The 244615-nt window shown below is 43.0% G+C and overlaps 1 protein-coding gene across 2 annotated transcripts; it reads right to left on the bottom strand.

Moving 5' to 3' along the window:
• Window positions 1–29671: 29671 nt before the first annotated feature.
• On the bottom strand, window positions 29672–176549 carry daam2 (dishevelled associated activator of morphogenesis 2). Of its 2 annotated transcripts, XM_079174152.1 has the most exons (26): window positions 176433–176549; window positions 96149–96436; window positions 84766–84855; window positions 75692–75766; window positions 70213–70307; window positions 61285–61618; window positions 60518–60628; window positions 59602–59705; window positions 59382–59448; window positions 59120–59237; window positions 58873–59011; window positions 56199–56257; window positions 55806–55990; window positions 54777–55076; window positions 54443–54550; window positions 52587–52616; window positions 51256–51362; window positions 50016–50100; window positions 49173–49279; window positions 45722–45810; window positions 41365–41533; window positions 40657–40764; window positions 40308–40368; window positions 39820–39951; window positions 34008–34178; window positions 29672–33847 (listed from the first exon to the last, which is right to left on the bottom strand). In XM_079174152.1, the coding sequence occupies exons 2-26, from the start codon at window positions 96314–96316 to the stop codon at window positions 33635–33637; spliced, it is 3225 nt and encodes a 1074-aa protein (XP_079030278.1). In that variant the 5' UTR covers window positions 96317–96436; window positions 176433–176549; the 3' UTR covers window positions 29672–33634. The 2 variants fall into 2 exon arrangements, with proteins under 2 accessions (XP_079030278.1, XP_079030279.1); XM_079174153.1 differs by lacking the exon at window positions 52587–52616.
• Window positions 176550–244615: the final 68066 nt, after the last annotated feature.

Raw genomic sequence — 244615 nt, 5'->3', positions numbered from 1 at the left:
CAGCAGAGTTAGCGAACAGCTGGTGAACAAAGTGGTTAGCAATAATGACTTTATGAGGTGATAATATGTGAATGTTGTGTTTACAGCTTGTTCTCCCGCCCAAAGTGGACTACAACTGCAATTAATCCAGCTACAATCTTTAAATACCTGGTTTTAACTTGTAAAACAATAACATTTTACATAGCAAGTGAATTGAAGAAGAACTGATAAAATCACTAAAAAGAAGCCAGGTCAAGAAACACAACTCCAGACCCTGTTGGACTTTCTTTTTTCTTCTTTTTTTGTTCAATAAGGGATTATTGGCAGCCTTTCTTTCAGGTGAGCTCATCTGCAGCAAATATCCTAGTGAAGAGAGTGTCTCAGGTGAGTTTCCTCGATAGAAACCCTGCTTTTAATTTGGAAAAGTAAACTCATTGGATTAACTATAGAAAAAATAAAGATGTATTCTTCAAAAAAATCTGTTTAATCACTCAATCCTGGAGAAAAAAGCGTCCCTGTAATGCATCAGTGACACATAATTTATAGTGGTTACCATGGTTACAATAGCTATTGCTACAACTTCTCCATATTGTCTTTTTCTGCGATTACAGTATAACAGAAACACACACACACAGCCTGCGGTGCCATCTGTGTATTAAATAGTACATGGTGTATGAGGAGTTGTGTTGTGTCAGTAATGTAGGTCTGTCCATTTATTTAAGGCTGATTAATTAGAGCACTTTGAATAAGGCCAGGGGGAGGGGGAGAGAGAGAGACCGCCTTTATGAATAGTTAATTTATGTGCCAGTTCCACAGCCACCATGGGGACGGTGGTGATTTATTGGGCCAGATGACACAGTCACAGTCTGTAAAAATATGCGACCAGATTAAACCTTTAAAACGAAAGTTACAAATGTAACTACGGTTCTATGAATCCTGGATGACCGCAAGAGGCAGTGCTTAACTAGTAGTGTTTGGTGAATGTGCTCGGTGATTCCCATGAGGCCACAGCACATATATCCTCCACAGGCACATCTCTCAGGGCTGCCCCTGACGTGGAGACACTTTTGGTAGAGTGGCCCTTCACCCCGGATGGCTGAGCGCGGTCGCTCACCTTGTATGTATAGGCAATGGCTTCCACTCATTTAGACATTGCCTATACATACAAGGCGAGCGACCGTGCTCGGCCATCCGGGGTGAAGGGCCAGCCCTTCTTAGGCTCACCATAACTGACAAAAGAGCTGCTCTGACCGCAAATGATCAGGGTAGGTTGGGCTGGATCCAGCTGCCCTGACAGGGGGAGGTAGACCTCACGCATTAGGTGTTCCACTTCGGCCAGCCTAGCAGTGAGAGGGGAGCGAGGACACTCTTCAGCACTAGGACAGTCGCTGCAGATATTGATGTCCCACCAGTTAGCTTGAGCGAGATTACTCTGCCACTGTGGAAACAGACCAAAAAACAGTCCTTACAGTGAGAGGGGAGCGAGGACACTCTTCACTAGGACAGTCACTGCAGATATTGGTGTCCCACCAGTTAGCTTGATCGAGAGCACTCAGCTAACTTTGATAGCCGCAATGTTACAAAATCAATGGACACAATCCCGGTATTAACGTAGTCTAGTTAGTGTCCCACCAGGTTAGCCTGAGTGAGGACACTGCCAACTGCAACAGCCGTAATGCGTAAAAAGCATCAATGGACACAACATCAATGTTGATTTAGTACAGTGGTGTGGTGGCGTGGGCGTGGTTGGGCTCACCTGCAGTGGGGACTGAGTGTGGGGAGGGAGTGGTTCAGGGAACGGGGCCGGGGAGAGGACTAATTGTCCCCAGCTGAGGCTGATTAGTCCTCTCCCCGGCCCCGTTCCCTGAACCACTCCCTCCCCACACTCAGTCCCCGCTGCAGGTGAGCCCAACCACGCCCATGCCACCACAAGTGGTTCTCAACTGGTCTGGCTGCGGGACCCACCATCACCCCTCAAATGTATTTAATGAAAAGATGGTGCAGTTTGAACCTGAGCTGAAAACGTCCTCTGCGTAGGCACTGTAGGCAGATCTCTTGTGCAGGGAAATTGTTCCTGTCAGTCCCCGTCCCACACATGTTTCACGTAAACGAGTAAAACGGCTTCATGCTTTCTTGTGCAAGAACCTCGCTGCACAAAACACACTGAGGTTTTTGCCCTCTTTCGTCCTTAATGTAAGAAAACATGTGAAAACAAACAAAAAACAAATCTCAATGGACACAATGTCAATGTCGATCTAGTCGAACTAGTCTCTCACCAAGTTTGCTTGAGCGGGAACACTCTGCTAACTGTGATAGCTGTAATGTTACAAAATCAGTGGACACAATGCTAATGTCGAACTAGCATCTCATCAAGTTAGCCTGAGCGGGACCACTCGCTAACCGTGATAGCCGTAATGTTACAAAATCAGTGGACACAATGCTAATGTCGATCTAGTCAAACTACCATCTGTGAAGGGCGAGCCGACAGCGTTTATTCTACGGTCTCGTTAGCACGCCACTGGATTAGCTAGAGCGGAAACGCTCTGCCAACCGAGGAAAACGAACAGCGGTTATAGAAAACAATGTTAATTGATCTCACCGATTGCTGTCTTCACGACTTAGGTGGCCCTTATCAGACTGGTGATGACCGTTGATAGGGGCATCTATCAGTCCGGGGCTCGATGCTCCGAACGGCGAAACACGCCACTCCCTCCTAAGAGGGACAGCTTGTCGCAGCCTTTGGAGGGCGAGAGATCCGCAACTCCAACCGGTGGTCACAAGGCTACAGTGACAAGCTTCAATATGTCTTGATCGTAGACACATCTTTGTTTAAGCTTATGCTACCATGGTAGCTAGCCTGCGTAGCGAGAAGATGAAAAAGGACTGATCTCAGGATGACACCGGAACTTATAGACGACAGGGGTCATCCGAGGTCACAGGTGACTTTGTTGAAATAAATACTCGACTTGCACAGGCGCGAGTCAGAAGATATCCAGTGTTAAGCACTGCCTCTGGCAGTCAGTAAGGATGAAATAGAACCCTAGCCCTATTTTTAGGCCTCTGCTCGAAAATTGCATAACCATACTAAAAAGAGTGTATTTCTCTAACTACAAGGTCTATTTTAATAATGTTGATGTTATAATAAAGGTAACACTTGTGAGATTTGTTCAGATGTGTAAATATCAGTGCATATGTTATTAAGAGTAAATGAAGATGGCACAAAGCTCAAATTGAAAAGTTTCAGGTTTGCCTGAAAAAAAAGCCCTTTTATTAGGGCCCGAGAACCGGCAACGTCGGGTCCGCGAGGTCCCTATTGTATCTGTAGGAATTATTATTAGGGCCCGAGCACCGACAACGTCGGGTCCGCGAGGTCCCTATTGTATCTGTAGGACTTGTTCTTCTTCTTCTTCTTCTTCTTCTTCTCTCCAATGAAAAAACGTTTAAGGGTATGTATCATGTCCCCAACCTCCCTATATTTGGCGAGCATATCAGGACTGCGGGAAAATTTGATATTTTATGGGTCCCATGCTCGAGCATGACAAAATTGCTCGCTAGCGCCCCCTAGAAGTTGGAAAGGCAAGCCCCGACAGCCCGTATGTTCAAATTACTTAAGATTTTACAGACATGAGCAACTGAATGAGTTCTACATATAATCCTCTTGGGACCCCACCTACCATGTCATTGGATGCCAGTGGTGGGCCGTGCACTTTATACCTGGGCCTTCACTGTTGGAATACCACCTTATGATGGCACCACAGCTAGGGTGATTATTCGTTTCTAGGGCTGTAACTATATACGTATTCATATTAAACCGTTCGGTACGAGGCTTACAAACCGAACAATACGTTTGAATAATACTAGTACATTTGGAAAATGCAGAAGCTTAAATTGTAGGAAATATAATGTTTTCTGTGCTCACTAGGAGACAACGGTCTGTGTGACCTCTGAACCGGAACAAAAAGAACCACAACAAAAAACAGCTGGGGCTCCGCAAGTGTTCTGGGAGGCTAGGCTAACTAGCTTAACGGGAAAACAACAGCAGCAACACACATTCTGCTACACACTCAAGGGCCATTCAGATATTAGATGTAAAAAAAACGAACCAGTTGACTTACCAAATGCTGATCACATCCTCCTTTCTTTGTTGACAAAGAGTTTAATCCCACAATTAAATCCCAACTCACAAATCCGTTTCTCTTCCAATTTCAGCCATTAAGTGTTAAAAAACAAAGCTCGTTAAAAAAAAAATAATCTACACCAAGCAAAATGCAAAAAATATCATAATTTCTTCCATATCTTTCAATTTCAACTTTTACTAATCCGACTAAGCCTCTGCTGTAAATTTCGTTTCACAATAGTCACGTGCTCGCCCACTGACCAATCACAGCACACGCTGCATCTCACTGCAGAGCTGCTCCTGAAAACTGAGCTGCATGTAATGCTGACGTGCTTATAGGCCAGCTAGCAGGCTCTGGCATGTCAAAGAATACGCCCAACATTTCAAACTAAAGATCTGATTGGTTGAACACTACAATCAACAATATCGTCCCCATTTACTTAAACTGCAAAGGGATTCACTTGTGAGTCTGCAGGCCTGGGGCCTCTCTTCTTACCTAGAGACACAGAGGTGAAATCTGATTGGATAAAAGCTCTACTTAAAACAAGCTGCACTGGAAGCAGAGCAACTGAGGAAGACAGTAGCTGTGCAATGAGAAAATAAGATAATGGGAAAAATATTTTTATAAATTATGATACATGTAGTGTATTTAAGAAAAATTATTAAATTATAAAATAGCTATAACTTTGTGATTCTGTTTAGGCCAGCAGAGAAGGCTTTGCAGGCCCTGACGGCTCGCCACTGTTGGATGCAGACCCCACTGATGGATTACTCAAGATGGTGCCACGGACGGCTGCCGCGGTGAGTTGGTGCTCATTGTTTTGTATTGTTTTTGTTGTAAATACTGTTGCCGGGCATATTTCTCTCCAACACAGTGAGTTTGTTGCTCACTGTGCAACAAACTAGACGAACTTCAGCTACTGGTGGGGTAAGACAGAGACTTTTCTTCGTCATCTGTTTTGTGTTTTACTGAGACCTGGCTCTGTGGATCGATACCGGACTCACGACATGGAGCTCTCCGGTAAATCGAAGGGTGGAGGAATCTGTTTCTACTCAGTGCCTGGTGTAACGATGTGACAGTGATTCTACAACACTGTTCTCCTGATTCGATCCATTCATTCTAGTTAGTGTTTACATGCCGCCACAGGGCAACGTGCAGGAAGCACAAACAGATATGTGTGGAGCGGACCAACCCGGACTCTTTAGTTATTGTCCTTGGTGACTTTAACAAATTAAACCTCAGCCATAAACTCAACATGCTCAACCGGAGAGGAGAGCATTTTAGACCACTGTTACACCACATTCAGCGGGGCCTATCACGCCGTCCCTTGTGCTGCACTGGGACTCTCTGACCACGTCATGGTCCATCTGATTCCTGCATACAGGCAGAAACTAAAGCTCTGTAAACCTGTGGTGAGGAAATTCAAGCAGTGGACCAGTGAAGCCATGGAGGATCTTTGGGCGTGTTTAGACTGAACAGACTGGGATGTTTTCAGGACTACTACCAACAATCTGGATGATTACACAGAGGCTGGGACATACATCAGCTTCTGTGAGGACAGCGGTGTTCCAACAAGCAACAGGGTGAGTTATAACAATGACAAACCCTGGTTTACAGCAGAACTCAGACAGCTAAGGCTGCACAATGAACAGGCATTTCGGAGTAGGGACAAGTACTTGTAGAAAGAGGCAAAATGCAGGTTTAGTAAGGCGGTGAGAGACGCTACACGACTGTACTCTGAGAAACTGCAACACCAGCTCTCAGCAAGTGACTATGTTTCTGTCTGGAGAGGTCTCAGACAGATCACCAACTACAAGCCTAAAACCCCCCATTCCATGAATGATCTACGCCTGGCTGACAAGCTGAATGAGTTCTACTGTAGATTTGAAAGACAATGGGACAGTCCCAGCCCAGCAGGGGCCCATGCCTCTGCACCACCCATCCCAGTGCTTTCACCTCTTCTCTTCTCCCTGTACACCAAACAGCTGCACCTCCAGTCACCAGTCCATCAAGCTCCTGAAGTTTGCAGATGACACCACCCTCATTGGACTCATCTCTGGTGGGGATGAGTCTGCCTACAGGTACTGACCATCTGATGACCTGGTGCAGTCTGAACAACTTGGAGCTCAACGCTCTTAAGACAGTGGAGATGGTTGTGGATTTCAGGAAGAACGTAGCCCCACCTGCCCCCATCACCCTGTGTGACTCCCCCGTCGACGCTGTGGAGTCGGGCTCCATCATAACCCAGGACCTCAAGTGGGAGCTTAACATCAGCTCCATCACCAAGAAGGCATTGTAGCCGACCCCTCTGATCCTGGACATAAACCGTTCATGCACCTTCCATCTGGCAGGAGGCTGCGGTCCATCAGGACCAAGACCTCACGCCACATGAACAGTTTCTTCTTATCGGCAGTCGGGTTCCTCAACAAAGACTCCACTGACTCTGTCATCCCCAGGACAATTTCTTACTGGTCACTCCTCTGCACATCCCTTCCCTGTTTCTTCATTTAAACACACTTGACACTTTACATTACACTTTATCATACTTGTTTATAGTACTGTTATCTGTTTGTTGTGCACTTTATTTTATATTCTATTGTAAATTTTAATATGTTTCTATTTCTTGCACTTTGTTGATTGTTGTTGATTGTTTAATGTTATGCACCACCAGCCATGACAAATTCCTTGTATGTGCAACATACATTGGCAATAAATGGTTTCTGATTCTGATTACGTACAGAATGTCTAGTGGGATCCAGATTATCTACTGTGTGAGTATGACTGATATCATTGTGGCCTGAGATGTGTGCAGAACAACTACATTGGAAACAGGGTAAGTTTTGATGGAATATATCATCAGTACTGTATATAGCAGTGGTGGGAGCCATTGCCAGTAAAGACCAATCAGATCCTTTCTTTTCTCTTCCTCGGCCAGCAGCAGCAGCAGCAGCAGCAGGGTGCTCGGTGTCACAGCGCTCTTGACAGGCTCATGATGTAAAGAACAATGAGGATCCATTGTAAAGCTTCCTTTCACTGCAGAATTACAGTGCAGTGTATCCAGGTCTACAAATGAGTCACTACAAATTAATATGACACCTTGGAGGAAGATAAAACATTTAATTACCATGCTGCTCTGATCTTGCAACTACCTCTATAGTCTAATGTAAGAAAACAATAAACTAACAAAATCAACAAAAGAACAATACCAGTGGACAACAGCATGGTTTGGCTGCCAGCAGTCGGTTCCTGGGTGATCTAGAGAAAATGCAATCATTTCTACAGAACATGATTCTTACATAAACTTGGTGTATTATAAGACCTTCATCGCCTGTTAAATGTCCACACCTTTTAAACTGACGTCCTCAATTTGTGTGTCAGGCTCTCGCTCTAAATTTGCAGTCTCTGAGCTCTTGATTAAACCTTCAGCTCACACTCTTTTTGTCAAGCTCTCTCCCGAGCCACAGAAAAACTGTGGATGTTCAACTGTTTTAACGGGCTCCCATAACGAGTAGACTGACCTTTATGGATCAAATTGGTTTAGTTGATCTTCAAGAGAAGTATTTCTACACCCCAATTTGCAGACCCCGACAACATGGTCCTGGGTGGGTACTTTTTAGTTTTGTTTGTGGAGCTTATTGTTATCCAGCACCTGCAGAACCAGAAGGGCAAAAAGCAGTAAAGTGCACTGTAATATACAGAGTATACAGAATGAACAGTAATACATACACTCTTCACCGCTGCGCTGGACAACCTCAATGGCGAGCACTGGGGAAGCAGTGATGCATTGGGCAGTTTTCACCACCCTCAGTGCTTTCCGCTTTGGAACAGAGCACCATGCCGTGATGCAGAGGGCACTCACAATGCAGCGGTTGTTTCTGAGAGACAGATGGGACGTTCATCAGTCTCCTCAAGAAGAAGAGACACTGGTGAGCCTTCTTGACCAGGGTGGAAGTGTTGAGGGTCCAAAGCATGGACTGTATAAACGAAGTGGACGTAGTCGTCGAGACCTCAACCACTGGTTTGTGGACTGCTGTTTTAATTAAAGCCTTGAATGTGGCATTTTTTGCCGTCGCCATCTTGGATTTTAGCCATTGACAACTTGGTTTATTGCAACCAGTGAACGGAAGTGGCCATATTTGGGCTGCAGAGGAGCGATGTAGAGACGCTGTATACGGCTCCGGAAGCCATAGCGACCTGTCAATCACAGTAAGCCCGCCATAAAGCATACCCTGCTTTATGGTCTGTTTGACTCTAAATGGACCATTATTTACTAAATGAACATCATGGTGTATTGAAGAAGACTTGCAACTAGATATTGAGACCATAAACTCATGTTTACAATGTTTACTGAGGTAATAACTCAAGAGAGAAGTAGAGTCATTTTCTCATAGACTTCTATACAACCAGAGGAGTCGCCCCCTGATTGACATTAGAGAAATTGCAAGTTTAAGGCACCTCTGCATTGGCTCAGATCCAGAGGTTGCCGCCTGGTGTTAAGATGAGCCGGCGACACGCTCAACCTCTGTTCCATTGATACGGATGGGAGTGTGTATGCTGCCTTTGGTCTACCTGAAGTCCACAATAAGCTCCTTGGTTTTCTTAGTGTTGAGGGTCAGGTTGTTGTCAGTGCAGCACACTGCTAAGTGCTGGACTGCCTCCTTATAGGCCGACTCGTCGCTGTCTATAACCTTCCGTTTAGGTTTTGAGGTGTTTACGGCAATATCCCATCAATTCAGCTACTTTTGCCTCTGAGAGACAACGGGCATTTGCATGGCTGCAAAACATTGTAAACAAATGGCTGATGCTGTGGTTTGTCTGGAGAAAACAGAACAACCGGTGCGTCTTGACGTGGTCTGAGCAGGTGGGTGGCCCCACTACGTTGCCAGATGATCCAGGGTAGATTTGCTGAGCAAGGCCTTTGACATGAAATCACATTCATTGTGATTTATCAAAATATTAAATTAAAAAACTAATTTAAAAACTGTATGAAAATAGTGGTTCTGTACATGCTTGGAACTGGAAGTATAGCATAAAAAAAGAAAACATCAAATGTGAACAGATGACAATAAAAGCTGTGCAAAACAAAAATGCCACAGCACCACCATGTAGTGTCATAAAAACACTGCTCTTCATCTTCCCACTGACGAGATATAGATGCAGTGACCACAATGTCCACTTTTAAACTCGCTCACTGAAGTGAAACTGTGCAAATAACTGAGTTAAACCCACTGCTGCCCTTATAACTGTGGCCCTGTGTCTTTGTTCTTTCGGTGATTACGTAACACACATTAACATACATGGAGAAATAATGAGCAGCACATGTAACTCTGCCCATCAGTGTCTCTCTCTGTTGGCCGTCTATCCTTCACATTGTTGTGTATTTGACTTTGTGGGCGTGTGGGGGCGGCTGTTGGCTTTTTTGTTGTCTGTTTGTGTGTGTTTGTGTGTGTGTGTGTGTTGTTCTGTGTGGGTGCTAGCTGTTTGTATGCACTGCATGTGTGAAGAGAGGAGGACGAAAGGAGCTGCTGAATCTCACCAGAATCTAACACACACACACACAAACACAGGAATATAAAGTGGAAGGCATCAGAATTCAAGGTTGTATCTCAGGCTGCACGGTAAAAAGCCAAACATTGTAAATTTATAATCTGGTTTCTTATCACTGTTAACAACAATATTCCCAAATGATAATAATAATAATAATTATTATTGTAATTACCACCAACTTACTTACTGGCACCTACTTGTGCACCTAAAAAAACATCCTGAAATTTGCAATGCTGAGATAGGATAAAGAAATGAGCATGTAGGAGTGGTTAATATAGCCCTCAAATAATTATTTCACATGCACAAATGAACAAAACATCATTCAACAACATTATTAACATTTCAACTAATTCTAAAGGTGCATTCAGAGCATTAATATAGCAGCAAACAGCATTACATTACCGATGTAAATAGTGGAGTGATGTCTACCTGAGCACAGAGGGAACTGTACTTCTGTGTGTGTTGTAATCCGAGTTTATTCTGTAGTTTGATGACATAGCCGGGCTACAGCGCATGCTTCTAGTGCCTTTTGGTGCATGTGAGTAGTATATGGGGTACCCCTTGGCGCGTTCACGTTAGGTGAACAAGTTTTTCTTTTGAATTTGCATAATTAAAATCTGAAAACTGAACTTTTTTGCGCATGCATGGGAAGGCGTGTGTCCGTGGAGGTGTGAATAGGGGGTATGTATAGGGGCGTATATAGGGGAGTGTGTTATTTGTGGAGGTAGTATATATATATATATAGAGAGAGAGAGAGAGAGTAGACTATTGCATTTCAAAACACTTTGACTCTGGAGTTTTGGAGGATCACATACTGTCTCAGTTCAACAACATCGGCAACGGATTTTTTTTGGCTGTGCTCTCAACTAACTTGACTACCTATCAAACATGTCCTTCCCCGCTTATTTGGATGAGACGCCTGCTACTGGTGTTGCTATAGGTATGTCTACAGACGATATGCGTGACGTTGTGGATGCTCCCAAGCATAAGAGGCGCCGCAGAGCCGGCCTTCCTTCAGAGAAGACGGGGGCGATAGAGTTAGTGACAGAGGGAGACAATGGGTATGTTTACACAGTGGGATATGCTGATGGGAGAGTAACATTTGGTGCCCATGTCGGTGTAGGAGCAAGTGTGGAATCTGAGGTAGGGGGTGTATCGGATTGGTGTGTGAATGGGTGCATGTCTGCAAAAGACTGGAAACATTTTCGTTCTGCTCTCTGTGTGCGCATTGAACAGATGGATAGCACAGAAGAGATTTACGCTTCTTATAAGTGGCCCAGTGTTACAGGGCCTAAAGTGCATCACTTGATAACAAATCGACAAGCAGATGATTTTCTTTTTCTGAGTGTCTGTGAAGACAGGGAGAGTAGGGTTGCAACACGTGGAGAGGAGGGGGAGAATCTGAATCCGAGCACCTATGATGATGATTTTGATTTATGGTTTAAAATTGTTTTCTTTATCCAGGGGTGTGACTGGGGGGCTATGCAAAGGGTGTTTAGCAAAATTGATGAAGCAATCAAAAGAGACCGAGTCAACACGTCTTATGGGGATGTTAGAAAGTGCCTTGTTTTCGACATTTTGCCGAGCGCTGCACCTTTTGTTTTACCTGCTCCCGTGTGTAAAGCGCGAATCATCAACTGTGCAGCAGACCTCAAACAGTGATTGACAGGTATGTTGTATTATTACCAATACCAATATATTTATAAAAATGTTTTATTTTATACATGCACCTAATATCCGTATTCTTTTTTTTCCAGATTCTGATAACACATGGTCATCAGACAGCTGGGTGCCCCCGTCAATGTCTCCACCATCATCTCCTCATCGCTCTCCTACTCCCAATCCATTTTTCACAGATTGTGATAACACCCCATCATCCGCCAGCTGGTCACCCCCATCGATGTCACCTCCAACATCCGCCAGTTGGTCACCCCCATCGATGTCACATCCAACATCTCCTCCTCCTCCTCCTCCTTCTCCTTCTACGCCTCAGTCACCCCTGTTTCTCTACACACCGATTGCCTCAACTGCAGCCGTGAACACCCCGTCTCCCACCACATACGGGTCATGTGTCACTCCCCCTGCTCCACATTGGGTGATCAGGGTCCCCCGCATTGACACACCGTTTCTCCCCACACACTGGGAAGAGACATCTCCCCCTCCTTCGCCACCAATGAAGAGCATGCCCCCTCACCCCCCTTCACCCGGATGATGATGAAGAAGATGAGCCCGTGGCTGTGGCATGTGAGGTGTTCATAGATGAGGTTAGAACTAGTGTTCTATATTTGTTGGACAAAGTGCTGAACAAATTCAGGCTGGAGAAATGCTTGGGTTGTCAGGTTAATCATCCCAGTCAGATACGCCACGAATGTTTGTGGACCCTCACTGGGGGGTACATTGAATATCACATGGTGGAGCTGAAGGAGCGACTATAGACCAATCGGTTTATACCATGCATACTACCCTAAATATTCATGCCCGCCTTGACCGCATCCATGGTGTTGCAGAGAGTGTGCTACACGAGCTGAAAAAAGTTGTGTGTCTACGATGAAATACAGGAAATGTATGACGAGATGATCAGCGATGATTAATCCAGTTACAAAGGATCGCCAAATATTATGAGGAGTGAGTAAAGAAAAAAAACGTGATCCCTTTTTGCTATTTTAGATGTGTGTGTGTGTGACATTTTTTTATTTTGTACAATGCCACAGTGTGTGTGTTTTGTACAATATTATTGAATAAAATATGTTGTAACAGAGAAGGTGTTGTCATTTACACATTGTGCTCTAACATGGAGAGTATGCTACAAAAGATTTATTATGATCCATCTCATCCAGGAGGCCTAATGCCGTCAGAGAATGCAGCGGAGTGACTCCCTCACTGTCGGTGGTTAACAGATTTTTATTAGCGCAAGATGTGTACACGTTAAAAGTAATTATCGGTAAAAATAAGGTGTTTAAAATAGAAAAAATATTATCTAGAAAAGGTGCCAAGGGTAAAAAAATGGTCCATGTGAAATGGCTGGGCTGGCCCGAGAAGTTTCCCAGTGAGCATTTTTCCGTTGAAAAGACGTCTACGCCCACCGTTGAAAAGACGTTCAGAATTGGTTCAAAAGTGAAAGTTTCTTCGCCGACTATTCATAGACGGTGATTGAACGTTCACGCTTAGACCAGATTTGCAATACTAAAATTTTTCGGCCTCTACATTGTGCTAATAGTATATCCTCATTTTAGAGGCATACTAAGAAACCACATCCACATTTATCAGTTGAAAGCCAGTATTGCAAATCCCGTTAAAATCTGGTCTAAACCTGAACGTTCAATCACCGTCTATGAATAGTCGGAGAAAAGTGGTTTCACTTTTGAACCAGTTTTAACATGACTTCACCTCGAAATGCTCTCAGATCAATATGTAGCAACTAAATACTTAGTCATAGTAACACATCAGTTTACTTACAGGACAAAAGACCAAGTGAGACAGGCAACCGTTCATTTGTATTTATTAACTTCTTGAACCCGAGAACCCCCTATAAATACACACAATATAATGCACAATATAAATAACGTTCTTTATATATACAACCATCATCTCCTTTTCCTGATTTAAATGTCGTTGTCAAAGCCGCACAGGAGCCGGTTTCAGAAGGTCTGCCATATTTTCAACTTGGACATCTGTTAATAAAACAAGTATTAGAAAAACATATTGACTTTTGGACTGTGTACAGCCCCACTCGCTGTCCGTCATCTGTTACATGTGAAATGTCCTAAAACTCTTTGATAACGTCGGGCTACAGCAACAGTCCATATAAAGAGTCTCCAACATTTACTAACACATGTTGACTGTTCGTCCATTCATCCACGCTACAAGCTAACATGCTAACGCTACAAGCTAGCAGCCTCGCCTGCATGGTCAACATAACATGATATTTATCGTATGGTAATGATATTTAGGTTTACAATATTGGAATGAAGTAGTTAAAGTACTTACAGAGTATGTCGTTAGCGTGAAGCATCGTTTATTCCGTCAGCTCGTTCACTTCACTCAACAACTCAGTAAGAGCTGCTCAAATCGTGGCGTGTCTCCAGACTTATCGTCTCCATCAAAAATAAACAGAGTCCGTGCGCATGCGTGTTGCAGCCGAAAACACAGACACGTATTTTGCATGAACATACAAGACAGAATGTGCTCTTCTCTCATTACGATGTCCTGGGAGCTTCTTGTTGACAGCACAGAGTCTATAGTTCCATATTTATGACGTTTTATATGAAACATTGAATGTGTTGAAATCACGTCTTCCTGTAGACCACATATCAACGGCCAGCGTAATATCATTTTGGAGAAATATGTTTAAAGTAACCAAAATTGCGTCTCTTTCAACCTACAACTGAACAAACCATCAATATTTGAAAAGAAATTGGTGTTTTGTGACACGTTGATATTGTAACCGTAATTTAGCCGGGTGAAATGACGGTGAAAATAGGTCTAAGACGTTCAGACCCGATTTCAACGCGATTTAAACCAAATATCAACGTTGAAATCTGGGTTGGTGCTCACTGGGTCTGCTCACCATGATTGAGTGCATGTCTGATCGCAATTCTCTGTGTGAGCCACATATTCAAGCCACTGTATTGAGACATCTGAGTAGGCCTTGTTCTGTGTGGGACCCCTCATATGTCAGGGCTACAGTGTGTGCGGTGAGAAACAGTGTTTTGAACACACCCATACAACTTCTACATCATTGAGGCAGTGTGGTGAATGCAAATGGATCAAGTTGTGTGCACTCCAGAAAAGACTCACGATAAACAGTGCATGCTCTGCGTAACACTTCTACATCATTGAGGCAGTAACGCCTGATCTCTGCCTGAAAATCAAATGTTTCGCCATGCACGGTGTCATACCAGCTCATGAAGGAGGTTTTGTCAGTGTCACACATCTCATTGTAACCATAGTATGTGGGAGAGGGGTATCGGCCTATGTAATACTCGTTTGCCCTAGTGTTGAATTTGTGGGGGAAAATAGCCCTTCATCAGACCTAAAGCTGCAGGTGTTTTTGCCAAGTGCATGGGTAGAAAGCTGAATGAATCAATCCATCGCTGTCTGTAAACACTGTCATAACCCGACTCAGCCCAAGGTGGGCTTCCCGGGCAGGTCCATCTCCTTCCACACGTTCTGCATGTACGAGGTTCCTCACCGGCCCGCGACCGCTCGTGATGAGCAGCCACTTGCTCTTTGTCTTGCAGTTGGCCCGCAGCCGGAGCCATCTCTCCAGCCAAGCAAACTCCTCACCCGTCAGAAATACTTGTGCCGGTCCGAAATCCCGGCTCGTCTTGTGTTGCTCAACAGATATCACGTAGCCGTCTCCCTCCGCCGCGTCGCCATCAGTCTTAGCCTTCAGCACCTCATTAACGGTCATGTTCGTCAGGACGCCTGGCCGATGGCCATATATGCAGCAGACCAGTGCGGACCAGTACCCGTAAAAGGTGTTCCACATGGAGATACGGTTGTCGGCCTCCATAAGCTCTGCAAACAGAAGAAAAACAAATCATCTTGGAGAGAGACCCACACACGGGTGCATTTCTATCTCTGTCTTATCTTACCCAGTGTCCTGGGGATCCTCTCCTTGCACATTTGCTGGCACCTGTAGAGGCTGACCCTGGAGACGAGTCTCGTCATCTTACCAGCTTTGACCCGCATCTGGTGCAGCACCACCTCGTTTGAGAGGCCAGCCGTGACTGACTTCAGGGCCCTTCAGGACCGTTATCTCTGCACTGGAGAGGCGAGAGTTGGGGTCCGGGGTCTCCGAGAAGTAGACGCAGAACTGGCGCATGTTCTTCAGATAATAGTTGACAGTGGTGACTGTTTAACCCCTCGGACCGTAGGTGGCCGGGGTAGCTGTTGAAAGAAACACGGCTATTTGTTATCAGTCCTGTGCCTTGGTGCATGGGGGGGAGAAACACGATTCAGACAGAGACTTACCGTCTTATGCCGTCCATGTCGTGCAGAAACCTCCAGGTGGCAAGCTCTGTTTTCCCGTGTGAGAGGAAGGAAATAAACAATTTGATTCGCCCACATTTGGCCGACTCGTTATCTCTCTTCTTGCGGGGGGGTGTACCCCCTTCTTGGTGTTTCTGGAATTCCTCCAGGAAGGCAACTGCGATGAGAAATTCAAAATGATTACTACTGAACTATGATAGTACCAGGGGCTACTATCACATGTGTGTGAGCTCTTACCTATCGACTCAGGAAGGCTCCTCACGCTGCTGCCCCCGGAGGAGGCTCGTGGAACTGGGTCATCCTCTCCAGGTGGTGGTGGTGGTGGTTGTTGCGATGGCGGTGGCTGGCTCGCAGCTTGGGCCCCGGGGGTACGCCGGTATTGCTTTACCAACCTTTGGTTGAGTTTGAGAGCTCTGGTGAGGGCCAGTTCAACATGGCCGACACTCCTCAGCCGCCTGTTCTCTTCAGAGGTGGGCTCCGCCCCCGCCACCACCTCCCCCCTCGGCCGGTGCTCGCCCTCGTCTACCGGCTCAAGGTAGACGAGGTCAGCGTCGTCGTCATCGGAGTGTCGGGGTTGGAAGCTCTCAAGTCGGTGAGGAGCTTCATCGTCACTCGATATTTCGTAGATGTCTGGTCTCCCGTGCATCTCGGTCGAGCTCTGGGTGGCCTTGCATGATGTGCCTGTCCAGTCGCTTGCTGTGATAGCAGCAGCCCGATACTGGGCATTTCTCTTTTCGAATGTTCGCCCTGCCTGTAGAGAGCACCACCAGTATCTTCCTCTCCGCGGGGTTGAGGATTCCGTGCCCGTTTTTCAAGTGGTGGGGCATGGTCGCACTCACCTTCTCGCAGAAAGGGCAGCGGTTCACGAGCTTCGTTCTGGTCATCTCTGGTAGAAGATGAAGTAGTAGACATGTTGAAAGCAGATCCGCGTGCGTCCTTCCTCACTCTCTGTGTTGTCTGCTGTTGCTGCGAGTCTTCTGCCGATATATATGGAGGAGCATCCAGCAGCTGATTCGAATCGTTGTCACGAGAGGCCCCGCCCGGTAGTTAACGTCCCAGCCGTACTTGGGCAGGCATGTCATTAAAGGCCCCGGCCGTACTCGGACTGACGAGTCACTAAACGACCGCCAAGTCAGTCCCGGTCCCCGAGCGACTCTGCTCGGCCTAGGTGAGGGTAGGAACGTAGACCGACCAGTAAATTGAGAGCTTCGCCTTCCGGCTCAGCTCCCTCTTCACCAAGACGGTCCAGTGCAGCGCCTGCTTTACTGCTGCAGCCGCACCGATCCGCCTGTCGATCTCCCGCTCCATCTTACCCTCACTTGTGAACAAGACCCTGAGATACTTGAACTCCTTCGCTTGAGGTAGGCACTTCGTCCCCACCTGGATGGAGCAATCCACCGGTTTCCAGCAGAACACCATGGCCTCAGATTTGGAGGTGCTAATTCTCATCGCCGCCGCTTCATACTCGGCTGCAAACCGCCCCAGTGAATGCCAACAGGCCCACATCATCTGCAAACAGCAGAGAGGCCACCCTCCATCAGGTAAACACTGTTAGCTCTTTCAGTGCTTTTGCGCTCGTTTGCGCTGTTAGCACTGTTAGCTGCTCAGCCTTCTCCATGTTGAGAGCCGCTGAGATTAATTAAAACATTTTTACTGAAAACATCCATCGATGGAGTAACAAGTGTTTTTCAAACAAAAACTAGTAAGACAGGTGTATTTCCACAGCTAAATCTTCCCTAGAGCAGCTGCAATAGACCAAACAAAATACACTTTCTGCATTTTACATGAATTATATTCAGAGTGCAACAAGAGAGCTCTGCAGCATGCAGGTTAGTAGCTGGTGGGGGGATAGCAAGAGAGGAAGTCACTAAATAAATAGGCCCTTTGTTACATGTGGGACAAACAAAATCCAGGACCATTAGCACGGTGACATCCTTTACCTTCCATTCCTCAAATACGGCATGACAAAGGCAGCAACAAAAGATGAAAATAGGAGGATTTTTATGTTTGCCAGTCGTTTTGAGCTGGAACAGACCGGCTACATCTTTGCCATAGATGTAGCCGGTCTTGACAGAGAAAAATGACTCCTTTTTTCTCTGTCAAGGCTGCAGAAGAGAGAGTGAGAGAGAAACAGATATAGGTGGGCAGAGTGGGACACCAACACTAGGATGAAGAGGAAGAAAAGATCAGGAGGTGCCGATTATATAAGACCAGCACAGATATCATGGTAAAGACCTGAGAGGGAGCGAGAGCTATTTTAAACCCGGGCTTGAGCTCAGAGAAAGAAACAGTGTGGGCTGATATGTTGGCCATCAGAGAAAGCTGTGCTTCTGTGTGTGTGTGTGTGTGTGTGTCAAGCGTGTGTTCCCCTCCCTGCAGAAACTTGGCAGATAGCGGACTGCGACTTTAAAGACATGTTAGGTAATGCCGACTGCGGCTTTTTTATCACAGCAAAGCACTTCCAAATGTGTTACCTGGTCATATAATTCCAAAAAATCTTGGATGCTGCTTCAGGACTTTGCAGAAAATGGACGGTGCTGAACAAATCCAGACTAAATCGCCCAGGGTTAGGGTGACATGTACAGTAAGGAGGGTGGATGTGTGTGATGTTGGTAAAGAAATTGTTAGGAAAATTCACTCGAGACCAATGGAAAATCATTAAACATAGGCCATTTATTCTTGCAAGAAGGAGACAGAGTTGATTCACATACAGTATACATGGATCAAGGCTGCTCGGAGATCTGTCTCCGAACCTCTGATATTTATACTAAGTAAACAACAGTGTCTTAGGCAATAATACATCACAGAAGCATAACACACACAAATGGCATCCACGCCGTGTAGTCTAAGTAGAGTGTCTGCAACTTCACTTGAGCATTTGTTCTGGCACAAAGGTCACATTCTCGTAATCAGGAGGTTAGGTTCTCATAACATAGCTCTGCTCCCATCTTAACGCTCCCACAGTCCTTATTATCATTTCAATCCAGGACATGCTGCTGAGAACTCCCTCTCAGCAGGCCTTGACACCTAAATAGACTAAACAGATGTGGCGCTTACTCAAAATAAAGTGTATTAACCACACTCTAACATGTGTGGCCCATTTGTAAAATGTAAAAATGCATTACATTTCTTTTTTGGCCACTTGGGGGCACTGCAACAAGCACAATAATATTATCACATTAAGTTCTTCAAGGCAAACCTGTTAAGAAACAGTTGCTTATTTACACATCCAGCATTCATTACAAGTTGTGTAATGAATGCTGGTCTCTTGATGAATGTCAGTGTAATTTTCACTCTCCTTTTTTACCTCTGTCCTAAGGGAAATATCTGAGAGCCCATTTACACTTCCTGCGTCTGGGGCAGATTTGGATGACCGTCCGTGAGTTGCCATTTGGCAACCATGCAGCACGAGAGACGGTGCTGGTTTATGGTTAGCTAGCTGGCTAAACCGTTATTGTTGGAATGAAACTGCTAAAGTTGTTTTTTCCTATTGCCTATTCATCAGTTACCAACTTCAGGTGCAATACCACCACCCTGTGGAATGACAGAAGGAGAAACATAAATGTGGTTAAGTGTAAATGAAAAGGTATTAAATCATATCTGGATCTAGATTCGACAGAATAAGTGTATGTGGGGCCCGAGTCTTCTGCAGCTAAATGTCCCACTACCACTACCACAGCTGACCCAAAACAATGAGCTAAAATGGGCTAAAAGCCAGAGCAGAGCTGAGGGGAATTGCATTCCCTGTCAGGTTTGTCACTCCCCTTTCACATTAAATATAGTCATTTAATCCATTGTTCACATACAAATATTGATTTGTTTTTAAGTGCCTAATTACACCAACCCAAATATTTGTGGGCACATTTTTTATATTAAATTTGAACTACAAGTTGTGCATTTCTATCTCCCTTCATGCATATAAACACCAATTTTGGATATTTACATCATGACTCAATTGCTGCACATCACCTGGTACAGAAATCACAAATCAGTAAAACAAAACAGCTGTGCAATAAAGATGCCAAGTTTAATCAAAAGGAACTCCTTAGTTTAATGACTTAATTTAACTAAATGAAAGGGGGAATTAATGATACACATGAACCGTAATTATATACGTGTCTGCTGAATACAGAACAGCACAGGTTCATGAATGGCTCAGAAGAAAATGAGCATACAAATACCATCTGAGACTGCACTCTCAGTGTCCTACCACCTGCATGGTGGTAGTTTACATGCAAACTACCACCATGCAGATGGTAGGATTTTACATCCTGCATCTTTTGCTGTTGTGTAGTTCTTTGACCAAAAGTCATATTATACTGTTTCAATGCTTATTCCTGTCCATAAACCACACGTAAATGAAGTGTGGGTTGAGACTAAATGAGGAATTTGTAAACTCTTACATAATGTGTCTGGTTTAATTGTGCTTGTTGAAATCCTACCCAGCAGATTTAGTTTTAATGGAGTCTGCATTGCCATAAACAATAAGCGTCTGTTCATAACCTGATGGGTCCGCATGTGATATTGTCCCATTGTTCTAAACTAGAAACCAGGAGGGGAAACAATTCTCATAGACCAACAGAAGATCCTTTGGTCAGTTTTATCCTTGAACCTTTTCTTAACAGTTACATACGGTTAGTTTAGGTGATCTAAGAAACTCTATCTGGGGGATCTGTGCTGTGAGATATTACCTTGAAAAGATGTAAACTGTTCTATGGATTGTTTATCACCTGTATCTTCTTTATCTTGCAGCAGATTCTTTACGCTGATGTTTTGGTTTTGTTATTGTCTTATTCAGAGTGAAGAGGAGTTTAACACACAGCAAAGGTAAACCTGTACGTTTATTTTTGCTTTTGTAACAGAAAAGGAAGTGATGCACAAGGAGACCCGGCTCTTTTCCCATTGGCTCACAGACCAGCGGTTGGGGTCTGCAGTAGGACACTCTTGTCTCTATCCGTTACGCATGTTCTATACTCTTTCTGGCCTTTTTGGAATTTATGTTTTTGTTACAGTATGGATATCTCCCTTTGTTGGTATTTATGGAACAGATCACACAGGTCATAAGCCATTCAATTCTCAGTAGTGAATCTGAGACAGTGTGTCAACATGTTCTGGGTCATTTCTTTTTTTGGGGGTCACTTGATGTTTGAAGTGCTGAGCCTACAGGGAAGCTTTCAGAACAACCTGATGTGTAACTGGACTGAGCTGAAATAGGGAAAAAGGTGTTTGTTGACTGCCGTGACAATTTAATTTTTCATCAGTAATTAAAGATTTTCCACTTCATTTTTGTAAGTACATTTGTTATTTCTTTCTGTCTTCTTTAATAGAAAGTGTACAGATTCTACCACTTGAATGAAATCTGAAATTATAAGTTTCTCCAATACAGTGGTCTCCTTTTACCGCTCATGTTCTTTATGCATTTCTAATTTGGCTTCATACAAATGTATCATAAGCACAGCAACTCGCATCACTGCTTTGTGGCAAATGATCAAATATATCTCTACTGGTCTGTGTTCAGTTTTCACACACAGTTCACAGTTCAGTAGTGCCAGCTGACATGACACAGCCTCATGACGTCTTCCCCTCCTGTTGGCCGAGGTGTTGGGTTCACCTTGACATAAAGGGCAGTGAGTATTATTTTACACAGACAAAAAACCCGGCTACAACGTACTCCTGCACCTGATATTCAAGTTTTGTCTGCTTAATTTGAAATATATGATATCGGTTTTAGAGCATCGCGATGTTCACAGCTTTCAGGGCAGCTCCCCAATGCTACTTTATGAAACACCCTCCAGGTGAAGCCAGTTGGAGTGTAGCCTGTCTCTTAGTAAAGTATGGTGCCCTCTAGTGGTTTACTGGCCACAATGCTGCATTAACATACAACCTTAAAACTGGAAAGGGAATTTGACCAAAATGAATGTAATAGTTTCCTGAATTTATGGAATAGTGGTCAATTCTGATGACTGGCTTTATTTAATCCTGCGTGTCTTTTTATTGTCATTTTATTCAATAGCATTATGCAATTCTTTATTTTATTATTGTGTGGTTCTACATTAATTGTGAGTTTTTAAAGACGTGCTTTCATACACTTTTAGATATGCGGCCTCAGTGAATCAATGTGATTTACACTTCCAGAGAATATCATATCATATTATCTGTCCAAGAAGCTGAAATTGCAGCCCATTTAAGGAGCTCATTTGTTTTCTTTGTTGGTTCTCAGAGAAAAGACACAAGGTGTTGGGGGAGGAGCAGCAGACTGGATGGAGACAAGGACATCAAGTGAAGAAAAAACTACTATATGTTAGTATGTCATAAAAGTCATAAAAAATGTCAAAGTATAGTATGCCATAAAAATGTGTTTAAAGATATCATAGTTTAGTGTGCCATAAAAGTCATAGTATAGTACGTTATGAAAAAAAGTCATGGTATAGTTTGTCATAGAAATATTAAACTATAGTATGCCAAAAAAGACAAATGAAAATTAAAAAATATATAATGTACTACACCATTAAAAAATCGTAAAAAAAACAACCTATATTACAGAATAGTTTGTCATAAAAAGTTATATGACATAAAAATGTTATCAAAATATCTTTGTACTATCTCATAAGAAAAAAAATGATGTTGTATGTCATAACAAATATAATGGTTTAATGCAGTGGTTCTCAAACTGTGGGGCGGTATTGCAGGTGGGGCGCAGGGAAATGCAGATTTTTTTCATTTCAAGAACTTTATTCATACCTGCAAACTTCAGATATCAAAATATATCATCCACGTGAATCGTGTAGATTGTGTGAGACGAGGAGAAAAGGTGATGTTGTGATCTTCACAATGAAACATCTTTGATGTGACGTGTCGAGTCTGCCAATCAGTGTTAAGATGTCTACAGCGTCTTTCCCTCCGTTAAAGTTTAAGTTCCGTTATGTTCCGTTACAGTTCAGACTTGCTGGGTGAAGTTAACGTTCACTGCATGCGCAACTCTGTGGACTGTTAATGTTCGTCATTTATCGCGATTTAGGAGGAAAAAAGGTAACGTGATGAAACATACAGCCCCCCGTGTTCCGGTTCAGTTCACGCGGTCACTCATTAACGTTAAACCCTAACACCAGCGCATCTGGTTGCAGGCTGTTTGTTTTAACTCAAAGTACTGTAACGGACTGAGTTATGTTATAAGTGTTACTGTGTTATCAATAAGTTGGTGATTGTATTTACGGAAGTCAGTGATGGCCTCATGAGGATGTTGTTGTGTTGGTGCTGCGAGCCGGGAAGAGAACCGGAAGCTGATGGTTAATTTGGGAGAACGTTTAACGGACGGACTGTTGTTTTGGCGTAGGCTACGGCCCACAGTATCGAGTGTACTGTCCGATAATAAAACACCACAAATAAGAGCATGTCTCGTAGCTTTCTTGACCAAGGGTCAATACATTTGGTGTCAGAAGTAAAACTTTCGCATTCATCTACAGCGCCACGCCGGCTATCAGCGGAGAAGCTAAGTGGCTAACGTTCATTATCGGGGAGAAACATGTGGTCCGGGAGCCGTCTCGAGCTTAAGCGGGAAGAAGAAAGTGACGGACAAGGACGGGACGGCACAGCTGAGGCCTGGTGGACGATGAAACACAGAGAGCGGGTCAAGGAAATGACCGCGAAGATGGCTGCCGAGGCTGGTTTGGGCCGCTCGGACCGCGCCGGTGGTGGATATAGCGGCCGTAAAAGAATGACGGCGGCCGAAGAAATGGACATGACCAAACACCCTGAACCACACGGAGAAGCTGTTCCGGTCACAATAAAGACCCCAAGATACGACGGTAAATCTAACTGGGAAGCTTTTCATGCACAATTTGAACTGTTAGCCCAGGCCAGTAAATGGCCCACTTCAGTAAAAGCTCTCCAGCTAGCGATGTGCCTCACGGGTGATGCTTTAACAAGTATACTGCTGCTAAGTCCTGATGATAGGAGAGATTATGATGCACTAATTGGGGCTCTAAAGAGACGATTTGGACAGTGCTCTGTCACTAGCCTGCTCCGCTCTGAACTGTGCAGCAGACAGCGACGGCCAGAGGAGCCGCTGAGGGAGCTCGCTAATGACATCAAGGGGCTTGTACACCGCACCTACGCCCACATGCCCCCTCCCATCCAGAGCGAGCTAGCTAGGGACCATTTCCTCCAGGCCCTGCTTCCAGCTGATCTGCGCATCCAGACACCACTGGCTCACCCCAGGTCTGGAGTCAGCTACGGAGAGAGAGATGCTGTGTGCTGGCGCCTTCGGTAAATGGGTTGAAAAATCACCAAAGGTGAGAACTGCTTGTGAGGCTGAAATGGACTTGGTGCAGCCTGCCTGGATGGGGGAGCTAACCCAGCTGGTGAGGGCTGCTACTCTGAGAGAAGAGAGGCAGGACAAGCCACGACCAAGAGTCTGCTGGGGGTGTGGGCAGCCTGGCCACCTGGTCCGACACTGCCCTCGTACCACCGCGAACAAGGGAAATGAGCCGGGGACCGCATAATTGGGACGATGCGGACCCCTGACACTCTGTCCCGACCCCCTTTAAATAACGAAGCTACGCAACTCTCTGACCAAGTAGGAGCACCCCGACCACTGGAGGATTTTGATGGTGAGCTGGAGCGACTAGTGATGCTGGGTCGAACCTGGATAGGAGACTGTTGGTATGCACCGCTGACTATTGGAGGGACATGCTGCTCTTCACTGGTAGACACGGGTTCGTCAGCAACCCTGGTGAGGCCCGATGTGGTGAAAAATGGAACTGTTATTTTCCCCACGATAGTGAAACTGCAGTCAGTCACCGGAGAGCGAGCCCCTATGGTTGGGGAAGCAATAGTGACTCTGGGGCTGGGAAGAAAATGGGTTAGGGTGTGGGTTGCTCACCTGGAGGACTGCATACTGGGACTGGATATTCTCGGGGCTTTGGACTGTGTCATAAACACGAAGAGAGGAACTCTCACTTTTCCTGATGGCCATGTCATCCAGATGTGGCGACAGTCACATATTATATAATCGTGGCTGTGTCACGACCCACACCATTGCCACACTAACGGCTGAGACAACAAACTCTGCTGCTACCAGCGGCATTCCTCCTAACGAGCCACCTGCACTGCCCTCCACCCTGCCAGCTGCTGAGCTGCACCCACCTCCAACCACTGTCCGGCCAGCTGCAGGTTCACACACATAGGTGACAAACACCTCTTCACCTGACGACAGTGAAAGGGTCTTGGCAGTGAAGGAGGTCTGGCAGAAAAACTGTGATGGTCTGACTCCTAGTGAGCAAAGTCTGCTGTGGCAGCTTCTACTTGAGTTCAAGGACTGTTTTTCACTGTCGGAGGACGATGTGGGCCGTACAGACCTCATCCAGCATAACATCGAAACAGGAGATGCACAGCCGATCAGGATGAGACCTCGACGCCTCCCACTGGCCAGGCAGGCTGCGGCAGACAAAGCCCTGCAAGGGATGCGGTGAGCTGGAATCATTGAGTCCTCCACCAGCCCCTGGGCCTCCCCGGTCGTCATGATCCCCAAAAAGCAGAAGGAGAAGTGTGGACTACAGACCCCTCAACAAAGTGACCAAAAAGGACTCCTATCCCCTTCCACGCATCAATGAGGCCCTTGAAACAGTGGTAGGGTCATCCTGGTACTCCTCTTTGGACCTGCGGAGCGAGTATTGGCAGGTCCCCCTCGGCCCTGAAGCTCGGGCCAAAACGGCCTTCATCACTAATGGGGGCTTGTGGCAGTTTAAAGTCCTTCCATTTGGCCTCTGCAATGCCCCTGCCACGTTTGAGAGACTAATGGACAGGGTACTCGCTGGTATCCCTCGGCAGGAGTGTGTTGTGTACCTGGACGACATACTGGTGCATGGTGAGTCATTCCAGGCATCTCTCAAAGCCCTGAGGCGGGTGCTGGAGAGGGTGGCAGCAGCAGGTCTAAAACTGCACCCACAGAAATGCTCCTTCATGCAACGAGCGGTCATATTTCTGGGGCATAAGTTTGGGGGCGGTGGTGTCAGCACCATGGACGAGAAGGTGCAGACTGTGAAGGATTGCCTACCCCCAGCACTGTGCAGGACCTGAAAAGCTTCCGGGGCCTGGCCTCCTACTACAGGAAGTTTGTGAGAGGGTTTTCCTGCATAGCCGCACCTCTGTTCCACCTGTTTCAAAAAGGGGTGGTGTTTGATTGGACAGAGGAGTGCCAGGCAGCTTTCACTGCACTGCAGAGAGCCCTTGTGGAGGCCCCAATCCTCTCACCGCCTGACCCCACCCTGCCTTTTGTCGTCGACACAGACGCCAGTAATGCAGGCGCAGGTGCTGGCCCAAGTGACTCCTGAAGGAGAGAGAGTGGTGGCTTATCACAGCAGACAGTTCAACAAGGCTGAACGTCGCTACTGTGTCACAAGGCGGGAACTGCTTGCTGTGGTCAGTGCCATCCGACATTTCAAATATTCCCTTGGGGGCCTCCACTTCACAGTCAGGACCGACCACTCTGCCTTACAGTGGCTCATGTCTTTCAGAGAGCCAGAAGGCCAGCTGGCACGCTGGATTGAGGAGCTGCAGGCATATGATTTCACTGTGGTCCACAGACTGGGTGCACGACATGGAAACGCAGACGCACTTTCACGCCGCCCCTGCAGCGCTGATGGCTGCAGCTACTGTGAGAAAAGAGAGGCGACCAGCTTGGGGAGAGGTTGCCTTGTGTTCTCGAGCCACAAAGGGACTCTAGTCAATTTTTCAAGCCCTGCGCCTGCGGGATGGTGTGCTGCAGAAGGGGTGGAAAGAGCCAGCGACGGGAGAGACACAGTGGCAGGTGGTGGTGCCCAGGGCTCTGAGAGAGACAGTGCTCCAGGCAATGCACGGAGCTCCAGGATCTGGTCACTTCGGGGTTACTAAGACCCTCCGCTGCCTCCGACAGGGGTTCTACTGGGGCCAACATAGGCGGGATGTGGAGGACTACTGCCACCGCTGCGACAGCTGCACTGCACGGAAAGGCCCTGCGGACAGATCTCATGCCCAGCTCCAACAGTTCCCAGCGGGGTGTCCCATAGAGAGGGTGGGGATTGATGTTCTCGGACCTTTTCCCCACTCAGAGAGAGGTAACCGTTACATCCTCACTGCCATGGACTATTTTACTAAGTGGCCTGAAGCTTACTGCCTGCCAGACCAGGAGGCGGTGACTATAGTTGATGCTCTGGTGGGGGGGGGGGTGATGTTCAGCAGATTCGGGGCCCCTGAAGTCATCCACACAGACCAGGGCAGGAACTTTGAGTCGCGTGTCTTCGCTGCCATGTGTGACAAACTGGGCTCCCACAAGACCCGCACAACACCCCTCCATCCACAGAGCGATGGACTGGTCGAGAGATTTAACCACACTGGCGCAGCAGCTGGCCATAGTGACAGCTAAACACCAACGTGACTGGGACGACCATGTACCTCTTGTGCTGATGGGTTACAGGTCTGCTGTACAGGACTCCACTTCCTGCTCTTCTCATGCTAGGCAGGGAAATTCGGACGCCAGCTGAGATGATGGTGGGGAAACCTCCTGATGCCCCTGCAGGCCCCCCGGGGCTCCACTATGCTAGGAAACTCCAGGACTGCTTGGAGTCTGCCCATGAGTTTGCCAGGAACCAGCTGCGCAGTGCAGGCGCAAGGCAAAAGCGGAACTACGACGTGCACGTCAGAGGACGACATTTCGAAGCAGAGGAGCTGGTCTGGGTGTATAGCCCGCAAAGGAAGAAGGGCAGGTGCCCAAAGCTGGATAGTGAGTGGGTGGGACCCTGCCGAGTCCTGGAGAGACTTGGAGAGGTAGTGTACAGGATCCAGCTGCCACCACGAGGAAGGACAGTCACCCTGCACAGAGACAGGCTGGCACCCTACCGGGGCACAGCCATCCCACCAGGACAAGAGCTTGGGGCACGGGGAGCCCTGGACGCTGCTCGGACTACCCTCCAAACTTGGACTACCCTCCAAACCCTTCACAAGTGAAGGCCAGTGTCTCGCCCAGGCCTTCACAGACTGGACTTGGTGTCCCTGGCCCAGCCCAGCCCTCCCCATCCCCTGCCCTTGGCCCCAGCATCCCCTCGACCCCTTTTCCTTCTCCCCAAGGCCGACGGCAGCCTCAGAGGAACCGAAGGCCCCCTGGCCACCTGAGAGACTTTGTTTGCCCCCTCGGGGGCGAGGGACTTTGTGGGGGGAGGGTAGTGTAACGGACTGAGTTATGTTATAAGTGTTACTGTGTTATCAATAAGTTGGTGATTGTATTTACGGAAGTCAGTGAAGGCCTCATGAGGATGTTGTTGTGTTATTGAGCCGGGAAGAGAACCGGAAGCTGATGGTTAAGTTGGGAGAACGTTTAACGGACGGACTGTTGTTTTGGCGTAGGCTACGGCCCACAGTAGCCTGTGTACTGTCTGATAATAAAACACCACAAATAAGAGCACGTCTCGTAGCTTTCTTGACCAAGGGTCGCTACAGTACAATGAAAGGCTGAGATACTGATGAAATGATGCGGCCAAAGATCTTAATGAAGAGGAGGCTGTTAGTGTAGCGCAGCTTGACGCAGGGCTGAGATGTGAAGGAGCTGGGCCTGGATAAAGGTGGAGGTCTACTCTAAACAGACGTGAGTACAGCTTCCTGCTGTCGCAGTGTTTTAGAAATATTGATAAGGCAGGGTATGCTAAATGCTGCCTCTGCTCCAAGGAGATGAACTACAGTAACAAGGGCTCACGTGCCCTCTCATCACACTGCCAGACACTGTTCACTGTGATGACCACAGCCAGGGTACTTCCGGTCCCAACAGGGCCCTGAAGTAATGATAGAGAGGGTTAAGGTGCCTGTATCTTCATTTCAGCGGGTTGCAAATTCAGAGGTGTGTATAGATCACAGCTATTACTTTACTCTTCATTCTAATTTAAATAATTTAACTGGATTGAATGCATATTATTTGCAAATAGAAGATAGGCCACAATTCTAACAGCTTTACAGTAACAGTGGAAGTTAATACAGTAACGGGGTTCAATGAAAACTAATCACTTTATTTGTACAGGCGATGGTTCTCGCTACTCTTGCTATCTTTGTTTTTAAATGACAAACTTTTGAAAATGAGACCTCGTTCTCAATGGATTTTGTATACATAAAAGGTTAATAATAATAATAGATTGAAAAAAACTATCCAGCTGTTCAACCAGAGCTGAAATACTGATTAATAACTGAATAATAAATTAGTTTTTTGCTTAAAGTAAATGTCTTATCACTTAATTTTCTTCTCAGAGTGCTACATTTTAAAGATCATATTTAAAATAAAATTATCCCTGCTGTGTCATTGAAAACATAATTATTAAATAATAGTGTATGTATAGGCAACTTGTATTGTTTAAAATAATGTCAGCGGGGACTGTTGGCCCTTGGGCATCTTCACATTATCAAATCTGGCCCTCTTTGAAAAAAGTTTGGACACCCCTGATGTACAATGTGTTCACTGTCCTCCAGTGGTGACAGTGATGAACTACAACATCATTCAAAGGAAATATCTCTGATATTAACATGGAAAAACAGTGCAGATGTATAATGAATGCTCCAAAATGTTAAAAAAAAGTGATGACGCCTGTATCTATATAGTCTATATGCTTTTGGTGCACATTGTGCATTGTGAATATGTAGATCCTAATCTGAAGATCCAAATGAACATTTTTATTATAGTTAATCTATTTTTAGTTTTGTATATGCAGTTAAGTGTTCAGTCTATAAAAGATATGAAACTAGTGAAACAGCAGCAGAATGCTGCTTTTTTTCTCAACAAATGACTTTGCATTACACAGAACAATTTTCCGTTGATGGAAGACTGATTGGCCAATAGTATATTCTGTATGCTATAGCTATGACCATATCAATAAATGATTCAAAAGAAACCAACACCAGCAGTTGTTAGTTTATTGTAACCCTACAAAAGACAGGGTGAGAAAAAAAAATACAAAACTAAAATAAAGTTATAGAAATGAAAGAAAAGTCTCAAACTATCCATCACACACGGACCACAGTTTAATTATTCATATTTTTTAATATAACATCTTGTTGTAATGCTGTGTACATACAAAATATAGCAAACTAAATAAGGCAAATAAATAGAGGTACAATTTACAGGAAAACGGAACATTCCTCAATGTTTGAATCATTGTTTTCTTTAACCCTTATCTCAAACATCAAGAATGGTGTACAAAATGTTTCTTTTTTTTATCCATCTGTACATCTTTTCGGTGGAGGATACTTTTTTTTTCCAACCATAAAAATACCGACTCCTCGCACTTACACGGCCTCTGAAAACGGGTGCAACTTCTCTCAGGCAGTACAAATTGTGGTGCAACAGGTGTGTTTTGTACTGCAAGTCGACACATCACACATTCTGCACACTTCTTCAGGCGTGCAGGTCCACGGCAAGTGCATGATGTGACAGAAATGTGGTGGATAAAAATCCCCCCCTCCCCCCATTTTTTGTCTTTCTACACACGAAGCAGGTGACTTCAGACAGGTGAGGACAGGAGAGTCTCCTCTTTGTGTCCATGTCCCCACCAATCCCACCTTTGCCATCCATCACCTGCCCCGTTTCCCCTCTTTCTTCTTCACACCATGTTTTTTTTTTTGCACCACTCGTTTCGTTGCACCCATCTCATTTCTAGAAGGGGGTCGAAACCCTCGCAATGGTGCCGTAAATGGAAATGTCCCATAATAAAAGTGCATTGAATAAGCTACTAATTTCATTTCCCCTGTACACTCCGCAATCAGCCAGTCAATGGCCGAAATAAACATCCAAACATGTAACAACATAAACGTGTGATAATACTGACAATGTCGCAACGCCCCTCAGTACTGCACTACAATACGGGGGATCAAAGCTCTGGATTAAGAGTTTTAAATGCTCTGCCAAAGTCTTGTACGCTAACTCTGATTAATTGGAACGACAAGAGGAGGTTAGGAAATCCAATAGCTCAAATATACATGAGATGCTGGTTAAAGAATAGGCAATGATACGTCATTTGGGCTGTGTGTGGGAGTTTGAATAGATTTGATTTAATCTCTAAAGTGTCACGTCGTCTCTTCAACCTCACTTCAGCTTCTCTCTGCTTCGGTTTGAGGACAAATGAAAGGACTACACCCTAGGTATAGGATGAGGTACCTCTGTGAAGTGACCCATTGTGGATTAATTAACGGTTTAGGCAAAGAGGAATTTTCTGTACAGGTCAACCCTCTCTGATCACAATGAAGTACACCTGTTGTGGGTCGAGAGTCACATTGTGACTATCTGAAGCCACAAGATGGCGCCAGATAGTCTAATTCCAACCTGCATTTCACTGCACGTTTTCTTTTGGGAGAGCCACACTGAAAACACGATAAAAAGGAATGGTACATGTGTGAAAACAGAACAGAAACACCGGAGGGAACAACGACAAACTGGGAGAGCCATCACCACTGCAGTAATCACATACAGTAGTGGGTGTCGAGTGATGGGTTCATCTGTTCGGAAACACTGGAAATTAAATATAAAATGACGATGAGTAATCCAACACCGAAAATGTCTTTTTCTTGTGTTTTGCAACACTGCTGTAAACCCACCGAGCGCTCATTGAGCCACGTGCAGAGGGAACGTGTCTCTAATTTAACTCCTCGTGTTGATCTGTGACTGTTACCGTGAGAACAACCACTTCACTCCTCCCTTACAAACTGAAGGAAGGGGCTGAGGCGATTTCAAACTCAAACCCATGTTGGTGAGGGCGAACGCCAAAACACGAAGCCTTAGCTAAAACATGCACAACAGGAAGATTAAACAGAGGATGTGTCCAGTTCTTAATTTGCTCTGAAAAGTCTCCTCTTCCTACCGTGTTCCTCGCGAGCTCACACGTGGCTCTATGCTGTACTAAAGTAACCAGGTGACTGACTAAAAATGGCTTTTCTAACAACAAACTGGATGATCACAGTATATTTCATACAAACTTCATGTGCATGTGGTTGGCCTCTACCTGCTTTCCTGAAGACATACGTTCACGTGATTTTAGTTTTTTTAACCCATCCACACTTTCACTCGATGCCCCATGATGCTTCCTCTTCTCCCTAAGGATGGACCAGGAGTGGCTCCCACCACAGCGGAGCCCAGGATTAGAGCCGCCTCCGTGTAGTGAGCTACCCTATACTGCATGTCCGTCTTCAAAGAAACCATCGAAATGTTGTTGAGGGTGAGCCCATACTTTACACCGCAGCCTTTGTCAGCCTTCTGCTAAGGCTCTAGACATGCATATATAAATTAAAAAAAATTAAATAAACATACTACATTGAATATTTCAAAAGGAAAAGTGACCTTGGTCGGGACAGGTTGCATAGTAACGGGGTCTAGAGAAGCTGGAAGGAAAGATGGAAGTAAGGATTGTTTTCTATGACGCTCTCTGAGGCTCCCACTGAATTTCAATCTCTAAGTGCTTTGTTGTGGCCTCACTTTGCAATAAAAGACTCATCCCGTGGTGTAGTCGATGTGTTACCATGCCAACCGGAGTAAAAAAACCCACACAGGAGCACCGTACGATGAGCCTGGATCAAGCACTAGTTTAACTTGAGAAACCCATAACTAGGCCGGTGGCTTTGCCTTGAGCCAGGTGTGTTTTAGCACCAGTGGATCGGACCCTGCGGGTAACGGCGGCGAGACCACTAGAGGCCCAATGAGAACCACTGTACAGCTTCCTTTTGCCGCTGCTGCGGGGTCCACGTGGTCGGCATTCTAGCCGCCGGAGATCGGCTCGAGGAGTGTGAAGTTGGTCAGAAAAGCTACAGTGCAAAAAAAACGTACAGGTGTGAAAAGGACAAGCAATTAGTTTTTTTCTGTTTTGTTTTTTTACATAAAGCACAAAATGTATAGAAATTCACTTCAACACTGATGTGAACTTGAAAACACCGACAAATAATGCATTGTGTGTACAAAACCCCCCAAATGCCATGAAAACATAGATTTGCAATTAGCTTGTCTGCATCTAAATATAAATATATATCAACGCCTAATTGCAGTATGTTTTCGTATTAATACATTTGTTCTCTCTTTGCTTTGGCACTGGTTTAATGCCAGAGCGGTGTGGAAACCATTGATGGGTGGATGCGAGGCTCGACCCTTTGTGGCACAGTCATCACTTTGTCAGGTGGATCAAAATGAGGAGTTGGTTTTCCTTGAGACGAGTTGTATCCTCTGAAAAACTGCAGCCCGGGGTGTTGCGTACGTCCTTCCTGGGAATGCTGTGTGGCCGTCGGGACGAAGCGCGTACCCTTCCTCTCTCTTTCAGAAGCCTACAAAGCATTCTGGGATTTGCCAGTAAAGGCAATTCATGAATACCCGTCGATACTGGGCTGAGAAGTGTCTTTTCTGTGGGACACTGGAAGCAACCATGACCGTGGATGGTAGGGACTACTTCCACTCTTCCCACCTTCTCTTTTCAGTTGGAATCTGCCGAAAGCCCTTCATCCAATCCATTTGCTTGGCCTCGAGTCTATGTACAGTGTGACGGGCTGATCACGGAGTCCTGTGAGTTTAAGAGCCAGGTAGGACTGCTCCAGCTCCAGCCTGGAGGACCTCACAGAGGAAGAGTGAGAGGTTTGTGAGGGGAAAAGGAGGAGCAGGGTTGGAAACTTGAGCACAGTGTTAAGAGGATATGGTGAGAAGATACGGGGTGATGTGTCACAGTGGTCTGTCCATCCATCTGTGGATGCCAACTGTCCTTCGCCCGGCTCAGGAGATCACACAACTTCCAGGACGAACTGGTCGGGGTCCGCTTCGCAGGACCAATCCAAGGAGGGTATCCTTCAAAGCAGCGTGGCTGTCCACACAGTCTGGCCGTTATTTACATTCTGTCCAACGTCAATGGTCACTGTTCGAGGACCTGGACTTAAAGGTGTTAGGAGATCTACACCGCGGCAGAATTTAAGTGTCTAGAGTTTTGTTTTTGTTTGTTTTTTCCTTCCTTTCCCCTGACCTAGTAGTTGACCTTGGCGACGGCCCGTTCGCGGCCCCCACCCTCCACCAGCTGGTTGACGGAGCGCTTGCGGTTCCGCTTGAATTTGTTCAGGTCCTTGTCGAAGACCTCGCCGGAACGCAGCGCCGACACCAGGTCGTCAAACTCTCCGCCGACCTCGTCTGAGGCTCCGCTCTTCTTGGCCCGCCGTTCCCGCTCCCTCTGCTCCTTGAGCTGAAAAACAAAGACACAGGAGACATAGGAACTTAGTGCACAAAGACAAAAACAAGGGTTTTCAATTCTTGTTTTAAATGTTGTAAACTAGAAGGCCTTTGTTATTGCCAGGCAAGAAAGAAAACCATTGCTGTTTTATTCTCTAAACTGTGTGTTTCACCATGGCCTCCATTCGTGCCCTCCTCTCCTCCTCGTCTTTGCGCCGCTGCATGTTCTCCAGGTCCTGCCGCGCCTCGCTGAACGACTGCAAGAAGGTGTCAAAGATCCCAAAGAACTCATCGGGCTGCATCCTCCCTTCTTCCTCCCCAAAGTGCTTCAGAGATTTGGTAAACTGCACAGAGATAGCCATATACATATAATATATATATATATATATATACATATAATATATATATATATATATATATATATATATATATATATATATATATATATATATATATATATATATATATATATATCACACACACAAGTTTTTACATTTTGATAAAAAAGCAGACCGTTTTCTCTGCTATGGACCAGATCTCTCTTCGTCTGTTCTAGTGCACGCGTGAACACACAAACAAGCGAGAACACACACACACACGCACGGTGGGAGAATGACTGCATGTTTCTCGCTTGTTTGTTCAGTCCAAGCTGCCCAGTGCTCTGTGCCAGGACGACGCCTGTAGCCAAAGCTACTCTACATTCCTACACACATGCAGCTCTGCAGTGCAGCAGGCAGCAGAAACACTGCTTTGTTCAAGTTCATTTAGAAGCTAGAATTAGCGCCTGGTGATTGTATGCCCTGGCCAACCAGTTAGGTTGCAGTTTATGTTCACGTCTGTCAAAGATATCATCACTTCATCATTTTATCCTATTAGACAATCGTGTGAAAATATCATAATTAGTGTATGAAGACTTATGGTCATAAACGTATTTTAACCACCAAATTCTAAATCAGTTCATCCTTGAGTCCAGGTGGATGTCTTAGCCAAATTTGAGGAAGATCTCCTCGCAGTGTTCCTGAGATATTGCATTCATGTACGCACGAACGGACCGGATAACGGTCATGGAAGGAATAACCTCTATTTCTGCTTAGTACTTGTTGTGGAAGTCCCAGACATCCCGGGAAACTAAACGCCTTCTTGAGTGGGTTCATAAAATCATCTGGAGGTGATCCGTGGATTTCATTGAGGTGTATTTGCCACACGTCGGCTGGTTTAATACAGCTGTATGAACACAAATTAAACTGATTTTGCTGTGATTTAACTGACGGACAAAAAGGGATGCCGAAATAACTACATAATACATAAGTCTGAATTAATGTTTTGTTAGTTCTCTCCGCAAGACGACAAGCAAATAACTTTTAAAATACTCGTTTTCTTAATGGAGCTCGGATCGATCGGTTCTATTCTAAGCTAACATTGTAGCAGCTCCATCAACACTCAAAATAATGTCATCTAGGAGTAAATATTATTTTTAGATAATACATTTTAAATATATAATTGTTTGTACATACATTTATACACATCATTTTGTCCGGTCTCTACTAATATCAGGTATTGTAGAGTTCTGGGTCCACATCTACAATATTTTTTCCTCCATAGTTTCTGATTCAATGAAAAATTTCAACTCGCATATACGCGAATGAGGAAAATTTGCACTTCCTCTTTGGCTTCTCTTTTCAGACCCGGAGGTTCCTGCCTGGTAATAACTGGGCTGGCACACGGCTTTGTCCCCCTGCAGCCCCAAATCATGTTCAATCTCAAAACATAGCAGTCTTCCAGTTGGACAGCAGCAGTCTCTGCTGTGCTGTTCTCTGGTCTGTTCTTATCCAACGTAAAGGGACTGAAAGCATCATATCCTTCCAGTTTGTAGGTGGTGTACTGTATGTGGTTTTTAGTGTTGGGGTATGAAGGAGTTTGGGCTTTCGCTTTTCTGAGGATGCAAAATTTTGCAGCCGATATAGCTCTTGTATTGTACTTTTAAATACTATATAACTATTTATTTCACTTCTTTTATCACTAATAGTGTTCAATCTATCTAATACAGCAGTTTGGCATCATTTTGAGAGCCTGTGCTATATAAAAACCTGTACGGGATGTATTTGAACCTAACACAGCCTGTGATTGGCCGATTTGCGCAATTCCCACAGTTCTGAACCCGGAAGACTCTGGGCATTGTAGTCATTCGTTCTTTGAGTTGTTTGACCGAATTTGAAGCCAATAAAATAATCGAAAACTGTGATCCGCCCCCATGGGTCAAACCCATTGGCCAAAACTGAAATTATTATTAATTCGTCATAGTTGGTCGTAGAGACTCAGTTGTTGTGATCGAGTAAAGAGAGAGAGCAGCTGAGAATGCAGGAAGTGGATTCAATTTCTTTCGGGCCGATTTTCTTCCAGAAAAACATCTAAAAGGTACGAAGCGTTTCAATATTTATGCTGTGAGGCTGTGTGTTGATCCGAGGTAGAATAATTGTAACTTTTTAACGGTGAAAAGTAGAAATATTCTGAAGCTATAGTTTGACGTAGTTTGTTGTGCTGCTCCTCGTGGATATTCTCTTTGTCTGAAAAGTGCCGTAGATCGCGGCTGGGACCGATAACTGTGAACATTGCTCGCCTTCTCCTGGTGAGAAATAGGTGAAATTGTGGTACTTTGTGCATATATATATTTTTTGAGTGATTAAAATAGGTTACATGGTCCATTTGATCAGAATCTCTTCATCATGTACGTTTTTTAAATATTTTAAAATATCATTTCATTCGTTCTCAAAAGTGATTTGTACTACATGTGTACACTCTTTGCCCCCTTAAAAGGGGGCTCTCGGGCTCAAGAGGGCTCCACGTTGTGGATGACAACGAGATTTAAAAAGCAATCCATCCAATAGTTGTCAATATGTTTCCTCAACTATAAATGTCAACCTGAAAATGAGAATGGTTTGCTCTGGAGTGGAGCTTGTGGAAGTATTAAGTATATGCCAGTTGTCTTAAATCAGGGGTCCCCAAACTTTTTCCTGTGAGGGCCACATCACTGAACATATCGTTTGACCTAGGGCCCGATTATGGGGGGGGGGGGGGGGGGGGGGGTGCTACGCGCAGGTGAGCGACTGTTGCATCGTGCGCGCGGATCGGGGCGGAACACCGCCGTGCGCGATATACAGAGAGCAGGGGAATTGAAAACGCGCGACCATGTAGTGACAGACATGACATGCCGGCGTGTAAATAAATTAAGCACAAGTACTCGTCCTTCAAGCTCCCGTCTCTTCTACTTCTTCTACTCTACAGGGTGCGCGCATGACAGCTCTCATCTCGTTCGCCCCCTGGTGGTTGGCTGATTCAGGAAGCGTTTGATTTGATATGTAGCAGAGCACGTATTTTAAACGTCAATATCGCAGCCAAAATCGTGATCGCAATTAAAATTCGATTAATTGTGCAGACTGAAAAAAAAATCATAATGCGTCTCTGGTATTGTTCAGGGGGCCGGACCAAATGTGGAGGCAGGCCGCATCCGGCCCGCGGGCTGTAGTTTGGCGACCACTGTCTTAAATGGACAAAAAACATGCTACCATGGCCTTTTAAAAGTCTGCAGTTTCTCACTCCAACAGCATCTGGTTTTAAATCATGTGACCAACAAATGGGGTGTGTTTCTTCCATGCTGTGGGCAATGAATAGATCAAACACAACTGATCCTTTTTATGCACATTATATATGAGCTCAGTGGTGTCTGGCGCCATCATCAGGTCAGAATTTGAACTTGTGCAATACTTTGCTTTATGATCAAATATCTGTGGAAACTGTTAGCATGGTAAACATTATGTCAGTTTCCTGTATCTGTGTCACGTGGGTTTCACCACTGCCCCGCCCCTTTAGGGAGACTAGCGGTCCTGATTCTATTAACTCCAATGGAAGAAGTGAACACATGTTATGACCGATTCTTTCGCTTCATATTCACCAAAGTGAATATTGGACCCATTTTCAAAAGCCACATATATTCCAAACATTCTGACACTAAAATAGTTCTTAGATAGACTAAACTTTGTTGGAGATCTTTCTCTATCTCAGCAACACGCTCTCACATGTCAGTCAACTATAGTTGGCAAATGCCCTAGATAACTTTTAATGCTAAAGATGGCTATTAGGTGTGTAATAATCTAATGTTAGCAAAAGAAGATACAAATCTGATGCAAATCTAACTCAATATGCTTTTATCCATCCAGACGACTTTCACAACCATTCCAAACAAGGTGAGGGAATGGGGTTTTAAATGTACGCTATATTAAGAATACGTTCACTTTATCTTGCCGTGAGACAGATGTTTCTGACGGGGAACTGAAATCCGCTGTATCCATCTATTCTCTCGCCAAAGCCACCAGACCCCATTGAAAAAAAATGTAATTTTGCCTCACAGTTCACGGGGGATGCTGTTTTACCGCTGCCTCGATTGGTTGGTTGGTTTCTTTGTGTCATTGTGTGACTTTGGTGAACCCAAACTACCCAAAGTCACACTATAACACAAACTAACCCATGGCTGGCAAGCGCGTTCTGCTGCCACCCCAGCTCTGCTCCTGTGCCGGTACACCTGTCTGTACCTCGTGTCCACCGCCATCCGTAGGTAAGATATTTATGTCGCATCTATATTTCCCCCGCCGTCAGCAGTGGAATGAATGGCTTGTAAACTGAGCTGTTTTGCTCTTGGAGAGAGATAGATCTTGTATTGTCTGAGAACATGTTGACGTGTGGGTGTGTTGTGAAGGATAAACCCGACCGATCTCTCCGGGTAAGAGAAAAATCCCTCCTGTCCTCTGGAAACCTCTGTCCCAATAACCCACATGACCTTGGATAACTGTAATCCTTTGTAATGTATGTAGTAGTGTCTGGCAAGGGTGTGTGTGTGTGTCTCTCACAGACACACATTTGTTTCTATGGAGATTTATGAGCCTCACCGGACTGCCTGCTCTGTTTAGTGATTCTCCTCCACCTTCTTCAGACCGAAGAAGGTGGAGGCACCCACTTGCGCACCCACACTTCCATATTTGTATTCCACTGGAAACCCTCATGGAGCGTCAGACAACCTTGACAAGCACTGAGTTGATGCGTCAGACTCCCCACTTACCAACCACGGAAACACACACACACACGCTAGGAAAAGTGTTTAGAGTCTGGGCCGGTGAACACAGGTTCTTTTGTTTCACAGCAGTAACCGGTGCCCTGCTCCTCCCGTTCTGTTCCCATGACGTCCCAACTAGCCCGTCTTACCTTTTTACCGACCTGCTCCTTGAACAAATAATTAAGCAGAGGGGAGGCTCTATATGAAACCCGAGGGCCCTTCCTCCTGTCTTCCTATCTGTCCATCTCAAAATCTGTCGATCCTTTGGGTGAATTTAAGTAATCTGGGCATTTTAGCAACAAGGACGGGCCTCATAATAAAGTCGAATGTGATATGTGGAAGACAAAAGATTTAAAGCTTCTAATGTGTCAGCATCTGGATGCTAAACGTGCAACAGAGCGCCAAAAGGTCTGCACATTAAATAACACGGTCACATAAATCTTTTCGACACCGTCTAACTTTGGGACTCCCACAGTCCCGCTGATGTCTTCAGCTTGCATACTTCCTACCATTCATCAATGCATGAGCCAGTAAGGTTCAAAAGGCCATTTGTCCCAGTAGCAGAAAGAAGGGGAGTGTGGATTACACCAACTCAAAGAGACTAACACAAATAAAGAGAGGGGAATCTTGTCAATGCTGGGTTTCCCCGGTGCTGCTGAAGTCATCACGCTAGACTAAGGGGGACGCGCAGAGGTTTAATGGTTTCTCCCTTCAGTATTCTGTCTCTGTCTTTCTCCCTCCTCTTCGGGCTGTCCATCATGAATGTTTAACAGTAAGGACTACTAGCACAGGGTGCATTAGAGCCACCCACATGGACATATGAATTTAGTCTCTCACATACACGACTCGCTGTACAACAGAGCAGTTATGAAGTTCTCTACCTTGTCCTTGGCCTCACTCAGCTGGTCCTCCAGCTCGGAGAAGCTGAAGCCGGCCACGGTGATGAAGTCCCCGATCACGGCTACAAACTTGTCCCCACATTCCCGCGTCCGGCTCTGCTGGTAGTGCAGCTCCTGGAGCACGAGGAAAAAGAATGAAAAGTGGTAAAATGAAGTTTTTTTTATGTGCTTTCTTATAGAAGAAGGAGAAAGACAGAGAGACAGATAGTGGAGTCAAGTTGAGAGTGTCCACTCAGTAGCGATGATTTTAAGGTTCCTCAGCTACAGCTAGTCGATCTCTGTGAAGTGTAATATGTGTATATCCTTGTTTCTGTGTGTGGCTGTGAATGTAAAATGTGCTGCTCCATGTCAGTGTGGGACGTTTAAAACACCTCGCCCCACCGTCCATCTCTGCTCTGCTCCAAAAACATGATTACAGACGGGAGAAGAACCGATGGGAGGGAACGTGACACAAACACATAACGACTCACCGCTTCTAGAGCCTTCAGTCCACTTTTGATATTGTGCACCTCTTTTTCCAACTCCAACAAACTGGTGAAAGACAGAAAAATAAAAACAGATATGGAGGCAGTCACTTGTCTTGTACTGCACTTCCCTACACGTTTTGGGGTACAAACTTGTGTCCTGATTTACATTTTCAAATGTGGAAAAAAAGCAGGAATTAGAAAATAACTTATTAGAGATCACATCCTGCAGTATACAGCAGCATAGTGTTTTGATTGAGTATTCATTGCGATGCTTTAAAGCTCATCCACTCAGGGTTAATAAGCATCATAACAAAAGATACATAGCTATGGTGAACAACAGTCGTGCGCTCACTTGACTTTGGCGGCCTCTGGCACACTGCTGAGGTCGTCCTGGATGTGCAGCGTGTCATTGTAGTTCTTCTCAACAATCATGATCAGGTAGTGCAACATGGTGATGTTCCTGTTGAATCGCAGGTCCAGACAAGAGCATATCAACAACAGTGATCTTGTAAACACCTCTTCTTGTAGAATTGCTTATTGAAAGATCATCTTGAATTAAAATATAATTTTGTATTCTACCCCTTAAATCCTAGGCTGTTTTTGCTCAGTTTTAACACTTTATCATTACTTCATTTGCAGGCTTATGACCTTCACCAGGAATGCCAGATATTGCTATTTTCAGGAAAGCAAGTTGTTTAGAAATACAACCATATGGCATGGTGGCAGTGCTATAAAAAATCCAGAGCAAAGGAGCTATGTATATCCACATTGATTGAGAAGACCAAGGGATATAAGGACTATGTTGATAGGACATTTCAAAAGTTTAAAAAGGTGCTAAATTTGAAATTCATAGAATGTCTATGATTGAGGGATTGCCTCCACAAAGTTCTCAACATGGCGACAGCGGAGCAGCTAACGGTCTAATTTTTGTGTATTTTGACAATTTGAAGTCAAGGAAACTCGTGTTGCGTTAGTTACTAGCAGTCCAGAAATCTAAATTTGAGGCCAAATCCGACAGACATCTGAAAAAAGCAAGTAACCACAGTCCCCCCTGGCCTACCTGTCTATGCTGGACTTGGTGTCAGCGATCTTGTTGAGGCTGGAGACCTTGAAGCCGTAGGCGTTGCCTCTCTGGCCCTTGTTCATGAAGTTGCCGAAGGCCAGCACCACCTCCAGGATCTGAGTCAGCCTCTTGCTTCGGACTACCTCCTTGGATGCGTTCAGGATGGCTGGAGGGAAAAATGGAAAGAGAGAGGGAGAGAGAGAAGCAGCTGGAGAGATCATATAGTTGGTGATTGATGTGTCTGCACTTTGCTTAGTGCATCATTTAACCTTTTATATTATATAATGAACTGGCCTTTTTCCACTCCCGCCCTCTTCATTCTGTTTCTCCATTCTGTTTCTCCACTCAGCCCCCCCATGCACACCCATGGAAATGGAAGTCTCAACTGTGCGCGCCCCAAAGGCTCTCAATCCCTTCCTTCATTTCTAAAATCCTTCTTGATGATTGATCAAGAACCAGGCAGCTCAGTGGAGAAACCCATCACGTCTCTCCATCCATCCATAAAACAACAGGGGGGGCGGGGGGAGAACAGACTTGTCTGGCTAAGTGCAGGTGGTTCCCCCTCTCCACAGAGGAAAACCTTGGTGTGGATGTGAAAACCATTAACAGAACCCATGTTGTTATCGTTACAGTTTTTTTTCAGCATGGGAACCATTCCTCTGGCTCTGCTGACAGGGTTCTGAAGGGGTGGAGGAAGGTCTGGCGAGCCAACTGCACTTGTCTCACGAAATGCTTCGATTGAACGTGCTGGGTGGTCCGAGGAAATGCAGTTTCATCTAGAGTATATATGAAAGTAACATGAATAATAAGAGAGGGATACGAATTTTATTATGGGCATCGACGAACATTGGGGTCTGGATCCAACAACAAAGACTCTGGAGGCTCTAACTCACGGGATTATTCCTCTGCTCTGCTCCTCTCTTTCCAGTGATGTGTGTTACAAAATACAAACCAGCTACAGCACACGCAGGACAAAAAACGTCAGTCAGCACTCGTTGCAAATAAAATGCTGCTGGCGCAAATTATGTGATGTGCTCGTCAGAGCCACCCCCCCAAAAAAAGCATTTAGGCCAGAGGAAAAGTGTCTTTGGAGCAGCTCTGGCTCAAATGGACACAGTGACAGCTCAGTCTCGACACACCCGTGAGCACAGCCGGTCTACGGAGTCTTTGAAGTGAGCTGCAGTGTTTCTCAACGGGGGCCAGCTTTCCAGAACAGCCTCCGTGGTAACCTGGAAGATGGCTTGGAAGGAAAAAACACAACAGTGGAGCCAACATACAGTTGGCCACCCGCTCTCACCACAAACACGTACAACAGAGAAGGGATTTCACAAGTCGTCGTGAAAGGCGTCGGTCGAAGCGTTCAAAGCTGATGACATTTAAAGTGCATGAAACTATTTTTACTACTTAAAATGTACTTCTACTTTCCTTATAACAACTTATATACCTGTGTATTTCCGTCGGCTTTACATCTTTTGGGTGAGTTGCATTAATAATAAATCCCTCTCATTGACCTTTTGACCTCTGCCCGCAGACTTTCCACTCAGGGCCGAAATAAAATGAATACACATAAATTAGGTTAAAAAAAATATGTTGCTGTTGTTTATTGTGTGGTGTTTTTTTCCCAGCTCCTGAGCCTCTTACACACACACACACATCAGCTCAGCATGTATGCTTCACGAGTGAAAACATCCGTGTGACAGCTGATGTGAAACCAAGGGATGGGATCAGGCTCAGTGTAGCTCATTAGCCGATACTGATCATTCAACTAAATGTTCTAAACGGGCCCGATACCGATTTTTGAGATGGGATCTGGACAGTGGCGGCTGGCCAATAGAGGGCGCCGCCCCCCATTGAGCCACAACACATTTTTAAAATGTATAATAAATTATACAAATTGTCAATATTTGTGTTTTTGAAATATGGAATGCACCCAGTAATATTTGTAAAATATATTTGCTCAAAATATATGCTTTTCCTCCACGTCCTCTCCTGGCTGGGGCGCTGGAGAATCTGCCCACAGGAGGCGGGTCTATGAAGCAGTTTAGCCAATTGCTGATTAAAGATATAAATGTGTGACATACAATTTAGCCAATCAGCGTCCTCAAATACATTCAGCGATGGGCAGAATACGTACTGTCCCAAGCTGCGCGTTCTCGTCAGGAGTAGTCTCTACAGGCGAGCGCGAGCGCCAGCGCCAGCGCGAGCACTGCTCATCCAAGACCCGTTTGAGAGGAGAACTTTTGCGGAGAAACTCCCGGTGAAAGAGCTGATATCAGATCAGCCTGACCCCACAAATCAGACAGCAGACTAGCGGGAAAGGGAAGCAGTAGGCTGAAGCTTCTCTCGTACACCAGACAGGTGCTAATGCCTTAAAACAACGGGGACAGATCCAGCATGGACAGTTACGGGAGTGAGGGACATGAAGCACCTGTCTGAGAAATAGACAGTGGCGGCTGGTGGAACATGTTCTAGGTAGGGCCATCCAATCAATTTCAGCTAACATCCCAGTCTCATTTAATGCAAACAAATTAAGGTATCAAACACGCATTACTACTATGCAATTAAATATTTAACATTTATTCCAACACGAAAAAAAGCAGTAAATAACACTTTGATAAACACGTCAGGACATTGTATTTTAGTCACCCTCACAGGCAATTCAGTATAATATATATCATAATATTCAGTATAATATAAAACACACACATACAGATATAAGCTATGATGAGTTTTCACTGTAAATTTACCATCTCAATTAAATGTTGATGCCTCCATGACCAAGTTGTCATGAAACTATGTAGAAAAAAAGTTGTTCACTTTGCCTAATATGTAGCTTGACAGAGCCATGTGTGCCCTGGTGTTCTCATGTTTCCTTACCTCCTCCTCCCTCACTCCCTAACTGTCCGTGCTGGATCTGTCCCCGTTGTTTAACAAAGCTAAATAAGTTATTAGCATGACTGCATCCAGCTAACGTCTTGGTGAAGAGAGAGCTGAGCCGGAACGACAAGGTCGCGGGTACAAGTGGCCGAAATGAGTTTCCTCCGTAGGGTGGCCGGGCTCAGCCTTAGAGATAGGGTAAGGAGCTCGGACATCAGGAGGGAACTTGGAGTCGAGCCGCTACTCCTTCGCGTCGAAAGGAGTCAGCTGAGGTGGTTCGGGCATCTAATTAGGATGCCTCCTGGACGCCTCCCACTGGAGGTTTTCTGGGCACGTGCAACTGGGAGGAGACCCCGGGGAAGACCCAGAACACGCTGGAGGGATTATATCTCCCAACTGGCCTGGGAACGCCTCGGGATCCCCCAGTATGAGCTGGAAAATGTTGCGGACAAGAGGGAAGTCTGGGTCAGCCTGCTTGGCCTGCTGCCACCTCGACACGACCCCGAATAAGCGGAGGAAAATGTATGGATGCATTCAGCTTGCCAAACCTGTCTGGCTAGTAGAGAAGCTTTGCATGATATACTGCTTCCCTTTACCGCTAGTCTGCTGTCTGATTGTGAGGTCAGGCTGATCTGGGATCAGCTCTTTGGCTTGCAGAATCTCCGCCAAAGTTCTCCTCTCACACGGGTCTTGGAGGAGTAGTGCTCGCGCTGGCGCTGGCCTTTAGAAACGTCTCCTGACGAGAACGCGCAGTTTTGGGACAAATCGGTTTGGCATCGGTTTGGAATACATTTTAATATTTTAACTGCAAAGTAGTAATGCGTGTTTGATACCTTCATTTTTTTGCATTAAATCATTCTGGGATGTTTGCTGAAATTGATTGGATGTGGACCTAGAACATTTTCCACCAGCTGCCACTGGATCTGGACATCCCAACTGAGACCATGAACTCAGTCAATTTCTCATAGACTTCTACACAATCAGACTTCTTTTTGCAACCAGAGGCGTCGCCCCCTAATGGCCAGTAGAGAGAATGCAGGTGTAATGTGCTTTCGCATTGGCTTCACTCATCAGAAGCGGAGGTGCCGCCTGCTTATATGACAATTTTGGGGGAAGTTAATTATTGTAATGTGCCCAATTTAAACCATTTGTTGGGGACTTTTTTCAGCCACGGATTGATACCCATTTGGTGCACTAGTGAGTATTTGTGGCAGCAGGACAGTATATGTTGGATTGAGCCAAAATAAATTAGTGTGTGTGTTCATGCTAATGAAGGAACAACAGTGTGGCTCATATAGTGTTTTTAATAGTTTCTGGACAACAATGGAGCTCTGTGGCACAGATGAAGAGGCCATATCAGGCTTCAGCAGACAATACTTGTTATTGTCATCAATTTCTTTGTTGACAAAAAGAGAAACATAGAATAGTGCCGGCCTTATTTCAGGGTTTTAGTGGCCTCTGATGAGTTTGTCCTTACCTTCAACCTTAGGCTTAGTTTCCGCCAGACGCTCTGCAAACTTCTTCTTGAAGAACAGAGCCTGCAGTCTCTGCTGGTAGTGGTCAATTCTGATGAAGGGAGGAAAGAGATAAAAGGAAACGCAAAGCAGGGTAAAAAAAACAGAAAGGGAAGTGAGTCACATTTGTGTCCAGGGGAGTGTAAGTTCAAAGCTAGAAGTCCCCCAATCATACAAAACTCCCTCTCTCAGTTTCCACAGGCCTTTTATCATCTAATAGGCTCCCATCAAGTTGGAGAGTTGAAAAATGGGTTAAAAGGGAAAAGGAAACAACTAAATCCCAGATGTATTCCTAGGACCAGGGAGATGTGGTCAAAAGGAAACAAAGTGGACAGGGTAATATTTCACTGAAGGAAATGAAAAGGTTTAATTATCTTGAACAAATAGCACAGATTCTGAGAAAGGAAAAAAAGCACTGGTTTAAAACTGATGTGACGGGGGGAGTCAAAGGGCAGCTGTGACCTATTTTTACAGCTAAATGACGAATCCATCACCCTGACGTGTTTGAGGCTTGTTCTTGATCGCAGCCTCACCGTGCTGCTTCAAAAGCTTGTTGTTTTCCACCAGACATCGTGCTTTGTAATATTTTAAGATCTATTTGTGGTTGAGTGGCTGACGTCTTGATTCTGTACAAAATCTGCACGTTGTTCACTTTGGAAAATAGTGCCGAGATCTGTCCATCACCATGGACGATACCGTGGTGACGCCAACTCGGACTGCGAGGAACCTGGGTGTGACCCTGGATGACCAACTGTCGTTCTCAGCAAACATCTCATTGGTTACACGCTCCTGTAGATTCCTGCTCTACAACATCAGGAGGATTCGCCCCTTCCTCACTGAGGAGACGGCGCAGGTGCTCATCCAGGCTCTTGTCATCTCCCGCCTGGACTACTGCAACTCTCTACTTGCCCGAGCCACGGCGTCGGCCATCAGACCGCTGGAGCTCGTCCAGAAAGCTGCAGCTCGCCTGGTGTTCGATCGCCCCAAGTTCTCCCACACAACTTCCCTTCTCCGTGCTCTACACTGGCTCCCTGTAAGAGCTTGCATCCAGTTTAAGACTCTGATGCTAGCCTACAGGGCAGTGAAAGGAACAGCTCCTTCCTATCTCCAGGCCATGGTCAAGCCCTACACCCCCGCCCGACTACTTTGCTCTGCTGCATCAGGGCGATTGGTTCCCCCGTCGCTCAGAGGTCCCTGCGGCTGATCGACCCGGTCACGGCTGTTTTCTGTCCTGGCCCCACAGTGGTGGAATGAACTCCCCACTGACGTCAGGACAGCAGAGTCGCTGCCCATCTTTCGGCGCAGGCTGAAAACTCACCTCTTCAAGAAGTACTACCCTGAGCCTTCCACTTAGCACTCATTGTATTCGTATTAGTTTGTTGCACTTATTTTATTCGTATTAGCTTGTTGCACTTATTGTAATCGTATTAGTTCGTTGTACTTATTGTATTGCGTGTTAGCTCGTTGCATTTATTGTATGTTTGTTTCTGCACTGTACGTTTGCTCTGGTTTATGCTCACTTGCTAAGTGTTTAGCAAAGGACAGTGGTGTATAAAGTACCCAAAAGCCATACTTGAGTAAAAGTAAAGATACCTTACTGGAAAACGACTCCAGTAAAAGTGAAAGTCGCCTATTAAAATACTACTTGAGTAAAAGTCTTAAAGTATCTGATATTTACTGTACTTAAGTATCAAAAGTAATTTTCTGATATTAAATGTACTTAAGTATTGAAAGTAAAAGTACAAGTAAATGCTGTTAATAAAAAAGCAAAGGGTCAGAATTTTGAGAATTAGGAAGTTTATTCTTTTAAGTGCTGTGGCCACCATGACCAAGGACAAGGAGTTGTGTTGAAAATAATTGGGTTGGCTGTGATCCATCCAGGAGCAACAATGTTCAACATCATATATTGTACATAAGTATACTTTTTCATCTACTATGAACTATGGGCCTGATTTGAACACAAAGGTTTTGCTCAAGCTGAATCTGCAATTGGTCGACTGCTACCATCATAACTCGATCTGATCATCCACAAAATGACTCAAATATCAAAACATGATCAATACTAAAGTATTACAAATCGTAATGCGGCGCTCTCGCGGATTCTGTCAATCATATGGTGTGGTGGCTAGCTAACGTTCAGTTAGCTAACGTTAGCCAACTAGTGCTGCAGTGATCATAGCTATTATGATTCAAATCAACAACAACATCTCACAACTGTCAACACTTCCTCAGTTCACTAACTAGCTAGCGATCTGTCTACTACACTAATTGTCTCATTTGATTTACGATAGCTAGCGAACGTTAGCCTAACATACACCATGTATAGCTAAATTAGAAGATCAGGCACCTGGCCCCCCCCCCCCCCCCGTTGCGGCTCATGGGATTCATCTTAATTTACCCCAATGTGTTTCCTGTGGTTGGATGGGGAGTTTTTGAATGCCAATATTTCAGTAGCTTCGGGAAAGAGGCACTTCATCCGGTACGAAGAATCTTTCACTCCAACATAAGAAAACATTTCTCGCAATATATGGCCACGGGTGTTGGTCTTCGTCACCACCATCGCTTTGTTGCGGGAGTAGCAGGTGCTTCCATTTCTGAAATCAGTCATCGTAGAGTGGAATTCTACTCATGTAGTCGCTCGCTAGCTAGCATCCTGGGCATCACTGGGAATCAAAACACCGTGGCATTGAGAGCACTTGTTTGCAGTTGCGCATTAACGTGATTAACCAATGATTTAACTTGCAAGCTAGGTCCACTGATTCGCCAAACCTGCTTGCTTGCAGTCTGTGTTCCACCACAGTCCTCGACGTTGGTCTCATGATTCATTTTTTTTCTAAAGATAGATTTTATTTTGTAGCGAGTAACGAAGGTTTCAGGGGAAATGTATCGGAGTCAAAGTATCAGTTTTCTTTGCAAAATGTAGTGAAGTAAAAGTAAAAGTCAACAGAAATATAAATAGTAAAGTAAAGTACAGATATCCAAAAAAACGACTTAAGTACAGTAACGAAGTATTTCTACTTCGTTACACCACTGGCAAAGGAGACGCACTTATGACTTCTGGTGACTAGTAGTTCTCTTGAATACCGATGTTGAATACACTTATTGTAAGTCGCTTTGGATAAAAGCGTCTGCTAAATGACTAATGTAATATAATGTAATGAAAATGTTCAGATTCTGTCAGTCAGATACAAACATAGCACATCTGTTTTATAACAGAGACAATGACTTTTGTGCAACTGATCATCACCATATCTCCCAAGTTTAACTACATGAACTTTAACCAGCCGTGCAAATTGCAAATCTTTGCTTTGCAGGTGGTTTGGCTGCAGACGACAGCAATCAGACAGCTAACACACCAATGCTGTTACCTGAAGTTGTGTTACCTGTGTTGTACAATAATGCAGTGCCATGTACCTGCTCATTTCAAAGAGGAAGCGATCGGCCCGGGCCATTCTCTCCAGCTCATGTTTGTGCTCCTCCAACAGATCAATGTCACTTTTCTCTGGGACAAACTTCAGCAGCTGCAAAGACGCAAGGATAACAACATTAATCCACATGTCTGTGGAGCAAACTGAAATGCATAGTATCTAAACCTAACCGGGTCTGAAAAGTGAAGCCAACGTGGCACCTTCAACTTGCATTCTCTCTAATGGCCATCAGGGGGCGACTCCTCTGGTTGCAAAAATAATTCAAGATTGTATATAAGTCTATGAGAAAATGACCCTACTAGTAAAATAGACCATAAAGCAGGCTATGCTTTAGGGCGAGGCTAACTTGTGATTGACAGGTCGCTACAACGGCGTGTTTTCGTCTTAGGACTTAACCCTTACACAGTGTCTTCAGGCCAAAAGCCAAGATAGTGATGGCTTCAACACACCTTCTTATTTACAGTCTATGGTTTAACTTTAGCTGTGTGGTTTGTTAATCTCTGAAACTTTATCCATATAAAATTACACCCTGAAATAAACTGAAAAGACCCAGGGCCCTTGAACATCTCAAATCATCTTTCTGCTTCTTTATCAAAAAAATACTGAAATATATTATATATAATATCACTTTGTCTGGGCCAAGTGCTGACTAGGAAAAGTACATCAAACCTTTTTGAAGAAACAACAGAACATACATTTTTCTTTCCCAATCAGTCAAATCCATACACATTGTCTTTACCTATCCAAACAGTGGAGTTGATGACTTGATGAGCTCTGCTACTACACCGCTGTCATACATACATAGTACACTATCATCCATCAGCCTCACCTGCTCCAGCATATCTTTGGCCAGCTCTTCCCTCTCATCCATCTCCAGGATGGCCCTCTTGATCTCTTCATTGCTCATTTTTAACCTGCAGTTGAAGAACATTTAGTTATATTCCATTCATCGAATGTCATTATTTGCCACATCACAAACACACAACACAGAAAGAAACTGCAGCGGAATACTGCTTTGGACCAGAGTCAACCCTGGGAGCACTGCCAGCTGTTTGCAGTGCATCTGACAGTGTTAAGTGTGCCCGGGTTGTAATCAATAACAGCATTGTTAGTCCTCGCACCGAAGCCTTATTGAGCGACTGCTGACCCAATTTGGGTCTAGTTTGTACCCTTGGGTCATTTGCCATTGACACGAGAGCAATCCAGGGAACATGCTGCAGTTCTGTCAGACAGAGACGGGTCTCAGGAAGTCTGTTTATTGATCCAAATTCTCTACAGGGTTTTGGATTGACACACAAATGGTTACCATATTGTTGAGGGGATTTGAATTGATTCCGGTTCTGATGTAGTAAGACTTGAAGCCCCTCGGGAGAGGGGGGAGGGGCATTTTATGTGTCGTAATCTATTTTATATGTGTAGATTGATAGTACTTGAATGTTTTAAAATCGGCAAAAAAACGATGCATCAGTACTAAAGCGGTTGCAGCACGCAAACCCAAGAATATTCGAGAGCTGGAGGCCATTGCCCATGAGGAATGGGCTAAGATTCCTCAGGAATGCTGTCAGAACTGGTGTCTGGCTATGCATCATGTTTGCATCAGGTCATAACAGCAAAAGGGTGCTCTACTAAGTACTAAAGATGCTCGTCATGAAGGGGTTGAATCATTTTGAGACTGCAGTAGTCATGAAAAGTGGCATTTTGTGTTGAATTTGGAGAAACCACTTGTATTAGTTGTGTTGAGCTATTTAAATTGTCCTTGTTTGAGTTGTTTATTGAAAACAGCTGAAAGTCAATTTTGCCAATAATCCTAATTTTCAATGGGGGTTGAATAATTTTGAGTGCAACTGTATGACTCAGCTTGCTCTCACCGTGGATGGTAGTTCAGTTACACTGGCAGATGTCCTGTGTCCCGTACCAGACATAAGAACAACCTGCCTCAAGCAGCTCCACACCGAGTTACAGCTCTAGCCTCTGACCCAAAGGTCACCATAGCCTCTGCTCAGGGGATCTCTTCACAATTATAATCCAACTAACAGTATAGGTAATAAGCATAATTAAGAACTCCGTACTTTGAGAGAAGGATGATGCAGTTCTGCGCACGTCTGCCGTCGATAACCGACAGCTCTTTGACCTTCCGCGTGCTGACGTATATGTCGTCCATAGAGCCCATCTCCTTCTGCAGAAAGATAAAGACAGAGATCCAGATTAATTTTGCAACATAGTTCCAACTATAAGAGTGCTCACATGAAATGCAAAGCCTCCTCCTCTCATCTGTTTGACTTCTTTATCTGGTCGAGAGATGACATGACCTCTTCTAAGCATTTAATGTGTAAATTTGGAGCAGATATATATATATATATATATATATATATATATATTTAAAAAAAAAGAACATTTCATCACTGCCACTATCAAGCAAAGACTAAAAAGTTGCACTCGAGCCAACAGTAATTGGCCAGACCTGCTTTTGCAGTCACTGACTGTGATGCATCAGTTCTCATAGGCCGTAATGCACGTCTCATTAAAAACTATGACGCCTGGACTGAGTTGTATGAAAACATATCCAAAAAATGCAGTGGAAAAAAAAACAGCAGTCACAAATTCACAAAAGCAAGCAAAAAATAGAAAGTAGGTCCTGTGAGAGGAGTTTTTTATTTGGTGAGTCACCACTGCAAACACAATGCAGACCGGCCCATAAACCTCTTGGAGGAACAGGAAACGCTGTGCAAACCTCGGTTCGGACCAGTCAGATAGTTCTGTGAGCTTCACGCCAATGTAGCATTACAAACTCCAAAGGGAAAATGAATACATGTCTGAGAAAACCGGATGTGGGCTGTGTGTTAAACACATTTTATTTATGGTGCGAGCCGGTTTCCACGCAGTCCTTTCTGAGGTTGCCGGCTGTGACGTGTGTGAAACAGATGCTGTTTGTAAAGAAAGAGTCATTTTTCCATGCCTGCGTTGATGACCCATGGGGCCTGGCACCGGACAGAGGTTTGGTAGAGGTTTGGTAGTGGGGCCAAACCCTCCCTGGCCTACACGCTAAAGGCAGGTTTTTTCAAAATGCAGTTTTGCTACCTTGTGCATAGCATGCAGACTCAACCCAAGCCCCTTCATATTTTATAACTAGCTAGCTATCTTAATGCGTCATCCACACACTCTTGTCACGGCGCAGGAAAGCGCATCAATTTGGTAATTATCAACACCAGCACTGACAGTCATTTTCATTCAGTTTGTAGATTAAAAAACACACCTAACCCAGACCAGAGACGAGTCACATATCAACACACTCATTACAGGAGGAGCTGGCCTCCTCGGCCGTCTGCTGCATAGCAGAGGAGAAGGTGATAGAGCAGTGGAGGTAGGGGACCATGAGATAAAGATGCACCTCTTGACTCACCTGCTTGAAGGATTGGTTAGTGAGCAGGTCCTGCCCAGGCAGTCGGGAGAGTGCAGAGAGACAAAAAAAAAGTAATTGAAAACACATGCAAAGATTAGCACTTCAAGCAGAGAAAAAAAAAGGTTGTGATTAAAGCAGAAAACTACAACTATGCGCGCTACAAGCCGAAGCTGGGAAGCCTTCTTTGAGCACAAAACGTTAATAATCGGCTGACTGAGTCATCAGGGGCTCATGAAGTCTATGTTGAAAAGTTTGAAATATATCTGCATTGGTGCAAGTTTTTTAAACTGTGCTCTATTTTGGTTTCTGTGTTCTTAAGGAGGTCACGATTGCTATAATGCGTTCTTTTGATTGCATCTACATTTGCCTTGACATGGAAAAACAAGAAAATGAAAAATAAAGTGTGGTAAGGAATCCTACAGAGGGCGAATGTAAACAAAAGGCCATTTTGAAAGAAAGGCCAATGACAAGCTTTTTTTAAAAGAAAAAGCAATTATGCCATGTAAAAACATCGCAACGTTGAATTGAATGGAACCTCGCTCTCTGCCAAATGAAACCGAGTTGTCAAAGCCAGTAGGGCCTCAGGTTTTTTTATGTGGCTATATCCATAGAGATCGCTGTTTAACCGTCGGCCGGTGCCAATACAAACCTACTCGATATAAATAAATACACACAGTAAACCACTGTCAGCAACAGACTCAAATGACCCATTTCTCTTTAATAAAAGCCTGAAAAGAGGAGTTGTGCTTTTAACTGTAAGAAGGCTTTTAAGCACAGTAAAATACCTTTTAAAGCAATTCAACAATGGTGACGCCTCTATAGAAACTTCGCCAAGCACCGCTCCTCCATTGAGCCTTTCATTTAAACTGTGATGACTAGAAACTCATTAGAGCGTATCAACATTCCACTGAAAACCATTTCACGCAGTAAAATATAAAAATGTATGCGCACAATATTCTATCGTATGGCAAGTGGTGTGTAATTAGTTTGTAGCATAGAGGGGAGTAATTGCTATCGTAGGGCCTTCATACTGCAATTACCCTATTACATAGTTAGTCCCTGGAAAAAGAAAGTTTTCTGCATCGTGACTCCCCCGTGACTCCAGTGGTGTTTCCTCCGTGTTGCCCTGATCCATGAGCCCGTGAAGACCCCAGTCGGTTTTTTTTTTTTAACAATAAGGCATTCAGCAGTGAGCAGCTGCTCGTGTTGGCCTGGAGCTGGATCCTTGGCACTCTCAAGAATCCTCTTACAACATCCCACCCCACAGCTACATCACACACACACCCATACACTCACTCACTCTTGTGCACACAGACATGTTAAAGAATGGCAGAATTCTGATTTCACTTGCATCCATATGTTAAAAGGACAGTGTGTAGGGTTTAGTGAAATCTAAATGAGGTTGCAGACAGCAACCGACCGCTCACTCTCCTTTTTCCAAGACTGTGGTTACGTGAGCCGCCGAGTGCAAAACAGTGGTAACGTTGTCCACCTCAGAGGCTTTCCATAACATAACAACACTACTTCAGGAGACGGTGGCTGGTGGTGCCATGGTTTTGCACTCTGCAGCTCACGATGCTGCAGTTTCACGAGTGTGTCAGAGAACTACGGTGGCCTTCATTGCTACAGCAGCCCAGTTAAGATATGAAGGGCTCATTCTAAGCTAATAAAAACGCAACGATTCTTAGTTTCAGGTCATTACACCTTAATGAAAATATAGTTATGAATATCATATTCCATTTCTGCTAATAGATCCCCCGAAATGCTACACAATGGCCCTTTAATGCCAATCGCCAAAATAAACATACACACACACACACACACCGAACTGCATCCACTTGCTGAATAATCCAAACCTGCTGTCTCTGATAGGCTGAAAACATCTTCTCGATATCTTTGAGGTCAAGAATCTTGAAAGCTCTCAGGTCGTCGATGTCATTCCAGATGGTGCCGTTGATCACATTCTGAAAAAGGGGTAAAGGGATATAAGGGATTAATATTTAAAAAACAGACTGAACAGGTACTACTTCTAAATTTTCTTCTGTGTTACTTCAGATCAGGAATAAAATGATGCTAACATCAGCTAACAGACCATAGACTATATTGCCATCATATCTTAAAATTGAATTCAGTTTCAATATTTTCACCCGACGTGGTCTGGCAAAGTGGATGTTCTCATCGCCCTCTCACCTCTCCTAGTTTGGCCCAGTTGAAGGACTTGAGTGGATGTGAAGGCTGAGGGATGGACTTGGAGCGCATGCTGGCCGCTGAGTTGAATGAAGAGGGAATGGGAGGAGGCGGGGCTCCGAAAATCGGAGGGGCTCCCGGCGGAGGAGGCGGTGCGCCGGGTGGGGGAGGAGGTGGCGGAGGAGGCGCGCAGCTGAACGGTAGCGGAGGAGGAGGCGGAGGAAAGCCACCCATCATAGGTGGTGGAGGCGGAGCCGCGGGGCCACCGGGAGGAGGAGGAGGCGGGAAAGAAACACTGACACCCTATTGGTGGAGAGACAGAAATAAGAGATAAAGTTATAATGAATAGCATTCAAGTGCATTCAGTAATGCTCTGTCATTTTTGATAAAATGCTTATTTGTTGCCTAACCGAGATTAGATAAAGAATATAAAGCAATTTAAAGCAAAACTAGCTGAGAGGAGGGAGAAATAGCTAGCTTTCACGAAAAGAGGAAAAAACAGCTCCAAAACAGTCTTAGTCAGCTAGCAAACTAGCCAACAATAGCTGGGTTTTGCTAAAAAAAAAAGTAGCGATAGCAACTTTACAGCGACTGAGGACTTCAGTTACTCGGCCCAGCTGCTGCTGATTGGTAATTAGCTTCAATGCATAAGCTAACATAAGCTTACCCCCTTGAGCTACAGTGTCTTGTTTTGATCTCGTCAAGGTTAAATACGACAGCTGTGGAGATGTTGGAAGCTTGTTTGTGCTAAGCTACACCCACCTTGAAACCAATCTCTGCAGCAAATGCCTTGTGACAACAACAATATCGGTCTTGTCTAATATGTCGTGAGAAACCTTTTTGTTGTAGCATTGTTTATTAGGGTGATTATTTTTTGCCGGAATTGTAGAAAACTGTTTTTTTGTTGAAAGAAAATTGTCCATTAACAAGATGACCAAACAACTAGCAATCAGCTACGCGCTAACAGAGCAGCATATCACCGACTCACTGTGCGTCATATTGTGTAAAGTATTCAAAAGCAGCTCTGCTCACAGAAACGTCATTGATGCGCGAGGACAGGTCCAGGACTTGCTCCCTGGCTGAGCGCAGCTCCACTCCCTCGCGCTGGAGTTTGTCCTTCATCTTGTTCAAAGTCTTCATCATGTCCTCCTTCTCCTGGGTCTTGGTCTCGCACTCTCGTTCCTTCCGCTCTAGTTTACCCAGCAGCTCGACATGATCTAAAAGGGGACACAATGAGTGTGTTCAAATGAGCTTGATTCTGATAATGAAAAGCAAAACGGGAAGGGCTACATACAGAGAAGCAGATAGTGATTTGTAGGCTGATATATATATATATAAAATATAATAATAAAAAATGCACGATGTATTTTAATGATGCATTTTCTCTTTGGACCTGCAGAGTGCAGTGTGTCGAACAGGTCTTACCTTTCCTGAACTTCTCTGCCTGGTCACGCCACTGCTTCACCTCATTCTCGTTGACCAACCTGTGAACCGAGCGGACAAAAGTAAGCGCAGGCAACAAGGAACAGACAAAAAAGAAAAAACGCTGGCATGTGGGGGTCGACTGCAGCCCAACAGAGTCAAGGCGGAACTTTTTGATGAAATACAAATGTCAATCTTTCCTTTTTTGTGAGAGGCATCTTGACTGGGTTGATGCAGTTTTACCCCTTTTTTAAGCTGCATGACAACATTAGTGCTAAAACAAATCCCGCAGGGCTGAAATCAGTTAAATTCAGTTATACGTTTGGGCAGCGGATTCAGCGTGAAGAGGTGGAATAGGGGTTACACTGATGTTCTGATATAAATGTGGGATCAACTGATATAAGAAATGATGTAATTGGGGGAAGGGGCTGCACAGAGTTATCGATTAAAAACAGGAGAATGAAGGGAGATTTGCAAAGATGATCAAATGGCGCGTTTTGAGAAATTCATTTAGCAGAGAAAAGATTTGAAAAGTGAAAAACCTTGAGGATCGGTGGAAGCCGTGGCTAGAGTTGAAGGGAATAGACATGTTTCAGAGTATCAAACAGTGAAAAAGAAAGAGCATGAGAGAGTGTTGAGGTACGACCGCCAACAAGGATAAAGCAATTTCTCCGCGGTAACGATTCACACTTAACTGCTTGTAATCAAAGCACACAAAGCAAATTAATCATGAATCAGGTTTCTGTCCTCTTAACGCTGGTGTTAGTGAACAGGACTGCCTGCATTTGATCACAAAGTCAGCACTGCTTTAATTACAGCTCGAGCAACGCTCCGTGGATCCAACGCGCTAAAATGAAAAAGACACAATCACTTTATTGTTCACGGGTCAAATAAATAACCTTTACACAGCCGCAGGGGAATGTGATCTGCACAAGAGTGTTACTTTTAAAAAGTAGTCATGGTGACCGCAGATGATGGATGGCTTCGTCTCCCAGTTGTTTTAACAGTTGTTTTAATGACCCCCCCCCCTCCTCCTCTTCCTCCTCCTCCCGCCCCAAGCGGCCACGGAACAAGACGTGCCGTACGTTGTCGGACCGCCGGCACGCAGCCCAAAACAATGAGGAAATCTCAGTTTAATGCAAATCTTTCCAGGGCGTAATTTACTCCAGGAGAGTTTATGGAAACACAACGAGGCTTTGGCAGATATGTAGAGCGGATGGATCTGCAATGGACGGTAATGGACGCCCGGGGCTTAAGGCACTGCCTCTCAGTTCGCTCTCCACGCGCCACTGGAAAGAACTGCGCTCGAGTGAGCTGATTGCACAAACAGTAGTGGCTGAATTAGTGAACAAAGTGGGAGCGAGCGGGAGCCAAGGTTTACCACGCCACATTTTTAATGGGGCTCTCGCCCCCGCTGAGACTAAACACATTCGTCACTGATGTGAAGCCTGCTTTCGGGAGCAGAAAAAAAGTGGAGGGTGGAAAGAAAAAACGTCTAAAAGAGAAACTGAAATTAACTGTTGGGAGTAAAGACTAAGCCCTGAATGCCACCTTTGTACACACACCGTGGACTTTGGGCACAAGAACAGATTGATTTTAGATGTTAGATTTCAGTGAAACCCAGACCACAAAGCCCCCACCAAATGTGATCATTTGGAAACAGAAAGCATTTACATCCAAGTCATAATGCTAAAATGATTATGTCTCCCTGTTGTCTTCTTCGTGAAGGCGTGACTGCTTGGCTGCACCTAAATATGGCTGACTTGGCCAGCCTGCCCCGCTTAATGCAATTAGAGCCCTTTTCTTCTTTTGATCTGCAGCTTCCGCTTTCATGCCAATTCACCCTCGATGCGTGGCTCCCCCCCCCCTTCCCTGCCGCCAGCTTCACTTCACCTGACCTCCTCACATTCTCCACTGCCGTCGCCGGCACAATAGCTCCACACTAAAAAAATATGACCAAGAGTGTTGAAACCGGTCTTATTGCACGTGTGAAAGCTGGTTTACTGAAAATGCTTCCTCACAACAAAGCGCTGATGCAGATCTCCGCTGCTTCTCTGCCTTTCCAGCCTCAAACATTCTGACATAAAGCCCACATGTTGATCTCAGACTCCATCTCTGATCATAGTTAGGAGAGATGCGGTGACCACAAGGATTTTCCAGAAATGAGAGCAGTGCGTTTACAGCTTCAGAGAATAAGAGGAGGCTTTTAAAAAGGCCCGGAGCACTCGGGTGTATAGTGCGCTTACAGTAACTCCCTCTTATGTTATAAATCACAGCACAATGTTTGGCCTGGATCCTCACATACAGTAATATCCTACCGCCCTATTCTACCTGGGGACCTCTAGTTATTTGGAAGAATTGCGGAGGTCGTCTGTGATCTTAATCCCGTATGAATTTGCCATGTCCGTAATTTACATTCATTTAAAAGAAAAAAATGCCAATTCGCAAATGACATTTTTTGTTTACCCCATGTGTTTTCTGCCTCTTTCCTGCTCGAGAAGTATGGAGGCTACTAGTAATATGGCTTTAGACTTAGAGTGTTTGCGTTATTCCTGACATCTTTATACACTTGTGGGAGTAGAATTACACTGTATGACACCGTCAGCAGGCAGGGGTTGTGAGTCTGCTCTTATACGACGTGTCGTCTTTGGTCGAGGGCGGTGAGATCTCCACTTACATGCGAATTATGTTCTTCACGCTGAAGTTGTCCAGAGGGGCGGCGTCCGGGTCCTCTCCCTTGTCGTCCTGGAGGACTAACTGCTGGAGGATCCGGTCTAAGAGCTGCCAGTGCTGCAGGCTGCCACTGCCTCGTTTATCTGTGTAATGTTTGGAATATTATAGTTTTTCCAGTACCTCAAATGTACTTGTCCTGGAATTTGAGCATTATGAAAGAAGGCCCAGAACAACTCCTTGTATGTACTCACAGGGCATCTGCAGGCAGTGCTGGAGGATGGAGATGAGGTTGGGGTAGGCGTCTGTGTGGCTCAGCTTCTTCTTGATCAGCTCGAACATGGCCCCGGCACTCTTAGTATCTACGTGGGTCTATCAAAAACAAAACAAAAGAATTTTGAATTACTATCAAGTTTGACCATTGCTCTGCTTGCCTTTTGATGATTTGAGCCACACAACCAAAGTAGTAAGATGAGGAAACAGACTGGTGTCTATGAGGGATTTTAAGTTACTCACCGTATCAAACCTTTTGGCCAACTCGGAGTCATCCTCATTCCGCACCATCTCAAAGAAGTCCAAATGGCTAGAGAAGGAGAAATAACAGTCTGAGTATTTACTGCACCCTCACCCCGGGCGACAAGGAAGGACAGTCAAATCTCAACAAAACACAAGGTATGTTTTTGTCAAAGAGGATGATCAATTATTAGCCGATTGCTCATTAGGGTCTCACTCTCACCGATCCAGAGTGGCGTTCTCGTGCTCCCGGAGCTTGTCGATGACCGGCTGGATGCCCAACATCAGGAACTCGTACCTCAGGTGGAGGCGGAACTCAAGGTTGTCCTAGAAATATAGAAGAACATAATCAATAAGAGAGGACTTCACAAATGGTGATAATGGCACATCATCTTTAATTATCTAGCACGAACCTGGGAATCTGAACTCATCATAACTAAGAACATTATTAGCACTTGAAAAATTACAGGAGGAAGTTTGTGACGAAAAAGGAACCATTAGACAGAGCTAAGCTATCTATTTGCCCTCGTTTACCAGTCTTTAGGCTAAGCTAAGCTAATGAGCTGCTCACTGTTGCTTCACCTTTACTGTAGAAACATGAGAGTGGTATCAGTTTTCTCATCTAACTCTCCAGCTACAGGGGGAATTAGTGTAATTCCTAAAAATCTTTAAAGTTCCATATAGTAGAAAGTTAGACTTCCATATCTTTTTTGATCATAACGCAGGTCTAGGTATAAATACTGTGAAAGTATCAAAATGCACACAGCCCACACACAATAATGTGTTTTCAAGCATGCAGACATGTTCTAGTAGTAACCCAAAATAGAAGTATGAACATGAAAGGGAGCATTACATTTAAGTAAGCCCCCTTTAAGTTCACATATAACTTTTAACTGCAAGCTAACAGAAGCTTTTCAAACTGCGTCTAACAACAGACTTGGGATAAGTGTTAACATTTTTCAGCAAATATGCTTGGTTAGCTATAACATACCAGTGACATAAATAACACATTTCCTATAACTTTTTGCTCCTTTGCTCCCTTTGATGACGTCTTTTCCCAAATACTGAAACTATATTACAGCTAGGTTTTCCTGATGTTTTATAGGGTGTAATCTAAAAAGGCATGTGGGTGCGCTGACCTCTCCGGCTCCGGCGTTGAGCACAGCGTTGATGAAGGACATGATGGCAGTCTTTAGGTTGACCTCGTCTCTGTAGCGGCCTGTGCTCTTGTCCAGCTCATTCAGCAGCGTCTGCGTGGTCAGCACAGATGGGAAGGTTAGTCAGCAATTGTGCTTTTGATCGAAAATATACGTCAACGCTGAAATCACAGGATACCGTAGCAGCTGGGACAGAGATGAAAGAAACGCGTCGCTGAGATCTTGATTTATCGTTCTAACACAACGTTGAGGGGAACCAGGTTGCACTTCTCACCCTGTTTTCCCTCTGATCCCCCGACACACATCTGGAGCTTAATCACAACTCAACATTAAAAAAAAAAGCCTCATAAGTTGAGAATCACTCAACTCCTGTGGTGTTAGCTCACCCCGAGGAGGCATGATTTAGTGCACGCCCTGGGAAGGGGGGCTTGCAAGACGTGGCTTATTGACTCAGTCCTGCTAGTCGCTAAAGCGCTACACATGCCCTGACCTCCATAGCTCTGGATGTTCTCACCTGCCTTTAATATGCCCAAAGTGTTGACTTAACCTTAGGCCAACCATCTGAGGGTGTTAAAGCACGAGTCTCCAACTTTATTTAAATGACCACAGCTTGATTTATTTTGTCATTACTTTAAAATACTGTCTGCCTTTTCCCATAATCTCCGTCTGCCCATGCCTCCAGCAAAGGCTCCTTAAAGTAAGTATGCTTGTACTCAGGGTATTAAAGCACCACTTCAGTTTCCCCTCACCTGAAAGCGGGTCCTCTCTGCAGCGTACTTCTGGTAGTGCGCCATGGCCTGCAGCACCTTCTTGTGGCCGTCGGGCACCAGGCAAACCGCCCCGAGGATCTCCAGCACTGCCACTTTGGTCTTGATGTTCTCCGTCCGCAGGCTCTGCGAGATGGTGTTGATGCTCTGCGGGTGGGCGAGGACGTGCGCGCGGCCCTGCGAGTTGTTCATCAGGGCCTTGATGCAGCCGATGACGGAGGTGTGGACGCGGCTCTCCGACGTCTCGTAGTCCATGCTGCGCAGGAAGTTGAGGAGGCAGGTGAGGCCGTCAAGCTCGATGAAGCGCGTGACGAACCTGGAGGTGGTGGAAGGGGGATAGGGGTGCACAGATTCAGAGTAGAGTAGAACAAATAGATGCAGTGGTAATATACAGCTAGTGTCATACAGTTAAAATGGTGCAGCTCTTCAACAATCTTTCCACTCTCGCTATTGACTAAAGGCATAAAATGGCCAAAAATATTCTTAACATAAAACATGTTGGCCTCCGCCAGGGCTGCCCTTTGTCACCAGTCCTGTTCGTGACTTTCACGGACAGGATTTCTAGGCGTAGCCGGGGGGTGGAGAACGTCAGGTTCGGGGGTCTCGGGATCACCTCTCTGCTGTTTGCAGATAATGTGTTCCTGTTGGCCTCCTCAGATCGTGACCTCCAGCATTCACTGGGGCGGTTTGCAGCTGAGTGTGAAGCGGCGGGGATGAGAGTTAGCACCTCCAAATCTGAGGCCATGGTGCTCTGCCGGAAACCGGTGGATTGCTCCCTCCAGGTGGTGACGGAGTGCCGACCTCAAGCGAAGGAGTTTAAGTATCTCAGGGTCTTGTTCACGAGTGAGGGTAAGATGGAGCGGGAGATCGACAGGCGGATCGGTGCGGCTGCAGCAGTAAAGCAGGCGCTGCACCGGACCGCCTTGGTGAAGAGAGAGCTGAGCCGGAAGGCAAAGCTCTCAATTTATTGGTCGGTCTACGTTCCTACCCTCACCTATGGTCACGAACTCTGGGTCGTGACCGAAAGGACAAGGTCGCGGGTACAAGCGGACGAAATGAGTTTCCTCCGTAGGGTGGCCGGGCTCAGCCTTAGAGATAGGGTAAGGAGCTCGGACATCAGGAGGGAACTCGGAGTCGAGCCGCTACTCCTTCGCGTCGAAAGGAGTCAGCTGAGGTGGTTCGGACATCTAATTAGGATGCCTCCTGGGCGCCTCCCAGTGGAGGTTTTCCAGGCACGTGCAACTGGGAGGAGACCCCGGGGAAGACCCAGAACACGCTGGAGGGATAATATCTCCCAGCTGGCCTGGGAACGCCTCGGGATCCCCCAGTATGAGCTGGAAAATGTTGCAGGTGAGAGGGAAGTCTGGGTCAGCCTGCTTGGCCTGCTGCCACCGCGACCCGACCCCGGATAAGCGGAGGAAAATGTGTTGTAAACCGCCGTCCCACTCACTCAGATTCCTCATGGGCCTTGTTAAATTGACTTCAAACAAATGGGGGCCTGTTGGGAGCGAGACAGGTGGAGGGAGAGGAGACGAGGAGAGAAGAGGGACGGAGTCAGAAAGTGAAAAGGACAGTGAGGAAAAGAGGGAGGGGGCTGAGAGTAGAGATGTGTTGCTATTCATTGTATCAGATACATTGTTTTGATGTCAGAAGCTCCGTCGACTCCTCCACTGCCGTCTTGGCAGGAGCAGGCATGAAAAAAACAAAAACACGGCACTAAAAGAAATGTAAATCATCTAATTTTGAAATCAAAGTTTCCAGCAGAGATAAGCACTCACTCACACACATGTTGACAGGGCATGCATACAGACAGACTAAACTGAAATCTTAATTTCAAACAAAAACAAAGGGAATTCAACAGTGACAAATCCACCGTACTTCTAGAGAGCTTACATCCCGCTATTGTCTCTCCTACTTCTATCCATCTTTCATTTTCTCTCCATAGAGCACTTGAATCAGTGGTTCCCATCCCCTCTGACTTTGGAGCCGCTGACATTCACGCTGAGCAGAGTGTGGCGCGCAGGACATTTTTCTCCCTTTTTTTGGTGTGGAACAACCGCAGCATACTTGAAAAGCTGCCGGCAACGGAGCCGACTAGAGCTCGACAACTCCCGCATACAATATGAGCTCAGGAGGAGCTGAACTAAGCTGAGGCGGAGCCAACCACACACACATACATTAAGTTCTGCAGACGGACAAAAGAAAAAAAGCGAGGGTTATAACTTGGAATGGGACGAGACTGAACAAAAGTGACTGTGTCTTGAGTCAAGGCCAAGGATGGTCAAAGGTAACATAAGGTTAATTGAAATAAAACCCTGACATAGCTCGTTCTTTTATTTTATACAATATTATCTGATTGCCAATGTTGTTAGCTACTTAAAAAAAACATTTAGGGGTCATGTTAGTTCCATTGATCTAAAAAGTATAGCCCCTAAACCAGAGGCAGATAATAATCTAAATGAGTACAGGTGCTGAAAACTGATCCAGATGCTAAAAAATTCAATTTCATTCTAACCAACTGGGCTTTCTGAGGTTTTAGCTGCACGGGCAAAACATTCAGTCTTTGTAAACTGTGGACGAGCCCTGCGTGTCAGACATTCGGTTCGAGAGTTCATTCTTTCCTCAAAGCCTTGCAAACTTATCAAAATGTTACACCTCTATACACACCCACACACACACATACATACATACTCAAGCCTTGTCATGTAATTGCCACGTTCGCACAGACTTAACATCTCTCCCAAACACCCACTCACCTCGCCCCCGGGCACAGGGACATGCAAATATGTCTACTATTAAAAAGGGGCCAGAGTGGTGTGTGTCAGGTTCTTTGACCGAGGTTTCTGTGGCGCTCGGAAGACGATATCACCACGGCTCTCATTCAAATAAAGTTCGACTTGATGTGAGGCCCAGCGTACGACGGTGGTAAAACAAAGGGCTGGACAGAGAGGCGACACACACAACACGCATACACACGCGCATTCACAGATCCCAATAAAACCAGCAGCCAAGGTGCACATCTGTGATGTGTATAGTATGTCATGGCAGGAGTTGTTTATTGTTAAATCTACAGGGAGGAGTCTATGTGTATGTGTGTAACTCACACTGAGGAGGGCCGTGTTTCAGCAATGGCTCCTTGATTAATGAGACACAAACAAAGATAGACAATAATCAGACACTTAGTCAAGAGTGGAAGTAACAAATTACATTTACTCTTATTACAATAACAAAGAAATGTGTGTCCTGGTAATTTGAATTTGTCCTTACCATTTGTTATTTAAAGGATTGTACTGTGTCTACTCTAAAGGAGCAGTGTGTAGGATTTGGCAACATCTAGCAGTGAGGTTGCAGATTGCAACCAACTGAAACTTCTCACATGTGCCGAGAACTACAGTTGGCCGACGCAAAAATGTGAAAGGCCCTCTCTCGAAGCCAGAGTCTGGTTTGTCCATTTTGGGCTACTGTAAAAACGTACCAGACTCTGTGAAGAGAACCCGCTCCCTATGTAAATAAGGGCTCATTCTAAGCTAACGAAAACACAATTCTTTTTTTCAGGTGATTACACACTTAGGAAAACATACCGTTTTCTGCCTATAGATTGTCCTAAATGCACCACCAATCAATCAGTAATTGAATGCACCACCAATTAATCACTCATTTAAGGGCAGAACACAACTCCCTTTCCTTACACCACTTTTCTCTCTCCCTCTCGCCCATCTGTTCATCGCAATTCCAACACAGATCTCTCTCCCCAGCAGGCTCAGTCTCTCTACATGTAAACCTGCCTGGATCTACCCACCTCATTCCTCTCCGTTTCCCCCCCTTTAAACGCTAAGTATCGAGGAGTGAGAAATCTGCTCTTGGAGAGAAGCGAAACATCGCTTGCTCCAAGACTCTTTAGAGGTGTGATACACCGCGCCCGCTAATGTACTTGGTAATATGTGAAAAACAGATATAAAGTTCACCCTCTGTTTAGCGGAACCCTTTGAGAGATATGGCCGCGAAATGTTTTGAAGGATAATATTTGCATGTTGCGGTAGCTAAGCATCCAAAGGGCTATTGACACAGGAGCGGGAGGGGAACGGCTGAAGTCGGCTCAAGTCAATATTCTTGCTGGAAGAGATTTGCAGAAACAACGTCCTGACAGCCGCACGATGCTCTAATGACACGAGCCAAGGACGGCCGTGCATTCTGGGCCAGCGCGTCCTCTGTGACCTCCAGGAGAGCTTCATTTCCTGCCCCCCCCCTCGGCAGTCATTTCATCATGGAAATGACAGCGATTGAGGAGCGTCTTGTGTCTTAAAGACACAAGAATGCACACGCGGTGTGCTCCTCGGCACAGACAAAAACATCGCCGCAGATGTACAATGACTTAATAGGTCAACACTGCATGTGAGCACACTTTAATGTGAAGTTAGAATACCACAAGAGAGAGTAAATATTTAAATATCTGGAAGCTAAATTGAAACGCATACCAGACTGCAGATGAGTTTTGACTGCATGCTTAGGCTGCAGCAGTTTTGTGTTCGCATACTGGCCCTCGTATGCCCACTTGAGTTAATATTCGGCTCTATGCGAGTAAACACACAATCCCAGCACGATGGTTCAAGCTCCATTTGACAGCTGGTAAACAAAGCAACAACTGCTGGCAGAGGAAACGAGATAAGCTGTAAATTCACATCTGGGAGCCAATCAAATGTCGCCGTTTCATGGCTGTTTATAATTAATCACATTTACATTTGGGTTATTAAATTTGTTTAGTTATAACTTTCAAAATAATTTCTGATAAATGGCAGACAGAGTACAGCAGTACGCTTTCCTGCTGTCTCACTGTGTCCAGCTGGTCTATAAGAAGTGAATCCGATCGAACTCTTTAATACAGGGGTCTTCAACGTTTTTCAGGCCAAGGACCCCCAAACTGATAGAGAGATGGAGCAGGGACCCCCTACTATATATATTGTATAACATTGTGTTTTATATGAAACTGGGCCTAGTGCCATGTATAAACATACCTCTTTATTGTGCATTCAATACTAAGCTATTCAAATAATACACAGGTTGATATATTCATGTTGTTATTTTAAACATGTGAAGGTACAGTGAGTAGGGGGGCCGTGCCACTGACATTTATAAACATACCTTCAGCTGATATCAATGCCAATATCATCATTGTCTGTCAATTGCATGATAATCATGATTACAAGCTATTCAAATTGACGTGAATGTGAAGATTTCAACCAGCTACACTGCGAGAAAATCTGTTTTCTAGACCAGAAAAACCCCATGTGCCATAGAAAATTCATTCTCTATCAAAATAACTTACATTTGACATTAGAGTTGTTTATTGGTGTGCCCACATATTACAATAAGTATGTATGTATCTAATGCTCTTAAATTAAATTTAAATGAATATGATTAAACTCAAATACAGTCCACAGCCTAAGTATCAACTTAAAATATTATGATGTTATGTGTAAATCTACACACAAGTAAAACAGGAAGTTTTGCCAAATGTTGCTTTCTGTTAGTGGCCTAAGGCCCACCTAAAATGTTAGGGTGCAAATGTATACGTAAGATGTTAATATGTGTAGTTTAAGATTTAACAATCAGAACAGGCAGAGATGACAGAGACGTCAAGACAGAGATAATTTCACTAAATATAATCGACATCTAGTGTTTAAACTAGGATGTGCAATGCAGTGCAGTTTATTAGAAAAGATACTCAATAGTTTATTTTTAAACTTGGGCTGCAGTTGGCACACCTGCTATAGTTTGGCCACCCCAGTCTTATGGCATACACACAGGGACACAGAATGACACGCATTAGGTGAAGCTGAAGCCCATTTGTCACAGAGGCGAGACTAAGCGGGACATTAAAACGCCGCCCAGGCTTTCCCCCTGAGCACCTGTGTCTTGTGGGACACACCTGCTCCCTACATCACTGCTGCGGTACTCAAAAAAAATCTGTGTCCTAATGAGCAATAACTCACTCTGTGAACAGCGGTGGGTGCAGGTGCATTACGATTGAGTTGTTGAGTACACTTGAATATAATACAAGGAGATAATGAGTAAGAGAGAAACACGGAGCAGCAAAACATTGCAAAAATAGTATATCAATATTGACCTGAGTACTGTGATATGTTGATTGTATTTACTTGTGCTTTACTGCAGTGGCAGGTAATGACATAAAAGACATGACATGATTCCACTCATTGGAATTCTTTCCTGATCACGAATGTATTTGATAGTCATTGTTCATAGTTCAGGCATATAGTCCCCATCTGGAACCGCTGGGAGAAGCATCGGAGCAGGTAAGGGTGATAAACCAGATTTGAATGAGTGTATTGGTAATTCTTCTCCCTCATCTACATAAAACTCATGACAGTTTCTGGATCAAATTGGATTTTTTAAATTAGTTCGAATTAAATCCTTAATTTATTCAGAACATTTGTTGTCATCTGGGGGCCTTTGTTGCATGATATCCCCACTATCACATAAAGGCAAAAAGAAAACACAAAACCGCAAAAAGTGATATTGTTATGATGTGTCGTGAATGTTTTTCTCCAGTAAAAAGTGGTTGTACCATGTAAGTGACCTATCCATTTGATGCCTGGTGGCAGAATTACTTCTGCATTTCTTTCCGCCACTCACGTGGACATCAATTTAGGATGGTCGCCAAAGGAACCCCATAGGCCAGGGGTCTTCAATTAAAATTCCGAAAGGTCCAGATTGAGAAAATCTCCTCGTGCAAAGGTCCGGAACATTATAATATCTAACTTGCGCTATTTAGTGCAATATATATATTCAAGAAGCCTAGTAGTAGTAGTAACAAAGTCTCTGTGTAGTCAACAACTGTCAAATCAAATAAAGAAAGTACACATCAATTATATTTTAAAATATAATATATAATTACGTTTTCAAATGTAACTGGATGGATTATAAATAATACATAGAAATACAAAAATAAATGTTCTCTCGTTTCAAGTAAAATAAGGGATCCATCTAAAAATAAAATACACAAATGAATTTTTGAAAAACTTGCATCTTAAAAGAAATTGCTTGATTTTTGAAAAATTAATGAAAAGGAAAAAAAGAAAGTGTGGCTTGAGTGAACTCTTTTCTTCTCTTTTGTTAAATCCATTTCACATAACTGTCTCAGTGAACTTTATAATAAACAATCTCTACACAATTCAACATCTTGCCCTCAGTTCAGACTGGAGTGTTTGGTCTAAAGATGTGTGTTTGGTCTCGTAGTGGCGTTTCACATCGGCGCATTTAATAATGGCCACGGTATCTGAACATACGAGTCGTTTAGTAGCGCCAGCAGGAATAATGAACAAATAAGAATTCGTCCTTTCTTTATTAAAAGCTCTGTTTTCGTGGTCCACTTCTCTTTTTAGAGCACGCCATGTAAAGTTCTCTGACTTACTTCTCCCATTGCTCTCTCCGTCTCTCCTGTCTGTATGCAAATCTCACTCGGCTCACGATGCGTTTCAGAATACAGATATTCGATTGGCTGAGTAGCGTCACGTGAGATGATTTACAACGTATGTGATTGGTCGGTGTGTTTCCTGGACTGCTGAACGAGTGCCGTAAAGGCTGGAAAAGTTGTGCAGGTTTAAATAGAAGCGCTCGGCCAAAATGTATAATTCTCAATTATCCATCAGTTACACGTCCGGGTCCGGATAGGACAGCGTCTGGGTCTGGATCCGGACCGCGGTCCGCCTATTGGCGACCCCTGCCATAGGCCATTAGTTGACCTTGGCAACATGAAAAACAGGTTACAATATAATGCCATATGGGTTAACAGGAAGCTATTTCAAATAGTGTGACTTTTGATAATGACAATAGGCCATTTGTAACCCTGATGAAGACGTACAGAGCTACGGCTGTGAAAACTCACGCAAAACACGAGAAGTTCAACGGTCAACTATTTTTGTACAATTATCACGAGAAATGGATGGAAATTAAATATATTTTAAAGTAAAAAAGCAGCAACATTTCAAAAGACTTTTACTTTGGCAGAACCACTTTCTGCCATGCTTCCTGCTGGACTCGAGCAGCTGCTCACCAGCCTTGTTCCTAGTTATAGTGGTTTGGATACCCATACTTGCGCAGATACAAACACAACCACGCACGCACGCACGCACGCACGCACGCACGCACGCACGCACGCACGCACGCACGCACGCACGCACGCACGCACGCACGCACGCACGCACGCACGCACGCACGCACGCACGCACGCACGCACGCACGCACGCACGCACGCACGCACGCACGCACGCACACACGCACACACACACACACACACACACACACACACACACACACACACACACGCGCACACACGCACACACACACACACACACACACACACACACACACGACTCTTAGGCTGCCCTGGGTTTTCTGTCACTCTGCACATTAGGTCCGTCACTTCGAAGCGCCCCTTGAGAAAACTCAACACCCCCGCTTTGGTCCAGACCACTGCATCAAACAACTGGCACAGGCTGATGGACAGCTTTAAAGGAGCTGCTGACGGGGAGAGGGAGGCAGTTTGTATTAGTGGGCTGTCCAATGTCCTTGAATGCTTCTTTGGGGTGATGAGTGAGACCTAACAGTGGCTGATGACCATTTCAGGGGAGGAAAATATAGCAGGGTAGATCTTAAAATATTTTTGGGTGTATTATTAAAGAGGACCTTTTTTTTTTTTTTACTATAATCCTGCTGTGACAAGAGAAAGACTTCTTGGATAGTACATATTTACTTTAGCATGCTACATTGTTAACTAGATTTCACATGTCACCTCAACACGTCCAACGGCAGAAATGCATGAACATGAGGGAGAACCAATCAATGCAGAGGAAAAGGTCACGCTATAGTTGGACATGCGAGAGATTCACTTACCTCATCGGCTGAGTCCGAAGTGCTGTCTTTAGATCTTCCACCACCTTGTTTCTCATTTCCATTTCCTCCTCATCGAAGGCAAACAGGGTCTGCATCTGCAGAAATGGGGAGAAATTAATTGGAATTTAGTGGAAAGACAGCTGATTGATATCTTGCTGAATTTTGGCCATAAAGTGGGTGCCATTGGGCAAGCTACCTGCTAGCAAGATTTCTGTACTTTTTCACTTGTATTCATTGTTTCTGTGCAACCCAGTCGCCAGAAAAAAATGTTGACATTGTATGTTTCTGCAAACCACTTGATACGTTGAATGATGATGTCTCTGAACAAAAAAATATGTTTAATATCAGCCCTGAATCATGCTTGCAGAAATACACAATGCCATACGATTAACATTGTGAAACTATCAGGGAGGTTTAGGCAAAATCTTCTTGGTTAAGGTAAAAAAAAAGAATCATGTTTTGTGTTAAAATAATAAAATAACAAGGTAGCTTAACAAGGTAGCAGCGTAACAAGATAGCAGCGTAACAAGGTAGCAGGGTAACAGCGTAACAACGTAGCATAACAACGTAGCGTAACAACGTAGCGTAACAACGTAGCGTAACAACGTAGCGTAACAACGTAGCGTAACAACGTAGCGTAACAACAACGTAGCGTAACAACAACGTAGCGTAACAACAACGTAGCGTAACAACAACATAGCGTAACAACAACGTAGCGTAACAACAACGTAGCGTAACAACAACGTAGCGTAACAACAACGTAGCGTAACAACAACGTAGCGTAACTAAAAGGTGAAAGGTTATTTGACCCAACCAACACCCCTCTCATCTGCCCTCAGTGGACTTTGTGGCTTGGAGTATTTGTTATCATACTACGGAACTTATTATAATAGTCACGCAATATAATACGTCACTTGCTCCTTGGTTTACAGAAACATTTTCCGTGGCGACTGGACTGTGTTCCTACTGGGCCAACATCAGAATGTTAATCCTAATTTGGCAGCCATGAAACAGCAATAGAATTTCTTCCTCTTTACAAAGAAACTTGTTTGTTTCAATTAGTCCTAGCAACAAAGGTAATCAAAGCCTAATTAGTAGCCCCCTTTCCAATGTCGTTTTCCTTTTGAAGCACTGCATGAAGCTATACAACATGCCAAAATAAGTCATGCAGGCAATTAGCTCCAATCAAGCATATAACAAATCATAAAAAATAAAAAAAAACACTAAGAGCGGTGGTGTTAATTCATTTCTTCATCACTTAAAGGCTCCCCTCAGCAACATCAAAGAGCTGCTGTGCTCCCATTAGTCAGGGCCACAGAACTTCTGTTTAGCCTCTCCAAGCTCTTTCCAAGGCAGCTTACTGCCAAGTGTTGAGGTTCAAACAGCGTGTGTTATAGCAGTGGAGTAAGCTAGCCACAGTTACTGCCCGTTAACTCGCCTGGAACAAAATATTTGCTTGAATGGGACCCTGTCTTCCATCCCTTAAACCCTTAAAAAAGGCGTAAAGGTCAAAATTGGGTGCAAATATTTCACAGCAAGACATGACGTTTTGGACCAGCAGCCCCTACACAGCTAACTGAAGCGGGATCTCATGTTTGACTACCTAACAACAGCTCCGGTCTGTCCGCTGTGAGAGTGTTTAATCTAGAAACAGTGCAGTCAAAACATCCATCGTGTCGACTTAGCCTCAAGTCCAGATGGTTCACAAACCCCTGTGCCAAGAAGTGAAGGCTCTGGCTCCTGTTTTCTCTTAATGAATATGTTCATAGTCTATGGGAAGTTGGACACAACAAGTGTTGGGGAGAGTGGATGATTTGGTCATGCTGCGAGCCAGTTCACCGTGTCAATAAGTCTCGCCAAGCGGCTCTTTCCTGCATCTGCTATTTGTAAGCTCATTGGAACCTGTGGCCAACATACACATACGGATACTATTAAAGCCATTTGGTAAACCAGCAGAAGGTACTTGCCCAAATCCTTATTATGGGAAGTGACCCCGAAGAGCCAGAACTATGCCTTCAAGCTAGTCGTCAGTGCCTTGTTAACTGAGTGAGTGATGAGTGCAGCTCATCAAAACCTTAGGACCATGTGGTTAACTGGTGTGCCAAGTAAAAAAAAGTAATTGTTCAATATGAATGAACGCAAACAACATTATTTTAACTTAAATAGTCATGCAAATGCCTGAGGCATTAAACCAAATTAGGGTAACAACATGCGAGTTGAAACCCAGCTATTATCCTATTGTTCCTATGTGGCTAGAAACCAAAAGCTGAAATTGAGTGGAATGATGTGATCGGAAAGCTGAGCGGTGTTTAAACAGTTACAGTCAGAGTTCAACTGAGTGCCAGTCAGTTTGTTAGCAATCATGTCTTTTAAAAGTCACAGCTGAGCAATACAGCTTGTAAATGGCAAATAGCTCACCAAAACAGAAGCTTTGCTACTTTGCTTTAGTTTTACTACTGATAAAAGCTGCTGGGTTATTTTAAACTTAGAAACTCACTATGAAGCTGCATAAAGCAGAGTGGAGCTGCATAAGTATAAGTCAAGCTGCAACCTCAGGGTCTGAAAAGTGAAGCCAATACTGAAGTGCCTTAAAACTGCGAGTATGTCATCACGCTGGCACAAAGCATGAAAATGTCAGGATTTGATATACTGTAGACTCCTTACACACGACTTACAGACTTGTTTAGCAGTAGATATAGTAAAAAAGAAAAAGACGGGCTGAAACTTAACTCTGACAGCGTGTCTGACACCTAATAGCACAGAGGCACCGCTGCTGCGCTGGTGGATTTTAAATTCTTGGCAACTCACAAATCAGCACTTTCTCTCGACTACACTTAAAATACTGCGTCTTTGTCTGTGCGTGCTGTCTGGGCCTCTAAGAGTATGACAGTAAAATTGTTTCTCCAGACTTCAACACAAAGTTCAGAAGTCGCTCATTCTCGAGAGGAGCCAGTAAACAATAACAGCTGTAAAAACAGCAGCCTCCAACATGGGTTGTTGCTATAGTGTACATCGAGTTTTCCAGAAAAACAAACAACACGGCAATAAACAGATATTAAATGCCATTACTTTTTAGCCCTACGGTATGTTTATGGTCGTGTGTAAGTTATGGTCCAACTGTTTATCTGATCCATGGCCTGAAACAACTTGTAAATGGATTAAGTGTTGGTCTGCTTGGGTAGATGAGAAAAAAAATTAAATAAATAAATAAACCTAGTGGAATGTTAAAAAGTCCATAAGAGACATTAGAAGTTGAAGACTGTCTCAACAAATAACTTGATTGATAGTCTATAAAATGTAGGGCTGCAACAACGAATCGATAAAATCAATAATAATCGATTATTAAAAGAGTTGGCAACGAATTTCATTATCGATTCGTTGTGTCGAGCGATTATTACGCCACTCAATAATGCCGTGTTCACACCAACCGCGATGAACGCGGCGCGAATGACGCGATTCGCGCCGCCGGTCTCGCCGTGGACTATTTGTGTTCATTCACGTGAATCGCGCTGGACGCGCCGGAGAGGGGGCGTGGCTTATCGGCCTGAAAGCCGTTCAACTGTCCGCCATTGTAGAAAACATAACCTCTATTTCTGCTCAGTAAGTGTTGTGGAAGTCCCAGATATCCCGGGAAACTAAACGCCGTCATGTCTGGTTCATAACATAGTCCGGAGGAGCTCCGTGGATTTCATCGAGCTCACTGTGTCTAGCAAGCCACATGTCGGCTGTTTACTACAGCTGTATGAACACAAAATAAACTGATTTGGCTGTGATTTAACGGCAATAAACCGACAAAAAGGGACTCCGAAATAACTACGTAATGATGCCGATTTGTACTTGTTTTCTCAATGGAGCTCAGATCGATCGGTGCTAGGCTATGCTAACATTATAGCAGCTCCATCAACACTCAACATAACGTCATATAGACGTAAATACGGCAGCGTCTCTTTATTGTTTGTACCATATGGTTTACACACACACATTTATACACATAATTTGGTCCGGTCTCTACTGATATGAGGTATCATAGAGCTCTGGGTGAACAGACGGCTACAGTATTAATTTCCTGATTCAACAACGGCAGGACGTCAGTGATGACAGGAGAAACATCTCAACGCTGATAGGCTGTCGCGCCACAGCGTCACGCGATTCTTTCGGTTGGAAATTAATGCTTTGTTTTTTTATCCGATTCATCGATTAATCGAAGAAATAATCGACAGATTAATCGATTATTAAAGTAATCGTTAAAATGCCTAATAAAATGAATGCTTCCATGCCAGTCCTTAAAGGAATAGTTTGGATTTTTTCAAGCCAGTTTGGCAAAACAAATCACATGGGAGAAAATGAATGTACTGCTGAGGATGGGGGCAGCAGCAAAACATATTTTAGACACCTAAAAAAAATGCCCACCTAAAACAATAAATTAAAAAAAAAGTGTTTATGGTGCTATATTTTGTATCTGTGCCGGTTTACCTTGCCGTGAGACAGCTAAACAAGCTCTTTTCAAAGCCACCAGACTGCAAAAAGTTTAAATTCACCTCACTGCACACGATGGTTGCTTATCGTTATTGTGTGACTTTGGTTAGTTTGGATTCAACAAAGTCACACAATAACACAACAAACTAACTGATCAAGGCAGCAGTAGACCAGCAACCCCCATGTTCAGTGAGGTTCAAATTACAGTTTTTATTTGTTTTTCAATTGAGTCTAGTGGCTTTGGTTTCCACATCGGAAAACGGCTGTCTCATGGCAAGATAAACCACCAAAAAATATTCTTAATATAGCTTACACTTACACTGATATTCACTTTTTTAGGTGTCTAAAGTATGTTTAGCTGCTGTCCCCTTCCACAGCAGGACATTACTTTGCTCCCATGGTGGTACTCCTGTCTGTTCCTCCAAACTCTGTCTATTGTGGGTAATACACTGACTTTTGGATAAGTACCTCATACAACCCAACTTCAAAACATCCCTTCAAAAAACCCTCCTTAAAATGTCATGTTTTATGCTTTCCAAACATTTGGGAGCCAACTTGTCCACATATGGACTCAGGGTCAGAGGTCACTGTTCCAAACAAGTCAGTGGCAGAATGTACAATCAAATAATACAACTCACACCACAAAACGGCAGTTGTGTGATTGTATCATGCTGTATTTTTTGGCAGCCATACAGGCTAGAAAATAATGAATATTATCACCCTGGCTTTGCTCCGTGTGTTTGACAGTCGCTCCCGCTGACTGAACAGCTGAGTGTCTAAACGGCTGGTTTGTCATCACAGTGTGTATGAATGCCGGGGGGGCAGAACAAGCAGTCGGCAGGGAGGCGATAAAGAGTGAGCCAAGAGAGTGAACAGTGACCTCTTAGGAGTAGTGGTCAGATGGTCAGTAAGTGAGTGACATTGTCATTCGTGAGATTGAGGTGTGGAAGCTATATCTTATTCATGTGGGTATTTTAACATACAGCCAACGTGTTTGACTTACAGCAGCCATGGAGTTGATGCGGTCAATGTAGTAGTCGGGCCAGCTGGTGGCCAGCTTGTTGGGGTCCTCTTGCTCCTGTGGGTGGACACAAAGACAGATGGAGTCGCTTTAGAATGACTTGCATATTGAAACCCACCGAAACTTACACAAACATCAAACGTCTGTTTATATCCTTGCTCCTGTAGTGGATGACAATGTCAGCACGACTTTCAGTCCATTTATTCAGCCTGTGTTTGTGTTTTGTTGTTATATTTATATCGTTCCATTAATGGAACTATGTAGCAAGCTAGATATGTGGCAAGATTTGGTCCACTTTTGTAATCCTGCCTACCGCACTGCCAAGGGGCCTTTAATTAAGCAAGGCACCGACACACCTGCTTGTTCGCGACCCGTGCTAAAATCCTACACAGTCCCTCCCCTAGTCTTGTGTGTGCATGCATGCAAGTGTTTTTAACAGCACAGTGTCTAGATTGAATGAGGGATTAATAAAGCACTCCTTGAGTGATGCGGAGGGCTTTTCAGAGATCTACCTCGGATCATGAGTCGTAATGATTATGGTGATGCCTTGACATTTCCTGGAGCGCGAAACATCCAACAAAACTACTTTTCCTGTAGCGCTGCCATCAGGTCAAAAGTGCTCCTTGATAGAGACTCCTCCATGACAAGATATTAGGGCTGTCCACGACCAAAGAAATTCTCAGTCGCCAAACACTGATGAAAGATTTTGTAGAGTAAGCGGGTTGTTTATTTTAATCCCAAAATCTGAGTTTCTCAACAAGAAACAAAACAAAAGCACCACTGTTAATCTTGCAATTACCGGAGATATGCTCAAAAGTTCCTTGGGAATAAGTAATCCACCAAGCTGATCTTTTCCACGAGAGGCACCATCAGGACAAACGTTTCACCTATGTGCGGCAAATATCAAAATCTTTCGGGGCAGACAGCTGCGGAATTTACAGAAAAACCCTACGCTCTACAAACGATTAACCCTTCTTCATTTCAGAAACTTTGTAACTTTTCTACTCATGTTCTTGACAATCTTTATACTTTCAACCTCACTACAGGTAAAGTATGACAAGAGTAGTAAGATCAGTAGTGAGTTGTCAATTTTTCTCCAAAACCTTGATGAGCTGTGATGAACAAAGCAGGGCAGCTTGTAGGGCTTTGACTATTGGTCTTGTTTCTACACCACACTCACTTCACTAGTTATATCTTTCCACTTTCTACCTTAGCTTCTCACTTCAGCATCCACATGAGGACTAAATGGATCAGGCAGTCCAGTCCTCAATAACTGGGTCACAACATCTCGGAGTATTCACTTGTCTTAGCTTTTACTACATGGAGCAAGAAAAAAAGAGAGCGAGAGAGAAAGAAAAACTGCCTTGAGGAACAAAGTGTACTGCACAATAGTTTTCAAATAGCTCTGTCTGAGATCAATTTGTCCTGGCCAATCCAAGGAAGCGTGATGCCACGAGCAAACCCAAGGCACGGGGGAATAAAGAGACCATGTTCTTTGCTCACATCTGGTCTTGTTTAGCCCGGGGTTAGAGCTCTGGTGCGGCATGGTTGTTGTTTTTGTTGTTACTGTGTGCACATCAGATAGAGTTGGACAGTGACAGGATGCCCCATTCATGAAAAAATGGCATAATTTTGTAAGATAAGAGAAGAATTCTTTGCCACATTTAAATCCCTACATATGTCAACAATTTGGCTTGATACAAAAATGAAGAGGAACTTTAAAAAAAATGCCTCTTTTTTTCTAAAATGTGGTCTGAAGGCAGGGCCATGACCATAGACTGTATAAACGAAGTGGACGTAGTCACTGTGACGTCCCCCAATGGTCTGTGGACTTTGGTTCTAAAGCCTTGAGTCTGAACATTTTGGCCGTTGCCATCTTGGTTTTTTGCAACCAGAAATGACACGCGAGGGTGAAGCTAAGTACAACAGAACGCTGAATAAGACATATTTTAGTCTACCAAAAAGTTACAATAAACTCGGTAGCTCCAAATATTTGAGTGCTACTGCCATATCACAGACACACACTGACATTAGAGAGGTTCAGATCCCCTTCCTCCATGAAGCTACTAAAACCTGCTGCATCAAGCTGTAGGGGAGGATAGTTAGCTGGATCTATCAACTCAACTACTCTATGTCAGACCATGATATGAGAAACATCACATCCCATGGCAGAAGATCTGCTTAGAATGATAAACGCATTATAAAAGGCATCATAAAGTTGCTAGACCAACAGATTATTTCTGTGATAGTCGATTAGACTACATCGCAGCCATCAGGGGCAAAATAAGCTCTCTGACTGCTTACATAACAAGTGCAACCACTTCATTCACTACAACGGCAATCATGCTGCAGCAAGAGTTCATCAATCTTCTCTGTGTTCCATCTTGATATAGAAACTCAAAGATCTATGCCACCCAAATCCCTTAATTTCTAATATGTTGCTTCAATACTTGTACGGTGGTTCAACACAGCTGAAAGCAAATGACATGTAGTGTTGATTAAGTCAGACAAACTCCATTAATTGTCCTTGGACATAAACCCTCTTATCATGACCAGTATTAAACTTCTGGACATACAAAATGAGCTACAGAAACAGCAGATCCACTGATTTGTGAATCGTATGCACTCAAGCAGCTCCACCACAGCTTGTTCTGGGTTGGAGTATGAAGCTGTGGCCCTTGCCAGCATTTGTGCTCAAGCTAAAGAGCTAAAACAACCAGAGAAAACTAAAACAATAGAACTCACTGTACTCCTCAGCTTGTGTTTTCAAGCCTGCCGTCGCTTCCACTATACTGCTGACACGCTCGGCACGCGATGGCAGAGAGATCCCGATGCTGAGATTAACAAGTTAACCGCCTCTCTCTGGCCCTTCAGCCCAATTACAGCCGCTGACACGCCCTCAAAAACATGTCCAGCACAGCATTTATTCTGGCAGTTTCACAGGCCCGAGTAAAGTGCTGCAATTTTCTTCTCGTTTTAGGAGGAATTAAAAAAAATGATTTCAACACGAGCTACACGAATATTCGCAGTTTTAATGAGATTTTCGAAAAAAAAGGTGAAGCGATGTGAAGGCTGTTTTTGCGTGCTGCTTTCCTGATCAAACCATTTCAGGGAGTTAATCACAGATGACTGGTATTAAAAATGGCGTGTAAAGATGCCAGACTCCAATGAGTGGAGCCTGTTTCCAACAGCAGGTCTTTGATGTGAATGGAGAGAGAGTCTGTGTACACACTAGTGTGAAAGCACTCCATATATACTTTATATACATGTATATATAAACATTTACGTGCTCCTCTGCTCGTGGCCCTCAATCCACATTCCAGTCGCGTGCCTCGCTGCGACAGTTTAAGGTCAACCCCGTCATTCTATTACAGCAATTACACACTTGCACTACAACGTACATTCCTCACGTCTGGTGACGTTAAATATGATTTACAATCCAGGTTGCGGCAGGCAAAAAGAGGACAGGAATTCCCAGCAGTGTATCGGGTATTATTTCTGCAAGGTGTTCCCCTTTGTTACAACCATCTGTTGAGGGATATATTGTTTCTCAGAGGAGCCAAGTACTCCACTAAAGCCGAGGTTCAAGAATATTTCCCCATGCGTTTGGCATTCTGTTGCGTTCGCAGAGGCACCTGTTGAAAGAGCAGATGAAATTACATATATCATCATCGCAAAAGACCATCTTGAAGATTTCAAACCTCCTTAAAGTGGTTTGACTGACAATGATGATTGAGCTCACAGACTGTAAAGAAACCTATGCACATTTCAAGTCAAGGTTTCAGAAACTGCTTCTGGACTTCTAGAAAACATATCGCTCAATTCTAAAAGACTAGCAAGAGCAAGGGAGGGATGTAAAGAGGAATAATACCATGCCACAAGCTGCCGCGTTCTTGCCCAACAAAAGATCTGACAGAGGCACGTTTTAACTTGTATGTTTTCCAGTCTTTGAGGCTTTGGCAGCCAACATGGCCCGGTCGCTCCTTGTAATACAAAAAAAAAAGCAGCATCTTAATGTAAGGAATCAATTAACGTTTCATGTTAATATCTATTAATTCATTTTTGTGGCAGAAATCTCCACTTCAGTAGCAGTTACATTCCCCAAACTTTCCAGTTCAAATCAATATTCTGAAGGTTTTTACAGAGGGGATTGTTCAAACATCAATTAATATTAATATTTTTTATTCCTAAAATAAAATGTTCTATTTTGAATGCGAGTTGACAGTATTTATTAAGAGGTATCCAAAATTCCCTCTGTAAAATCCTTTGACTCAACAAAATGTCAACAAAATGAAAGATGCTTGAACCTGGCTTTATCTTCACCTGTAGTGTCTCCCCTTGTGTATGTATATACATACTTTTTCCCTACTCTCTGCTCCAGCTGCCACCACAACATGTTCCCGTCAGCGCAACCAGGGGGATTGTCCGACATTCCAAGGAACCAATCCCTCTGCGTTGAATATTTATCTATGGAAGCCGGGATATAAAGTCTCACCTCCAGAGGCAGGAAATGGACAGGATATTGAATTCTGGAAGATTATGTAACGCTCGCCCGCCTCTTACAGGTAGCTAACATTACACACGTTTTAGCACATGCTCAGGCAGAAATCTTTGCCTTGGGGTCACGTTAGTTTCAGCGACGGGGGTAAGGCACATGCAGGTGATAACTGAAGACACGTTAGGAGAGGGCAATGTGTGGGTGCATGTGGTGCCGTCGGCCAGCGCATGGTAAGTAACGGCATCAAAGCATCTCAGATAAGAGGATAGCAAGCATTTGGATGCTTTCTAGACAGCGACGCAGATATTATACAGAAATCCTTCTTTTTAAGGATATTTAGAGAGTGCTGGTATATTCCTGGTGTGTGTGTGTGTGTGCGTCCGTGTCAGCGCAGCACTACTAATGGGAGTCAGGAGACCCTGCTTGGCTCCCAGCACTGAATGATTATCAGGAGCTATTAAATGTAACATCATGTTATCTACCTGCTGGCTTGTTGAAATAAACCCAACAATAAAAGAGTATACACACACACACACCTACAGAAACACACGCAGGGATGCAATATACTCAGAGATTCACTCATGCCACCTCTGATTTACTAAACATGTGTATAAGCCATGCTGTCACAATATATATATATATATATATATATATATATAGACGGACATCCAACACCGTGGCTGTGGCTGACTGGGTGGCTGCGATTAGCGGTGCAGTTACTGTTAGCTTATGTAAAGCCTGAAGGCCTGGACAAGATGTTCGAGTTAGTCATGGTACACAGAGACCATGTTTACGCTAATTCCCTTACATCCCTGCTGCTGACTGATAGTATTGCTAGTTAGACACTCTACTGGACCAGCTAGTGCTCGACAAAGAAAGAAAAACTATTTGAATTTTCATGTTGGAGCATTTAGCTAATTTGTTTTGTATTGAACATCAATGTTAAAGTTACATGAATCAATTTATTTTTACATTAAAAGCGACTCAAATGATTCTGTGTATCAGCTAAGTCTTTAGCTTTTTAAGCCTTTTTAGCTTCTTTTGGCTCATTGTTTTGGCACAATAGGAACATTAAATGTAACCAAGCCCTGATAAAACCACTGTGCTCTACCTGCACAGCAACACACTGTAGATGGACAGAATTAGCAACTAGCTGGAGAAGAAAGTCTACAACTAGCCAGCAAAAGAACCAGGTATTATTGGACTTCCATTCATCAGGTGGCCAAAAAAACCAAACTCCATTTGGACGATGATGTTATGCTGTCTGTATAAGTAGCTCATTGTTAGCGCGTTAGCCATAACAACTTTTTATGGATACTGGGTTCCATGCCCCTCACCTCTGGGCTCTTCTGCCCCAAATGGTTAAACACAGTGTTGGGCAAGGTAACTTGTAGAAAGTGTAGTGTGCTACGCTACCAGTTACACTACATTAACACACCTCATTTCAAGCCAATGCTCATAATATAGAAATGTATAATATAAATACATGTAGGCCTAATATAAATTATATCACAACTTAGTAAAAATCAATAATCAATTATAAATTATAATGCCTATTGCATATTCAACTATCAATTTACTATCACTTAGTTCTAACATCCATGGACAATCATGCACCCTACTACCAAAGCAATATCTACCTACCTTGTGTTCTGCAATGTGTGTAGCATACTAACATAATTAAACTAGGGATGCACCGGTCAAATTTATTCAATCCCGATACTGATACCTAGGCCAATACAGAATACCGATTTGATACTTGAAGTTGTATGGCTCACTGTGTGGAAGTGACTGGGATCATTCTTTTACTTGTAGGGCTACATCAGGCTTGACTTAAACATTCCTAACTTCGTGGAACAAAATGTAACAAATAAATACATAGATTTAAATCTACTGAATTGTTATTCATTATTAAACAAATTAATTGTACACCAGCAACTTGGTAAAACAAAAATCTTTAAAATGAACAGGAATTAGAATTCAAGTATATATGTATATATTATACAAACAAGTGAATTGAATATGTCGGCCACATTGATAATATTATCGGCCCGATATCAGTATCGGTGTATCCCTAAATTAAACAGCGTATGTGGCCATAGGCCTACACATATGGCCATGGCGACTCCCTTGGTATTAACCCCTCTCCGTCCTCACCCTTTGCGTCTCTGTATTTCCTGCAGCAGAGAAGTCATAGGCATCAGTCCAAGGATTGGTACGTGATGTCACTGTTATACAGAAAGTGCTTCTGTTGGCTACAAAGACACGTCCGTGTGTGGTGTCACTTACTCTCAGCTCAGAAATGCTTAGAAAATTGTAGCTTGTGTGGACTTTTCCGCAGTACTTGATCAATAAAAGAGCAAAGCTACTGAAGCACTATTTGATTCAGAAAACGGCGACGCCACTACCAAGCTACTGAGATATGTAGTTAAACTAGTAACGCAGCTACCAAGATGCGGGGCAGTCTTACTGGGTAAAACCAACCCCTCTTTGTAGATTTAAGAGGGTTAAGCAGTTTTGTTAGCTCTTCTGTTTATGTAAAAAGGTAAAAATAATTAGATTTGGAATCAGTAGTTTTCTCTGGACGGTGAGGAAGTGGTGCTGGTGAAGCCTGAGTGGTCTGCACTAAATGTGTTTGTGTTGCAGGTGAACAAAGTTAGTTTGTCCCTTTGTCATGCCCTCCAAAGAGTTATATATCACAACAACTGGAGCCGTCGCTAGGCTGGAGGAAACAAAGGGAACCAGTGTTTGTCGCCAACAGGAACGGCTGAGGGACGTTCTGCTGTCCTCTGCTCTTCATTCAAAATCACTGTCATGCTGTAATTCTCAGGAACACACACTTCTCTGTGTATGTATGTGTGTGTGTGTTTGTGTGTGTATGTAACATCTGAATGACCTGCGTCTTTTCCTACGTATGCATGTTCAAGTCTGTGTGGGCGTGTGCACGTGAGGACAGCATTCACTCACAGACATGGAGGCTATTTTTTCCGATATTGCATGCCAGTTCATTCTCCATTACGCCGCCTCTATCCATGAATGAGGGGTTTGTTTGGTTTTTCCTCCAGCCTTCCGCTGTGCACTGGTAGTCCGGGGTTTTGTTCTCAGTTTCCTGGCCTGGACACGCGGCTGGCTTCTTTTTTTCACCTTAACCTCGCATAGGAAATGATGTCTGACTGGGAGAGATGGGGCAGGAACGACAAACTAATATATGCTACCTCTGAACCCGGCTTAGGCGCACACTGCAAACCATTTTGGTTCCAACATGCCCTGGCTGGTGCCAACATTTTGGTTTCCACTGCCTCCTAACCACAGCACAAAGAGTCCTCATAAACATCTGTGGTTGTTTCAGTGAGATACTGAATAACTGATATTGGAGTAATATTGAACTTGTGCCTTTTATGTGGGTTCATATGTGCAAAATGCACATTCTGCTAACAATTCAATCCCCTTTTGAAAATATGCAATTTATTCAAAAGGGAACAGCACACTGCGCGGGTTATCATAATGTATTAAAAATAAAGATTACATCCTCCTCGTGTATTATTTTTGACCCGTATTAAATTTCACTGTAAACTGGTGTGGTGCTCTGGCTTCCATCCTCGCCTTGACATCCCTCGAAACACACCGCAGTTCCACTGCTCTTCTTTTTCCTCGTAACTCAATACAAGTACAAACGTTGACACATGCAGGCACACACACACACACACACACACACACACACACACACACACACACACACACACACACACACACACACACACACACACACACACACACACACACACACACACACACACACACACACACACACACACACACAGAGTGTGTTTATTCCTTTTAAAAAAAAACAGTTGTCAGAGTCTATCATATCACTGAGCCTGCATGCCATGGAAAGAGAAAGGAGGGGTCCCATCCTCGCTGTACTCTCAACACAAAACCCTCAGCCAAAAAACTAATTAGCAAAGAAACACGGGAGGGTAATTGACTATTTACTCAATTTGCTATTGAACTAGAGAGGGGGGGCTGAATTCCCCCCTTCTTCTAAGAGTACAATGTCATTTCCTGCTGGATATTTGACCGCAAAGCGAGACCGGAGTTGCTGCGGAGAGACACGCTGAAGGGTATGGAGAGAACGAGAGATGTTTTGGCAAGGGGATAGGGGTGAAAGAGAGGGCTGACCAGAATGTTCTAGTGCTCCCATGGTATGTTGACAATTCTGAAACAGAAAATTGCTTGCTCCAAAGTGGAGGAGGGAGATTTGGAGATAGAGGGGCTTGAGGGTGCATTTGTGTAAACTGAGTTGTTTGCATGTATGTGTGCACCTACGGTATTGCACGGATGGAAACTATATTGTGACATATGGGCACAAGTTTACAAAATGAGGAGCTGGAAAGGGGGCCGAATGCATAGCTGAACTGAATCAAAATGGGTTCTGTCCCTGAACAGCATTCAGTGCTGACAGTTCAGCTCTAAACTGTGGGTTCAGGCAGCCTGTCAACTGAGGGCCAGCCAGAGGTTAGAGTGCTCGTAGAGTAAAGCACCGCAGGGACCGACTCACCTTCTTCTTGCTGCAGTAGATCTGCCATTTCTTCTCATCGGGCAGCGCGAACATGGCCTCCCTGTTCTTATCCGTCAGGTCCAGTTCATCCTGCAACAACAGGGAGAGACTGTTTTAGCCACACAATATTTTCAAACCATTGCACAAATAATTCAATTGAATTTGCGATTAGATTACATCAAATTTACATACAGCTTGTCAACAAAAGATTGTAACAATTAAAGCTTTCATTCAGCGGTCCCTGTGTACAAAAGTGGGAGTGTTTCCAAGCGCAAAACTCCCTTTAGAAAACCTCTCATTTCACTGACAGTCTGCCCCGTGCAGTCCTGGATCTGGTTCTCCTGTAACTCCCTTCCCTCCAGCGGGCCCGTAAATACGACCTGGGCCTCCAGCTGTGTGGTGTCGGTGTTGGCTACAAGCGGCGCAGCGAGGCGACGCTCTGCTCCTGGTCGGAGGAGGAGCCGCTGACGCACTGGAGCTCTCCACCTCCACCATGATTTCATCTAATTTTGCTAGAATCTGACCCGGTGGCACCGATGATGAGCATTAAGAATAACTACATAGAAATAGCCAATCGTCTCGTTGATGGTGTCGTTTACTTACGTAGGTCATATAGAGTTATTTGTATTAAATCGAGACTGTTTCATAACCGGTTGAAAGTAAATCCTTACAAGTTAACATAGTGGTCAATCACCAGTTAAAGTAATCACTGGGAGACACATGAATATGATCGCCCCATCCCGCAGGACACAATCTCACAATTCCTATTGCTTTGTTATCCCCATGACAATACAGAGCAAAACATCTTAGCAGTGACTGCAGATCATTGGATGAGTTGAGTTTATACAGGGAACCTTGATTGTCCAACCTTCCCACTGTCTGACCGAGAGCTGGTCCCCGCAGACCAAAGAGGAGTGTTTTAATATTCACCCTGCTGCTCTGCTCAATTGTTCAGCTTGGTACAAGGAGCCTCCTGCACCTTTTGAAATGCATATGAGGCCAGGAAATGAGTCTCCGTGTGCCAGCCGGGGAGGAAAAGCAATGTCTTGAAAAAAAAGGATGGATACATTTGGGATGGAGGAGAGGGATGGATGAAGGTGACAGAAAGAGAGAAAAAGAAAAAAGGGGGCGATGTGGTTCTGTAAATAGCGCACAAAAAAAATAGGGGAGAGGATGAGATGCTGTATAGCGCAAGGGCTTTGTGCTCAAGCTCAAACTAATCTCATCATAATGGTTTTGCTACCAGAAATGCCGGGCCTCCTAGGCCCCCCAAAGTGAAGATGGCTACCAGTGCCAGAGGTGGGGCCCCTTAAAGCCAGCCTGTAGATTTAACAGAGTTTGTTTTCATCCATTCAACTGGACGAGGTAGGCTGAGGTGGCCCGCATTCCAAGTATCCGACACTATGAAGGATGACATCATCTCTCACCCAGTCCTTTCAGTGGCACCATTATTGTGGCTTTGGCAAAAAGAGGGAAAAATCTGAAGGGTGTGAACTCCAAGGGGGTCTAATGTAGATAGAAACCACAAAGAAACTTTAGAATCTTTGGTGAAAACACTTTTCATCTCGGCAGCGTGAATTCAATGATGTATTGTGAATCACACCCGGAGTTCATACATTACCTGCTACGATAAATGTATGCTGCTGTTACTCATGACTCTGTGTGCTCTTGAGTGTCAAGCAGAAAACTAGCCGTCTTGTGGTGGCTAAACATCTAACCCCTGTCTCTCTGTCCTTCAATTCTCTCCCCGCATCCTCAGGCTTAGAAACGGACGGCGAGAAGCCAGATGGTCTCTGGCACTTCGCCTGGTCGCTGGGTCAAAGCCCTGCCGTCTAAGCTGCTGCTGCTGAAGGAGGTGATACTGGAAGCTGGTGGGGAAATCAGTGAGAATGAGACCCCCTTGGATTTGAATCAGAAGGGAGCTGAGCCCAGCAACTAATCTGCCTATTCTTTCTTGCTCTCTCCATCTACTCCTCAGGCCTCTCAGCTCATCCCCAGCTCCCCCAACCCGAGTGGGTGGGGGCTGGTACCCTAAGCTTCCCGAGAAAGTCTTTTTCAAGAATTCCATTTAGAAAAAGATATATATTACATAAGGCCTTCACATAAGATTACGATGTAGGAATAGGATAATGGCCAAGTCAAGTATGACAGCAAGAACCGGGAATCAGGAAAGGAGTGGCAGGGTGGGCTGAGGGCTAATGTATCGGGAGATTTTGAAATGAGAACTGCATGTTTTATTTAGTTCCTGCCAGGCAGAAGTGGTACCAGTCTGCATTTGAGTCAGAGAAATGGAGAGATGGAGTTGAGGATGAGGAAATCCGGGGGGGGGGTTAGAGGAACTGTCATGTCATGTCACGCCAACAAGAGGACTTTTCTTTCCAGTTCTGCAATATTTCACCATTTCTTTTTCCATCTCTACCGCCGGAACGTTTTCGAAACTACATCTGCATCACACGTCCTCTCCTCATGGCCCAAACACTCAAACAACCAAAAAAACAGCCAGGCTGTCTCTCAATCTTCCAAAACAAAACTGAACCATTTTGCTGTGTGAAACCTTCTTTTGATGTGCCCCAGTCTTCCTTCGCCAGCACATTCCAGTTGGGAATTCACATAAACCAAAACTAATATTGTTACACCTGCTGCCCGAGAGGAGAAGTTATGCATACCTAAGGCTTCTCAACCTCTTTTTTCATATTTCCTCCACAACTGCCTATTAAATAATGTTACAAATTAAAAAAGGGCGTCGCAGCTTTGACTGCCATGCCCGCTGCAGACCGACTGAACTGCCCTGTCATTCCAAATTGTTCTTAAGTTTCTCAAGACTGCCCGCTTGAGCTGAGCGTGACTTTGTGCCAACTCACATCTTTCCATGGACTTTGTAAGAAAAAGTCTAAAGCTAATTTTGCATTCTGTCTCAACTATAGACTGTAGAGAAGAAAGTTAACCTAGTCACCGTTCCGTCACCAATTGGTTTGGGGACTTTAGTTTTAAAGCCTTGAATTTGGCATTTTTTATAACCAGAAGTGACACAAGAGGGTGGAGCAAAATATAATCAAACGCTGAATAAGACATTTTTTAGCCAACAATCAACTTTCATGAACTGAAAACACACTGTGAAAGAGTAGAATTTGTAAGATGGAAACATGGATAACTACCAGACCGTACAATGCTGTGGTAGTGACCTGCCAATCATAAGGTTGCCCCGCATCCCCTGCTGTATGGTTTATTTGACTCTAAATGGACCACAATTTACTAAATGAACATCATGCTGTATTGAAGAAGACTTGAAACTAGAGATTGAGACCATAAACTCATGTTTACTGAGGTAATAAATCAAGAGAGAAGTAGTATGAAGACAAATCACTGTCAAAATCCGAGAGCGCAAACAAGATCCATACGCGTGCGAAAATCAAACAGCCGTGTGCGTATTTTACTTTACATACATACATACATACACATACACATACATAGTGGGTACGGAAAGTATTCAGACCCCTTTAACATTTTTCACTCTTTGTTTCATTGCAGCCATTTGCTAAAATCAAAAAAGTTCATTTTATTTCTCATTAATGTACACTCAGCATCTTGACAGAAAAAAACTGAAATGTAGAAATTTTTGCAAATTTATTAAAAAAGAAAAACTGAAATATCACATGATCATAAGTATTCAGACCCTTTGCTCAGTATTGAGTAGAAGCACTCTTTTGAGCTAGTACAGCCATGAGTCTTCTTGGGAATGATGCAACAAGTTTTTCACACCTGGATTTGGGGATCCGCTGCCATTCTTCCTTGCAGATCCTCTCCAGTTCCGTCAGGTTGGATGGTGAACGTTGGTGGACAGCCATTTTCAGGTTTCTCCAGAGATGCTCAATTGGGTTTAGGTCAGGGCTCTGGCTGGGCCAGTCAAGAATGGTCACAGAGTTGTTCCGAAGCCACTCCTTTGTTATTTTAGCTGTGTGCTTAGGGTCATTGTCTTGTTGGAAGGTGAACCTTCGGCCCAGTCTGAGGTCCAGAGCACTCTGGAAGAGGTTCTCTTCCAGGATATCTCTGTACTTGGCCGCATTCATCTTTCCTTCAATTGCAACCAGTCGTCCTGTCCCTGCAGCTGAAAAACACCCCCATAGCATGATGCTGCCACCACCATGTTTCACTGTTGGGATTGTATTGGGCAGGTGATGAGCAGTGCCTGGTTTTCTCCACACATACCGCTTAGAATTAACGCCAAAAAGTTCAATCTTGGTCTCATCAGACCAGAGAATCTTATTTCTCATAGTCTGGGAGTCCTTCATGTGTTTTTTGGCAAACTCTATGCAGGCTTTCATATGTCTTGCACTGAGGAGAGGCTTCCGTCGGGCCACTCTGCCATAAAGCCCCGACTGGTGGAGGGCTGCAGTGATAGTTGACTTTGTGGAACTTTCTCCCATCTCCCTACTGCATCTCTGGAGCTCAGCCACAGTGATCTTTGGGTTCTTCTTTACCTCTCTCACCAAGGCTCTTCTCCCACGATTGCTCAGTTTGGCTGGACGGCCAGGTCTAAGAAGAGTTCTGGTTGTCCCAAACTTCTTCCATTTAAGGATTATGGAGGCCACTGTGCTCTTAGGAACCTTGAGTGCTGCAGAAATTCTTTTGTAACCTTGGTCAGATCTGTGCCTTGCCACAATTCTGTCTCTGAGGTCCTTGGGCAGTTCCTTCGACCTCATGATTCTCATTTGCTCTGACATGCACTGTGAGCTGTAAGGTCTTATATAGACAGGTGTGTGCCTTTCCTAATCAAGTCCAATCAGTTTAATTAAACACAGCTGGACTCCAATGAAGTTAGAACCATCTCAAGGAGGATCAGAAGAAATGGACAGCATGTGAGTTAAATATGAGTGTCACAGCAAAGGGTCTGAATACTTATGACCATGTGATATTTCAGTTTTTCTTTTTTAATAAATTTGCAAAAATTTCTACATTTCTGTTTTTTTCTGTCAAGATGGGGTGCTGAGTGTACATTAATGAGAAATAAAATGAACTTTTTTGATTTTAGCAAATGGCTGCAATGAAAAAAAAGAGTGAAAAATGTAAAGGGGTCTGAATACTTTCCGTACCCACTGTGTATATATATATATATATATATATATATACACACATACATACATATACATGTATACACACACGTATACATATACATATACACACACACACACACACACACTTTAACATTTTTAATCAGAGTAAAGCGCAAAATTCAATAATGAATTCAAAAGTAGTGTATTGCGCATTTTTATTTTAAAAGTGCTGCTATATGAACAAAAGTGCAATAACATTTGGTCTGCAAACACTTTAAACAAATAAGGTTCTTTTTAACAGCAGTATTCCGTTTACACAGTAGCAGTTATAATGATTCTGATAATAGATATTCAGCCGGTGTACACAACTTTATTTTCATGTGTGTAAGAGATGCAATTTGAAATATACACCTTGAAAACTGCAAACCTCATCATGTCATGTGTTTTTGTTTTTTGTTTGTTTGTTAAATTCTCAGTAGCGATAACTAAATGATATGCTTATTATACATATTCCAAACAAAAAAACTTTTAAAACTCTAAAAAAATGGATTTAAATGAATCATTTCTCTTTTTGCCTTTTTTGATATTTTGGTCAGACACATATGCAACGCTGATTACTGTAATATGTGTGGTATTTGTTATAAATGTACGTTGGTACATAGAGGGTGATAAGAAGCTGTACATGGAGGGACTTAGGACCCAGGGGAATGTAGGTGAAGGTTAAAAATGTCTGCTTAATAAAGAAATTTAAAAAAACTGCGTTAACGCACGATAAAGTAATTGTCGGCGTTAATTAATTAATGCGATAACGCGATAATAACGCGTTAACTTGCCCAGCACTAATATATATCCCGTAGCAGTCTCTGGACGAGACAGGAAGGCAGATGAAAGACAAGCAAATTGGCAGGAAGTCATATGAGGTCTCCGGGGAACCCACAGGAAGCTGTAGCTGCCATTATTGACCCAAACGTACGTGCGTGCGTGCGTGCGTGCGTGCGTGCGTGCGTGTGTGTGTGTGTGCCACACCAGGCCCAGCCTCACAAGTCAAAGACTGAATCACTTACCACAACCAAGAAAAGGTCAAAGACCAACTTCTTATTCTTAAACTAGTCTGGCTAGATATACTGTACATTATATCCTCGCTCCTCTCAACACACAGATGGGTGAAAGGCATTTTTTAAATCAGTATTTACTTGTCTCTTTTTTTAAAACTTTACTCTGCAGCACTTCACTGGGACTGCGTAATTGCGTTCATTGATGGATCCCACACATGCTTATTCTGTAATTTTGTCAGGTACACACCAAGGACAATAACTCATTTATTTTGCTCCATTACTTATTCTATGCTCATTTATTTTGCATGAAGTAGCAGGGAAAAAAGTAGAGGTTGCTCAAAGGTTAAACATTTGAGAATGCTTCCGATGTTTAGGTATGATGCAGCAGAGAGTTGAACGCAGGTGAGGAAAAGCGCGGTTTTGAGATACCAGGACTTGGTGATATGGCTTAATATTACAATCATGGCACAATGGACGAGTTAAGAATTTTCCGGCCAACAATTTTGAGTCAGCTAATGTATTTTCTCCTGCTAACAGTGTAGGCTGAGGCTAGTGGAGGACCCCATTATGGAGGCGAGGACACGTGGAGGCGGTTTACTCCTCCATTTGGCCCAGAACTGTCGCTCCTACTCCGGAGGCTCCATTGAGTCTCACTCGCCTCCTCGGGAAAGGCTTTCATAACAATAATCCCGTCTCCTGTTGCCATGGAAACGCACTGTGTTATGTTATTCTCTATTTTTCTTTATTTCCTCCCCCTGTAGCACAGCTCCTCACCTCGCTACATTGGCTCTTCATGTCAGTGCTGTGTCCAGACAGAGTGACTGCTCGAGGTCTGGTTGTACTGATTTTTGGACGGCTGGTCAAACGTATCAGCATGTCAGCTGCTGGATCGGTAAAACAGAAATGGGGGACCAACAGCTTGGCCAGATGATCATAGTTAGGTAGAAGCAGTTTGTGCAATGCCCAGCCAATCAAATCAGACATTGATCAAACCGTCATGGTGATGATCTAACTTAAATATTGCCGGATGCATTTCCTCTGCATTGGCACTAGGTGGGCTCAAGGCTCGGGGGAACTTTTGCACACCCCCTAGCTTGGACCGATACTGGGGTTACGATTCAATAAGCAAGTAAACAAGCATGGTGATATATCGAGATTTTATAAATCCAATTTTTTTATTCAATTTAAAAGCTGCCATAGTATAAAGAACACAATGTCATGTGCCTTAAATGTGACAAAAAAAATGCAATCAGAACAGTGGAACTGTAACATCCAACATAATGTAACTACTTTCTGTGCAATCTGAGCCATGAATCGTTGCATGTAAACTGTTCATTCAAAAGCGTTTGAGAACCTGTATAGTATCCTAAATTATATCATGATACTCCACTGTATTGGTATTTTCTTACACGAAATATATAAAATATAAAATGTGTGTTCTTTTGGTTTCAGAGATTCTTCCTCAAAGGAGAGCACAGGAAGTGATTTACAGAGCGGATACGATTGCTGTGGCACACACAAAGAGTTTCATCTGTGAGTGCTACATTCAATGCTGAAAAGTAAAGACAAGATGAACCACAACCTAACATAGACACAACCCCAGAGACAAAACATCTGAGTGACACCACAGGTGTGGCCCTCCAACAACCATCTGAAGAATAATCTATTCATAACATGTGGAAGGGCCCAGATCCAATGACAAAAAGCCAAATCCGCGTTCTCTCCTGTGTCGAAAACAACTGCAAGTCAAGAGGTTTGACAATCGCAGAAGGACCTGTCTGCATCTGGGTTCATCTCCAGCTCGTGCGTCTGTCTGTCAGCTTCATCGCATGCTCAGACGCTGCCCCCGAAAATAAGCTCAATCATGATTGAGGGGATCAATGTCTTGATTGCAACAATCCTAACTTTACATTTTCTCTAATCAAGCCAATAAATACACGGCTACTGAGGTTTGAGGGCTTGTGCAATACCAGGGATTATAATAGAGCCTAGACAGCAAATTTCGGATCAAGCCAGGTCAATTAGCAGGAAAGACAGAGAAAAGATCCCCAGTGGAAAAACATCTGCCTTGATAATAGCCAATAATTTCCTATCCCAAATGGAATTTTACTTAATCTTCTGAATTGATAATGACGGTTGGAGGAGTGATATATCCTGCAGACGGTGAAGATTAACACTCCCAAAGACTAAGAGGCAGAAGCTGCCCTGTAGCCTTACTGCTGAACACATCGTTGAGAGAGGGAGGAGGAGCTAGAGGAAGAAGAAACTCAGAGGTCGAGGGAGCATGGCAGAGGCGTCGAGATGGACCCAAACAGTAACGGAGCTGACGAGACAGAAACAGAAAAGCCCTGTTCTTCCACGCCAGATCCGGCTCGCATGGCAGCTGAAAACCACAGCAGACTTCTCCATTCTGACAGCTGTGCCCTGATCCCTCTCCGCACCATGGGTACATGCCAAAACAGCCATGCTAGTCTGGCACCAGTACAGAGGGAGCAGCAACCTCTGCCAACAAGTGTGATCTGTGCACGAGATGGGACGGGCTGCTGTATAGTGGAAAGGATGAACTTCTGAATTTGTGGAATGTGGTGGGGCGGGGCCTCATCCAACCATTAAGACACACTCCACAAGACCCAATTCCCATCTCCTAATCCTGTTTGGTCAGGATAATGAACAACATGCAAGGGAAGGGAAAATAATTGGACTGCTCGGCAGTAGGAAAAAGAACATTCCAGGATTTACATTGTTGTTTTGAGCCAACTTCATATATTTGACTTGTGTTTTCACTTTAATGAGCAGTATTTCTTTATGGTGACTTATTTTGGAGATTGCTCAAAGGTGCAGCATCCAAATAAGCACAGGACTGCATCACAATAAAGTTGAACGTTCTCATAAAACAGCTACTCTCTCCATACTATCCACAAATAGTGCTGCCATCAGTTCTGATCCTACAGAAAGCATTAACGAAAATATCCTAACAAGCAGGTAGTTAGTACACATGTAAGACACATGTAAGACATGTGTACTAACTACCTGCTTGTTAGACTGACTCATTTATTATGCACCCCACAAAACCACTTGGGTCGTATTACAGTACTATTCAGTTGTTCACTTAGAGCAGGCATGTACGCAGGCCATATACGGCCATTTAATCAAATATTGGTATACAATTGTCCAAATTATAGTAAAGACCGCATTCATTTTGCCTTTTTCCTGCAATACCCAGCGTTTCAGTTGATCCCACTAGATGGCGCACTCCAGACACAATTGACCTTCTCTGGTCTGGTCTATTCTCTCTAGATGACGCCCACACCCGCGTTCGCTACTTGATTGGTTCTTAGCAGTCACAACGTGCTCGTCACACCCCTATCACGTGACCCGTACCCGGAAGCTCACAAACAACAACAGCCTTGATTACCGATCGACTACCAGGTTAATTCAACATGGACAACTGATTACAGGTGTTACTGACCGTGTAGTCTTTACTAGCAGCTGTTGTTCAGTTAAAGTGCATTATTACGGAGGAAGCAGCTGTTATTGGAGCGATTAGCGAGCTGCCTGTGCAGCAGCGTTATCAGCGCTACGGAGCGGCCGTCTGAGGTCATGTTTAGTGGCTTTAGGGAGGGTGATGGACACAAAATGGAGCCTGTCCTCATTAATGCTTATTTTGTTCTGCACAACTATTGTGAAGTCCGCAGATAAAATGTAAAAGGAACAAAAGCAGTAATTGCTCTTCAGTATGACAGACTTCAGACACTAGCAGAGCTACGAGTGCGAACAGACAACAACGAACCCGAGAGGAAACGAGTGAGACGTGTGTTGACCACATTTATGGACCCATAGAGGAAGATTTTAGAAAAGATCTTAAGTATCAAACATGACCTTTCATTATTAAAGATTACTTTATTACTCTGTCGTATTTTGTTTAGCTAAGCAACCAATCTACTTCCTGTTTACATCAACACCCGCATGCCCAGTGTACGCGAATAGTCACAGGATATTTGTTTTCAGGCGTTTTAATCTGGACAAGATTGCTGAAACGCTGTGTGGACGGAGATCGTTTTTGTTTTAAAACGAAGTTCAACCCCCTTAAACTGGATGAGTTTTCTGCTTCACTAAGCGAAGTCAAGTTTCCAAACATCAGGAGGATGGCACAGAGGATGCTGGTGTTGTTTGGCTCTACCTACGTGTGTGTGAGCAGACGTTCAGCGTGATGAATATCAACAAATCACGTCACAGATCCCAGTTACCTGATGAACACCTCAGATCTGTCCTGAGAATTGCCACAACCAAACTGACACCAAACGTTGATGCACTGGCAAAAAAGGGTGAGCAACAAGTTTTCTTTACTTTTTAGGTAATGGCTTTTACTTGCAATTTATATGAGTTCACACAAACACTCTCCATCCAAGGGATGATGAATCCAAGGGCGTTATCACACCTATAGTTTGTTTGCTCTGGGCCAAATCAGGGACCAATTTGTCATGATGCATATTGCCTCAAGTTTGGTTTTTGGACAACATAGCACCAAAATGGGTGACGCATGAGGAAGCTGCATCACATTGCACAGAATTTACATGAAGGAAAACATACAGAAATAAATAGACTCCTCTTTCAGAAATAATAAAGTAGGGACAACTACACAGGTGGATCTTGGCCTCGGTTACCATTACAACATTTGCATTGATCACCTAAGGCCAACGATACAGTATGATGATGGGGCGTGGCTGCAACTGGAAAATATTGTGATGATGCAGCAGTCGCCATAGGTGCATCTGAAGTAAGCGTGCATTCCCATAGCGCAAAGCGCAGCTCACTACGGGAGCTGGTTTAATCCAAAGAAGGCGCAATGCTTCCTCCAGTTGGATCAGATAGAGGTTGAATCATGTTATGTCACAGAAGAATAGTACCAAACCAAAGTTAATTTGTAACTCTGGTGCACACCAAAACAACCAGACCGAGACCATGTTGAAGAGGTAGTCCTGGTCCACTTGTTTTGGTCCACACCCGAGGGCGTTTGCTGTGTTCACAACTGCCCAAAAGACACCACCAAGGGGGGTAACCTCTCCAGGGTTCAATTAAACCGAACTAAACAAAGCAGGTGTGAAAACGCCCTAAACCTCAAATATATAATACACGCCCTTACCACCAGTCCAAGATGTCTATGTTAAGACTTCAGCCAAAATCTAGGCCTAACTCGTTAGATCTGTTAGGGGCAAGCATTTGCTTTGAGCGACATTCTGAGAAATCATTCAACTACCCCACTCCATCTTTACTCACCACCAGTTCGGAGAAACGTGCATGCAATTCCTCAGCAGGCGGCATGGGGGCACTGAACTCCAGCAGCTGCAGAGGCACGCTGTCCTTGAGGTTGATCTCCGGAGGCTCGCTGCTGCCGAAGCAGCACAGGAAGCCCAGGCCCGGCCGTGTCCTCTTCCTGGGGGGCATGGTGGCTGTGGTGACACAGGTGGCAGTAATGATCCCGGAACCAGGAAGGTAGAGGAAGGGGCCAAGGGGCAGGGAGGGGGAGTGGAGAGGAGGACGAGGCTGCTATCTAGGGGGCATGATCTAGAACAGAGAGAAGAGAGAGAGAAATGGTTACAGAGACATTGTCAATGCAAGCTGGCCTAGGTTTGGTGTCTCCATTGTCAAAAAGAAGTACTCTCACTGACATGCAATAGATTTGGACAAGCATGTTTAATGTCATAATGCATGACATTTTCACTTGTACAGTAAATAATTTATCTGATTTTCAATCACAATGTAGCACAACAGAGACTATACTCAGTTCATGAAGGTCTGGTGCTGGTTTACACACACTCACACACAGTATCTGGTCAATGTTTCCTTAGAAAGAAATGGCTTGTAGTGCAAAGGAAGTGAAGCAATTGATCTCCGTGCTTGGATTTTCTCAAGACTTTACAGTGCTGGAAATACCGACTAATTAAAAAGTGATCACTGTAAAGCCGAAATGCTTTAGCTACAGGAACCTACAACTACAGATGACACCACCATCATGTCTGACAACCGTTGATTTCATCTATTCTCTTTCGAAATCGTCTTAATTCCATTGACTATGTGCCAGGGCGGGGAGGCAGCATGGGCCGCCATCATATCCTCATCTAGACATCGGTTGCTCTTATGCCTGGAGAAAGAAGAAACCTCTTGTCCGTGAGCTACAATGGTGCCTTCGCAGCGTGTGTGTCGTTTGTGCAGCCTTGCACCGAGAGCTGGGGGGGGGGGGGGGGGGTGTGTGTGTGCGTGTGTCTGTGTGTGGTCATGGATGACACCCACTACAACAGGAGCAGGGGACTGAATAGGCAGAGACCCCCTGGAGGATTTCCTCAATGCTACGAAAAGGATATGGGTGGTCTTCATACTGTTTGAATAATGCACTCTTTACACCATATTATATCCTATCAACCACATTCTTACTTACACAATGTGAGCACATACCCACAGCGGACTCACACAGTTGCCAAAGCTGTTCTTTATCCAGCAGTTTACTGCATTTGTGAATGAATGGACCTCAAGCCTGCAGAAATAGTTGACCAAGAAAATCAATTTTGGAGCTATTTATGTGAAATACAATTAAAACAATTCCAGGAAGTTGCCATCAAGAGCACGGAAGCAAATATTTTAAAAAGGCAAATAAATCCATTCCTCTCCCAAATGTGTTTTTATTGATATTTATACATAACCAAGTAGTTTAGTAATGGCTAGAGCTTTGCACCTGTCTGTTTAATAAGGCAGTGAAAGTTTATGACTTCTTTTTCCACGAGAAGCCACAATGTACTACATCTCGATCGAGCACGACTCTCCGCCATCGCTCTTTCTCACACATTCGTTCAGCGTAGGAGTCCTCCCTGCACAGTTTAAAAATAGCCGGATGGTAAATTCTTTATGAATGCGCTGGGCCCTCGACAGGAGCTTGCTTTTTTCCCCTCCTTGAATCTGCCATCCCTCTCGAGGCAACGGGGTTGTGCATGGATACAAATGAAAACTGGAGACTATTTTCAATGAAAAGCAACCAAAAGTTTTTCTTTGGCTTGTTCGAACATGGAAATGCCTGTGGAGTGTGCAGCCATCACTGGGCTTATTTTCTGACAAGTACTGTATCTTAAATTATTCTGTATAATCACCTTTAAATATGTTTCATAGTCATTGCATCAGTGTGGCAATTATAGCACGTGTGGCATCTTGCACCAGCGCGTGTGTTATGACGACCGAGGTGACAATCCCTGAACCCCCCTTCCCAAATCAGAGAGAGGGATTAATCTGCTTCAAGGCTCCAGCCAAAAATGAGCGTAGGGCCCCTACTGATGCCCTGCTCCTCCTATTTCCTGTGCATAATGTATGTGTCCCGTTCAGTGGTGTATAGTAACGAAGTATAAATACTTCGTTACTGTACTTAAGTCGTTTTTTTGGATATCTGTACTTTACTTTACTATTTATATTTCTGTTGACTTTTACTTCACTACATTTTGCAAAGAAAAACTGATACTTTGACTCCGATACATTTCCCCTGAAACCTTCGTTACTCGCTACAAAATAAAATCTATCTTTAGAAAAAAAATGAATCATGAGACCAACGTCGGGGACTGTGGTGGAACACAGACTGCAAGCAAGCAGGTTTGGTGAATCAGTGGACCTAGCTTGCAAGTTAAATCATTGGTTAATCACGTTAATGCGCAACTGCAAACATGATGCCCAGGATGCTAGCTAGCGAGCGACTACATGAGTAGAATTCCACTCTACGATGACTGATTTCATGATGGAAGCAGAAATGGAAGCACCTGCTGCTACCGCAACAAACGACGGTGGTGACGAAGACCAACACCGTGGCCATATTTGCGAGAAATGTTTTCTTATGTTGGAGTGAAAGATTCTTCGTACCGGATGAAGTGCCTCTTATGCTTACCCGAAGCTACTGAAATATTGGCATTCAAAAACTCCCCATCCAACCACAGGAAACACATTGGGGTAAATGAAGATGAATCCCATGAGCCGCAACGTTAATGTTTAGTTATCATAATTATCATAAACCTGTTCAGATATCTAGCAGTGTTTCCCACAGGATTGGAGTATATCTTTGGGGGGAGGAGGGGAGACAGCTGGTGTCTGATCTTCTAATGTAGCTATACATGGTGTATGTTAGGCTAACGTTTGCTAGCTATCGTAAATCAAATAAGACAATTAGTGTAGTAGACAGATCGCTAGCGAGTTAGTGAGCTGAGGAAGTGTTGACAGTTGTGAGATGTTGTTGATTTGAGTCATCATAGCTATAATCACTGCAGCACTAGTTTGCTAACGAGAGCGCAGCATTACGTTTTGTAATACTTTAGTATTGATCATGTTTTGATATTTTAGTCATTTCGTGGATGATCAGATCGAGTTATGATGGTAGCAGTCGACCAACTGCAGATTCAGCTTGCGCAAAACCTTTGCCTGTTGTGTTCAAATCAGGCCCATAGTTCATAGTAGATGCAAAAGTATACTTATGTACAATATATGATGTTGAACATTGTTGCTCCTGGATGGATCACAGCCAACCCAATTATTTTCAACACAACTCCTTGTCCTTGGTCATGGTGGCCACAGCACTTAAAAGAATAAACTTCCTAATTCTCAAAATTCTGACCCTTTGCTTTTTTATTAACAGCATTTACTTGTACTTTTACTTTCAATACTTAAGTACATTTAATATCAGAAAACTACTTTTGATACTTAAGTACAGTAAATATCAGATACTTTAAGACTTTTACTCAAGTAGTATTTTAATAGGTGACTTTCACTTTTACTGGAGTCGTTTTCCAGTAAGGTATCTTTACTTTTACTCAAGTATGGCTTTTGGGTACTTTATACACCACTGGTCCCGTTACCCGTGCACAGCACCAGAAACTGCATCAGATAATAAGTCTTCATTTGATGAAATACTTATATATATATATATATATATATATATATATATATATTTGTGCAAGCAGAGTATTAACTAAAATAATAAAAAGGTATTAACACTACATTTTTAAACCAACAGTGTTGGAGGGATTACTTAGAAAAGGTTACGTTAGGTAAAAGAGAACATTCTTTGTTGTTTTGCTGGCTAGCCAGCTAGTGGTAGCTACATCGTTCCACTGAAATATCTACCTAGCAATCTAGTGCTAGCTAAATTTGAACACATTCAGTGATTCAGTCACAAAAATTGAATAAACTCTTCTAAAACATGTATGTGTTTCTATTAGATAAAATAGATACAAATCTAGTAGCTAGGGATGAGCATGAGAAACAAGTACTCAGGGACTCAATTTGAACGCCAATATTTTTTCAATGTAACATTATGACGCATTTGTAAATAGAGTAAATTTAGGTCAAACGTATATTTCTGTCATACTGGTTGTTGCCGATGTAGTAAACAGCCGTGGCCCGTCCACTCCTCCCGTGTGACTGAGAGCAGTTAACGTGAATTAGCATTACGCCGTTAGCCAGCATCACTTCACCAGCTGTGTATCAAATACTCACTGCCTTGACAACCCAGCTGTGTACGGACGTAGCTAGTCGAGCTAGTGATACTTGTTTTTTCTCTATTTTAGGCTACTCTTCATAATCCAGTTTGTTTGTGTAACCCATTGGAAAATAGTTACTATAATATTTAGGATTATCTCCCTTCACTGATCATTATGTTAATTGGAAAACGACCACATCTTTTATTTTATCCCCCTTTATTGTTGGAATGCTATTAAGCATTCCAAGTATTGTTCTTCAAATTTGTATTCCTCTTTTTATTATATTTCTTCTGTCCTACCTCTTCTTCTTCTTCATTTTAAGCTACAGAAACCGTTCAAATATCAAAATGTTCAGCTCTTTCAGCTCATGTATGCTATGACTTTTCATATTTCTAATATTTAAACTTTTTGAATTATTAAGCTTTTTGCAATTTTTATTTTTTGAATGGGATGTCAATGGTGAATATTTTCAAATCCTCTTAAACTTCTTCAACTTTCAAATCCTTCAACTTCCTCATACTTTCAGCTACAGACACCATTTCAACTTTAAAATGTTGAAAAAACCCTGATCTATTGCCACATAATTCAGCTTTTTGATATCTTTTTAACTTTTTGAACTGTCCCATTTTAACTTTTATGATTTTTTCAGTCCTTTTCTGTCTTTATAATGGGTGTGTATTGCGCAGCAGAACAGGCTGCTGGCACACAGGTGTTCGTGATTAAGGTAATCAGCAATGTTGATAAACACACAGACTCACAGACACGCGCGCATATACACTTCTCTCTCCGTCTCTCTGTGTCTCTCATTCAGTCATTCAGGTCTTGGATACTTTTAGAGGACCCCCACACACACACTTATTCTAATGCTACTAATACTTCTACTACAACTACAACTTCTACTACTACTACAACAAATATCACTACTGCTGACATTTTTTAAGCCACAGAAACCATTCAAATATTAAAATGTTCAGCTCTTTCAGGAGAGGGGTGATATGACTTTTCATATTTGTAATCTTTAAACTTTTTGAATTATTAAGCTTTTTGCAATTTAAAAAAAAAAATGGATTTCTATTTTCAGCAATGTTTCAGCAGTTCATTTCAGCTTTCAGCATTCCAACGCATTTTCAGCAGGAAATGCATTTTCTAGTTTTATTCAGTGTTTAATTTATTATTTAGCTCAGATGTCTAATTTTACAGTGTAGGTGTTCTATTGGAAGAAACTTTGACAACACTAAAGTTATTGGTTCAAGACTGAATAGGTGATTGCCATAGGTGCAAAGTGGCGCAAGTCCCGCCTCCTTCGCTCAGACAAGAGAGACGCAGTCTGACCTGATGGCAAGCGAAGTACGGAGAAACAACGTCAGACGCTGAACTTGCATACTACACGTTACTTGTGTTTTATGTTTAAATAAATGGAGTAAGTCATAGTTCAGTCAGATATTGAAGGACCCTGAGAACCCTGGACCCTCGTTTTATTCTTTTATTTTCTCAGTGAGTTACGAACTATCTAAGCACTTGCCGCTCACGGCCATTAGCCGTATGCTACTAGCTCTGATTTAGCCTAGCCATCGTGGTACTTCAGCCACTGAGTTGTAGCACAAAGTTATTAGGGCCTGAGCACCGACGTAGTCGGAGCGGAGGACCTATTGTAATCGTAATGTTTATTAGGGCCCGAGCACCAACGTAGTCGGAGCGGAGGACCTATTGTAATCGTAATGTTTATTAGGGCCCGAGCACCGACGTAGTCGGAGCGGAGGACCTATTGTAATCGTAATGTTTATTATTATTAGGGCCCGAGCACCGACGTAGTCGGAGCGGAGGACCTATTGTTTTTCTAATGTTTATTAGGGCCCGAGCACCGACGTAGTCGGAGCGGAGGACCTATTGTAATCGTAATGTTTATTAGGGCCCGAGCACCGACGTAGTCGGAGCGGAGGACCTATTGTAATCGTAATGTTTATTATTATTATTATTATTATTATTATTATTTTTACTCTTTTGTCGCAAAAAGGAGGTGCTTGGGATTCTGGCAACATTTTGAAATTTTGCACGCAAGCCAGAATTTGTGAAAATTGCAGTCTGATTGGGGTGTCCAGCTGCGTTATGAAATATTGGCTCGCTAGCGCCCCCTATTGAGTAGCCCCAACATTGGGTTTCACCGAGCTGTATGAAACTTGGTAGGTATGTGGAACGTGATGGGGCGTACAAAAAATCCTCTTGGAATTTTTCACTAAACCAAACAGGAAGTCGGCCATTTTGAAGTATATGACGTTTTTGGACCGTTTCAAGGCATCATACTTTAACGAACTCCTCCTAGAGATTGAACCCGATCGACTTCAGACTTGGTCAGTATGCTCTTGAGACCTTGGCAGTGAAATGTTACTCAAAGATCAAAAAGTTATCGTACTATGTATCCGTGGCGTGGCGTTAAAAAAACACCATTCGCCATGAAAAAGGAAGTTGTTGTAACTCGGCCGTACATTGTCTAATCTGCTCCAAATCTCTCATATGTCATATCATCCTGACTCAGAGCACATCTATATGAAAATTTTGAATCATAGTAAGAGCGCCACCTATTGGCAACTGGAAGTTGTACGTTTTGTACTTTGACATCCTGCTCCTCACAGATTAATCAGATCCCTCTCAAATGTTGCCAGGAAAGCCTTAAGACCTTGATCATGCTTCATTGTGAAGATTGTAAGAAGTTGTCGAAGGGCGGCGACGTGGCGGCTCGGCGAATTTCGATCCTTCGCCATGAACGAATAAACTGATGTAACTCGACTCCACATCATCAGATCTTTACCAGATTTCACATGTTTGATTAGACTCCAGGCCTGAAGACATCTGCAGGCCAATTTTTAATCATAGTCATAGCGCCACCTACTGGTAACAGTAAGTTAAAGTCTTTATACTTTGCCTTGTTTCTCTTAGTAGGTAAATCAGATCAACATAAAACTACTTCCATACAAATATAAGAAGTTCATAATGCCAGTTCATGAAGCTTTTGATGTTTCGTCAAACGCCGTTGCCGTGGTGACGCAGTCTTCGCCGTGAAAAACGAAGGTCATTTTGAGAGGCTTAAAAAGCTCGAAACATAAGCAAACTCTGCACGCAGATTACAAGCCCAAAATGTAGTTATATAATATGCTTTTATTCATTCAGAGTGGCAAATCGGCTCAATAGCGCCCCCTACAACATTTCGACGAAGCAGCCCTCGCACTACGTTTCACATAGATTTACAAAATTTGGTGGGCACATGTATCACATGTGGACTTAAATAAAAGTCTCTTGGGACCATGCTCTAAACCCAACCGGAAGTCACCCATTTTCAATTTATTTTGAATTTCTAGTGTCGTTTTTGTCATTTCCAGGCGCTGCACTTTAACGAACTCCTCCTAGGGAAATAATCGAATCAACTTCAAAGTTGGTCAGTACAATCTAAAGACCTTTGTGATGAAAAGTTACTCAAAGCTTGTTGTTTTGTGAAAAGCTGTTGCCGTAGCGACGCATTCTTCGCCATGAAAAATGAAGGTGTTTTTGAGTGGCTAAAAATGCTCAAAACATAACAAAACTTGTCAAACACATTTACAATCCTGAATGTAGTTATCTGATATGACTTTAATGTGTCAGAGTGGCAAGTCGGCTCAATAGCGCCCCCTACAATATTTCGCCGATGCAGCCCTCGCAGTACGTCTCACCTAGATGTATAAAATTTGGGAAGTAGGTGTATCACATATAGACTTAAAAAAAGGTCTTAGGGGTCTAAGCTCTAAACCCAACCAGAAGTCAGCCATTTTGAATTTTGTATGAATTTATAGTGTCGTTTGTGCAATTTCCAGGCGCTCTACTTTAACGAACTCCTCCTAGGGAATTAATCAGATCAACTTAGAATTTCGTCGGAACTATCTCAAGACCTTAGTGATTAAAAGTTACTAAAAGCTTGAGGTTTCATCAAACGACGTGGATTTGGTGTGGCAGCCATTTTACATGGTTCACCATCATCCATCAAGCTGTTGTAACTCTACTGTACTTTGTCAAAACTGTCCCAAACTTGACATGGTTGTTGACGGTCATGACTTTAGGACTTCTGCATGCCAATATTAACTCATAGTCATAGCGCCACCTACTGATAAGCACGGACGTAAGCAGGATTCTATAATTACAGCGGACCAAACACTGAACTTTTTAAAAGGGTTTGTGGGCACACCATGAGAAAAAGACTTCTCTGATCTAAATATGTGCAAACTAAGATGCTTGGAGAGCAAAAGTTAGATAACAGTGGGTTTTCAAACCATGTCAGTCGACATTAATATAAATGATCTGTCCAGAGCTTCTACTTGAGAATCAGGTTAAATGTCAGAGTGAATGCTTCAGACTACAATCTTATGTTGCAGAAGAGCTTAAAATGAAAACGGTGTTAAATTAAAGTGTTCAAGTAAAAGCAAATGATACTACTGTTTTCTTAACTTTCATGTAAATCCAAATAAAATCAGGACACTGCAGGGAGTTGAACCCCATCCCAGTAAACTGACAGTCTGTTATGTTACTAACCCTGAAGCGCATTCACGCACATTCATTTTCTTGATGATCTTAACAGGCTTTCATTTATGATTGTATTGGAGGTACCCTCAACACATTTGAGGCTTAAGACCTGTCAACGCGATCTTGTTATGCTGCTGGTCGACGCAGGAAATATCATCTAACTCATGCACGCAGTGTTTGATGGTCAAAGAAACGCACGGCAGCGTCCTCCAGAGTCCTGCCAGTACCCTCGACGTGCGTGAATGTGCGAGGGCCCGGTCAATGCTGCTTGCAGCTTTAATTATTATTATTATTCTTCCGATTATTTTTCATGTTTCGTCGCAAAAAGGAGGTGCTTGGGATTCTGGCAACATTTTGAAATTTTGCACGCAAGCCAGAATTTTTGAAAATTGCAGTCTGATTGGGGTGTCCAGCTGCGTTTTGAAATATTGGCTCGCTAGCGCCCCCTATTGAGTAGCCCCAACATTGGGTTTCACCTAGCTGTATGAAATTTGGTAGGTATGTGGAACGTGATGGGGCGTACAAAAAATCCTCTTGGAATTTTTCACTAAACCAAACAGGAAGTCGGCCATTTTGAAGTGTATGACGTTTTTGGACCGTTTCAAGGCATCATACTTTAATGAACTCCTCCTAGAGATTGAACCCGATCGACTTCAGACTTGGTCAGTATGCTCTTGAGACCTTGGCAGTGAAATGTTACTCAAAGATCAAAAAGTTATCGTACTATGTATCCGTGGCGTGGCGTCAAAAAAACACCATTCGCCATGAAAAAGGAAGTAGTTGTAACTCGGCCGTACATTGTCTAATCTGCTCCAAATCTCTCATATGTCATATCATCCTGACTCAGAACACATCTATATGAAAATGTAGAATCATAGTAAGAGCGCCACCTAGTGGCAACTGGAAGTTGTACGTTTTGTACTTTGACATCCTGCTCCTCACAGATTAATCAGATCCCTCTCAAATGTTGCCAGGAAAGCCTTAAGACCTTGATCATGCTTCATTGTGAAGATTGTAAGAAGTTGTCGAAGGGCGGCGACGTGGCGGCTCGGCGAATTTCGATCCTTCGCCATGAACGAATAAACTGATGTAACTCGACTCCACATCATCAGATCTTTACCAGATTTCACATGTTTGATTAGACTCCAGGCCTGAAGACATCTGCAGGCCAATTTTTAATCATAGTCATAGCGCCACCTACTGGTAACAGTAAGTTAAAGACTTTATACTTTGCCTTGTTTCTCTTAGTAGGTAAATCAGATCAACATCAAACTACTTCCACACAAATGTAAGAAGTTCATAATGCCAGTTCATGAAGCTTTTGATGTTTCGTCAAACGCCGTTGCCGTGGCGACGCAGTCTTCGCTGTGAAAAACGAAGGTCATTTTGAGAGGCTAAAAAAGCTCGAAACATAAGCAAACTCTGCACGCAGATTACAATCCCAAAATGTAGTGATATAAAATGCTTTTATTCATTCAGAGTGGCAAATCGGCTCAATAGCGCCCCCTACAACATTTTGACGAAGCAGCCCTCGCACTACGTTTCACATAGATTTACAAAATTTGGTGGGCACATGTATAACATGTGGACTTAAATAAAAGTCTCTTGGGACCATGCTCTAAACCCAACCGGAAGTCACCCATTTTGAATTTCTTTTGAATTTCTAGTGTCGTTTTTGTCATTTCCAGGCGCTGCACTTTAACAAACTCCTCCTAGGGAAATAATCGAATCAACTTCAAAATTGGTCAGTACAATCTAAAGACCTTTGTGATGAAAAGTTACTCAAAACTTGTTGTTTCGTGAAAAGCTGTTGCCGTGGCAACGCATTCTTCGCCATGAAAAATGAAGGTGTTTTTGAGGGGCTAAAAATGCTCAAAACATAACAAAACTTGTCAAACACATTTAAAATCATGAATGTAGTTATCTGATGTGACTTTAATGTGTCAGAGTGGCAAGTCGGCTCAATAGCGCCCCCTACAATATTTCGCCGATGCAGCCCTCGCAGTACGTCTCACCTAGATGTATAAAATTTGGGAAGTAGGTGTATCACATATAGACTTAAAAAAAGGTCTTAGGGGTCTAAGCTCTAAACCCAACCAGAAGTCAGCCATTTTGAATTTTGTATGAATTTATAGTGTCGTTTGTGCAATTTCCAGGCGCTCTACTTTAACGAACTCCTCCTAGGGAATTAATCAGATCAACTTAGAATTTGGTCGGAACTATCTCAAGACCTTAGTGATTAAAAGTTACTAAAAGCTTTAGGTTTCATCAAACGACATGGATTTGGTGTGGCAGCCATTTTACATGGTTCACCATCATCCATCAAGCTGTTGTAACTCTACTGTACTTTGTCAAAACTGTCCCAAACTTGACATGGTTGTTGACTGTCATGACTTTAGGACTTCTGCATGCCAATATTAACTCATAGTCATAGCGCCACCTACTGATAAGCACGGACGTAAGCAGGATTCTATAAATACAGCGGCCCAAACTGAACTTATTAGAAGGGTTTGTGGGCACACCATGAGAAAAAGACTTCTCTGATCTAAATATGTGCAAACTAAGATGCTTGGAGAGCAAAAGTTAGATAACAGTAGGTTATCCAAACCATATCAGTCGACATTAGTATAAATGATCTGTCCAGAGCTTCTACACGAGAATCAGGTTAAATGTCACAATGAATGCTTCACAAAACAGTCTAAAGTTACAGAAGAGCTTAAAAAGAAAACGGTGTTAAATTAAAGTGTTCAAGTAAAAGCAAATGATACTACTGTTTCCTTAACTTTCATGTAAGTCCAAATAAAATCAGGACACTGCAGGGAGTTGAACCCCATCCCAGTAAACTGACAGTCTGTTATGTTACTAACCCTGAAGCGCATTCACGCACATTCATTTTCTTGATGATCTTAACAGGCTTTCATTTATGATTGTATTGGAGGTACCCTCAACACATTTGAGGCCTAAGACCTGTCAACGCGATCTTGTTACGCTGCTGGTCGACGCAGGAAATATCATCTAACTCATGCACGCAGTGTTTGATGGTCAAAGAAACACACGGCAGCGTCCTCCAGAGTCCTGCCAGTACCCTCGACGTGCGTGAATGTGCGAGGGCCCGGTCAATGCTGCTTGCAGCTTTAATTATTATTCTTATTATTATTTTTGGTGTTTCCTCGTAAAAAGGAGGTGCTTGGGATAATGGCAGAAATTTGAAATTTTGCATGCAAGCCAGAATTTGTGAAAATTGCAATCTGATTGGGTTGACCAGCTGCGTTATGAAATATTGGCTCGCTAGCGCCCCCTATTGAGTAGCCCCAACATTGGGTTTCACCTAGCTGTATGAAATTTGGTAGGTATGTGGAACGTGATGGGGCGTACAAAAAATCCTCTTGGAATTTTTCACTAAACCAAACAGGAAGTCGGCCATTTTGAAGTGTATGACGTTTTTGGACCGTTTCAAGGCATCATACTTTAACGAACTCCTCCTAGAGATTGAACCCGATCGACTTCAGACTTGGTCAGTATGCTCTTGAGACCTTGGCAGTGAAATGTTACTCAAAGATCAAAAAGTTATCGTACTATGTATCCGTGGCGTGGCGTTAAAAAAACACCATTCGCCATGAAAAAGGAAGTTGTTGTAACTCGGCCGTACATTGTCTAATCTGCTCCAAATCTCTCATATGTCAAATCATCCTGACTCAGAGCACATCTATATGAAAATTTTGAATCATAGTAAGAGCGCCACCTATTGGCAACTGGAAGTTGTACGTTTTGTACTTTGACATCCTGCTCCTCACAGATTAATCAGATCCCTCTCAAATGTTGCCAGGTAAGCCTTAAGACCTTGATCATGCTTCATTGTGAAGATTGTAAGAAGTTGTCGAAGGGCGGCGACGTGGCGGCTCGGCGAATTTCGATCCTTCGCCATGAACGAATAAACTGATGTAACTTGACTCCACATCATCAGATCTTTACCAGGTTTCACATGTTTGATTAGACTCCAGGCCTGAAGACATCTGCAGGCCAATTTTTAATCATAGTCATAGCGCCACCTACTGGTAACAGTAAGTTAAAGTCTTTATACTTTGCCTTGTTTCTCTTAGTAGGTAAATCAGATCAACATCAAACTACTTCCACACAAATATAAGAAGTTCATAATGCCAGTTCATGAAGCTTTTGATGTTTCGTCAAACGCCGTTGCCGTGGCAACGCAGTCTTCGCCGTGAAAAACGAAGCTCATTTTGAGAGGCTAAAAAACCTCGAAACATAAGCAAACTCTGTACGCAGATTACAATCCCAAAATGTAGTTATATAATATGCTTTTATTCGTTCAGAGTGGCAAATCGGCTCAATAGCGCCCCCTACAACATTTCGCCGAAGCAGCCCTCGCACTACGTTTCACATAGATTTACAAAATTTGGTGGGCACATGTATCACATGTGGACTTAAATAAAAGTCTCTTGGGACCATGCTCTAAACCCAACCGGAAGTCACCCATTTTGAATTAATTTTGAATTTCTAGTGTCGTTTTTGTCATTTCCATGCGCTGCACTTTAACGAACTCCTCCTAGGGAAATAATCGAATCAACTTCAAAATTGGTCAGTACAATCTAAAGACCTTTGTGATGAAAAGTTACTCAAAGCTTGTTGTTTCGTGAAAAGCTGTTGCCGTAGCGACGCATTCTTCGCCATGAAAAATGAAGGTGTTTTTGAGTGGCTAAAAATGCTCAAAACATAACAAAACTTGTCAAACACATTTACAATCCTGAATGTAGTTATCTGATATGACTTTAATGTTTCAGAGTGACAAGTCGGCTCGATAGCGCCCCCTACAATATTTCGCCGATGCAGCCCTCGCAGTACGTCTCACCTAGATGTATATCAATTGGGAAGTAGGTGTATCACATATAGACTTAAAAAAAGGTCTTAGGGCTCTAAGCTCTAAACCCCACCAGAAGTCAGCCATTTTTAATTTTGTATGAATTTATAGCGTCGTTTGTGCAATTTCCAGGCGCTCTACTTTAACGAACTCCTCCTAGGGAATTAATCAGATCAACTTAGAATTTGATTGGAACAATCTCAAGACCTTAGTGATTAAAAGTTACTAAAAGCTTTAGGTTTCATCAAACGACGTGGATTTGGTGTGGCAGCCATTTTACATGGTTCACCATCATCCATCAAGCTGTTGTAACTCTACTGTACTTTGTCAAAACTGTCCCAAACTTGACATGGTTGTTGACTGTCATGACTTTAGGACTTCTGCATGCCAATATTAACTCATAGTCATAGCGCCACCTACTGATAAGCACGGACGTAATCAGGATTCTATAATTACAGCGGACCAAACACTGAACTTATTAAAAGGGTTTGTGGGCACACCATGAGAAAAAGACTTCTCTGATCTAAATATGTGCAAACTAAGATGCTTGGAGAGCACAAGTTAGATAACAGTGGGTTTTCAAACCATGTCAGTCGACATTAGTATAAATGATCTGTCCAGAGCTTCTACATGAGAATCAGGTTAAATATTACAATGAATGCTTCACACTAAAATCTAAAGTTACAGAAGAGCTTAAAATGAAAACAGTGTTAAATTAAAGTGTTCAAGTGAAAGCAAATGATACTACTGTTTTCTTAACTTTCATGTAAGTCCAAATCCAATCAGCAGGACACTGCAGGGAGTTGAACCCCATCCCAGTAAACTGACAGTCTGTTATGTTACTAACACTGAAGCGCATTCACGCACATTCATTTTCTTGATGATCTTAACAGGCTTACATTTATGATTGTATTGGAAGTACCCTCAACACATTTGAGGCTTAAGACCTGTCAACGCGATCTTGTTACGCTGCTGGTCGACGCAGGAAATATCATCTAACTCATGCACGCAGTGTTTGATGGTCACAGAAACGCACGGCAGCGTCCTCCAGAGTCCTGCCAGTACCCTCGACGTGCGTGAATGTGCGAGGGCCCGGTCAATGCTGCTTGCAGCTTTATTCCGATTATTTTTCATGTTTCGTCGCAAAAAGGAGGTGCTTGGGATACTGGAATGTTTTCGAGATTTGGCACGCAAGCCAGAATTTGCGAAAATTGCAGTCTGATTGGGGTGTCCAGCTGCGTTTTGAAATATTGGCTCGCTAGCGCCCCCTATTGAGTAGCCCCAACATTGGGTTTCACCGAGCTGTATGAAATTTGGTAGGTATGTGGAACGTGATGGGGCGTACAAAAAATCCTCTTGGAATTTTTCACTAAACCAAACAGGAAGTCGGCCATTTTGAAGTATATGACGTTTTTGGACCGTTTCAAGGCATCATACTTTAACGAACTCCTCCTAGAGATTGAACCCGATCGACTTCAGACTTGGTCAGTATGCTCTTGAGACCTTGGCAGTGAAATGTTACTCAAAGATCAAAAAGTTATCGTACTATGTATCCGTGGCGTGGCGTTAAAAAAACACCATTCGCCATGAAAAAGGAAGTTGTTGTAACTCGGCCGTACATTGTCTAATCTGCTCCAAATCTCTCATATGTCATATCATCCTGACTCAGAGCACATCTATATGAAAATTTTGAATCATAGTAAGAGCGCCACCTATTGGCAACTGGAAGTTGTACGTTTTGTACTTTGACATCCTGCTCCTCACAGATTAATCAGATCCCTCTCAAATGTTGCCAGGAAAGCCTTAAGACCTTGATCATGCTTCATTGTGAAGATTGTAAGAAGTTGTCGAAGGGCGGCGACGTGGTGGCTCGGCGAATTTCGATCCTTCGCCATGAACGAATAAACTGATGTAACTCGACTCCACATCATCAGATCTTTACCAGGTTTCACATGTTTGATTAGACTCCAGGCCTGAAGACATCTGCAGGCCAATTTTTAATCATAGTCATAGCGCCACCTACTGGTAACAGTAAGTTAAAGTCTTTATACTTTGCCTTGTTTCTCTTAGTAGGTAAATCAGATCAACATCAAACTACTTCCACACAAATATAAGAAGTTCATAATGCCAGTTCATGAAGCTTTTGATGTTTCGTCAAACGCCGTTGCCGTGGCAACGCATTCTTCGCCGTGAAAAACAAAGCTCATTTTGAGAGGCTAAAAAAGCTCGAAACATAAGCAAACTCTGTACGCAGATTACAATCCCAAAATGTAGTTATATAATACGCTTTTATTCGGTCAGAGTGGCAAATCGGCTCAATAGCGCCCCCTACAACATTTCGCCGAAGCAGCCCTCGCACTACGTTTCACATAGATTTACAAAATTTGGTGGGCACATGTATCACATGTGGACTTAAATAAAAGTCTCTTGGGACCATGCTCTAAACCCAACCGGAAGTCACCCATTTTCAATTTATTTTGAATTTCTAGTGTCGTTTTTGTCATTTCCAGGCGCTGCACTTTAACGAACTCCTCCTAGGGAAATAATCGAATCAACTTCAAAATTGGTCAGTACAATCTAAAGACCTTTGTGATGAAAAGTTACTCAAAGCTTGTTGTTTCGTGAAAAGCTGTTGCCGTAGCGACGCATTCTTCGCCATGAAAAATGAAGGTGTTTTTGAGTGGCTAAAAATGCTCAAAACATAACAAAACTTGTCAAACACATTTACAATCCTGAATGTAGTTATCTGATATGACTTTAATGTGTCAGAGTGGCAAGTCGGCTCAATAGCGCCCCCTACAATATTTCGCCGATGCAGCCCTCGCAGTACGTCTCACCTAGATGTATAAAATTTGGGAAGTAGGAGTATCACATATAGACTTAAAAAAAGGTCTTAGGGGTCTAAGCTCTAAACCCAACCAGAAGTCAGCCATTTTGAATTTTGTATGAATTTATAGTGTCGTTTGTGCAATTTCCAGGCGCTCTACTTTAACGAACTCCTCCTAGGGAATTAATCAGATCAACTTAGAATTTCGTCGGAACTATCTCAAGACCTTAGTGATTAAAAGTTACTAAAAGCTTGAGGTTTCATCAAACGACGTGGATTTGGTGTGGCAGCCATTTTACATGGTTCACCATCATCCATCAAGCTGTTGTAACTCTACTGTACTTTGTCAAAACTGTCCCAAACTTGACATGGTTGTTGACTGTCATGACTTTAGGACTTCTGCATGCCAATATTAACTCATAGTCATAGCGCCACCTACTGATAAGCACGGACGTAAGCAGGATTCTATAATTACAGCGGACCAAACACTGAACTTATTAAAAGGGTTTGTGGGCACACCATGAGAAAAAGACTTCTCTGATCTAAATATGTGCAAACTAAGATGCTTGGAGAGCAAAAGTTAGATAACAGTGGGTTTTCAAACCATGTCAGTCGACATTAATATAAATGATCTGTCCAGAGCTTCTACTTGAGAATCAGGTTAAATGTCAGAGTGAATGCTGCAGACTACAATCTTATGTTGCAGAAGAGCTTAAAATGAAAACGGTGTTAAATTAAAGTGTTCAAGTAAAAGCAAATGATACTACTGTTTTCTTAACTTTCATGTAAGTCCAAATAAAATCAGGACACTGCAGGGAGTTGAACCCCATCCCAGTAAACTGACAGTTTGTTATGTTACTAACCCTGAAGCGCATTCACGCACATTCATTTTCTTGATGATCTTAACAGGCTTTCATTTATGATTGTATTGGAGGTACCCTCAACACATTTGAGGCTTAAGACCTGTCAACGCGATCTTGTTACGCTGCTGGTCGACGCAGGAAATATCATCTAACTCATGCACGCAGTGTTTGATGGTCACAGAAACGCACGGCAGCGTCCTCCAGAGTCCTGCCAGTACCCTCGACGTGCGTGAATGTGCGAGGGCCCGGTCAATGCTGCTTGCAGCTTTAATTAGGGCCCGAGCACCGACGTAGTCGGAGCGGAGGACCTATTGTAATCGTAATGTTTATTATTATTATTATTAGGGCCCGAGCACCGACGTAGTCGGAGCGGAGGACCTATTGTAATCGTAATGTTTATTATTATTATTATTATTATTTTTACTCTTTTGTCGCAAAAAGGAGGTGCTTGGGATTCTGGCAACATTTTGAAATTTTGCACGCAAGCCAGAATTTGTGAAAATTGCAGTCTGATTGGGGTGTCCAGCTGCGTTATGAAATATTGGCTCGCTAGCGCCCCCTATTGAGTAGCCCCAACATTGGGTTTCACCGAGCTGTATGAAACTTGGTAGGTATGTGGAACGTGATGGGGCGTACAAAAAATCCTCTTGGAATTTTTCACTAAACCAAACAGGAAGTCGGCCATTTTGAAGTATATGACGTTTTTGGACCGTTTCAAGGCATCATACTTTAACGAACTCCTCCTAGAGATTGAACCCGATCGACTTCAGACTTGGTCAGTATGCTCTTGAGACCTTGGCAGTGAAATGTTACTCAAAGATCAAAAAGTTATCGTACTATGTATCCGTGGCGTGGCGTTAAAAAAACACCATTCGCCATGAAAAAGGAAGTTGTTGTAACTCGGCCGTACATTGTCTAATCTGCTCCAAATCTCTCATATGTCATATCATCCTGACTCAGAGCACATCTATATGAAAATGTAGAATCATAGTAAGAGCGCCACCTATTGGCAACTGGAAGTTGTACGTTTTGTACTTTGACATCCTGCTCCTCACAGATTAATCAGATCCCTCTCAAATGTTGCCAGGAAAGCCTTAAGACCTTGATCATGCTTCATTGTGAAGATTGTAAGAAGTTGTCGAAGGGCGGCGACGTGGCGGCTCGGCGAATTTCGATCCTTCGCCATGAACGAATAAACTGATGTAACTCGAATCCACATCATCAGATCTTTACCAGGTTTCACATGTTTGATTAGACTCCAGGCCTGAAGACATCTGCAGGCCAATTTTTAATCATAGTCATAGCGCCACCTACTGGTAACAGTAAGTTAAAGTCTTTATACTTTGCCTTGTTTCTCTTAGTAGGTAAATCAGATCAACATCAAACTACTTCCACACAAATATAAGAAGTTCATAATGCCAGTTCATGAAGCTTTTGATGTTTCGTCAAACGCCGTTGTCGTGGCAACGCAGTCTTCGCCGTGAAAAACGAAGCTCATTTTGAGAGGCTAAAAAAGCTCGAAACATAAGCAAATTCTGTACGCAGATTACAAGCCCAAAATGTAGTTATATAATATGCTTTTATTCGTTCAGAGTGGCAAATCGGCTCAATAGCGCCCCCTACAACATTTCGCCGAAGCAGCCCTCGCACTACGTTTCACATAGATTTCCAAAATTTGGTGGGCACATGTGTCACATGTGGACTTAAATAAAAGTCTCTTGGGACCATGCTCTAAACCCAACCGGAAGTCACCCATTTTCAATTTATTTTGAATTTCTAGTGTCGTTTTTGTCATTTCCAGGCGCTGCACTTTAACGAACTCCTCCTAGGGAAATAATCGAATCAACTTCAAAATTGGTCAGTACAATCTAAAGACCTTTGTGATGAAAAGTTACTCAAAGCTTGTTGTTTCGTGAAAAGCTGTTGCCGTGGCGACGCATTCTTCGCCATGAAAAATGAAGGTGTTTTTGAGGGGCTAAAAATGCTCAAAACATAACAAAACTTGTCAAACACATTTAAAATCCTGAATGTAGTTATCTGATGTGACTTTAATGTGTCAGAGTGGCAAGTCGGCTCAATAGCGCCCCCTACAATATTTCGCCGATGCAGCCCTCGCAGTACGTCTCACCTAGATGGATATAAATTGGGAAGTAGGTGTATTACATATAGACTTAAAAAAAGGTCTTAGGGCTCTAAGCTCTAAACCCAACCAGAAGTCAGCCATTTTGAATTTTGTATGAATTTATAGTGTCGTTTGTGAAATTTCCAGGCGCTCTACTTTAACGAACTCCTCCTAGGGAATTAATCAGATCAACTTAGAATTTGGTCAGAACAATCTCAAGACCTTCGTGATTGAAAGTTACTAAAAGCTTTAGGTGTCATCAAACGACGTGGATTTGGTGTGGCAGCCATTTTACATGGTTCACCATCATCCATCAAGCTGTTGTAACTCTACTGTACTTTGTCAAAACTGTCCCAAACTTGACATGGTTGTTGACTGTCATGACTTTAGGACTTCTGCATGCCAATATTAACTCATAGTCATAGCGCCACCTACTGATAAGCACGGACGTAAGCAGGATTCTATAACTACAGCGGCCCAAACACTGAACTTATTAAAAGGGTTTGTGGGCACACCATGAGAAAAAGACTTCTCTGATCTAAATATGTGCAAACTAAGATGCTTGGAGAGCAAAAGTTAGATAACAGTAGGTTATCCAAACCATATCAGTCGACATTAGTATAAATGATCTGTCCAGAGCTTCTACACGAGAATCAGGTTAAATGTCACAATGAATGCTTCACAAAACAGTCTAAAGTTACAGAAGAGCTTAAAAAGAAAACGGTGTTAAATTAAAGTGTTCAAGTAAAAGCAAATGATACTACTGTTTTCTTAACTTTCATGTAAGTCCAAATAAAATCAGGACACTGCAGGGAGTTGAACCCCATCCCAGTAAACTGACAGTCTGTTATGTTACTAACCCTGAAGCGCATTCACGCACATTCATTTTCTTGATGATCTTAACAGGCTTTCATTTATGATTGTATCGGAGGTACCCTCAACACATTTGAGGCTTAAGACCTGTCAACGCGATCTTGTTACGCTGCTGGTCGACGCAGGAAATATCATCTAACTCATGCACGCAGTGTTTGATGGTCAAAGAAACGCACGGCAGCGTCCTCCAGAGTCCTGCCAGTACCCTCGACGTGCGTGAATGTGCGAGGGCCCAGTCAATGCTGCTTGCAGCTTTAATTATTATTATTTTTACTCTTTTGTCGCAAAAAGGAGGTGCTTGGGATTCTGGCAACATTTTGAAATTTTGCACGCAAGCCAGAATTTGTGAAAATTGCAGTCTGATTGGGGTGTCCAGCTGCGTTATGAAATATTGGCTCGCTAGCGCCCCCTATTGAGTAGCCCCAACATTGGGTTTCACCGAGCTGTATGAAATTTGGTAGGTATGTGGAACGTGATGGGGCGTTCAAAAAATCCTCTTGGAATTTTTCACTAAACCAAACAGGAAGTCGGCCATTTTGAAGTGTATGACGTTTTTGGACCGTTTCAAGGCATCATACTTTAACAAACTCCTCCTAGAGATTGAACCCGATCGACTTCAGACTTGGTCAGTATGCTCTTGAGACCTTGGCAGTGAAATGATACTCAAAGATCAAAAAGTTATCGTACTATGTATCCGTGGCGTGGCGTCAAAAAAACACCATTCGCCATGAAAAAGGAAGTTGTTGTAACTCGGCCGTACATTGTCTAATCTGCTCCAAATCTCTCATATGTCATATCATCCTGACTCAGAACACATCTATATGAAAATTTTGAATCATAGTAAGAGCGCCACCTATTGGCAACTGGAAGTTGTACGTTTTGTACTTTGACATCCTGCTCCTCACAGATTAATCAGATCCCTCTCAAATGTTGCCAGGAAAGCCTTAAGACCTTGATCATGCTTCATTGTGAAGATTGTAAGAAGTTGTCGAAGGGCGGCGACGTAGCGGCTCGGCGAATTTCGATCCTTCGCCATGAACGAATAAACTGATGTAACTCGACTCCACATCATCAGATCTTTACCAGATTTCACATGTTTGATTAGACTCCAGGCCTGAAGACATCTGCAGGCCAATTTTTAATCATAGTCATAGCGCCACCTACTGGTAACAGTAAGTTAAAGACTTTATACTTTGCCTTGTTTCTCTTAGTAGGTAAATCAGATCAACATCAAACTACTTCCACACAAATGTAAGAAGTTCATAATGCCAGTTCATGAAGCTTTTGATGTTTCGTCAAACGCCGTTGCCGTGGCGACGCAGTCTTCGCCGTGAAAAACGAAGGTCGTTTTGAGAGGCTTAAAAAGCTCGAAACATAAGCAAACTCGGCACGCAGATTACAAGCCCAAAATGTAGTTATATAATATGATTTTATTCATTCAGAGTGGCAAATCGGCTCAATAGCGCCCCCTACAACATTTCGACGAAGCAGCCCTCGCACTACGTTTCACATAGACTTACAAAATTTGGTGGGCACATGTATAACATGTGGACTTAAATAAAAGTCTCTTGGGACCATGCTCTAAACCCAACCGGAAGTCACCCATTTTGAATTTATTTTGAATTTCTAGTGTCGTTTTTGTCATTTCCAGGCGCTGCACTTTAACGAACTCCTCCTAGGGAAATAATCGAATCAACTTCAAAATTGGTCAGTACAATCTAAAGACCTTTGTGATGAAAAGTTACTCAAAACTTGTTGTTTCGTGAAAAGCTGTTGCCGTGGCAACGCATTCTTCGCCATGAAAAATGAAGGTGTTTTTGAGGGGCTAAAAATGATCAAAACATAACAAAACTTGTCAAACACATTTAAAATCATGAATGTAGTTATCTGATGTGACTTTAATGTGTCAGAGTGGCAAGTCGGCTCAATAGCGCCCCCTACAATATTTCGCCGATGCAGCCCTCGCAGTACGTCTCACCTAGATGTTTTAAAATTTGGGAAGTAGGTGTATCACATATAGACTTAAAAAAAGGTCTTAGGGGTCTAAGCTCTAAACCCAACCAGAAGTCAGCCATTTTGAATTTTGTATGAATTTATAGTGTCGTTTGTGCAATTTCCAGGCGCTCTACTTTAACGAACTCCTCCTAGGGAATTAATCAGATCAACTTAGAATTTGGTCAGAACTATCTCAAGACCTTAGTGATTAAAAGTTACTAAAACCTTTAGGTTTCATCAAACGACGTGGATTTGGTGTGGCAGCCATTTTACATGGTTCACCATTATCCATCAAGCTGTTGTAACTGGACTGTACTTTGTCAAAACTGTCCCAAACTTGACGTGCTTGATGACTGTCATGACTCTAGGACTTCTGCATTTCAATATTAACTCATAGTCATAGCGCCCCCTACTGATAAGCACGGACGTAAGCTGGATTCTATAAATACAGCGGCCCAAACACTGAACTTATTAAAAGGGTTTGTGGGCACACCATGAGAAAAAGACTTCTCTGATCTAAATATGTGCAAACTAAGATGCTTGGAGAGCAAAAGTTAGATAACAGTGGGTTTTCAAACCATGTCAGTCGACATTAGTATAAATGATCTGTCCAGAGCTTCTACTTGAGAATCAGGTTAAATGTCAGAGTGAATGCTTCAGACTACAATCTTATGTTGCAGAAGAGCTTAAAATGAAAACAGTGTTAAATTAATGTGTTCATGTAATAGCACATGATTCTACTGTTTTGTTAACTTTCATCTAAGTCCAAATCCAATCAGCAGGACACTGCAGGGAGTTGAACCCCATCCCAGTAAACTGACAGTCTGTTATGTTACTAACCCTGAAGCGCATTCACGCACATTCATTTTCTTGATGATCTTAACAGGCTTTCATTTATGATTGTATTGGAGGTACCCTCAACACATTTGAGGCTTAAGACCTGTCAACGCGATCTTGTTATGCTGCTGGTCGACGCAGGAAATATCATCTAACTCATGCACGCAGTGTTTGATGGTCACAGAAATGCACGGCAGCGTCCTCCAGAGTCCTGCCAGTACCCTCGACGTGCGTGAATGTGCGAGGGCCCGGTCAATGCTGCTTGCAGCTTTAATTATTATTATTCTTATTAGGGCCCGAGCACCGACAACGTCGGGTCCGCGAGGTCCCCATTGTATCTGTAGGAATTCTTATTAGGGCCCGAGCACCGACGTAGTCGGAGCGGAGGACCTATTGTAATCGTAATGTTTATTATTATTCCGATTATTTTTCATGTTTCGTCGCAAAAAGGAGGTGCTTGGGATACTGGAATGTTTTCGAGATTTGGCACGCAAGCCAGAATTTGCGAAAATTGCAGTCTGATTGGGGTGTCCAGCTGCGTTTTGAAATATTGGCTCGCTAGCGCCCCCTATTGAGTAGCCCCAACATTGGGTTTCACCGAGCTGTATGAAATTTGGTAGGTATGTGGAACGTGATGGGGCGTACAAAAAATCCTCTTGGAATTTTTCACTAAACCAAACAGGAAGTCGGCCATTTTGAAGTATATGACGTTTTTGGACCGTTTCAAGGCATCATACTTTAACGAACTCCTCCTAGAGATTGAACCCGATCGACTTCAGACTTGGTCAGTATGCTCTTGAGACCTTGGCAGTGAAATGTTACTCAAAGATCAAAAAGTTATCGTACTATGTATCCGTGGCGTGGCGTTAAAAAAACACCATTCGCCATGAAAAAGGAAGTTGTTGTAACTCGGCCGTACATTGTCTAATCTGCTCCAAATCTCTCATATGTCATATCATCCTGACTCAGAGCACATCTATATGAAAATTTTGAATCATAGTAAGAGCGCCACCTATTGGCAACTGGAAGTTGTACGTTTTGTACTTTGACATCCTGCTCCTCACAGATTAATCAGATCCCTCTCAAATGTTGCCAGGAAAGCCTTAAGACCTTGATCATGCTTCATTGTGAAGATTGTAAGAAGTTGTCGAAGGGCGGCGACGTGGTGGCTCGGCGAATTTCGATCCTTCGCCATGAACGAATAAACTGATGTAACTCGACTCCACATCATCAGATCTTTACCAGGTTTCACATGTTTGATTAGACTCCAGGCCTGAAGACATCTGCAGGCCAATTTTTAATCATAGTCATAGCGCCACCTACTGGTAACAGTAAGTTAAAGTCTTTATACTTTGCCTTGTTTCTCTTAGTAGGTAAATCAGATCAACATCAAACTACTTCCACACAAATATAAGAAGTTCATAATGCCAGTTCATGAAGCTTTTGATGTTTCGTCAAACGCCGTTGCCGTGGCAACGCATTCTTCGCCGTGAAAAACAAAGCTCATTTTGAGAGGCTAAAAAAGCTCGAAACATAAGCAAACTCTGTACGCAGATTACAATCCCAAAATGTAGTTATATAATACGCTTTTATTCGGTCAGAGTGGCAAATCGGCTCAATAGCGCCCCCTACAACATTTCGCCGAAGCAGCCCTCGCACTACGTTTCACATAGATTTACAAAATTTGGTGGGCACATGTATCACATGTGGACTTAAATAAAAGTCTCTTGGGACCATGCTCTAAACCCAACCGGAAGTCACCCATTTTCAATTTATTTTGAATTTCTAGTGTCGTTTTTGTCATTTCCAGGCGCTGCACTTTAACGAACTCCTCCTAGGGAAATAATCGAATCAACTTCAAAATTGGTCAGTACAATCTAAAGACCTTTGTGATGAAAAGTTACTCAAAGCTTGTTGTTTCGTGAAAAGCTGTTGCCGTAGCGACGCATTCTTCGCCATGAAAAATGAAGGTGTTTTTGAGTGGCTAAAAATGCTCAAAACATAACAAAACTTGTCAAACACATTTACAATCCTGAATGTAGTTATCTGATATGACTTTAATGTGTCAGAGTGGCAAGTCGGCTCAATAGCGCCCCCTACAATATTTCGCCGATGCAGCCCTCGCAGTACGTCTCACCTAGATGTATAAAATTTGGGAAGTAGGAGTATCACATATAGACTTAAAAAAAGGTCTTAGGGGTCTAAGCTCTAAACCCAACCAGAAGTCAGCCATTTTGAATTTTGTATGAATTTATAGTGTCGTTTGTGCAATTTCCAGGCGCTCTACTTTAACGAACTCCTCCTAGGGAATTAATCAGATCAACTTAGAATTTCGTCGGAACTATCTCAAGACCTTAGTGATTAAAAGTTACTAAAAGCTTGAGGTTTCATCAAACGACGTGGATTTGGTGTGGCAGCCATTTTACATGGTTCACCATCATCCATCAAGCTGTTGTAACTCTACTGTACTTTGTCAAAACTGTCCCAAACTTGACATGGTTGTTGACTGTCATGACTTTAGGACTTCTGCATGCCAATATTAACTCATAGTCATAGCGCCACCTACTGATAAGCACGGACGTAAGCAGGATTCTATAATTACAGCGGACCAAACACTGAACTTATTAAAAGGGTTTGTGGGCACACCATGAGAAAAAGACTTCTCTGATCTAAATATGTGCAAACTAAGATGCTTGGAGAGCAAAAGTTAGATAACAGTGGGTTTTCAAACCATGTCAGTCGACATTAATATAAATGATCTGTCCAGAGCTTCTACTTGAGAATCAGGTTAAATGTCAGAGTGAATGCTGCAGACTACAATCTTATGTTGCAGAAGAGCTTAAAATGAAAACGGTGTTAAATTAAAGTGTTCAAGTAAAAGCAAATGATACTACTGTTTTCTTAACTTTCATGTAAGTCCAAATAAAATCAGGACACTGCAGGGAGTTGAACCCCATCCCAGTAAACTGACAGTTTGTTATGTTACTAACCCTGAAGCGCATTCACGCACATTCATTTTCTTGATGATCTTAACAGGCTTTCATTTATGATTGTATTGGAGGTACCCTCAACACATTTGAGGCTTAAGACCTGTCAACGCGATCTTGTTACGCTGCTGGTCGACGCAGGAAATATCATCTAACTCATGCACGCAGTGTTTGATGGTCACAGAAACGCACGGCAGCGTCCTCCAGAGTCCTGCCAGTACCCTCGACGTGCGTGAATGTGCGAGGGCCCGGTCAATGCTGCTTGCAGCTTTAATTATTATTATTCTTATTAGGGCCCGAGCACCGACAACGTCGGGTCCGCGAGGTCCCCATTGTATCTGTAGGAATTCTTATTAGGGCCCGAGCACCGACGTAGTCGGAGCGGAGGACCTATTGTAATCGTAATGTTTATTAGGGCCCGAGCACCGACGTAGTCGGAGCGGAGGACCTATTGTAATCGTAATGTTTATTATTATTCCGCTTCTTCTTATTTTTCATGTTTCGTCGCAAAAAGGAGGTGCTTGGGATACTGGAATGTTTTCGAGATTTGGCACGCAAGCCAGAATTTGCGTAAATTGCAGTCTGATTGGGGTGTCCAGCTGCGTTATGAAATATTGGCTCGCTAGCGCACCCTATTGAGTAGCCCCAACATTGGGTTTCACCTAGCTGTATGCAATTTGGTAGGTATGTGGAACGTGATGGGGCGTACAAAAAATCCTCTTGGAATTTTTCACTAAACCAAACAGGAAGTCGGCCATTTTGAAGTGTATGACGTTTTTGGACCGTTTCAAGGCATCATACTTTAACGAACTCCTAGAGATTCAACCCGATCGACTTCAGACTTGGTCAGTATGCTCTTGAGACCTTGGCAGTGAAATGTTACTCAAAGATCAAAAAGTTATCGAACTATGTATCCGTGGCGTAGCGTCAAAAAAACACCATTCGCCATGAAAAAGGAAGTTGTTGTAACTCGGCCATACATTGTCTAATCTGCTCCAAATCTCTCATATGTCATATCATCCTGACTCAGAACACATCTATATGAAAATTTAGAATCATAGTAAGAGCGCCACCTATTGGCAACTGGAAGTTGTACGTTTTGTACTTTGACATCCTGCTCCTCACAGATTAATCAGATCCCTCTCAAATGTTGCCAGGAAAGCCTTAAGACCTTGATCATGCTTCATTGTGAAGATTGTAAGAAGTTGTCGAAGGGCGGCGACGTGGCGGCTCGGAGAATTTCGATCCTTCGCCATGAACGAATAAACTGATGTAACTTGACTCCACATCATCAGATCTTTACCAGATTTCACATGTTTGATTAGACTCCAGGCCTGAAGACATCTGCAGGCCAATTTTTAATCATAGTCATAGCGCCACCTACTGGTAACAGTAAGTTAAAGTCTTTATACTTTGCCTTGTTTCTCTTAGTAGGTAAATCAGATCAACATCAAACTACTTCCACACAAATATAAGAAGTTCATAATGCCAGTTCATGAAGCTTTTGATGTTTCGTCAAACGCCGTTGCCGTGGCAACGCATTCTTCGCCGTGAAAAACAAAGCTCATTTTGAGAGGCTAAAAAAGCTCGAAACATAAGCAAACTCTGTACGCAGATTACAATCCCAAAATGTAGTTATATAATACGCTTTTATTCGGTCAGAGTGGCAAATCGGCTCAATAGCGCCCCCTACAACATTTCGCCGAAGCAGCCCTCGCACTACGTTTCACATAGATTTACAAAATTTGGTGGGCACATGTATCACATGTGGACTTAAATAAAAGTCTCTTGGGACCATGCTCTAAACCCAACCGGAAGTCACCCATTTTCAATTTATTTTGAATTTCTAGTGTCGTTTTTGTCATTTCCAGGCGCTGCACTTTAACGAACTCCTCCTAGGGAAATAATCGAATCAACTTCAAAATTGGTCAGTACAATCTAAAGACCTTTGTGATGAAAAGTTACTCAAAGCTTGTTGTTTCGTGAAAAGCTGTTGCCGTAGCGACGCATTCTTCGCCATGAAAAATGAAGGTGTTTTTGAGTGGCTAAAAATGCTCAAAACATAACAAAACTTGTCAAACACATTTACAATCCTGAATGTAGTTATCTGATATGACTTTAATGTGTCAGAGTGGCAAGTCGGCTCAATAGCGCCCCCTACAATATTTCGCCGATGCAGCCCTCGCAGTACGTCTCACCTAGATGTATAAAATTTGGGAAGTAGGAGTATCACATATAGACTTAAAAAAAGGTCTTAGGGGTCTAAGCTCTAAACCCAACCAGAAGTCAGCCATTTTGAATTTTGTATGAATTTATAGTGTCGTTTGTGCAATTTCCAGGCGCTCTACTTTAACGAACTCCTCCTAGGGAATTAATCAGATCAACTTAGAATTTCGTCGGAACTATCTCAAGACCTTAGTGATTAAAAGTTACTAAAAGCTTGAGGTTTCATCAAACGACGTGGATTTGGTGTGGCAGCCATTTTACATGGTTCACCATCATCCATCAAGCTGTTGTAACTCTACTGTACTTTGTCAAAACTGTCCCAAACTTGACATGGTTGTTGACTGTCATGACTTTAGGACTTCTGCATGCCAATATTAACTCATAGTCATAGCGCCACCTACTGATAAGCACGGACGTAAGCAGGATTCTATAATTACAGCGGACCAAACACTGAACTTATTAAAAGGGTTTGTGGGCACACCATGAGAAAAAGACTTCTCTGATCTAAATATGTGCAAACTAAGATGCTTGGAGAGCAAAAGTTAGATAACAGTGGGTTTTCAAACCATGTCAGTCGACATTAATATAAATGATCTGTCCAGAGCTTCTACTTGAGAATCAGGTTAAATGTCAGAGTGAATGCTGCAGACTACAATCTTATGTTGCAGAAGAGCTTAAAATGAAAACGGTGTTAAATTAAAGTGTTCAAGTAAAAGCAAATGATACTACTGTTTTCTTAACTTTCATGTAAGTCCAAATAAAATCAGGACACTGCAGGGAGTTGAACCCCATCCCAGTAAACTGACAGTTTGTTATGTTACTAACCCTGAAGCGCATTCACGCACATTCATTTTCTTGATGATCTTAACAGGCTTTCATTTATGATTGTATTGGAGGTACCCTCAACACATTTGAGGCTTAAGACCTGTCAACGCGATCTTGTTACGCTGCTGGTCGACGCAGGAAATATCATCTAACTCATGCACGCAGTGTTTGATGGTCACAGAAACGCACGGCAGCGTCCTCCAGAGTCCTGCCAGTACCCTCGACGTGCGTGAATGTGCGAGGGCCCGGTCAATGCTGCTTGCAGCTTTAATTATTATTATTCTTATTAGGGCCCGAGCACCGACAACGTCGGGTCCGCGAGGTCCCCATTGTATCTGTAGGAATTCTTATTAGGGCCCGAGCACCGACGTAGTCGGAGCGGAGGACCTATTGTAATCGTAATGTTTATTAGGGCCCGAGCACCGACGTAGTCGGAGCGGAGGACCTATTGTAATCGTAATGTTTATTATTATTCCGCTTCTTCTTATTTTTCATGTTTCGTCGCAAAAAGGAGGTGCTTGGGATACTGGAATGTTTTCGAGATTTGGCACGCAAGCCAGAATTTGCGTAAATTGCAGTCTGATTGGGGTGTCCAGCTGCGTTATGAAATATTGGCTCGCTAGCGCACCCTATTGAGTAGCCCCAACATTGGGTTTCACCTAGCTGTATGCAATTTGGTAGGTATGTGGAACGTGATGGGGCGTACAAAAAATCCTCTTGGAATTTTTCACTAAACCAAACAGGAAGTCGGCCATTTTGAAGTGTATGACGTTTTTGGACCGTTTCAAGGCATCATACTTTAACGAACTCCTCCTAGAGATTCAACCCGATCGACTTCAGACTTGGTCAGTATGCTCTTGAGACCTTGGCAGTGAAATGTTACTCAAAGATCAAAAAGTTATCGAACTATGTATCCGTGGCGTAGCGTCAAAAAAACACCATTCGCCATGAAAAAGGAAGTTGTTGTAACTCGGCCATACATTGTCTAATCTGCTCCAAATCTCTCATATGTCATATCATCCTGACTCAGAACACATCTATATGAAAATTTAGAATCATAGTAAGAGCGCCACCTATTGGCAACTGGAAGTTGTACGTTTTGTACTTTGACATCCTGCTCCTCACAGATTAATCAGATCCCTCTCAAATGTTGCCAGGAAAGCCTTAAGACCTTGATCATGCTTCATTGTGAAGATTGTAAGAAGTTGTCGAAGGGCGGCGACGTGGCGGCTCGGAGAATTTCGATCCTTCGCCATGAACGAATAAACTGATGTAACTTGACTCCACATCATCAGATCTTTACCAGATTTCACATGTTTGATTAGACTCCAGGCCTGAAGACATCTGCAGGCCAATTTTTAATCATAGTCATAGCGCCACCTACTGGTAACAGTAAGTTAAAGTCTTTATACTTTGGCTTTTTTCTCTTAGTAGGTAAATCAGATCAACATCAAACTACTTCCAAACAAATGTAAGAAGTTCATAATGCCAGTTCATGAAGCTTTTGATGTTTCGTCAAACGCCGTTGCCGTGGCGACGCAGTCTTCGCCGTGAAAAACGAAGGTCATTTTGAGAGTCTAAAAAAGCTCGAAACATAAGCAAACTCTGCACGCAGATTACAAGCCCAAAATGTAGTTATATAAAATGCTTTTATTCGTTCAGAGTGGCAAATCGGCTCAATAGCGCCCCCTACAACATTTCGACGAAGCAGCCCTCGCACTACGTTTCACATAGATTTACAAAATTTGGTGGGCACATGTATCACATGTGGACTTAAATAAAAGTCTCTTGGGACCATGCTCTAAACCCAACCGGAAGTCACCCATTTTGAATTTATTTTGAATTTCTAGTGTCGTTTTTGTCATTTCCAGGCGCTGCACTTTAACGAACTCCTCCTAGGGACATAATCAAATCAACTTCAAAATTGGTCAGTACAATCTAAAGACCTTTGTGATGAAAAGTGACTCAAAGCTTGTTGTTTCGTGAAAAGCTGTTGCCGTGGCGACGCATTCTTCGCCATGAAAAATGAAGGTGTTTTTGAGGCGCTAAAAATGCTCAAAACATAACGAAACTCGTCACACACATTTAAAACCCTGAATGTAGTTATCTGATGTGATTTTAATGCTTCAGAGAGGCAAGGCGGCTCGATAGCGCCCCCTACAAAACTTCGACGATGCAGCCCTCACAGTACGTCTCACCTAGATGTATACAAATTGGGAAGCAGGTGTATCACATACAGACTTAAAAAAAGGTCTTAGGGCTCTAAGCTCTAAACCCCACCAGAAGTCAGCCATTTTGAATTTTGTATGAATTTCTAGTGTCGTTTCTTTTCCATTTCCAGGTGCTGTACTATGAACTCCTCCTAGGGAATTAATCAGATCAGCTTAGATTTTGATCAGAACAATCTAAAGACCTTAGTGATTAAAAGTTACTAAAAGCTTGAGGTTTCATTGAACAACATGGACTTGGTGTGGCAGCCATTTTACATGGTTCGCAATCATCCATCAAGCTGTTGTAACTCGACTGTACTTTGTCAAAACTATCCCAAACTTGACGTGCTTGATGACTGTCATGACTTTAGGACTTCTGCATTTCAATATTAACTCATAGTCATAGCGCCACCTACTGATAAGCACGGACGTAAGCAAGATTTTATAATTACAGCGGCCCAAACACTGAACTTATTAAAAGGGTTTGTGGGCACACCATGAGAAAAAGACTTCTCTGATCTAAATATGTGCAAACTAAGATGCTTGGAGAGCAAAAGTTAGATAACAGTAGGTTTTCCAAACCATATCAGTCGACATTAGTATAAATGATCTGTCCAGAGCTTCTACACGAGAATCAGGTTAAATGTCACAATGAATGCTTCACAAAACAGTCTAAAGTTACAGAAGAGCTTAAAAAGAAAACGGTGTTAAATTAAAGTGTTCAAGTAAAAGCAAATGATACTACTGTTTTCTTAACTTTCATGTAAGTCCAAATAAAATCAGGACACTGCAGGGAGTTGAACCCCATCCCAGTAAACTGACAGTCTGTTATGTTACTAACCCTGAAGCGCATTCACGCACATTCATTTTCTTGATGATCTTAACAGGCTTTCATTTATGATTGTATTGGAGGTACCCTCAACACATTTGAGGCTTAAGACCTGTCAACGCGATCTTGTTACGCTGCTGGTCGACGCAGGAAATATCATCTAACTCATGCACGCAGTGTTTGATGGTCAAAGAAACGCACGGCAGCGTCCTCCAGAGTCCTGCCAGTACCCTCGACGTGCGTGAATGTGCGAGGGCCCGGTCAATGCTGCTTGCAGCTTTAATTTTAAATTGATATTGCTCTAACGATATAAGGGAATGATAGTATTTGTGTGTAATATGAGTATGTATATGTGTGTGTGTTAAATACATTGTGTGAACAGAGAGAGGTATTATATTACTGAATTTCGTATTCTTTGGACCTAGCCTCATTTTGTATATCACGGTGCTGCGCTGTGCAAGGTGTCAGTATTGTGACAGGGAAATTTATGTTCACATTATCTTACTAACATTATTCAAATGTAGTGAGTAATTCATGTTTAAACTGTGAATCCTACATTTATGGGTTCAACATTAAATGGTTGTATTGTATGTTGATATTGAAAAGCTAAAAACTGAACCGTTAGAAGAGTTGAATGGATTGCATATGTTATAAAAGCCTGTTATGTTATACAAGCTAGGTTTTTTGGATACCCCTGAATCCTGGATTGGATTTTGGACTCCTCGCTGGATTGGATTGGATTTTCTCCCTGACGAGGGAGATGGCGAGCCACTCATGTGCACTGGATTAATGATCCTAGGAATTCTTCACCTGCCCTGCTATCAGTGTGGTAGGACTGAGTGGAGAGGCCTCAGAGAACAATTGAACAGAACATTCTTTTTCTTCTTTTTTTTGGGAGAAGAAACATTTTATTTTATTTTATTTACAGTGCACCCAGTTTAAAAAAGACATTTCGAACAGAAAAAGGTTGAATGCCGGCAGTACTAAAATTGTTCTATTAAGTGTATGTTATTACAATCATCTTGCTCTAAACTTAACTTTGTGTCCCGTTTACTCATTGTGGTGTCCTATTATTGTTCATTACCTCTCCTTTACGAATCTAGATACTGGTCCAGTGAGCACTTACCCCACAGGTGGGCTACATTTGCTTGCTTCCATGGCTGCAGTACACCGTTTGTGTGCTAATTTCTCTCATATGTGGCAACCATGGCTGTCAAAATGGCCACTGTGCGAATGTCACACAGGCCAGAACAAAACCAGACGTTACGCACCAGAATAAAAATGTATGGAAAATATTATGGTTGTAGCATTGTTGCCAGTATTTCAATTTTTCCTTAATGTCTGATGGTATATCATGGTCAGTTTATGATTCAATAAATTACATTACATATTGTTCCTTTAAAACAACTTGCCCAAACTATTTTTGGTCGCTGTAATTCCTGTCCATACTGTCTGTGAAGAGACCGCAGTTAAACACTAATGAAAGAGACTATAGACAAAATCCACAGTCCTCGTTGTGGTAAAAAATGCAGCTAAAGCTAACATTAAACTTCAGCAGTCTGAGTAGGAAAAATGAAGACGATATCATATAACAATTAAGTCCTTTTAGTACAAAAATTCCATCCGTTATTCCCCCGACTGAATTTTGTAAATAAAATAACTAACTTTGAACATTCTTGATTTACTTGGCTAACTCAGACCCTCATGTTAGCTTTGGCTGAATATAGGAATGCATTTTTGCCTAGTACAGGGACAGTACACCTTGTTCCCCAGCTCTTACATTGGAATCATTTTAGGAAGGCCAGAGTGGACATGAGGGACAACTTCACCAAATGCAAAACCAAAAATGCACACGAGTATACCGTACCAAACAATTTTACACTTTTAGTGACACAATTAAATAATAAAGAGAGTGCTAATAATTTAAGACAACTGCACAAGGTATTGTGCGCAATAAGACGCCACGCTAACCTATATTAAACCAGATATAGCTGAAGCATGTTGATCACAAATTAATGTAAAGAGGAGCATTCATTGGGTCAATGGGGAACAAGGAAACGGTAATGAGGATAGTAAGAAGCCCACTTCAAGATGGTAAATCATGGAGATTCTTTTCCATGCATTTACACTTGAAAAAGCTCTTCCTATGACGGTCAGTGACTGCTTTTCATAATTTTTATTACTTTAAGATAGTGTTTGAGCTGGTGCCAAATCTTTACGGTGGTGATTTAGTATCGACGCTGTGGACAGCTGGTGGAGCCTAATGGAACAGAGGCCGCTCTAGGGGGGTTTAAAGCCATTCAGCGCAAAAACACACAACCTAAACCTGCTGTCCAGTGTCTCTCTCTCTCTGTGTTTGTGTTTGTGTGCACGCTTCGATCTTCACTCTTCCACACGTGCGGCCAGTCCTCACTCAACACCAGTTCTGCTGGCTGTCTTCCAGCCCTTGCCCAGGGGAAACCGACCAAGGAATTCAAACACGCACATACAGTATACACACAGAAATACTGTACTGTATACTGTAAATAAATACAAGGTAGGCCTTTGTCATCATCTGTATGGTGGAGTCATCACACAAACACCAATCCAAATTGACCATGTCCACTGCCATATGTGCCCTGAGAGCCCCTCTTATGCCCCAGCTTTTCATTCGACCCCTCCCTCCCTCTCCCTCTGACTCGCTGTCACCTCCCATTACTTCTCTCTTTTCAGGGCGAATGGAGTGACATTTCCCCCCATCAACCCCCTTCTGACAGTAACATCTGTCATTTTTTCCTCGCTGCTTCTTGCATGTCCTCCTGCCAGCCCTAATCCCACGTATCCTACTCTTCTGTTCCTTCGCTTCTCTGCGCTCGTGCTTTCGGCTAGTGAAAGCCGGGTGCAGTGACTGTGTGCTGCTACTTCCCAAAATATTTTCGTTGCAAAGAGCTCCCGATTTAGTCTAAACATGAATGTGCAATGAAAATCTACAGCCATATCTGTCAACTAATGCTTTAGCCCAAAATGCTACACAGAAGAAGCACTGAGCAGAAGCACTGAGCAGATGAACCGTAGTTTCCAGTGGCGGCTGGTGGAAAATGTTCTAGGTAGGGCTGTGCCACATCCAATCAATTTCAGCAAACATATATAATAATATTCTGTATAATATAATAATATATATATATATATTATATATTTTATATATTTTCTCCAGCGCCCCAGCAAGCTGAGACGTGCACACGCGGAGAGGACGTGGAGACAGGCGGAGAGGACGTGCAGGAAAAGCATATATTTACCGCAGATATCATATTTTAAACATATTACTGGGTGATTCCATATTTCAAAAACACAAATATTGACAATTTGTATAGTTTAGTTATTATTTGTAGCTCAAGGGGGGCGGGGCCCTAGCGCCCTCTATTGACCAGCCGCCACTGGTTGTTTCTCCGTAGGACAATTTTGCCGTGCGCTCCGTCATACTTGCGCCTTCCTTTCTGTCGTTCCCTCTCTGGTCTCTGCATACACAGGCCAAATCCCAACGTCCCCCCTAAACCCTCAAACCCTGAACCCTCAAGGACTTACTGACGTCATCTGGTAAGTGGTTGAGTGTGAGGGGCTGTGAGGGCTTGAGATGGTGTAAATAGGAATGGTACAGCACTTTGCTGCAACATATCACGTTACCATGAAAACGACAAAAAATATGTTGTATAATTGTGTGTATTTATTTTATACTTTGTACTCCCTGATTTCAACGTCTTCCAGGCTCTTTCCTCACAAGATGAGGTAATTTCATATAATCTATTTACTCGTTTTTGTCAAAACAGCTTCAATGACAAAATCAAATATTTGATGAATAAATTAATAAATATTCTCTGATTTAAAGTTTATTTTTTGTTCCATCTTTAACCCTTAATGTTTCTGTGTAAATGTAATACTCCAGGCTGAACACAGTGAGCCGTCCTCTTTGTTTGCCTTTTTTTTTTACGTCTCCATGGTCCACTGGTTACCCCGTGTTTAACGTCACATTGCTATGAGTTGTGGGTAATTCCCTTAGGCTAAGTCAGCATACTATGCGGACTTACGGAAAGGGTTCATAAAGGGCTCAAAATGTCTGCGAGAGAGCCCTCAAACACTCGATGATTTAACAGTGGGACAGAACTAAACCCTCACGGACGTCGCGGGAGTGCGCCTCAAAGTCCGTGAGTCCGTAAGGGGGGACATTGGGATTTGGCCACACACTTCCTTACTTTCCCCCCTGCTCATCACCGGAAAGCAGATGTATGCATGGTCGTTATACAAGTCACAGGAAGAGGGAGCTGTCACAGAGGGAAAGTCTGTGGATCTCTGCGGGCTGGTGCTAATTAAAAACCATCTGTGTGTTTCAGAGCAGGAGGAGAGGTGCAGGAAGAGGTGCGTAGAGCAGGTTTGTCATTGCTAACTGCTCATCGTGACGGACGAGAATTTAAAAGCATGAAAACGCGGGACACATTTCGACGAATTCCCTGCACGAATGCTTCTGCAACAAACTCATTGTTTGTGCACAGCCATGCAGTCGCGTGTTCGCACATTTTAAAAAGGCAGACACACCCACTCATTCGGATGAAAGCGTGCGCACACACATGCAGTATTTGCATACTAGGAGACTCTCCGAAGCAGAGAGGATAGGCTGCTGGCTGCTTGAAGAGTCTGGAGGGCGGCGGAGAGAGGGAGACAGAGACAGAGAGATGAAGGAGGTGAGGGAGGGAGGCAGGGATAAAGGGATATACTGCTGGCACTTCTCATTCAGCGCACTACATCATCGCCTCATCCCCAGCGCCGGGAAGTAGGTCAGTGAAGGAGGAGGAAGAAGGGGCGGCAGTGAGGAGGGATGGGCTGCTGCTGCTTCTGGTGTGTGATCGTGTTTGTGTTTGGCGAGACGCAGAAGAAGAGGTGTATATCTTATATTTAGTGCCAAATTAAAGCCCGATACAAATCCAGCTCCTGTTGATTCCATCGCTCCTTGGACCCAATTCCAAAGAGTTGCATCATTCACCCACTCACATTCCACGTTCCCTTGCACATTCCCCTCACGCTGCAGCTTCACCAGTGTGCTCCTATATTGAAACACATCATGCTCACAGTCCCCCTCTTGCCTTTTCTTCCCTCCTCATACCCCAGTGCCTCTAACTGCCCCTCACTTTCACAGGATGAGCCCTTGTCACCTTCTTTGTAATACATGGCTGGATGATTGAATTCCGATTTAGCTCTTTTCACCCAACTGATGCCAAGCAGTTAAAGAGAGGCAAAGAAAATAGGGCAAGAATGATGTGGCAGGAAATACAAGGAGTAGCAATAAAACAGTTTGAAACAAAAAAACAAGTAGAATAGGCGAAGAAGGCATGGCCAAGAAAGAGCTAGATTATTTTAAAGCGGCACTGAATAAAAGATCAGAAGGGAGCCTGTGGCACACTTTTCTTTTTTTCGCACACATTGTTTCTGGGTCCCATAAATGAGGACCATTCCTCCCGGGGTGCTAGGCCTGGCGGAGGAGGGTGCAGTTAGGGTTACATAAGCACTCAGCACCAGAGATGGCGGCGCAGTGCCACGCTGGCACAGACACGAACAAGACTACAAAATGCAGTGCAAATTAAGAGATTGGCATTGTTTTGGCAAACTGTTGGCATGCAGCTGGCAAGAGGAGCGCACGTCTGACAGAGCCAACCCCAGTGTTGGATGTCAGAAAAGCACCAGGCAACTAGAATCCCCTACGGTTTCAGTCCTGGTTGATCTGGTGGCACCTATGGTTAACGCGGTACAGCAAGCTTAGGCAGCTTCTCTGTATGAAAGAAGAGCAACCTCATCTCAACCTGGTCTCAGAGAATTTATGGATTTACATTGTTGTAACAAATAAAACAAATGTCCACCAATGTAACACAGAGTTCATGATCGTTTCCCTTGTACATAAGCAATTGAAAGCCTGCAGAGGAAAGATAGACTCCACATGTAACATTGAAAACTATTGCATAAAGACAATTTCACCATGTAAATCCAAGGAATGGCTATTGTCAAAGAAATTCCAGAAGTAAATATGATCATAGGATGAGGTCTGATTCGAGTTGTTCCGATACCAGTATCATTGATGCCTCCGATTCAGCCAAAGATGCTGGATCAGGTATCAGCTTACGCAAGTCTAGGCACCGATCGTATATATCAGGTTGCCAAAATTGATGATGGAAGTAGCTAACGAGTGAGCCCCCTCACTTCTTTCTCATCTCAGTTGAGAGTTGCACATGTGTCTCAGCAGTGATCGGGCAATTGCTAGCGGAGAGTGTAACGTTAGCCAGAGCGAGCAAAATGTCAGCAATTTGGCAATATTGTGCACTAAAAATCGGTACTCCGTATCGGCCGATATGCAAGTTCAGGTATCGGAATCGGCACGGTAGAGTCCGAGAAGCCCAAGGTTTGAAACAAAGAAAATTGTGAGGATAATGATCTAACCTTTAACCTTTTAACCTCTAAGCCTATTTTGAGGCCTCTTCTCGAAAATGTCATACCCATACTGTGGAGAATTTAAGTATTAAAAGCATTATTTAGTAGAATTAATAACACCCCTAGTGGTGAATAGAATTGTCACAATGATGAGAATGTAAATTATGTTAAGAGTCACAATATATTTACTTATGGAATGTAATATAGGTTTACAGGATGTTTACTTATAGAATATATTATATGTTTGCAATAAGTTCACTTGTAGGAGTCTTTAACATAATCATTGGAAGTATTGAACCAAAGTACAGTCACAAAGGTTAGGGGGTTCTGAGCCATGAGGCAGTGAGATCAGGGGAGATAGGGTCAGTGAGGAATGCAGAGGACAGGCTCTTCACGACCATATAAGGGAATAGGTCGAGGACCAGAGACATCAAAGGGGACATCAAAGGGGACACAGAGGAGCTGGACAGATGACCAACAGAGCAGGAGGAGTCCGGACGACTTCAACCAAACACTGAGCTGATAACTGGCCAAAGCCATTAGGGGTTTATTGTATTTTGGCCAATCACAGAGGCTGATACTAGACATTTAAACATTCGGACAGAGACTTTTAAATATAGGAGAGTTCCAGAGAGTTTTGGGTTCTGTTCGCGCCGTTACCACTCGGGAGTTGACCAGCTGGGCTGGCCGATTAGGTGGGGCAAGTGAGGACTCAGCCCCAAGGGACATATTGATATCGATAGAGTAATTCAGTTTGCAACTGTTCTAGCTTCTCATGTTAATTAAATACTTTTTGATTGTAAGCCGGATCCAGTTCATTTTTGGTGGGACTTTGCTGCAGAAAGTTAGCAGCAGCAGAAGTCTAGCGGCCTGTCCCTCCCCTGAAAAGATCTCCCCTCGACAATTTGGCGAACCGCTGGCAGGACATGATATTGGACCGCGAACACGGACTGGACGAGTTTGTTGATACTAGATACCTTCTGGGCCCACAGACAAACAGGTAAACAGAACCTTTTTAATAAAATCTGTATAGTTAGTTTTTAGGAAAACTTAGTGAAGGTATCGAGTGGTCAGCGTCTCTGAAAGCCTGGAAAGAGGGAGAGACCGCAGCAAACTGGTAATGTTGTTTTGACTGGAAACTTAAAGTAGCTGGACTACTGAGATGCATTTGCAGGCTGAATTACGAATACTGATATATGATGTTAAGTTGGTAGCCTAAACGAGAAGTTTTGATGAGTTGGTAACTTTGAGTTGTGTAGTTCAAGCGAGATAATCGGAGCATTTAGTAAGCTAAGGCGGACTGAGACGCAAACCGACGTATCTTAGGAGAAGGTGACGGCTCTTCTGGTTATTGCATTAGCGTCTTGGGTCTAGTAAACTAAAGGCTCAAATATACGGGAGGGAATAAATGTCATACAAGCTTAAAAAAGCCGAAAGAACGGGTCACGTTTTTGTTAGCTCCACTGGCTGTCGCGAAACGCTGGTATTGACTTGAGTTCAGGGGATTATAATCTGGGTTGGATAAATAAGAAATAAAGGGATAATAGTACATTGTATTAACTGTTGTATTTTGCGATAAATGATTGTTGCAGTGCTGAAAATAGCATTGTGAAAGATTGTTGTGTTGAAGTAAGGCATGAATGCTAGTGAGCAGGAGCCATACAGGTTAGCTCTGGTGTTTAGCTTTAAATAAATAGATACAAAAAGGAGATAATAAAGAAAATATCCGGTACGGTGGTGGAAGGCCACGGCCCGGACTAGTCTAATAAAGTGTATGAACTGCTATTGAGTTAAAACTACGGTGCTGTAAGTTGACTGAAGAGACGTTTTCGCTGGTTAGCTTAGCTTGTTGCGTTAGAAGCGAGGTAGCTGTTATCATTAGCTCCAAACTGTTTCCGGTCACATCCGGTTTAAAAAACCATAGAAGAAGAAGAGAACTCCGCACAACTAGCGGACAGGAGGAGTAATTACTAGATAATTACAGAAAACTCCACTACCCAGAAAACCTAAAACTACAAAGTAGTTAAATAAAAGTACGTCACTCAGTAGATTGGTAGATAAATTACAATAAAGTGAGTTTTGGTGATAAACTTGTAAATTTCATTGTTTTTGACTCAATATTCGTTTGGATCTACATTTCTTCAGTTTTAGTTTTAATTCAGTATTTTAACTTTCATTGTTGGTGTTGATTGTGAGTTAACATTTTAATTGGCAGTGTTGGTTTGATATTAATTGGGATTTTGACTTCCGTTGATAGTTTTAATTGCGTTTCTTCAATCTTGATTTTAGTTTCAATTCGACACTTCAGCTTCAATTAGGTTTAGTTTTAATCCAGTATTTTAACTTCCATAGTTAATTATAGTTTTGGTTCAGAGTTTTTTAATCCTGATTTAGGGTTTGGATTTTTAATTTTGATTCAAGGAGTTTAATTTTAATCCAACATTTAAAAATGTTATTTTATTTTTTAATTGGGATTTTGATTTTTTAAATTTTTTATTTGATTTTTGGATTTAGGTTTTTAATTTTTTAATTTTTAATTTTATTGAGATTTTGATTTTTAGGAAATTCTATTGATTGATTTGTTCAAAGTTTGAAAGAGCTACAGTCAGAATAGAGATCCATAGGATAGAGGTAGCTGAGAGGTCAGTGAACACTCCTCGGCTGCATGATGATCACACTAAGCACTCAGGAAATGCTGGGGAGAGCCAGAGAAAGGATGGAGGATAAGACGAAGCCCAAAGACAGGGGAAAGGAATGGAAAAGAATGAAGAAATATCTGGAGAGATGGCAAAAGAACGGGTGGTTTCCAACAGTGACGGCCCCCATAGCTGAAAACAGACACAAAGTGTGGAGAGAGGCTGTGAAGGCTAGAAACGATGCCACTGCTGATTACGAAGGAGCCAGTCGCATGAGCAGATACGGCAGAAAAAGAGCCCTCAATAGAGAAGACAAGAGGTGCGCAGACACTCTACGGCTGCTCACCTACTGGAAGGCCGTCGACACGACCACTCCTGCATCTACTGTGGGACTCCCTAAGGTGCTGAAAGTAGGAGTGACAGACTTCAGGCCCCACAAGACCACCACCACACCCGAACCTGACAACCCTTTCCACACACCGGTTTATCCGACATTGTCAACAGACGCACGCGAGCAGTCTGAACTTCTCCCACAGTATGAGAAGAAGAAGCAAAGAACAACCAATCCCTCCTTGGAAAAACCTTCAATCCAAGTAATCTTGTACAAAATAAGAGAAGAGAATAAAAAGAGAGAAGAAGAAAGAGAGACCACAAGGCACAACAATGGTGTCTACAGACAAACAATGACATTATCGGACGTGATGAATATAGTGGAGCAGGAAGAAAGAGAGTATGAAAGAGACAGACAGAAAAAGAAAGACGAATTAATACAACTGGAAGATGCCAGAAAGAATCTGCAACTACAGACAGAGCAAAGAAGAAGTGAAGAAGAAAAGATAAAGAAGAAGAAAAAGGATGAGAGAGAGAAGTTTGAGGCAATGGGAGTCTTGCCCTGGAGACGTAGAACATCCCCAAGCGATGATGATGAATACCCTAACAACACTGGTGATGAAGGGATGAGGGGTGCATCTGGATGTCGTCCATTTCGCAGACGGTCCACCCGAGAGAAGAAGTCTTCAAATAAGTATGGAAACTGGGTTTGTCCTGTAATAGGTGAGAGGTCACCACTGCCCAAAGCCCAACAGTACCCCCTACTGATGAAATCCAACAGTCAAGCTGAGTTTGTGCCATGGGGACATCGAGACATGGACACACTGGAGAAGGCACTGCCACCGCTTAGAGGAGGAGCCAGCCCTTGGATCCTTCTCTTTGAAAAGCTCACGGCAGCAGATAAATTGGCATTGGGGGACATACGGGCTATGATAATCCAAGCAGAGGGAACAATTCAATTAAACGCCCTGGAAGCGAGAACAGGAACTTCCGCCAGAACGGACCAGACCCCTTTCAACAACTTCAGAGGAGTCTTCTGGGGATCAATGCGATCAATCAAGTATCTGGCCCACAAAACCAAACATGAATTCCCTCACTGACTTGAAAATAAAACCAGAAGAAGAAATGCATCAGTATTTAAAAAGAGCGGAAAAAGAGTGGCTTGTGGCCACAGGGTGCAGACATGACCGCCATGAAGCTACTACTGTTGTATGGAGACATACTGTACAGAAAGGCCTGCCCCTACCAGTACAAACAGCGCTGGAAGGAGTGGTAGGGTTGAGCAGCATGGAAGATGCCATGTGGAGAGAATATCTCACCCACCACAACCAAAGACACCAAACTGATGAGACAAGCGGAGAGGAAGATCTGAAAAAGCTGAAGAAGCAGCTGCTGAAAATTCAAATAGCAGAGGCCGACAGAGAAATAAGTAAGAAACAGATGGCAGTAATCGAGGCTCAGCCCCCTCAACAGCCCCAATATCTAGCAGCACCCCCGACCCCATATCAACCATATCCAGCAGTCCCGCCCCCTACAGTGGTGTACTACCAACCACCTCCCCAGTACAGAGGAAGAGGACTTCAGCAAGGGGGGTGTGAAAGACCCGCAAGTAAAGATACATGCTACATATGTGGAAAAGAAGGTCATTGGACAAGACTCTGCCCACATAAAAGAAGAGGAAGACAGTCCAATGCACCACCACGACGGGCTCCATTCCCACCACAACATCAGCAGTACTCAAGACCAGGTCCGCCAGGACCACCTGTACCTCCCATCATCAACAGATGCCCATGTTGTCACCAGACAGTGGGACGGGGCTTACCAACCAGGTGAGTACTGAGGAGGCCTAGAAGCAGGTGTGGTTTACAGGAAGACAGAACCAATGGTGACCTGTAGCGTGGTCGGAGTTGACATTGAAATTATGGTGGACTCAGGTGGTGAACACAGAGGTAGCCACTGACAGGAGAAAGCAGGCTCCTGTTCTATTACCAGGTAGTGGATCAAAAATCCACAAGCGTAAGTGTAGTGATCCAAGGTGGACCGGCCCATGGGAGGTAATATTGGCAACCTCGCATGAGGTAACGGTAAAAGGTAAAACTAGATTTAATTGGCACCACCTCACTCATTATGCATCAGCTAAGGTACCGAGTCGAACCATCGCAGAGACTCGATTGAACATCGCATAATCAAAAAGTTGAATCTGAAAACATACAAGCAGAGGGGTTAGATGGCACTGAAACGATGCCTCCCCCAGAGCTTAAACAATGACATCCATTCAGAAACCTAGATTCAGTGGGTTATGGAAGTCAGTTATTATTCTTTTTTAATTTCAATAGTAGCAGTAGTTTCAAACTTAGTGTGGGAAGATAGAATTAACAAACAGAACCATAGATCCAATGTTGCCTAGTAATTGGACAGGCACATGCTCGTTTGTGCAACTTATATTGCCATTATATATTTTACCTGTAAACGACACGACTTATGAAGAATTAATTTCCTCAAGCACGCAGGTCAACAGAAGATCCAAAGAGATGCCGATAGCCCGAGAGGCTTATTTTATAGCCAAGTTTACATAGATGACTTAGGAGTACCAAGGGGGGTGCTTAATTAATTTAAAGCCAGAAATCAGATTTCTTCTGAAGGGTCTCAATCAATGAAAATATCAATTGGATTAATTACATATAATATAACCAACAGCGTTTTGTAAACTTCACTAGTGACGCCATATTAGGACTTTACGTACAGCTAGAGAAGACTAGTTTAATAGCCTTGCAGAATAGGACAGCATTAAAATATGATTCTAGCAGAGTTTGCAGAATGTTTGGATCTGCCTGTTGTACTTTCATTCCAAACAACACAGCTCCTGATCATCTTCACTGGGATCTAAAGGACCCGATTGAGTCCAGAAAGACTTCTAAAACATCCGGTGAGATACTGAAATTTGGGAAATTTACTCTGAGAAATTGTTTTGTTTATGTTTTGTTTTGATGTCAAATTGGGATTTAAAATTGCAAGGAATTAGAAAATAGAATTTTTTGTAAAAAGAGCAGACAAAGCTTCTCAGAAATCTCCTTCTCTATCCCTAACTTCACAGGATGGATCCTGACCTCGATGGAAGTCCTCCACCTGGTTCAGCAGCACCAGCTAGGATCACCCACACCAAGCGAGCCTGACTTCAACCCATCTCCAACCAGCCCTCCTGCCAGCAACCTCACAATCTCCTCCATCGCCAACCTCATGCACACGTCATGTCCCAACTAGGCAGCCCAGATAGTCCCTGTCCTTCGTGGATGCTGTTCCATCCCTTGCATCCGTGGACTTGTACATTGATACTGCGCTCAGTGAGACAAACATGTAGGGCAATCAGTTAAGTGTATAGGATGAACTTGAGAGATAGATGATTATTGTTTAGTTAGGGAAACTCACCCTCGGACCATAAAGGTCCATTAGAGAGGGATTGTGTATTTCCAGGGAATTGATTAATTCGCTGTGAACAGCGAATTAGGGGGGAATTGTGGAGAATTTAAGCATTAAAAGCATTATTTAGTAGAATTAATAACACCCCTAGTGGTGAATAGAATTGTCACAATGATGAGAATGTAAATTATGTTAAGAGTCACAATATATTTACTTATGGAATGTAATATAGGTTTACAGGATGTTTACTTATAGAAGATATTATATGTTTGCAATAAGTTTACTTGTAGGAGTCTTTAACATAATCATTGGAAGTATTGAACCAAAGTACAGTCACATAGGTTAGGGGGTTCTGAGCCATGAGGCAGAGAGATCAGGGGAGATAGGGTCAGTGAGGAATGCAGAGGACAGGCTCTTCACGACCATATAAGGCAGTGGTCGCCAAACTACGGCCCGCGGGCCGGATGCGGCCCGCCTCCACGTTTGGTCCGGCCCCCTGAACAATACCAGAGACGCATTATGATTTTTTTTCAGTCTGCACAATTAATCGAATTTTAATTGCGATCACGATTTTGGCTGCCACGATTAAATGAGCATGATCGTCTGCGATATTAACGTTTAAAATACGTGCTCTGCTACATATCAAATCAAACGCTTCCTGAATCAGCCAACCACCAGGGGGCGAACGAGATGAGCGCTGTCATGCGCGCACCCTGTAGAAGTAGAAGAGTAGAAGAAGTAGAAGAGCCGAGAGACGAGAGCTTGAAGGACGAGTACTTGTGCTTAATTTATTTACACGCCGGCATGTCATGTCTGTCACTACATGGTCGCGCGTTTTCAATTCCCCTGCTCTCTGTATCGCGCACGGCGGTGTTCCGCCCTGATCCGCGCGCACGATGCAACAGTCGCTCACCTGCGCGTAGCACCCCCCCCCCCCCCCCCCCCCATAATCGGGCCCTAGGTCAAACGATATGTTCAGTGATGTGGCCCTCACAGGAAAAAGTTTGGGGACCCCTGATATAAGGGAATAGGTCGAGGACCAGAGACATCAAAGGGGACATCAAAGGGGACACAGAGGAGCTGGACAGATGACCAACAGAGCAGGAGGAGTCCGGACGACTTCAACCAAACACTGAGCTGATAACAGCCAAAGCCATTAGGGGTTTATTGTATTTCGGCCAATCACAGAGGCTGATACTGGACATTTAAACATTCGGACAGAGACTTTTAAATATAGGAGAGTTCCAGAGAGTTTTGGGTTCTGTTCGCGCCGTTACCACTCGGGAGTAGGGTTGGGTACCGAAACGGCAATATGGCACCGGTACCTATACGACCGGTACCTACCGGACCGAAACGCAACGCAGATTTTGGTGCTTCTTTTCGGTGCATGAGCCAATTGAAATACTTTTTTTAACACTACTCCGTCCTGGCAGCAGGTAACGATAGCTACCGTTTGTATAGCTACAGCAGCTAGCTAGCCATCAACCTTTTAACAGGGGGTAGTTGGGTAAATAAAGAGTGCTGGAACATGTGGAGGACCGTGGAAGTGCATCGGACGTTTCAAAGCCTTGTTTGTCGAAATGCCGAAAGGTAAACGGTCAAAAGTGTGGTTGTTTTTATTTTGAAAGTCCGTTGCTCACTGGCAGCGGTGGAGGAATGGAGACTACTGGACATCGCTGCGGTAAAGTCAGCAGACACTCAGGTCTCCGTGGTCAACTCAGCAGACACTTACATGTTAGTGACCTATACGCTGAAATTCACGGTAAACGCATTCAAACGGCACAGATCGGGAGCGAGTGAAGGACTTTGAAAGTTAGCGGAAAGATTTAACGTGAGACAACATCCGGTTTCTTCAGAGGAACATCCGGTTTTCAGAATAAGATGCCAACAAAGTATGAATTAAATTCACATTAAGTATAAAACATGCTACCTGCATCTCGTGAGTTAAAGGGAAAATACACCTACACGTGCGTAAGTGTGTCTTTATTCTTTGATCGCTGGGTAACCATCATCACCTCTGAGTTACAGCATTACTGTATATTGATGAACAGTAGAGCTGCATTCACATGCTCTGTCATGAAGACGACACACATTTAGATGAAACGTGCTGAAACATTATATTCCTGTTGCACAGCAGTGGAACGTTTCACATAAAGTCACACACTGAGCACAGATAGTGAAGAGATAGAACTGCTACTGTGTAAAGGGAATACTGCTGTTAAAAAGAACCTTATTTGTTTAAAGTGTTTGCAAACCAAATGTTATTGCACTTTTGTTCATATAGCAGTACTTTTAAAATAAAAGTGCACAATACACTACCTTTGAATTAATTATTGAACTTTGCCATAACAATGAGATTAATCGCAAAAAAGCCATGCGATTAAAAATTGTAATCGTTGCCCAGCACTAATATGTATAGTATGCTTTAAACAGTTAAATATATTGTTAAATTTGACTTGGCAATAAAAAAAGTATCGGTTCAGGCACCGTTTAGGCACCGGTATCGTTTTAAAAGTATCGTTTTAGCACCGGTATCGGAAAAAACCCAAACGATACCCATCCCTACTCGGGAGTTGACCAGCTGGGCTGGCCGATTAGGTGGGGCAAGTGAGGACTCAGCCCCAAGGGACATATTGATATCGATAGAGTAATTCAGTTTGCAACTGTTCTAGCTTCTCATGTTAATTAAATACTTTTTGATTGTAAGCCGGATCCAGTTCATTTTTGGTGGGACTTTGCTGCAGAAAGTTAGCAGCAGCAGAAGTCCAGCGGCCTGGCTCTCCCCTGAAAAGGTCTCCCCTCGACAATACTTAAAAGGGGCTTATCTCTCTAACTACAAGGTCTATTTGAATAATTTCAATGGAATAATAACACTAACACTTGTGATAGTTTTTTAATATGTGTACATATCAGTGTATATGTTACTGGTAAATGCTGAATGAATATAACACACAGCTCAAATTGAAAATGTTCAGGTTCGCCTGGAAATATAAGCACTTTTGTCTTTGAAATAATGCAGCAGTAAGCCTAAAACTCTCCACAATCATAGCACATCATGTCAGCAGTCCTTTTTAAAAAAGAATTGGCTTTGATAAAGTGAAGCAGGCCAAATTGATAGAGGTTAGAGTACAGAGAGTTCATGCCAGGTCAAGCCAAAATTCTGAATTTTCCAAATTTTGGAACCAGGTTTCCAGCTGTTCTATTCTAATTTTATATACTATATAACTATATATTTCACTTGTTCTATCACTAATAGGGTTCAATCTATCTAATACAGCAGTTTGGCATCATTCTGAACAATTCTTGACCTCTCAGGAGCCTGTTTTATGTGATTTCTTTCGTCGCTCTCTGTGTGTGAATTGGCAGTTTTCGAAGCCTATGATTGGTCGATTTGCACATGTGATACGTCTTATGCCCTGTTCACACCAAACGCGGTGCAAATTATTCGCTCGTCGAGATTACATACAAAGTCTATGCACAGACGCGATGAAACTGGAGTGACGCGAATTTGCGATGGCGCGGCGCGATTGACGCAAATTTGCGTCAAACGCCGAATCGCCCTAAACGTTGCATGACGCTGTGGCACGATAGCCTATCAGTGTTGAGATGTTTCTCCTGTCATCACTGACTTCCTGCCGTTGTTGAAACAGGAAATAAATACTGTAGCCGTCTGTATTCACCCAGAGCTCTACGATCCCTCATATCAGTAGAGACCGGACCAAACTATGTGTATAAATGTGTGTGTGTAAACCATATGGTGCAAACAATGAAATAGACGCTGCCGTATTTACGTCTATATGACGTTATTGTGAGTGTTGATGGAGCTGCTACAATGTTAGCATAGCCTAGCACTGGTCGATCCGAGCTCCATTGAGAAAACAAGTACAAATCGGCATCACTACGTAGTTATTTCGGAGTCCCTTTTGTCGGTTTATTGCCGTTAAATCACAGCCAAGTCAGTTTATTTTGTGTTCATACAGCTGTAGTAAACAGCCGACGTGTGGCTTGCTAGACACAGTGAATACAGCTCGATGAAATCCACGGAGCTCCTCTGGACTGTGTTATGAACCAGACATGACGGCGTTTAGTTTCCCGTGATATCCGTGACTTCCACAACACGTACTAGGCAGAAATACAGGTTATTTTTACTTGGTAGTTTATATATTACTTTGTGTACAATTGTGTTTTGAGTGAGTAAAATGATTTTTTAAATTTTTTCTCAGAATCTCGTCGTTAAGTAGGTATATAGCATGTGGGTAAAATTCATTATATTCGTTTCGAAAAGTGATTTATATGACGCTCTTCTTCGCAAAACACTCTCGCGACACCCAATTTGGCGTCGCTCGGGATTATAAGGATAAACATCTCATAATTTCTCCTCAAATTGGTACGAACACATGCAGCAGATGACAAATCACAATGTCAAACCACAAAGGATTTCTGATGTCCTGACACAGGATGCCAACATGGAGGGACACCAATGTGAACACACACCAAAAGGTCTTATTGGGGTTGTGTTGGGTCAGGTCAGCATGTCCTTTTATTTGTGGGTGGTCATGGGTGTACACTAGTGTGTGGAAAATGCATGTGGAAGTGAACCTCTCACACATTAATTTGACATGAACTAGCTATTCAACCCAGCCATTGGACACATTGAAAATCTGTCACTCTTTGGGTGCTGTTGCCCCAGACATGCCCTCTTCAACATGGCCTACCCTCCCTTTCTACTGTCTGCCTGATGACTAATGGACCTATCCTCCTCCCCCTCCTCCTCCTCCTCCTCCTCCTTGGCCACAGGCTGTAAGCCTAATCACCTGGTACACTGAAAGCCCATTCTCCCATGAACCCCATTGGATCTGTGGCCCACCCACAGTCGCTGCATCAGGTCTTGGGGAAGCCATGTACACATCATAGATCTTAGCCTGTTCGGGTCAAAGGCCGCACTGCAGTGCTAATAAGTTACATTTAGTGCAGCATTCAGTACAGGCAAGCATTCCCACATACAGACATATAAACACACATTTTAGTTTGCTCTGTCTCACGCCAATCAAAGAGATTTTATTAATGCGTCACTTCCTCATTTACACGGGGTTAAGCACCACAGGTGTTCACTTTACAAGATGTGTGTAAAGTAATGTGATTGATCCTGAAACAGCTGGCGTGACTAATCGAGAAGATCCATCAATGATCAAATAAATGTAAACACAACACATGCACTGCACACTACAAGCATTGCGACTTGCATTCCTGAGATGTGACATCACCCATCTATCCCAGTGCAGGTCTCCGTGGTTGGTAGCGAATTTCAGTCTCAACTGACAAATGACCAGAGCGGACAGAGGAGGTACTGCTGTTATTTCACGGTACATTTGCATGCAATGCATTCCTGCACTTGTCCTGAAAGCACACAGCAGGCCGGCGCTTTCATAAGAGTCTGTGCAGCAAGCGGCTTTCTCATGTGGACCTGGACAATGGGCCACAGGATTTGGTTTGGACATTTCTGCTGGGGCCTGACAGGGTAGGCTAATGCAGGCGGGGATGGTTCTTTTGGTCTGAGCAACTTCAAATTTCCTCCCCTAGCTCAGGGGTCCATGTGCATCTGATCTTCAAGGGGACAGCTATTTTTAGCTATGACAGTATAGTCCCTCTCCAAAACATTCTTGGGCCTCTCCGATTGGCACGGCAAACTAATTGAAGAGAATGATTTTTAGACATGAATTACGGATTCTTTTCGATGTAATTTCTGTCAGGATAATAATATGAAGTAAATGTTTGCTTAAACGGTAAGTACGCTTGTCAAAATAACTAGTATAGCGACTTATCATACTATAAATGGATCTCAATCCTCTTTACATTATCAACTTATTGTACGATATATGGACATGACCACAACTATTTTTACATTATCGCCCTATTGTATGATATATAGATATGACCTTGATCATTTTTACGTAATCGACATAATGTATGATATATGACCCCAATTATTTTTATGTTACCGGACAATATAAGTGATATGACCTCAAACATTTTTGCTGACCTCGATATTGTCCTCTTTTATGTGCGTGTTTGTATACATAAGAGAGTCACCAACATTTTTTTAGCCAACGTGATGCCAGAATAAACAGCAGAGTTTACCATTTTAAGACCTGGACATTGCACAGACATGGCACATTTTGTGTCAACAAAATCCGAGTCCGTTTTTCGTTATTTATTGTTTTGGTTGTGTGGTGTTATTTTATTTATGCTTTATTTAAAAAATGTGGCTACAATACAGGGTAGTGTAGAAATATGCTAAAAATATATAGAGGCATTGAATTTATAAGAATTATGTATGTGCTCAATTGCAATAGTGTTGCGTGGTCATTGAGCAAAGGTTTCAAGCGCTCCGGGCGAGGCACTTTTGCGCTCCCCGTACAAAGAAGAAGCTCTGACTCACAGGTGGTTCAGCTTAAAATTATAACTAGTTGTGTTATGAAACGGATAATCCATTGAATATTGTGTAACAACAAATAGGTGCAGGACCGACACCTTGAGAATCCCCTCAGCAGGCAGAACTCCCACAGCAGGAAGACTCCCACACACACAGGGGCCTCTACCCTGGCGTGTGTGTGTGCGAAGATGCTGCGTCCCTGTGCAGGACGAGGTCAAATCCTCATCGGAGAGGATAAAGAAACAGGGAAATGTTAGAACAGGGCTCACAACCACCGAGACGAGAGATACGTATTCTGAGCCCTGACTTTGTGTCTGATGCCAGGGATACTTAATCTTTGATGGTGTTCTGTGAAACCATAGATCTATGCATTATATGTTCTGATGCTTGACTTAATAAATTGTTAATACTTTTAGACTCAATTCAAACGATCTGCGCGGGGTCCTTCTGGAGGTGTAGTCTTTTGGAGTCAGATTATACAGTGGGCTCTTTGCCCGAGGTGGAATCCCCAACAGTAGGCAGTTACTGCCCACATAATCACAAGTCCACAGACACTCTCTAGGGATTTAAGGCAGCTACTGACAAGTCTGTGCTCTTATGCCTATGTGCAACTTCCAGGAAAATAACCCAGAATCAGATGATCTGAACCCCACCCTTCCTCCCCTTCAACACTCTTTTTAACCATTCCTCCAAACCTCCCCAAGTTCTTTGCTTCAGTTCTCCCTCTATCAATTACTTTCTGCCCTTCACTCAGATAGTGGAGGCTGTTAGGATGAGACAGCTGAAAACCTATGCAGCTGTCGGACTGGGAGCTGTGCCTTCAGACGGTGTCGCCGGGAAACAACATGACAATGGACTTCAAGCACATCGAGTTTCAAACTTGTCTCATGTCTCTAGTCACTGTATATATCAAGCTAAAACTATAGCAACAGAACAATGTTAAGTAGGTGTGGTTGAGTCAGTTCCATTGCGCTTAAGGAACAAATGAACAAGTCAAAAGTACCGCCATTCAAATTGACCACAACCGCAATTATTATTAATTACTTTAATAGCTTAATACTCCTGCTTAAATATATCCAGACTGTCTCCAAGGCAAACGCAATCACATTTGGACCGAGAGGCATTTTTCATTTTCTTCTGTTTACAAACAGATCTTGTCAGACAGCCAATGCAAGGACAGTGTAATTATATGTAACCGCCCCAGGTTTGCAAAGCGGCCACCGATCTTGTGAAGCACATAGATCGTCTCTCCAGGAAAAATGACAATAATTGAATGTTTTTCATATCTGTCTACTGTCAATTGATATCCCATCACTGCGACCTCAACTGCTACAAACTGGTTATTCTAGAAAAGCTGTCCAAACAGTCTGCGACTTCCATCATGTGTCATCTCTAACCAACCAATTGATTTCATTTAAATAGCCAGATCTCCGTCACCACCAATACATGGCAGTCTTTCAACATCCCATTATAAACTTTTAAACTCTCAACTCTTTCAATTTGAGAATTATCTGAGGTCTTATTGGCTTCTATCTTCATTCAAAACAAACACATAAGCACAGTTGGCTTTAACGGGGCCATGACGCACAGTAACCCTCCTCACCCGTAAAGAGGAAATGCCTTAGTGGTTTACTCTGGAAAAATTGTAGGGGAGGGGGGGTGATGTTTCCAATCCTCCGGGGATGTCATTAATAGCCATTTCATTTAGCTTGTTTCATTTAAAAAAAGGAAAAAGACGTAATTTTTCCAATGTGAGGAACAGACCACTGAAGTACCATGGGGTTGTTACAACTGTGCCTTTAGATTGACATTTTGCTTTGATCAAAACAAACATAGCAGTTCCATGCAGCAGTCGAGTACCCAGCCATGCCCGGTTGCAGTTTGAAGCAAATTATTAGAAACATGTTAAACCCCTATATAGAAGCCACAAACCACAGACACGAGTTACACAAGCAAAAATCAGAACCTGTGCAGAAGCAGATGGCTTAGAAGAAGTTAACTACGAATAAAACCAGAGTTTGCAGACGCACGTTTTGGAGGCCTGACGGGACAAAAAGCCCTTTTTTGTGAGACATCTATCAAGGCTTCAACTTGTGTTGCAGTAACTGTATTCAGATGGTCATCCACATGTTGCACAAGGAAAGTCCACCAGTTGCTGTGTGGGACTCTTAACAATGCAGATGTTATGTTGGCTCAGGAAGAAGGTCGTATCAAAGGGGGGGGGGGGACTTTCATCAGAAGCACAGGCCCACTGCTGACCCACTTCTCTTCTGACTGATGGGCACATCTCCCCGAGTCACATCTCTGCTCATCAAATAGACCGGATCGCTGGGATAACTACGCTATTAATACTGGGAATGAGAAGAAAGTCGGCCATGCCACATTCCACAAGCCCAAAAATTCCCACATATTAACGGGGCACGGAATGAAATCCCATACTTGGCATCCCTTTCCTTCAAACACCAGAGTGCTATCCTGCTGTGTCAAATTATTTTCTTATTTTATACGGGAGAAACACCAGAGTCACGAGCTCTGAGTCCAACTAAAGACATGTTATCATACTGTATGTGTAGAAAAAAATGGCTCGAGTACAAACTCAGAGGTGTTAATCTCAAGAGGAAAAGAGACGCTGGACTTCCCAGAGATTCCATGATGTTCAAACATCCCAGAGTGGTGAAAGGGGTAACAAACTCAGAAAAGACTCACTGTTAAATTAGTCACCATTTAACAGGGCTGGGGATTTGTACTCGAAATAACCCTGCACTAATTAGTATCGAAACTTCTAATTATTTTTTATATTTAATGCGACGCGTTATTGGCCCACTACCGCAGCAGCTACAACCCATACAGCCAGGACTGCCTGCCAGCACACGGTTCTGAACACAGATGTCTAAGCCAGCGGCTAGAAGCTAATGGTGCTAAAAGTGCAAACAGTTCTAAGAATGGCAACAGTGCTGACAGAGCTAACAGTATTTAACCGAATGGTGGGTGTTACTTTTCAGCGATGAAGTGGTCTGGCCGCCATTATTTGGGGGGGTTGGGTTATCAATGGTAACCACTGTATGAACTCTGTACAGTGTGCCGACAATTAGTTAGCCAGTGGGACACACACAAACAGCTTCCATTCACATGATGGGTACTCTATTGGTATCACTTCGAAGGTACTGCTATTGTTACTGGCAATTGAATTGTCATTTAAACCATACCAAGCCTTACCAATTAGTTTCCATGTTCACGGCTGCCCTCACTAGTTAGCTCAGCAGTTTTAAATAATGAGTTTGTTAGCATGCCACTGTTTGCCTTCTCATACCGTGCACGGTTTGATTATGTCCATCAATGTCGGTGAGGTGGGTCAGTCTATATTGTGCATTGTTAAGCTATTAATCTTGCCTGGGTGAGAGGTCAACAGCTGCAGCATAGAGGACTGAGGGCTTCTGGGTAATGTCTGGAATGCTCTTCTGGGACAGTTATAGCTACACATATAGGGAGAGCCCTCCGAAGTGACCAGCACTTTTTTTTAAATAGCCTGCGGTAACACTACACTGAATTGAAGCACTGTAAAGAGGAGATATGCTTACACATCATAAGCCCCAGAAAGTGTGTCACTGGCACAAATACAATAGTGGCATTTGAGACACACACACTCAGTGTGGGGGACTTCCAGTGAAGGAGAGAGAACAACAGCAGCCTTACTGCCCTGAGTTTGGTCCCTCAGACACCATAACCGCTCTACTGTAAATACAACATGATGATAATCCCTTTCAAGAGATCAGATAGTTGAGTTTAAGCAGCTTTTACAGACCTCATCTCTTTTTCCTCTCTGTCCCTATCGTAATGAGGAGGCCGTTGAGCTGCCAGTCAGCTGCAGGGCTGAAGCGATAAAAAAAGGCAGACCGCCCTCCCTGTAATCCTGAGAGAGCAGTTCATGCATCCGTAATGGTCGGTAAAATATGAAAAGCCCTGAGAGCGCTGACAGCAGCAGAGTGTGTGTGTGTGTGTGTGTGTGTGTGTACGCGACGTGTGAGTCCTCAACATATGTTAATGCCCTCCCGACACACTGAATCTTTTAGCGATGTCACTCAGCTCGCCCCCTGGCACACGTGAGGGTAGGAGGACTTCCAGCAGACTGGAGAATGAGCCTTTAATGTGGAAAAGGATACTATCTTGTTCACAATGCAAAAATACATCAAAGAAAACAAGTGGCCTCATGACTGTATAAATGAGTTTTGCCTCTGGTTCATCAACCTTCAAACGCGAGCCACTGAATGGAATAGATTACGTTGAATGTTGCAGTAATCATGTTTGTCTTATGCCCATTCACATAGCTATTATCTCCCAGATCAGCCATTTGTAAAGCCAAAGCCTCTAGTAAATTGTTCACAAACGCCAAAGCCTCAGTTTGGGATGCCTTCCACCCAAATAATCAGTTTCACAGGTGGAAATTTGGAGGGCCGGTGCATTGAGTTCCACCATAGGATTTACAACGAAGATGACAGCCTCTCAACTGGGCTTCCACACGGGAAAGGAGGCTTCACAATCTCTTCCAATTAGGAACACCCTGGGAGTGTTTATGTTGGTCTGAGCTGTAGACGGCTTCCCTTGAGGGAAATGTGGAAGGATAGTCTATAAAAAGACAATACCAACATCCCAAGCGAAAGCAGGCCGCATTTAGAGGTATGTAGAAGTCTACTCCGCTGGCTCCATATTGGGTTGAGTTGTTGCTGGGAGGCGATGTACAGCATATATGGAATGTCTGGCTGCCAGGCCACCATTTACACCAAAGGGCTGACTGTGTGATTGATGAACATGTGTGATCAGCCCGCGTCTAGGACCCGAAATAGGTCTGTGCCCATTACATACGACACTGTCCCATCCTCCCTCAATTCCTGAAATGCCAAACATTTCCCTGGACTAACTTTTTTTAAACCAAACGTGGATATCAATCTCTTTTAACTCGCTCCCCCAGCTCTCAATAATGCTGATCCATCCCTTAAATCATTCAAAGTTTTCCAAAGAAAATTAAACTCAAATGACCTCAGCTAAAACTGAATCCAAGACTACCACTAATATGGCAAAAGCCTTGCACACGTGATGCACCAGTGCACATGGGGGTAAAGCAAGGCGTGCTGTCAACGCCACTAGAGGAGCCCAAACATAAAGACCATGCACATTTCACAACCCAGTTTTTGTGCCTTTTATGACCTATAAAGCCACCGTAGTAAAGAGGAAAAGTACTGTAAAATACAGCCTTTCCCGCCAATCACAACACCACACAAAAATTGTCTTAGTGGGATTAGTAGCCCTTGTTGCCCACCAGCTTCTTTCTCGCTCAGCTCTGTATTGAGCCTACTGACAAATGTTTATTTTATTGGCGGCAGTAGCCTGTGTTTTCCTGGCTGGAGCGAGCGGCGAGATGCAGTGCACGGACAAACTGGGTTTTTACTTAAAACATCTGCAGCCTGTCGTGTGTGCAATCTCCTACTGTGTGGAACGGCACTACGGTGTCTCTATGGGTGACCAGGAAGGGTCACGGCTATCAGTATCAAGATCGAGTTTCCCTACTTACCCACTTCAGATGGGCTGCCCTGAGAGATGGATTGTCCCTGTATCACGTCACTTAAAAAGGGGGAAAAAAATAACCTTTCAACAAAGCAAGGATACGAGAAAGTTTTAAAGCATTCCCGCAGCCTCTGGATTTAGGTCCCTCTTTTTGCCCTTTGGAGTTTGTGTTTCGTGACTGCATTCCATGCCTTCGCTGAGTCCGACGATGTTTCCCGACCAAAGCTGCTGCGTTTTTGTCTGCTTCCCCTCTCTGAGCTTCTGAGCCGAGCCCTGGATTTCAGCTGACTGTGCTGGGAGCTGAGCTGTTGACATTGTCCCCGCTCCCTCTCCCCCTCCCTCTCCCTCTCTCGCTCCCTCTCTGTCTTTAGATCACTCGCCCCGCTTCTGTATTACGGCTCCAGTGTATGACAGCATCCATGTGGGTGTCAGTGGGAGAGAGTGATGGATTTTCTGTGAATATAAATGAATTTATGTACAGTATGCATAGCGTGCGAGGCCAACGGGAGAAGGTAAGATTAAAGGAAATGACTCCTGCCCACAATCCCAACTCCACCTAATGCATTCCCTCACTGAGCAGACAAAAAAAAGGCTGTGGGGGGGGATATCACACGCACACACAACGCCCAAAGGAAACCCCTTTTCCTGTATCGTCTTCTCATCGCCAACACATGCATAAAAGCACAGACGCACACCCGAGCACAAAGACATGTCAAATATGGGATTCTCCATTCGGGAATTACCCCCGTGACACAGACAGGAAAAGGCTTTCCCTGAGATCCAATCAGTTTTCATTGAGAAGAAGGTGAGACAGGATGCTTGATTGTGCAAAGTTCTGTTGGCGTTGTCAAGTTAACATTAGCTAATCTGGTTGCAATGCGTGTGGGGGGGGGGTCAGCTGGAGTGCCACACCACAGACGGGTCTGTGAAGTGGAGTTCATGTATGTTACTGTGATAATATGGAGGGGTCGGTGAGTGCAAACATTGGCGTCATCAACCCAAGACTCCCTTTACACTGGCCAGGACACGGACACCACCGCTGGCCCCACATAGTCCCGATCAGCTGGGAAAATCAGCAATGTGGAAAAAAACAAACCTTTTAAAAGACATTAAAGTGCAATATTTAAAGTACAATGTTACCAACGTTTAGGGAGCAAATCAACTCCTATTCCAACTCAATGTTTATGGAAAAATGTCTACAATTTTGGGCTCTAGAAGTTGCCCTTCCTGAGCCAACCTAGAGCCAGTCGCGATAGAGGAAATGCGCCAGCTAGTTGAGTGTTCAAATATTTGTCAGTTCATTACAAAGCTGTTGCTGGACAAATCAGCGGGCCGCCAGTCTAGGTAATTAATTCGACCAGACCTTAAGACGTCATTTCTAGAAGCCACACATTTTTACCTTTACTGCCCAACCCTTTGAGGACATGGGTCAAATGTAAATGCTCACAGGCTGCCCCGAGGTGACAGCTTGTCTGGTGGTGATTTCTGATCAATACTAGACTATCGATTCCAGCCTTGCTAATATATGATGTACATATAGATAAGGAGCTGCTGACCAGATTTAAGGAAAGGATTGAAACATGGGCAACATTAAAACACCTCAGGTAGAAGACAGTTGGTGATTATTTAATCTGGGGAAGGTTGATACATTTAGACACTTTGACACTGATAGATGCAAAAAAAAAAATACATTTGCATTTAACAGTTGGTATCTGCTACCCAGCAGCTCTTTACAAATACCAGTGCACATTATCAAAAAAGAAAAAAATGAATTGTATAGCCTATAAAGCAGGACTCAAATGTATACATTAACCAGCATCCGTTCTTGGTGAAACTGTGGCATTTACACTCGCACGCACGCACGCACGCACACAAACTGAAGAGTGGAGATGGAGGGGGAGTCATAATACTACATTTTACGACATTTTTCTCTAGGGACAGAAGACAGATGACACCAAGCTTCTGGCGGTAATGCCTGGGTGCATTCCTGAGCAAGCCCTGGGGATGCATCCATTAACCTCTAAGAGGGATCCAGTTTATCTCCATGATGTCCACTGCCTCCTTCTTCCTCTTCTTTCTGGGCAGCATCACAATAAGGTTTGCATCGCTTCTGCTCTCACTCTCTGGGGTAATAGATCCATCACCAAAACAAGGGTGGAAAACCCTGAGGGATAGGTAAAGCTCAGGCTCTAGTTGAGCTAATTGCACTTTTAGCTACCCCTGTATCATCCATCACAGCCGGATAAATGACATTGACTAATTGACGCAAATGGAGTGGGCTTGGCATGCTTGCGATAAACATCATGCCCCCTTAAAAAAAAAAACCACAAAAGAGGTGGGGATCCAGTAAGCCTATAGGTCCATCTGTTCTATTCCCTTTTGAGGGTATGTTTGTTTTCACTCGCCTTGGACAGCATGCATTTTGCAGAATGAAAGAAAATAAGAGGTTGCACACTCATCCGCAACTCCACACTGTCACTCTGTGTGCAAGGGAGATGACCGCAGATTGTGGCCTCTACAAACTTGATTTCAGTGAACTTGCACTGCCCCTCGGGTAATTCTTTCAAAATGCAAGTGAGGTCGGCGTTTACCCAGAGTAAATCACAATAGAAGGCGAATGCCAGGACTGATGAAGAGGCTGCAGAGCATGTTGAGTGAGACTTGACACCTCAGGTAGGATGCTTTCCTCTTCGCAGGGCTGTGTGCAATTAAATGACACGCAGCTCCAAACGACCTGCCAGTCACTTGTCGGTCAGCTGGGTGAAGCTTGCCGAGATGCTGTCTAGACCCCATCCTGTGAGACTCCACTGAGCGTCCCAGACAGCAATCTTTCCCGAACTGAAATTCTGCACCGCCACAGGGCAGGAACAATCACAGACTGGCTAACGAGTGCTAAATTTGGCCAGAAGGAGCAGTAAAAAGGAATTTGGGGCTTGGTGGAGAGTGGTGAACTTTGGTCCCCAAAGGTGGTCTCCTCCATTCACGTAAACCGCTTTTTCTCCTTCAGACCTCTCATATGATGTCAAACTTGATCACAGGACAAGAATCGGGTAGCGGAGACACCCAGAAGAAGCGTCTCAAACAGCACTATACCGGCATTCTTCGGCACTCTTTGCACGGTTGTCACTGAAGAGAAGTGGCGAGAGTCATGTTTTACGACGTGTTGTTCCTTAATGTTATATTTCGGGTTTCTTCTGACCGGGCAGCTCTCGTCTGAGTTTGTTTGGTTTAGGCGAGGAATTCCTTGTGACAGCCTTTTGCACGCAGCTATTTCTTTCACGCCCGCACAGAGATAAATTGCCACTGAGAAAAATTCCGCCGCTACACGAAGCCTGAACTCTTGACAGCATAAACATGAGAGCACATTTTTATACACGGTCTAATTGTATGTTAACTATAAATCATGATAGCGGGGAACACTATGCTATCCATATTTCAAAAGCCTCCACAGAAAAGTAACCCAATGACAGTAAAGCCATAAACCATAAATCTAACTGTAGTCACTATGTTCTTATGGTGACATTCCTTCCCGTCTTTATTATTTACACCCTTCCTGTATAGTTTCTCATTTTCTACTGCTCGGATGTACTTCTACCATAACCCTTCATACTCTTCCATCACAAATACGTGATAATCCACCTGCTTTTATCCATCGTAATTGAGAGTAAACAAGCATTTCAACAGGATTACCAGTCAGAAAGAGAGAGAGTGCTTTTTTGGGTCTTTTTTTGCATAAGTACCGGGCATCTGAATGGCTCTTTTGTCCCAGAGGCAGACTGGGCAGGGTCAGAGGTCACCCAACTGCCTGCTCCCACAGAACCTCTGCTGTCTGCCTGGATATGTGCCAGCTAAATGCTGTCATGTTAAGACAAAGGTCCAGCTTTCTGCTGACTGACTCATGACAGCTTCATTGTGGTAACCACGATGAAGCTTGATCTTCGGGCATGAAGGCCAACCCTATTAAACTTTGAATAATGTCAGAATAAATTCATCACACAGTGCAACCTTTTTTAAAATGCTGTGACATACACAAAAACTAAAATACTACACAAAATACTGGCATTCTACTACATCACTTATCTTGACCAATAATAATCCAGGTGTGTGAGCTGTAAAAAGGAGAATAGAGGCAGAATAGTAACAGGGGGAAAACGACTGATGGTAAAACTGAAAAGAAAGGTTCTTGCTCTTTTTTCCAGATGCCGCCATTCAATAGAGAGGTTTATGTATTCCAGTCGCTATTATATTGCCGATACAGGGAATTCACTCCACAGAGTGCAACTTCAGCTGGACGACTGACATTACAATTTATCACCATTTCTTATCCCATCATTCGAAAGAAAAAACGCTTAAAAGGCAACGGCATTTTCAGGGGGGACTTCTTAGAGCGAGTTCCTTCATTGCTGACCACAGACTCAACCCAAGTCCTCCATCTGAGCTTTTCCAGGTGTAAGAACGTCTCTTCTTAAAATACATTATATATAAATATAACTATATAAATCAATGCGCACCCCCCCCCCGGGAGTCATCTGTTCTGCAAAAGGAGCCTTCCTGTGAACAGGTGCGTGTCTGTGTCCCTGACCTTACGCCAAGGTTCTTGACCCTTGACCTCTTTGTTATGGGTGGGGAACTCTTTGAAGCCGGCTGCACCATCGGAAGTTCTGTCTGAACTGCCAAGGCCACGTTACCATAGACTAAGGGGTAAGTCTACAAAACACCGCCATATTGCATTTGCATAATGCTGTAACAGCCACCGTTCTATCCTCTGTCGAAAGATTTTAATCACAAACCAGAGGAAGTGGATTGCCTTAAAATAGGCCGCCAATTTTATTCTCAAACCCTTTGGTCTGGCCTGACCATAATGGATCCAACCAACCCAACGAAACCCACAGTTTACTCTGAGCGGCGCTGCTGAAAATAAATGACATCGACCACTTTTTCTTTAGCCCTTTTTCTCTTTCTTTTTTTCGCTACATGATTGCCTTTCTGGGTTTTGCAGTGCACTGCACTGAAACTTCTCATCTCATGAGCTCCCCAGAGATGACAAAATAATAACAAACACTTCCTCTTTATCCCCATAGTACAGGCATGTCCAAAGTCCGGCCCGCGGGCCAATCACGGCCCGAGGTCAGATTTTATACGGCCCGCGCCTTCTGTCTTAAAATGCATTATTTATGGCCCGCCAGCACAGTCAAAACGGAATGAATAAATCATACAAATTCAACATGCAATTCCTCTTTTCACCTCATGGTGGCAGCACCACTCTGTAACTATCTGGCTTTTTTTAATTGTCTCTGAACCTTCAACTGTCATGGCTACGGCAAGTAAAATAAGGAAAGTCGATACCGAGGGCCGCCGCTTTCATATTTTTTCACCGAAAAAAAAAACCCTCCGTTACAGTTCAGACTTGCTCGGTTAAGGATAACGTCCACTGCATGCGGAACTTTGTTTGTTAACATTCGTCATTATCGCGATTTAGGAGGGAAAAAAACGTAACGCGATGAAACATGCCCGGTTCAGTTCACGCGGTCACTCGTTAACGTTAAACCGGAACACCGGCGGATCTGCTGGCAGGTTGTTTTTTTTAACTCAAAGTAGAATGAGGATGATTTCGTGGTGACAATAACTTTTAAGACCACGATGATGAGGCCCAGATACTGATGAGATGATGAGGTCAAAGAGCTTCAGGGAGAGGACGCTGTTTGTGTAGCGCAGCTTGATGCAGGGCTGAGATGTGAAGGAGCTGGGCCTGAATAAAGGTGGAGGTCTACTCTAAACAGACGTGAGTACAGCTTCCTGCTGTCGCAGTGTTTTAGAAATATTGATAAGGCAGGGTATGCTAAATGCTGCCTCTGCTCCAAGGAGATGAACTACAGTAACAAGGGCTCACGTGCCCTCTCATCACACTCCCAGACACTGTTCACTGTGATGACCACAGCCAGGGTACTTCCGGTCCCAACAGGGCCCTGAAGTAATGATAGAGAGGGTTAAGGTGCCTGTATCTTCATTTCAGCAGGTTGCTAATTCAGAGGTGTGTATAGATCACAGCTATTACTTTACTCTTCATTCTAATTTAAATAATTGAACTGGATTGAATGCATATTATTTGCAAATAGAAGATAGGCCACAATTCTAACAGCTTTACAGTAACAGTGGAAGTTAATACAGTAACGGGGTTCAATGAAAACTAATCACTTTATTTGTACAGGCGATGGTTCTCGCTACTCTTGCTATCTTTGTTTTTAAATGACAAACTTTTGAAAATGAGACCTCGTTCTCAATGGATTTTGTCTACATAAAAGGTTAATAATAATAATAGATTGAAAAAACTATCCAGCTGTTCAACCAGAGCTGAAATACTGATTAATAACTGAATAATAAATTAGTTTTTTGCTTAAAGTAAATGTCTTATCACTTAGTTTTCTTGCTACATTTTAAAGATCATATTTAAAATAAAATTATCCTTGCTGTGTCACTGAAAATATAATTATTAAATAATAGTGTATGTATAGGCAACTTGTATTGTTTAAAATAATGTCAGCAGGGACTGTTGGCCCTTGGGCATCTTCACATTATCAAATCTGGCCCTCTTTGAAAAAAGTTTGGACACCCCTGCCATAGTAGGACTACTGAGGTACAGCCAGTGCAGCCTATCTCGTCTTAACACTGAAGGAAACAAGTACCATTTCCAATAGTGGAAGGGAAAAAACGCAACTATTAAGAATACAACCACAACTTCACATCCCCAACAGAACAACTTTAGCACCATGCAAATTTAAAAAAGGATCTCTGCACTCGCCAAATAGCATTCGACCTTCGACCCATCAGCATCACTCGAGCACACGTGCCTCGTGTTCAATGCAACCACACAGAGAGTTCATCTGTCCAGCTGCCTCCTACATGGTGGGAAGGGTCAGACATGTTATTACAATGATTTACGATAACCTCAAGTTAAGGAGCCCTTTGCCACATCCTGTTCCCCTGTTGAGAAAGGGGGTCGTGAAAAAAAAGTTACTTAGTGATTTTATCGTGGACTGTCACATGGATTACACTGTTGCCTGCTGGGTCAACACTTTCCTCTAGTGGCTGAGTGGAACATACTGAGGCAAAAGGTCATTTCAGCCGGACTGGGTCAGGACAGCCCAGCTGCTTTGGCGGATAATTGCAGGAAGATATCAGGTATATGTGACATACACAAACCATGTGATTACCTGATTATAGGGCTGCAACAACGAATCGATAAAATCGATAAAAAATCTATTATTAAAAGAGTTGGCAACGAATTTCATTATCGATTCGTTGTGTCGCGTGATTATTACGCCACTCAATAAGTGGCGGAGATGTGTGAGTGTTCACAGCAGCAGGAATAACGGAACAGGACTCCGGTTCTGTAGCTGACGCTGACCGGCGTATAAACGTTGCTATGACAACACCGGAAGTTGATTTACGCGATTTGTATTATTTTCGCGTCATTCGTGCCGGCGATAGCGTTTGGTCGCGATTGCCGGGGACCTCTTCACCGCGTTTGGTGTTCACACAAGGCGTGTGAACACCAAACGCGATGAAGGCGGCCGGTATCTCCGGGGACTATTTGTGTTCATTCGCGTGCATCGCGCCGGAGAGGGGGCGTGGCTTATCGGCCTGAAAGCCGTTCACTGATGGATCAGCGCGTGTCTACCCTTCACTGAGAGGCGTAGGTAAACCCACTGAACCCCACTCCTGATATTAGTCCATTTATTTTTTTAAATAATGACTTTAACAGCTCAGGGATGTTCGAGCAACCTGTTTGTGCACTTTGTGAAGATGTGTTGCTCTGTGAATATGCACTGTCAGCTCTGTTTTTGATTAAATGGTTGGAAATTAATGCTTTCTTGTTTTTTTTATCCGATTCATCGATTAATCGAACAAATAATCGACAGATTAATCGATTATTAAAATAATCGTTAGTTGCAGCCCTACCTGATTACACCCAAACTAGATTGACAAGAACCCAATTTTAATTTGTCACTCCTTTCCCTCCTGTCTACATCACAATGAACAAAGAGATATATGCAGAATAATCAATCGTCTGCCACTGTGCTATGCTGATTCATTCCACTTTAGTACAACTTGAATCATATTTGAGGCGTTTAGATATATATATATTACTATGAAAACAAATCCTCTCGTGTGTGTGAGCGAATGTGCTCGGCCCACACATGGATCTGACTGCTGTGTGAGACAATGGGGGGTGAGGGGGAATTGTGTGTCGATTACCCGCAAGAGGGGTAAATGATGGTGTTCATTAAAGCTAGCTGAGCCCGGGGCAGGAACTCGTGGAGCGGGGGACACACGCCCAGCACGTCCACGTGGCCCTGAAATCCATCTGGCTTCTCAGTGACACACAGTGCTGCATGCTTTTTCTGCCACTAACACACACACACACACACACACACACACACACACACACACACACACACACACACACACACACACACACACACACACACACACACACACACACACACACACACACACACACACACACTTTGTGAAATCAAGCTAACAAACTAGACTCTGAGCACAGGCTTGGTGAGCGAGTGCCCATCAGCTGGAATCTCACCACGTTGCTCTGACAAACACAGACAAGTTTGTTTTGCTACACTAATGGGGACTTTGAATTGATGACATTCAATTGTAGGCATCACTTTGTCACTATATTTATTTTAATGTAGTGCAGATGTTTCCTTACCAGTGTTTCAAAAATGCACAGCGTTGCAGATATATTGTATGTGTGCAGGTTATGAGTACACAAAAGTTGTCACTCGATGAGCACTGATGGTTTTTTGCTGGAAAAACCTGGGGCCTCCTTACAGAGGAATAGCCTAGCTGCTTGTCAACTATTTAATCATATTTGCTCAAACTGTCACTGAATCCTGACAGTAGTGCATGAGACAGATAATCTGAAGAAATTAGGTTCCTCCGCCTCCTCATAGTGCTCCTAAAAAGGTGTTTGCAAGATGCGATTTCTTCCCACAAAAATCAGAGCCAAGCAAACGCGAATCAGATGATTACTAGAAACGGGAATCGTTGCCATGTAGGCACTGGTAGCATTATAAAATGCTGAATTTGCAACACTTGTAATTCGATATCTATGTTGTAATTAACCACTGATGTTATTTGTTTTCTGCCGGGAAAGGATAATGTGATGGGGGCGTGACGAATCAGGGAAGGACACGTCATGACTGATAAGAACCAATCAAACAGCGACACCATTTTCGGAGGTCTGTTTCTGCCTGTCCCGACTAAAACCCCAACGCAGGGCGGCTGTTAAACAGCTTTCACATAATTTTTTAGACGTCTCTGTTTTAGGGGTTCTCAAACACTGAGTGTAGGGTGGACATCAGGCGGAAACTTGCCAAAAATTATGCTTCTGAAAATGAAAATGTAGTAGTGTGGATGTAGCCTAACTATCTAGGTTTAGAACGTACAGGTACTCCAGAAGGAGAAACCACAATATCAATGGCTCTCACTTGTATCTGGCTAACTAACCTGCTATCGTGGACAAAAAGACGTTACATTTTAGCTATGAAGAGTCTGAGGCACCAATAGTGTTGGTGGAGAAGAGAAAACCCAACCTTGAGTAGCCTTTCAATCCGTATATTTCGGAGTTTATGTTGTTCCCCATCTTCATTGTGATTGCAATACAGACCTAACAACAGTGCTAGCTTCTGTTTTGAATTTAAGACAGAGCTGCTTAGGATTCCTAACATGGGAAATCCCTAAATTCTGTAATAGCTAAATTCCAATCCTATATTTTTTCATGTCTCTGTAATACCAGTATCCGAAATGTCCACCTAAAGTGAGATAAGACAGGATTCCAGACTTCAGTTGCTTCTGTAATGAGGTCCCTGCTCCGAAAGAAAATAAAAATAAGCTATGACCCCAGTAGTACAAATCTGGGTTAATCACATCTGCTCTGGCTGCATACAATCAACACACATTGTTCCGATTACGTGCTATTCAAGCTCAATAGTCAGGTTGTCCCATTGCACGCAGCAACAAAAAAGTGGGTCAGCATTTCTTTCCTCCCACAGCTTTTCCTTTCCCTGCAAGTTTTCTTCATAGAACAATGAGTCTGTCTTTTTTTTTTTCTCCCAAGACAGTAGGACTGTAGTGAGAACTGGCATTATTATGACCACAGGGCGTGATATGAAGTTGAACTCGGTGACCTCACATCTTCCTCCTCTTCTCTTATAAACCATTTCAATAATCAAGAGCATTGATTGTTCAGACTGGGATGAAAGGAAGAAGGGAGCCGATCGATGAGAGGACACGAGGGAAAGGTTCAACAACAACTTCATGCTCTTCCTGTCAACAGTCTTCTTTGAGCGACACTGTTCTTTTTTTGGGGGGCAAAATGTCTTACTCAGCTTTGGCCTTGTGTTCTAGTTTTACCGGAAACGGTGAGAAAGAGAAGCCAAGCTGGAGAGATGTCTGCAAGTGTTTGTCTAAAGTGGAACACCACAGCTAAAAATTAATTACAAAAAGCACTGACAGTTGATATACTGTAACATTTTAAGTTTTTAAAAAGAGTAATTAATGAAAAAAAAAGGAGAGGATAACTGGGAAATGTATTGCACACCGCTGACCAGTAGCAAAACGCATGAGACAGATTTATGATCAGCGTCTGCTTTAATACTTTGTCCACTGTGTTCCAAGTGAGTTTGTGCGCGCTCCAATGTAGGCGACAAACGAATCACAGCAGGGCTTCTTCCCTCCATTCTGCTTCACGGGCCAGACCAGCAGGCAGCAGATCCGCAGATCCCTTTCCTCTTCCTCAAACTCCTGGATAGAGGAATGTCAGGGAGGTAAGGTAATGACGGGTAGGTGGAGAGTGTGTGTTCATCCGTGTGTGCTATACTGGAGTGTATGCATGTTAGGGCTGCTTTATGGAAACTGACATTGCGATATATTTTTGTGCTGCGATATAAGATACAGGACTATTCGTCCTACATATTGACGGCTACAAAGTTGAATGCATCCATCTGGTGCACCTAGAGACTTTTCATTATCTTCCCAAAAGAAACGTCGGCCATCCGGACCTAAAATATGTTGTTTATCTCTGGCTTAAAAAAGGTGGAAAAGGACCGGATAGAAAAATTAGGCTTCCATTTGCTTTTTGCGGCTCCTGCTCCCTACTGAGGGGGGAGAGATAAAGAATGCACAAAATTTCCTGAATTCCAGTTTCTCTGTGTCTATGGAGACCTAACTCAGCAGCCCATTGGTTGATTTCAGTTAATGAACCCTCCTTCGACGCATCAGAGCCTATAGAATTGAGCTGGGACAACGTGGTATTGATTGACAGAATCGTTAGCCAGTCAGAATCAAAACCACGCCGTCCCTCGCGAGGCGTAAAATCCGATACGCCGAAAGTCAAATCTTGCCCCCTTCTATCTCTGCCTAATAAAAGCCCCCCTGTCATCACAGAAACTGTCACACAGACACACAGGATATACATAGAACAGTTTTTTTAGCTCCAGAACTGGGAAATTATGCCTTTATCTTCATGATACAGCGTAAAGGTGAGGAGCATTTATGATTATTAGCAGTAAAGCGGTTTGTTGTTCTGGTGCTTGTTGGCTGTATCTCTGTAATGGTTTCACGGAGAGAAATTTGGAAGATATCACTGGAATCTGTGTCGAATTCTCTTGCTTTCTGATATATTGGTTGTCTGTGTTAGCTTTTAGCTTTGTGTTGGTAGCTTTGTCCGGAGTGTGTAGCTCGCGGACTCATGGCGAAAAATACGTGATATTGTGATAAATCTTCTAGTTGATTATAATAGTTGTGTAGAATTGTTTGGAGTGTGTAAAAATGGCTTACATGATATTGTTGCCGAGACTGTGTTTTTTAATCTGGTATATAACATGTATACATGCATTATATTCGCTCTCGATAAGTGCATTTTTTTCAACGGTATATGCTACCCCCTCTGGTACCGAGAGCCCCCAAATTTGGGGGCGTCGTGCATAAAATGATTTATTAACAGGAGGTCCAAAGCACATGTGCTCACTGGAGTCCACTAGAAAATCTCTCAACTAATTGGATTTGTGCTCATTATTCCAGCAATATTTCATCAAGGCCTTTAACTTGATAAACACAGCTCATCTTCTGTCCAAAGTTCCACTCCTCTCTGGCTCTTGCTATCCGACAACCACCTTATAAAAAGGATCCCATCCATTTTAAAAGCTCAAATCCGTCCCTTTGTAATAGCCCCAATCACTCTGGCAATGAATTGTACATTTAAGGGATTTTGTCTGTCAGCGCAGCAGGATAGCGGATGCGTGCATGGGTTGATACAGCGGCATTAAAATGTCTGCACCGAGGGTCCAATCTGTCAGCCTAATTCCTCTAATCCACCCCCCCGGCGCTATCATCAATCCCAGTAGATGCGGTCAAGAGCAAGGTTACAGTCTGGTAGCATCACTGCCACTCCGCTGATCCCCCCATTTCTCCTCTTCCTATCGCTCTCTGCCGATCACGAATGTCTATCAGCCTCCTCACGGGCTGCGGCTGCTGTACAATGTGAAGGTAGGGGGTGAAGGGTAGGAGGGTTTGTGATGATGCGGAGAGACTGGTCTTCTAAAAAGCCATTTGCTAGATGGATCACTGCCTGAAGAAATATTGTAGGCTCCGATGCCGCTGCATGAAAATTTGCAGATAGAGGAAATCGGCCTCCGGTAACTTTAACGCCGGCCAATTCCTGCGAGGCTGAAACAGTTGGATTGTTTGGCGCACACACAGCAATGGCTTGTGGGTTCTCTCTCCATCACTCCTTTGCTGACAGGACAAACCTTTCAACAGCACAGGCACACATTCTTGCGGAGCTTTTAGATTTCTGGATCTGTATTTCTCCCATATTCTGACACTTGAAAAATACAACTCTTATCTTTTCACCAGCCTACCGGTGATGGCAACCACAGTCAACATCAGTGCCGACAAGTTAGGCGAGAGCTACGTGACCACAGTACTTGCATCACACGCCATTTGGCATGGTCGCCGATGGTGCTTCAAAACGAGAGGAAGATGTGCCCCGCTTCGTGTGTCCAACCTGGTGTGATTGCACAAACAAGTTCGCCCTGACCCATAAACAAATATAAACAACCAAGGGATACCGAAGCGACCAAAAATAATAGTTGCTAGGACGAGGCTGGGTCATTTGAGTTCCCCTTGCTGGATCCCGTCATCTGTTTACACCAGCACTTCCTGAATGCTGATGGCAGATAGTCCCCTGGTTTATACAAGTGGAAGCACACTGCTCCGAGAGGCTGCTGCACGACGCAAAGTTGGGAGAGGGAGGGGGGAGATCAGTATCCTGGTAACCAAGGGAACAATACCAAGGAGGTCACCTGATGTCCACATGTGATATTTACCACGAGGGAGTAATGGAGTGTACATCAGAGGAGTGTGGCAACTGTTTTAACAGGCTTTTTCCTCATCTCCTCTCCATCTGCAAAAACTTTAAAAGAAGACCAAGAATCCACATGAGAACCTGTGTTTTACATCAGTATTGATCAGGGAGGGCAGATGTGAAGAAAAGAGAGAATTATGGTTTGAGGGGAAAACACCAAAAGCGTGTCAAGAGGCAGAGTGAGCTGTACCGCTTACAGGTGGACGTAATGAAGTGGAAGGGACGGCCTGGTATGACGATGAAACGGTGCGAAGGACTCAGTTTATCACATGGCACAAATAAACGCCTCACCTTTCAACGGGCTATTTGAAGTGCAGCGCCAGCGCAAAAAACCTGAGCGAGATCAATCTGCCTCTCCGGAGGGATAAAAAGGCCCCATTTCAACAAGCGTCTCCTGAGACAGGCCCCTATTCATACGGCCCCTGAATGCTTTAGTTGTTACCAACCACGCGGTTTGTCACTTGGCAAAAAGGAGTTTTTGAAAAGAACTTGCCGGGGATGAAGGATCTATGGCTCGGCTCCACCGTTCAGGCGGAGTTGGTCTGTTTAGCCGCTCAAAAAAAACGAAAAAAGACAGAACCGTTTCTTACCGCTCCCGGATCCTTCAGCATTCAGCCATCCATCTCAAAGCCCAAACACAATGAGATGACAGTTAGCTCAGATGTTGCATTAGGGGCTGGGAAGAGCCCGTAGAAGACAGTAAAAGTGCCTGTCAGGTTTTCGATTCTACTTAAGAGCTTTGAACTGCACATTAAAGTCATTACATGATTGGAAAGAAATGCATGGGAAGATTTAAGAGCCAAATTTAGTAATCCAAAAGTCTTAGCAAGAATTACGACGGTGTTGAGCTTAAAAAATGTTTTACTGCTTGGTAATCACTCTTTGGTTTTAAACAAAGTGAGATCACTGGGGAGGTTTTGTGTTTGAAGCATGATTTTTCTTCCTTGGGTCAAACTATTTATGGTTGTTTGGCTTCCATGCAGATGAGGATAGGTCAAGAATACTACAACGGATTAGAGGGGTGATTGGGATGCAGCTACATCTCAAATCTGGTTAAGATGCTCCAGCCTTAAATCACTTCGATAAAACACATTAGTTACGCCAGCAAAGTGAATTACAGTTGCCTAAATTGAATCGAGGTTGGAGGTAGGAGGCTTGGGTTCCTGACGGCCTGTCTTATCTTCGGTAAAGAATTACAGGCCGTTCATGTGCTGGTCACTATAGGCAAGGCAAGGCAAGTTTATTTGTATAGCACATTTCAACAACAAGGCAATTCGAAGTGCTTCACATAAAACCATTCAAAGCATCAAAACATAAGGCAAAAGATTATAGAGTCAAACACAAAGCCTAAGAACTTGCAGTGACACTACTGCCGTAATACGTAAGAATGACACAAAACCTGTATTTCAGGGGAATCCCATGAATCAGATGTGACAATAAAACGGTATCCAAATGTGAAAGTGGAAGAAAATCAATGCCAGTGGCAACTGAATGCATTGAAAGGAAAGTTGGAATTTACAATCTAAATATAGAAAAGCCACAAAGTTAAGTTAGGCTAAGTTAAATGAGGTAATTTCCTCAGCCAATTGACATGCACTGTACATGAACCAGAACATTCATTCTCATTAGCAAAACTGCAAAGCTAGAAACTTTACCTATCTCAGGTTAAATATCCAGCTTTGGAGCCAACATATTCTGCAAGAGTAGCCAAAGTAAACCCACCACAGCCTGGCCCATTCTAAAAAATAAAAAAAACTGTGTCACATCAACATCTATGTCTCCATCTCAGCCCTCCCTCCCCGTCTCAAGTGATTCATTGGTAGGGAGTGCTTTTTTGCCAGGCTTCTTTATTGCTGTGCTGAAAAGCCTGAAGGATATCCCCTCTTCTGAAAAGATAAACTGTGTTGTTGGGCCTGACTATAAGAGAAGGGGGCCTGGTCATACATACAGCTTAGACAAGTGATTTGGGACTACTGCTACCGCTAGCGGCTGCCGGGGGAGAAGGGGCTCGGAATGGTGGTAGCGCTCAGCCTCTCAGAGTCTGGAGGACCCCAAGGGAAAAGTCAGTCCAGAGAGCGGGGGACTCTCACGGATTGTCGAGAAACTTTCCCACAATCAAACACACAAACAGAGCCGCACAGGGCAGCGAAAAGGACCCCTGTCCACCAAGGAGACGGAGGGAGGGACTGAAAGAGGCGGAAGATCTGATCGTTACAATAACACAGCCCAAAGAAGTGAAAGCTATGCCACATCTCTGGTGAAAATGCCCCTCACGGTGAATGCACTCTATAGGCAAACACTGTCCTGTGAAGGCTATTCAGTGGACTTCACAGTCTTCCAAGAATGTTTAACCAGCAAGTAACCTTGAGTACATTTCGGAAACTCGGAGGGCTGGAATGGGCCTCCACCAGATGATTTGGCCAAACCCACACAGTTCATTGGTAAATGACCTCATTAAGGTAATTGTCTTCAGCACAATCCACCGCTACAAATACCATCTGCTAGGCATTAAATGGGGTGTCAGGCCACTGAGGACATCTGGATTGCTAGCGGTGAGGTGAGGCTAATTTAGGGAGGATTTGATCCTGGGAAACAAACAATGCAAGATCAATGCAACTCAAGGGCAGATGGTCCGGGCCAAATGATGTGTCCTCGGTTTGGCAAAGGGGAGCAAATCGACGTTTGCAAGCTGAGGAAATTCTCAGTTCAAAAAATGAGGAACTGGGTGAACTTTGTCGTTAAAGCAAAACAAAGCCACATGACTCCAGATAGATTTTCAAACGCCGTTGGCTACCCAACCCGACATGTCAAAATAATTAAATCTCAAGCACATACTGACCAGCTCTTTGTAAACACAATCTAATTCCTAGAGGGCCAGTTGGGCCGGGTCACAGGGCAAAGGTCACCTTTCACATTTAACAATGTGTTGAGTCTACTCTCAACAAAAACATAGGGTTGACGATCATTTTACACAGCTATTTTTCACAATTCCTTATTGCAGACCGACCAAAAACTTAAAATGTCAGGACCTTAAATCCTTTGGGGATACACCAGGATGTTGCAAAATCAGTACACTGCTGAGGGAGCAGACAGCTTTGTGTTTCCAGTCTTCAGGCATGTATCCCACTGTCTTTGACCCGAGCCATTCTTCTCCAGGGTGGTTGAGGTCCTTCTCCTGAAAATCTAAAGGTTACATCTTGAGAAAATGTGGCATGTAAGCCTCCTTTCGAGTGGGTCAGCAGAAGTCCTCAAACTTCCTTTTATAGAAGTAACCCCCCGAGCTGGATATCACGGCCATTATAAATAAGAAGCTGGAATGCAGAAGGGGAAAAAATAAACATCCAGGCCGTTCAGTTATCTCCACCCAGCTGTGCCGTTTACAGGCAAATCCTTGGAGATGATGTCATGCTGGTTTCCTGTAATTTTGTTAGGACACTAATTCATTCAAGGAAAGGCAAGCAAACTCTACTAAATGCAGTACCTTGAATTAAGGTAATATAACCTTAAAGATTGAATATTGTAGAGAGTAAGATTTCATGTCTTGTTCGATAATAAAGCAGGTGTAGGTGCTATATAAATACTGTGAATATATTAAATCACTCAATCAACTAAGAAACACATACAACCCAAATTCAGAGACAGTGCATTCAGGATTTCAATAAGATTGTGATGTCACAACTATACAATCACCGGTAGAAGTGCAGCTAAACTCTTTGTAGTTGACACACAGTGAGTCCCCGACTGCATTGACGACATGAAGATGGCGACAGCGCAGATGCAAAAGAGCAGAAAAAGTTCAGGAAGGATTCTTAAAGAGACATGCCCTTAAACATTTCAGACGGAGGTGTGAGAAAATTAATTTTTTTTTTTTTTTTTTTAACATGTTCTAATAGAAACCCAAAACACGTGCATGAACCTGAAAATGAGCATGATAAGTCTCCTTTAACTGAAATTGCTCAACAAAGCAGCAACTGCAATTAATTTCAAATGCCCCATGGTGAAGCTATCGGTCGATGAACTCGCACATTCACACACATCAACTTGAATGTGAATATAGGCATCACTGTGGAAGTCCACGTGGATGAGTGCAGGTGGTTATTAGTGGTTCAAACTCTAGTGGTTAGTTAGGTCCATTGAATGGTCTGTACAGACCACAAGGTCAAAACAGAAACATCCAAGAAACCAAAAATTGTGTGAAGTAAAGGTCAACCGATAGTGGATTTTTAAAGACCGATATAATAACGTTAGTTTTGAGCATTATAAAAAAGCCAAATAATGGGCCGATAACAGGAGTTGATCACATGCACACAGATCAGCAAAAGTGGCCCAGCATATTTTAGCATAAATTACCAATAAAGCTCTTATATAAAGTTAAAGTTAAGAAATATATCTCAGGTACACTTTGACTTCATGTATGGAGCTATGTATAATGGTGATGTACATCCCTCCATGACTTATGGCAGCTGCGCAGCCATCGGCCACTAACGGAGCCCAATTGAGCCAATAAAGATGGTCCAATTGGCGCCAACAATAGGCCAAACCTATTAATCGGTCCACCTCTCGTTTTTTTGGGCACTTAAATGAGTAAACCTCAAGGTGGTAGGGTAATGTTGGATACAGGTTTTTGAGGAGGACCGAGGAGCAGGGGCAGATGGAGGACCATCTCCAGGTGCAGCCTCTCAAGCTAATTTCAGAGGCAAAGTGAATCGGAGATACAGAGGTGAGGGGGAAACCTGCTGCCGAGAGAATATGTGAGACTGACGCACTGGAGGTTTGATAAACGATTCCATATGTGCTCCAGATCCCATGTGAAAGAGCTGCTTTGTGCTCAGCGAGGTAGCACGCGCACAGGTCCCAAGTGGGACCCCCCCCCACCCTCCCCTCCTTTATTTCCCTTCCATCCACTGACAAAACCTATCTGGCCCTTTCCCGGTAGCTCGGGGTAATATTAGCCAAGCGTAGAGGGGCAGGAGCAAGGGGTTTGGATACCCGAGTCTCAACCCTCAGTCCGACAGTGTATTTTGAAGGGGGTTAATTACCTGTGACTACATGGAGACAGTGGGGGCGAAACAACCATTGCATTGAGTTAGTTGTCTGGGAGGGTAGAGAGGGTATAGAGGACCATGGTTGGGAAAGAGGAGGGGGAGGTTGGGGGCAGGGAGATGTCAAGAAGTGAAGACATATTAGGATATTCTCAACCTCCATTACCCCCAGTACTAAATAATTCTCAGTGATGGTGGAATAATTCCTCAAGACATTGAAGAGGCAATCGTACACGAGCACCTGCTCCCCATGTGTACAGCCCTGATATGACTTAACAACCAATCCTGTGGCCATCACGCACACTTAATGCAAAATACCACCTTTACTGTAGCCATGAGCTTCCCTTCGCAGTTTAAGAACAATGTACAGCGAACCCGACACTTAAATCGCCTCTAATTTATACAACATGTCTAATCAGGTAGTCAAGGCAGCGAGCTACCGTTTCCAAAAACACCACAGCGGCGAGAGAGAACAAAAGCCTGGCAAACACTGACACATTGTGCAGAGCTGCCGGAACAGAACTTGAGGTGTCTATCCTATGAAAAAGGGGTTTATGAGATTTTAACCACGTTTTTTACATTTGGAGCATGTGGGTGTGTGTGTGTGGTGAGACAGACAGGAAATTAGACTATAGGGACAGATTGAGGAGGAGTCAAAAGGAGAAGGAGGGGCGGCGGAAGAATGCAAAGTGTCTTGCACTGTTTTGTTAAATAGATCTATTGGACGTTGTTTTTTTCATGCAATTAGGGTGAATAGGTTCACTGTTGCATAGCTTTACATACACACCACAATAACTAGACTGCAGAGGGATGTGAAGAGCAGAAAGAGAAAGTAAATCTTGGAGATGTACAGAAGATTGAGGTGAGGTGCCAGCAAATGTACATTAAGATCATATCAGCGCTGCTGCACAGTCGGATAAGCCTCATGCTAATCTGACGCCAAGGGTCTCTGGCATACTGGGGCAGTCCTGCCATATCGCAGTTCCTCTTCGACTCAGGTTCCCCACAGCCTCGCTACTGTGCAGGAGAACCAGACCAGAGGCCGTTGCAACAACCCATCAGCAAAGCCCTGCACAATGAGCCCCTAAGGCCTGGCCTTAGGGGCTCATTTTTTCTACAAAAAAACGAGATGGGGAAATTGCTTGAGGTAAAAAAAAAAGAAGCTATTTATTATTATTATTATTAGCACGGGCCATTTAAATAGTATTCATAACCCTAACCCTAACCCCAATATTACCCATATCATGAAAACGACAAATTAACAGAGTAGTAACTCTATCACTACCTCCAGGAAATACACGACTCCATAGTTCTTGTTACTGACGGATTTATTCGTCTGTCAACACCGAGAGAGAAAATGAGTCCACTTAAAAACACATGAATCTTCAAAGTAGATCACTTAAAAATTTAAACTTAACTTTAACTTTAACACTTTGCCCGGAGTATATAGACCGCTGCTGGCGTCTTCTCGTTGCTGTGCACCGGCTAAATGTGTCCTCAGCACAACATAGGACGTAACAATAGTTCCTATCACATATAAAACCAAATGAAAATCCATATTCATAAAAACAAGTTGTACAGATAATATAAAAAATCATATTAAATAATGACATAAATAATATTTATGGCAGTTAAAGCTACTGCAGTTAACTTACCAGAGCTGCTGTTCACTATTTAAAGACAAAGTCCTCCTTTCTTTGTTAATAAAGAGTTTAATCTCACGGTTGTTCAGTACATCCGTGCGTTTTAGTTCCAGTAAGAAGTCCTTCTCAATTCAGACGCCAGTGAAGACAGTAGAGCCTCCCCAGTTGTATTTCCTGAATATGTTTTAATGCGTTTGAGGGCTGAAAATGTCCGCTCCACAGAGGCAGCAGATATTGGGATTGTCACCGCCCAACATGTCACACTAGCCCACTGACCAATCACATATAGCTAGGCCAGCTAGCAGGCTCTGACAAGTCAAAGAATACGCCCAACATGTCAAACTAAAGATCTGATTGGTTGAACACTATGACAATCAACAATATCGTCCCCATTCACTTAAACTGCACATGGATTCACTTGTGAGTCTGCAGGCCTCGGGCCTCTCTTCTTACCTAGAGACACAGAGGTGAACTCTGATTGGATAAAAGCTCTACTTAAAACAAGCTGCACTGGAAGCAGAGCAGCTGAGGAAGACAGTAGCTGTGCAATGAGAAAATAAGATAATGGGAAAAATATTTTTATAAATTATAATACATGTGACTGAAGTGGGGGATGCAACACTGTCTGGTACAGGATTGTACCAACGCAGCTAATTACTCCCAGACTTCTTCACTCTGCACCAGAAGTTCTGCACAGATAGAGTTAGGCCAGGCTGCTAGCCTATCCACTGCTCAGGCAGCAGAGTGGGCTGGAGCAGAGACCGGCGTTGTGCGTTCACCGCAGCCGCTCGGTGCGTCGGCGATGGGTTAAGAAGCAAAAGAAGTGCTGGCCAACTTCTTAGGATGCAACTTTTATGAGGCCAGACTCGGGCGGAGCCACCGACTTGAAATGCTCGTTGATGACAGATGGCACAACTAATCAGCGGATTGGCTGCAGATGTGTGTTTACAGTGAAGGCTGCACAAAAGATGCCCAAGATCTGAGTGGCGTAGCCTCAGCTCCTTCCACCCGTTCTACCAGCCAGGCTAGATTCTCACCTTACGGCCCCAACGGGCAAGAGCAGTTTGCCATCCAAAACATCTGGCCCCGGTGGAAGCGAGTCAACATCTGCAATCGGTGGCTGGTTGAGAACAATGGCTCCCGTCTTGACTGGATGCACCCCGCAGCTGCGAGTGGCCGCCGTGATACCCGGTGACACACACACGCAGCCGCCCTGAGCAGAGAGAGAGGCTTCCGGCCATCCCTCTGCCACAGAAACACACCACCAACAGTTCTACTTCTTCTTCCCGCAACAGCTGTCCTCGCCTTGGGAGTAAACAGACACACATTCCTTTCATATTGTGTGATTTTGCATGCGTGAAGCTGAACCTGTGAAAAACGCTTAAAGCGTATTAAAAGCTCAGTGGATTGCAGCTCTGCTGAGAGACATACAGCCGGCTATAGCGCGGGGCTTTGCACGAAATCCATCCATTGCTGCTGTCCATTAACACAAGTCTGCGGGGTTCAGTGGGCAGCCCACTGATGCCTGTAAAGTATGTGCATTAGACATTGTTGAAACTCCCTCAGCAGCCTTACATGGATAAATCCTGCAAGTCACTTACCCCCAATGGGTTAGCATGATTAAAATGTAATTTCCGCATTATTATCCCATTCCGATCCTCTCACCCATAATAATCTTTTTTTTTTTTTTTATTATTTCTCTGAACTGTCGCCATAAAAACTGTTTGTGATCACTGTACTGTGGCATGACGCTCCCAGGCAGCACAGTTTTGATCCAGTAGGAGGAATGTAGCAGATGCTAAGTTGGCAACACTGTGTGTGTGTGCGTGTGTGTGTGTGGAGGAAAAGGAGGAGGGGATGATTTCTGTCCCTAGCATGGTGCTGTGCTCATAAAGCCTCAACAACTGACCGAGAGGAGCCAATACTGCATGACTGCCAGATGTTCAGTCGGATTAAATGCCATCCTATAAACTCACAGGCAGTGTGGGTTTTAAGAGGTATGGTTGCCCCCCCACCTAAGTGTCCAAGCATTTCCCTTCCTCCCCTCCCCCTCTCCAATTATAAATCAAGACTAGAAATCTTGAACCTTTACCGCTCACATTGTCAAGGTCGTTTTTTGTTAAATGCCGAGAGCGACGAGGAGATACCTGTTTTCTGTTACAGAGAGCAATATGTGGACATGGCTAATGGTGTCTGGGTGGAAACGTGAAAGGCTGCTGGAGCCACATTTAGCTCAAGAGAGATGGCTGCCCGCTGCAAGCATAGTCACCGCAAGTCATTCAACCTGGTACAGAGTCTGAAAGGCATGTACTCCAACAAGAAAATAATCTCCAAATATCTGACACCATTCCTGGTTAATTTCCATACATACATACTTTTTTAATTAAAAAAAAATTAAAAATAGGGAGAATCTGACTCAAACAGAAAAAGAAACCATTTGATCTGAACAACACCCACGCATCGTTATGAGTAGACATTTCTTGCAGCATGACAGCAGCACCGCTGCGATGAGAGAGCAGCCGAGGGGACGCAGCGCCCTCTTTGGATGGTCACGGGAACTACGCGCGCGGCCGCCTTATAATAATAATATCGAGGTCAAACTTTCAGCACGTCGTGTATCGTCGCACATCGGTATCAATACGTGAAAATAACCCCTTTATCAACGAGAGAGAGAGAGAGAGAGAGAGAGAGAGAGAGAGAGAGAGAGAGAGAGAGAGAGAGAGAGAGAGAGAGAGAGAATATTTGATAGGCAAGCAGGTGACATGAAGCCATTGATCATGCTCCCCCTTTAATATTCATATCTATAGGCGTCACGTCTGGATTTTAATTGGCATGATGAGCAGAAAAACAGCAGCCAAGCCAGGCGAACACATTTTCCCCTTAAACCTCATCAATCTTATTTTATAACGTTAAATCACCCCACGCAGCACACAGAGCCCCCGTTCCCCGTGCCGTGTAGCTACAGACCTCAGCGTGACCATTTTTTCTCTCCAGTCGATGGATCCCTGGAGGGGCTAGAGGCACCATCACAGGGTACCCGTTCCCAATTCACGTTGCGATGTTGTCAGTGACATTGCACAACTTACCTCCGGGCTTCGTTGCGGAGAAACGTTTTGCTGATCGGTGTCAATAATCCCCCTTTGTCGCTGTTACCGCACGAACACGACACGAACTGAGTCCCGCGGTGGGCCGAACGAAATTAGAGAGCCGATGCCCGATGAGGCGAATGATAGTGGGGAGGTAAGGGACTGACAAGTCGGTCACACAGCAGGCAGCACCACGCCTCCACTCTTAAAGCTACCGTACTCTGTTTGTCTCGCTCTGTGTGTGTGTGTGTGTGTGTGTGTGTGTGTGTGTGTGTGTGTGTGTGTGTGTGTGTGTGTGTGTCGAAGCCGAGGATGACCGCTGTCAGAGAGAGTGAAACATTTCATGAGTCAATTTTCTTTTCACGAACAATTCTATATCTTGCTTCCATTGTTTTGTTTCATGTTTCCATTGCTACCAATAAATAAGCAAGCAGCCAATAACATGTCACTGCAGCACAGGTCAATGTCAGACATGAGTCTCACGTGAACCAACAAAGTATTCCTTTCTTCTAAAATCACAGTTTATGCAGAGTTAAGTGAATTTGAGTCCTTAGTTAAGGCAAGCCAAGTCCCAAGTCTAGTCCCAAGTCAAGACTTAACCCCTAGGCCTATTTTGAGGCCTCTCCTCGAAAATGTCATACCCATACTCAAAGGGGCTTATCTCGCTAACTACAAGGTCTATTTGAATAATTTCAATGGAATTATAACACTAACACTTGTGATAGTTTTTTAATATGTGTACATATCAGTGTATATGTTACTGGTAAATGCTGAATGAATATAACACACAGCTCAAATTGAAAATGTTCAGGTTCAAAAAAGCACTTTTGTCTTTGAAATAATGCAGCAGTAAGCCTAAAACTTTTTGATAAAGTGAAGCAGGCCAAGTTTATAGAGGTTGGAGTACAGAGAGTTCATGCCAGCTCAGGAACCAGGTTTCCAGCTGTTCTATTCTAATTGTATATACTATATAACTATGTATTTCACTTGTTTTATCACTAATAGTGTTCAATCTATCTAATACAGCAGTTTGGCATCATTTTGAACCATTTTTGACCTCTCAGGGGCCTGATTTATGTGTTTTATGTGATTTTTTTCGTCGCTCCCTGTGTGTATTGGCAATTTTTGAAGCCTATGATTGGTCGATTTGCACGTGTGATACGTCTTAGAATGCGGAAATGAATTTAGAATGCAGTGGGCCATTCAGTCAGGTGATTGACAGACTTTTTAGCCACTAAAACTCCAAAAGAGTTGCGCAACAGACCGAGCGTCGAAATGATTCGCTGAAAAGTAAAAGGAGGACTATCTATGCATAAATGCATGGATTAACTCTATTTTACTCTCAAACAAAAGAGAGGGACGGGCGCATATGTAGCGAAAGGATTTAAGTGGATTTACAGAGTTTTTCACCCAGCAGACCAGCTCAAGGTACAGTGCGTTTCAAATTTTTTGCTCTGTGGTTTCGTTGTGCTTGTGTGTGTTCCACGGTGTAATGTTTGAATGGTTTGAAGGAGAGAAATATGAAAGATATATGCGGATTCAGGGTGGAATTCTACTGCTTGCTAATGTGAAGAATTTAAGTATTAAAAGCATTATTTCGTAGAATTAATAGCACCCCTAGAGGTGAATAAAAGTGGCACAAGAATAAAAGGTCACAATGTGTTAAAGGTCACAATATGTTTACTTATATTGTATTGTATTATATGTTTACAGTAAATTTACCTATAGAAGTGTTAAACCATAAAAGTATAATCTTTGAATGTATTAAACCAAAAGTATAGCCACTGATTGTATTAAACACTGTAAAGAGTAGTCAAGAGGGAGCGAGAGGGATTTGAGTGAGGCTTTCCAGAAGATGATCGTATGAGGTGATAAACAGAGAATCGACAGCACCTCAGGAAGTGGTCAGCAGGAAGGATGAAACAAGGAGGTGGCTAATAGATTTCGGCCAATCACTGAAGCTGATGGGCATTTTCAAACAATAAGATACTGTATTTTCAGGCCAAAGATCAGATCACTTGGGACCTTCGGACAGATAACTAGCCTTTGCTGGACTGTGTGGGGGAATTTCATTTGATCTCTGTTTCATGAAACATATTTCTATCGATAGTGTAATTCAGTTTGCAACTGTTTTAGTTTCTGTTAATTATTAAATACTTTTTGATCATAACTTGAGCCAGCTGAGTTTTTTGGCACGGCTGGGAGACGTGCGGCCTTCCACAGTTCTGAGAGGTTCTCAACCCCAACACTAAGCTATTGTTCGGCCATGAGGGTCTCTTTTTTTGTGATGATATCTGCATTCGGAGTGCGTAGCTTGCTGTAGCTCGCCGAAAAATACATGGTATTGTGCTAGAACTTGATAGTTTATACAGTACTTTGTGTATAATTCTCGTTATACAATTCGTCGTTAAGTAGGTATATAGCATGTGGGTAAAATTCATTATATTTGTTTCGGAAAAGTGATTTATATGATGCTCTTCTTTGCTAAACACTCTCGCGATTGGGCGTCGCGAGGGATTATAAGGTTAAGTCTAGTCTCAAATCAAGTCCCAAGCCAAGTCCCAAGTCCCAAGTCTGGACCAAGTCAAGTCCCCCCCTCCTGCTACTCCACCTGTCACCAAGCTACTGGAGGTCCAGTCCGTATTGCTGGAGGGGAAGGGAGGCACGGGAGAACCAGAACCTGGATCAGAACTGAGCGTAGCAGACTGTCAGGGCCGCTGCAGCAAAATGACAGGTTTTCTAAAGGCGCCTGGAAACACTACAGTTTTTGTCCACAGGGAAGTAGCTTTATTAAGACTGTTTATTTCATCATTTTCTTTTTGATCAAAACATATGAATTTTTTTGAATATATAACACAAGCATTTATTTTTCTGTCAAGTCGCGATTCATCAAAAAAGTAACTCAAGTCCACGTCTCTGTTAAATGCTCCCTGTCGGAAAAGAACAATGCGTGTTTGCAAAGTAGCTAACATGCATGTGAAATGATTACCTTAGATCCAACAGAAATATATATATATATATATACTGGTAAACAACTCAAACAGGTTTCAACGTACTACAGCTTCCATGTCTGCCAACGAAATAAGATCCAGTAAACTTTCCCAAACATTAGAGTAAAGGTCTCGCTTCCTCCAGCTGCTAAGCATTTAATCCTCTGAAATATGAAGAAACAGTATGACTGGCTGTGTTTGGATCTCCTCGCAGCCCGTAATCCTTCATTAATTGCAAATTCTGGGCATCCACTATAACCTGGGCTCATACATAGACATCAATACTAATTTCATATGTTTGAGCATGAAACAAGCCCCGTTGTGAGACAATTTACATTTACATCTTCAGGGGGCAGAGAGGAATGGTATTTCATGACAGCAAACTTATGGCAAGCTGGTGTCGAAATGAAAGTAGCAGCTACCTGCATTGTTTGGGATTCTTTAAATACCTTCCCGCTGTTAGCGCAAAACCGTTTCCAAAGCCTGTACAGCTATTTAACACTGTCGTACATAATAGTGTGGCCACATGATTTGTGGTCACTGACTGAATAAAATCCTCATTTACTGGGTTTCTACTAGAACATGTTTACATTCTTTAATGTTCAAAAAACACATTCTTTTTCTCGCAAGGTCTGTCTTTATATAAATGTATTAGCCTTCTGTCTGAAACTCTCCGTTTAAGCGCCTGTCTCTTTAAGACCCCCTCCAAAAACAGCCCAGTCTGCTTTGAGCCTGCATGTGACATTGGAAGGGGAGCCAAATCGGATTGGCTTGTTCAATCACATGCTATGCATACCTATACTACCATACTAAATAGCATGCCAGAAAAAGATGTAGTATGTCCCAATACATAGTATGTCAAATCAGTATCTCAGGAAATACCATGATGACTTACCACATCCGATCAAATTTTGCAGTACGCAAACCATTGGCAGCGTTTCTGGCTATTCTGACCCACAATCCTCTACGCAGCGGATATATGAATAGTTGGGATGTATATATTTCCCAATTAAAGGCACACTGCATGCAACAGTACGCACGTTGTAAGGGCAGCTGCAGTATGTACCAAAAGTAAAAAGAAAAGGTTTGCGATTTGGAACACATGTTTTCGGATCTACAAAAAAACTGACTGGCTCGTCTTATTTCACAGTTTGTGGGTTGGTAGACACTCCAGATACCCAAATGTATGTGTAGTCTTACGACGCATATTCTCCTAAATTGTGACTTTGAACAGCTCACGAGTTCAGCATTTATCAGCGAGTTGCTTTACCCTCTTCCTAGAAATAATTGCGTCAGCTACTGTAAGTGTCAAGTTTGTCAGATGGTGTAGTGCGTGTCTACACTTGGACTGAAGTTTCAGGAGTCGATAGAGCTGCCCGGGAGCCTCGGCGGCTTGGCCTGTCAAAGCAGGGATGACATTATCCAGTGGAAGCTAGGGATTCGGCCCCTGGGAGAAAACCAGGCAAGGGGCCTTGATTAATCTCTTCAAATTTGGCAAAACCAAGGGGAGGTCAAATCTATAATCCAGAGGCAGATAGTATATCATAGGGGAGTTAGATTCATGTCAGATAATGACACTCTGTCAGTAATTTAACCTGAGCCTTTTAGCCTGACCCCCAAAACTCAGTCAGTGAATTAGCCATGGCGACATGTGGACACGCACACACACACTCACACATTCACACACACACACACACACATACACACACACACACACACACACACACACACACACACACACACACACACACACACACACATTATGCCCCAAGTTTCTATGATACTAAAATGGACCCACCATGTCACAGTGAGCAGTGTGTTTAGTGACGCCACCAGGAATGAAGTACTGTTGGACTGCAGCCTCACTGGTGAGACTGCTGGAGTGTCCGGACCTTTTACAGAATTTGACACTGCGCAGCTTTTGTATCCCTGCTCAGGTTTGACGCCAAGGCTAACAGAAGTAGTTGAAGGGAGGGAATTCTCCGAGCATCTTTCTGCAGACGTGGGCTGGGTTGTTTGTAGTCTTGATTTGACACATCTGCCGGTAAAAGAGGTCCAGTCGACACCTCAAGATCTCGATAAATGAATTCACACATTTACACCATTTAGTATGTACATACACATACGCACGCACAGGATTTTGTGTGCGGTGCAACTTGCAGACATGCACACATGATCCATTCATCCTTTCTATGAGCCTCAAAAGTGGATAATGACAGCCAGAACAGTAGTCATATAATATTTGTCTCCAATTTTGTACTAGAAAAACAATAAAGGCCAACTCTACCAACTTTACACCTGAATATGAGTTTCTATGTCAAGAAGTTGTATAATGTCTTCTGTGGCTCTGAAGGGAGTTTTCCAAAGTCAATCACATGCTATGCATGTGATTGACGTAAATGAGGATTTTATTCAGTCAGTACCTGATGATGTCATAGTGATGTCATCAGGGTTGTATCAAATTAGGCATAGAGACACATTTTTAACAGAAAACCATCACAAACTTAAGGGTAGTGTTTGGAGGACATGGGCAATTACCAGGCGGTAAGGTCTAATGAAAGATGCTAGTTGCATTTTGGGAAACGTAAGATCCACTGTGTTTTTGGTTTTGGTGTTGACCCCTACTTGGACTTGAAGTCAGGCTCTCTCGGTTTCTCCTGCTTTCACTTTGACCATTGAATTATTTTTCATCTCTTTCAGGAGATTATGTTTTCGACCGTATGTGTGCGTGCATGTATACGCATTGCTGAGTCTGTCTGTCCACAGCTTATCTTACATACTGCTTGATCTATCATCCTAATATTTCCTATACTTTTTGAGTCCTCGCATGCTTTTCTAGTTTAAAAAATATAATGACTGAGTCCCTCAGATGGGGACCCACAGCAATTATGGTTCATGACATGTTTCGTATCAGACTTGTGTCACGCTTGCAGAAACGCACAATAGCACGTTATTAACATTGTGAAATGGTTGGCTAGGTTAAGGAAACACTACTTCTTGGTTGATGGATAGTAAACAGATCACGTTTGCGTTAAAATAATAATGTAACAACGTAACACGTTTCTTACGGGAACGTTACGTAACAAGCTTAAAGTCAACGTTTACTTTCGGTTTTGGTTACAAACAGCGGCCTTCTGGGTGAAAGCCCAATGTGTGTAATTTTGCTGGCATTTTTATTAAGAGCTTTCTATTTTGAGCAGCACTGAAGGAATCATGAGCAACGGGTATTCTCCAAAACCAAGCCAAATCAAGTCTATTCCATCCATGTAGCCCGACATCACAAAACACAATTTGCCTCAAGGGTATGAAGAGAAATAAACATAAGTAAGCAAACATTACACATGACTTGTTGTGGCTGATTGACATGCATTGCGTTGCCGCTGCAGATTGGCCACAATGACAAATGCACAAGTTGCATGGCAGGCAATTGTTTCGCCTGTTTATATACTGTACATGGGTGGGTCAGTGACAGTTGTGTCAGGATACATAACAAGATGTGCCAACTGACTAAACACACACTAGTGCTGGGCGGTATATCGGTTCAACCGGTATACCGGCTTTAACGTACAATATGAATTTTCACATACCTTCATACCAGTGCACATCCGGAACAACTGCTGTCTGTCTTCAACAGGCTGTTAAAGATATAGTTCGCTGCTGAGAGTGTTTGTAATGGAGCTAGTTATGTTATCTGTATTGAGAGGGACTCCTAGTCATGGTCATAACTTTATAACAATTAACAACCCACAACTAACGCTCTTTAACAGAGCAAAACACCACGACACAACAGTCTGTGACACATAAACAATTTGTAACACTAATAATTGTACATTTTTTAAATTTCACCGCCGAACTGCATGCTGGGTACAGCTCACTCGCCTGCTAGCACAACAGTCTGCTAACAGCTGGGAGAGGCTCCGTCCTCCAGTAACGCTACATTACAGAACAGCGATGCAGGATGAACAAAGACAGACCGGAGATGCACCGATAGAGTTTGACACATATGCAACGCTGATTACGTGTAATATGTGTGGTATTTGTTATAAATGTACGTTGGTACATAGAGGGTGATAAGAAGCTGTACATGGAGGGGATTAGGAGCCAGGGGAATGTAGGTGAAGGAAACTGGATGAGACGGAAGACACGCCACACAAATAGCTGTTCACCGCTCGTCACGATCCTGTAGACCAGAGATTCTCAACTGGTGGGTCGTCGCAGACCCGTTTTCAGTGGGTCGCGGGCCTTTGCCTTAAAGCAGCGGAGTTATTCACGCTCCTTTCCAGCATTTACGGCACTTGTTCAGCGCTGCAGGAAAAACACCGACCAATGCGTTGTAAATTACGTCACCTGATGCAGTTTAGCCAATCAAATAAGGGTATTCTGATACGTTTCCTGACTCCAGTGAGATGTACCCACACCGTGACATTGGGAGGAGAGACAAGGAAAGAAATAATGCTGCAGAGCTCATGAGGCAGTTAAATATTTGTATGATCTTTCTAAAGAATTTAGATTTTAAAAAGACCACAGTTCTTAACCAATGCTCCATAAACAGTGCCTTTAAAATGTCTGTTAAATAAGTACATGTTTACGAAAAAAGCCATGATATACCGTGACGCCACCAGAATTTTGCAGACACACTTTTGGTCATACTGCCCAGCACTAACACCCACTGTAGCTGAAATATCAAAGATGCAATACTCTGTCTGTAATTGTCATTTGGAAGGTAGAGTTTTTATGATCAAACAGAGACATATGATGTTCGAACTAGGGCTGCAACAACAAATCGATAAAATCAATAATAATCGATTATTAAAAGAATTTCATTATCGATTCGTTGTGTTGAGTGATTATTGCGCCACTCAATAATGTCGTGTTCACACCAAACGTGATGAACGCGACGCGAATCGCGTCATTTCGCCGGTCTCGCCGGAGACTATTTGTGTTCATTCGCGTGAATCGCGCTGGATGCGCCGGAGAAGGGGCACGGCTTATCGGCCTGAAAGCCGTTCAACTGTCCGCCATCAACCGTGAAAAAAATCACCTCTATTTCTGCCTAGTACGTGTTGTGGAAGTCCCAGATATCCCGGGAAACTAAACGCCATCATGTCTGGTTCATAACATAGTCCGGAGGAGCTCCGTGGATTTCATTGAGCTCACTGTGTCTAGCAAGCCACACGGCGGCTGTTTACTACAGCTGTATGAAGACAAAATGAACTGATTTGGCTGTGATTTAACGGCAATAAACCGACAAAAAGGGACTCCGAAATAACTACGTAATGATGCCGATTTGTACTTGTTTTCTCAATGGAGCTCGGATCGATCAGTGCTAGGCTATGCTAACATTGTAGCAGCTCCATCAACACTCACAATAACGTCATCTAGATGTAAATACGGCAGCGTCTATTCATTGTTTGCACTATATGGTTTACACACACATAGTTTGGTCCGGTCTCTACTGATATGAGGTATCATAGAGCTCTGGGTGAACACAGACAGCTACAGTATTAATTTCCTGATTCAACAACGGCAGGACGTCAGTGATGACAGGAGAAACATCTCAATGCTTGTCAGGATCCCTGTTGAACCGTGTGTGTTAACCTCTGGTTTCCCCCAATCTCCTCTCCTCATCTGGCTGTCATTTCCCTGTTTGTTGTGTTGTGCCATGTGCTCTGGGATTTTTCCTCTGCCTCCAGTCACTCCCATAGCCACACCCCTGACTGGTGCACGGCTGCACCCACTCAGCCAATTACCTCTCGCAGGCTGACACACCAGACTCTAGTTACACTAATCCTTTCCCCTGCCACTATAATAACCCTGGTCCTGCAGTCTGGGGTTGTCAGTTCGTCCCGTCTTTCACCCGCTTCAACCCCGTATCGCCTGCTGTCTCGAGCGTCTGCTCTCCGGTGTCCTACGGTCCGGGAATCCCCCGTGCCCCTGTTGTGTCCCAACAGTTCTTCTCACCTACGCTCTGCCTGCCTACGGTGTCTGCCTCCGGTGTCCTACGGTCCGGGAATTCCCCGTTCCCCTGTTGTGTCCCAACAGTTCTTCTTGCTGACACTCTGCCTGCCTACGGCGTCCTACGGTCCGGGAATTCCCGGTGCCCCTGTTGTGTCCCAACAGATCTTCTCGCGGACGCTCTGCCTGCCTACGGTGTCTGCCTCCGGTGTCCTACGGTCCGGGAATCCCCCGTGCCCCTGTTGTGTCCCAACAGTTCTTCTCGCAGACACTCTGCCTGCCTACGGTGTCTGCCTCCGGTGTCCTACGGTCCGGGAATTCCCCGTTCCTCTGTTGTGTCCCAACAGATCTTCTCGCGGACGCTCTGCCTGCCTACGGTGTCTGCCTCCGGTGTCCTACGGTCCGGGAATCCCCCGTGCCCCTGTTGTGTCCCCACTGGATTGTTCGCAGACGCTCTGCCTGCCTCCGGTGTTCGCTGATCCGGTAATCCCCCGTGTCCTCCGGTGTCGTGCCACGGGACTCACACCGTCAATCTGCCTGCCCTCCGGTGTCGGACCATGGGTACCACACCGTCGATCCAGCCTGCACGCTGTGTCGGACCACGGGCTCCACACAGCCTTTCCTGTCTGTAATCAGCTGTGATTAATAAAGACCGTTTTTCCTGACGCTATCTCCTGTGGTCTTGCAATTGAGTCCTAGTCCTTGCATTTCCGTGACAACACTGATAGGCTATCGCGCCACAGCGTCACACGATTCTTTCGGTTGGAAATTAATGCTTTGTTTTTTTGTTCGAAGAAATAATCGACAGATTAATCGTGTGGTGAAGCCTGACCGGAGTGGCTTCTGAAGTGGTAGGAGGCAGACACGAGAGACTTTGTTCCAATAACAAAAGGTGTTTTATTTACAAAAAGTGCACTGCTACACGTGTAACCAAACATATATCAAACAAAACAAACGGTTAACTTGGCGGAACTGAATAAACTCAACTCATCATAAACTAACATAATCACGTGCACACAGCTACACACTGATCTTCTCTTCCCCCTGTTCAGTCACAGTCATCTCCTTTATATAGAGCCTCCTATCAGCAGGATCTAATTCAGTGCAGGTGACACCAATTACCTACACATACTCTACTCCCCCCCATACTTGGTCTGACCCAATGACATCACGGATGACATCATCCAGTGTATAAATAGAGGCAATGGTTGGGTGCCTTCCCCTTTAGCCTCTGGAACACATGGTGGGTATGATAAACAAACAATTGTCAAGCATGGTTAGATTTATAGATGAATGCAATATGGGGACAAATGGTGTGTTCTCACCCACTTTGTCACAAATCGATTATTAAAATAATCGTTAGTTGCAGCCCTAGTTCGAACACCGACAGACCATCGTCACCCAGCAAGCTTACTGTTTCTCCTCACCTGACGAGCTCTGAACAACAGTCTAACACAACACAGAGGCCCTCTATTGTACATGAAACTGCATGCTCTGCTGGTTTTGATCTTTTATCTTTGTACACACACACACACACACATGTAGTACCTATTTTCTCATCCTCTGTGTCTCTCCCTGTAACCTCTGTGATGGAGGGTGAAAGGCAGAAGGAGAGCATGCAGCTCAGTTACACCTATAATATAACTTCTACATTAGCTCCCACCCTGGGATGATGCAAAGTCATCTGTACCCCCCCATCATTCTCTTTTTCCCTATTTGTGTGATGACTATAGTACAAAATCTGAGAATGAATAAGACTCCTCTCTGTTCTATTTCTGCCTTGTGTGATACGCTGCCTTTCATTTCCTGGCTGTCATCAAAGAATTCTCCCTTCATTTGTCTCTTCGCTCCGTCTCGGCTGCCATCCTCTCCTCGGTTTATGGCCAAATACATAGTGTAGGTGACGTGTGCATGTGTTGGTGTGTGCGGTGAGTTTAAAAGCATTGCAAAGCCATTACATGGACGGCGATGTTGTCAGAAATATTGATGATTTGTCAACTAGAGATGAGATGGAGTTTTCATTGCCCTGTGGCCAGCAGAAATAGAAAATAAAGCAGCATCCTCACACACACACACGGGCTGTAATCTCCTCAGTGCGGCCTAATTAAAAGTGACACGTTGCTGCTAATCAATACACAAACCCATTGTTGTGCTATGGAAATATCCTGATTGAACTGTCCTCATTCCTATTCGTGCCACAGACACTCGTGTCTAGTCCACACGTACGCAGGTGTTTCCTCCAATCCATAGAAGCACTGTTTAAACTAAATCTTAACCTAAACCCAACTTTACCCTAACTTTAAACCAAGTTCCCCCCCAAACATTTATTATTGCTATGGTCAATAGTGCATAGCAATAATATTTCCATCAAAATGGTACAGCATTCCAAGATCACTTTGTGGCTTTTCACCGCGCATCCAATCTGATTTTCCTGCACTTTTTTTAGCAGCAGAAATATTTTGGCCTGGTTGTTGCGAGCATGGATCGGCCTCCTCTGGTGTGACACATCACAGGGGTTGGCCAGGTGTAACACGGTGACATAACACAGCTTTATTGTGTGTGATGAATGGCATGCAACAACGGCAGCCCTGACGCAGCCCGGTGCCGAATGGGACTTCAAAGGCAGCGGAGTTCAGCACCGAAAGGTATTTCATTGTGACTCTGCCGTGCTGTGGAGGAAGAGGAATTTGAATGCTAGAATCCTCCACGGCAGCAGGACTTCGGAGAACCTACTGGGTCGGGGGGCTTTCCTGTTAAATTCCCACTCAGCTCGTCGCGTTAGCATTCCCCACACTGCTTACATAATGCTGTGTGTGTGTGCCCACCTGTGCTTGTGTTGGGAAGTGGGGGAAAAAGAAAAAGTGGAGAAAATGGATTTACTGTAGGAATTCTGCCAATGTCTCCGATGCATTACAGTTTGTCATTCAAATATTCTCCTGGAGCTCATTCAACCCTGTCTCTCATTTTTAATCTTTTCTATTTTCTCTCCATTCCTGCAATCCCTATATGCTTCTTCTCCCGCTACCTCCTCAGAGTTCACGAGGACATTCCACTCAGTAACGTGACCGATGTTTTCATCAGGTCCACATTCTCTCTGCTGCCGTCTGTCCTTCGTGCCCCCGCCTTTAGTACTTGACAGTTGAGAGGTGGAGATGTGGACTCTGACAAATCCAAGTTTGGTCTATTTATATGGTACAGTTAGAGGGGTTTAGCTCCAGGCCTTTTAGACCCGTGGAGGGACGGCCTAATCCACCCACTTTCACCACTGCCGAGCAACGCAAGGCCGGCGGGACCGCCCGGCCATGTCCCTGCCCCACGTCCAAACTCCTGACCACATGCAGCTGGGATAGATAGATGGAGCGGATGGAAGGAACGGACAGGAGCGGAGGGAGGGAGGGAGAGTCGCTTGACAAGCATGTACTGTATTGAAGTGCATCAAACAGCCAAAATTGTGTGTGTGTTCATTCCCTTGCATCTTGAGTGAATGAATTACACCCCTTTTTCCACAAGAATAAATTCACAAACAAAGGCATTTTCAGAAGAAAGTAATTACTTAAGAAACATGTTTATCTACGCAAATGGCTCAAGAATTAATTCCAAGGGTCTTAAGTAAGAGACAAGAGAGGCATGCTGAGCTGTGATCAATGAAAACTCTTGACATAATGTCCATTATGCAACACTGGTCTAAACAAAAAAATCCCCACTCGCTAAAAGATGCAGAGCACGAGAGTTGCTATAAAAGGAGAAGGTATGCAACCGATTTTCAGGCTAAATGAATGAGACGTACGTGTTGGCAATAGTTTTGGAATTACTTTGATGAGTTTTTATAAAACTGTTACCAGGAGGCCGAAGAGAAGTTATGTGATAACATAATGTTTATTGACAGCAGGAAATGTAACTCAAGACAATCCTTGAGGACAAGGACTAGGCTGAGTAAGTCACTGCGAGGTGCACAGCAAAGATACCGATGCTATCACTTCATTTTGTTCACAGTGTGACATTAGCAGTGACCCCTCCCTTTTCAACCAAATAGGGAAACCTACGGTGGCCTTCAGGTGCGTTTACGCCGCCAAATTGAAGCTGCCAGTTTAACGTAAACGGTTTGCCTTCACCTTTTATTTCATCTTTCTCCTAAGTAAACATAACAAATAATTGCTTGACAAAGTCATTTAAATGTTATGGGATGTTGTTAAACATAAAATAAGCCTTTTTCTTCCTACTCTGGATTGTATTTTGCATTGCGAATGCCTCGTGGAAAGAGTACATGATATTCTGGAAGCTGCCGTGAAACGGAACTCATTTAGTTTGCAACAAACGCAGCACCGCAAAATATTCCTAAATGAATCATTCTAAAGCATACACTTCTCCGTTTCGTTTTTCCTTGACTGGTCTTCACACTGACAGAAAAACAAATATGCTGACAGATCAACAAAAAAAAGAAGCTAAATGTCACCCTGTCCGTGACTTCTTGCTCATCCCCAAATCCATGCCACAATATTGTTGGTCTTGGACTCTTGGAAATTCATATACTGTATTTCAGGAATGCAGACTGAAGTTTGATATGCCTGGGCCTAGCTAGCATAACAGAGGGCAGAAGCCTCAGAGAATAACACATAACCAAAGCCCTAAAGAATTTCCTTGGACACAGCTACTGACCAGAAAACTGTGCCGTGGAGCTGCTGAAACCCCAGACTTAAATAGCATGGACTCCACTGCTGGTGACTGCCTGAGATAGACACTCAGCACTTTGCTAAGTGCTGCTTCTGGCCATGATTGAAATTACATCTATATATATCTATGTATATATAGATATATATATATATATATATAGATGTATAAAATAAAATAAATAATAAATATATAGCTATATATACTTGCAGTTGACATTAAAGCTGCACTAATCGATATCATGTGAGAGGAATCCCTTGGAGTGATAAACCAACAAACTGTTCTTCCCCTCAGCGCTCCAGTCCGTTTAAGCATCTTTCAGCTTATTGTTTTCATTTTGCATGTCGCATCTTTGCTGTTTTGAAAAGATCGATGCTTGTAACCTCCAATGCTGAGGAATGAAGCCAACGCAGAAGTGCCAAACACTGCAGTTCCATGAATGGCCACTTGAGGCTGGCTCCAAAAGCAAGTCAATCCCCATAGACCGCCATGTTTAAAATGCCCAACTTTACAGCAGAAATAAACATGTTTACCACTGTACAGGGGTGCATTTTTACATATCTCACCCGTTTTAAGTTATATTAAAAAAAAAATACGAAAGACCTTCCTACCACGTTGTTGATCAGCAATTTAGTACTAAAAGACACTCCAAGCAGTTGGTACATTATAAACAAATGTATTCGGCCATTCCAAATTAACGTCCCAATTAACATGTTACACAGTTAACGTGAAATACATATGCACCTTGTTATTCAAGCTAGCAAGCTAGCCTTAGTGTTAGCTGGTAGTTTAGCATTTGTTATGCCAGGCCTTGCTCTTTCACAGCTCCATGATCTCGCCGAACTCAAGGCTTCAAAGCGGTAGCCTACAAACCAATGGCTGACATCACGGTCATGATGTCATCACTACGTCCACCACTTACGCTTTTAACCCATAAGTACAATACCACTAATAATGTCAACATTGTTGTGCATTATTATGGGAGAATATCTTTTTTTTATTCTTCTTTTATTTCATCAATTCTTTTTAAAAATATTTTATTTAAAAAAATATTACCCCCCAAAATTGTCAACATTGTTATTATGATTATAGAATAATAAAGAAAATACACTTTTTTCCAAAACATTTTATCATACAGAATCCAGTCAGTTAAAATAAAACAATGTTCATTTAAATGTAATATTATGATTTGATATAATGACTTGACTTATTGTTTTGCTCTTTCGACTACCTGAAAGCGTGTTATTAGGGCCCGAGCACCGACAACGTCGAGTCCGCGAGGTCCCTATTGTATCTGTAGGAATTATTAGGGCCCGAGCACCGACGTAGTCGGAGCGGAGGACCTATTGTAATCGCTATGTTTATTAGGGCCCGAGCACCGACGTAGTCGGAGCGGAGGACCTATTGTAATCGCTATGTTTATTATTAGGGCCCGAGCACCGACAACGTCGGGTCCGCGAGGTCCCTATTGTATCTGTAGGAATTATTAGGGCCCGAGCACCGACGTAGTCGGAGCGGAGGACCTATTGTAATCGTAATGTTTATTATTAGGGCCCGAGCACCGACGTAGTCGGAGCGGAGGACCTATTGTAATCGCAATGTTTATTATTAGGGCCCGAGCACCGACGTAGTCGGAGCGGAGGACCTATTGTAATCGCTATGTTTATTATTAGGGCCCGAGCACCGACGTAGTCGGAGCGGAGGACCTATTGTAATCGTAATGTTTATTAGGGCCCGAGCACCGACGTAGTCGGAGCGGAGGACCTATTGTAATCGCTATGTTTATTATTAGGGCCCGAGCACCGACGTAGTCGGAGCGGAGGACCTATTGTAATCGCTATGTTTATTAGGGCCCGAGCACCGACGTAGTCGGAGCGGAGGACCTATTGTAATCGTAATGTTTATTATTAGGGCCCGAGCACCGACGTAGTCGGAGCGGAGGACCTATTGTAATCGTAATGTTTATTATTATTAGGGCCCGAGCACCGACGTAGTCGGAGCGGAGGACCTATTGTAATCGTAATGTTTATTAGGGCCCGAGCACCGACGTAGTCGGAGCGGAGGACCTATTGTAATCGTAATTAGGGCCCGAGCACCGACGTAGTCGGAGCGGAGGACCTATTGTAATCGCTATGTTTATTATTAGGGCCCGAGCACCGACGTAGTCGGAGCGGAGGACCTATTGTATTCGTAATGTTTATTAGGGCCCGAGCACCGACGTAGTCGGAGCGGAGGACCTATTGTATTCGTAATGTTTATTATTATTATTTTTACGGTTTTTCTGCAAAAAGGAGGTGCTTGGGATACTGGCAGAACTTTGAAATTTTGCACGCAAGCCAGAATTTGTGAAAATTTTAATCTGATTGGGTTGTCCAGCTGCGTTATGAAATATTGGCTCGCTAGCGCCCCCTATTGAGTAGCCCCAACATTGGGTTTCACCTAGCTGTATGAAATTTGGTAGGTATGTGGAACGTGATGGGGCGTACAAAAAATCCTCTTGGAATTTTCCACTAAACCAAACAGGAAGTCGGCCATTTTGAAGTATATGACGTTTTTGGACCGTTTCAAGGCATCATACTTTAACGAACTCCTCCTAGAAATTTAACCCGATCGACTTCAGACTTGGTCATTATGCTCGTGAGACCTTGGCAGTGAAAGGTTACTTAAAGATCAAAAAGTTATTGAACTATGTATCCGTGGCGTGGCGTCAAAAAAACACCATTCGCCATGAAAAAGGAAGTAGTTGTAACTCGGCCGTACATTGTCTAATCTGCTCCAAATCTCTCATATGTCATATCATCCTGACTCAGAACACATCTACATGACAATTTAGAATCATAGTAAGAGCGCCACCTAGTGGCAACTGGAAGTTGTATGTTTTGTACTTTGACATCCTGGTCCTCACAGATTAATCAGATCCCTTTCAAATATTGGCAGGAAAGCCTTACGACCTTGATCATGCTTCATTGTGAAGATTGTAAGAAGTTGTTGAAGGGCGGCGACGTGGCGGCTCAGCGAATTTCGATCCTTCGCCATGAACGCATAAACTGATGTAATTCGACTCCACATCATCAGATCTTTACCAGATTTCACATGTTTGATTAGACTCCAGGCCTGAAGACATGTGCAGGCCAATTTTTCATCATAATCATAGCGCCACCTACTGGTAACAGTAAGTTAAAGACTTTATACTTTGGCTTGTTTCTCTGAGTAGGTAAACCAAATCAACATCAAACTACTTCCACACAAATGTAAGAAGTTCATAATGCCAGTTCATGAAGCTTTTGATGTTTCGTCAAACGGCGTTGCCGTGGCGACGCATTCTTCGCCATGAAAAATGAAGGTGTTTTTGAGGGGCTAAAAATGCTCAAAACATAACGAAACTCGTCACACACATTTAAAACCGTGGATGTAGTTATCTGATATGATTTTAATGCTTCAGAGTGGCAAGTCGGCTCGATAGCGCCCCCTACAAAACTTCGACGATGCAGCCCTCGCAGTACGTCTCACCTAGATGTATACAAATTGGGAAGCAGGTGTATCACATACAGACTTAAAAAAAGGTCTTTGGGCTCTAAGCTCTAAACCCAACCAGAAGTCAGCCATTTTGAATTTTGTATGAATTTCTCGTGTCGTTTGTGCAATTTCCAGGCGCTCTACTTTAACGAACTCCTCCTAGGGAATTAATCAGATCAACTTAGAATTTGGTCAGAACAATCTCAAGACCTTAACAATTAAAAGTTACTAAAAGCTTGAGGTTTCATTGAACAACATGGACTTGGTGTGGCAGCCATTTTACATGGTTCGCAATCATCCATCAAGTTGTTGTAACTCGACTGTACTTTGTCAAAACTGTCCCAAACTTGACGTGCTTGATGACTGTCATGACTTTAGGACTTCTGCATTTCAATATTAACTCATAGTCATAGCGCCACCTACTGATAACCACGGACATAAGCAGGATTCTATAATTACAGCGGACCAAACACTGAACTTATTAAAAGGGTTTGTGGGCACACCATGAGAAAAAGACTTCTCTGATCTAAATATGTGCAAACTAAGATGCTTGGAGAGCAAAAGTTAGATAACAGTAGGTTATCCAAACCATATCAGTCGACATTAGTATAAATGATCTGTCCAGAGCTTCTACATGAGAATCAGGTTAAATGTCACAATGAATGCTTCACAAAACAGTCTAAAGTTACAGAAGAGCTTAAAAAGAAAACGGTGTTAAATTAAAGTGTTCAAGTGAAAGCAAATGATACTACTGTTTTCTTAACTTTCATGTAAGTCCAAATAAAATCAGGACACTGCAGGGAGTTGAACCCCATCCCAGTAAACTGACAGTCTGTTATGTTACTAACCCTGAAGCGCATTCACGCACATTCATTTTCTTGATGATCTTAACAGGCTTTCATTTATGATTGTATTGGAGGTACCCTCAACACATTTGAGGCTTAAGACCTGTCAACGCGATCTTGTTATGCTGCTGGTCGACGCAGGAAATATCATCTAACTCATGCACGCAGTGTTTGATGGTCACAGAAACGCACGGCAGCGTCCTCCAGAGTCCTGCCAGTACCCTCGACGTGCGTGAATGTGCGAGGGCCCGGTCAATGCTGCTTGCAGCTTTAATTATTATTATTTTTACGGTTTTTCTGCAAAAAGGAGGTGCTTGGGATACTGGCAGAACTTTGAAATTTTGCACGCAAGCCAGAATTTGTGAAAATTTTAATCTGATTGGGTTGTCCAGCTGCGTTATGAAATATTGGCTCGCTAGCGCCCCCTATTGAGTAGCCCCAACATTGGGTTTCACCTAGCTGTATGAAATTTGGTAGGTATGTGGAACGTGATGGGGCGTACAAAAAATCCTCTTGGAATTTTCCACTAAACCAAACAGGAAGTCGGCCATTTTGAAGTGTATGACGTTTTTGGACCGTTTCAAGGCATCATACTTTAACGAACTCCTCCTAGAGATTTAACCCGATCGACTTCAGACTTGGTCATTATGCTCGTGAGACCTTGGCAGTGAAAGGTTACTTAAAGATCAAAAAGTTATTGAACTATGTATCCGTGGCGTGGCGTCAAAAAAACACCATTCGCCATGAAAAAGGAAGTAGTTGTAACTCGGCCGTACATTGTCTAATCTGCTCCAAATCTCTCATATGTCATATCATCCTGACTCAGAACACATCTACATGACAATTTAGAATCATAGTAAGAGCGCCACCTAGTGGCAACTGGAAGTTGTATGTTTTGTACTTTGACATCCTGGTCCTCACAGATTAATCAGATCCCTTTCAAATGTTGGCAGGAAAGCCTTAAGACCTTGATCATGCTTCATTGTGAAGATTGTAAGAAGTTGTTGAAGGGCGGCGACGTGGCGGCTCAGCGAATTTCGATCCTTCGCCATGAACGCATAAACTGATGTAATTCGACTCCACATCATCAGATCTTTACCAGATTTCACATGTTTGATTAGACTCCAGGCCTGAAGACATGTGCAGGCCAATTTTTCATCATAATCATAGCGCCACCTACTGGTAACAGTAAGTTAAAGACTTTATACTTTGGCTTGTTTCTCTGAGTAGGTAAACCAAATCAACATCAAACTACTTCCACACAAATGTAAGAAGTTCATAATGCCAGTTCATGAAGCTTTTGATGTTTCGTCAAACGGCGTTGCCGTGGCGACGCATTCTTCGCCATGAAAAATGAAGGTGTTTTTGAGGGGCTAAAAATGCTCAAAACATAACGAAACTCGTCACACACATTTAAAACCGTGGATGTAGTTATCTGATGTGATTTTAATGCTTCAGAGTGGCAAGTCGGCTCGATAGCGCCCCCTACAAAACTTTGACGATGCAGCCCTCGCAGTACGTCTCACCTAGATGTATACAAATTGGGAAGCAGGTGTATCACATACAGACTTAAAAAAAGGTCTTTGGGCTCTAAGCTCTAAACCCAACCAGAAGTCAGCCATTTTGAATTTTGTATGAATTTCTCGTGTCGTTTGTGCAATTTCCAGGCGCTCTACTTTAACGAACTCCTCCTAGGGAATTAATCAGATCAACTTAGAATTTGGTCAGAACAATCTCAAGACCTTAACGATTAAAAGTTACTAAAAGCTTGAGGTTTCATTGAACAACATGGACTTGGTGTGGCAGCCATTTTACATGGTTCGCAATCATCCATCAAGCTGTTGTAACTCGACTGTACTTTGTCAAAACTGTCCCAAACTTGACGTGCTTGATGACTGTCATGACTTTAGGACTTCTGCATTTCAATATTAACTCATAGTCATAGCGCCCCCTACTGATAAGCACGGACGTAAGCAGGATTCTATAATTACAGCGGACCAAACACTGAACTTATTAAAAGGGTTTGTGGGCACGCCATGAGAAAAAGACTTCTCTGATCTAAATATGTGCAAACTAAGATGCTTGGAGAGCAAAAGTTAGATAACAGTATGTTTTCCAAACCATATCAGTCGACATTAGTATAAATGATCTGTCCAGAGCTTCTACACGAGAATCAGGTTAAATGTCACAATGAATGCTTCACAAAACAGTCTAAAGTTAAAGAAGAGCTTAAAAAGAAAACGGTGTTAAATTAAAGTGTTCAAGTGAAAGCAAATGATACTACTGTTTTCTTAACTTTCATGTAAGTCCAAATAAAATCAGGACACTGCAGGGAGTTGAACCCCATCCCAGTAAACTGACAGTCTGTTATGTTACTAACCCTGAAGCGCATTCACGCACATTCATTTTCTTGATGATCTTAACAGGCTTTCATTTATGATTGTATTGGAGGTACCCTCAACACATTTGAGGCTTAAGACCTGTCAACGCGATCTTGTTACGCTGCTGGTCGACGCAGGAAATATCATCTAACTCATGCACGCAGTGTTTGATGGTCAAAGAAACGCACGGCAGCGTCCTCCAGAGTCCTGCCAGTACCCTCGATGTGCGTGAATGTGCGAGGGCCCGGTCAATGCTGCTTGCAGCTTTAATTAGGGCCCGAGCACCGACAACGTCGGGTCCGCGAGGTCCCTATTGTATCTGTAGGAATTATTATTATTAGGGCCCGAGCACTGACAACGTCGGGTCCGCGAGGTCCCTATTGTATCTGTAGGAATTATTAGGGCCCGAGCACCGACAACGTCGGGTCCGCGAGGTCCCTATTGTATCTGTAGGAATTATTATTCTTCCCTATGATGAAAAACCGTTTAAGGGTATCTGACATGTCCCCAACCTCCCCATATTTGGTGAGCATATCAGGACTGCGGGAAATTTTTATATTTTATGGGTCCAATGCTCGAGCATGACAAAATGACTCGCTAGCGCCCCCTAGAAGTTGGAAAGGCAAGCCCCGACAGCCTGTATGTCCAAATTACTTAAGATTTTACAGACATGAGCAACTGAATGAGTTCTACAAAAAATCCTCTTGGGACCCTAAGCTCCGCCTACCAAAATCTTCCGCCATTTTGAATTTTGTAAAAAAAAAAAAAAAATCACTTCTCCTAGACCCTGGGTCTGATTGGTACCAAACTTGCTGTGAATCATTATTGGATATCTATCATCAACAGTTATGAAAAGTTTGTTGATATCTTATTGCATTAAGAATATATGGACCAATGAATTTCATGAGGAATTGGCCTTCTACAGCAATATTTATAACTTCAAAACCATGTGGCTTATCATCACGAAATCTTTAGCATATGTTCACATTGTGTCCTGTAACATACCCTCACATTTTTATTCCATACAACCTCTAGTGGGCGATGCAGTAATACTCCCATTTCTTTGCATTTTGAGGCATTTTTCATTGTTTTCAGGCATTGTACTTTAACGAACTCCTCCCACAGAATTTATACAATCAACTTCAAATTTGGTCAAGATGATCTAAAGACATTAATGATGAAAAGTTACTGAAATGGTGTACTGGCTTTGAACGACCTTCGTTTTATGTGGCGCCCATGTCAGGCACATTTCGTCCCGTTCGCCATGAAAGAGGAAGTTGTTGTAACTACAAGGTACTTTATTCAATCTGCCCCAAATGTGTTATGCATGATGCTGGTCCAGGCCTGAGCACATCTCCATGCCAACATTTTCACAAAGTCATAGCGCCACCTACTGGCAAAAGGAAATGACAAGTTTTATACTTTGACGTATTCCGATTAGGAAGTTTCCCAGATCAGTCTAAAATGTGGTAAGGTAAGCCGTAAGACAATGATGATGCTTCATTGTGAATATTGTGAGTTGTCGTTAAACGCTGTTGCCGTGGCAACGCGTCATTCGCCATGAAAAATGAAGCTTATTTTTCTGTGACTTAGGATGCTCAACAAGCCTTGGAACTTTGCACAGGTGTCATAGGTGATGGAAATAAATATTTCATATGGCTTTTTGGCTGGATCCTTTCAAATTGCCTCGATAGCGCCCCCTACAAATATTCAAAAACCCAGCCCCAGCGCTACATTTGACCTACATGTATCAAATTTCGTAGGCACGTGTGTCACATGAAGACTTAAAAAAAAGTGTCTTGGGACCATGCTCTAAATTTAACAAGAAGTCGGCCATTTTGATTTTTGTGTGAATTTCCCCATGATTTCTAGTCGCCATACTTTAACGAACTCCTCCTAGGGACTTTGTCAGATCCACTTCAAATTTGGTCAGTACAATCTAAAGACCTTTGCAATTACAAGTTACTCAAAGCTTTACGTTTGATGGAATGGCGAAGCCGTGGCATGGTGGCCATTTTAAGTGATTCACCGTTAAACAACAAGCTGATGTAACTCCACTGGACTTTTCTCAAATCTGTCCCAAACTTGCCATACTTGATAATAGTCATGGCCTGAGGATGTCTATGAGCCAATTTCCACTTAAAGTCATAGTGCCACCTACTGGCAACAGGAAGACAGCGTTATGTGACACACTGAATTGGATTTACACGATGTGGTCTATACTTGATATAGAGCAACATAATGCATGTTTGCGCGTGTTCTCTAGCGTCACATAGTGGATACAGGAACTGGTGAAATATTTGCACTACATAATTTCCAGTGTCACACAGTCCAAGCATTACAAATACGTCTACCTTGTGGGCTCGCTGTCTGATGGTCGCAGATGTTTATGGCCGCTTCTGCCGGCTTCCCGCCAGTACCCCCGACGTGCGGGAGGATGCGAGGGCCCGTACATCGCTGCTTGCAGCTTTAATTAGGGCCCGAGCACCGACGTAGTCGGAGCGGAGGACCTATTGTAATCGTAATGTTTATTAGGGCCCGAGCACCGACGTAGTCGGAGCGGAGGACCTATTGTAATCGTAATGTTTATTAGGGCCCGAGCACCGACGTAGTCGGAGCGGAGGACCTATTGTAATCGTAATGTTTATTATTATTAGGGCCCGAGCACCGACGTAGTCGGAGCGGAGGACCTATTGTAATCGTAATGTTTATTAGGGCCCGAGCACCGACGTAGTCGGAGCGGAGGACCTATTGTATTCGTAATGTTTATTATTATTATTTTTACGGTTTTTCTGCAAAAAGGAGGTGCTTGGGATACTGGCAGAACTTTGAAATTTTGCACGCAAGCCAGAATTTGTGAAAATTTTAATCTGATTGGGTTGTCCAGCTGCGTTATGAAATATTGGCTCGCTAGCGCCCCCTATTGAGTAGCCCCAACATTGGGTTTCACCTAGCTGTATGAAATTTGGTAGGTATGTGGAACGTGATGGGGCGTACAAAAAATCCTCTTGGAATTTTCCACTAAACCAAACAGGAAGTCGGCCATTTTGAAGTGTATGACGTTTTTGGACCGTTTCAAGGCATCATACTTTAACGAACTCCTCCTAGAAATTTAACCCGATCGACTTCAGACTTGGTCATTATGCTCGTGAGACCTTGGCAGTGAAAGGTTACTTAAAGATCAAAAAGTTATTGAACTATGTATCCGTGGCGTGGCGTCAAAAAAACACCATTCGCCATGAAAAAGGAAGTAGTTGTAACTCGGCCGTACATTGTCTAATCTGCTCCAAATCTCTCATATGTCATATCATCCTGACTCAGAACACATCTACATGACAATTTAGAATCATAGTAAGAGCGCCACCTAGTGGCAACTGGAAGTTGTATGTTTTGTACTTTGACATCCTGGTCCTCACAGATTAATCAGATCCCTTTCAAATGTTGGCAGGAAAGCCTTAAGACCTTGATCATGCTTCATTGTGAAGATTGTAAGAAGTTGTTGAAGGGCGGCGACGTGGCGGCTCAGCGAATTTCGATCCTTCGCCATGAACGCATAAACTGATGTAATTCGACTCCACATCATCAGATCTTTACCAGATTTCACATGTTTGATTAGACTCCAGGCCTGAAGACATGTGCAGGCCAATTTTTCATCATAATCATAGCGCCACCTACTGGTAACAGTAAGTTAAAGACTTTATACTTTGGCTTGTTTCTCTGAGTAGGTAAACCAAATCAACATCAAACTACTTCCACACAAATGTAAGAAGTTCATAATGCCAGTTCATGAAGCTTTTGATGTTTCGTCAAACGGCGTTGCCGTGGCGACGCATTCTTCGCCATGAAAAATGAAGGTGTTTTTGAGGGGCTAAAAATACTCAAAACATAACGAAACTCGTCACACACATTTAAAACCGTGGATGTAGTTATCTGATATGATTTTAATGCTTCAGAGTGGCAAGTCGGCTCGATAGCGCCCCCTACAAAACTTCGACGATGCAGCCCTCGCAGTACGTCTCACCTAGATGTATACAAATTGGGAAGCAGGTGTATCACATGTAGACTTAAAAAAAGGTCTTTGGGCTCCAAGCTCTAAACCCAACCAGAAGTCAGCCATTTTGAATTTTGTATGAATTTCTCGTGTCGTTTGTGCAATTTCCAGGCGCTCTACTTTAACGAACTCCTCCTAGGGAATTAATCAGATCAACTTAGAATTTGGTCAGAACAATCTCAAGACCTTAACAATTAAAAGTTACTAAAAGCTTGAGGTTTCATTGAACAACATGGACTTGGTGTGGCAGCCATTTTACATGGTTCGCAATCATCCATCAAGTTGTTGTAACTCGACTGTACTTTGTCAAAACTGTCCCAAACTTGACTTGCTTGATGACTGTCATGACTTTAGGACTTCTGCATTTCAATATTAACTCATAGTCATAGCGCCACCTACTGATAACCACGGACATAAGCAGGATTCTATAATTACAGCGGACCAAACACTGAACTTATTAAAAGGGTTTGTGGGCACACCATGAGAAAAAGACTTCTCTGATCTAAATATGTGCAAACTAAGATGCTTGGAGAGCAAAAGTTAGATAACAGTAGGTTATCCAAACCATATCAGTCGACATTAGTATAAATGATCTGTCCAGAGCTTCTACATGAGAATCAGGTTAAATGTCACAATGAATGCTTCACAAAACAGTCTAAAGTTACAGAAGAGCTTAAAAAGAAAATGGTGTTAAATTAAAGTGTTCAAGTGAAAGCAAATGATACTACTGTTTTCTTAACTTTCATGTAAGTCCAAATAAAATCAGGACACTGCAGGGAGTTGAACCCCATCCCAGTAAACTGACAGTCTGTTATGTTACTAACCCTGAAGCGCATTCACGCACATTCATTTTCTTGATGATCTTAACAGGCTTTCATTTATGATTGTATTGGAGGTACCCTCAACACATTTGAGGCTTAAGACCTGTCAACGCGATCTTGTTATGCTGCTGGTCGACGCAGGAAATATCATCTAACTCATGCACGCAGTGTTTGATGGTCACAGAAACGCACGGCAGCGTCCTCCAGAGTCCTGCCAGTACCCTCGACGTGCGTGAATGTGCGAGGGCCCGGTCAATGCTGCTTGCAGCTTTAATTAGGGCCCAAGCACCGACGTAGTCGGAGCGGAGGACCTATTGTAATCGTAATGTTTATTATTAGGGCCCGAGCACCGACGTAGTCGGAGCGGAGGACCTATTGTAATCGTAATGTTTATTATTATTATTATTAGGGCCCGAGCACCGACGTAGTCGGAGCGGAGGACCTATTGTAATCGTAATGTTTATTATTATTATTATTTTTACTGTTTTTGCTCAAAAAGGAGGTGCTTGGGATACTGGCAGAACTTTGAAATTTTGCACGCAAGCCAGAATTTGTGAAAATTTTAATCTGATTTGGGTGTCCAGCTGCGTTATGAAATGTTGGCTCGCTAGCGCCCCCTATTGAGTAGCCCCAACATTGGGTTTCACCTAGCTGTATGAAATTTGGTAGGTATGTGGAACGTGATGGGGCGTACAAAAAATCCTCTTGGAATTTTTCACCAAACCAAACAGGAAGTCGGCCATTTTGAAGTGTATGGCGTTTTCGGACCGTTTCAAGGCATCATACTTTAACGAACTCCTCCTAGAGATTGAACCCGATCGACTTCAGACTTGGTCAGTATGCTCTTGAGACCTTGGCATTTAAACGTTACTCAAAGATCAAAAAGTTATCGAACTATGTATCCATGGCGTGGCGTCAAATAAACAACATTCGCCATGAAAAAGGAAGTAGTTGTAACTCGGCCGTACATTGTCTAATCTGCTCTAAATCTCTCATATGTCATAACATCCCGACTCAGAACACATCTATATGACAATTTAGAATCATAGTAAGAGCGCCACCTACTGGCAACTGGAAGTTGTACGTTTTGTACTTTGACATCCTGCTCCTCACAGATTAATCAGATCCCTCTCAAATGTTGGCAGGAAAGCCTTAAGACCTTGATCATGCTTCATTGTGAAGATTGTAAGAAGTTGTCGAAGGGCGGCGACGTGGCGGCTCGGCGAATTTCGATCCTTCGCCATGAACGAATAAACTGATGTAACTCGACTCCACATCATCAGATCTTTACCAGATTTCACATGTTTGATTAGACTCCAGGCCTGAAGACATCTGCAGGCCAATTTTTAATCATAGTCATAGCGCCACCTACTGGTAACAGTAAGTTAAAGTCTTTATACTTTGGCTTGTTTCTCTTAGTAGGTAAATCAGATCAACATCAAACTACTTCCACACAAATGTAAGAAGTTCATAATGCCAGTTCATAAAGCTTTTGATGTTTCGTCAAACGCCGTTGCCGTGGCGACGCAGTCTTTGCCGTGTAAAACGCAGGTCATTTTGAGAGGCTTAAAAAGCTCGAAAGATAAGCAAACTCTGCACGCAGATTACAAGCCCAAAATGAAGTTAGATAATATGATTTTATTCATTCAGAGTGGCAAATCGGCTCAATAGCGCCCCCTACAACATTTCGACGAAGCAGCCCTCGCACTACGTTTCACATAGACTTACACAATTTGGTGGGCACATGCATAACATGTGGACTTAAATAAAAGTCTCTTGGGGCCATGCTCTAAACCCAACCGGAAGTCACCCATTTTGAATTTATTTTGAATTTCTAGTGTCGTTTTTGTCATTTCCAGGCGCTGCACTTTAACGAACTCCTCCTAGGGAACTAATCGAATCAACTTAAAAATTGGTCAGTACAATCTAAAGACCTTTGTGATGGAAAGTTACTCAAAGCTTGTAGTTTCGTGAAAAGCTGTTGCCGTGGCAACGCATTCTTCGCCATGAAAATTGAAGGTGTTTTTGAGGGGCCAAAAATGCTCAAAACATAACAAAACTTGTCACACACATTTAAAATCCTGAATGTAGTTATCTGATGTGAATTTAATGCTTCAGAGTGGCAAGTCGGCTCGATAGCGCCCCCTACAATATTTCGACGATGCAGCCCTCGCAGTACGTCTCACCTAGATGTATACAATTTGGGAAATAGGTGTATCACATATAGACTTAAAAAAAGGTCTTAGGGCTCTAAGCTCTAAACCCAACCAGAAGTCAGCCATTTTGAATTTGTATGAATTCATAGTATAGTTTTTTTCCATTTCCAGGTGCTGTACTATGAACTCCTCCTAGGGAATTAATCAGATCAGCTTAGAATTTGGTCAGAACAATCTAAAGACCTTAACGATGAAAAGTTACTAAAAGCTTGAGATTTCATTGACCAACATGAACTTGGTGTGACAGCCATTTTACATGGTTCACCATCATCCATCAAGCTGTTGTAACTCAACTGTACTTTGTCAAAACTGTCCCAAACTTGACATGCTTGTTGATGGTCATGACTTTAGGACTTCTGCATGACAATATCAACTCAGTCATAGTGCCATCTACTGATAAGCACGGACGTATGCAGGATTCTATAATTACAGTGGCCCAACCACTGAACTTTTAAAAGGGTTTGTGGGCACACCATGAGAAAAATACTTCTCTGATCTAAATATGATCAAACTAAGATGCCTAGAGAGCAAAAGTTAAACAGTGGATTCTCAAACCATGTCAGTAGGCATTAGTATAAATGATCTGTCCAGAACGTCTACATGAGAATCAGGTTAAATGTCAGAGTGAATGCTTCAGACTACAATCTTATGTTGCAGAAGAGCTTAAAACGAAAACAGTGTTAAATTAATGTGTTCATGTAACAGCACATGATTCTACTGTTTTGTTAACTTTCATCTAAGTCCAAATCCAATCAGCAGGACACTGCAGGGAGTTGAACCCCATCCCAGTAAACTGGGAGTACCACTTACCAGTGCCTTTTGCTTTTTTGGTCTAGACGGAAGATAAAGCAAAACCTACATTAACAACAGCATATGAGTGGCAATATTTAATATTACAGAATTATTATGATTCACCTCGATTTAAAATACTCATAAGTGTGTGCATTTTGGATGAAGTGTTTATAGAGCAAAGTACATGTTAATGTGTTATACTGTACATGCTATGCAGTATAGATTAGGTTTTATAGATAAGCTTAATATGTGAAGCATGTTTTGGTTCTAACGCACAGTTTTTACAATGTTTCAGTTGAAATTCTGTACAAACTAAGTTCTATTTGTGGAGTAAAATGCTGTTTTAATGTAGGAAAAGAAACCAGGGATTATATACCAAGGGATTGAGTAACGTTATTTATTTTCTTCCTTAGTACCCAAAGAAGCTTTGCATAGGGCAGAGACAAACAAAACAAAGAAAAAAAAGAGAGCCAGAGGAGCAAACAAAACAAACATAACATAATATTAACATTATAATAATTATATAATATGTTATAATAATAACATTTTTGGTAAAAAAAAGAACTGGAGAATGGGTTGTGGAGGTTAGGGTGCGGAGGTTAGCAGGTGAAGGACAGTTTGAAGAGGTGGGTTTTGAGGGCTTGTTTAAATGATGATAGGGAGGGAGCCTCACAGATGTTGACGGGGAGGGCGTTCCAGAGGGGGGGTGCAGCAGCTGAGAAGGCCCTGTTACCCCAGGTCCGGTGCTTGGTCTTGATGGTCTTCAGAGTGTTTGCACCGGCGGACCTGATTGTTTGTATTTTAGTCAACAGTTTTATGCGAAAAAGAACATACAATTGCATCGTGATCACTGAAATATGTTGGCAGTACTATAGCTTGTGTATCATACTGTGTTGTTTTAATGTACACGTGGTCAATTAATGTGCCTTTCCCAGTAGTGGGTTGAGCAACAACTTGAATATACCCCTTATTTGTCATGAAATCACAAATTGTTGAGGATTTCAAAATGTCATCATTGAAATCTCCCATTACAGCAATTGTATCACTTTTTGTATCTAAGGATTCAAGTAGATTGTTTAAATGTGCTTTAAACAATGCCATGGGATATGATGGTGGGCGATAGATGACTGCTATCAATATGTTGTAAGTAACACAGTTGTACACCAGACATTCTAAATTGACATGTGGTAGCTTGATAATGTTGTATGTCAACTTGTCTGCACTATACATGCCAACGCCACCATGATGCTGGTTTTGCAAGGCAATCAATGACTGATTGTCACTAGTATATGATGCACTTCGAGGACAGCTATCAAAATGAAAACCATCAATGTTGATTGTCTGTGTATAGGGAGCAGCAGGTAGCCATGTTTCTGTAACAGCAATACAGTGAACGTTCAAACGTTGTGTAAATACTGTTAAATCTGCCACATGGCGAGGCAAGCTTTGCACGTTCATCAAAAACACATTAAGAGCACGATCAGGTAATTTCTGCTGTGTGATATTGTCAGTTAAAAATGGTTCCATGCGTTGAATTGCATGTTGAATGTTTTCCTTACAATAAATCGCTTTCTCCTCAAAATCTTGAATTACTAACCCTGACAGATTTCTTACACGACTCAGTGCCACATATGCTTGTCCAGCGGCAAAGATTTTCTTAAGGGAAACCACAGCTTTATCAACTGTAATACCCTGTACCTTATGTACTGTACACGCCCAAGCCAGTTTTAGTGGAAATTGACGTCGCAGGCCTCCATTACTACTGACGTTATCTTCTTCAGGTTTGATAGCTGTGGAAGTCGTGAATTGTGTTGAGAATGATGCACTTTGTTTTCTGCGCTGTGTGCCAACTAGTTTATCATCAAATTCAACATAGATCATTTGAGGAAAAATGTTAGTACCTGAAGTTATTATATCAGTTATGGTGCCACATATGCCGTTAACAAGGCCATCCATAACATCAACATTTTTTGTAAGCATTACTCGAGCATTTTTCCCCAAAAGCAGTTTTTCAGATAAACATGTATGATATACTTTAGCATGAGGTTTTCTTTTCAACTCTCGTTTACCGGTTTTTCTATTATTTTCATAATCCTGGGCATTTATTTCAATATAATCTGGACAACATTTGAATAACTGTTTCACATTGTGCGCATTCACTTGCACATTTGTCGGGAAAATATGTAAATCTTGGCAATCCTCACCTGTTTCACATTGTTTGAGGATTGTAATGTCATCTGGTGACATGGGGCTGTCTTTTGATCGTGTTCTTAAGCGGTTTAATAGCTGTGCAAAAGCTGGATCTTTTTGCCTCACAATTGTTGTCAACTCCACCATTTCGAAATTGTTGGACCATAAATTATCAGATGCAATATCAGTACAAAGTGGTTTCCCTTTCACTGGAGGCAGTTGGAAGAAATCACCAACGGCTATTACACTAACTTTTCCAAATGGGGAGAAGTCTCCAGTTTGTTTGATTTGACGCAGGCGACCATGAATGTATGTGAGTAGTTTATTGTCAACCATGGAAATCTCATCTATAATTACAATCTGCAGAGAACTAAATTTGACTCGTAATGTGTTCAGTTTGTCCTCCCCTAAAGGTGTGTATGGTAACTGAATATTAATGCCAATACTAAATGTGTTGTGAATGGTTGCTGCATGTAAATTGTATGCAGCAATCCCAGTTGGAGCAGTTAATACTACACAAATGTCATCAGGATTTTGACAGGTTGGTGCCAGTAAACGCATTGCTTCATATTGGATAGCCTTAATTAAATGACTTTTGCCTGTTCCTGCACCCCCTGTAATGAAAACGTTAAGCGGTGTTGGATTCTCTCCCTTGACTTTAGCTAAACACCAGTTCCTTACCTTATTAAATGTTGCCATTTGTATTTCATTCAGTGATCGAATCAATGCTAAACCGTCTTCCCTACTCAGTATGTTGTTATTTTTCTCTAGAAGTGCACCTGCTTGTGTACTCATTGATAGATCTGGAATATGTTCTGGGTCTTCTTCCTCTATCTGTTCCTGCGCTTTAACTTCTTCCTCACATTCTAAGCGCTCAAGCTCTTGTTCAGGGAACATCTCACACCAGGCATCCTCTAAGATACCTTCCTCTTCAATAGTGGCTTGGACTCTATCTAACACATCAGCATCAACTTCAAAGACACTTCTATTCCTGTCAACAATTGTTTGGACAGAAAGTTTGGAGCCATCAGTAAATTTGATTTCACCAGTTGTATAAAACTGTTCAAATGTTTCAAATGTTTGGGGTTTTAGCTGGGCGTCTACTCGATATGGTAAAAATAACTGAAGATTACTCTGATAAAAGTTTTCTGGATACTTCGTTTTAGAAAAACGCGCATAACGTATGATTGCAGGTTTTGTTCGTGTTCTTTTGGTTATGTATCCCAAGTTGTTGCTCAAAGCAATTTTTGATTTTGACTTCTCATTTTTGGAGACCACTCTATATTCTGCTGCAAATTGTGCCAAACACATGTTATTAAAGGTGGCATCTTTTGGCCTATTTCTATACCGCTCAACTATACCAGTCATCCACATATCTTCTGATGTTAGTTCTTTGTATTTAGCCTTTTCTTTTAAGACCTTTAATGGCAAACTCATTTTAACCACATTATCCCCTGTTGGGACAAATACAACTTTCCTGGAACATTCTTTAAGATGCATATTTCCAACTCTATAGGCTGCCTCTTGAGCAGAAAGATCTCTATTGTGCAAGTATACACGCCCTAATTTCTTCAGTGCTTCTTGAGCATCAACATTCCCTTGTTCGGCGGCTTCTTTTTGTGCATTGGCTATCAATAGTCCAATTTCTCGTTCCGATTTAGAAATGTATGCAATAATATACACTATGCATGCGTATGGATCAGAAACATATTGTATGTCCAAATTGGCATTCCAACATTTTAAGAGAGAATCATTATATTGATTAATCCATACCTCATCAACTTGTCTCTTCAGCACAACATGTGTTTTTTTCCCCATACATTTGTAGGCAGCCTCAAAACGCTCCTGATCTACACCCACACTGTCAAACAAGTGATTCACAGAATCATATTTCACTGACTCATCTGAGAGAGCAGTTTTTACTTTTGACAGCAACTCTTTTGCGGCAACCCTTTTTTGTTTATTTGTTTCTTGATTTACACACTGACATTGTGTCAAGTTATTTGCATCACAGGTGCATGTTTTTGGGATATCATTTTCTTGTGAACTGCGACATATGAACGTGCAATTAGAAGGTGGTCTTGGAAAGCCAAATCGACAAACAGTATTCTTTTTTCTACAGGTTTTGGAATGTCTTTTGGAATGCTGCTGCACAGATCTTACAGTGTCTAATAATGACGCGTCATGTGTTGGTAATGCACATGTGACATATTTGTTAATAAACGCAATCACCTCCTCATCTGTGTTTTTATCTATTCGAGGTGCATTCTCAATCCAGAATAAACAATGCACATGTGGTGAACCGCGCTGTTGAAATTCAACACGAAAAAAATAGTCTGTCATTTTTCCTAATGGATGTAATGGAGAGAGAAGTACTTTCTTCAAAAACATATGCCAGCGATAATCAAACATCCGTGCTGCAGTAACAGGATTACGACGCAAGAGCTCACACTTGTCTGACCACTCTAAATCTTCTACAGTTTGTGTTCTACCCTCTTGTTTCAATATACTAGTAAGGAGATTTGTCCATCGCAGATCTGCAGATGAAAATGAACAATACCAAGTTGGAGTACCTAGTTGTCGTGTACATGCCACCAAATCTTTTTGTGCTGTCTGCCAAAATGCTGGAGTACCACGAATAGGTTTAAGGAATCGATACCCTTCATCATACTTCAATACTTTTCTCAAAGACTCCTGGTCTTTCAATAAATCCTTAGACACTTTTTGGGAATTACAACCTCCTTTGCCCTTGCGTAAAGCGATGGATACACTTGATAAAACCTGCTGAATTTCTGATATGTACTGAGCATAAAAGATGTACTCAACGTTTTGGGCAAACCTACCATCTGCATGTAATATTCTAGCATTTATATACTTAGCCAATGACAATTTTGTTATCCTACCTTTAGAATATGTATTATTTCCTTGCGGAAACAACACTGGGAAACATTTGGCTTCATTACAGTGATCTGTAAGCAAGTGTACAGGATTATTGCCTTCAGCTGGAGCAATATTTAAGATATCATCAACATATTGATCTAGCATTTCTTGCCCAATATCAACTGGCATAAGACAAGTGTCTTGAAACATACAGTGCTGTTGTCGATCATGCAAGAGCTCATCATCACCATCTGTGGTCGTTTTACCAGTTTCTGTATTTGAATCACTCTCTTTATCCTCCATGTCAATATTTTCTTCCCTACAAAATGCATTCAGCCACTCTTCATTAAATTCTACGTCTTTATAATGAATGTTACTTTGTTTCAAAAAATGTAAGGCTCGTCTTACATGCATGGTATTAACAAATTTATACTCATAATGTCCTTTATATGTTAGTTTACGTTTCAATTTCACACGCAACAGAGATCCATCATCTGAGTGAGGAAGCAATTTAGTGGTTTGAACGATGTTGGCTGGAACACATGTTACTGGTCCATGTACACCATTTTGTCCACCTCTGGGTAATGCTAAGATTTTCATAAATGGAATATGAAGTGCTATTAGATGTTGTTCTAAATTGTTTAGACAGGCTAATTCTGTGGGAATGGGATCTATTGTCAAATTGTTAACTGTACATTGAGCTGGAACTTCACCTTTTTTAAGTTTAAAATGGCAAGTGTAGCATATCCACAGTTGACCCCGAGCTGACTGCAAAAGTTGGCACGGTGATGCACAGATATCATTACATTTGTGAACAAAATCATAGCTAATGCATTTGTCTGCATTAAGCAATATTTTTATTTTTTTTTTATAAGCATCTCTCTTACAATGCAAAACCTGATGTTCAAACAATAACCTTTGGCAAACACAACACACAAACTCTGGCCCATTTTTAACATGGGCTGTAAACTGCTCCATTACAAAGACAAAGTCCTTAGACTTTTCTTTTTTAGTTTGCCTCTTTACCTTAATAGCTTTAATGACACTTTCCTTGAATTTAGCATTGTGATGGTATTTCCTTTTACTGATCATTTTAACATTGTCACAGTGCTTTGAATCCTTTACATATTTTAACCTACTCAGACCTCTGATGTTTTCTTTATGGACATCATCTGTTTTGTATTTATTCTTACTCAATAGTTTCATTTTCTCTTTATGACGAAGATCCAGTTTGTATTTACTCTTACTTTGTTGTTTAATTTCGTCCATGTGCATAATATATTTTTTCTTTGAAACACTTTTATTACTTTGGTGATACATTGCATTAATCGCATAATGCATTTTCATAAGGAAAGTCTTTTTCTTCTTTACGTACTTTGAGGGAGATAAACTATATGCCTGTTTTTTAACATTCTTCTTTACATTTGAGACTGCAGATGTATCTTGTTTTTTCCTTCTACACATGTATGGTGTGTCAGGTAAAATCGGAACGTTACTTGCCATTTCAACAATATCAGCAGAATCACGTTCAACAGCAGCTGAGCAGCAGGTGTCATTCTGCAATGTACTACACTGTTTTGTCTTTTGTGATCTAGTTTTGTACCCTTTGTCAAATGAAAGATTGTTTTTGCATGATCCATAACAAGACTGCAGTCCAGGTAGATGAACACAAACTACATTTTCATAATGATTACCAGCAAGATTTTCTAAATATATGCAATGTTTGGAGAAAAGCTTGGTGGTGCAACTATACTTCAGCCACCGCCCATCAAGAAATGTAAATATGTGTACTCCTAATTTATCTGCTGCTGCTTGTATTTCAAGTTCTGTAGCCCAGGTCTTAGCCTTTCGCATTTGAGTATTTGTTAGGTACTGCGATACTGAAGAATACACACTCCTCAAATTATTCACATAGTGGTCAGCATTCATTTCCAACTGTCTAACAATAGCTCGGCGAACTGTGAGATGATTATTTTGTGTTCCACTTATAGCTTGAGAGATAGCGCGAAAGAAACAATTACCATCAGCCAATATGCTTTCATTTTTGCATGGGACTCCTAATTGACCAACATGTGTAGGTTCCACTGTGTGTATTTTTTCATGTTGTATTCTTAAACATGTGCACAAAGCTTGTGCCACACGTTCACAGATTGGTGTAAAGTCCAGCTTCACATTTTCAACTTCACAAACAAATTCAACATCAGAGTTAACTTGGGAAACATATGTTTTGTTTTGTTCAGATTCTTTGCCAAATGACATCTTGCACTTTGATCTTTTAGCATTCCGGTTTCCTACATTTTGTGCTGCCACAAAATCAATCTCAGCAGCAATATTCTCAGCAGACCTTTTACCACTCGATGTTACTTTTAAACGCTTGTTACTTCTGGTAATGTTGATGTTCGGTTCATCTTCAACTATCACAAAATCCAAATCCTGAGTAACAAATGTTTTAGAATCTTTACACAGCACTGTTGGTTGTGCAACAAGACTACTCACATGGGGAAGTTGTGTTACATTTTGTGGCAAACTGGTTGGTTTTGAAGGACTCTCAGTGACACAAACGCCACTTAGTTCAAAAGGCTTTAGATAACTACCAAACCCTGCAGACAGATGGCAAATGTGCTGGTAAAGATCGTCCATTGAAGCGAAATACAAAACAATGCTCGCTCCCTCTCCATCAACCATGCCACTAGCATTGCGTGCATGCGAGTCAACCATTGCATACTCTCCATTTCCCTTAATGATTGCACACGTATTGGCACACAAAGTCAGAAGACATGTGGTGTATTTTGACAAGATCTGCACCAGTCCACTATGAAGAGTGGCGATGGTATGATTTTCAATCAGTTCACCTTCAACCACATTTACATATCCTGCCACAAAGTCGCTAGCATAGCTAAATTGAAAATGATGTCCATCAATAACTCTCTGCTTAGGCAAGTCATTAACACACAACATACTAGAGCTGCCGCTGATTGCGTCGCTTTCTCTCAAACTTGTGTACAACTGGTCACCTGAAAGCAACACCGAGTCCAGATCTGTTGTCTGCCATGAGAAAACACTCGCTCTACTATGTTTTGCTAAACTTACCAACGCAATTGCCATGCACTGAACTCCTCCAAATGTAAACCTCTCATCCCCCTGGTGAAATGATCCCCTCACACTGTTACCAAGCCTGACAGAACTGCCTGCCTCAACATCAGTTGCAACATTCACGTCACCACTGTTGCCACCATCACAACTGACAGAATGTTTGTCTACACTGTCTGTAAACCCAGTAGCGCACTCCATGTCAGTTTGGTACTGAACTGAAAGGCTGTGAATCCCCCACCACCCAGCATTTAGCGACTCCTTCAGGTCTCTAATGTGATACATCAGGTCTGCCATGCACGTGTTGAAAACGGCCACAGGCGTGCCATAAACAGATGCCAACCCAGACTTGGCGTCACGTACGCCACAATCAACTACTACGAAGAACTTGCCGTGTTGAATAACAGCCATAACTGCACCGTCAAGGTTCAAAAGACACATTCCATCTCTATCGAGCAGTTCTTCCATTTTGTTCGACAGCACAGTCTCACTGTTGAACTCAAAGTCATTGTACTCTGGCTCGCCAACATCAACTGCCCAGCTAATGCCAAACACAGCACTCTGTTTTAGCAACGTGCACAGATCTTTCTCTGCTACATTACTTTGATGGCATGCCTTCTCCAATTTCCTACTTTCTACACATACACTATCAATTTCTGACCCCTTCCATGTGCATACAGGCGTAATCACATGTTTGATTGCAGCAACAACACTCCGTGCAAGACCCATGTTCACATTAGACTGTCCAGCCGCTTTGCTGAAAACAGTCCCAGTGATAACAGCCGCTTGCCGTTTGCTTGCACAGATACACTCATTAGGATTAGAACCAGCCTGACCTTTGATGTGTCTTTGTGTGCAGCCCTTAAGGTGGTCACTCTCTCTCACATCCACTGGCAGAGCCCTGGCAGGTGATGTTGGCGTTGAGGAGAGTTCCACAGCCTGGGGGAGTTCCACAGCCTGGGGGATTGGCACCTTAAGGATCATAAAGTGACAAAGAACAATTAAAAACATGTACTTATTCATTATTTGACAATGATGTGATACGTAAGAGATAGATGGAGATCTATATCTATGCAACGACACGGCTTAACAACTACTTTTCCGTCGAATTGGAACTTCAATAACATGTTCTGTTAGCTCATTTAAATATAAGTAAACCAACCTCTGCATTCACATCCACTGGCAGAGACGTTGGCCTTGGAGGGAGTTCCACAGCCTGGGGGATTGGCACCTTGGGGAACATAAAGCCAGAAAGAACACTTACAAACATGTACTTATATATGACTTGGCAATGAAGTGATAAGTAAGACACTCGTGAAAACAGAAACAGTAAGGCTTAAAAACTGATTTCAGTGTAATTGAACTGCATTTTCACTAACAACATGTTCTGTTAGCTCATTTATATATAAGTAGTACACCAACCTCTGCATTCACATCCACGGTCTCTGATGGCTCCAAAGGGATTGCTGCAACACTAGGTGTGACCTCCACCTAAAAGAAAATGCCACATTTAACTTTCAGCACATTTATTTCCACAATGCTAAGCTGAAATGTCATTACTTGTAATGAACGTACACTGCATACAACTTAATTTCACAACAGACAGATATGATATACACAGAAAACACACCTGCTGCTCTGTCACCGTCTTGTGTGAAACTGCCTTCTGTGGTCGTCCCATGCGGCGTTCCTAAATTGAGATGAACAACAAACATTTGTAAGCACAAGTTGCAACATTTTGGAATGGAATTATAATAATTTCTGACTTAATAACAACTCTATAGACCGAGAACATGTAGTTGCTAGTTACCTTTCTGCATTGGGAAATGACTGCTGGGTGCTCTGCTGGGCTCTCTGGTGGGCTTGGAAGATGAGATGGAACAACAGCATCCATGGCATCCAAGATGGCACTGCTGAACCTCCAGAGACGTACAGAACATTCCTTGACAATCTGAAATATAAAGCAGAAAACATGTTATGGACACCTTACCACACAAACTCAAATATGATCAATAAATATTTCCATGTTTTCCAACAAATAAATTAAAGATGGCATACCTGCTGATGAACAAGCCTCCTCTTGGGTGCACCACAAGACTGCTCTGGTTCCCCAAAATGGCGCCTCTGTAATGAAAATAGCATTCCTTAAATTAAACACGTGTCTCCTTTGACCATTACATGATACCATGTTAACACTATACAAGTGTTTGCACAATCAGCTACAAAATGACAGTCTACAATAATTTACCTTCTTGCCGCGTGCAACAAATGTCCACTCAGACGGGTCTGGTCGGCGTGGCACTCGGACCTCTCCCTTCACGACCACCTTCGGCGAGATCCTGCGAGCAGGAGGGGATGTCTTTGGTGTCTCTGGCTTCTTGGTAGGAACTGGCTCGAGCACCTTCCTCAGCAGGTGGTCGTGTGCAGCAGAAAAGAAAGCCTTTGCCAAGATGGGCATCCCGTCAGGGTCACTCAAATGCACCTACAAAGCAAGAGAAAATAATTAACACATAGACCTAAGAATCAATATAAAGCTGCCATGAATTGATTGCTATAATCTACAAACAAGTGTACATCACACTTCTGCACATGTCAACAAAATATGTTACTTACGCCGTCTCTGTTCCACAGCTGAAGGTCGTTCATAGGCAACTGCTCGGCAACAGACCAGTACCTCACACCTTAACGTGAGAAGAAAAAGCGAGATTTAGTGACACGGCCTAAATGATTTACAACAATCTTTTTTGACAGAAAGGATGTAGACAAAACAATTATGCACTGCACAGATGTGATCTCTTTTCAGATATCTCTACTATTACGACTTTTAGGAAGACATCTACATTTACGTTGATTTATATAAATGCATCATGATTTGTATGCATCAAATAACCAACTTAACATAAATTATAGGAAATCTAAATGGCATGGCATATATTAACTGGTACACATGCAACGTTTCATAAGTGACATTCCATTAAACATACCTGCAGATGCAGCCTTGCGACGGTACTCGTTTCGCAGGTGCTCCTGCACATCCACTGCTACGTTGAGCCTTGGAGGAAAGTCGACCACCACCACCTACAAATACACAATAGATGTTCATAAGTTATTTTATCCAAACACTATACCCAACCTCACACCTTATACATCAACATCATTTCTAGTACAAAAGATATATTACCTCATCCCATTTCTCGCGAACACTACCAAGGAGCAGAGCGAACTCTTCACCAGCCTCGATGACGGTTCGACTGGAAGTGAGGTTGTTGCCAGGGGCCAAGAGACAGACAACATCAGGAGTACGATCCAGCACAGCATTCCGCACCTCAGTCCGCAGGTCCTTTGCAGAGGCCCCTGGCGTAGACATGACACCAACAGCAAATCCAGCTGGCATCTCCACGAAACCATCTGCAATCCCCCGCAGATGGGAGTCTCCTACAAGCAGGACAAACTAAACACAAAATGGCATTTTTAGAATGGCAAACGAATAATCTTACAGAAATCCACAACTTTCTTGATAATTTTTCATCGCAAATATACCTTCTTGTCTGGAGAGTCATCCAGAAAGACCAACTTGTGCTGCTTCCCGGTTGCGGTAGAAGTGGGCCACTTCTTCACAGGATTGCGAAATCCCGTTCCAGCAACTACAGAATAGGAAAACAAAATAAACACTATGAAACATAATACTAACTAATCCATTTAAACACAACAGTGCACATTCCAGACATGCAAAAGAATATACAGCTTACACATAGAACAGCAATTAAGGAAAGCAGTTGCCAACATACCAGAAGAAACAGAGGGTCGTTGGGTGTTCATTTCCAAGGATCGGCGCATCTCAGCAATCCTCTTGCCTGCCTGAGATCGTCGGTAAGATCGTCCACGAGGCATCTGAAAGTATAAAAGTTCATTGATTAGTCAAGCCATTACACGATGCTGCTGTTCAGTGTTACAAAATGCTACATGTTAGGAAAGCTTATTTCTAATGAGTCTGCAGTATGTTATACCTACCACAAGAGGTCACTATAGAACTGCAACCACAAATGCTGTTACTTCTACAGCGCACCCTTGTGGCATATATGGGAACTGCACACTCGCGCCACACACACACACACAACTGTGTGAACTAGTGTTTGCTGGTATCGTGAGATGTGTGGAAATCTGCAATCTGATTTGTGGAGGTGCATTTCTAACGTAAATGTGCTTCAACAAACATGGCGCTTTGAGCGTGATTCGGTTGCTGGTTAACCTTGTTGATCTTTTAGGTCTCAAGCTAACAACATAAAGTAGAGCGAGATTGTATAGTGCTTATGTCTTCCAAAAGCTGCAATAGCAGTTGTTTTGGGATTAAACTTGTTCCCGCAATCACAAACTCACTTCCGCATTTGTACGTGACTGGGTACCTCAGTCTTTGTTCATAAGTGTTGGTTTCTGTTGCTCTGAAATGCGCGGGAAGTATTTACTAACTGAGAGGCCAGATTCGTCTGTTTTGTAGTGGATTGCAATTCATGCCAGATGAGTTATGAGAAACTGGCTCATGATTAGAAGCTGAAAGTGCTGAGATAACCTTATATTATAGTTTTAGCAAGTGTAAGTAATAGTCTATATCACAAGCGCAGCATATTAATCAGGCATACGTGGTATATGATGTGAAATATATAGTGTGTGTGTGTGTGTGTGTGTGTGTGTGTGTATGTATATATATATATATATATATATATATATATATATATATATATATATATCCATATATATATATATATATATATATATATATATGGCGCGAGTGTGCAGTTCCCATATATGATGTGAAATGTATGTATATATATATACCATATATGCCTGGTTAATATGCTGCATTTGTGATATACTTCCCGCGCATTTCAGAGCAACAGAAACCAACACGTATGAACAAAGACTGAGGTACCCAGTCACGTGCAAATGCGGAAGTGAGTTTGTGATGGCGGGAACATTTGAAATTTTATCCCAAAACAACTGCTATTTCGGCTTTTGGAAGACATAAGCACTATACAATCTCGCTCTACTTTATGTTGTTAGCTTGACACCTAAAAGATCAACACGGTTAACCAGCAGCCGAAACACGCACAAAGCGCCAGGTTTGTTGAAGCACATTTACGTTAGAAATGCACCTCCACAAATCAGATTGCAGATTCCCACAAATCTCACTACACTAGCAAACACATCGTATCTAACAAGACTGTTGTACACATGTGCCATCATAACAAACGCTCTCGTGAAACCCCGACACAAGAACGCTACAGACGTGACTATTTCAACGTTACATCACATTTCCTCACACACAGAAAACTCACCTTAGCAGAGAGAAAAAGTCGTTTGGAGATCAAACTTCGTAGAGTCCTTTCGGGTCTTCAAAGATGTGATCCAGCGGGCTTCTGATAACAGCAAAACAAACCTTCCAGCAAAAAACTAGAAAGCGAGTCGCGAGCGAAACACACAGATTTTTATCATGTAGCAGGAAGTGGGCGTGTCGCTGACGCGATTGACCGTGGCGTAATTCAGCCAATCACTTCTTCTCGCTTGGAATTCGAAGATAAGGCGGGACCAACAGGGGCCGTCGGTATATATCACGTGACTACTCACGCACACCAGCCATGTGGATGGGTGCAGATGTAAACAGGAAGTAGATTGGTTGGTTAGTTGCAAACAATACGCTAGAGTAATAAAGTAGTCTTTAATAATGAAAGGTCGCGTTTGATACTTACGATCTTTATTTATTTCTTTATTTTACTTCTTTATTTTGTTTTATTTATTTATGTTTGTTTGGAGAAAGGGATAGATATTTCTGGTCTACACTCCAATGCAGTAGATGGCGGTAATGCAACTTTTTTGGATGCCATCCGCCTATAAACAAGAAGAGGAAGAAGAAGAAGATACTTACGATCTTCTCTAACATCTTCCTCTATGAACTCAAACAGACACATTTCGGGGAAAGTTTAAGAAGTTTTACTTTTCAGAATTAGTTACAGCGCTGCAGGTCGTGATCTATCGCTCTCACACACACACATTCGCTTTCACATGAACACGTCGGCTACACAAACAGGTCACTAGATTATGGATCAATAAATGAGGTCACCACACGTCTCTCCCTCTTAGTTCTGCTGCTGACTGACGTCTCAGTCGTTCTGGAGAGCAATCAATGTTTAGTTCCTTCATAGTTTACGGTGTGGACTTCACAACAGCTACGAAACAATACTAACACAAGGATAACCCTCCGTTTTGTGTCCGTCCTCCTCAAAGCTGTTACCCACGTGATGCAGCTCCGCCAATCAAATATGAGTATTCTGACACGTTTGCTGACTCTCACACACCGTGACAGAAGAGGGTGAGGCGAGGAAAGAGGTGGCAAAGCAGGATTTGTACAGCGGCATCTGTGAAAATTAAATCTTTAAACGGTCTTCTTAAATAACAGCGGCTGAGGGTACAGTCAGTAATTTCGGAAAGAAACACGTTAGCAAACTGAGAAAAATACCCGTAAACATATAATTAGTGCGTATTTGTCTATGTTTCATCTGCTAGTTGTTAACCACATAGAGATGCTACAGACTGTTAAATGTTGCTTTCTGTCTTATTCCTGAATGACAGTAACACTGCAAGTGTTCTTTCTTTCCACCAGTAGAGGGCAGCATAAATACCCTGTAAACCACAATGCAAACAGGCTACGCAGAACTGTTACTTTCACGTTCACCTACAAACACACCTTTTTGTCAAACAACCAAAACTCCTGTTTATTATTAGCATACCATAAAAGTAACAACATAACAAAACTTGTCAAACACATTTAAAATCATGAATGTAGTTATCTGATGTGACTTTAATGTGTCAGAGTGGCAAGTCGGCTCAATAGCGCCTCCTACAATATTTCGCCGATGCAGCCCTCGCAGTACGTCACACCTAGATGTATAAAATTGGGAAGCAGGTGTATCTCATATAGACTTAAAAAAAGGTCTTTGGGCTCTAAGCTCTAAACCCCACCAGAAGTCAGCCATTTTGAATTTTGTATGAATGTCTAGTGTCGTTTTTTCCCATTTCCAGGTGCTGTACTACGAACTCCTCCTAGGGAATTAATCAGATCAGCTTAGATTTTGATCAGAACAATCTAAAGACCTTAGTGATTAAAAGTTACTAAAAGCTTGAGGTTTCATTGAACAACATGGACTTGGTGTGGCAGCCATTTTACATGGTTCGCCATCATCCATCAAGCTGTTGTAACTCAACTGTACTTTGTCAAAACTGTCCCAAACTTGACGTGCTTGATGACTGTCATGACTTTAGGACTTCTGCATTTCAATATACTCATAGTCATAGCGCCCCCTACTGATAAGCACGGACGTAAGCAGGATTCTATAATTACAGCGGCCCAAACACTGAACTTATTAAAAGGGTTTGTGGGCACACCATGAGAAAAAGACTTCTCTGATCTAAATATGTGCAAACTAAGATGCTTGGAGAGCAAAAGTTAGATAACAGTGGGTTTTCAAACCATGTCAGTCGACATTAATATAAATGATCTGTCCAGAGCTTCTACTTGAGAATCAGGTTAAATGTCAGAGTGAATGCTGCAGACTACAATCTTATGTTGCAGAAGAGCTTAAAATGAAAACGGTGTTAAATTAAAGTGTTCAAGTAAAAGCAAATGATACTACTGTTTTCTTAACTTTCATGTAAGTCCAAATAAAATCAGGACACTGCAGGGAGTTGAACCCCATCCCAGTAAACTGACAGTTTGTTATGTTACTAACCCTGAAGCGCATTCACGCACATTCATTTTCTTGATGATCTTAACAGGCTTTCATTTATGATTGTATTGGAGGTACCCTCAACACATTTGAGGCTTAAGACCTGTCAACGCGATCTTGTTACGCTGCTGGTCGACGCAGGAAATATCATCTAACTCATGCACGCAGTGTTTGATGGTCACAGAAACGCACGGCAGCGTCCTCCAGAGTCCTGCCAGTACCCTCGACGTGCGTGAATGTGCGAGGGCCCGGTCAATGCTGCTTGCAGCTTTAATTATTATTATTCTTCTTATTTTTCAGGTTTCCTCGTAAAAAGGAGGTGCTTGGGATACTGGAATGTTTTCGAGATTTGGCACGCAAGCCAGAATTTGTGAAAATTGCAGTCTGATTGGGGTGTCCAGCTGCGTTTTGAAATATTGGCTCGCTAGCGCCCCCTATTGAGTAGCCCCAACATTGGGTTTCACCTAGCTGTATGAAATTTGGTAGGTATGTGGAACGTGATGGGGCGTACAAAAAATCCTCTTGGAATTTTTCACTAAACCAAACAGGAAGTCAGCCATTTTGAAGTGTATGACGTTTTTGGACCGTTTCAAGGCATCATACTTTAACGAACTCCTCCTAGAGATTGAACCCGATCGACTTCAGACTTGGTCAGTATGCTCTTGAGACCTTGGCAGTGAAATGTTACTCAAAGATCAAAAAGTTATCGTACTATGTATCCGTGGCGTGGCGTCAAAAAAACACCATTCGCCATGAAAAAGGAAGTAGTTGTAACTCGGCCGTACATTGTCTAATCTGCTCCAAATCTCTCATATGTCATATCATCCTGACTCAGAACACATCTATATGAAAATTTTGAATCATAGTAAGAGCGCCACCTATTGGCAACTGGAAGTTGTACGTTTTGTACTTTGACATCCTGCTCCTCACAGATTAATCAGATCCCTCTCAAATGTTGCCAGGAAAGCCTTAAGACCTTGATCATGCTTCATTGTGAAGATTGTAAGAAGTTGTCGAAGGGCGGCGACGTGGCGGCTCGGCGAATTTCGATCCTTCGCCATGAACGAATAAACTGATGTAACTCGACTCCACATCATCAGATCTTTACCAGATTTCACATGTTTGATTAGACTCCAGGCCTAAAGACATCTGCAGGCCAATTTTTAATCATAGTCATAGCGCCACCTACTGGTAACAGTAAGTTAAAGACTTTATACTTTGCCTTGTTTCTCTTAGTAGGTAAATCAGATCAACATCAAACTACTTCCACACAAATGTAAGACGTTCATAATGCCAGTTCATGAAGCTTTTGATGTTTCGTCAAACGCCGTTGCCGTGGCGACGCAGTCTTCGCCGTGAAAAACGAAGGTCGTTTTGAGAGGCTTAAAAAGCTCGAAACATAAGCAAACTCTGCACGCAGATTACAAGCCCAAAATGTAGTTATATAATATGATTTTATTCATTCAGAGTGGCAAATCGGCTCAATAGCGCCCCCTACAACATTTCGACGAAGCAGCCCTCGCACTACGTTTCACATAGACTTACACAATTTGGTGGGCACATGTATAACATGTGGACTTAAATAAAAGTCTCTTGGGACCATGCTCTAAACCCAACCGGAAGTCACCCATTTTGAATTTATTTTGAATTTCTAGTGTCGTTTTTGTCATTTCCAGGCGCTGCACTTTAACGAACTCCTCCTAGGGAAATAATCGAATCAACTTCAAAATTTGTCAGTACAATCTAAAGACCTCTGTGATGACAAGTTACTCAAAGCTTGTTGTTTCGTGAAAAGCTGTTGCCGTGGCAACGCATTCTTCGCCATGAAAAATGAAGGTGTTTTTGAAGGGGCTAAAAATGCTCAAAACATAACGAAACTTGTCAAACACATTTGCAATCCTGAATGTAGTTATCTGATATGACTTTAATGTTTCAGAGTGACAAGTCGGCTCGATAGCGCCCCCTACAATATTTCGCCGATGCAGCCCTCGCAGTACGTCTCACCTACATGGATATAAATTGGGAAGTAGGTTTATTACATATAGACTTAAAAAAAGGTCTTAGGGCTCTAAGCTCTAAACCCCACCAGAAGTCAGCCATTTTGAATTTTGTATGAATTTATAGCGTCGTTTGTGCAATTTCCAGGCGCTCTACTTTAACGAACTCCTCCTAGGAAATTAATCAGATCAACTTAGAATTTGGTCAGAACAATCTCAAGACCTTCGTGATTGAAAGTTACTAAAAGCTTTAGGTGTCATCAAACGACATGGATTTGGTGTGGCAGCCATTTTACATGGTTCACCATCATCCATCAAGCTGTTGTAACTCAACTGTACTTTGTCAAAACTGTCCCAAACTTGACATGGTTGTTGACTGTCATGACTTTAGGACTTCTGCATGCCAATATTAACTCATAGTTATAGCGCCACCTACTGATAAGCACGGACGTATGCAGGATTCTATAACTACAGCGGCCCAAACACTGAACTTATTAAAAGGGTTTGTGGGCACACCACGAGAAAAAGACTTCTCTGATCTAAATATGTGCAAACTAAGATGCTTGGAGAGCAAAAGTTAGATAACAGTAGGTTATCCAAACCATATCAGTCGACATTAGTATAAATGATCTGTCCAGAGCTTCTACATGAGAATCAGGTTAAATGTCACAATGAATGCTTCACAAAACAGTCTAAAGTTACAGAAGAGCTTAAAAAGAAAACGGTGTTAAATTAAAGTGTTCAAGTAAAAGCAAATGATACTACTGTTTTCTTAACTTTCATGTAAGTCCAAATAAAATCAGGACACTGCAGGGAGTTGAACCCCATCCCAGTAAACTGACTGTCTGTTATGTTACTAACCCTGAAGCGCATTCACGCACATTCATTTTCTTGATGATCTTAACAGGCTTTCATTTATGATTGTATCGGAGGTACCCTCAACACATTTGAGGCTTAAGACCTGTCAACGCGATCTTGTTACGCTGCTGGTCGACGCAGGAAATATCATCTAACTCATGCACGCAGTGTTTGATGGTCAAAGAAACGCACGGCAGCGTCCTCCAGAGTCCTGCCAGTACCCTCGACGTGCGTGAATGTGCGAGGGCCCGGTCAATGCTGCTTGCAGCTTTAATTCTTATTATTATTTTTGGTGTTTCCTCGTAAAAAGGAGGTGCTTGGGATAATGGCAGAAATTTGAAATTTTGCATGCAAGCCAGAATTTGTGAAAATTGCAATCTGATTGGGTTGACCAGCTGCGTTATGAAATATTGGCTCGCTAGCGCCCCCTATTGAGTAGCCCCAACATTGGGTTTCACCTAGCTGTATGAAATTTGGTAGGTATGTGGAACGTGATGGGGCGTACAAAAAATCCTCTTGGAATTTTTCACTAAACCAAACAGGAAGTCGGCCATTTTGAAGTGTATGACGTTTTTGGACCGTTTCAAGGCATCATACTTTAACGAACTCCTCCTAGAGATTGAACCCGATCGACTTCAGACTTGGTCAGTATGCTCTTGAGACCTTGGCAGTGAAATGTTACTCAAAGATCAAAAAGTTATCGTACTATGTATCCGTGGCGTGGCGTTAAAAAAACACCATTCGCCATGAAAAAGGAAGTTGTTGTAACTCGGCCGTACATTGTCTAATCTGCTCCAAATCTCTCATATGTCATATCATCCTGACTCAGAGCACATCTATATGAAAATTTTGAATCATAGTAAGAGCGCCACCTATTGGCAACTGGAAGTTGTACGTTTTGTACTTTGACATCCTGCTCCTCACAGATTAATCAGATCCCTCTCAAATGTTGCCAGGTAAGCCTTAAGACCTTGATCATGCTTCATTGTGAAGATTGTAAGAAGTTGTCGAAGGGCGGCGACGTGGCGGCTCGGCGAATTTCGATCCTTCGCCATGAACGAATAAACTGATGTAACTTGACTCCACATCATCAGATCTTTACCAGGTTTCACATGTTTGATTAGACTCCAGGCCTGAAGACATCTGCAGGCCAATTTTTAATCATAGTCATAGCGCCACCTACTGGTAACAGTAAGTTAAAGTCTTTATACTTTGCCTTGTTTCTCTTAGTAGGTAAATCAGATCAACATCAAACTACTTCCACACAAATATAAGAAGTTCATAATGCCAGTTCATGAAGCTTTTGATGTTTCGTCAAACGCCGTTGCCGTGGCGACGCAGTCTTCGCCGTGAAAAACGAAGCTCATTTTGAGAGGCTAAAAAACCTCGAAACATAAGCAAACTCTGTACGCAGATTACAATCCCAAAATGTAGTTATATAATATGCTTTTATTCGTTCAGAGTGGCAAATCGGCTCAATAGCGCCCCCTACAACATTTCGCCGAAGCAGCCCTCGCACTACGTTTCACATAGATTTACAAAATTTGGTGGGCACATGTATCACATGTGGACTTAAAAAAAAGTCTCTTGGGACCATGCTCTAAACCCAACCGGAAGTCACCCATTTTGAATTAATTTTGAATTTCTAGTGTCGTTTTTGTCATTTCCATGCGCTGCACTTTAACGAACTCCTCCTAGGGAAATAATCGAATCAACTTCAAAATTGGTCAGTACAATCTAAAGACCTTTGTGATGAAAAGTTACTCAAAGCTTGTTGTTTCGTGAAAAGCTGTTGCCGTAGCGACGCATTCTTCGCCATGAAAAATGAAGGTGTTTTTGAGTGGCTAAAAATGCTCAAAACATAACAAAACTTGTCAAACACATTTACAATCCTGAATGTAGTTATCTGATATGACTTTAATGTTTCAGAGTGACAAGTCGGCTCGATAGCGCCCCCTACAATATTTCGCCGATGCAGCCCTCGCAGTACGTCTCACCTAGATGTATATCAATTGGGAAGTAGGTGTATCACATATAGACTTAAAAAAAGGTCTTAGGGCTCTAAGCTCTAAACCCCACCAGAAGTCAGCCATTTTTAATTTTGTATGAATTTATAGCGTCGTTTGTGCAATTTCCAGGCGCTCTACTTTAACGAACTCCTCCTAGGGAATTAATCAGATCAACTTAGAATTTGGTCAGAACAATCTCAAGACCTTCGTGATTGAAAGTTACTAAAAGCTTTAGGTGTCATCAAACGACATGGATTTGGTGTGGCAGCCATTTTACATGGTTCACCATCATCCATCAAGCTGTTGTAACTCAACTGTACTTTGTCAAAACTGTCCCAAACTTGACATGGTTGTTGACTGTCATGACTTTAGGACTTCTGCATGCCAATATTAACTCATAGTTATAGCGCCACCTACTGATAAGCACGGACGTATGCAGGATTCTATAACTACAGCGGCCCAAACACTGAACTTATTAAAAGGGTTTGTGGGCACACCACGAGAAAAAGACTTCTCTGATCTAAATATGTGCAAACTAAGATGCTTGGAGAGCAAAAGTTAGATAACAGTAGGTTATCCAAACCATATCAGTCGACATTAGTATAAATGATCTGTCCAGAGCTTCTACACGACAATCAGGTTAAATGTCACAATGAATGCTTCACAAAACAGTCTAAAGTTACAGAAGAGCTTAAAAAGAAAACGGTGTTAAATTAAAGTGTTCAAGTAAAAGCAAATGATACTACTGTTTTCTTAACTTTCATGTAAGTCCAAATAAAATCAGGACACTGCAGGGAGTTGAACCCCATCCCAGTAAACTGACTGTCTGTTATGTTACTAACCCTGAAGCGCATTCACGCACATTCATTTTCTTGATGATCTTAACAGGCTTTCATTTATGATTGTATCGGAGGTACCCTCAACACATTTGAGGCTTAAGACCTGTCAACGCGATCTTGTTACGCTGCTGGTCGACGCAGGAAATATCATCTAAATCATGCACACAGTGTTTGATGGTCAAAGAAACGCACGGCAGCGTCCTCCAGAGTCCTGCCAGTACCCTCGACGTGCGTGAATGTGCGAGGGCCCGGTCAATGCTGCTTGCAGCTTTAATTATTATTATTAGGGCCCGAGCACCGACGTAGTCGGAGCGGAGGACCTATTGTAATCGTAATGTTTATTATTATTATTATTATTATTATTTTTACTCTTTTGTCGCAAAAAGGAGGTGCTTGGGATTCTGGCAACATTTTGAAATTTTGCACGCAAGCCAGAATTTGTGAAAATTGCAGTCTGATTGGGGTGTCCAGCTGCGTTATGAAATATTGGCTCGCTAGCGCCCCCTATTGAGTAGCCCCAACATTGGGTTTCACCGAGCTGTATGAAACTTGGTAGGTATGTGGAACGTGATGGGGCGTACAAAAAATCCTCTTGGAATTTTTCACTAAACCAAACAGGAAGTCGGCCATTTTGAAGTATATGACGTTTTTGGACCGTTTCAAGGCATCATACTTTAACGAACTCCTCCTAGAGATTGAACCCGATCGACTTCAGACTTGGTCAGTATGCTCTTGAGACCTTGGCAGTGAAATGTTACTCAAAGATCAAAAAGTTATCGTACTATGTATCCGTGGCGTGGCGTTAAAAAAACACCATTCGCCATGAAAAAGGAAGTTGTTGTAACTCGGCCGTACATTGTCTAATCTGCTCCAAATCTCTCATATGTCATATCATCCTGACTCAGAGCACATCTATATGAAAATTTTGAATCATAGTAAGAGCGCCACCTATTGGCAACTGGAAGTTGTACGTTTTGTACTTTGACATCCTGCTCCTCACAGATTAATCAGATCCCTCTCAAATGTTGCCAGGAAAGCCTTAAGACCTTGATCATGCTTCATTGTGAAGATTGTAAGAAGTTGTCGAAGGGCGGCGACGTGGCGGCTCGGCGAATTTCGATCCTTCGCCATGAACGAATAAACTGATGTAACTCGACTCCACATCATCAGATCTTTACCAGATTTCACATGTTTGATTAGACTCCAGGCCTGAAGACATCTGCAGGCCAATTTTTAATCATAGTCATAGCGCCACCTACTGGTAACAGTAAGTTAAAGACTTTATACTTTGCCTTGTTTCTCTTAGTAGGTAAATCAGATCAACATCAAACTACTTCCACACAAATGTAAGAAGTTCATAATGCCAGTTCATGAAGCTTTTGATGTTTCGTCAAACGCCGTTGCCGTGGCGACGCAGTCTTCGCCGTGAAAAACGAAGGTCGTTTTGAGAGGCTTAAAAAGCTCGAAACATAAGCAAACTCTGCACGCAGATTACAAGCCCAAAATGTAGTTATATAATATGATTTTATTCATTCAGAGTGGCAAATCGGCTCAATAGCGCCCCCTACAACATTTCGACGAAGCAGCCCTCGCACTACGTTTCACATAGACTTACACAATTTGGTGGGCACATGTATAACATGTGGACTTAAATAAAAGTCTCTTGGGACCATGCTCTAAACCCAACCGGAAGTCACCCATTTTGAATTTATTTTGAATTTCTAGTGTCGTTTTTGTCATTTCCAGGCGCTGCACTTTAACGAACTCCTCCTAGGGAAATAATCGAATCAACTTCAAAATTGGTCAGTACAATCTAAAGACCTTTGTGATGAAAAGTTACTCAAAGCTTGTTGTTTCGTGAAAAGCTGTTGCCGTGGCGACGCATTCTTCGCCATGAAAAATGAAGGTGTTTTTGAGGGGCTAAAAATGCTCAAAACATAACAAAACTTGTCAAACACATTTAAAATCATGAATGTAGTTATCTGATATGACTTTAATGTTTCAGAGTGACAAGTCGGCTCGATAGCGCCCCCTACAATATTTCGCCGATGCAGCCCTCGCAGTACGTCTCACCTACATGGATATAAATTGGGAAGTAGGTTTATTACATATAGACTTAAAAAAAGGTCTTAGGGCTCTAAGCTCTAAACCCCACCAGAAGTCAGCCATTTTGAATTTTGTATGAATTTATAGCGTCGTTTGTGCAATTTCCAGGCGCTCTACTTTAACGAACTCCTAGGAAATTAATCAGATCAACTTAGAATTTGGTCAGAACAATCTCAAGACCTTAGTGATTAAAAGTTACTAAAAGCTTTAGGTTTCATCAAACGACGTGGATTTGGTGTGGCAGCCATTTTACATGGTTCACCATCATCCATCAAGCTGTTGTAACTCAACTGTACTTTGTCAAAACTGTCCCAAACTTGACATGCTTGTTGACGGTCATGACTTTAGGACTTCTGCATGCCAATATTAACTCATAGTCATAGCGCCACCTACTGATAAGCACGGACGTAAGCAGGATTCTATAATTACAGCGGCCCAAACACTGAACTTATTAAAAGGGTTTGTGGGCACACCATGAGAAAAAGACTTCTCTGATCTAAATATGATCAAACTAAGATGCCTGGAGAGCAAAAGTTAAACAGTGGATTCTCAAACCATGTCAGTAGGCATTAGTATAAATGATCTGTCCAGAGCGTCTACCTGAGAATCAGGTTAAATGTCACAATGAATGCTTCACAAAACAGTCTAAAGTTACAGAAGAGCTTAAAAAGAAAACGGTGTTAAATTAAAGTGTTCAAGTAAAAGCAATTGATACTACTGTTTTCTTAACTTTCATGTAAATCCAAATAAAATCAGGACACTGCAGGGAGTTGAACCCCATCCCAGTAAACTGACAGTCTGTTATGTTACTAACCCTGAAGCGCATTCACGCACATTCATTTTCTTGATGATCTTAACAGGCTTTCATTTATGATTGTATTGGAGGTACCCTCAACACATTTGAGGCTTAAGACCTGTCAACGCGATCTTGTTATGCTGCTGGTCGACGCAGGAAATATCATCTAACTCATGCACGCAGTGTTTGATGGTCACAGAAACGCACGGCAGCGTCCTCCAGAGTCCTGCCAGTACCCTCGACGTGCGTGAATGTGCGAGGGCCCGGTCAATGCTGCTTGCAGCTTTAATTATTATTATTTTTACTCTTTTGTCGCAAAAAGGAGGTGCTTGGGATTCTGGCAACATTTTGAAATTTTGCACGCAAGCCAGAATTTGTGAAAATTGCAGTCTGATTGGGGTGTCCAGCTGCGTTATGAAATATTGGCTCGCTAGCGCCCCCTATTGAGTAGCCCCAACATTGGGTTTCACCGAGCTGTATGAAATTTGGTAGGTATGTGGAACGTGATGGGGCGTACAAAAAATCCTCTTGGAATTTTTCACTAAACCAAACAGGAAGTCGGCCATTTTGAAGTGTATGACGTTTTTGGACCGTTTCAAGGCATCATACTTTAACAAACTCCTCCTAGAGATTGAACCCGATCGACTTCAGACTTGGTCAGTATGCTCTTGAGACCTTGGCAGTGAAATGATACTCAAAGATCAAAAAGTTATCGTACTATGTATCCGTGGCGTGGCGTCAAAAAAACACCATTCGCCATGAAAAAGGAAGTTGTTGTAACTCGGCCGTACATTGTCTAATCTGCTCCAAATCTCTCATATGTCATATCATCCTGACTCAGAACACATCTATATGAAAATTTTGAATCATAGTAAGAGCGCCACCTATTGGCAACTGGAAGTTGTACGTTTTGTACTTTGACATCCTGCTCCTCACAGATTAATCAGATCCCTCTCAAATGTTGCCAGGAAAGCCTTAAGACCTTGATCATGCTTCATTGTGAAGATTGTAAGAAGTTGTCGAAGGGCGGCGACGTAGCGGCTCGGCGAATTTCGATCCTTCGCCATGAACGAATAAACTGATGTAACTCGACTCCACATCATCAGATCTTTACCAGATTTCACATGTTTGATTAGACTCCAGGCCTGAAGACATCTGCAGGCCAATTTTTAATCATAGTCATAGCGCCACCTACTGGTAACAGTAAGTTAAAGACTTTATACTTTGCCTTGTTTCTCTTAGTAGGTAAATCAGATCAACATCAAACTACTTCCACACAAATGTAAGAAGTTCATAATGCCAGTTCATGAAGCTTTTGATGTTTCGTCAAACGCCGTTGCCGTGGCGACGCAGTCTTCGCCGTGAAAAACGAAGGTCGTTTTGAGAGGCTTAAAAAGCTCGAAACATAAGCAAACTCGGCACGCAGATTACAAGCCCAAAATGTAGTTATATAATATGATTTTATTCATTCAGAGTGGCAAATCGGCTCAATAGCGCCCCCTACAACATTTCGACGAAGCAGCCCTCGCACTACGTTTCACATAGACTTACAAAATTTGGTGGGCACATGTATAACATGTGGACTTAAATAAAAGTCTCTTGGGACCATGCTCTAAACCCAACCGGAAGTCACCCATTTTGAATTTATTTTGAATTTCTAGTGTCGTTTTTGTCATTTCCAGGCGCTGCACTTTAACGAACTCCTCCTAGGGAAATAATCGAATCAACTTCAAAATTGGTCAGTACAATCTAAAGACCTTTGTGATGAAAAGTTACTCAAAACTTGTTGTTTCGTGAAAAGCTGTTGCCGTGGCAACGCATTCTTCGCCATGAAAAATGAAGGTGTTTTTGAGGGGCTAAAAATGATCAAAACATAACAAAACTTGTCAAACACATTTAAAATCATGAATGTAGTTATCTGATGTGACTTTAATGTGTCAAAGTGGCAAGTCGGCTCAATAGCGCCCCCTACAATATTTCGCCGATGCAGCCCTCGCAGTACGTCTCACCTAGATGTATAAAATTTGGGAAGTAGGTGTATCACATATAGACTTAAAAAAAGGTCTTAGGGGTCTAAGCTCTAAACCCAACCAGAAGTCAGCCATTTTGAATTTTGTATGAATTTATAGTGTCGTTTGTGCAATTTCCAGGCGCTCTACTTTAACGAACTCCTCCTAGGGAAATAATCGAATCAACTTCAAAATTGGTCAGTACAATCTAAAGACCTTTGTGATGAAAAGTTACTCAAAGCTTGTTGTTTTGTGAAAATCTGTTGCCGTGGCAACGCATTCTTCGCCATGAAAAATGAAGGTGTTTTTGAAGGGGCTAAAAATGCTCAAAACATAACGAAACTTGTCAAACACATTTGCAATCCTGAATGTAGTTATCTGATATGACTTTAATGTTTCAGAGTGACAAGTCGGCTCGATAGCGCCCCCTACAATATTTCGCCGATGCAGCCCTCGCAGTACGTCTCACCTACATGGATATAAATTGGGAAGTAGGTTTATTACATATAGACTTAAAAAAAGGTCTTAGGGCTCTAAGCTCTAAACCCCACCAGAAGTCAGCCATTTTGAATTTTGTATGAATTTATAGCGTCGTTTGTGCAATTTCCAGGCGCTCTACTTTAACGAACTCCTCCTAGGAAATTAATCAGATCAACTTAGAATTTGGTCAGAACAATCTCAAGACCTTCGTGATTGAAAGTTACTAAAAGCTTTAGGTGTCATCAAACGACATGGATTTGGTGTGGCAGCCATTTTACATGGTTCACCATCATCCATCAAGCTGTTGTAACTCAACTGTACTTTGTCAAAACTGTCCCAAACTTGACATGGTTGTTGACTGTCATGACTTTAGGACTTCTGCATGCCAATATTAACTCATAGTTATAGCGCCACCTACTGATTAGCACGGACGTATGCAGGATTCTATAACTACAGCGGCCCAAACACTGAACTTATTAAAAGGGTTTGTGGGCACACCACGAGAAAAAGACTTCTCTGATCTAAATATGTGCAAACTAAGATGCTTGGAGAGCAAAAGTTAGATAACAGTAGGTTATCCAAACCATATCAGTCGACATTAGTATAAATGATCTGTCCAGAGCTTCTACACGACAATCAGGTTAAATGTCACAATGAATGCTTCACAAAACAGTCTAAAGTTACAGAAGAGCTTAAAAAGAAAACGGTGTTAAATTAAAGTGTTCAAGTAAAAGCAAATGATACTACTGTTTTCTTAACTTTCATGTAAGTCCAAATAAAATCAGAACACTGCAGGGAGTTGAACCCCATCCCAGTAAACTGACAGTCTGTTATGTTACTAACCCTGAAGCGCATTCACGCACATTCATTTTCTTGATGATCTTAACAGGCTTTCATTTATGATTGTATTGGAGGTACCCTCAACACATTTGAGGCTTAAGACCTGTCAACGCGATCTTGTTACGCTGCTGGTCGACGCAGGAAATATCATCTAACTCATGCACGCAGTGTTTGATGGTCACAGAAACGCACGGCAGCGTCCTCCAGAGTCCTGCCAGTACCCTCGACGTGCGTGAATGTGCGAGGGCCCGGTCAATGCTGCTTGCAGCTTTAATTATTATTATTCTTCTTATTTTTCAGGTTTCCTCGTAAAAAGGAGGTGCTTGGGATACTGGAATGTTTTCGAGATTTGGCACGCAAGCCAGAATTTGTGAAAATTGCAGTCTGATTGGGGTGTCCAGCTGCGTTATGAAATATTGGCTCGCTAGCGCCCCCTATTGAGTAGCCCCAACATTGGGTTTCACCTAGCTGTATGAAATTTGGTAGGTATGTGGAACGTGATGGGGCGTACAAAAAATCCTCTTGGAATTTTTCACTAAACCAAACAGGAAGTCGGCCATTTTGAAGTGTATGACGTTTTTGGACCGTTTCAAGGCATCATACTTTAACGAACTCCTCATAGAGATTGAACCCGATCGACTTCAGACTTGGTCAGTATGCTCTTGAGACCTTGGCAGTGAAATGATACTCAAAGATCAAAAAGTTATCGTACTATGTATCCGTGGCGTGGCGTCAAAAAAACACCTTTCGCCATGAAAAAGGAAGTTGTTGTAACTCGGCCGTACATTGTCTAATCTGCTCCAAATCTCTCATATGTCATATCATCCTGACTCAGAACACATCTATATGAAAATTTTGAATCATAGTAAGAGCGCCACCTAGTGGCAACTGGAAGTTGTACGTTTTGTACTTTGACATCCTGCTCCTCACAGATTAATCAGATCCCTCTCAAATGTTGCCAGGAAAGCCTTAAGACCTTGATCATGCTTCATTGTGAAGATTGTAAGAAGTTGTCGAAGGGCGGCGACGTGGCGGCTCGGCGAATTTCGATCCTTCGCCATGAACGAATAAACTGATGTAATTTGACTCCACATCATCAGATCTTTACCAGATTTCACACGTTTGATTAGACTCCAGGCCTGAAGACATCTGCAGACCAATTTTTAAGCATAGTCATAGCGCCACCTACTGGTAACAGTAAGTTAAAGTCTTTATACTTTGCCTTGTTTCTCTTAGTAGGTAAATCAGATCAACATAAAACTACTTCCATACAAATACAAGAAGTTCATAATGCCAGTTCATGAAGCTTTTGATGTTTCGTCAAACGCCGTTGCCGTGGTGACGCAGTCTTCGCCGTGAAAAACGAAGGTCATTTTGAGAGGCTTAAAAAGCTCGAAACATAAGCAAACTCTGCACGCAGATTACAAGCCCAAAATGTAGTTATATAATATGCTTTTATTCATTCAGAGTGGCAAATCGGCTCAATAGCGCCCCCTACAACATTTCGACGAAGCAGCCCTCGCACTACGTTTCACATAGATTTACAAAATTTGGTGGGCACATGTATCACATGTGGACTTAAATAAAAGTCTCTTGGGACCATGCTCTAAACCCAACCGGAAGTCACCCATTTTCAATTTATTTTGAATTTCTAGTGTCGTTTTTGTCATTTCCAGGCGCTGCACTTTAACGAACTCCTCCTAGGGAAATAATCGAATCAACTTCAAAATTGGTCAGTACAATCTAAAGACCTTTGTGATGAAAAGTTACTCAAAGCTTGTTGTTTCGTGAAAAGCTGTTGCCGTAGCGACGCATTCTTCGCCATGAAAAATGAAGGTGTTTTTGAAGGGGCTAAAAATGCTCAAAACATAACAAAACTTGTCAAACACATTTACAATCCTGAATGTAGTTATCTGATATGACTTTAATGTGTCAGAGTGGCAAGTCGGCTCAATAGCGCCCCCTACAATATTTCGCCGATGCAGCCCTCGCAGTACGTCTCACCTAGATGTATAAAATTTGGGAAGTAGGTGTATCACATATAGACTTAAAAAAAGGTCTTAGGGGTCTAAGCTCTAAACCCAACCAGAAGTCAGCCATTTTGAATTTTGTATGAATTTATAGTGTCGTTTGTGCAATTTCCAGGCGCTCTACTTTAACGAACTCCTCCTAGGGAATTAATCAGATCAACTTAGAATTTGGTCGGAACAATCTCAAGACCTTAGTGATTAAAAGTTACTAAAAGCTTGAGGTTTCATCAAACGACGTGGATTTGGTGTGGCAGCCATTTTACATGGTTCACCATCATCCATCAAGCTGTTGTAACTCTACTGTACTTTGTCAAAACTGTCCCAAACTTGACATGGTTGTTGACTGTCATGACTTTAGGACTTCTGCATGCCAATATTAACTCATAGTCATAGCGCCACCTACTGATAAGCACGGACGTAAGCAGGATTCTATAATTACAGCGGACCAAACACTGAACTTATTAAAAGGGTTTGTGGGCACACCATGAGAAAAAGACTTCTCTGATCTAAATATGTGCAAACTAAGATGCTTGGAGAGCAAAAGTTAGATAACAGTAGGTTATCCAAACCATATCAGTCGACATTAGTATAAATGATCTGTCCAGAGCTTCTACTTGAGAATCAGGTTAAATGTCAGAGTGAATGCTTCAGACTACAATCTTATGTTGCAGAAGAGCTTAAAATGAAAACAGTGTTAAATTAATGTGTTCATGTAATAGCACATGATTCTACTGTTTTCTTAACTTTCATGTAAGCCCAAATAAAATCAGGACACTGCAGGGAGTTGAACCCCATCCCAGTAAACTGACAGTCTGTTATGTTACTAACCCTGAAGCGCATTCACGCACATTCATTTTCTTGATGATCTTAACAGGCTTTCATTTATGATTGTATTGGAGGTACCCTCAACACATTTGAGGCTTAAGACCTGTCAACGCGATCTTGTTACGCTGCTGGTCGACGCAGGAAATATCATCTAACTCATGCACGCAGTGTTTGATGGTCAAAGAAACGCACGGCAGCGTCCTCCAGAGTCCTGCCAGTACCCTCGACGTGCGTGAATGTGCGAGGGCCCGGTCAATGCTGCTTGCAGCTTTAATTATTATTATTATTATTATTATTATTATTTTTACTCTTTTGTCGCAAAAAGGAGGTGCTTGGGATTCTGGCAACATTTTGAAATTTTGCACGCAAGCCAGAATTTGTGAAAATTGCAGTCTGATTGGGGTGTCCAGCTGCGTTATGAAATATTGGCTCGCTAGCGCCCCCTATTGAGTAGCCCCAACATTGGGTTTCACCGAGCTGTATGAAACTTGGTAGGTATGTGGAACGTGATGGGGCGTACAAAAAATCCTCTTGGAATTTTTCACTAAACCAAACAGGAAGTCGGCCATTTTGAAGTATATGACGTTTTTGGACCGTTTCAAGGCATCATACTTTAACGAACTCCTCCTAGAGATTGAACCCGATCGACTTCAGACTTGGTCAGTATGCTCTTGAGACCTTGGCAGTGAAATGTTACTCAAAGATCAAAAAGTTATCGTACTATGTATCCGTGGCGTGGCGTTAAAAAAACACCATTCGCCATGAAAAAGGAAGTTGTTGTAACTCGGCCGTACATTGTCTAATCTGCTCCAAATCTCTCATATGTCATATCATCCTGACTCAGAGCACATCTATATGAAAATTTTGAATCATAGTAAGAGCGCCACCTATTGGCAACTGGAAGTTGTACGTTTTGTACTTTGACATCCTGCTCCTCACAGATTAATCAGATCCCTCTCAAATGTTGCCAGGAAAGCCTTAAGACCTTGATCATGCTTCATTGTGAAGATTGTAAGAAGTTGTCGAAGGGCGGCGACGTGGCGGCTCGGCGAATTTCGATCCTTCGCCATGAACGAATAAACTGATGTAACTCGAATCCACATCATCAGATCTTTACCAGGTTTCACATGTTTGATTAGACTCCAGGCCTGAAGACATCTGCAGGCCAATTTTTAATCATAGTCATAGCGCCACCTACTGGTAACAGTAAGTTAAAGTCTTTATACTTTGCCTTGTTTCTCTTAGTAGGTAAATCAGATCAACATCAAACTACTTCCACACAAATATAAGAAGTTCATAATGCCAGTTCATGAAGCTTTTGATGTTTCGTCAAACGCCGTTGCCGTGGCAACGCAGTCTTCGCCGTGAAAAACGAAACTCATTTTGAGAGGCTAAAAAAGCTCGAAACATAAGCAAATTCTGTACGCAGATTACAAGCCCAAAATGTAGTTATATAATATGCTTTTATTCGTTCAGAGTGGCAAATCGGCTCAATAGCGCCCCCTACAACATTTCGCCGAAGCAGCCCTCGCACTACGTTTCACATAGATTTCCAAAATTTGGTGGGCACATGTGTCACATGTGGACTTAAATAAAAGTCTCTTGGGACCATGCTCTAAACCCAACCGGAAGTCACCCATTTTCAATTTATTTTGAATTTCTAGTGTCGTTTTTGTCATTTCCAGGCGCTGCACTTTAACGAACTCCTCCTAGGGAAATAATCGAATCAACTTTAAAATTGGTCAGTACAATCTAAAGACCTTTGTGATGAAAAATTACTCAAAACTTGTTGTTTCGTGAAAAGCTGTTGCCGTGGCAACGCATTCTTCGCCATGAAAAATTAAGGTGTTTTTGAGGGGCCAAAAATGCTCAAAACATAACGAAACTTGTCACACACATTTAAAAGCGTGAATGTAGTGATCTGATGTGATTTTAATGCTTCAGAGAGGCAAGTCGGCTCGATGGCGCCCCCTACAATATTTAGACGATTCAGCCCTCGCAGTACGTCACACCTAGATGTATAAAATTTGGGAAGTAGGTGTATCACATATAGACTTAAAAAAAGGTCTTAGGGGTCTAAGCTCTAAACCCAACCAGAAGTCAGCCATTTTGAATTTTGTATGAATTTATAGTGTCGTTTTTTTACAAGTTACAGAAGAGCTTAAAAAGAAAACGGTGTTAAATTAAAGTGTTCAAGTAAAAGCAAATGATACTACTGTTTTCTTAACTTTCATGTAAGTCCAAATAAAATCAGGACATTACAGGGAGTTGAACCCCATCCTAGTAAACTGACAGTCTGTTATGTTATTAACCCTGAAGCGCATTCACGCACATTCATTTTCTTGATGATCTTAACAGGCTTTCATTTATGATTGTATTGGAGGTACCCTCAACACATTTGAGGCTTAAGACCTGTCAACGCGATCTTGTTACGCTGCTGGTCGACGCAGGAAATATCATCTAACTCATGCACGCAGTGTTTGATGGTCACAGAAACGCACGGCAGCGTCCTCCAGAGTCCTGCCAGTACCCTCGACGTGCGTGAATGTGCGAGGGCCCGGTCAATGCTGCTTGCAGCTTTAATTATTCTTCTTATTCTTTTTCTCTCCAATGAAAAACCGTTTAAGGGTATCTGACATGTCCCCAACCTCCCCATATTTGGCGAGCATATCAGGACTGTGGAAAATTTTTATATTTTATGGGTCCAATGCTCGAGCGTGACAAAATGACTCGCTAGCGCCCCCTAGAAGTTGGAAAGGTAAGCCCCGACAGCCCGTATGTCCAAATTACTTAAGATTTTACAGACATGAGCAACTGAATGAGTTCTACGAAAAATCCTCTTGGGACCCTAAGCTCCGCCTACCAAAATCTTCCGCCATTTTGAATTTTGTAAAAAAAAAAAGAAAATCACTTCTCCCAAACCCTGGGTCTGATTGGTACCAAATTTGCTGTGAATCATTATTGGATATCTATCATCAACAGTTATGAAAAGTTTGTTGATATCTTATTGCATTAAGAATATGTGGACCAATGAATTTCATGAGGAATTGGCCTTCTACAGCAATATATATAACTTCAAAACCATGTGGCTTATCATCACGAAATCTGTAGCATATGTTCACATTGTGTCCTGTAACATACCCTCAAATTTTTATTCCGTACAACCTCTAGGGGGCGATGCAGTAATACTCCCATTTCTTTGCATTTTGAGGCATTTTTCATTGTTTTCAGACATTGTACTTTAACGAACTCCTGCCACAGAATTTATACAATCAACTTCAAATTTGGTCAAAATGATCTAAAGACATTAATGATGAAAAGTTACAGAAATGGTGTACTGACATTGAACGACCTTCGTTTTATGTGGCGCCCATGTCAGGCACATTTCGTGCCGTTCGCCATGAAAGAGGAAGTTGTTGTAACTACAAGGTACTTTATTCAATCTGCCCCAAACTTGTTTTGCATGATGCTGGTCCAGGCCTGAACACATCTCCATGCCAACATTTTCACAAAGTCATAGCGCCACCTACTGGCACAAGGAAATGACAAGTTTTATACTTTGATGTACTTCGACTAGGAAGTTGCCCAGATCACTCTCAAATATGGTAAGGTAAGCCGTAAGACAATGATGATGCTTCATCATGAATATTGTGAGTTGTCGTTAAACGCTGTTGCCGTGGCAACGCGTCATTCGCCATGAAAAATGAAGCTTATTTTTCTGTGGCTTAGGATGCTCAACAAGCCTTGGAACTTTGCACAGGTGTCATAGGTGATGGAAATAAATATTTCTTATGGCTTTTTGGCTGGATCTTTTCAAATTGCCTCGATAGCGCCCCCTACAAATATTCAAAAACCCAGCCCCAGCACTGCATTTGACCTACCTATGTATGAAATTTAGTAGGCACGTGTATCACATGAAGACTTAAAAAAAAGTGTCTTGGGACCATGCTCTAAATTTAACGGGAGGTCGGCCATTTCGATTTTTGTGTGAATTTCCCCATGATTTCTAGTTGCTATACTTTAACAAACTCCTCCTAGGAACTTTGTCAGATCCACTTCAAATTTGGTCAGTACAATCTAAAGACCTTTGCGATTACAAGTTACTCAAAGCTTTACGTTTGATGGAATGGCGAAGCCGTGGCATGGCGGCCATTTTAAGTGATTCGCCGTTAAACAACAAGCTGACTCACTGGACTTGCTCAAATCTGTCCCAAACTTGCCATACTTGATAATAGTCATAGCCTGAGGATGTCTATGAGCCAATTTCCACTTAAAGTCATAGTGCCACCTACTGGCAACAGGAAGACAGCGTTATGTGACACACTGAATTGGATTTACACGATGTGGTCTATACTTGATATAGAGCAACATAATGCATGTTTGCGCGTGTTCTCTAGCGCCACATAGTGGATACAGGTACTGGTGAAATATTTGCACGACATCATTTCCAGTGTCACACAGTCCAAGCATTAAACATACGTCTACCTTGTGGGCTCGCTATCTGATGGTCGCAGATATTTATGGCCGCTTCTGCCGGCATCCCGCCAGTACCCCCGACGTGCGGGAGGATGCGAGGGCCCGTACATCGCTGCTTGCAGCTTTAATTATTTGTTTGTAATTTAAGGTAATAAATTAACTTCACCGGTCATTCGCTCTTCACAAGCGAAATAAAATAGAATTCTGAAAAGTGATCAAAAAGGTGTAGATCTATTTCTCTCGGTCACAGCAAAGCCACTTTTACATTGCTCGCTGGCCAGGGCATTAGCAATGCTGCCCGTCATTCCGTCCTCCCCCAAGCATCCCCTCTTAGCACGACAGTTTATAGAAATGTAACGTTAGCAAATTAACTCACATTTTTTGGTGTACTAGTTCCTTTTGCTGTGTTGCCAAAGTTTTCAGAGAAAAACAGACTTGTCCTGCACCGTGTAGTCCCCTCCCAGTACACACCTAGTATTTGCATCCTGTGACTGGGTGAGATCCTTAACCTATTAGAACCGATTAAAAGCTGCCCTGTTTTTAGACCTTTGCATACCCATACAGAAAAGACTATAATTATGTAACTACAGGGTCTATTTTAATAATTTTGATGTTATGATAAAAGGTAACACTTGTGAGATTTGATCAGCTGTTTAAATATCAGTGTATATGTTACTGGTTAAGAGTAAATTAAGATGGCACACAGCTCAAAATGAAAAGTTTCAGGTTCGCCTGGAAAAAAAAGCACTTTTATTGATATTATTTTCTTGAAATGAGGCCCTGGCTAGCCTAAAAACTCTCACAAATCATAGCACAACATGTTAGCAGTCTCTCTGCAAAGTTTGACTTTGATAAAGTGAAGCAGAACATCATGAGAGAGATTTTAGTACAGAGAGTTTAGGCGAGGTTTCCAAAATGTGCATTCGGGCACATTCGGGCACATTCGGGCACCATGTGTGCCATTTGAATTTTCTCATGTACCAAACTACATATTTCACTTGTATATTACTAATGGTGTTCAATACATCCCAATACAGCAGTTTTGGGCTTTTTTGGGGGTAAATTCAACCAGACATCCATCTTTTCCCATTCAAAATAACACACAAATCAACTGAATATTGAATCCAAATGGAACAGATTTATTTTTACTGTAAACATTTGTAACAATACAAACTGTAAAAACCACACAAAACCAAAAAACTATTTAAAAATAAATATATGCATTCAGTGGTCTGGTTCTGAAATTGTAATACATGTCAACATAAAAGCAACCCCCTCCCCCCACAAACACACAAACACACACACACACACACACCACACACCCAACACTACAAACTACAAGCAGACCATGATTATGCCAGGATTTTGGCCTGAGAACGCTAAAAAGATCGCAAACTCCACAACAATAAATCAATAAACCATTTATAAGAGAATCCATACAGTTTTATGCCTCCATCTCACACACACACACACACACACAAACACAAACGATGCCAGGATTTTGGCCTGAGAACGCTAAAAAGATCGCAAACTCCACAACAATAACTCGATCAATAAATCGATCAATATAACATTTATAAGACAATCCATACCTTTCAGATGACGGAAGACGGTAATCCGAGTCACTCGAGGAGTCCTGTGTGTTGGCCGAAAACACGAGGTCTTCGTCGTCCGACGAGGAATCAGCCGGAATAAACTGACTGCCGGGATCTTCGTGCAGCAAATCCAGGACTTCCTCCGCGGCGAAACGTGTCTTGCTTCCTCGTTTCGACATCTTCGCAAAATTTAATGCCAACGTCTTCAAACAAACCGTAAAAACGAGGCTAAAAAAAGTCGTTGCGAGGAAAAAACAGGCGGAAGCGGCGAGTCAACAACGTGCAGGTGCTGTGAGACAAAGGGAGGCAAGGTGCTGTGCGTATGTGTGGTAGCGTGCGTAATCGCGATTCTCGTCTTGCTGGCTATTTTATATTTACGCGTGGCAATATCTCCCGAACCCATTGGTCGAGCTCCATGGTACATACCTCCCTTGAATTGTTAGAGCCAATAGAATTGAGTAATCCTGTTGAGAATGACTGACAGTACTGTTAGCCAGTCAAAATCAGCAAATCTCCGTAAATTGTGACGTGATGCTCCGAAAGCAGGGAGAAGGTTCCTCCCATCTCCCTCGCTCAAAATACCCCTCCCAAGGAAAAAGAATGACGAATATGTTAGACAGGAAGTCCGTTGAACTTTTACCGGCGAAAAAATGCGGCGATATATGCTTTTTCTTCATGAAAACGCCAAAGTTGAGGGGCATTTATATAAGGTGCCCCCCATCTGGACGGCCGCGCGGATTGAAGGTTAACAGAGTGTAACTTGGTGTGTTCTGAAACTCCTCCACACACTTATGCAGCCATATGGGGACCCTAGTGCATTGCTGGCAAGTGTGGGCTCCGGACCATTATTGCTCCCACTATGCTGAACATTTTTAAGACCGGTGGTGACATGGTAAAAATAGGATTCCATGCACTCTACACGCTGACTTACATGTATAGGTCAGAGCATGGGCTGACCTCCTCTCACCACAGCGACCACGTAATTCACTCTGAAAATAATTCTCTTGCAGTTGTTCCCTCTCCGGCTAGAGCGCTCGCTTACTCTTGCAAAGGCGCTGGTGTTAGAAATGAACATTTTTACCCAGGCTGACTCAATATAGCTGCGTGAACGCGAGCTGCGTCACGCGAAGCTGAGACACTAAATGTGACTGAATGTATGGTTTACGCGTACATCTTTCTGAAGGCAACTGCACGTGATGGGCGTTTACCGCGTTCCCAGCGTTCCCAGCGTTCAAAAACCAGATTTTTTACTTTTCCATCCACCATTGCGTGTGTAAGCATGTGTGTATGCCTATTCCATGTGTGTGTGCTTGTGTGATGACACTCGGCGGCTTTACAGTATAAGCAAGGTACCGTAGCAGCAGGAGCTTGTCTCTAATCGTCCCCCTTTGGTTAAAGGAGCATTCTACCACTAAGCCTCATGTGGCCACCCTCAGACAAAACTGGGACGACACACACACACACCCAGCAACACATCATCCTATGGAATCTATCTAACCTCAACCACTAAGCCACAGAGAGGCAGCTACTTAACTGAAGCATCATCTTCCCTTACTCTGTAATAAAGGCCGAATCAAAACCATTCCAGCAGGCTTTCCTAAGGGATTGATTAGTCAGGAGCTGCGGAGGGCGCAGTGTTTAGAGCTTGTTTTTTTTTCCCCCTCACAGATAATGTTCACATTTACAGCAGCCTACATACCCATGGACGCATTTAAACGGTCGCACACGGAGAAACACTCCCAACTGCCTGTGTGCTGCTTGCACCCGGTTGGCAGGCTACTGTCAGTGCTGCAAGTAAGTGAAATGACACAGACAGAACTCATAGGCAAATTTATTTAATTAACTGTAACAGCACTTTTGTCACTAACCGCCCGTCCAGTCCCTGTGAGGAGGGCTTCTACATGTACTAAAAGACATTGAGTGTAAATATGCCATTTAGATCTAGGAACCACGATCACACCATGGCTGATTCCTCCTGTGCATAGAGTGCACTGAGCACAGTAAACCCTCTAGGGGGGACAGGAAAGTCAGCCAGAGGGAGGCTTTTTGCATCCATTGACTGGATGCATTAATATATCCTGGTCTTAAAGGGACTGTGAAAAATACATATTTTCCCCTCTTACATGCGGTGCAATTTATCAATCTAGATTGTTTTGGTGTGAGTTGCAGAGCGTCAGAGATATTGACCGTACATGGCACTCGGTTTATAGCGCTCAAAGTCATAAACTGGAAAAAACATTTAAAAAACTCAAAATCCCTTTCCAGAAATCATGACCAAGTTACTTAAGATAATTCCACAGACCTTGCTATGAGCAGTTTCCACGGCTATCACATCTCATTCCTTTCAATTAGTTTCACCTGTCATGTTATCATCCAGGTCATGTGATCTTCTCCCATTGGTTGTTTATAGGCCGCACCTGTTAAGTCTGATAAATGCCCTGACAAAGACCTATGGTTCAAACATACAACGTTATTTATTTTGTATGATTTGGCCACTACAACAAAGGATTTTTAATACATCCTTCATTGTTGTTACTTATTCTAAGATTTTGGAGTGCATGGATTGCCTTCCTGTTCATCCAGATTTTATTTTAACACTTTCCAAAAGCACCCGACACGTTTCTGATCTCCGGTTGAATACAAAGAGAAACCAGTTATCTCCCTCCCCACAAGTAAAAATGAGTTTTGAATTGAACAACAAATGTTCTATCTTCTGTTTTCTGTTCTTTCTCTTTTTTCCAGATCTCCACTGCATGAGACATGTACACTTTGACACACATGCAGCACGTCGGATCCTGTTGCCATAGAACCAGCGGGTACCGGGTCATCTTTTGCATCTGTCGAGCGAGTGCTGCACACACACTCCCAGCCGGAGCTGAAATCCTCACACCGAGCACACCTTTTTGATTAGCTTCCAGGCCAGCGCTTCGAGACAAAGGTGTCGAATGCTGGCAGAGATGACTGAAAAAACTGGTTTTTAGTCTCTGCCGCCAGAGTTGTTTTTGCCTTTTAAGGTTCCACGAGTTTTGTTCTTGGTTTTAAGCAGGTAGCCTCAACCTTTATCTGTATCAACAGCCTTTACTGTATGCCTCACTCCTTTCAGAGTTGATGAAGCATGTGTTTAAGATAAGATAAGATATACTTTATTGT

This window comes from Pholis gunnellus, assembly GCF_910591455.1.
Source record: "Pholis gunnellus genome assembly, chromosome: 15".
NCBI lineage: Eukaryota > Metazoa > Chordata > Actinopteri > Perciformes > Pholidae > Pholis > Pholis gunnellus.
Note: the sequence above shows the minus strand (reverse complement) of the source record. Positions and strands in the feature narration are given on the sequence as shown.

Bases quoted from the DNA above. Each gene is read 5' to 3' on its own strand.
- daam2 (XM_079174152.1), bottom strand. From the start codon at position 96,316: ATGCCCCCCAGGAAGAGGACACGGCCGGGCCTGGGCTTCCTGTGCTGC. The intron at 61,619-70,212 runs GTAAGTGAATCT...CACCACCTCCAG, and splicing joins CTTCGGACTCAGCCGATGAG to GTTCGTCACGCGCTTCATCG. The intron at 49,280-50,015 runs GTGAGGCTGATG...GCGTCTTTGCAG, and splicing joins CCAAAGATATGCTGGAGCAG to CTGCTGAAGTTTGTCCCAGA.